Below are 259,701 nucleotides of genomic sequence, written 5' to 3'. Positions count from 1 at the left end.
AGAATCCTTACAAAGATAAATTGCGGGTTCCAGTAAATGTTCAACCAAGCCTCTTTCTTTACTCCTAACTAAGATATTGACAGTAGTGAAGGAAACACTTCCAAGAGTAATGTGCAACAATATATTCAAGAAGTGGTGTGAATCAGGTGTGGATACTCAAAAAATTCCGAAGAACTTTTTGACAATTTGAAATCACAAGATTTTATCAAAATTAACAGCTTAAAAACTTACGACTTTTCAACTTTATACACAACCATTCCCCACGATAAATTAAAGTCCAGGCTTTTTTGTATCATTGACATCTGCTTTTTCAATAAAAAGAGAACTAGTAAATTTACTAACCCGGTCATTGGTCATTTGCAAAATTATTTTGTTTAAACACATTCTGATTGCACCCACAAGTACTCTGAAGTTCACATTTAAAAGATGCTCGAGTTTCTGATGGACAATATGTGGTTTTTGGAGACCATGTCTTCCAACAATCTATTTGAATTCCTGTGGGTACCAGTTGCGATCCGTTATTGGAAAATCTATTTTTGTATTCATATGAAGCAGAAATTATGCAAAATCTTGTTCGTGAAAAGACGAAAACACTTGCTGTGGCCTTCAACTCGACATTTAGATATATCAACGACGTATTGTCAATTAACAATGATAATTTCCATTCCTATGTCGATACGATATATCCTGGTGAGCTTGAGATAACAGATACCACAGAGTTTGTAACATCTGTTTCATACTTGGATGTATTACTTGAAAAAGACGTTAATGGTAATTTAACAACCAAGCTCTATGATAAAAGTGATGACTTTCAATTTTCTATCGTCAACTTCCCTTATTTATGCAGCAATATACCTTCATCACCTGCATACGGAGTTTATATATCTCAATTGATTCGATCTAGAGCAAGAACATGCTCTACGTATATACGTATTAACAATTTCTCAAACGAGGTAAATTATTGACAAACAAGTTGACGAAACAAGAATATCAGCAGTCTCGTTTAAAGTCATCATTTCGTAAGTTCTTTGGTCGATATAATGACTTTGTCAGCAAATACAATTTATCAAGTCAAATGCTGACTGACGTTTTTTTTAGCTCACCTGAGCCAAAGGCTCAAGTGAGCTTTTCTGATCACATTTTGTCCGTCGTCCGTCCGTCTGTCTGTCTGTCCGTCTGTAAACTTTTCACATTTTCGACTTCTTCTCAAGAACCACTGGGCCAATTTTGACCAAACTGGGTACAAAGCATCCTTGGGTAAAGGGGAATTTAATTGTTAAAATAAAGGGCCAAGTCCTCTCACAAGGGGAGATAATCAAGAAAAGACAAAAATAGGGTGGGGTCATTAAAAAATCTTCTTCTCAAGAACCACTGGGCCAGAAAAGCTGAAACTTATGAGGAAGCATCCTGGTATAGTGTAGATTCTAAATTGTTTAAATCATGACCCCCGGGGGAAGGGCGGGGCCACAATGGGGAATCAATTACATAGAAATATATAGGAAAAATCTTTGAAAATCTTCTTCTCAAGAACCACTGGGCCAGAAAAGCTGAAACTTATGTGGAAGCATTCTGGGGTAGTGTAGATTCTAAATTGTTCAAATCATGACCCCCGGGGGAAGGGCGGGGCCACAATGGGGAATCAAATTTTTACATAGAAATATATAGGAAAAATCTTTGAAAATCTTCTTCTCAAGAACCACTGGGCCAGAAAAACTGAAACTTATGTAGAAGCATTCTGGGGTAGTGTAGATTCTATATTGTTAAAATCATGACCCCCCTGGGAAGGGTGGGGCCACAATAGGGAATCAAAGTTTTACATAGAAATATATAGGAAAAATCTTTGAAAATCTTCTTCTCAAGAACCACTGGGCCAGAAAAGCTGAAACTTATGTGGAAGCATCCTGGGGTAGTGTAGATTCTTAATTGTTCAAATCATGACCCCGGGGGAAGGATGGGGCCACCATTGGGAATCAAAGTTTTACATCGAAATATATAGGAAAAATCTTTGAAAATCTTCTTAAGAACCACTGGTCCAGAAAAGCTGAAACTATGTGCACATGAAAGGATCCTGGGGTGGTGTAGATTTCAAAATGTCTAAATTATGATCAATGGGGTAGGGTGGGGATGCATTATGTATTTCAAGGGGGAAATTTGGTAAAACACAGAATGGCAAAGCTGATCAGGTGAGCGATGTGGCCCATGGGCCTCTTGTCATATTGATTATTAGTCCATTATTTATACACTGAATTGACGACGGATTTTCCCGTTATTTCCCGATAATGAGAAGGAGCACTCGGCGGGTGTGACCCGGTTTGCAGGGATGATAACTCCTCCATACCATCTGATCCCACCTCAAATGTTTTGGAGGTCCGTGTTTGCTCTGCTACTAATTTGTATTGTTTTATGGAGTTTGATATGGAATAATGCTCGTTATCTCCATATCCTTCATTGTGAACCTTTTTTCTGTTGCAAAATATTGTTTTCTCATCGTGAGCAGAAATTGTTACATGCCCATTTTACCAGTCAAGCACATGTATTTGTCTCATCTTTACCCCAGTTCTGTTTTATCCTTGATCTCATAGTATTATCAATTTTTCATTGAATGTGATGGCATATGCATTTTGGCTGTATGACAGCTCATGGCAGAGGTTCATTTAATTCTAAAATAGGTCAGACTCAAGGTCTACCGTTCAGCGTTGTTGGTGTCCAAGGGAGGTACTTCGCAATGAAAACGCCTGTGAAAAAAGCTCCAGCACCAACTTATCAAAAGTTGTTACAAGGATTAAAGTTTTACAGAAGTGAGTCAAACTCCAAGATCAAGGTCAAAGGGTGAAAATAGTTGGTACCTAAGAGAAGGTCTTCTCACATGGAATACACAAAAAAAATTATTCCAAAACTCACATTATTCAAACCCTATGGTCAAGTTTTAACAGCATTTAAAAGTGGGTCATACTCCAAGGTCATTGTACTCGAGTCCAAAGTAAGTTGTTATACAAGGAATACACATGTGAAGTATGAAAGCTTTGACACGAACTGTTTAAAAGTTGTAGCCAAGGTTAAAGATAGTTAAAGTATTTCAAAAGTTTGTCAAACTCCAAGGTCAAGAGACCAAATAATGTTGGTACGTAAAGAAAGGACTTGCCACGAGGGAAAACATACATGTCTGTGACATATGAAAGCCTAGCTCCAGTTGATCAAATTTTATTGCCAATGTGAAAGTTTTTGCAGACAAATGAAGCAAAAACTATCCATTAATCTTTAATAACGTCAGATTTCTTTACATAGGAATCGATTCGATAGAGCAATTAAAAAGCAAGGTTTCTTAACGAATCATTTACCCGTGACCATGATATGATTCCATTTATTAGATATTATTAATCTAATTCATGCACGAATTTGCATTGTTTTCATTATATTTTTTTTACAAACACAAAGTACTTTCAGCTGAATTACCATTAATTCAAATTTCAACCAGGTAAGAATTTCTGACAACGTTTCTGAAAAGAAAACCATCTTATGCTACACCTCATCTCTGTCGTTCTGGTCAAACATAAAATTTAATCCTTAGGAACGAGTCCATTTCCAAGAAACACAATACCAATGATGAATCTAAACATCATTTTTAAATTAGTGTTTTTGAGCAAGTCTGTTTCCAATATACTATATGGATGAAACATGCATGGATAAAGCTTGTAGTGATGTACACAATCAGAAATGCATTGGATTCTGAAACTAATGAGCAATTTTAATACGACTAATCAAGGTTAAGTTTAGGAACAGCACACAGCGGGTGTGACCGGTCGGCAGCAGATACTCACTCCTCCATGGCACCTGATCCCTTCTCTAATGTTTTGGAGGTCCGTGTTTGCTCTGCTCCTATTTTGTATTGTTTTATGAACTTTTAATCTTGAATACTGTTTGTTATCACCATATGTTTCCTTTATCAGCTAACTGTAAGCTCTACATTCAGATTGACTAAACTTACATTGATGATGCGTTGAGGGATGTACTCTAGCAGGCATGCTTTGGATACTTACGATTTATATGTTCCGGATGAAAAAGTCTTTAATGCTGGTAAATTCTTAGATATTGCCCCATTATGATTAATCTTTATGGATGAATAATTCAGGGATACGCACTACCAGATTTAATGACCAGCGACTAACCCCAAAGACCATGAAATGAGAAAATTTCAAGTCAGTATAACTTTTGATATAATTCTGACAACAAAGCAAATTTTTTGCGAAATATTTAAATTGACACATTATACAAAACTCTTTTTTTTTATAACGTATGTATTATAAATGACTACTTACTTACTTACTTAGGCCTGTCGTTCCGTGAGGAATATAGCCCATCGACGACAGTCCTCCAACGAACTCGATTCTGAGCTGCCTTAGCTGCTTCCTGCCAAATCATATCCTATGTTTTTAACTCTGACTCCGAGTCGCGCCTCCAGGGGTTTCTAGGACGTCCTCTTTTTCTTTTGCCCTGTGGGTTCCAAGTCAGGGCCTGGCGTGTGATTCTGGATGGTTACTTCCTTAGCGTGTGTCCAATCCAACCCCACTTCCTCTGTCTTATTTGTACGTCCATTGGTTCCTGTCCTGCTCTTTTCCGTAGTTCTTCGTTGGAGATCCTTTCAGGCCATCGGATGTTGAAGATGCGCCAGAGATAGGTATTGTAAAATGTCTGGATCTTATGCAGGATGGCTTTGGTTAACCTCCACGTCTCTGCACCATACAATAGGACGGACTTTACATTAGAGTTGAGGATCCGCAGTTTGGTGGTAATACGTATGTTCTTTGAGGCCCAGATGTTCTTTAACATGGTAAATGCAGTTCTTGCCTAGCCAATTCTTGGATTTGGTGTCGCGGTCTGTGCCACCCTTTCTGTCCATTACACTCGCCAGGTAGATGAAGGACTCAAATTCTATGATGGGCTCACCACCAACTGTGACTGGTGTTTGGACAGTGGTGTTTATCTTCATCAATTCTGTTTTCTTCAAGTTGATTTTGAGGCCCTTTCCTGCCGATGTTGTTGTAAGGCGAGTTGTTTTATTCTGCATCTTCCTTTGGTTGTGTGAAAGGAGAGCCAGGTCATCTGCAAAATCAAGATCGTCGATTTGCGTCAGAAGTGTCCACTATATACCATTGTTACTGCCTGATGTGGTAGTCCTCTTGATCCAATCAATGACCAAGAGAAAAAGAAATGGTGACAGGAAGCATCCTTGTTGAACTCCTGTCTTGACGTCGAAACTCTCAGACTTCTGGGCAGCATGGGCAACTCTGCATATCATGCCTTGGTAGGTGTTTCGAATCAGGAAGACTAACTTCTCTGGTACTCCATAGTGCCTCAGTATCTTCCATAATGTCTCTCGGTCCACGCTGTCGAATGCTTTCTCATAGTCGATGAAGTTGACATAGAGGGGGGACTACCACTCCAGTGATTGTTCTATAATGATGCGCAGACTGGCTATCTGGTCAGGACATGATCTGTTGGCTCTAAAACCAGCCTGTTGGTCACAAAGCTTTGGGTCCACAGTTTCTCTCGAGAAGTATTCTGTTGAGGACCTTGCCAGGCACTGACAGGAGCATGATCCCCTTGTAATTACTGTCACCCCTCAGATCTCCCTTCTTTGGCAGCTTAATAAGGAGAGCTTCTTCTCTTCTTCCGGAATGTTCTCTTCTTCCCAGATCTTATTGAAGAGGTCATATAGGATGTTAATGGCTGTCTCTGCATCAGCTTTGATGGCTTCTGCTGGTATCTCATCAGGCCCTGCCGCTTTTCCATTTTTAAGTTTATTAATTGCTCTCCTGATCTCTGTCTTTGTTGGCTTGTCGCAGTTGATCGGGAGGTCTGTATTGGCTGGTTGTATGTCCGGAGGTGTTTCTGGTGTTGGTCTATTAAATAGCTCTCCGAAGTGTTCACCCACCTCTTCAATTGTGTATCTGTTTCCCGTCCTTATCCTTCACTGGCCTGTCTGTCTGATGGAACTTGTTGGAGAGCTTCTTTCTGATCATATACAGATCTTTCAAGTTTCCTTGTCCCGCTGCTAGCATATGTAGAAAAAATGAATAAAATTATGTTTTGGGGGTAAGTCCATTCCAAAGAATCTTTAGAGCCTACTTGGACCATGGATGAACCATCTAGGGATTAATTTACAAGACATGCATCGTCTGTCCTAGGGTTTTGACCGTTTTAAAACTTTTTGAGTACGGTAAATCCAAAGAAGCTACAAAATCTTATTCTGATCAAATAGCATGGATGTTGCATCAAGGTATGCAAACTACGAAAGTAGTCATTTGATACGAGATTTTGCCTTTATTTTGCAATCACCGAAGTGATTTTTGTAATCTTATGTAAACCACATATTGTCAATCAGAAACTTTTCATAAATTGACAAATTTGAAAACTATATAAAGAAATTTAATCTTGAAGCCATTGAAAAAACTTAATAGTCCTATAAAATATTTATTGTCTCGAAAACAAGATCATGATTTTAACGAAAAAAGATCGAGAAAGATAACAATCAGTGATCGATGTAATGAAAATACAAACAAATATGTGATGAGGGCATAAACGCGCTAGTTCTCCTGAAAATTCTGAAGGTGAAATTGTGTAACAAGGAGGACTAAGCATGCTCATCGTTTCGTTCACACCCGCCGTGAGCCCTATGAACATGTATTGATCAGGCAGACGGAATGTTCCGTAATGAAGTTTAGTACAAAATCAAAGGCTTGGCTCTTTATCACTATGAAACAAAGTCATGAAAGTTTAACCCAGTGGTCATAGGTAATAAGGTCATTATAAGGACCATATTATTTCCAAAATGCTGACATTTAATGAGGTTGTTGAAAATGCATCATCAACATTATGTGTGTGTACCCTGTCTGTTTAAAAATTAACATAGCCTACTTTGAGTATGTTCTTGAGTAGCTGGTTATAACATTTAAACACCGTAAGCAGGTGATTGCGTAATACTAGTATATTACTACTCGAATAAGGAAAGTTGGAAAAGCAGTTAGCTGAAGTACTCTCGTTAAATTGTCAAACAATTAAGTTGTCATGCAGTTGGCATTTGTCGTCTATAGTCAGTAAAACATCCAAATATCTAAACACGAAACAGATGTGACAGACTCTGTGGTGTCTTTAATATTTGTTGGGATAAATCGAGTCGACATACGAATGAAAATAACTACATGTACTGTATACAGGGTTATTTTTGCAGCGTGTTGTTTTCGCCTTTTCACAATTACAAACAAATTTGCCCCGTTTTAAATTTGCCCAGTCATTGTTTTGTTTAAGAAATTATACTGTTTTCTTTGAATTCGCTCCGTTTAAATTCGCCCCCAAAAAGGGTATGGCGAAATTGGCGAAAATTTACCTGTATACAGTATATTCATAAATTGATAAAACATTGATGTGCGCCATGAAGTTAAAACATTTCTGTTTCTGAGAGAAATATGGCTGACAAATTTTAGAATCCTATTCAGTCGACCATTGTATTATTATGCATTTAGTTTGTCTACACAAATGTACGAAATAGCAAAACCCTAAAGACATAATCATTTTATAAACCCACAGAAATCCTAAGGTGACTAGTATACCAAACCCTCTATTTTAAGATATGTTATCAAGAAATTAATTGGTAATTTAAATGTTATGGATGCAATTTCTTCGAATGATGTTTTGTAGTATTCTGATTCTGAACAGGAAAAAGGGAGTAAAAATGAGCAAAACTGTAAAAAGTTGTCATTATTTAAACATATTGGGCGATTTCTTTAGTGTCATTTTCTCACTGAATTCATTTTTTTCATTCTTGATTATACAAGGTTGTGCTCAATAAATTTAAAAAAATGTAGGCCTAAGTGGAAATGAAAATTCGTTCAAAGACATCAGGGCCTGCTTTAGTACAGTCAGGATAGTAGAGTTCTTAATATTTTGAATAATGGCGGAAATCATTTTTTTAACGTTTGTACATCAGACGACAAAAAATAATAGACACAAGTCTTTTATAGAAGTGGACCAATCTGTTTCTTTTTCAGTTCAGACGGAACTCTTTATACGAGTACGATGATGATTGGATAGAAGTCTGAAGGAACGTCACGTCTGTGGTCACGTGTATTTCAGTAACAGGGTAGCCATCTCATATTAAAATGTTTCCATCAACTGTTGTGACAGAATGTGTATTTTTGTAATTGAATTCGTCTTTGCATCTAAACAACATCAGCTATAATTTATTTCATTCAAATTCAAACATGAGTGTATGTGTCATAGATTACCAAAATCATTATGAATAGTTATATATAAATTAGACTTGCCAACTCAAATTTGTATATTATACATCAATTTTTATTTTTATATATATCTACCTTATTGTTTGCTTTGTATATTTTTTCTCAGTAATTTTTCACGTAATTTCACATTACATGTATTTGTTCTATAGTGCTTTCTTGTACATTCACATATACGTGGGTTGTCCCCAAAAGTCGTAGACAATGTTAATAACTTTTTAAACACGCAACCAATACTAACCAAATTTTGCATAGACATAACACATTCAATGTTCTTTAAAATTGTAAATTCTTAAATATACATCTTTCATATTAATTATATTGGGACGATTTATATGAAGGCTGATGTCGGGGCACGACCAAAATTCGGAATAATTTACGCATATAACTATTACATTTGCTTTTATTTCTTTGGTACTATGTAAAAGATTGATGACGTCGTCGAACACGTATCCGGCGCACAGAAATGTAATAAATTGTTTTTGGTATGTTTTATATTCACCAAAGACGGGAAAAAAGAGTACAGGAAGGACATTACACACTATATTTTAATAGAAAAGGTGTTTTTAATTATCATGAGATTCAAAGATAGTTCTTCCTCTATATCGAAAAAAAAGTTATTGCATGTAAAGTAGAGTACTGATCGTTTAACGCAGACATTTGGGAACGTTCTGGGCCATGAACGTCGTCAAACAATGTGTATTCTCTGCTGTCTAAAATGTAAGGTGATCTTTCAACTAATTTAATTTTGACTAAAATTTGAATCTGCTTAAGAAAACGGACAGTAGTGAATTTAAATTAGTCCCGTAGTCATGAGTGGTTTTCACTAAAAGAATATTCATTTGGATGTTACATGTAATAGCCTCATGTGAAGCAGAAAAAGGGACCATGACGTTATGTGACGTAAATCACGCTTGCTTTTGTGCGCCGATGTACACTTACATGGTTTCTTTATTTTTTCATAGTTTTCTTATTAAATGTGGTATCGTCATGAAACTTGAAATGCAAAATCATAAAATGTTACTCTTTGCTATGACAAGAAAAGAAATTTGATTTAGCAAAGAGAAAATAAACTATGTTCCCTGTCTACGACTTTTTGGGACAACCCTCGTGCATGACTGATGCATGCATATTTAATGCATGTACGTTTGAAGTATTTTTATCAGTATGCTTGCATGGGATTGATTTTCTTTTCACCAGTTTCACCAATTAACTTTAAAATATTCCTCAAATGTGCTATAATATTCTATTTATTTATTAATTATTTAGTACATTATCTTGTATATAAATACATCTGTTTATCTGTCTCAAAGTATGGAAACATGAGTTGTATATATATATATGTTGTATATTTGTTCACTGAAAATTTCCTTTGTTTTAACCGAGAAATATATATTTTTTACCAATGCATTTGTATTTTTTTAAATATCCCATTAAATAATGAATCGGTACTGTGGTATCATTATATTTAATGGAGATCAAGGCCTTATTGGTAATCTCTAACTTACAAATTGTACAATCTCAAAGCACACTAAAAAGTACGCCATTTGTACATTCTTCCGAATAATCAGGGACAAAACAACTGGAGACTAACAATATAGTGGTAAGTCAAAAATATTGAGTGGTCAATATCTTCAAATGTCAGTTTGATCCTTGAACAATAATCTTGTGACCTCAAAATTATTTGGGTTTATACATTCTTTTAAAGGGGAATCAAATATTTTGTTTGAAATGTTTGAAAAGCAAAGCGTTCTCAAAATATGGAACAGTCGGTTTATCCCTATGACCAATGATATTGACTTTCACCTTATGACCTCAAAATCTACAATAGTTGGTTTATACTCAGTGACAACCAGTATACGAAGATTGATGTTAGTCTATCATAGACTTAGAAAATATAAAGAGGTCAAATCTTATTAGTGTGACCCTTGACCTCAGACATTGGAACGTGAACATCAACAGAGATCATGAACTATCATGAATATGTATGAGATAACAAAAAGGCCATTAAACATTAAAAATACGAGAAGAGCAAACATAGATCTCCGGAAAAAATCAGAGGTGGGATCAGGTGCCATTGATATCGATACAAAAATAGATCTGCTGATATCGGGGCGCAATTTGTACACTTATGAAACGTGAGGACTGTAACTTTTCAATCGCCAGCTTCCCTTACTTATGCAGCAATATACCATCATTACCTGCATACAGAATTTATATCTCTCAGTTGATTCGATGCGCAAGAGCATGCTTTTCTTATGAGCAATTTCTAAAACGAGGTAAATCATTGACGGACAGATTGCTGAAAGAAGAATGTCATCGATCTTGTTTAAAGTAATCATTTCGTAAGTTGAAGTTCTATGGTCGATACAATGATCTTGTCAGCAAATACAATTTATCATTAAGTCAAATGCTGACTGACGTTTTTCATACTAATTGTTAGGCCATTAAATACACACTGAATTGTCGATGGATTCATGACAAGGACAGGTGTGACCAGTCAGCAGGGGATTATCTCTCCTTCATGGTACCTGATCCCACCTCTGATTTTTTTTTGGAGGATCCGTGTTTGCTAGATGCTCCAATTTTGTATTGTTTCATGAACTTTTGAGTCTGAATACTGTTTGTTATCTCCATATATTTCACTGAGTGCTAGAAATTTTAAGCAGAGTTATTATTGATGTAAAATTTTACAATCAATATATCTTTTGTAAGACAAGACCTTGATTTCACTTCCTTAATGACCACGCTAATATAAATCATCTATAAAAAGTTTTACAGCAAAGAATTGGTAAGTTTTCAAATCAAAATGTTGCAAGGGAGGAAAATTACGCTAGTATTCAAATTTTTTTGTATAGGTCAAGTTAATTTTTACATTGTGTGTCACTTTAAATAAATTCGATAATAAACAATACAAACTTGTTGTAATTACTGAATATTATCCTCACAAACTCAGAGGTCCGTGTCCACTCTTTACGTTATGATGACTTGCAGTTAGACTATGTAACTATACAAAAAACTTCTATCACCTGTCTAAAGACCAACATGGGGGGATTTGAGGAAATCTGTTCATCAAACATTGCGAATAATACCTTTTTCATATTCAAATCGTCGTTCATTGGAAAACGACGGTGCCAAATAACGGAACAAAAAAAAAAAAAAAAAGAAAATTGTCAAAGAAATGCAAATTTATGATGTTATCTTAATACAATATTTCATTATATTTGTGTCCAAAGAATCATAACGGATACATGTATTTACCTGTATATTCCTGAAAAAAAAAACTAGAAAGAGTGTGCATGACCTCTGAGCTCACTAAATGATACCACCGCCTCCCATATGATTATAATGGCAACGTCCATGATTTACTCTGGGAGACCAGAAATAAGACTAATATAACGTTAGATCAAAAAGTAAAATAGGAGGTGCACAATGGCATTGTATTATAAAGAATCTGTGAAAGTATCCCTAAATTTCATTCAGTGGTATAGGAGGAGTAGCGGATAAGAGATGGGTACCCATCAATATTATAGAAAGAATGACAGTGTCCATGTTTTGCTATAGGAAACATATGGCAGTATACGTTTTGGGGTAACATCTTTTATCCGCAACTCCTCTTATACCACTGAAACTATTATTTAATGAGTCAGAGACTTTCACAGAATCTTTGTTACATTGTGTTATTTTGCACCTCCTATTTTACTTTTGATCCGACACATTTTTCCGATTTCCCATGGCAAAACACTTCTATTCTTTCTATAATTTTGAAGGGTACCCATTTCTTTATTCATACTTTATGGCTTTTATATACTGTGTTCTGTTTTGTTAAGGAAACAAAGAATTTATCTTAGATATTTTATTACTTTCAATTTAGCTGTATGATACTCAACAACAAAGAGGTTACCATCTGAATTTAAACTTATACCAACTGGTTTCTCTAGAAACCCTTTTCCTATAAGTTTCAGAAAATGGCCTCCGTCGTCTAATAAGTGGATAAAGTTACTGTCAGCATCTGAAACAAGTATTCGACCGTTTGAATCGGCAGTAATACTTCTAGGGTCAAAATACGGACATAATCTTGATGGTATGTTCCCATAGTAACGCCATCGAAAACGACCAGTGTTGTCAGTAGTGACCACTGCTTTAGCGTTTCGGTCTGATACACAGACATCTTGGTTTGTGTTAACGGTGATGTAAACATCAAAATCCCCAGGCATATACAGAGGAAGTCCTCCATCATCATACTGTATCTCTTGCGTAGGAGAATTATTGACGTAGCGAACGACCTTGACCTTTTGACCTCTTTGCTTTGGTACATCATTTCGATTGTCCATGCATAGTAAGATTTCACCAGATTCTGTCGAGCATATTCCTAATGGATTCCATCCCTGTAACTTAATGTAGGGTTCGAATCTTCCTTTCTTCAGTATGTTGACAGTTTTTTCGCCGTAGTCTGTGTAGATTAGATCCCCCTTTGACGTCATTGATAAATCAAATGGTGCTTGTTTTGATCTCGTGGAAACCTTTTCTAACATATTCCCCTGTATATCCACTTTGGCCACGGTCTCCACATCTCCGCTTATCCACGCTTGTTGGTCCTTTACGCATTGCACGCTCCAACACTTGTCAAACTTCGTGCTAACCTTGCGAATAACGAGCGGGTTTTCAAGCACAGACTGTTTTTGCTTAGGTGACGTCATTGCTGTAAAATTGATGACATACTCTCGAGATTTCTTCGTCATCGAAGCTTTCAGTGCACCAAATCTTTCTGGAATCTGCACATTTTCTGTTTCGTTATATTTAAACACAGGTGCAATGATGCTAGTAACTGTAGGAATGTTCAAATAATCTTCATTTTTTGATTTATAAATGTTTATCTCTGGTATATCATTTTCTTCTAGGAGTTTCCTGTTTTTATCAATTAATGCTTGAATTTCGGCAATCAAATTGGCGATCATTTTTCTCTGTTCTCGAAGGTTAGCAAAATCTTCTTTTTCCATAATGTCTATTTTCTCCAGACATTTTTTCACGGCATCGTCCACTGCTTTATGCCAGATTTCCCCGTTAAAGACCACCGCCTTTCTAGCCTGCTCGTATCCACTGGTCAGCTTTAGAACGTTCGTCTGCACCTGTGTCTCCACTTTTCTATACTCCGGTTGTATCACATCTTCCAAACATCGTATATCACTAAACATGCGCTCTCGCATTCTCATAAAATTCTCGAATATATTTTCAATGTCATGATTCAGATGTGCCTCTTTTGTACACGTATGGCATATTGCAACTGCGCATGGGCGACAAAAGAAATAAAGTTTATTTCCGCTGTGATCTGGGCAGTTTTGTAGATAGGTATCGGGCTCTTTCAGACTGACACTTGTTGTCGTGCTCTTTTTTCTGGCTTTCTTTGAAGCCATGGTGTTTTAGGATTGGTGAGGAGGGAGACGTTCTGAAAGATAACACAGAATCATTATGATTATTCTTCCTCAGATTTATATAATAACTTTCAAATACATGTACATGTAGCCAGGACAAGATGGGTTAGAAAATTGTAATCTCCCATTACTTTTGGACATATTTGGACATATCAGGGCTCATGGAAGTATAGACAAGGAAGCGCTATAAAAGAATTTGATGAATGTGAAAATGGAGACAAACAATTTCGGGACTGACATTCAAGAAATGTGCGACAAAAGTCCTTGTCTCCGCAATTCATCCATTTCAATGAAAAGTCATTTATCTTGAAATAAGCAGGGAACTGGAATTAATACGAAGGAAAAGTAAGACCGGCAAAAATAAGTGTTTATATGCAGTTGCTTGAAATATGGAGATATCGAACAGTACTCAAGCTCAAAATCCATTTAAACGATACAAATAGGGAGCAGAGCAAACACGGACCTTTATAAAACATCAAAGGTGGGATCAGAGCTACAGAGGAGAGATCATCCCCTGTCAACTTGTCTGTATTAAGTCTCCTTAGTCAATTCATTGTGTATATAATGGCCAAGGCTCGGAGATTTAAAAAAAATCAAACAACTCGCTGGATAAAAATCATATCTAGCTACAAATCATGGAATATCCTATCTGTCACTATATGCCTATATGTTCATATCTCTCAGTTGATTCGATACGGAAGAGAGTGTGTTACGTAAGAACAATTTGTAAAACGAGGTAAGTTATTGACAAACAAGTTGATGAAGCAAGAATATCAGCAGTCTCGTTTCAAGTCTTCATTTCGTAAGTCCTATGGTTGATTCAGTGACCTTGTCAGCAAATACAATTTATCATTAAGACAAATGCATGCTGACTAACTTTTTTCATACTAATTGTTAGGCCATTATATACTAACTGAGTTGTCCATGGATTTTTTCATTATTTCCCGATCATGACAAGGAGCACTCAGCGCGTGTGACCGGTCAGCAGAGAATGCTCGCTCCTCCATGGCACCTGATCCTACCTCTGTTTTGGAGATCCGTGTTTGCTTCACTCCTGTTTTTTATTGTTTAGTGGACTTTTGAGCTCGAATACTGTTTGATCTCCATATATTTCATTAAAAAGTATAATGAAAATTATCTCAATCAGCACACAATTTTCTGTCATATTTTATTTCAACACATAACAAAACTATCAAATACTAGTGGTAAAATTTTTTGTCCAAGAAATTGCATGTGCACGCCAAAGAGGGCAAAAATGGTCATTTCTAAATAATGTAAATCCTTTTTAGTTCCTACTTTTGGTTGAAAGTGTGAATTCAAATCTCATAAGTATATATATTAAAATTATATCTTTTTGCAAATCAAAAATATAAAAGAAGTTGTTAGCGTGTCACTCGAAGATATTTGATAACCATTAATTGTCCAGTTTTTGCTGTGAGAGCTTTTTTCCCACATTTTTTTCCATGATTTCATACCTATCGCCAGTAAAAAGATTTCTTCAAATATTATTTTCTTTTAATACATTTGTAGCAATCGGCATTTTACACGCCTCGATTTTAATTTGATTTTGATTGTTTAAAGATTTAGCACACGATTAAAATCTCGACTTTTGTATATTTTAGAGATTTAAGAAAATGTGTTATTTTCCTCTACGTCACCAACGAAGACGTAAAACCATTTACATTAGAATAACATCGACATTATCCATGTCAAAATAATTTTTAATATTAAATTTGAAAAATTAAAAACATCATTCTATACATACATGTATATCTATATGTCCTTGATGACTTCTATGAACATAGAATAAATATATATATTTGTGTATAATTTGTTAAATTCTGTGAAGACGCCCTCTAAAAGAATGTACACCGAAAAAATTATTGCTACATCTTTTATCAATAATGCAATATCCGACGGTAATAATTACAGATAATTCACAAAATAATTTAAGACCCCGTTCTTTGTTAAAATCAAGCCACACCCCCTCTCGCCCCTTACCTTCTTTGCCCTGTGGTACTAAATCTTTCTCACGATCTCCCCATAGTGATGGTCCCTCGCCCGACCAGGGCACTGTTTAGTAATTCATCTGGTATTACTCATATACGGCCCGTTGAAATATAATTTCTAAAGAGGGATTTAATCGCTAAGTGAATTTTGCAGATCATTGTCCACGCATTGTTAATGAATGAATCCACTGTTAACGTTAAATGGCGGATTATCCAGGAGAGTCACTCGACACGGAGGTATAATCCCCCTACACCGAGTGGAAAGATTTAGTCCCCGGCCTTTCAATACCATACAGCTATTGAAGCAATAAAACAATTAATTAACCATCTGATCATACAAAGTCCACATCATTGTGAATTAGGCCATACATAATAAATATAAACGGTTCCTTTAAGATAAATTATAGGACTGGAATTAAAATGACATCAACTTTGAATTTCCATTTTAAAAATATTTTTGTTAATTATACTACATAAACAGATAAACGATCGCCTGTTCACTAGATCTATTTGATCTTTAATCCTTTGAAAATATTCATAAATATGTCTCCAAAATGTCTCTTTCAGACTACTCATAGTATTGTCTTTTAGCCCTCTCGAATAAAAAAAAAACGCGATACCAAACATTTTTATAAATCCTCCATTCTATAATATTTGAAAATTCAGGATATAACTTTTGAGAAAAGAAATAAATGGTTATTTTTATAACATCTAGTCAAGGTTAATTATTGCATTTAAAAGATAAACGTTTGATTTTACTGTTTTATTTGTGAGAAGCCCTATGTAAATCGTAGATTGTTCAAATCATGTTTGATTTGATCACTCGAACAATTTAAATATGAAAAAAAATCTGTCGAATATTTTCAAAATGTTAGAGAATACTAGACGGACAAATGACTAAGACAAAGCTTTAATTGCTATTGCTTTTTTCCGTGCGATATTGGTTTTTTTTGTAGATACATCTTACGACTCCGAAGTGGCGAAAATCTACTCCTTGAAACGCTCAAAACGACTCCCCTATACTTTTTAGCGACTCCCACGCGTTACCCGTTGTAGTGATAATACATGCATCAGTGGCGTAGCATCATTTTTGAAAGTGGGGGGCCAGCCTGTAAAAAAAAAAAAATTACTTAAAAAAAAAAAAGGTAAAAGTTGCCCAAAGTTGAAAATCTTATTTCGTAGGGGGGTGGGGGGGGGGTACTTTTAGTACCAATTCTAATACTACATTTTCGGTTCATCACTAAAAGTGGGGGGTCACCCAAGCTTTCCAATTAACATTTCCTATAGTATAAGTAAGGTTGGGAAAAAAAATGGGGGGGGGGGGTCTGGCGCCCTGTTGCTACGCCCTTGTGCATTCTATTTACTTAATTGAAGAACCAAGTTATTTTAACATTTCCCAACCGATTCAAAGAGACTAGCACTCTAAATCTACATTTTTGGACCATCTTTAAATTTCTTTGCTCGGGGACAATTTTTCCGTGTTGAACAAGATGTGTTTGTGAAACACTACGCGTCCGGTGGCAAAAAATTTAAAAAAAAACTTTATCTCCTATGGTTCAAAAGTTATGGAGAGAAATCGAAAAACTATTTTAGCATATTGGTCACAGTCAAGGTCACAAGGTCATTGACCTTAAGTTAAAAGAACTTAATTAGTGAAGTACACATAACACAAATATGAAGCCTCTTTTCATGATTCAAAAGTTATGGGGAAAGTTTGAAAAAGCTATTTTTAGCATATAGGTCACAATCAAGGTCACAAGTTCATTGACCTTGGTGTCATTTGAAAGAACTTAATTAGTGGAGTAGGAATACCAAATATGAAGTCTCTATCTCTCATGGTTCAAAAGTTATTGCGAAGGTTAAAGTTGACAACAGACAGACAGACAAACAGATAAACAGACAAACAGCTAATCAAACAGGACAAAAACAATATACGCCTCGGATCTATCGATCCGGGCGCATAAAAATACTACGAGTAGCCTCCCAGCTGTAGAAAAATGGCATTTTTGTAGAAAAAGAGTCCTCGGGATCAATTCTCTACCTAGGATTATAATTTGATCACTTCAACTTTTCTGTCGTCTACTTCCCTTATCTGTGCAGCAATATATCATTCAGTGTCACCTGGATATGGAGTTAATGTCTCCCAGCTGATTCGATACGCATGTTCTAATTACGATAAATTTCTAAAACGAAGCAAGCTATTGACGAATAATTAGATATTACAAGGATATCAGCAAACCCAGTTCTAAGAAAAATCCCAAATTTTATCACCAATACAATGGCATAGTTGGCTAATAAACTTAATAGTTTAGTTAAATATTAATTGCGTTTTTTAATACAAACTGTTAGGCTTTTATTTTCATACGTAATTGTCTGCTGATTTTCTGTTTGTCTTATCATAGTACAGCGGATGTGACCGATCGACTGGGTGTACTCACTCAGGACTCCATTGCACCTGAGGATTTTTGAGAGAGCCGTGTTTGTTCTTCTCCAACATGTCCAATGGAATGTCTAGAAAGACATTTGAGCTTGATTACTGGTCGTTATCTTCAAATAAAATATTTTAGATACACTATGGAGTTGGGCCCCAAAGATTGATTTCGTTTAGTAGTGTGCGATATTTTTAACTGTATTGCAACATAGGCATTGCAATATTTTTAACGTTATTACAATTGCATTTTCCTCTTATATTAAGTCTAAATTAAGTTTAATTTACATGTTTAATATACAGCTGCATGTCCGGAGGACAAGAAAGCACCCTCAGCAATGAAAGAAACAGAACTGAAGATAATTGAAAATTGTCAATCAGTGAAAGACAGATAGATCATTAGATGGACATTATAAACTATTTCTTTCAATATCTCACCCCCCCTCTCTCTCTCTGGAATAGAGAGAAACAGAGATATGACAGTCCACACTCTAATATGTACCATGTCCATAGTGAACAGTTGAAAATCTTTGTGCTCCAATTATTGGGGGTGTTTATTGTTCAAGTTTTCTTTTCACCAGTCTCCAGTAACTAGGAAATCAATGGTAAGAGATGTAGAAACAATGTCCAGTTGAACCAGCTGACGTTACCATTCAATCAACGATCATATCGAACCCAGGCCAAGTACAGTACCCCTGTGACATATGCACAAGGGCAGTGAAATGTGGTGTTGCCTGTGATAATTGTGACAAATGGTATCACACCTCGTGCATGTCCATGACTACCCCAGAGTATATCCACCTTGCTAACACCTCCACGGTGTGGATCTCAGGGGCGGATCCAGCAATTTTTGAAAGGAGGGGTTCCAGGGTTGTGCCCCTCTAAACCCCCCCCCCCCAATACATACTCTCATGCAAAGATTTACAGAATTGTATGGAAAGATCTTAGGTTATAGTAAATACTATCTTTATTTTATGTCCTTTAAAAAAAAATTACCCCCAGTCCGAACAAAACAACAACGAAAAAAAAAACAAACAAAAACAAAACAAATACAAAAAAAAACCCTACACATTTCATAACTACGGAAGCTTTAAAATTGAATGGATTTGTATCATTTCCGGAGAGTATAAAGAATTTTCTTTAAGAATTTTAATAACTTTTTGGGGGTGGGATGCGGGTGGACTTTAAAATAAAGACTTACATGTTAGTTCCTTCAAAATATCCAGATATGATAATAAGGGTACAAACATAGTCAACACAGCCAAAGATGACGGGAATCCAATATCAAATGAAACATCGCATATTACATACCAGGGTATAATATACAAGATATATAAAAACAAGTAGAATATTTTCTACCATTCTTTCTTAAAAAAGTATAATAGAGAAGGTGAGTGGAGAAACTGAATGTGTGAGAATCTATCTATTCAATAAATAAGTAAGTATTATCCTCTCTCTCTCTCTCTCCACTAGGCAAAAAATAAAGGGGGGGGGGTTCCAACCCCCGGAACCCCCCCCCCTCTGGATCCGCCAATGGATCTGCAGTGCTTGCAACACCCCAAACAGATGTAAGATCTACAATTACATCTCAGTAGATGAGAATATATACAACAACCTCTCCGCCCCTAGCTCTGACACACCGTACAGTCTGTGCTCTTCCATTGGGAGTCCATTTGTTACATCATTTCCATTCCGAGATCATTCCCCCTCCCAAACAACAGAAGCGGAATCCTCAGAGTGATATCACTAAACTTCCAAAGCATAAAAAACAAAGTTCACGAGACTGAGGTACTTATTGATAACTCAGAACCTGACATCATTGTAGTGTACGCAAGTTTACATCAGTAAAGACTTCAGGTAAACAAGAAAAAGTCCATCCTTATAGAAACCTACTACCGCCCACCCAACATCACTTGTGAAAACAATGCACGTCTGGCTGTAGCATGAGCAAGGTTCGCTCTGAAAATTTAGATGGCGGGTGATTTAAACCTCCCAGACATTACCTGGTTTACCCAATCAATCATCTCCCATCAATATTCAAGCAAGATGTCAACAGAGTATTTGAACATCCCTGGTGATTGTGGAGTGGAGCAGTTTGTATGCACACCAACACAGGGAGATAAAATTTCAGATTAGTCCTGAACCCACAACCCATCACTTGTATACAACGTTGCAAAGTTATCCCAGGGGTAGGCGACCATGACCAGTCTTAATTGACTCCTTAATCCAGCTGCTAAGAAGTAAACCGGCCCGTTGGGAAATATACTCATAGGTTAAGACAGATATGTCATCTTTACGAAGAAACATCAACAACTTTGTACAAGACTAGTACTTCATCAGCAGACCTTTCACTTCTGTTGATACTCACTGGAACCTCTTCAGACACCACAATTAGCATCATGAACCGACATGTTCCTCACAGGCTAACACGAACCAGGGCATCAAACCCTTGCATCTATACAGCTAGCAGGCGTCTAGCACGCAAGAAACTACGTGCAATCCACAAAGCCAAGCAAAGAAGCAGCGTGACAAGAAAAGGTACCAGTCTTTGGAGTCAGATTGCCAGGTGAGCGTACTATTCGTCTTGCTTACCAACAATACGTGAATGACATCATCACCCCCAGCATCTCAGAAAATATCAAGAAGTTCTGGTCATTTATTAAAAGCAAACAAAAAAAAAACAACAAAAAACAAGAAGGCTCTTGTGTAGCACCATTACGGAATACTGATGGACTCATAACCAGCGACCAAGAAGCCAAGGGAATATCTTAAATGAACATGTAGTTTAAATCCCTATTTACAACGAAGTATATTAGCCAAGCTCCAGACAAGGGTTCCAGCCCATTACTGACAATGGACAGCATAACCATCAATTCATGTGGTGTACTCAAGCTTCCAGCTGGACAGTTTTAGCCGAAGGCTCAAGTGAGCTTTTCTGATCAAAATTTGTCCGTCGTCTGTCGTTGTCGTTGTCGTAAACTTTTCACATTTTCATCTTCTTCTCAAGTACCACTGGGCCAATTTCAACCAAACTTGGCACAAAGTATCCCTAGGTGAAGGGGATTCACGATTGTTCAAATGAAGGGCCAAGCCCTCTTCCAAGGGGAGATAATTATGAATTAGTGAAAAATTAATATCATTTAAAAAAATCTTCTTCTCAAGAACCACTGGGCCAGGAAAGATGAAACTCATGTGGAATCATCCTCAGGTAGTGTAGATTCAAGTTTGTTCAAATCATGACCCCCGGGGCTAGGGTGGGGCCAAAATGGCCGACCAAAGTTTTACATAGGAATATATAGGAAAAATCTTTTAAAAATCTTCTTCTTTAGAATCATTGAGAAAGGAAATATGAAACTTAAATGAAATTATCCTCAGTTAGTGTAGATTCAAGTTTGTTCAAATCATGACCCCTGGGGCTAGGGTGGGGCCAGAATGGCCGACCAAAGTTTTACATAGGAATATATAGGAAAAAATCTGTAAAAATCTTCTTCTTAAGAACCACTGGGCCAGGAAAGATGAAACTCATGTGGAATCATCCTCAGGTAGTGTACATTCAAGTTTGTTCAAATCATGACCCCTGGGGCTAGGGTGGGGCATAAATGGCCGACCAAAGTTTTACATAGGAATATATAGGAAAAATCTTTAAATATCTTCTTCTTAAGAACCACTAAGCCAGGAAAGATGAAACTCATGTGGAATCATCATCAGGTAGTGTAGATTCAAGTTTATTCAAATCATAACCCCCGGGGCTAGGGTGGGGCCAAAATGGCCGACCAAAGTTTTACATAGGAATATATAGGAAAAATCTTTTAAAAATCTTCTTCTTTAGAATCATTGAGAAAGGAAATATGAAACTTAAATGAAATTATCCTCAGTTAGTGTAGATTCAAGTTTGTTCAAATCATGACCCCTGGGGCTAGGGTGGGGCCAGAATGGCCGACCAAAGTTTTACATAGGAATATATAGAAAAAATCTTTAAAAATCTTCTTCTCAACAACCACTATGCCAGGAAAGATGAAACTCATGTGGAATCATCCTCAGGTATTGTAGATTCAAGTTTGCTTAAATCATGACCCCCGGGGCTAGGATGGGGCCAAAATGGCTGACCAAAGTTTTACATAGGAATATATAGGAAAAACTTTAAAAATCTTCTGATGAAGAACCTTTGGGCCAGGAAAGACAAAACTTACCGGGTATGTGGAATCATCCTCAGTTAGTGAAGATTCAAGCTTGTTCAAATCATGACCTCTGGGGCTAGTTTTGGGCCCAAAATGGCTGACCAAATTTGTACATAAGGATATATAGGGAAACCTTTTAAAATCTTCTTTTCAAGTACTTCAAAGCCATGATTAGTGATATTTTTCTATTTATATGGAATCATCCTCAGGTAGTGTAGATTGTACATTGTTCAAATCATAACACCCAGGAGGGTTAAAATTCAAGCCCCCCCCCCCCTCCCCCAGTAAACTTTCAGTTTTGATCTGATCTGTGCTTTTTCCTAGTAGATGTGCTCAGGTGAGCGATGTGGCCCTTGGGCCTCTTGTTTTTTGTGTTGTGGTTCTCTGGGGTTTGGAGCTGTGTTTGAAAAGAAATGGTTCTATGGGTCTTGGCCAGAAACCTGAAGGATTATATTATCTCAAGGAATTATTCCTTAACGTTCAACCACACAGGACTACCGGACCAGATGCCATACCAGCACGTTTTCAGAAGGAACTGGCAGAGGAGATTGTAAACATCGGCATTGACTTTTTTCCACATGTCTCTTAATGGCGGAAGTGTGCAAGATGACTGGAAGGTGGCCCATGTTGTCCCTATTTTTAAGAAAGGCGACAAGAGTTCAGCGGTTAATTACCGTCCTGTATCACTAACGTCAATCTGCTTCAAGATCTTGGAACACATTTTGCATTCCAATATCTTGGACCAGTTTGAAAGGAATTTTATCCTAACATCAGTAAAGACGGATTTCGTAGTAAGCGATCATTTGAGACTCAAATTAATTCCACAGTAAAAGACCTGGCTAGTAGCCTATCGAACGGCAACCAGATCAGAGGCGTATCGTCACAAACTTAAAAGTGGGGGGCTCAACTCCAGAAATTCTTTGACAAAAGAAAAAAAAAAGAAGAAAAAAGAAAGAAAGAAAATAAAGAAAGATTGAAAGTTCCACAAACTCGAAAATCCTATTTCGTGTGTGTGTGTTTGTGTGTGTGTGCGTGTGTGGCTCCCCCATACTGGGGACCTGCTACAGATACGCAAGTCGTAAAATGGGGACATAAAAAACATTGGGGACTTGATTTAAGTCCCCAAACTTTTTTTTCGTTGAAAACGAAAAATTGACATGTCTAAATCCTAAAAATATCAAAAAAATAACGTGTCCCAGTTACGGGGTTTTATCGGACACATGATTACACAGATATCGTGTTGATTGAAGTTGCCATCTTCACTTACACATCTCTGACGTTACACACTTCTAGATTACGCATGCGCGTGTGTAAAAAAAGCGGAAGTCCAATTGTGTTGAAGCGGGATACAAAAAAAACATGTGGAAAAGAAGACACAAAGGAAAGCCTGTGCACAGAATCCAAGATTCTTTTGATAAGGATGATTTTTATGCTGGAAAACGGTATGTTATCTACTTATTGGATAAATTATGGTGCGAGGAAACTTGCATCAAAGTATTGAAGGGGGGAGGGGGCAGTGTCGATTGCTGCATAGGCCTATCGGGTACTCAGTTGAAATGAAAAGACAGTTATTTATGTGATTTTCTTTCTTGAAATAGTACACAATTTATGCTATTCATTTCACAATGGTTTAAAATTCATCAAATGTGAGGTATATTAATCGAATGTGTTTTGTATTTCATGTCAACATGAAATGACCTTTACTAAGTTTTAACTGAACTAAATCCAGTCCACTTTAATTGGAGAAAATGGAAATGTAGTTTGTATGTGTGAGTTTTTTTTTAGCCAATAGTGAGATCAGATTGTACTACCCCCCCCCCCCCTTTCTTCTTGAGATCTGCAACTTAATTTGTTTTTAAAGCCAAACCTAAGATCGGGTTGTAGCAAACACCTCAACAACCCACCCCCTTCTTCTTGTCGAGCTCACCAACCTATTTCTGGTGTTGTTTTCTTTTCAATTATTAAAGCAAAAAGTGAGATCTGATTTTACCCCCCCCCCTTTTACTTGAGAGAGAACATACAATGTAGTTATCAATTCATCATAAATATATTTCACTTGTCCTATAATATATAAGCATTACTTAATACAATAATAGCCAATCTCAATTTTACTCAAAATGCACTTATTTTTTTTTATTTATTCAATTTGACAAAAACCACATGTGGCGCAAGTCATACATACAGTAAACAAATATAAAATATATAGTCACATAGATTTTCTTATATTACATGCATCACGTATGAAGTTACAAATATTTCTTGTAGAATTAACATCTGCTGGATTAAGAATTTCATAAGATATACATGTATTATTAAAAAGTGTACAAAATTCACTTCTTAGTTGTTTATATAGAGGACATACAAATAAAAAATGACGTCATCTTCAACGACATTTTTACAATTAATACAAAATCTTTCATCTCTTGGTATAATTGGGTTACAATATCTGCTTATTATCTACTTTTAATTATCTACTGCTAAAGAGCAAATAATTGAATATCAAACATAATATATTGTTTTCATGTTGTTTATATTAAAGAAACTTGGACTGAAATTACTTAAATGACAGTATAATTTCATTAAGTGACAATTATATTTTCCCCATTTTTTCTTAATTATTATCATTTTACTGCATTCTTTTTTAAAAAAATCACATTTGATGTGTCTAAGGGCCTGTATGTGTTATGGGCATTGGAATAAAAATGCTCAGAAAGAAAATATGGATAAAAACGTACGTCTTGAACAAATTTTATTAATGATTTTTTTTTAAATTATATAATTATTATCCTTAAACATGTTAAAAGATATATAATTAAACTAAAATATAAAAATCATGCAAACTTGTGTATATAAGATTTTTTTAATCAGGTCATTATATCCTAAAGCAGGACATTATACCTCTGTCGATTTTATTTAGCTGCAATAATGTAGCCCTCTCCCTTTTTTTTTTTTTTATTATGTCCAATAAAAAGTTTATATACTTCATTGTGCATTTTGCCACGATTCTCATAGAAGATAACAATATTTATTATTTCCACTAAAAATGATATTCTGTATGCACCAAAATTGACAAAAAACTATTTATTATAATCAGTCAGGACATTGTACTATAAGGGCATTATACACTTCCGGTGTAAACAGCTTACTCAGGAACTGAGGAAGCAGGTAAGGCATGGTTTGGACTGAAAAAAAAACAACGTCCTTGTTTGATTCCTTGAAACGATTGTGTAATTACAATGTATGTTCTGGAGACTTGAAGTCTGTACAAAGACACACTACATCAAAGTAGTTTCATGTCGACCGCTTTATACCTGTTAGACAGATCATGGATAAGCCTTTCCGAATTCCCTCGGTTTAATTCTCATTTCACTGTTAGTGTGTTTGTTTATATACAAACAGCTTTTAAATTGAATTTTTAAGAGTTAACTATAATTGTATATCATATGATATATCTTTTTTTAAAGCAGAGTGCATCATGTATTTAATTTTTGTATCCTTTCTATCAGAAAAGTCATAGGCTATAATAAGAATCATTTGACTTGTTTAATGTATTGTGGTATATTAAGTTTATTTATGTATTCTTAAATTATTTCATTTCGATCCCGCTGTAAATTATCTTGCTTATATTTGGAAACACCCACTTTTATGCGACCATCAGATCGGGGAGGATTGATTGATTGAATATTGTTTAACGTCCCTCCCCAGAATATTTCACTGATATGGAGACGTCACCATTGCCGGTGAAGGGCTGCAAATTTAGGCCTATGCTCGGCACTCAGGGCCTTTGAGCAGGGAGGGATCTTTATCATGCCACACCTGCTGTGACACGGGGCCTCGGTTTATACGGTCTCATCCGAGGGACCGCCCCATTTAGTCGCCTTTTACGACAAGCAAGGGGGTACTGAGGACCTATTCTAACCCGGATCCCCACGGGGAGAAGACAACTGGCTTTTATTCTCTATAGCTACACTCTTCACATACTAGAATCATCTTTTTGTCCATCTGTTTATATTGCTTTTATAGTTTATATTTGGGTTAGACTATATTTTGGTTTGGGATAAATTATGTACATCGTACGTACATTATAGCTGTTTTCTGTAAGACTTGTTAGAAATTTGTAAAGTCGGAATGCCAATATTGACCTCATAGAACAACACCTACATGTAGTATCGCGAGTACCTCACAGATATAAATTCTTACTACCGCTCTTTTGCAAGGGAGTAGAGAAGGCTCTAAATCTCACAATTTAGATTTTTCGGGTACGTATAACAATGTTTACACTAGTGACAATCGAATGATTCAAACAATTTTGATTGTATGATATCCAATATTTTAGAAAGCACAAAGTTTTATACTAATATTAACATTACATTTGGCGAAATTGGCTTGCATTCTTTTTAGCACTTTGGGGGGAAAGAAACTTCCGCTAAGTCAAGTACAGTATGCTAAATGTCTTGCACATATGTTCATAACGAAGAACTTTATGAAATGCACTAAATCAAATCTATACGCTGAACTTGCTCAAAAGTCAAATATTATATTTTTTATTATACACTTAGTAATAAATACAGGTTTTTTGCATATGCAATATGGCTGACGTCACAATAGCCGTATCAGCCCTGCAGGGCTGATATGGATTTGCGGGGCTGATAACCTATATCAGCCCTGCAAATCCATATCAGACCTGCAGGGCTGATACAGTTATTAGCTCACCTGAGCCGAAGGCTCAAGTGAGCTTTTCTGATCAAAATTTGTCCGTTGTCTGTCGTTGTTGGCGTTGTTGTCGTTGTTGTTGTTGTCGTCGTCGTCGTAAACTTTTCACATTTTCATCTTCTTCTCAAGAACCACTGGGCCAATTTCAACCAAACTTGGCACAAAGTATCCTTAGGTAAAGGGGATTCAAGTTTGTTCAAATGAAGGGCCACGCCCTTTGCCAAGGGGAGATAATCATGAATTTATTAAAAATTAATGGCATTTTTAAAAAATCTTCTTCTCCAGAACCGCTGGGCCAGGAAAGATCAAACTCATGTGGAAGCATCCTCAGGTAGTGTAGATTCAAATTTGTTCAAATCATGACCCCCGGGGCAAGGGTGGGGCCAAAATGGCGGACCCAAGTTTTACATAGGAATATATAGGAAAAATCTTTAAAAATCTTCTTCTCAAGAACCACTGGGCCAGGAAAAATGAAACTCATGTGGAATCATCCTCAGGTAGTGTAGATTCAAGTTTGTTCAAATCATGACCCCTGGGCAAGGGTGGCGCCAAAATGGCCGACCCTAGTTTTACATAGGAATATATAGGGAAAATCTTTAAAAAATCTTCTTCTCCAGAACCACTGAGCCAGGAAAGATGAAACTCATGTGGAATCATCCTCGGATAGTGTAGATTCAAGTTTGTTCAAATCATGACCCCTGGGGCAAGGGTGGGGCCAAAATGGCCGACCCAAGTTTTACATTGGATTTGGAATATATAGGAAAAATCTTTTAAAATCTTCTTCTCCAGAACCACTGAGCCAGGAAAGATGAAACTCAAGTGGAATCATCCCCAGGTAGTGTAGATTCAAGTTGTTCAAATCATGACCCCTGGGGCAAGGGTGGGGCCAAAATGGCCGACCCGAGTTTTACATAGGAATATATAGGAAATATCTTTAAAAATCCTTCTCCAGAACCACTGAGCCAGGAAAGATGAAACTCATGTGGAATCATCCTCAGGTAGTGTAGATTCAAGTTTGTTCAAATCATGACCCCTGGGGCAAGGGTGGGGCCAAAATGGCCGACCCAAGTTTTACATAGGGATATATAGAGAAACCTTTTAAAATCTTCTTTTCAAGTACTTCAAAGCCATGATTAGTGATATTTATATGGAATCATCCTCAGGTAAGGTAGATTCTAGTTTGTTCAAATGATGAACGCCTGGAGGGGGGGGGGGGGTAAATTCAAGCCCGATGTGCTCAGGTGAGCGCTGTGGCCCCTGGGCCTCTTGTTGTGACGTTAATATCACACCCTTAATAAATTAAACCACAAAAACAGTACTGGTGATCATACACAATTTTTGGTGGGTTCATATTCTTGTAATTTTAACTTTTTGAAAATAAATTTAATCTTATTTTACAAATACATGTAATTATAGATTATTTTCAAATTACGGATCGAGTGCATTGAAATAGACGTAGAAACAAACCAAAATCGTATGAGACAATAGACCATGTACATGTAGTATGTTAGTTTACTGAGGCCGCAGGCGATTCAAAAGTTAGCCAATTTATTCGACATTGTTATTTAATGTTATTGAATTTCCAAATGTTTGACACATTTGTTCTTGTCTCCAACAAATGTATACACTCATGATTTAAAGCATAGTATAATAACACATTATGATTAGTGTGCAAATCGGATGATTTTTATTAAGTGGTTACTCGCTTCATCTTCCAATCGAGTACCCGGTTACTCGGATGATTTTTGTTGAAAACATCAATATCTATTATTTATCTTTTTCTATACTTATCGGTATAGTAATCTGCAAATATACTGTATATGGACATTATTTTTACAATACACACAATATACGATATCATCAAAGATTTACTGTTTTAAAATAAAGAAAATAAGGAAGTCGACACACCGAGAAGACAAATAAATATATCATTGTCAATCACCATTTTACACTTTCCTTTTCAGCCCCCGAAATATGTCGCAATCAACATGATCAAGGAGAATAATTATTTACATACTCCATAATTAATAGTCAGTATGTGGAGTTTCCAGTAAATCGCTGGTTTCCGAATATTTTAAGATTAGGTGATTTTACAGATTTTGAATCAGCTGTTCTTCTGGTAAACTCCAAGCTTATTATGTCTGCGACGGCATCTCGTTAAATTATCAAATGAGGTATAACTCAGGTCTTCAAAAGATATATACCCCAACAAATCAAAGCTATCAATTATATAAACTGTGAACACTAATCAAAACAGTTTAATCCACTACAACCATGCACTAGATATAGTCTAATGGTATCTAAAATTAGCGAAATATGTAAGTTAGTATACCGGTACATTTATAAATTAATTATTAAACATTTCTATGCCTTTACTATGGAGAATTCATTTTATCCGAGTAACTGAATAGCAGTTTTACTAACCGATACTCACATCGTTCGACAGTTAAGAAACCTCTCTACACTGCACACTAAAGAGTTCTGATTCTAAGGTATTTTTCTGCAGTTAGAATGATCTGCCCTTAGAACTAAATTCTAAAAAATATAAATTTACACAATATTTCTCAATTTGTAATCAATTTAAGTATTCTCAACATTTTAAAAGGCCAGGATAAATTAACTGAACGTGTTATTTACATGTATTTTCTCTACTGAAGTAATTAACAGCGATATCTATTCACTGATACTGTGTTGTCTTTGAACATTTTTCCTGGGGGTAAATGCCACGCACCATACATTGAAAATTAGATAGATAAGCACAATATAAGCTCCTTTATGCAATATATTTTTCTCAATGTCCAAAAAATATTTTGCACTGGTGTAGAGAGGGTCCTTAACCAGCTACTCATTGCCAACACTAATTATGATTGTAATTTATCAGCTTTATCAAATGTTTAAAAGTGGAAAAAATATTATTAAACAATAGATACTCAACTATTTACTAAGAAAGTAGTTTAGTGCATTGGTATCTAGCATGGTAACATTTACAATGACACGTTTTAAAACGCCCAATTTGATTGGTCAAAAAAAAATATATGGTTGGTCAACGTGGTCAAGAGGGAAAACCCCAAAACCTCCTGGAACTTTAATTTGAAGTGAACTCACTCTGAGGTACGCCCAAAAAATGCCCAAGGAAAAGGTGTCTTGTCCAACCAGAGAGCACCTTAATCCCTGATCATTTAATTTCTATGCTTATTGTATAGAAATGGGAACTCAATAGTATTACAAACTTTTACTTTGAGAATAATATTGATAAATTTCTGTATAAAAATGCTTTTACAACATGTATTAAAGATTTGTTCCTAATTTTAAAAAAAATTCCAATACATTTATGATTTTTTTTTTTGTTAGAATGTTCAAGGCAACCAGAAGATTGAGTCCATCCTGAACATAGAGACAACACAGATACTAGCAAAGCTGGATAATATTGCTAGAGGATTAGTTAATGCAACTCAGCAAGGACTAGTGATGGATATGTTCCAGGTTCCACAGCTAGGAGTATGTCAGGAAGAAAAGCCTCATCATTAAAAGTGTTACAGGTGAATTATTTAGGAATTTAAGAAATAAAGAGGATAGATAAAGATATACTAGGGAATTAATTTTTTTTGGTTCATGATCACATCTATTGAGAAGCCAAAGGCAAAAGTATTGCATGCAGTAAATATTGTTTGGATGTAATCACACTTATATCATTGTATACAAATAACCTTTATCCGTATTGATAAATGTTTTGAATTTATTTCAGATAATATAAATCTAAATTCATTCCTGTGTCAAATTATATTTTCGTTTCCAATGTCTTTGTTCAAGAGACAATTACAAATAGTCAAATTAATGCACTTTATTCCTCCATCGATATACTTGTTCATTGCTAAAAAAAAAATCACGTGCGGGGGGAACAAATATAGAGACAAGAAGGAGAGCTTGTAGCACAATTATTGGCGGAATCAATTCTATGTAATATAAAGAATAACTGTCATTTTCAATTTCATGACAATGATCAATCGATTGGCTTGCATAATAACTTAATGCATAAATGCCTTCTGCGTTTATGCAAATTATCACGCAAACCAATTGATTCCTTTCAAGAACCACAGGGCCAGGAAAGATGAAACTCATGTGAAATCATCCCCAGGTAGTGTCGATTCAAGTTTGTTTAAATCATGACCCTGGGGGTAGGGTGGGGCCAAAATGGCTCATCAAAGTTCTACATAGGACTAGATAGGGAAATCTTTTAAAATTGTCTTCTCAAGTACTTCAAAGCCATGATTAGTGATATTTATGTTGAAACATCCTCAGGTAGTGTAGAATTAAATTTGTTCAAACCATTATAACGCCTAAGGGTAGGGTGGGGCCACAATTCTGAATCAAAGTTTACATAGAAAAATAAAGGGAGAAATCCCAAGAACAGAAAAGCTATGTTTAGTCATATTGACATATAAGCATCCTCATGTATTTAGGATTTAAATTTATTCAAATTATTGCCCTTTGGGGCAAGAAGGGAAACAATGGGGAATCAGATTCAAATTATTACGAAGTTATATATAGGAAGAAAATGTTTTTAAAAATATTTTTATCAAGAATAGTAAAGTCATATGCTGTGTTTATATGAAGGCATTGTAAAGTAGGATTAATTTAAGCCCCCCACCCCCTTTCAGTAAACTTTTCCTGATCTGATTTGTGGTTTTTCCTAGCTGATTTGCTCAGTTGAGCAATGTGGCCCCTGGACCTCTTGTTTGAAATTACTGGGATCAAAGCTGTTGATTATTGCTCAAAAGTTTATCATATACATACACATTTTATTCTGGTTGAAATGTTTGTAATTTTACAATTAAGTTGCAATTTTTTCAGAGGCACTAAAGGAAACTGATGGCATTGTTTTTGTGTGGGTGATGAGAATAAGAGTGAGGAGGAGATAGATGATAGTCGAGACAATCAGGATGTCCATACTGTCACTCCAGGTACTGTATACACACTGCATTACCCATTTGAAGCAATAAGTTTCTTAACTTGAAATTATATGCAGAAACTCAGCATGGCCAGCCAGTCTACATGCATGGAAAATTTTCTTAAGACTTGATATTGAGTATTACTAGTAGAGCTTTAGTCTAAAATGCAAACAGGTGTTTCTGTTCAAGGATAGGCCAGAGTTAGGCAGAGTATAGTTCAGACACAAGTTATTTGCATTGATTGAACTATACCAATTTCAAAGTCATAACATTTCATAAATATGTCTTCTGAATGGAGATGGAGGAGTTAACTGAGATTAAATTCCTAATCAACAAAATATTTTACTGGATGTGAATTTATATAGCAAAGCTTTCAAGTACACAGACCATTCAAATAAAGAAAGTACCTATGTACCACAAATATACTAGTAAACAATCATTCTCCTGCCAGATTATATTTTAGTTGAAAAAAATTGCTTTAACTCTTAAAGCTATTTTTATTATTATTTTTTTTGTACAGACTGTACCACCAACCAAGGAAAATTGTATTCTGAAAATCTCATTTTAGGGAAGAAGAAGTCATTTCTGATCCTAGATCTACTGTGGAAGATTCTACATGCAAGTGACAAGAGATACAAAAAAATCCCAAAGACATCATGAAAAATTAATTTAATCAACAGACATTGTGGAAAAGATTTTCTAAAAAAATTGTAATAGGACCTTAGAGAAGTGTAAAACACCAAGGATATAATCTTGTTAAAAACAGAGAAAATCTTGATTAACATTCTACTTTCAATTGATATACTTTGAGAAATATGAAAAACACTGTTTTAGAGCCACAGTAATGGAGGACATTGAATTCTTTGCAGCAGTTTTATCATTAGGCCATTCCAATTTTTTTCTGTGTGTAGTGTCTGCAGATGGATTGGTATTGAGGTCATGCAAATTAAGAACAAACACAAAATAAAATTGACAAATACAAATCTTTGACAAGCAATTTACTCTTCTGGGATCAGCATCTCTCTTTTTTTAAAAGTGATGTGCTAAATTTTTTTTTTTTTTTTTTTTTTTTTTTTTTTTTTTTGTTTCATTAAACTAGTAGTAGTAGTAGTTTAATTTAGCTATAATATGAGGAAAATTCTCAAATGATGCTAAAGGAGTTATAGAACTTTGCGTAAAATGTTGTTTTTTCCCCTTTTGGTTTGTGATTTTTTTTTGGAAGGAAAGAAATGTTTTGAAATTAAGGTTGGATGCTAAACAAAGAAAAAAACTTGGAATGGCCTCATATAACCTACATGGACTAAACTTGCATAAATGAAGAGTGCTTAAGAAGCTGTGCATGATGTATGTAGGAAATGATTTTGAAGTATTAAATATTTTATGCAAAAGGAAATTTTCTCAAAAAAATGATTAAGCATTAATTTTTGAAAAAAAAAATATTGTTTGATCTCTTCAGTTCAAGTTATATGCAAAAATACATATTTCATTCTTTATAAACACTATGATGAATTGAATAATAAAGAGTTGGGTTTGATGCATAAATAGTCCTGTTCTTATACTAGTTCTTTGAAAATCACCCCCTGTCCCATTTCTAACATCAAAATAAAGTATGGAGTATTTCTCATTTCCTTTAACAAAGATTTTTTATAGAGTCCTGAGATTGGAAGTTAAACAAGATTTCAAATTTCTTGAAATATTAAAAATGCAAAAAAAAGGAATTTTCAGGATATGAGAGAATTCAAATGGGACTTTGAGACTTGGTCAGTTAATTGGTATATATATGGAGGGCCATTTTATGGATAAAGTGAACCTAGCTCTTTTCACCATTTCAATAGATTACACAGTCACCAAGTATCAAAATGATAAACTGATGCATTGGTTACCAAAACTGAGTACTTTTGATTTCTCACAATTCACAGGGCCAAAAAAAGCTTTCAGTGAATCTTGCTCTTTATTACATTTATGTCTGTAAACTTTTACCATGTGCAAACGTCCTTTGTTTCTAGAAATGCCATTATCTTCTGTAAGTCCCCAAACTTTTAACATGTGTATAAGGTCCTCAGTCTCTATAAATACCTGTATCATGTGTAAGTCCCCAAACTTTTAACATGTGTATAAGGTCCTCAGTCTCTATAAATACCTGTATATCATGTGTAAGTCCCCAAACTTTTAACATGTGTATAAGGTCCTCAGTCTCTATAAATACCTGTATCATGTGTAAGTCCCCAAACTTTTAACATGTGTATAAGGTCCTCAGTCTCTATAAATACCTGTATCATGTGTAAGTCCCCAAACTTTTAACATGTGTATAAGGTCCTCAGTCTCTATAAATACCTGTATCATGTGTAAGTCCCCAAACTTTTAACATGTGTATAAGGTCCTCAGTTTCTATAAATACCTGTATCATGTGTAAGTCCCCAAACTTTTAACATGTGTATAAGGTCCTCAGTTTCTATAAATACCTGTATCATGTGTAAGTCCCCAAACTTTTAACATGTGTATAAGGTCCTCAGTCTCTATAAATACCTGTATCATGTGTAAGTCCCCAAACTTTTAACATGTGTATAAGGTCCTCAGACTCTATAAATACCTGTATCATGTGTAAGTCCCCAAACTTTTAACATGTGTATAAGGTCCTCAGTTTCTATAAATACCTGTATCATGTGTAAGTCCCCAAACTTTTAACATGTGTATAAGGTCCTCAGTCTCTATAAATGCCTGCATCATGTGTAAGTCCCCAAACTTTTAACATGTATATAAGGTCCTCAGTCTCTATAAATACCTGTATCATGTGTAAGTCCCCAAACTTTTAACATGTGTATAAGGTCCTCAGTCTCTATAAATACCTGTATCATGTGTAAGTCCCCAAACTTTTAACATGTATATAAGGTCCTCAGTCTCTATAAATACCTGTATCATGTGTAAGTCCCCAAACTTTTAACATGTGTATAAGGTCCTCAGTCTCTATAAATACCTGTATCATGTGTAAGTCCCCAAACTTTTAACATGTGTATAAGGTCCTCAGTCTCTATAAATACCTGTATCATGTGTAAGTCCCCAAACTTTTAACATGTGTATAAGGTCCTCAGTCTCTATAAATACCTGTATCATGTGTAAGTCCCCAAACTTTTAACATGTGTATAAGGTCCTCAGTCTCTATAAATACCTGTATCATGTGTAAGTCCCCAAACTTTTAACATGTGTATGAGGTCCTCAGTCTCTATAAATACCTGTATCATGTGTAAGTCCCCAAACTTTTAACATGTGTTTGAGGTCCTCAGTCTCTATTAATACCTATATCATGTGTAAGTCCCCAAACTTTTAACATGTGTATAAGGTCCTCAGTCTCTATAAATGTTCTTATCTTATTCAAGTCCCCAAACATTAGGTATGTGTATAAGGTCTCAGTTTCTATAAATATATGTATAAAGTCTTCAGTTTCTTTTATTAGCCTTATCATGTATAAGTCCCTAAAACTTTTATATGTGTATAGATCCTCAATTTCTTTTTATATCTTAATCTTAAGTAAGTCCCTAATTTCTATATACACGTACATGTATATATATATATATCTTGATCTTGTCCCTAAAGTTTTACCATGTGTGTAAGATCCTCAGTTTCTTAATTTTCAAACTGTGCAAGTCCAAAAATTTTAACCGTATGTACAAGGTCTTCAAAAAACCCTTTTCTTGTTTGTTGGTACATGTTGTTTAATGTCCCTGCAAATTTTGTCCTATATTTGGCACGTACGGACATGGAGAAGTGAGGGATCTTTTCCGTGCAAACATCTGCTGCATCAAGGGAACTGGTTTCATCCGAAGGATCGGTATCCACGTGCCACAGTTGTATTCGAACCTGTGACGTAAGGATCAATTAACCCCAATTAATTGCAAATCTAGAGCAGACGCTCTAACCACTGCGCCATGCAGGCGAGACACCTTTGTCTTGTGTAAGTCCTAGCTTAAATCATACCATAATGAATATAATCTTTTAAAATAATAAAAACATAATGTAATGCGATATTACATGTAGTTAATAAAAGTGTCCTTTTATAACATGCATACATGTATTTCTTATCAAATAAGTTCAAGAGCTCTTGTATTTTAAAGGCTGATACAGAGCAGTATCGGTAACAGCTACAGTAACTTTATTTCCGACGCTCAATGATAAACAGGCACACTCAATAATAAACAGGCACATATCATAGGGGTGGGGGTTGGGGGGTTGGCCACCCCCTTTTTTTCCAGACATTTTTTTAACTATATAAATTGTTTATTGAAAGCCCCCCTCCACCACACACTTTTGGAATAGGATTACTGAGTATATATTTGGACAATTTTTTTCGGGTAAGTTGAATTTTTAAAAATTATTTCTGGGGCTGTACTCCCCTTTTTTCAACATAGATGCCCCCTTCCATTTCTGCTTGTCAAGGAATATTTGCTTGGTATTGCCCCCCTCCCTGAAAATATTTGTGCAGCCCCCATCCCCCCAAACAAACGCACACTAAAATTGCTTCCTACCAGTCAGATTGTGGTTCTCGTAATGGCTTAGCAAAGTAAAAAAAGGGAAATTTTAGCTCACCTTTACGATGAGAGCATGTATATCGTCGGCGTCATACAGGTTAAAGATTAAGGGTCCATGATTTAATGTTTTTTCATTTTAATATTTATTTAATAATTATAGCAACGTTAACGAGAAATTTTAAAAGCTACATACATGTATTTGTTTACAGTTTTACTATTTCAGCACGATACTTTGAGAGAGGACTTGTAATACTTTGTGTATTATTTTGAAAGACATCATCGGGAATAATTGTCCTTTTTGTCCATGTGTCACTAAAATCACAAACACAAAAAAGGTCTGAAATGCTCTAAGTATTTTTTGTTTTTCGCTTAAACTCACAATATTTATCGTGAGATTTTGGGCTATAATATTCTAATTTTAAATTTTGCTCCAGATTGCAAAACAAAATAAATTACTTTTCTGTATAATCTATCTAAAAATGGATAAGGATATAAAGTTTATAAGGATAAGGTTTATAAGGATAAGGTTTATAATTAAAGAGTTATGTTATATTAATAAAATATATATTGTATTATGTAGGTCGTGGCCGCAATCGCCAAATCAAAAATAAATGATTTTAAGAAGTTATATTTGTCTTCATCGTCTTTAATAATTAATTACTTTTTTGTATAATCTATCTAAAAATGTGCAAATTTGAGCAGGCGATTTTAATTCAGAATAAAACTTTGAGGATAGCAGTAGGTTATTGCTTTAATACTAGAACGATCTTGTACCGCCTAGTGTGCATATTACAAAAAAAGAATATTGCTTATATTTTTTGGTGAAGTGAATAGGTTAATTAATAAACGAGAAATACTTATCAAAATCTTTTGGTTATTTTAAAGTTAAATCCATATTCAAAATGAATACGTCATCGAACAGGTTCGATGATTTGGTACATAATGGAAAACATTTTTACATTCTCTCTTTAATTTTGTTTAAAACGTACGATTTTTAAGTTTCACTGTCGAAATTTCAAAGAAGGATCAGAATATTTCTTTTTTTTTTTTAAATCAAATTTATTTATCAAGCAATCATGAATAGTTTTCAGTGTCAAACACGGATAATTTAAAGTTAAAACTACTTTCATTTTTGGTGCCAAAATAAAGTAAATACTGATTCTCAAGAGTTTCTCCAGGAACCTCGAGCGATATATCCTAGCTCGCCACTTTTGCTCTCCACTCAAACGCGAATTCCGGTTGGACTGATGTACAACTATAGTCGAGAAAATAAATATTAATCATTACTACGTGAACAATATGAATAAATCGTCAAAACCCCAAAATAATCGCTCCACCAAAAAAAACCCTATATGTTATAAGAGAGATGTATACTGGAGTATTTTTTTTGTGGAGCGATAATTTTGGGGTTTTGGAAATTTATTCATATTATACACGTCCATGTACATGTCTAATAAGCTACGGGGTTTAATATCGGGGGGGGGGGGGGGGGTCCTGTCCACAAATTCCTGTGCTTCTGCCTTCTACTGGTAAACGACAGCTATATTTATGATATTTTAAAAGTTATTTTATAAATGAGAGATAAGTAACTAAATGTAATTTTCAGATCCAATGTTTTGCTTAAAGAATCTATTTAAATCGCTGGACAAGATTTTATTTATGTTATAATTGCTTTATGATGGAGATTATTCTTTATTTAGAGTTCATATTGACACACTGTTTGTTCCAAACATATATATCTAGCATACAGTATAGGGGGAGGGAAACTGGTCCCTCAGTTTTTTTCAAAACATACATCTAACTTTTACTATAAAAATGATCCTTGAAAGGTTTCTTGTTCTACCTCTGTTACAGCAAAGTTCTAAGCAAGGCTATTACTGAGTATTTTGAAAAAAATCTGCCGTGAACCTACCTCTCACGTCCCAAAGGAATGGATGAAAAATGAATAATAGATTTTCAACAAAACATGGGGTGATGTTGAGAAGTAGAACCATGCCTATTTTTCACTGGCTTGATCTTCAATTACGACGTGCACTACTCAGATTATTACACTGACCGTATCGTTCAAGGACTTACCGCATGCTTTTCATAGGCGAATACAATATTTGTGATAAGGGGGGTGGGGTGGATAACTTCGTTCAGGCAGTGGGTCTTAGGAACGAAGTCCGCGGAAGCTCCTGGCTTTTTGTGTAAAACCAGGTACAAAAAAGGGGAATGGGTTACTTATGTACACTATGATATTTCACTTGAAAAAAAAACGAACAAACAAGACCAGATTTGAAAAATAGCATTTGTACATCCACAAGATTTCACAAAAACAGTCATAAAATTACCATTTATTAATTATAAAAAACCAACGTATTGCACTATTAATATTAGTCATATGTCACTTTGATACTTTGAATTTTTTTTTTTTTGGGGGGGGGGGGGGGGGGGGGGACCTCCACACCCCCTTTAATCCGCCATTACTTTTATAAATCGTAATATTATTATAAATATTATCTACAACCTTGTTTATTAAAATACTGAATACAATAAATTATGTTACAGATATGAGTACCACTTTTGGATAAACATTACGCTGAATTATAATTTTTTGAAAAATGCGCAGATTCACAAATATCTGTAGTTTACGACTAAACAATTTATCCGTGCTAAACGAGGGAGGATTTGAATGCCCTTTGATGTCTTTATTTAATAATATCAATGAAATTAAAATCAAAATAAAATTCGTTTGCTTGAACACAGAACTTGTTTAAGAGAACTTTGAATTTTTCAAAATGTTTTCATTCATATCACATAATCAGAAAATATTGTTCATCAAGATTAGTATATGCTTGAACCGATACAAATGAGGATTTTTTCCTTTATTTTAATTTATTTTTTGCTGTTTTGGTAGTAATGGCAAGTTGTAAAATTGAAGAAACTTACATATGTGCTCTACCCAACCCTTCCCCTTTGTTTGGGTTAGGACAGTCACGTGGAATGCATGTGTTTGAGAGAGAGAGAGAGAGAGAGAGAGAGAGAGAGAGAGAGAGAGAGAGAGAGAGAGAGAGAGAGAGAGAGAGAGAGAGAGAGAGAGAGAGAGAGAGCTAAATTGACGGATTTACTTTTAATTCATTCCAGGCTTTAAATGTCATGTTTATGTATTTATTTTTATTAATTTGAAATTCAGTATTCTGAATAATTCTGTATTGAACGTTGCATTTTACAAATCTATCCCATGTTAATGCAGCTAACGAATTTATTAACAAGTCTTATCGCTGGTAATGATTTACGTGAACCAACAATAAACGGTAACCAGTTGGATGCGGCCTTTGCCTCCAAACTGTACATTTGAAATGGATTCGAACATGAAGGGGAACTTATCGGACGGCTGCGAACTGTAAAATGTGAAACGTTACTACCTATTTAAGATTAAAGGTGTTATTAATTAATAAGAAAACGTGTTGCAGGTGCAAACTTTTTTGAAATACTCTGATGGCATGGGCATTAAGAACACTGAAAGTAAAATAATGATCACAGTCAATAGTATGTGACCTCATTGTATTAATCAGGCATATGGTTTCTTTTGAAATATATTTATGGGAAGGCAAGAAATATCGACTGGTATCTCATATTTTACAAATGAAGATGCTGCTGGAAGATTAAGAATGCTGGAGGATACTGACTTATTTCCCCTAAACTTGTTGCAGTTAAAAGAAAAAATAAATAGCAAAAGAAAACGAAGTTTATTTGTTTTAGATACAGGTGACGGTATACACTGTAACAGCACAATATAGGGTAATATTTGGAAACTACATATCTTCTTCCAATTTTCCATTAAATGAAGTGTAAATTAGTCACAAAGTGAATAATATACATTTATTGACTGGGTTCGGGGGCAACATGCGTTTTGTCGGACCCAAGAACCAAACTGTCTGTCCAAGGCCATTAGGCCGAAGGCAGACAGTTTGGTTCGAGGGTCCGACGAAACGCATTTTGCCTGAGAACTCTGTCAATAAATATTTTGTTAATCATTTCATTTTATTTTTTAACATACATGTATTTTGTACTGTATTCCGTGATGTAACATCAGGTCCTTAACTGTTTAACACCAACGAATGAAAATAAGATTAAGCCCTGCGCATTCTGTGACGTAAGCATTCCAACATCTCCCCGAGCGGTCCAACATCTCACTCAGCGGTCCATCATCGATGTTTTTACGCCTGCTCAGTAAAACATTAAAAATGTTTGACTTTTTTCGTATAGATTTATATAGGAATAAATTTTTAAAGGTATAACAAGTCAAGTTGTCTGTGTTTTAAATAGGGAATCCTCATTGCTCCAAAAAATCGCCTCCTTGTAACATACATTTTCTTCAAAACTAACCTTTTCGATTTTTGTTTCAAAGAGGCATATTTTTGAAAATCACAAGAATTAAATAAAAATCATTATCCGTGCAAAATGCAACATGTGTGCATAAAAATACGATTGTGACAATGGTGTCAGAACTGGTCAAGTGGTAAGGCGGTTTTACTCATTCATTCTGTTACCTGAGAATGACTGGTATACATTTTCGCCATAAAATAGAAGTATGTGTTTAATGTAATATCTCTTGAAAGAGAAAGAGAGAGAGGAAGAGATGCCAAAAGGATAATGGGTAATATCTAAAAATGCATGTATTGCAGAATTGAATTGTTAAAACAAATAAGACATATTTTTTATTTATTTAGTGGCGATGTCTTACAAAATAAAGAATCAATTTAAACATTTTTTGATATTAATTTTGTTTTATTTCAGATCGGTTAATTATTCTGATCTGAATTGAAATGACTAAGGTGACGATCAATTGATTCTAAGGTGTGCCTGGCACATTTTTTCGAGTCGGATTATTTATTTTCATGTCGGTGCAGGACAGTTTATTTATTTCCAACAAGATCGAGGACAGATTACTTATTTTCTTCTTCACTGGAAAAAAAATCTAACTATTTAACCAAATAAAAAATAGATAAAAAAGGAAAACAACAGTCTAAAACCTCTAATTCGTGGAGTGGGGAAGGGGGTAAGGGGGTGTAAAAGCACTGGTCTGGGACGAATTTTTTTCCTAAGTCGAGAACAGAATTTTTTTCCGACATTTTCGAGGATACATTTCCCACCCCCACCTCCATCACAATCAAATGGCCGTCCTTAAATTGAAATGTCTAAATGAACTTTCTTGAATTTTGCATCAACAGTCAGTCAGCATTTGAGTTAATTAATGATAAATTGTATTTTGTGACACGGTCATTGTATCACCACAGAACTTATGAAATGACGACTTTTAACGAGACTGCTGAAATTTTTGTTTCACCAACTTTTTCGTCGATTGATAAATTACCTTGTTTTAGAAATTATTCATATGTAGATAATGTTAGAGATACAAAATCTGGTGCAGGTGACATTTAAGGTACATGTATATTGCTGCATAAGTAAGGGAAGTTGACGATTGAAAAGTTAGTCATTTCGTTTATCATAAAGCTTACAAGTTCTATACACAGAGATTCTATGTATAGAAAATACATTTTAAGTCCCCAAACTTGTACCCTGTGTATTAGGTCCTCAGTTTACATATATACCTTATCTTGTGTGTAAGAAGTCCCAAAACTTGTACCCTGTGTATTAGGTCCTCAGTTTACATATATACCTTATCTTGTGTGTAAGTCCCCTAAACTTGTACCCTGTGTATTAGGTCCTCAGTTAACATATATACCTTATCTTGTGTGTAAGTCCCCAAAACTTGTACCGTGTGTATTAGGTCCTCAGTTTACATATATACCTTATCTTGTGTGTAAGTCCCCAAACTTGTACCCTGTGTATTAGGTCCTCAGTTTACATATATACCTTATTTTGTGTGTAAGAAATCCCCAAACTTAGTTCCCTGTGTATTAGGTCCTCAGTTTACATATATACCTTATCTTGTGTGTAAGTCCCCAAAACTTGTACCCTGTGTATTAGGTCCTCAGTTTACATATATACCTTATCTTGTGTGTAAGAATTAAGTCCCCAAACTTATTCCCTGTGTATTAGGTCCTCAGTTTACATATATACTTATCTTGTGTGTAAGAAGTCCCCAAACTTAGTTCCCTGTGTATTAGGTCCTCAGTTTACATATATACCTTATCTTGTGTGTAAGAATTAAGTCCCCAAACTTATTCCCTGTGTATTAGGTCCTCAGTTTACATATATACTTATCTTGTGTGTAAGAAGTCCCCAAACTTAGTTCCCTGTGTATTAGGTCCTCAGTTTACATATATACCTTATCTTGTGTGTAAGTCCCCAAACTTGTACCCTGTGTATTAGGTCCTCAGTTTACATATATACTTATCTTGTGTGTAAGAAGTCCCCAAACTTAGTTCCTTGTGTATTAGGTCCTCAGTTTACATATATACTTATCTTGTGTGTAAGAAGTCCCCAAACTTATTCCCTGTGTATTAGGTCCTCAGTTTACATATATACTTATCTTGTGTGTAAGAAGTCCCCAAACTTGTACCCTGTGTATTAGGTCCTTAGTTTACATATATACTTATCTTGTGTGTAAGAAGTCCCCAAACTTGTACCCTGTGTATTAGGTCCTCAGTTTACATATATACCTTATCTTGTGTGTAAGTCCCCAAACTTGTACCCTGTGTATTAGGTCCTCAGTTTACATATATACTTATCTTGTGTGTAAGAAGTCCCCAAACTTAGTTCCCTGTGTATTAGGTCCTCAGTTTACATATATACCTTATCTTGTGTGTAAGTCCCCAAAACTTGTACCCTGTGTATTAGGTCCTCAGTTTACATATATACCTTATCTTGTGTGTAAGTCCCCAAAACTTGTACCCTGTGTATTAGGTCCTCAGTTTACATATATACCTTATCTTGTGTGTAAGAAGTCCCCAAACTTGTACCCTGTGTATTAGGTCCTCAGTTTACACATATACCTTATCTTGTGTGTAAGTCCCCAAAACTTGTACCCTGTGTATTCATGTCGATTCATGTCGAACGAAATTGCTGTGTTTGCTCTCAAGAACATCTTTTTGTAATAGTACTATTGTGGCAAGGCCGTAACTAGGCTTAAATTTTTAGTGAGGCAAGGAATCTGGAGGCAACCAGGATAATTCTCAGGGGGGATGAAACCTGTATTTTCAGGCAATGAAAGACTTTTTTTTTTTTACATTTTGAATTATATTTTTTTACATGCTTTCAACGAGATAATGAAGCACCTGGTGATATGTCGATTTACAGAAAAGGAAACAAAAGTCTAAGATCTTAATTTTGTGTAAAGATCGAAACACATAATTATTTAAGTGCACTTTTCAGAAAACTCTTAAAATTTTAGTCAGGGATTTGCCTCAGACAGTGGTACTTACGACATATGTAGCAGAGATACTGCAGAAAAGATCGATGCAGTTCATTCCTCGGGAAAATATGCATTGTTGACTAGTACTAAAGCGATACACGAAAAGAGAGAAAAAAAATCTACACGCAAGTAGCAATCGATCGGAACGGATATTCATAAGCCTTTTCTAATGTCTGAAATATTGCCCTATAGATCAAAGCAGATATCTTCTTCTTCCCATTCAATACAAACCATTTAAGTATTATCCTATTCTGCATTAGGGTTGAGTGTCTATATACAGTGCTCGTTAAAATTAAAAAAATAAAAGATATTAAAAGCGCAGTTGTGATTCTACTAGAGATTGGCACTGGAAAGCTGGGTCTTAAAGCTGTTTGGGTTCTAGGCATCTACGGTTCTTCCTGGTAATGAGTTCCACAGCCGGATGGCTTAGGAGGAGAAGGAGGTCTTGTACACTTCTGTTCTGGTGTGTGGTAGCAGGAATCGTGGCCTCTGGTTCTCAGTGATGGATGTAGGTAGCTCTCCGCCGGGATGTCCAAAAGATGGTAGACTATCCTGTATAGCATGTTGTCTGGGACTCTTTCCCGACGGATCTGTAGTGCCTGCCATTGGAGCTGCTGAAGTATGAATGTTACGCTGCTTCTTTTTTGGTAATCTCCAATTGCGAATCTGTCTGTCCTACGCTGTACGTACCGCCTCGATCTTCTTGATGCCCTCCTTCTTGGCCGGGGACATATTCGATGGTAGGTCGTACAAGTGTAAATATCAATGTAAATTTACATTTAATTTGCGAAGTGAAACCCCCTCCCCCTCCTTTTTAAAATCACATGTTTTCAAAGTTGTAATTAAGTAGGATGTCTTGGATTTGGTATTTAATTAGGATAAAAAAATTATGCTACATGTACCTCTCCCTGCGTAGCGAGTAAGCTAGCTTTGCAAGTGGCGGATCCAGGAATCTTGAAAGGGGGGCAACAAGTTTGGGGTCGGTGCCCAAAGCCACACACAAAAAAAGATTTATTAAATCTTATGTATATCTAGACTCAAAAGCCCCCTTCTAAATCCGCCAGTGTTTGCATACAAGATAGTAGCTTTACGTAGAGGCTAAGTAGCGGCTACGATCTTGAACGCACTCTGTCAACTGTCTTATTGCATAAAATTACGACTGTTTAAAACGAGCATTTGATGGACAGGGCTTCCCATTTCAGATTTTGTGTACAAGTTTTGTTGGAGGAAAGACAGTGACTTGATCAAAGTCTAAAATACATTTTAAGCAGTGGCATAGCGCCCTTTACGCAACAACACAAATGAATACACAGATTTAAAAAAAAAAAAATTAAAATAATAATAGTAATAATAAAAAAACATGTCGAAAGTTCAATAACGGATTAAAAAAAATTAGGTTATTTTATAAAAGCTATATTGTTTTTATCCATACGTACTAAATATAATATTTTCAGCTTCTACCTAAGATCTTTGAAACAGTGTATACTAGTACTAGTATATCGTTTTAGAAACTTTTTTTAATGGAATCACTGTCTAGTTTGGAGAGTATGCCAGGGCATCAACAATAGTGGGAAACATGGGATAATTAAGTATAATGGGCTTCGCCCGTTATGCTAAAATAAACCCATGTTTCCCACTTATTGTTGATGTCTCTGGCATATTCCAAACTAGACAGTGATTCTTATATTTCCATTTCATTGTGAAATAAAATTGAAGACTTAGACATTTAAAATATAGACTAATAGATTTAAATTACACAAGGACTTCCATGCCAATTTCTATATTCACTCGCACACTGACGTCAAACACAAAGGCAGCCGCACGAGATTTACATGCATATTTTGCCTCCTTAGGGTCAGACACAGAGACAGATGCGCACGAGATTTGCATGCGTATTAGGCCTCCTTAGCTGCTGACCTATCGACCTGCCTAATTTACATTCCGGCAGAATTATCAAGAAATAATCTCCCCCAACTTTCAAACAGATATTACAGAGAAAAATGGAAATATTAGAATATCAATGACGATCGAATTTCAGATATAACTGTGTCCATTCAAAGCAAAAGCAAATAATAAACGATGCTTTTTACCTAATTCCCCTAATAATCACCTAAATTAACTGCGTTGTACTAGCACTATAATTTTAAACAATGAATTTTAAAATGTAGCAGCATTTTCAATGAAAAATATTCATAAGTTTAGTGAATATACCAGTATATAGATTTTTTTTTTTGCATTTATGAAAAACCCACGAAAGCCCATTGAGGCCAGTTCAGAGAAAGAAATATTTTTAATGCGTTTAAACGCAATGATTTTTGCGATTAAACGCAATAATTATTGAGTTTAAACGCAATGGAAAATATTTCTTTCTCTGAACTGGCCTCAACTGGCTTCCGTAAAAACCTGTCTTAACTGTGAAATAAATTCTGTAGCAACTACTAGAACATTGAATTTTCTGTTTGTAAAATTTTGTTTGGTTTTTCTGTAGTCCATAATAAATTCTCTTTCGTCAGTAAAGGGTGTATTCACTGTGACAAAAGATTTGACCTATAGGAGAGAACAGTTTTCCGGGAAAAGTGACATTTCAAAATCAATCTTTATTTGTTGTTTTTTACCATATGTATATCTAAAATTTTCAAATTTGTAGTTTTATTTTACAATAAGCCCCCATAGTTGGCCGCACACCATTTTGTCCGTTAAAGCGTAGATTTGTGCATGAATTTTGGTCTAGGAGTCCTTCAGGGCAGACTTTCCCTTAATAAAATTATAATATTTTGAAAGGTTTGGATGTAAGAAATAATTTAAGACTTCTTCAAATTTAGACCATAAATGTACAATCTAATAGTCAGTATAGCTCAGTTGATATATTTGCGCTGACTTTTATGCCTTGGGAACTTTCTTTTTAAAGTCGGGAGTTCGAATCCTCCTAGTTCCACTCTTTATAGCTTTAAATTTTCGCCTTTTTAAAGATAATTTTAAATTATTTTTACAGGCTTGTATATTTTCCTTCAATCATCTAGTATCCCTTCATCGTCTCAAGCCAAGGTCCGGAGTCCGCATATAGCTCTCTCCAGAATGGGAGAGGATCGTACATTTTGGCCGTGGTTTGAGACGATGCTATCCCTTATGCATGCCCATTATCTTGATATAAGAAACACTAAAAAAAAGATCAATTCGTAACAATCCAATGTACAGTTGTCAGTCAGATGGAACAAACCTAAGAATAAGCTCACTTTCTCCGAGGACAAGAACAACTCACTCTGTGTTACTCGATACAAGTATATATTCTCGGCAGCATTGAGCGGCGATGAATTTCAATTGTATGTATTCCATAGAATTTAATCACATTCATTGCTTTTATTCCATTTGTGCTACTGGTGCTTGTCTGGGTTACATGTAGTGTGTTACGTATTGCTTGAATTATTTGAGCTTAATATATTTAGAATAAGCTATACATGTATGTACTTTTGCTGTAAGTCAATGTTCTAATTTTGAAAAAGTAGGGCTACATCTATCACTATCAGTATTGTACTCCCTTGGATTTCATTTAGGCCTATGTAATTTGCTCACATTAATGGCATGTTTTTATTATATCCACGGAAATGTGTTGTAAAATAAATAGACTAGACAAAAGAATAGCATTTCATATAAACAGTAGACATTACCACAAAGTACAATGAGTAGTAAAGAAAAATATCAGTTTCTAGTACATGTATTACGTTTGGAGATAAAAAGTTCAGAATAATAATGAAAGTGAAATTAAGATTTATGAAAAACAAATTGTAACATATATGTATTCAGCCTAATGTCACAAATCGGAACGGAAATCGACAAGCTTTCTGTAAAGAAAAAAAAACAAGCCCGGCCGGATAGGTCAGGTCCCTATTTATATTGAACTTTTCAACGCAATTTTGCGATAATATGATAGAGTTTCCCGCGTTTCGTAGAATAGCGGGAAAGCATTGTATGATAGAAACGTATTTTATTGGAAATGCCTGTTTATGGTAGGCGTGGCCAAAGGAAGACCAATGAGAAGGCGTTATTTTGTTAGGTGTTGGATCATTCCAAGCCAGTGCTCCGCAGAACACACACACGTGTTTTTTTATATTTATATTCAAATGAATACGTATCTATAAATAATATTAACAACAATATTGTCATAATGTTTGATTTTGCTTTATTATACATGTACATATATGGTGTTTCTGCATACCATGTACTGCTCCGAATGCATGTGCGGCATTCTCCCTTGAGGCATTATTTATACATAGCGACGTGCACGCGTTTTCCATAGTTACTCGTCTGTTTTTTTTCTGGGTGGTTTTTAATGTCTTTAATAGGGGTACAATGTATAGCATGTAACGTATAGTTACATAATGTAACCATTGCAGTTCTTCATTGATCACATACACATTTGTGTATGACTGTTTGTTATGGATTGTTAGTTAAAGAGATACATGTATATGCCGTATTAGTGTTTTATTTTAAAAGAAATAAATGTTTAGGTGGTGGCTCATCAAGTCGTAACGGTATAAGTTATATACTTTCTGCAAATAAGACTATTCCACTCCATCACTTTTAAAAGTTATGAAATATTATTATGTAAAAATTATTTTCTCTCCGAGACGGATAATAAACCGCCTCTTATTGAAATATTCATGATCACGTGGTTTCGCATGCTCACAGCAAACAATGGTCCAATCTCGTGAATGAACCGAAAAGCATAATGGTCTACTACGTTTTTACTACAAACACGTGAGTTAGGGATTGTTAATACGTGAGCACACCTCAGAGTTGGTTGCTTTTTGTACCGAGGAATAATCACGTGCAATTGTCTTTTCACTAGCAGTACAGCACGGTGAAACTCGAAACAAACGGACCTGTACAATGAAGTTGGGTAAACTTCAATCTTTATCATTGTTAATCATTTGTTGGCAAATATGAGCATGGGATTGGTAGATAATAAATGTACATAATGCATGTATTAAGCATGTAAATGCTTGGGAAAATGCATCAAGTCTTTCCGAGAGCGATTTAAAAAAACTAGCCTTTTCGAAAAGCACATGTAGTATTTTATGTAGTAACCCATAAATGCAGTAAATGCAACTCATTGAGCTGATTGGTAAATTTGTCAGTCATATTGGTTCCTCACTGATCAGACGTCACAAAAATATTTTCCTCGACCTGATTATTCTCGCGATGCTTTTCCCGCGCACATGCGCAGATCCAGGATAAACGGTCAGTCCTTTATAAATATGCACGAGGATATCGTGTTCTTTTCCGGACCAGTACTTTGTTAATACCGAATAATATTTCGTCGAATTTTCAAGAATGCTTCATTTTTGATAGCTTATCATAATGCAAAAATACTGCTTAACAAGGCACACATACATTGTATCTTTAAGCTTACAGCTTAAGTGTTGTATTATTTGTCTATTTTGAGGCAAAGTCTGTCAAATAATGTGTGAAGAATACATGTATACTTATATAAAGCTGCTACAATAAGTAAAACATATTTGAAAAATAAGCCAACTTTACACATATGTGATTTTGAATGTTTGATATGAGGAATATCATTTAAAATTGATCACATTAAAGCAAACACGTTCTTTCATGTAGTACTAGTACTTTGCATTTCTTATTATTATTTTCACATTGCATGTGAAAAAATATCACTTATATTCAATGGACGAAATATATTGCAAGAATTTCACTGTTGAAAATGATGTATGTATTGTCTTAATTCATGAAAACAAGAAATGCTTTGTTAAAAGAGGATTAAGTGTAGTTGTAAGTTTTGTCAAAACTCGGCATTTTTTTGTTAATATTTAGTAGAGCTACGATTGTATAAAGATAAAAAAAAATATTTCGAGTTAATTTTCTGACGTAAAAACCTGGAAATCCATGGTCTTACAGGGCTTCGCTATAAATGGTTTATCGAGTCACTGAGATTTTTTTTATATACATATAATAAAATAATTCCATGGTCATACATGTATAGTCAGGGAAATTTTGGCTATAAGTTATAAAACTGATTCCTGGACTAAATCCGTTATTTTGCGTAAACGGGGAAGAAGGGATGTTGGCAGGTATAACAAAGTAGTGGCGCTGTGGGGCCGAAATAAATCGTAAAGGGTAAAGAGCTAAAGCCACGAATTATCAATATCCGCCTTTAATTTTAGACAAAATTGAATTCTAAAATCACGAAGCCTTTCATATGTTATTTTGTAGAGCACAATGTCATGGTACGCTACATATAATTTTTTGGTACACAGGCCACCGTCTTTAGCACATGCGCAGAGACAAATATACCTATGATGTTAAAAACTGCCTAAAAACGCCGATTTTACGGCAGTTATTTCGAAATTTGAATGTGGCCACACTCAAGTACCCTTTCCAAACTTTGCATGCATGAAAATATTAAATATAGGCAACTTCATGCAAAATATCCTAGAGGTACTCGCGTGTGGCCAATATGAATTTTACATTTTATGAATGTTGAGCTTTCAGAAATTGAAGCAAGATCCTCCATTTCAGTAGTAATTATAAGTTCATTATATGCGTAAATACCCTAGATTAGTTATTAGTATATCAGATTTATTCTTGATAATCATATTAACCCATATTTGTCAATAATTTTGTGATAGAATATCTTAAATTGTCATTTAATATGTGTTCTTTCATATAAAATTTAAAATTACGCTCTTTTCTTTCATGCTTACGTACATGATACAATGATGACGTCATAATCTGACCGTGAGGTCTACTGCATCTGAGCAAAAATAATTTGAAGAAGTTTGTCAAAATAATTTTATAATTAGAAAAAGGTGTTGAGAATTGATTTGTGTCGAGTTTCCAATATGTTGCCAGCACTAGACGTTGAACGTAATACTTGTTTTAAATCTTGTTTATAAACATAAAAAAAAATGCCTAATCCGAAGTTGATATCTAAAATTCATGCAACTCCATGTGTATTCTAGGATACATAAAAAGTAAATAGTTTTATTTGTTTACACACTGATATTTCGATTGAAGAAATATATAGCATTTATGAATAGTATGCATTTAAGATTACAGTAAATGTTAGTTAGCTAATATTATTTTAAAACTCGAAGCTCTAAAACGCATGCCTTCTCTCTCTCTCTCTCTCTCTCTCTCTCTCTCTCTCTCTCTCTCTCTCTCTCTCTCTCTCTCTCTCTCCACTGCTTTCCCATCTTTATTAACCTTTTACGATGTCTTAAAACTTTTTCTTTGGCATACCTTTAAAAAAATAATACGACACAGATTTTTTTCCCGAAGGAAAAAAGAAAGAAAAATTTATTGGTAATCTAATAACTCTGAAATTGAATAACTCGGGATGATCTATCTGCACACATATACATTATAGAAAAAATACGTCTCGTAACCACAATAGAAACTGGTGTCCGAAATTCTGTAGCATCTGAATGCATTTTGAGGTAAATACCGAGGTTACCCGATGAAAATAAAAAGGTGTCAAATGTGTCCGAAGTTCTGTAACATCGATATGCATTTTCAGGGAAATACCGAGGTTATCCGATTAAAATAAAAAGGTGTCAGACTCACGATTTGCACACATTTAATGAATAAAAATAAACATGGATTTTGAACCCTAATTTATCTTCTAGTAGTAATTGGTTTGCCTTGCGGCTTTCTCAATCACATCTAGTGATCAGACATAACATGGATCGGACATATTACTGAATTATCTACAGATAGAAGAATATATCTGCGTAAGTGATATAAAGCGTTACTTGGGGAAGACAATTATTAAAAATAAGTGATAAAAAAATTAAACTTTCATTCTTTCATTTTCACTCCATTTTATATACATAACACCTATATATCTCAGTACAGTGAACGCTAATTGGGACATATTGTTACTTAGGATGCCCCTCCACTATGACTGATAGTTAGATTGGTTTCGCTTCAAATATGTGTTACAGTTATTGAACAATTATTTTGGGTATCACTAGATATTCTGATGGGCAGTGACGAGTTCGCGCTAGCGAACGAGATCACGCCCATCGGAATATCTAGTGATACCCAAAATAATTGTTCAATAAGGAACTTGTATCATGTCAATCATCGGTCACATGACCCTTAGTTTTAATTCCACCCAAACTGACAATATATATTTTTTTTCATTTTACTTGCATAATGCTTAGTGACAAGATGGATATTAATTTAGTAAGCGTCCCGGCCCACATTACCGGACCCATTAGAAATTTTTCGAATGAAGACGACTTTGAGCGTGCTTTTTTAAATTCTGAAAAACTTTCAGTGTACAGGATTTTGTGTTTATACGGATTTCCAAACCCAAAACCCATGCAGGAACTCGTAGATTCATGTACAAGTAATTTTAACTTGGATTTTCTGGATTAGAAATCGTCATTCAAAGAATCTCTCATGGCAAGTACCGGTACCCGTTTTGTTAATGCATAGGCGTCGGAACCGGGGGGGGGGGGGGGCAGAGGGGGCCCAAATTTCTCGGGGGCAAATATAGACGTAATTTAGGCATTGAAAATTGGGGGTTACCTTTTTTTATTAGTTTAGCCCCCCCAACACTATTAATTAGCCACACCATTTTCAATTTGCTTCCGACGCCTATGTACAATTTCATCAAAAGCTTAGATAATATCAAGCTAGGCAGATATTAAATACTAATATAAATAAAATTAATATAAACGAGGGAATTTTAAGCGATAATACTAGGCACGTAATTTCACTAAGAAGAGGGGGGTGTGTGAATCCCCCCTCTTCTATCGAACTTTGAATTTTCACTGTTAATAATAATTGAGTAACTGAAATGAATTATTACAAGCTAAGAAGATACAATTTAACGCCACAAGAGAGTTTTGCTGTCCCCTCCCCTCCACTTGTCACAGTATTTTTGTAAAATCGATTTATGTCTAAAGAACTGCAGTGTTTCATTTAATTCAAAGTAATCTGCTGTAGCTGTTGGATTTAATTTTTGATTTGATGCAATCTGGTGTTTAAGCTGTTAGATATTATTGTCTGATCACGATTAATCAACTGTACATAAATACTTGGATTTTAAAGTAAAAATAATGTTTAAAACATTTTTTTACCATGCTATAGCTTACATGTGTGCAGTATCATGTATATTTCGGAAGTTATTGTACATGCAATAACTTCCGAAATATCCATGATACCGCATGCCCTTAGCTCCGCCTCCTCAACGGTATCAAGATTTAATGCACAGCGATCTTCAAAGGAAAAACACCACAACCATGATACAAAAAACTAGAGGTACTGTGAGCGATGAGCTCACTAAATGATACCCCCCGCCTCCCCTATGGTTATAAGTGGTGAAAAAGTCCATGTTTTCCTGTGGCCGGGAAACCCAAAATATGTGTCGGATCAAAAAGTAAAATAGGAGGTGCACAATGGCAATATGTAATAAAGATTCTGTGAAAGTTTCATCAAATTTCATTCAGTGGTATGAGAGGAGTTACGGATAAGAGATGGGTACCCCAAAGCGTAACAGACGGACGGACAGACAGACAGACGGACGGACGGACGGACGGACGTACAGACGGACGGACGGACGGACGGACGGAATTAACGATTACTATATACCCTCCCGCTTTTCAAGCGGGGGGTATAAAAAAAACTGTAGCAATGTAGTGATTATCACGGATAAAGGAGCAGGAAGAGAAAAAAAAACCGGAGATAAATAATCTCCTGGAAAAGTAGAGAAAGTGGTCGAAATATAATTCGTCCCATTCCCGGGTACATGCAGTACTATTCTAACCATGCTGAGTGTGCATGGCGATTTTAAATATTTTTACATACAAACGAGTCTCAGTTTAAAATTGAAGACAAGCAACAATCCTTTGTTGATTAAAATACTTGATTTTTTATACAATAAACATAGGCGCAGATTTTTCTTAATGCAGTACACAATAATATAATTTAAGGTTAAAGAATTAAAACGCATGTCTTACGTCCCCCCCCCCCCCCCCCCCCCAAAAAAAAAATAGAAGTGATAGCGATATGGAACATGAGAATTAAAAATACACTGTATAATTTTGCATAAAGGAAAAGATACATACCTGAAAGAAAAAAAAATCTAAATCCAAATACGTGTGATATCAATATTAACTAGCGGAATATGACATACCTGGTAATATAACTAGGAAAACTCGAATTTAGGGCTACAATCTATTATACTCATCTTTCAAATCAAATTCATGTTACTTGCACCCCCCTTTTTTTTCTTTAAAACTTCAAGAATTCTGCAAGACATATATTTCATTGTCAAAATGCACGAATAATCGGGGGTCGTCACATAGACAAAAACATACGTACCCACTTTGATAATTCTATTTCGTTATAATAGGCCCAGATTATAGTTTAGGAAAAAGATTTAACCATTACTGCGCCGGGCTTCACTTTATATTTATCCTGTCACAAAGTTTCAATTTTTTTTGAATTTATTACATTGTACATGTATATCAGATAATAATTATGTCAAATAATGCAGTGACAGATGTCTAGAGTATTAAATACTTTTAAACTACATATTTAAATAGAGAACTATTGTAACGCTCGGGTGTACGAAAGTAAGCAGTTAACTGTTGAATGTTCTATAGCAAAGGACTTTTTACGATGTTATGACGTAACGTTACAAATAATGACGTTCCTCATTTAAATTTCATTCAAAACAATGCCATATTGTCATATCTCTTCTTGAAAAAGTATTATATATATCTAAAAAAGGAAAACAGTTATGAAAAGCTACAAGTCTACACTATCTTTATTGAAATTCTCATTGATTTTTTAGTTAAGGCGTATTTCGATGGTTCGTGGCTTTAGCTCTTTAAGATGCCGTTTCCTTATGTATATATAGTGAAGCAAAGAAATGTCTTTTGAACAAATCCACCTCATTCCTTAACAAGAATAGATATGGGTTACCCCATATCCAAAGATATTCGACTGTTAGATTCAATATGTTTAACAGTGTTTATAATGACGTTAATAAAAAAAAAACTGCACTGTCTAATTATGAAACTGTTGTAAATATAGTGATTCCATAGCATTACGGTCACCCAGTCTCCTAACAAACAGTACACATAGGCCTACATGTACCTGTAGCCTTGGTCTACACACGTGCAATGGAGCTGTCACACGCATCCAGCGAGCTCGAAGAAACACGTTTTGTTTTGCCGAGAAGTTACGGTGTCAGACAAAACTTTTCTTTTCTTAATTAGATCATATAAATACGAATTCTGATTTATAAAAATTATACAATCCCTGTTGAACTTTATATAGTTTGTTCTAACGTTTGCATCTGCAACAACTTGTGTTTAAAATGGCCGGGTTGGGAAAATCAGGACCGGGTCGGAAAATTCTAAACTGAAAACATGGAAAACCTTTTTTGTTTTGAAAATAACTGAAATATACTAATATGTTTGTCGCAGAAATTACTTACATTATTCAAGTTCTATATATAATGGTATGCTGAACTTCAACACGAACCCGAATCTCCAAACCCATGCAGTTCTCGTTTTGCCACACATACCCTACAGTTTACAAAGTGTACACACGAGCAGGCCAGGGATTGAAAATTCCGTCATTTAATAATACACACACACAGAATGATTAATTTTTTCTTTAAGAATAAATTGTATGATAATTAACGGACTATAAACATGTACTTAATACAATTGTTGATATAGTATTATCAATTCATTGGTGAAAAGATATGAATCGAAGAATGACCTAATTATTCTCTGTTATCAAACACGTAAAAAAAAGGCTGAGGAGGGAGCGAGCGTAGGAATATTGATATTTTTTATTTGCATTTCGGGGGGAAAGTGACTTTCTAATGATATTTTGACGTTATTTTTTGATTTCTTTAACGTATGACATACACAACTTTACTCTTATCATGAACAATAATGTTGTATCTACTTATCATGATGGAATTATTTTGGTCGGACCAATATGTGTGAGCTGCCGCTGAATACAGTTATATATCTTGCAAAGATAGTATGCATTGATCGAATATATAGAAAAAAACGTATACCCTACCAACAGCGCATAGAAATAGATTATTTTTACACGTTTGGGTAGTAGTTACCCCATATCATACTGTTGGTTATGTGTAGATACCCGATGGGCGTGGTCATAATGACACGAGGGAGCGTAGCTCCCGAGATGTCATTATGACCACGCCCATCGGGTATTTACACATAATCAACAGTGTGATATGGGGTAAATGACTTGTACCATAGTTTTCAAAAATCATTCATATGTAAGTCAGCTTAGGAATCGGTCGGACTAAGTCGCGTGATTGAAACATTAAGTGTTTGGTTTCAAAGATGCATTCGGATTTTATATGATTGTACGCCCCTTCGTGTCCTTCTGACCACGTTCATCGAATATAGGGTAAGTGATTTGTATACAATACTTTTCAAAAATTGATTGTATGTTGTTTAACATTCTTCTCGAGAATTTTTCGTTCATATATATAGAGAGGCCACCACTTGCCGGTGGAGAGCTACAAATTTTGCCCTATATTCGGCACTAAGGGTCATTGCGCGGTGAGGGATCTTCTTCCTGTCAACACCCTCTGCGACACGGGACCTCTGTTTATAATTTATAGGTCTCCACGTCCTACATTGGGATTCAACTCCTTACTGCGTGACTCTAGGGCAAGGCGCTTTAACCACTGGGCCACGCTAGCGACATAAAAAATTAAACATATCTAGGCCCGTTTAAAAAGTTTTATTTAAATATGTAATTGAAAAAATATCGAGTTTGGTTTCAATGATATGCTAATTTGATATGATATTTTTCTCGTAAATTTCTATCGTCAAAATTACATACTAGTAATTGAAATTTATCATAAACTTGGTTTAACTTCAACAATTTTTGTAAACCTGACACAAACTTTGCCCTGCCAAGTGGTACGTTGATTGAAATGTTTGTTAGGGGTTATGTACGGAAACGTATAACCGCCTCGTGTTGTTGTTTAGAACACGATTTGATGATATAAAAATGTTGCCAAATACAATTACTTCAAGGTTTGGCGATTTAATTATGACAACAATCTCTGATGAATAATACTTTTCTGACAGGTTTTGGACGACTTATACACTTTGATATATCCGAGGTAAATTTCTAAATGTCGCATTAAAATAATGTGTAAAAATTATGTCGCTTAAATTAAATATCGCAGAAATTAGTGCAATATAACATATATGAAGATATGCGCTTAGACGACTCGATTTAATCAAAGAGCAAAATTCAACAAAATTTGAACGACATGTAACATAAGATTTATACAAAATACAAGATTTTATCAGTCCAATTTTGGCCCCTGAAGGAGCAAAAATGATTTACAAACAAAAGAAGGAGGAAGATCCAAAGTATAGAACATTCATGATAATGAGAGCAATTAATAAAAATGTATGTAAGAGATATACTCAATGTATTGTATATGTTAAAATAAAATCATAGTCTAAGGCAAGAAACTGGGGAAAAAAATTAAGTACATTATACTAGCAAGTGATCTAAGGATGCCAGGGTCTTCATTAGTCATGAGCAATAAAATTGATTATCATAAGATAAAGACTTAGTAGTTTTACATTTAATTTTACGAATATTTATGAGTTCAAGTCTTTGTACATTAAGATTAGGACATACAAGGAGAAAATGAACTCCATCCTTAATATAACGTATTGCACTGAATTGATGTGTGATTTAAATAAAATAATTCAAATAGTTACAGTATCCTTGCAGGCTCTTCCCTAAATAATAAATCTCGTGAATGTTGCTTCAAAGGACAGTCACTATATATTTGGTAATACTTGTACTATTCAAATTAAAGATAACGAAATCTTTAATCATGTTCTAATAGCTTGGAGAACATATGCAAAAATATATGCATCAAATATTTTCGTCTGATGTAATGTCATACATTGTTAAATATGACCTCAAACTATTAAAAATTCAAAATTAAAAGAGAAAGTTGTATATTTTCTTTGATAATTCAATTGGAAAAAAAATCGAGCGTACGTCTGCACATACTCTTATGTATTTTTTAACATGATGTGTAGATCATTGATAAAATGAACGAAATGATTTGCATTTTGTCCTCTTTCTCTCTAAAGATAACACACAAGCTCATTAGTTAGTGCTGTCACAGGCACAATTTTCACCCCAATCGTGCTTTGATTTATTTGATAAATTCAGATTTATGTTATAATTTATACAAACATATAATGAAGTTGTTCTTTGAGTACATTTAAAAAGCAAATATATAAACAATATATAAACAATTATAAAACTATAAAAACTGCTTATTCATTTTTAATTAATTCTGTGAAAAAAAGTTATTGAGACAGTGTTAAATATTAGATTTTTTTTAATTAAATCAATTTCGGAGAATGAAAATCAGGCCCGTAGCTACGGTTTTCAAAGAGTGGCTCGGGTCCTTAAAAAAGCACACATCATCGATTTAATACAACAGTTATTATTAATAAATCTGATGTTACAAGACATTCTAATTTTGTTGAATTTTGCTCTTTGATTAAATCAAATCGTCTTAGCGAATTCTTCATATATGTTATATTGCACTAATTTCTGCGATATTTAATGTTAGCGACATAATTTTTACACATTATTTTAGTGCAACATTTAGGAAATCAACTTGGATATATCAAAGTGTAAGAGGCGTCTAAAATATATCAGAAAAGTATTATTCATCAGAGATTGTTGTCATAATTAAGTCGCCAAACCTTGAAGTAATTGTATTTGACAACATTTTTATATTATAATATCGTGTTCTAATACAACAACACGAGGCGGTTATACGTTTCCGTAGTTATGTATATTTCAAATAGATGAAAATTACATCTTTGATCGGCTAGATCCGCAATCGAAAAGGTTATTTAATTACAGTAGTGTACACTTGTTTTTACGTCAAGTATGTACCGTGTTTCCTTAATTTATTGGTTATCAAAAGAATAATATATAGAATAATATATAGAATGGAATGTACAAGCTACCGTCACCCTGGTCATTACACTATTTAAAAAAAATGTTTCCGAAGTTTTTTCTTCACTTTTTAACTTAGTTAAAGTATTAATGGCCGTTTTTAATTGTTATTTATTACAAAACTGTTTACAATTGATAATTTTTACTGCTTTTCACTATCTTGAATTTGGTATAACAAGCCCGTGTGATTGTTTCATTTAAAAACCGTGCATGATCGTTTTATAAATAGTTCTTTTGTCCCGACTCGATGGGCGGAGTTAAAGAAAAGTGTGGGTTATGTACAGAAAACCCACACTTTTAACAATAGAAATCACACCTAACTATGGTACAAGAAATGATATAACATGTTTTTTTCTTTTTTATTCTCATTTGTTATTGCTCATTAAGGAATTTCTGGATTGAAAATTTTTGGACTAAGGATAACCCTTTCCCACATTGAGAAATCCCTGAATCCGCGCCGGAATAAATAAATAAATAAACATGTCCAACCATCTTCAAAACTTAAATTTACAAATATGTCCCCATTTCTGTTCTTTGTGTATGAGGGACTGAGTAAAGGTCCCCAATTCTGTAAGCTTATGAGAAGTTGGGTCCCCTACATTTACACAGAGGTCCCCATATTGGCACTTCCGGGTCCCCATTTTCTAAATTTATGAATATATCATTCTAGCTCAAAGACTCAGTCTATTTACTTATTCCAGGATACTGACGGGGTAAAATAAGTTAAACAATACCAATTCTGCCACGAAATCGCTTAGTCCCCATTTTAAGATTTTTTGGCAGGGTCCCCAGATCGAAGTCCAAACACGTATGTGTGTGTGTGTGTGTGTGTGTGTACAGAAAATATTTCTATTAAATAGAAAATAACAGAGTGGTGAAATTTTAGTCTTAGTCGTAAGATTGTTTTGTGAAAAGTGATATAGGATCATATGCCGTCAGTCCCTATTTTTACCCACCAAGATTTTATTAATATAAAAATATCTGTTGATGTTTAGAGTATTAACGTTACTTAGAAAATTAATTTTGAAAAACGATTTTGAAATATACGGGGTTTTTTGCCCGTTTCCTGCAAAATTTTGAATAAAAAACAAAAGGATACGGACATATAACTTGATCTTACGAGGATTTCACCAATCTCTTTTGAAGTCAGCATGTCCTAAAATGTAACTTACAGTTTGTATCTTCGTTTTTGTCCACCTTTTTCTAAAACGAATTCAGTTATATTCGTGGTAGTTATTTGGAATTTGAATATTTTTTACTTCCGTTATTCATTAAGCAGTTTCAAAAAGCGCAAACTCTCTGGTACCTTGTTTACTCTTAATGGTACCTTGTGTACGTTCCATGGTACCTTGTGTACGCTCAATGGTACTTTACACTCAATGGTACCTTGCTTACACTCAATGGTACCTTGTGTACGCTCAATGGTACCTTGTGTACGCTCAATGGTACCTTTTTTTACTCTCAATGGTACCTTGTGTACGCTCAATGGTACCTTGTGTACGCTCAATCTTACCTTGTGTACGCTCAATGGTACCTTGTTTACACTCAATGGTACCTTGTTAACACTCGATGGTACCTTGTTTACACTCGATGGTACCTTGTTTACACTCAATGGTACCTTGTGTACGCTCAATAGTACCTTGTTTACACTCGATGGTACCTTGTTTTCACCAAATGGTACCTTGTTTACGAACCACGAATCTTTTTTCGGAATTAATGAAAGCGCAATGCACAGAATACATGTTTTGATTATTTATAGATTATTTTGAATTTATTTCTTTCTTTTCGCAAATTTCTGCATAAGATTTTTTTCTACGGAATATATGTTGTGGCCTTCAACTCGACATTTAGATATATCGATGACGTGTTGTCAATTAAGAATGGTAATTTCCATTCCTATGTCGATACGATATATCCCGGTGAGCTTAAATAAAAGATACCACAGAGTCTGACACATCTTTTTCATACTTGGATATTTTACTTGAAAAAGACACTAATGGTAATCTAACAACCAAGCTCTATGATAAACGTGATGACTTTAACTTTTCTATCGTCAACTTCCCTTACCTATGCAGCAATATACCTTCATCACCTGCATACGGCGTTTATATATCTCAGTTGATTCGATACGTAAGAGCATGCTCTACGTATGAACAATTTCTAAAAGGAGGTAAATTATTGACAAGCACGTTGATGAAACAAGAATATCAACAGCCGTTTAAAGTCATCATTTCGTAAATTCTATGGTCGATACAATGACCTAGTCAGCAAATACAATTTATCACTGAGTCAATGCTGACTGGTGTTTTTCATACTAATTGTTAGTCCATTAGTTATTCACTGAATTGATTTTTCCATTATTTCCCGACCATGACAAGGAGCACACGGCGGGTATGACCGGTTGGCAGGGGATGCTCACTCCTCCATGCCACCTGATCCCACCTCTGATGTTTCTGAGGTCCGTGTTTGCTCTGCTCCTATTTTGTACTGTTTTATGGACTTTGATATTGAATAGTGTTCGTTATATCCATATCTTTCATGGTTAAGATTATGGTCAGGACAAAGTACAACAAGAAGAAAGTCAGAAAAGATATATTGATCACAAAACAGTGTGGTCTGTTCAATGATGTTTGAAGAAAATCAAATACGTATACAGAACTCGTGCCCGTGTTTATAAATATGGGCGCTAGTGTTATATAACTTAGAAGATGGTTATCAATGAATGCAAAATTATTCACGTAGGTTCAAATCTTTAAACTTTCATCATTAAAAATACTCTTTAAAATTATATCTTTAAAAAAAAGGACAAAATAAGGTTTAATACCCTTGAACTAAAAATATATGCTGGGTCATAAGTACTCTTTTCTGGAATTTCCCACAAATGCATCCCCTGACGCAAATCAATAAAAGCAAACGACATTGTTCTTGTCCACGTGTATGTCCCCTAGTAGGCGATTCTTTGAAGGCTGAATAACTTTTAACAAAAGGTTTAAAATCTCCAAGCTATAGTTTTAGTAAGCTTTGCAACGCTTTGAACAAATTATCCAACAATGCTCATGTTAAATATTTTTGAAACAGTTTTTTGCTACTGATATGATTCTAAATTAATTATTGTTCTAGCGTTTTAAAAATTGAAACAAGAAAACATTGATGTAACCATCAATTGTCGCCCGGGAAATAATTAAGAGTTAACAATGGAAATGAGTCTTGATAATCAAACCGCATAGATATGTGTGAAAAAAAAATGCGTCTGAATGATGGAGGCGATAGTCGAGAAGATTTTGAAAACTTATAGTCGAATGAAAATCAAACAAAAAGCTATACCATTTTAAACTTTATCAATTACTCAAGTAAATGTTGGCTTCGTAAAATATAAATAAAAATCAGGCACGTGCATCACCTAGTTTCAAAAGTATATTTCACTTAAAGAATATAGAACACGAACAGTGTAATATACATTTTTTTTATGCGATAAGTAAAATTCGATGTTCTAAAAAAAGGGGGGGAGACCTGTCGTTTTTTCGATATTAAATGAAAAGAAATTTTATATACATGTATTAAATATGAAAAAAAAATATTTTTAAGGATTCAATTGATGGAAGTAAATATTTTGTGTATATCGTATTTATAAAGGTCAAGAACATTCAGATGCATAATCTTTTTAATGTTTAGATAACCTTTAATTCTGATTAACTTCTCCCACCTCAATCCCCATACATCAAAACTTAAACTTATATGTAGAGAGCAGCTCGGTCCTCCGGGCTGCAATAAGAAGGAGAGAACTTCAAACAAAAAGTACATGTTTTTTTAAATTACTAGATTATTTTATATATCAACACTATTACCCATTTAAACAATGAAAAGGCATAAATCGTGAATAAAAATGTTAAACACAATACTGAAAATACAGAATTTTATGAACAAAATATTCTTCATAGGAAAGAAAATTCAATTAAGAATCTTCTCCAACAATTAATCTCAATTTCTGGTTAATACATTCAGGATTTGTGAAGTCTAGTGGTAAGCCTGCTACTCTCAAAAGAAAATGAAAGTACTCAGGATATTTATTGCTAGGGAGTTTGAACCTCACGAATACCGCAATATTTGCTAAATATAAGAATAAATATTAAGGTATTCAATGTATAACAACCAGATTTTGTACCTAATAAATGAATGGTCCGATATCTTTAATCATGGTAGCATTTTGAAGATGTTATCAAATAAAAATGCTCCACGAAAAGAATTTAAGGAATTTTGATTATTGTCCAATTAATTTCACCTTGAGTTTTACACTGAAGTCTATGGGCAGCGCAGGTTTTTATAAGATATTGTAAAAAGTACATGTAATTTGAAGTTCAAACAAATTCACTTTTATCGTTATCTAGCAATGTGTTTTAACTAGTGTAAAATTATTTTAAATCGTTCAAAATCCCTTCATTGTATATTGAATTCCTTAACGAGTAAACTTTCCTCAGAAATTTTTTCTCATCATATTTTCATGAATGTCAATAAGAACTTTCCTGTTAATACTAAATTGACACATTAAAAATGAGTTTTATAAATCTGAAGCTAAAGACTTTCTGCATAATATGTTTGTTTGTCCTTCTCCTTTCTCGCAGTTAGGTTCATTCTTCACATAATAAATGTCATGTATTTATTCATCTAATTTTAATTAGAAATATTGCAATAAAAATAACAATTCAATAAAAAATATTGCAGTTTATCGCTGTAAAAAATCTCTAGCCAATACCCATTAAAACATGTATATAAGCGCATTATATCTTTAAAAAAAATATGCGCTTAAGATTCTTTTGTTTAGTGCATGATTGACAGTACACAAAGTTAAGAATTATTCTCCTAGCTGAATAAATTAAAAACATCAGGGTTCACAATAAAATCCCTATAGCAAATTGTTTGTTGATACCTTACTGATAACTATGAAACAAAATAGTTGTTATAAGTTACAAATTACATTTAAACACTTTCATTTATCACAGTAAATACTGTAGAATATAAAATATTAAAATAACAACAAATGCAATACATCTCATTAATTATGTTAAAAAACGAATCGTAAACAGAGCAAAAAATATTTGACCTCTCCAGAAATTCCCAAGGTAGGATCAGGTGCCAAGTAGGAGTAAGGATCCCGTGTCGTCTGGTTGAACCCGCTATGAACCCGATTTATCAGTCAGGTGCACGAGGTACTCCCTGGAAAAATTAAAGATTTAAAAAGGGGATCTAAGTTTTGCTTCTATTTATGAAGAAGGTATTGAATAAATTTTGCTTCGTAAGAATATAAAAACAGGTCAGCTAATAATAGAGAAAAATTAGTGTCAATCGGAATTCCAAAGAATTTTTTGGAAAACCTGTTTTTAAAAGACTAAATACAGTGTAGATAGCTGTGAAAGAGGAACTCTGACATCTTTTGATCATATCTGCAGAATAATTGTATGTAGAATCACAATATGATTTTTTAAAAGTTATTTTAAAGGTGACCAACCGCAAGAAAATTGCAATGTCTATATTTTTGGACAAAGCAGTTGAATTTCATTTTTTTTAAAAAAAGGGATAGGCTTGGCACGACTTACGGGTTCGCTTTCAATGCCTCATTTTATTGGTTTTTTGAGATTGTTTACTGTTTGTTTTATTCACATTTTTCATTGATTAACATTTTTAGCGTTTATTTCTTTTCTATGACAATACTTGCAAAAAACGTTATTGATAATCTTACCTATTGATTTTTTTTCTTTGAAAAAAAAAGAGAAAATATGTTGTGGTCATTATCACTTTTCGGAAATAATTTTGAATGTTTGTGAATAAATATGTTTTTTTTAATGAAAGTAAATTAGACTTTCACAGAATCTTTGTTACTAAGTGCCGTTGTGCACCCCGTATATTTTACTCCTTGTTCTGACATACATTTTTGTTGCCCATATGGATACTGACATTCTTTCTATAATACTGAAGGGTACCCATCTCTTATCCTTAACTCCTCCTTTTCCACTGAATAAAATTTAATAGTACTTGATCAGATTCTTTGTCACATAATTCCTTTGTGCACCTCCTATTTTACTTTTTGATCGGACACTTATTTTATGTCTCCCAGAGCAAATCATGCTCTTTGCCATATTCATCATATACATGTAGGAGGCGGGGGTACCATTTTAGTGAGTTCATCATGCAGTGCTCATTGTACCTCTAGTTTTTAAATGGTGGGTTTGCATTACAAATAAGTATCTATTTTTCACCGCTGTGGAGAATTGAAATGATACTCAAATAGTAATACACATAATTAAAAGTTGAAATAAAAGATTCAAATTAATTAAATCAGCCTTCATTTGATTTGGAAAAGAAATACTCATGCACATTTTGCTTTTACATTAAAGAGATCTAGAATTTTGGGGTACTTGGAACAGATGAAATATCAGTCAGTCTTCTGCACCCTCTATTTCCAAACCTGTTAAAACAATGTCCAGTACAACTTACTCGACATCACTGAAGTAACCCTGTAATTAATGTTAGAAATTTCAAAATATAGTTTAAGACTCTCCTCTTGTCTTTCGTGTTGGAAAATTTTCAGTCAACAATGCATGTTTTTTGGTATTATTTAGGAAAACTAGTTTTCATTTTATCCATACAATGCATGTGCATTGATTGTTGACATAATTACAAAAGTCGATAAGATTTTTTTTTTTTAAAAGCCAGCAACTGCTTCTTAAACAACCCCTCAATATATTGAAATGAACGTTCTTTGGTCATTCACAATGCATTTTTTTTTCTTTGCAAAAGAGGATATCAAAATATTATGTATTTCAATAAAAAACAAATATTGACAAATCACACTCAGTAAAGGTTTACAGGTGAAAAAAAATTCAGAATATGTTAGCTTGGTGCTGAAAATGTAAGATAAACTTTAGAAAAATCGAATTTTATTACGAATTACCCTATATCATATGAGCTGATTTTTACCATTTTGCTTTTCCTCAAAAAAGGCACATTTTTCAACTGCTTTTAACACCAAGCTTTCTGAAATTCAACCCTTTACTGAGTGTGTTTTATCCATTTTTATAATTTTATTGAAATATTACTAATATTTTCCAAGTTTATTTCATTTTCCAATTCTAAGGAGAAAAAATTCTAAGAATTATCCATTTTTCTAAACTTGTGACATGATATTTAGTCTCCCCCAAAGAAAAAAAATTGTTTGTATCATCTGTCCTTAAACCTGAGACTTCGTGTAATGACAGGTGTTGGAGATTCCTAAGCGCTCAATGACCCTGAGTGCAGAGTAAATGTTTAAATGTGAGGCTCCTCACGAGTACACGATGACGCCCCTGTATGAGAAAAAACTTCATCAATAGGACGAATAACAACAAACAATCAATCAGCTTATTTTATAATAGATTTGAACTGCAAAATTTCAAAAAATATTCTGCCATATCCATGATGCATGATTTTATTTTTATTTTTTACAGATATGGGTATGTTCAAGAAGAAGATGTTTACATTCGTATGCTTTGTGGCAATATTTCTGACATTTTACATACTTTATTTACAAATTCGAAAACCAGATTATAAACAAGAAACCAAGATAAAAATAGTTGGTGCATATATTAAGTCTGGAATAATCAAGCCTTCTCCATTACACCATAGTAATTGTGATAGCGAGGAAGTGTTTCTATTAATTATGATTCCAAGTGCTGTGAATAACTTTGAACAAAGAAACGCAATAAGAAGTACCTGGGGCAACAGTTCAATGGTTCAATATTCGGTGCTGATAAAATTTGTCTTAGGAACAACCAGTAATGGGACACTTCAAGACATTGCAGAAACGGAAAATCAAATCTATAATGACATCTTATTCGAAGACATATCAGAAACATATGAAAATCTCCTATGGAAATCAACTGCTATCTTGCGTTGGGTGTCTCGGTATTGTTTCCGAGTTCGATATCTCCTAAAAATAGACGATGATATGTTTTTAAACCTTCCAAGACTTCTGAATGAACTCGAAAAACATTCTTATACCAATACAATATTGGGATGTAAGGTCAGTCATTCCTCTCCATTCAGATACCCGTATTCAAAATGGGTAGTATCCAGGGAACAGTATCATAAAGACTATTTCCCGGACTATATAGCAGGGACTGCTTATCTTATCACCGGTGATATAATCCAAAAACTTTACCTTGCCACTCAAAAAGTTCCATATTTCAAATTTGAAGACGTTTACATTACTGGACTTTGTAGAGAACACGTTGGAGCTATTGCAAAGGAACATACTGGAATCAGCTGTGGATATCGCGATAAAGGACCGTGTGGCAAAAATTTTAGATACGAAATAACTGGACACCACTATAGTCCATCAGAAATTAAAAGGATGTGGGGTGAACTTCAGGACCGATGGTCTAATTGTCGGTTTATTGACCAATATTTCATTTATAAAATTGTTGACCTTATCAGTTTTATTTCTAATTAAAAATTATAATTTCACCTACACTTTGTCACGATAACTTTTTGATTTGTTTTTATTTTTGTTTTTTCTCGGTACTCAACACGGTAGGGCGCTTAAAAACCGAAGTCCCGTGTCAGCTTGATAAAGATCCCTTACTTCTCAATGACCCCTAGTGCCGAGTTTGGTCAAAATTTCCCTTCACAGGTATATGGTGACGTCTCTACATGAGTGAAAAAATTCGCAATCTGGACGTAAAACACCATACAACAAGTAAACTTCTTTTGATTTGTATTTTTACCTGAACACATATAAAATTGCGCCGATATAAGGTTTGAGGTTACCTGTGGTGGTCAAATAGGTGTCTCAAACGACATCAATGAAATATTTTGAGATAAAGAACATTTTTCCTGGCTCAAAAGTCCATTAATTATTACAACAAAGAGGCGAGCAAACACGGACCTCTAAACCATCAGGAGCTGGGGTCAGGTGCCATCAAGCAATTGATTGACTCGTCCTATAGAAGTCATTTTGTACTTTGGTATCCGTCATCCTTTGTATCACATTAAGTGTCTATTGATTGATTGACTGATTGTATATTGTTTAACGTCCCTCTCGAGAATTTTTCACTCATATGGAGACGTCACCGTATGCCGGTGAAGGGCTTCAAATTAAGACTTATACTCGGCACTCAGGGCCATTGAGCAGTGAGGGTTCTTAATCGTGCCAGCGCCTACCGTGACACAGGACCTACGTTTTTAAGGTCATATCCGAAAGACCTGTGACTTTCACTTCTGATGCCGAGCGCTTGGCGAAAGAACAGTCACTACCTATTTTTACGTCTTAGGTTTGACGCGGCGCTGCGAACGAGAATCGAACCCGGGCATCCCGATCACGAAGCGAACGCTCTACCACTAGGCTACCGTGAACGGTTTAAGTGTCTATTAAATGGCGTGTTTAACGGGGAAAAAATACATTTTTACATTCATTATTTTGCACTTAAAATGTCTTGCTTTGAAACATGTTTCTATTATTATATAAGACACGCCTTAAATAACAATTAAGAAGGTAAAATTTAATTTTCAATAATGGACCTTCAGCAATTTAAAATTGATGTAGTGTATAGTACAGATACACTGTACATGTAATAGTTTCACAACAAAGAATGAACGAAGAACTCGCATTAGGTGGTTCACAATTAGGGTATCGTTATGACTATGGAAATATAATAATATAGAAAGGGGGAAATCGAAATTTGAATGTATATTTGTTGGGTTCAAACATGAAAAATTGAACTTTAAGCATTGATTATTTCTAGTTAATATGAATGTTTCTGACGTGTAACCCTGCAGAATAGCGCCCTTTATGAGCTTTGTCTAAGTGACAATTATGTGTTATTTACATACTGGTCAATAGTACTCTGAAAACTAAAAAAAAAACAATAGCTATTTTGTTATCGATATACAGGACATTTAACTATCCGAAGTTAAGATAGTGGAATTTATTTTACATTTAAGGTTTTTTTTTTCAATTAGGAATATTTCAGGAAGGCATGAGATTTCACTCTGCCATTAAAATATAACTGATATTTCAATAACTTTTTATCAAAAAATTTAGGCCATCGTAAATATTACAGGAGAACTTTCGAAAACATCATTGATCATTGAATGTTTCCGAATAACATCTTGACGCTTGATAGAATCACTGTAATTTGCACATTTGATCAATTTATTTTTACAATATTTTATTTGCTAATAGAAATAATTATAGCCGTATTTTTTTAAATAAATGAATATGGTTCAAAGAATCATACATATCATCATAGATGATACAGCTAAATAAGAAAAAAAATCTTGTCTTTTTTTCTCTTTAAGGTTGTAACTTCTATAACAGGCTTGTTTTTTTAATAGATGTTTTATCTATTTTTTTAATCTAAAAGTACACCTTTCAGAATGTGTCACATGGGCGACTGTTCACCAAAGACAAACACAGGTTGTAGGATCATTTTGCAACAATGTGACATTAGATTGTAGTAAATGTAATAAAGCAATAAAAGATTTACCTTTGATTAGAATCAGGATGTAAACGTGATATACATGTACAGCTGTATCAATAACCTGGAAATAATTGGTTGCAGCATGACCATGAACAATCTGCATGATCAAACAAAATTCGTAAATCCTCAGGATGGCTACTTAAAGTAGCGATAAATGCAGATCCGATTTGTAATAAGGAATTTTTAGGCGGTCTCCGCAATATTTGGGGGGAAATGCGAAACTAGAATTTGAGCAACAGAATAAAAAGTGTGTTTGGGATTTAAATCTGCAAATTATCCTTTGAGGACAGGTGATGCAAACAAAAAATATGGATTCCTCGATTGGTCTACATATTTTTGAACTTATTTGGCTGTCTACAGTGCATATTTTTGAACTTATTTGGCTGCACATGATGCATGATTTTTTTCATTTTTTTTTTTTTTTTTTTTTTTTTTTTTTGCTTTCACATTTACAGACTGTACACTAAATTTGTTTGCGTTCAATGCTTTCACTTCTTCTCCCATGTAATTCATATTATATAATTAATACAAATCGTCTTTGGTAAATGCTAATACATGTTCATTTCAAAAAGCTGCAAAAATATATGACTTTCTTGTATTATATGAATTTAATTTTTGAAGATTCATGAGGTTATGAACTACAACGCTTTACGCCAGCATATTTCGAAGCGCGTTAGCGCTTCATGATAAATATGCCGGCGTGAAGCGTTGTAGTTCATATACCTCATGAATCTTCAAAAAATTAAATTCATTTCTTATATTTACATTATTTTTCTGATGACTTGCCATAGATTTACGTCGTTCAACTGTCGTTTGAAAACAAAACAGTGTGCACTATATTTTTTGACTTTTTGACGTCAAGAGCGGTATTATGACGTAACAATGGAGATATTCATGCTTATTTGTGATACATACCTAATGTAGTTCATGAGAAAATATACTGCATTTTATTTTGTAAAGAATCATAGGGGAAATTTATTCGAAATGTAAATATATAATTTTAAACAACAATCAACGTGGATTTGAATATTGCCATAATGGATTCCTAAACAACATATAATGTTTTCATAAAAATACTAATGGATTCCAGTAAATGCTGTACCAAGTTCTTTCTTAATTTTCTACTCGCTAAAATATTGACAACATTAAAGGAGAAACTACAGAAGTTAATAATACTTACAAAGATTATCCTTTATTTACAAATGAAATATATGGAGATGACGGACAATATTCAAGCCCAATGGTCCATTCAAACAATATAGATCGGAAGCAAAGCAAACACGGGCTTCTAAAACATCAGAGATGGAATCAGGTGCCGTGGAAGAGTGAGCATCCCCTGCAGACCTGTCATATCCGCCGTGTGCTCCTTGTCATGATCAGGAAAAACCGAAAAATCTTTCGGCGGTTCGGTATGCAAATAATGTCCGATGTTTTTTTTTTTTTTTTGAAAAACATCAGTCAGTATGTGGTATGTGACTTTATCATAGATTGCTTTTGCTAATAAGGTCAGTGTATCGGCCATAGAACTTACGAAATAATACAATGAAACAAGATTGTTAATAAATTATTCTTGCTTCCTCCACTTGTTTGCCAATAACTTATCTCGTTTTAAGAAATTGTTTAAGAAATTGTTCATGCTCTTGCGTATCGAATCAACGGAGAGATATAAACCCGATATGAGGGAAATAAGTGTATTATACTTGTGTTGCTGCACAAGAAAGGAAAGCTGACGATTGGAAATTAAAGTTTTTGTGTTTATCTTAAATCTTTGTTGTTAGATTACCATTAACCTCATCTTCTTGTTAAATATCTAAATATGAATCAGATGTTAGACTCTCTGGTATTTTAATTTCAAGCTCACTAGGATATACATGCATCTATTGTTAATTGATCAAACGACGTCTGTCGTATTGAAGGTCATAGCAGTGTTCTCTTTTTCTCAAGATAAATTCTGCTTCATATGAATAAAAAAGCCTGTTAATAATGACACGCAATTGGTATTCAGCAGATTGTTGAAAGATCTGTCCCCAAAACACACACACCCTCACACACATATATATAAATATTGTCAATCAGAAACTCGAAAATCTTTTTGGTATCAACTTAAAAATACCTCTGTGTACAATTAGAATGTTTTTAACAAAATAATTTTGCAAATGGCAAATGACAACTAACGACAATTTACGAATACCATTTTATTGAAAAAGTAGTTGGTGATGATGTGAAAAGTCTGGACTTTAAATTATCTTGGGGAATGTTTATACAGTTATATGGTCGTTAGTTTTTATGATATTTTATTATAATCTAATTTTGTTTGTATTCTTGTCTCTCATTGGTTGATTTCCAAAAAGGAACGCATAACATTTTGTATAATCTGGTTTGGTATGGGGACACACCCCCTTGACAACCAGCTGAATCATCTGTATCCATCAATCACCTCATTTCCAGTCCTTGGGATTCATGGAAAATTCCAGATTTAATAAATGTACCTTTAACTTCAAACAGTAGCTCGATCTTACCTCGTGTAAACAAGCATCATGGCTGCTAGATCTATCTATCAGTTTTTACCTCCCCTCGCTTCCCATCACTTCCGTTACTACGGTTGTATTATTGCGCGGTAAATTTGAACTCATAAAACAACACAATTTTACACCCCCAGTTGTTTAATTATTTTAAAATTAAATTATAAGGAATGACTCTAATTCTTGGCCAAATTATCGAGTATAATATGGTTTGGGTCAGTTTACGCTTTTTTATAATCCGCTTCGCGGATTATAATGCATAAACTGACCCAAACCATATTATACTCGATAATTTGGCCAAGAATTAGAGTCATTCCTTAATTGTTAAAATTTTGTAATTTCAAAAGTTCCCTGGTAATTTTAAGTATGCACATCTGAAAATTGAAATTTTAAGTTAATTTTAATTTGAGACATTTTAGATTTCAGGTACATTTTAAAAGTTATGCTTCTTAGCTGAGATTCAGATGTCCTTAATAATTTCAAGGAACTTAAAATTTAGAACAAAATTTTAACAATATCATCAACTCAAAACGTATGACTGTCTTTGTACTCTCATGTCATTAATAGAAGGACTATTTTTTGTATTTCTATATGGAGTAAAACGTGCTCAAAAAAGCATGCAAGAGATAGAACTCGTGCTTCAAATCGACATTTGGATGTACTGACGACATATCATTTAACAATGGTTACTTTCATTCTTATGTCGACTCTATATATCACTTAGAATACTTGAAATAAATATAACCACAGAGTATCTCGCATTTGTTCAATTATGGATATTTTACTAGCAAAAGACATCGGTAACCCAAAAAATCTATATAATAAACGTGACAACATCGTACTTTCCTTAGTCAACGCCCCCCTCCTTTTTACTTATGAAACAATATACTCATCTCCTTCATACTGTGTTTACGTCTCCCAAGTGATTTGATAATCAAGAGTATGCTCTCACGAATTGAACCAGAAGTCTCTGTCGAGACTGTAGCTCTACTGGTTTGTACTTATAACAAAGGAGCCATTGCCATCAGACCAAAACTGTAGAGGGAGTATCATGTTAAAGGAATTTTACGGACTTTTCTATTGTTAGTAACAATGGTAACACTGTACATCGAAATCAAAAACCGATGCACTATTTTATGTATCTTAGTGTAGTCTACTTGTGTGCCACGTAATATTGAAATCAGACCAAAACTGTAGAAGGAGTAGCGTTTTAAGGGGGCTCTCTACACCTATAAAGTATAACTGATTTGTGAGGATCAATTGGGACTTCCTAATATTAACTTTCTTCACTCCATCGTCATGGGAAATCATGGATCCACCAATTTTGGGCTTTTTTACAGCTAAGCTGATTATTGACAATAGAATATTTCTACTTCCGGTTGAGCGGCAAATGTAGACTAACCATAATGAAACACCTTTTGTTTACTATATGTTTCATGACTTTTGTGGTAAGTAAAACTATACATTACCAACGCAAGACACAAAACATCTATGTGTCTAAGGAATTTTCATTCTCCCTCCAACAGTCCAGTCAGATCTGTGCAAACACCTGTATTTACTATTGGCATATAAACACATCGCGACAGAGGAAATTCCAGCCATGTGTGGTTTGTAATACCTCAGACTTTCTATCTATGTTATTAGTGATTGGAGGAGTAGAAACAAACCCCGGCCCCTCTAACTCAAGCTATATGTGTCCTATATGCGATAAACCGTGCGACTGGGGACAAAGAGCCATTGCATGTGATGAATGCAATCATTGGTACCATGCGCCCTGCACATGGGTAGATTCAGAGGAATATTTATTCCTATCCAATAAGTCTGTCTCATGGTACTGTGTAGTTTGTAATGCCCCAAATCACTCTACTGTATTGTTTGATTTAATTGACTCTGCTGATAGCAACACCTTTTCAGTTTTGTCTACAGGAGATGCTAGCAATGCAGATCCAAACTACAGCAGCTTATCAGATACCAGCATCGGGGAACCTATGGCAACATCATCCCAAAACCACCAACAAAGCAGCCAAAACAACAACAACGAGGGAACATACGGCAGAACCTACGTATTCTTGTTACCAACTTCCAGAGTGTCAAAAACAAACGCAACGATCTCCAAGTCATGATTGAATCAACGAAACCCGATGTTATCCTTGGGACTGAGACTTGGCTGAGTGATAAGATATGTACATCTGAGGTATTCCCTCCTGAACTTGGGTATGATGTAATACGTAGAGACCGCGAAGGGGATGCACATGGTGGGGTTCTTATAGCGGCTACAACTGAACTCGGCCTGAATCACCTTCACACCAGTGGGGACTCGGAACTTATTTCGGGTAGCATCAACATAAGCCCCCGAAAGAAAGTAATTTTATCATGCCTCTACCGTCCACCAAATAGGCAAGATCAGCATACAACAGATAAAGTTATACATAATATAAGTGAGCTGCGCTCTCAACACAAGAATAACATCTTCATACTAGGAGGTGATTTCAACCTGCCAGACATCGACTGGGATAAATATGTAATCAATGGTTCCCAAACATCAAGGGAAATAAACAACGCCTTCATGCAGATGACTGCCGACCTAAACCTGCAACAAGTAGAAGATATCCCGACCAGAGGAGAGAACATCTTGGATCTACTATTAACATCCCATCCCGGGCAACTTAGTCGATGTAAGACCATCCCACCACTTGGTAACAGCGATCACGATGTGGTACTCCTAGACTTCACAACACACATATCTCGACCACGGCCAAAAAGGAGAACCATCTATCTGTGGAAGAAAGCCAATACCAACGGCATTAGAGACGAGCTCGAAAGTCAATTAGATACCTTCACACATACCGACTTTGAAGATGTCAACAGCATGTGGGGGTATATTAAGGATCTTATATTAGGAGCTGTAAAACATCATGTACCATCTCGACGTACTCTGGCTAAACATACCCACCCGTGGATGACCTCTGAGTTAAGACGCCTAAGCAATAGGAAACAGAAAGCCTACAAACGTGCTAAGCGCAGTAAAGATTCAAAAGACAACAAGCGATACAAGGCACTCAAAGGGCAACTACAGAGAGAATCCAGGAGGGCACACACACAGCTTACTTGGAGGATGTCGTCAGCGATGACCTGCGTACCAATCCTAAACGGTTTTGGACTTATATTAAAAACAGGAAGCAGGACTCATCCCAGATTGTGACACTGAAGTCCAAAGACGGTTTCCTCCGTAGCGATACTGCCAGTAAAGCCTTGATCCTGAATGAGCAGTTCCAATCTGTATACACGCAAGAGGACTTGAGTACTCTACCCGATCTAGGACCTAGCCCCTTCCCTACTATGGACAGCATAACCATTAACGAGAGGGGAATATTGAAATTACTACAGGGACTACGCCCATACAAAGCTACTGGACCCGATGAGATTCCAGCGTTCATCCTGAAGCAAAGTGCAGAGTCCATAGCCCCATACCTGACAAGGATGTTCCAGCTTTCCTTAGATCACGGTCAGATACCAGATGAATGGCGTAGAGCAAACATCGTCCCTATATATAAGAAAGGGGAGAAACATCAACCATCAAACTACAGGCCGGTCTCTCTAACATCCATAGCCTGCAAACTCCTGGAACATGTTGTACACAGCACAGTTATGGACCACTTCGATCGGAACAACATCCTCTGTGATGAGCAACATGGTTTTCGAGCCCGCCGATCATGTGAGACACAACTTGTTATAACACTAGACCAGCTAGCCAAAAACATGGACCAGGGATACCAGACAGATGTGATACTTCTGGACTTTTCAAAGGCTTTTGACAAAGTCCCCCACCAACGTCTCCTACTGAAATTGGAGCACTACGGAGTGTCAGGCACCACTCTGGGCTGGATAAAGGACTTCCTAAGTCGGAGAACCCAATCAGTGGTACTGGATGGGCATACATCTTCACCGTTGGATGTCCTTTCCGGAGTGCCACAAGGAACTGTCCTGGGACCACTCCTTTTCCTAACCTACATAAATGACCTTCCTGAGTGCACCAAATCAGACGCCAGACTGTTTGCGGATGACTGTCTCGTATATCGACAGATCCGAAATCAGAGAGATGCAGACAAATTACAGAAAGATCTCACAGCCTTAGAAGGATGGGAAAAGAAGTGGCAGATGTGCTTCCATCCCGAAAAGTGCACAGTCATTCGGATCTCCAACAAAAGACAACCACTGCAAACATCATACACCCTGCATGGACATCAGCTGGAAGTGGTGGAGAGTGGGAAGTATCTTGGTGTTACCATCTCCCAAGACCTACAGTGGAACAACCATATACACACTAAGATAGGGAAAGCTACAAGAACTCTGGGCTTCCTGAGACGAAACCTTGGCCAGTGCACACCAACAGTTAAAGCAACAGCATACTGTACCATGATCAGACCATCGATCGAATATGCGTCACCAGTATGGGATCCCTACCAGACCAACTTAACAAAGGATCTTGAGCATGTACAACGTAGAGCAGCCAGGTTCGTCTTTAATCAGTACACGGATACCTCCCCCGGGTGCGTAACATCTTTACTTGAACAACTAGAGTGGGACTCACTCCAGCATAGGAGAACAACACATCGACTAGTCCTATGCTATAAAATAAGGAATCGCCTGGTGGACATCAACCCAGACAAGTACTATACACCCGGGGACAGAAGAACTAGAGGTAGCCATAGATACAGACAGCCTCGTGCCACCAAGGAGGTCTACAAGAATTCATTCTTCCCACGGTCGGTGAGAGACTGGAACCGCCTACCAGAGGAAATTACAGCAGCCCCTACTATACAGGAGTTCAGGACTGGACTAAACAGCGTCCCCTGGACCCAGCTGCAACCATGGAAGACAAGACAGCCACATTGTATATAGTTTCAACCGTTTTTAAAGGGGAAGCCTCCTGTTTTTAACCGAGCTGGAGTTATCAACACTCTGTATAGAGTTCAACTCCCTACCGGAAGAAGAAGAAGAAGAAGAAGAAGGAGATAATACATATGTCTTATCTTATCAAATTTTCATTTTTAGTGGGATATATTTTGCTGAAAAGCATATATGCTTATTGGAGAAATAAATTTTTGAGTGTATGGCGTTTTGACACGTAATGATGAATTAGCATATGGACAAGCCATGTTTTATATCATTTTTTTCTCATCTAAAAATCTTATTCTAATAAGTTTGTGAATGTATTATTTAATAATTAAATAAGTAGAAATTGAATAAATTGACAAACAATTCATTTTTAAAGAAAGGATACGTATTGGGCAATACACTGTATTAATTGATGTGATATAATGTACCACCCATAGTATCGCATGTTGTGTTATACCCAGTGATTTATCGGTGTTAAGTGAATTTGAATCTGATCATTTGGGATCAAAATGGCGTTTTTACGGAAGTACGCCATGTTGTGACGTTGCAGATAGCCCCCTTAAAGGAATTTCACAGAAAATTCTATTTTTAGTAACCATGGCAACACCGTTCATCGAAATCAAAATCTGATGCACTGTTATATGTATCTTAGTGTAGTCTACTTGTGTGCCAAGTAATATTGAAATCAGACCAAAACTGTAGAAGAAGTGGTGTTTTAAAGGAATTTCACAGAAAATTCTTTTTTAGTAACCATGGCAACACCGTTCATCGAAATCAAAAACCGATGCACTATTTTATGTATCTTAGTGTAGTCTACTTGTGTGCCAAGTTATATTAAAATCAGACCAAAACTGTAGGAGGAGTAGCGTTTTGAAAAATTGTTTACAGACAGACAGACAGACGGACGGACAGACGACGGACACCTTACTATCGCATAAGCTCTTCTGGTCTCTGACCAGTAGAGCTAAAAATGAAAAAGACATTATGGTATATTTTATTAAAGGTTATTTTATGCATATGACTAAAAATGTCAAAATTATAGATAAAATGGGTACCAGATAGCCTCAACCGTCTGAATTAGACAAAATGATATGAAATTAACATGCTGGATTCAAAATGACATGGTATCAACATGCTGCCTGTATCCTGCCTATTTATGTGAATTAAAACACAAGGATCATGTGTAAAATTAAACATGATCTTCATGGGCCTTGACGGTCAACTGAGTACCATTTGTTTCTCAACAAATAAAAAATTCCATCTGATATGGGATTCGACATCCTCTCAACCATTGGCGCATATAGGCCTATTCATCTCTTTATTACATTTTTACCCGTGAAATACTGTAATTTATTCATTGAATAAAAATGATATCCTGTCACACTGTGAAAGGATATCAAAATGATATCCTGTCACAGTGTGATGAATATCAGAAGTGCGGGAAAACTCTCGATTTCCCTTCCCATAACGAAGATTGTTGTAAAAAAACCTTCCTTGACCTAATGTAAGATAGATGAAAATAAATAAACCACTCTGACAGCGAATTAAACTGTTAAAATTACCAAAAATATGTTGCTAAATCCATGTTTACAGTGTTTTCACCTCACATAGCTATGACGCCCAACCGCTCAACTATGACGTCACGAGCCTATGACTGTATAACAAAAAGACAGAGGCAAAGGAAAAAAATCAAAGAATTTTATTTTTAAAATGTAATAAACAGAAAATTCAATGTTTTGTAGTTGAATATGGAAATTATTTCACTCGTGAGACAGGATTTTTGATATTTTCACTCGTGCTTCGCACTCGTGAAAATATCAAAAATCCTGTCCCACTCGTGAAATAAATTCCATATTCAACTACAAAAAATTGAATATCCTCTATGTATTTGGCTCGTCTATATCACAGTGTTCAACACAAAAAAAAATGGTGTGCTTGATCCAGTTTATTTTATTCATAAAATTCCTGTACTAATGTTTGTCTTTAAAGGTACTAAATAAATTTACCAAATAGATCTAGAACTATTATTTTAAAATAATTTAATTCTGTTTCTATTCTTGTCTCCCATTGGTTGATTTCCAAAAAGGAACGCATAACATTTTGTATAATCTGGTTTGGTATGGGGACACACCCCTTGACAACCAGCTGAATCATCTGTATCCATCAATCACCTCATTTCCAGTCCTTCGGATTCATGAAAAATTCCAGATTTAACGAATGTACCTTCAAACAGTTGCTCGATCTTACCTCATGTAAACAAGCATCATGGCTGCTAGATCTATGTATCAGTTTTTACCTCCCCTTGCTTCCCATCACTTCCGTTACTACGGTTGTATTAAGGCGCGGTAAATTTGAGCTAATAAAAACAACACAATTTTACATCCCCAGTTGTTTAATTATTTTAAAATTAAATTATAAGGAATGACTCTAATTCTTGGCCAGATTATCGAGTATTATATGGTTTGGGTCAGTTTACGCTTTTTTATAATCCCCTTCGCGGATTATAAAGCGTAAACTGACCCAAACCATATTATACTCGATAATCTGGCCAAGAATTAGAGTCATTCCTTAATTGAAAAAATCTTTTGAGTAACATGTTTTAACTTTGTCAAAAATATTGATTCGAGCCAATTGTAGAGGTGTCTGAAAGAGGAACAAACGAAAACTTTGCGAGGAATATTGTCTGGACAAAAGCAACACAGCATCATAGATCAGCTTTTTACCTTGGAATCTTGGAATAAATGTTTATTTTTCGAAATTTCTGATGAAAATTTAATTGGCCACTGTTATCTTGTGAATTTGTCAAGTATAAGTTGAAATTTTTGCAGCGATTTTTAAGCCATGACCAAACTAGCTACAAACTACGACCATATCTCTGAGCTCAAGGGAGAAAGATTTTTCCTCTTCTTTTAAATATGAGGGTCATTCACTTTTGTCCTAACTTTTTTAACGTCATATTATGTCCAAATTGGTACACATATTTTAACAATTCGAATAATATGAGTAAAAAAATGGAATATATCTTCATATTTATAAAAATTATCGAAGATTTAAACAGCAAAATGGGTTCACGGAGCAACGGCAAAATTGAGTAATTTACTAATTTTCACTTTATATATAGTATATATAGTTATATCTCACATAAACGGAGCTGAAACGAAATAAAATTTACGTGTTTTGTCTTGCTGTATTACCTAAGATGCTATCAGGTAATGTTATACGTCGCTCCGTTTAAAAGATATCACTTTTTATCAGTTACATATGGACTTGATTAAAAAAGGTAAAATTAAAAAAAAAACATGACGTTGGAGGACGTCACGGAGTAGCGAGTAGCAATAAAACTTTGCTTTGCATTCGAGACACTTCTTTAACAAACCTTTTTTTTTTAAAATTGTATAAACCAGGAAATGTATGAAAAATAAGTCGTGTACATGTATTTGTATAAAATGGAAAATACAATTTTTGAGTGGTAGCGAGTTTAAATCGGACAAGGGTGGTCTGCACAGAAGCAGGTTATAAAAATCTTGTCAAAAGAGTTAGGAACGTCATTAAATGTGATGTGCGCTTCACTGTTGCAGTACTAATGCACTTCACTGTTGCGGTACTAATAGTTAGGCGGTAAGAAATCGAAAACACTGACAATCTAGTTCAAGCTACTAGTCTTTGCACAATTGTTAGCAAACTAGGTGTAAGACGCTACAAACCGTGTATGAAATTAAAATGCAGAGTTATTTACTGAAACTTTCGCCACGTTGTTTTTGACGTTACAATGTTGGTTAACTGTGCTCCGTCGTAACAAAACAAGTTGCTTTAAACATTGGCTAACATGACAGCTATTTAATCAAATGGAATGAAACTTTACACTTCAACAAAATAAATGTTTTATTTACGAAAATGTGTTGATCTGCAATCTTGTAATAATAATACGACGATGAAGAACATTGTCTACGTATTTTTTGAATGACCCTCCTATAATCATATAAGGACTGTATTATAAGATATAAAGAAATAAATTTTTGAAGATTGCATTCATTTTAACATTAACCCAACCAGCATGTACCAAGATATTCAAGACCAGATTCATACTTTTTGTTCTTCTCTCATTCATAATTTCTGTACATCAATACTGATTGACAGGGGTTCATTTGTTTAAGAAGAGTAGCTCAAAATAAAGCTGAAATATCCACATCACAACATGACAATGGATAGAAGCAGACAGCAGTAGGTCTCCTGACTAAAATGACATTAAAAAGCTAAAAATCACACAATTGAATGGTAAAGACACAAGTATTTTACATTTAATTGTATATACCAGTATACACTGTATTAAAAGTATTAATAAAATAATGGATTTAAATAAAGGCACCTTTATACTGTAATTGCTGCAAAATAAAACTGCACCATTACCCTCAAAATCACAGATGAAAAAATCAACAATATCAACCAATCACAACCTGACAGGAACACATATGTAGGTCAATATCTACTAAAGGTAGATCAATATCTATTATATAACTCTAGTACATCTATATTAGGATCAACATAGCATATTGCAAGAAAAATATACAATACGTAAGTGACACTTTTTTCAAGGGGTTGTCTTTAAATCCACCAAAAATACATTGATATTTTATCTTCATACAACATATACTTGACAACTGTTCTAAAAACATTAGAGTCTTCACTGCAAAATATCTTAAGACAACTATCAAGCCAACATTTGTGAAATCTGTGTTTTTAGAAACAAAAAATAACAAAACACTCAATTTACTTATCTTACACTTCCCTAAATTATACCTAACAAAATGCATTAACAAGGAATGTGGTTTTTTTAATATTGACTTTTGTGAAAATAACAGTTATGGATTTTCAAAATGGAAGACCATACAAACACTGCAATAATACAATATCTTCATGCAGATTAACATGTGATCTATTAGGATGTTTGACAAAAAACTATAAAAATCATCAATCAATCAAACAATAAAAAAAATGATACAACATTCAGCAATAACCTCATTTATAAGATTGACATAAAATATTATATTCTAGGAAGATTATACAAACTAGCACCATAATTGTAAATTGTTATATAAAATATCTACCTCTAAATACTCAATTAGTTCAATAACAACTACAGTGGACCCTCATTTATCCGGACACTTTGGTTCCCATTCAATTTGTCCGGATATATGAAGCATCCGGATATCTGAATCACCAGTTAAACAAGACAAAATAACATTTAAAAATTTCGTTCCGATGAAAAATCGTCCGGATACTGAAGCATCCGGATATCTGGCGTCCGGATATCTGAGGGTTCACTGTATATGTAATAAATCAAAAAGTGTGAATCACTGGTAATGAATAAACAAATCAATGCACCCAACTGCCCAAGATAAACAAATCTAGATGAAGAGACACCATGCTGTACATGTTTAACTTTTCAATAACAAAAATTTCATATTTTTGATATATATGTTTTTTTTTAAATCAACTTAAAGTATTGGTATCAAAGTGTAAGAATTTGTCTTTCTATAGGTTAGAGATTGAGTGTATGTAGTTTAGGTAACTCTACTAACCTAGTTCAGTCAATGAATTGCTAAAACAATTATTACTGTAGAAGCACAAATTTTCGTGGGCATGAAATTTCGTTGATTTGTCATCAAAAATAGTTTCGTTGGCATTAAATTTCGTTGTTTTTAAAGAAACCCTATTCAATATATTGTCAAATAAAATTTCGTGTGGGATTTAATTTCGTTGAATATTGATAACAACGAAATAAACGAAATTAAATCCCACACGAATATTTGTGCTTTTACAGTAAATACAATCTTTTTTTACTATTTGACAGCCCTGAGTTAATTCTACAGGAAGTTTCAAACACTGTGTTCAATCAAGTATGTGACATTATGTTAACAGCAATAATTTTAAGATTAAAATCAATTTCTGGAAAGAATTCAATTTTCTTACCTGGTAATTAAATATTAATTTCTATATCCTCTAAGGAATTGCGTTTTTCAGTATCATTTAGAATATCGAATCTAAATAAAAAATAAAATCCATCAATCCTTTTTTTTTTTTATTTTTGGGCTGGGTTGGATTAAGATAACAATTTTGATAGCAAAACATTTAATAATTTTCATCATTATAGTAAACTATTTGTAGAATGCTTAAACATACAATTTTGATTTCAATCTGTGATTCCTGCATTTTCTTTGTGTTTTGTGTCATGAATTTCCTTTACATAACTTTATTATTACTTTTAAATTATGCAACCTTTTGTGGTTCTGTTGCATAGTTTGAAGCATTAATTATTCTGTGGATCATGAGTTTATTTTTCAAACATTATTGCAAGTTTGTTATTTCATGTTTTTGCATGTGAATCAGGAGTCCAGCCCATGGCTTCTTTTTTAAAGTAATAAAGAAAATTTCAGTTTTGTTCATCACATACTTTCCTATGTTTTTCAAGTTTGTTATTTGCTATTTCTCCTTGAGACCTACTTATTACATGAACATCATAATTCTTCTTTGAATTCTCTCCCTTGGGAAACTTCGGATTGCTGCCCTTTTTCCTCAGAATACTTGGATTGTCTTTCCTGGATAAATTTAGGATGAGATCGTATGAGATCAGCAGCATTAAGGATCAATCTCATGAACTCACTCACATCAAACTCATAATTTGTAAACTTGGCGTGGGCCCCAAGTGTTGGGTGATGACCCTGAAATACAAATTTTACTCTGACCATTAAAACAATCTAGGAATATTTTGTGTGTTGAGGAATTAAAATGCTGGGTTAAGCATGGCTATTCTGATTGAAGACGTTTATATTTTACATCTAATTTCAGAATAGGCATAAATAATTTCCTGAGGTTCACCTCATCTTCTTGGTACACTTTGGATGGTTTTTCCCAGGTCATATAGTGAATACCTCTGGACCTGGCCAAGTCATGATAGCAGGCATCATCCTCACAGTTATACCTCAAAAAAAAGAATGTCAGGATCAAAATACTGTATTTGAAACAGTAATTCTGTGATTGTTCATTACAAAGACAAGAGTTTAGAATGTAAATAATGACACCTATGTAATATAGATATCTTACAGAGTTTGGAATGTAAAAATGACACCTATGTAATATAGATATCTTACAACTCAATAACTACAGCCCAGTCTGGTTGAAAGAGAAGATGAGTGAGGCCGGCTCCATGCATGCCGATCAATATATCACTGTTGTAGGAGGTCTGTAAAATAAAAAATAAATAACAGACAGAGCACTGTATATTTCTGCCTACATACTGTAAAAGTAGAAATATTTGCTACGGATTTGATTTCATTTATTTTGTTGCCTACAATAAGCAAGAAAAAAATAAATCCACAACAAATTTTTTACATGATTATACATTGAAAATGGGTACTTTTGAAACAATGAAATTTTAATATGCCCAGGAGCCTAACAAGAGGCCCAGGGGCCACATCGCTCACATGAGCAACTGGCTAGGTAAAAGTAACCAGAAGTCTCTGTCAAGACTGTAGCTCTACTGGTTTGTATTTATAATAGGGGAAGAGAAAAGTAGCAGTTGGGACTTAAAACTTTACAAAAGCAGTGTGCCAAGTTATATTGAAATCGGACCAAAACTGTAGGAGAAGTAGCATTTTGAATGTTTTTAATAGAAATATCTATTTTTAGTAACCACAGCAAAACCGTTCGTCAAAATCAAAAACTGATAAACAGAATTATGTATCTTAGTGCAATCTACTTGTGTGCCAAGTTATATTGAAATCAGACCAAAACTGCAGGAGGAGTAGCATTTTGAATGTTTTTCACATTTTTAGTAACCACGGCAACACCGTTCACCAAAATCAAACCCCGATACACAGAATTATGTATCTTAGTGTAGTCTACTTATGTGCCAAGTTATATTGAAATCAGACCAAAACTGCAGGAGGAGTAGCATTTTGAATGTTTTTCACAGAAATTTCTACTTTTAGTAACCTGGGTAACACCGTTCATCAAAATCAAAAACCAATAAACAGAATTATGTATCTGAGTGTAGTCTACTTGTGTGCAGAGTTATATTGAAATCAGACCAAAACTGTAGGAGGAGTAGCATTTTGAATGTTTTTCACCAAAATTTCAATTTTTAGTAACCACCGCAACACCGTTCATCAAAATCAAACCCCGATACACAGAATTATGTATCATAGTGTAGTCTACTTGTGTGCCAAGTTATATTGAAATCACACCAAAACTGTAGGAGGAGTAGCATTTTGAATGTTTTTCACCGAAATTTCTATTTTTAGTAACCAAGGCAACACCGTTCATCAAAATCAAAAACCGATACATAGAATTATGTATCTGAGTGTAGTCTACTTGTGTGCAGCCTTATATTGAAATCAGACCAAAACTGTAGGAGGAGTAGCATTTTGAAAAATTGTTTACAGACAGACAGACGGACGGACGGATGCCAGACGCATTACTATCGTAAGCTCTTCTGGTCTCTGACCAGTAGAGCTAAAAATTAGTTCAGTATTGAAAAGTTTATATTATAACCAGAAATCTCTGTCGAGACTGAAGCTCTACTGGTTTGAACTTATAGCAAAGGAAAAGAAAAGTACTTAAGCAGCTGGGATTTGAAATTTTACAACAGCAATAAATAGAATAATGATCGTTGATAAAGTCTCTTTATGTTCATAGTATAGTCTACTTGTTTGCCAAGTTATATTGAAATCAGACCAAAACTGTAGGAGGAGTAGCATTTTGATACAATTTTACAGTCATTTCTATTTTTAGTAACCACGGCAACACCGTTCATCAAAATTAAAATTAAAATTCGATACACAGAATTATGTATCTTAGTGTAGTCTACTTGTGTGCCAAGTTATACTGAAATCAGACCAAAACTGTAGGAGGAGTAGCAAATTGAAACAATTTTACAGATATTTCTATTTTTAGTAAACACGGCAACACTGTTCATCGAAATCAAAAACCAATAAACAGAATTATGTATCTTAGTGTAGTCTACTTGTGTGCCAAGTTATACTGAAATCAGACCAAAACTGTAGGAGGAGTAGCATTTTGAAAGAATTTCACAGAAATTTCAATTTTTAGTAACCACGGCAACACCGTTCATCGAAATCAAAAACCTATACACAGAATTATGTATCTTAGTGTAGTCTACTTGAGTGCCAAGCTATACTGAAATCAGACAAAAACTGTAGGAGGAGTAGCATTTTGAAAGAATTTTACAGATACTTCTATTTTTAGTAACCACGGCAACACCGTTCATCGAAATCAAAAACCGATACACAGAATTATGTGTCTTAGTGTAGTCTACTTGAGTGCCAAGCTATACTGAAATCAGACCAAAACTGAAGGAGGAGTAGCATTTTGAAAGAATTTTACAGATATTTCTATTTTTAGTAACCACGGCAACACCGTTCATCGAAATCAAAAAAAGATACACAGAATTATGTATCTTAGTGTAGTCTACTTGTGTGCTAAGTTATACTGAAATCAGACCAAAACTGTAGGAGGAGTAGCATTTTGAAAGAATTTTACAGATATTTCTATTTTTAGTAACCAAGGCAACACCGTTCATCGAAATCAAAAACCGATACACAGAATTATGTATCTTAGCGTAGTCTACTTGTGTGTCAAGTTATACTGAAATCAGACCAAAACTGTAGGAGGAGTAGCATTTTGAAAGAATTTCACAGAAATTTCTATTTTTAGTAACCACGGCAACACCATTCATCGAAATCAAAAACCGATACACAGAATTATGTATCTTAGTGTAGTCTACTTGTGTGCCAAGTTATACTGAAATCAGACCAAAACTGTAGGAGGAGTAGCATTTTGAAAGAATTTTACAGATATTTCTATTTTTAGTAACCACGGCAACACCATTCATCGAAATCAAAAACCGATACACAGAATTATGTATCTTAGTGTAGTCTACTTGTGTGCCAAGTTATACTGAAATCAGACCAAAACTGTAGGAGGAGTAGCATTTTGAAAGAATTTCACAGAAATTTCTATTTTTAGTAACCACGGCAACACCGTTCATCGAAATCAAAAACCAATATACAGAATTATGTATCTTAGTGTAGTCTACTTGTGTGCCAAGTTATACTGAAATCAGACCAAAACTGTAGGAGGAGTAGCATTTTGAAAGAATTTTACAGATATTTCTATTTTTAGTAACCACGGCAACACCGTTCATCGAAATCAAAAACCGATACACAGAATTATGTGTCTTAGTGTAGTCTACTTGTGTGCCAAGTTATTTTGAAATCAGACCAAACTGTAGGAGGAGTAGCATTTTGAAAGAATTTCACAGAAATTTCTATTTTTAGTAACCACGGCAACACCGTTCATCGAAATCAAAAACCAATAAACAGAGTTATGTATCTTAGTGTAGTCTACTTGTGTGCCAAGTTATACTGAAATTAGACCAAAACTGTAGGAGGAGTAGACTTTTGAAAAATTGTTTACAGACAGACGGACAGACGGACGGACGCCGGACGCATTACTATCGCATAAGCTCTTCTTGTCTCTGACCAGTAGAGCTAAAAATGGGGTCAGGGGAGGGGAGGGGGTATTTAAACAAACGTAAATATACACTTCCTTAGAATGCTTTTGTGACACATTATAGTTTTGTTGTTAATAAGATGAACATTTTTATTGATATAGCCTTTGTATTCATTTGTCCACTTTATGGTTCCTCTATTCTCCTGAATTTCAAATTTACATTACCTTTTTTATGCTTTTATATTGATGATCAATCATCATGATGGCTTTGTGAAGAATTTTAACTATTTTTACCCTGCATTCCTATGTAGAACCTTGATCACTAATTGTGGCAACACCCTTGCCCAAGGGGTCATGATTTGAACAAAATTAAATCTTCCCTTTCAGAAAATGCTTCTGCATGAGTTTCTTCTTTCCTGGCCCAGTGAATCTTGAGGATAAGATTTTTAAAGATTTTCCCTATGTATTCATATGTTGTACTTTGATACCCCATTGTGGACACTCCCTATCCCTGGGGGTCATGATTTGAACAAAATTGAATCTTCACTACCTGAGGATGATTCCACATGAGTTTCATCTTTCCTGGCCCTGTGGTTCTGAAGAAGATGATTTTTAAAGATTTTTCCTATGTATTCCTATGTTAAACTTTGATACCCCATTGTGGCCTCACCCTACTCTCGGGGGTCATGATTTGAACAAACTTGAATCTTGGGTACCTGAGGATGTTTCCACATAAGTTTCATCTTTCCTGGCCCAGGGGTTCTGAAGAAAATGATTTTTAAAGATTTTTCCTATGTTAAACTTTGATTTGCCATTGTGGCCCTACCCTACCCCCGGGGGTCATTATTTGAACAAACTTGAATCTTCACTTCCTGAGGATGATTCCACATGAGTTTCATCTTTCCTGGCCCTGGGGTTCTGGAGAAGAAGATTTTTAAAGATTTTTCCTATGTATTCCTATGTTAAACTTTGATACCCCATTGTGGCCCCAACCTACCCCCGGGGGTCATGCTTTGAACAAATTTGAATCTTCACTACCTGAGGATGATTCCACATAAGTAACATCTTTCTTGGCCCAGTGATTCTTGAGAAGAAGATTTTTAAATCATGCCATTTATTTTTCACTAATTCATAATTATCTCCCCTTGGAAGACGGGGTGGCCCTTCATTTGAACAAACTTGAATTCCCTTCACCCAAGGATACTTTGTGGCAAGTTTGGTTGAAATTGGCCCAGTGGTTCTTGAGAAGATAATGAAAATGTGAAAAGTTAACGACGACAACAACAACAACGACTACGACCACAACGACGACAGACAACAGACAAATTTTGATCAGAAAAGCTCACTTGAGTCTTCAGCTCAGGTGAGCTAAAAACCTTTTTAGATAACAGATCAACGAAATTTCATCCCCCACAAAAATTTGAGCTTTTACAGTATCATACATGCCACTTTTGACAAGAGGCCCATGGGCCTTATAGGTCACCTGAGTAACATGTAACAACTTTCCAACGACTGATTTTGGTTTGACTATTTAAAACCAAATGTCTTGAAATTCACAATTTTGAAAGAGGCACCATTGTTTATCATAACTATACATTTAGCATGCTTAATTTGGTTACTTAAAACCCAAAGGGAGATCAGAGTAACAGAGAGAAAATGCATTTCCACTTTATAACCACCAGTTGTGCACACCAACACAAAGGAACCACTGACCCTGGGGCCACATATTTTAAAATTTTAGAAATTTTAGAAATTTCTTTTCATCAGAAATGGGTGATTAACATCAAAGAACGGATTTCAAAGTATTACTTTATTTTCAGACTATGTAACCAACCCCCACCCCCCGCAGTACCCCTAATGGAGGGGCCCTGAAATTAACCATTTTGGAAGAGGCATCTTTCTTCATCATAAATATATACTTAGATCATTGGCATTATACCAAGGAGCAAAGGAAAATATTTCCAAAGAATTCAAGCGTTTTCACAATATAATCATTATGGAGCCCCACCCTAACACCAGAACCCCTGACCCAGGGGTCATGAAATTCACAAATTGGGAAGAAGCATCCTTCTTCATCATAACAATGTACATAATTCAGTAGTTTTATACCCAGGAGCATAGGAGAAGATTTTTAAAGAATTTATGCATTTTCACTATATAATCAACAGAGCCCTGCCCTAACACCAGAACCCCTGACCCTGGGGCCATGAAATTCATAATTTTGGAAGAGGTGGACTTATTTAATATAACCATGTACTTGGTTAGTCTATTTCATACCCAGGAGAAGAGAAGAAGATTTTTTAATGTATTTTCACTATATAAACAATTAAAGAGCCCCGCCCTAACACAAGAACCCCTCACCCATGGGCTATGAAATTCACAATTTTAGAAGAGGCATTCTTGGTCATAATAACTATGTATACTTAGTTTGTTTGTTTTATACCCAGGAGCAGAGAAGAAGATTTTCAAAGAATTAATGCATTTTCACTATATAACCAATACAGCCCTGCCCTAACACCAGAACCCCTGACCCTGGGGCCATGAAATTCACAATTTTGGAAGAGGCAATCTTATTTAACATAAATATGTACTTAGTTAGCTTATTTAATGCCCAGGAGCAGAGAAGAAGATTTTCAAAGGAATAATGCATTTTCACTATATAACCTGTTTAGCCCTGCCCTAGCACTAGAACCCCTGACCCTGGGGCCATGAATTTCACAATTTTGGTAGACGACTCAATGCTGATTACAATCATACCAACAGTTTGACTGCTTGATGTCCCGGAGTAAAGAAGAAGATTTTTAAAGATTACACTAATTTTAATGGTTTTTGCCCCACTCCCCAGGCCCCAGGGGGGCAGGGATTATGAAATTCACAATTTTTGTTCCCTTCACCCATAGATGCTATATGCCAAATTTGATTGAAATGGTTCAGTGGTTGCAGAGAAGAAGCTAAAAATCTTCAAATGTTAACGCACGATGCACGACAAACGACGACGGACAAAAACAGATAGCAATAGGTCACCTGAGTTTACTCAGGTGACCTAAAAATTCCCATGGGGGATTTTGCACGTGACAACATTTTTCAAAGCTTTAAATTTGCGACATTTTGTCATGAAATTAAATGATTATGACATGATCCTTTTTTTAAATTAAATTTTATAATATAATTAATATCACTTATTAATACTACTAAAGGATAAAATAACACAAAAATAAGGTTTTACTTTCCAAAATTGAAATATTTTTGCTCAAATATGTGCCTTTCTCACTAAAGAAGGGGTATTTAGTAACATATGTAAACAATTTTTTTTTAACCAGCTAGGACACATAATTTGTTGAAAAATTGAAAATTGTACAACTTTTCATACTGTAAAGTACACTGTACTGTTTCTGGGAACATTTTTGAGATTTTTTCATTTTAATTAATTATAAATTCTAATCAGATATTAAATTTAAAGAAATTTTGAGAAATTGCAATGCTTTTTATTGTTTGTGTGGGAGAAAAGAAAATTTTTCCTCATGGTAATGTACATTTACAACTGCACTTAAATTAAAACACTTAATTTTATGTCGCACACAAAACAATTCGAAGAAATAAACCATCGGTTTTGAAGAATTAAATCATCAATTTTCTAACACAAAAATACCACCTATCCCAAAGAAAATTATTTTTTTACAGTCTTGAACTGTGGCAGGCTTGATGGTGCTATGTGGGTATTTCCTAGTCACATAGTACGCATACAATATTAATTACTTTTGGGAGAAGGGTCTAAGGGAAAAGAAATTTATTGTTTCATCTGGATTTTTTAGATATTATTTTAACTGGCAAACTTTACAATAATTTTTCATTATAGATACATAAAGTTAGCAGCTTTGCTTTGTAGTTTTCTACTTTTGTTTTCAAATAACGATCTCTTTGGATTCCGATTTTATAGTTTGGTTATTAGTTAGTTGTCTTTAATTTATGTTTTCAATAAAATGACTAACAATTATCCCCTTAATCTATGTGTTTCACCTTGCGTACCCCTTAAAACTGAAAAGATAATCCCCTAATTGCCCCAAGCTGTAAGCCACCTGCACCTGGACGACTGCGTGCATTCAAGCGTGAAGTGATTTCCTGTGGCTAATTACTGTAAACCAACTTTTATTCGCGTGCGAGAAATTTTCACGAAGTTCACAAGAGCCTCGTCACCGCGAATATTTCTCGCGGCGAACCGGTATTTAAAGTCTATGTGTCTATTAAAAAGAAACCTAAATAGGCTTTATCGCGAAAATTAATCGTCGCAAACTAGTTTACTCCCTGTAAATCGTGAAATAAAGTCGTCACGAATAAAAGTTGGTTTACAGTAACACCTAAATAAACGATGAAACTTATCTATGTGCATTGAAAAAACAGGTCTGATATTGTTATCCCATTTGACAAAATTCAGCAGTAAAGGGAAACTTATAAAATCGGAAATTGTGGGTGAATTTTTACAAATCAGGAAATTAGGGCAATTTTTCTCTCCCGATTGGGAAGGCGGGATGAAAGGGTAAAATCGGGAGAATCCTGCCTAAATCGGGAAAGTTGGCATGTATGCAGTATATGATTTATTACCAAGAGGCCCATGGGCCTTATAGGTCACCTGAGTATCATGCAACAACTTTCCAACAATTGAATTTGATTCATGTGTTAAACCAGAGGCCATGAAATTCACAATTTTGAAAGAGGCACCATTGCTTATCACAATTATACACTCAGCATGCTTACTTTGGTTACTTAATACCCAGGGGTATCCCAGAGTAGCAAAGAGAAAATGCATTTTCCACTTTATCAGTTTTGCACCCCATCCCACAGGAACCACTGACCCTGGGACCACATCTTTCAAAATTTTGGAAATTTTATAAATTTTATTTCATCATATTCTTGATTAATACCAAAGTGCATATTTCAAAGCATTAAATTATTTGCAGACTATGTACCCCCCCCCCCCCCCAAGTACCTCTGTCCCTAGGGCCAGGAAATTAACCATTTTTGGAAGAAGCAGTTTTCTTCGTCATAAATATATACTAAGATCATTGGCATAATACCCAGGAACCAAGTAAAAGATTTTGAAAGGATTCGTGCATTTTCAATATATAAATATTAGAGCCCTGCCCTAATACAAGAAGCCCTGATCCAGGGGCCCTGAAATTCACAAATCTCAATGAGGCATCCTTCCTCCTCATAACTATGTACATAGTTCATTGGTTTAATACCCAGGTGCAGAAAAGAAGATTTTTAAAGAATTTATGCATTTTCAGTAGAGCCCCACCCTAACACCAGAACCCCAACCCAGGGGCCGTGAAATTCACAATTTTGGAAGAGGCAGCCTTATTTAATAAAACTGTGTACTTGGTTAGTTTATTGAATACTCAGGAGCTGAGAAGAAGATTTTCAAAGAAATAATTCATTTTTTACTATATAATCTATATAGCCCTGCCTAGCACTAGAACTCCTGACCCTGGGGCCATGAAATTTACAATTTTGAAAGAGGCAGCCTAATTCAACATAGCTATGCACTTGGTAGTTTATTTAATGACCATGAACAGAGAACAAAAATTTCAAAGAATTTATGCATTTTCACTATATAATCTATATAACCCCACCCTAGCACTAGAACCCATGACCCTGGGGCCATTAGATTCACAATTTTAGAAAAGACAGCCTTATTCAACATAATTATTGATTGGTTAGTTTATTTAATGCCCATAAACAGAAAAGGAGAATTTCAAAGAATTTATGCATTTTCACAATATAATCTATACAGCCCCACCCTAACACCTAAAAACCCCTGACCCCAGGGCTATGAAATTCACAATTTTGGAAGAGGTAGATTTATGCAACATAACTATGTACTTATTTCGTTTATTTAATGCCAAGGAGCAGAGAAGAAGATTTTGCAAAGAAATAATGCATTTTCACTATATAATCTATTTAGCCCTGCCCTAGCACTAGAACCCCTGACCCCATTTTGACAATTTTGGTAGAGGACTCAAGGCTGATTACAATCAAGCAAACAGATTGACTGCTTGATGTCCAGGAGTAAAGAAGAAGATTTTTAAAGATTGCACTAATTTTCGTGATTTTGGCCCCACCCCTCAGGCCCCAGGGGGGCAGGGATTGTGAAATTCATAATTTTTGTTCCCCTTCACCCATAGATGCTATATGCCTAATTTGGTTGAAATTGGTTCAGTGGTTTCAGAGAAGAAGCTGAAAATGTTCAAATGTTAACACACAACACACAACGCACGACGCACACCCGCACGACGACAGATGAATACTGATAGCAATAGGTCACCTGAGTTTACTAAGGTGACCTAAAAAGACTTAGATGTGTAATTCATTGACAAAAGTGACTACAGTCTTTGCAAAAAGGTCATTCAATTCCATACCTCTATTTGCTCTATAAATGGCATGTCCCTAGGAAATAAAAAAATACTTTATTTGAAACTTTTGAAAGCACAATACTGGGAATTAAAATTTCAAGAAATTCAGAAATAGTAACAATGTCAAATTATTCAATATGTACATATTATTTAACTCGTCAATATCTTTACCTATTGTATGTGACTACTTTGACATCAAATTCTCCAACTGTGCTCATTGCTCTCTTCAGCTACAACAAAACAGCTAGTACACTAGTACAGTTAACTGTAATGTTCATTGTTCATTAATAGACAGACAAATTCACAGAAGATTTCAGTTAATGCCTATAATCCTCTTTTAAAGATGGTATCAATATTTAGAATTAAAGATTATGGTGAAGAATGAAATGTATTTGAATTTTTTTTAAATAAATGTAAACAAACAATATTTCAACATTGCAATGCAATACAATTAAAAAATTGGGACAAATTTCTCTTTGAGTTTAACCAGTTCTGTGAAGCTACTCATTTTGCTTTTCAAAGTAAAGCACTTTCACCTGTAAACTTTCTAAATTTAGCTCACCTCTCTCTCATTCAGAATGTTCCTGTACTTGGTTTTTCTGGACAGAAGAGTGATTCTAATTCTGGACTCCTGTAATAAATATTTAAAGAAATCTATTAAATGTTAGCAATTACAATTTTACAGCTATCCATGACCATGGTAACAGTCAATGACTGCTCTTATTCATCTTGCATACTAAATGCAAGTTAATGATCAATTGTACAACCTAATTTAAACTGTTCATCTTCAGCATCTCTCATTAAGTTTTCTGAAATTGCCATTTTAATACAGAAAGTATTATTAAATATATGTCTGTATAAACTTGCCTATATGTTGCTTTTTTGGAGTTAAATTTTGGTTCATAACTCTGCCAAATTTATAGACAAGTCATAAGAAAATTATTATTTTTCTAAAATTAGAAATGAAGTATTTTTGAAACCACTTCGAACAATTGTTGTTTACAAAAGTCTAGATAAATCATCTGTGTATTTTTTAGCTCACCTGAGCCAAAGGCTCAAGTGAGCTTTTCTGATCACATTTTGTCTGTCGTCCGTCCGTCTGTCTAGCTGTCCGTCCGTCTGTAAACTTTTCACATTTTCGACTTCTTCTCAAGTGGGCCAATTTCGTAAACTTGGTACAAAGCATCCTTGGGTGAAGGGGAATTTAAATTGTTAAAATGAAGGGACATATCCCCTAGCAAGGGGAGATAATCAAGAAAAGACAAAAATAGGGTTGGGTCATTAAAAAATCTTCTTCTCAAGAACCACATGGCCAGTAAAGCTGAAACTTATGTGAAAGCATCCTGGGGTAGTGTAGATTCTAAATTGTTCAAATCATGACCCCCGGGGATAGGGCGGGGCCACAATGGGGAATCAAAGTTTTACATAGAAATATAAAGGAAAAATCTTTGAAAATCTTCTTCTCAAGAACCACTGGGCCAGAAAAGCTGAATCTTATGTGGAAGCATCCTTGGGTAGTGTAGATTCTAAATTGTTCAAATCATGACCCCCAGGGGTAGGGCGGGGCCACAATGGGGAATCAATGTTTTACATAGAAATATATAGGAAAAATCTTTGAAAATCTTCTTCTCAAGAACCACTAAGCCAGAGAAGCTGAAACTTATTTGGAAGCATCCCTGGGTAGTGTTGATTCTAAATTGTTCAAACCATGACCCCCGGGGGTTGGGCGGGGCCACAATGTGGAATCAATCTTTTACATAGAAATATAAAGGAAAAATCTTTTAAAATCTTCTTCTCAAGAACCACTGGGTCAAAAAAGCTGAAATGTATGTGGAAGCATTCTAGGGTAGTGTAGATTCTCAATTGTTCAAATCATGACCCCCAGGGGTAGGGCGGGGCCACAATGGGAAATCAAAGTTTTACACAGAAATATATAGGAAAAATCTTTGAAAATCTTCTTCTCAAGAACCACTGAGCCAGAGAAGCTGTAACTTATTTGGAAGCATCCTGGGGTAGTGTAGATTCTAAATTGTTATAATCATGACCCCCGGGGGTTGGGCGGGACCACAATGTGGAATCAATGTTTTACATAGAAATATATAGAAAAAATCTGAAAATCAAAGCTAAACTTACATGGAAGCATACTGGGGTAGTGTAGATTTCAAATTGTTTAAATTTTGATCAGTGGGGTAGGGTGGGGTCAAAGCTTCTCAGGTGAGCGATGTGGCCCATGGGCCTCTTGTTTAAGATTAATGCATTAAGTACTAGTAATTATAAAATTTATCATAAATATCATAGAAATCAAGTAGCTGTGTCACACTTATTAACACATATTGAAATCAAGCCCAAGTTGAGTGAGTTTAAATCTGTGAGCTAACTTACCAGTGGCCCATGTTGAGTGAGTTAGGTTCTTTGAGCTAACTGACCAAAAACCTATGTATAGTGAGTTTAAGTCTGTGAATGAACTAACCAGTGGCCCATGTTGAATGAGTTTGTCTGTGAGCTAACTAAGAAGTGACCCATGTTGAATGAGTATGAATCCGAGAGTTAACTTAAAAGTGGCCCATGTTGAGTGAGTTTGAATCCGAAATTTAACTTACAAATGACCCATGTTGAGTGAGTGTAAGTCTGTGAGTTAACTTACCAGTGGCCCAGGTTAAGTGAGTTTAAGTCTGTGAGCTATCTTACAAATGACCCATGTTGAGTGAGTTTAACTTACCAGTGGCCCATATTGAATGAGTTTAAGTCTGTGAGCCAAATGTTTATTAAAGGCTTCAAAGAAACTGCTCCCACTGCAACCTGGAACCTTCAATTACATGTATAATTATTAATTCTTTTTTTCTTTTGCATTTCATACTAAACTTTCTCAAACTTAAGTATTTATTTACACCACAATATTCATATTTTATTGAATTGAAATGTTTGTATATTGTCAACCCTTGGATGCAGGTCAATTAAAATTCATTTAAATTGCATTTTCATCAAAAATTTGAAATCACTAATTTTTAGTGTATGAAAACCTTCAGCATTTAAGAAGTCAATTCTTCTTTTTGTATTAGTTTGGTTACTGAACTACAGCACCATTGTAAGCAACTGTTTCTATTAAGTGTAGGCTTACCAAAGGCTGATTATAATACATGCCATATCTCATTCTAGGCAGAAGAGAAAAGACAGCATCTCGTACACACAACTGTTGACAGAAACAGAACAAGAGAGAAAATATTAATACAGAATTAGTGTTATTTAAAATAAGGAATGTATTGCATTAGTTTGAAAGAAGAAATATCAAACAAAGCATTCAAAACAAGAACATCAAAAGTGTTGACCTTAACCTTTTGACCCTGGGTCTTCCAGTCAACCTTCTTTTTAATTTCTTTGCCAAATATTAGTGGAGCTTTTTAAATTCTATCCACTATCTGCAAAGCTATCAACATGATCAAGATTTTGACCTTTTAGTTTCAGAGATATACAGCGCTATGACAAAAGTATTCGCGATTTTTTAAAAATGGCAACGTCAACAATATACACTTTGTTTGTTCAAAGGGGAATAACTTTTGAACGAGGCCGATTTATCCAGTCATCTTTCGCAAGTTAGTGACGTAGTTAATCAATTTCCATCGTCTGCATTCTTGTAAAATCGTAAACAAACCTATCATTCACCATGGGCCGAAAATCAAAAGAATTAACTGACGAACGATGTACGAAAATTGATTGTTGAAATGAAGTTAGAAGGAAAAAAGACGTGAAATTGAAAATTTATTAGGAATATCAGAATTTACAATCAGATCAATCTGGAAAAAGTATTTATACACGGGGGAGATAAACAAAGCGAAAAGAAAAGGACGTCCTTGCAAGATGTCGCAGACGGATCGGAACTGGCTTGTTCGTCATACAAAAATGAACAGGGAACGTTTTTAAGTGACATTACGAATGATTTAAACAGAAGTAGGGATGCAAATGATCATATACATCCACGGACAGTGCAGAGATTTTTACATGAACATGATGTGAAGAGACAAGTGGTAAGAAAAAAGATGGCTGTGTCACAGGTCAACAGAAAAAAGCGTAAGTCATGGTGTCTCGAGAAGAGAAAACTTACTGTTAATAATTATTGGAACTCTGTAATCTTCTCCGATGAAAGTCAGATCGTTCTGGGTGAAAACCATAGAGTATACGTTTGGAGAACATCAAAAGAAGCGTTCCTACCCCAATGCATGTGTCCTCCGCGACAGAGAAGGGTGTCTATTATGGTGTGGGGTTGCATTACATATTACGGAGTAGGAACCCTTTGCCTTGTCAACGGTAACATAAATGCAGAAAAATATATTGCAATTTTAGAAAACCATTTATGGCCTGTAATTGCTTGGCATTTTAGCAATAAACCGTACCGCTTTCAAGATGATAATGCCCCCGTACATAAAGCCCATATTACGAGGGACTACAAACTGGAAAATAACATTCCAACTATTGTGTGGCCGGCACAGTCCCCGGACATCAATATTATTGAAAACTTGTGGCTTCGAATTGAACGAACTCTACAAAATCGGCAACAAAAGTAACGACCCCCGAGGAGCTCTTCACCGTCGTTTCGGACATATGGACTTCATTTGATCAGAACTACATAAGAACTCTGTATGATTCCATACCATGCCGTTTACTAGCTGTCATTAAATCTAAGGGACACCTCACCAAATATTAGGTACCATCTAAGTTAAAATGATATTTAAGTATATATTTCAGATGTTTGTTCCTTGAAGCGCGTACTTGTTTACGGCCGCAATTTTAAAACCAGAAGTCTCTGTCGAGACTGAAGCTCTACTGGTTTGAACTTATAGCAAAGGAAGAGAAGAGTACTTAAGCAGCTGGGATTTGAAACTTTACAACAGCAATATATAGAATAATAATCGTTGATAAAGTCTCTTTATGTTCTTAGTGTAGTCTACTTGTGTGCCAAGTTATATTGAAATCAGACCAAAACTGTAGGAGGAGTAGCATTTTAAAACAATTTTACAGACATTTCAATTTTTAGTAACCACGGCAACACAGTTCATCAAAATTAAAATTTGATACACAGAATTATGTATCTTAGTGTATTCTACTTGTGTGCCAAATTATATTGAAATCAGACCAAAGCTGTAGGAGGAGTAGCATATTGAAACAATTTTACAGATATTTCTATTTTTAGTAACCACGGCAACATCGTTCATCTAAATCAAAAACCGATACATAGATTTATGTATCTTAGTGTATTCTACTTGTGTGCCAAATTATACTGAAATCAGACCAAAACTGTAGGAGAAGTAGCATTTTGAAAGAATTTCACAGAAATTTCTATTTTTAGTAACCACGGCAACACCGTTCATCGAAATCAAAAACCGATACACAGAATTATGTATCTTAGTGTAGTCTACTTGTGTGCCAAGTTATACTGAAATCAGACCAAAACTGTAGGAGGAGTAGCATTTTGAAAGAATTTCACAGAAATTTCTATTTTTAGTAACCACGGCAACACCGTTCATCGAAATCAAAAACCGATACACAGAATTATGTATCTTAGTGTAGTCTACTTGTGTGCCAAGTTATATTGAAATTAGACCAAAACTGTAGGAGGAGTAGCATTTTGAAAAATTGTTTACAGACAGACGGACAGACAGACAGCTGAACGGACAGACGGACGGACGCCGGACGCATTACTATCGCATAAGCTCTTCTGGTCTCTGACCAGTAGAGCTAAAAATTGTGAAAACTTCTGTCATAGCGCTATAGGTTTTCTTCCTTTAGTCATTTTGCATCTCTTGCAAATGGAAGACTGGAAGGTCTAATGTCCCTCGTTATACCCCAGAAAGCACTGAATTACAGAGTATGATGATTGCTAAAATAAATTGCTAAAAAAATCTATCTCTTTTTTTAAAATATTAATTAAAAAATTAAGTTATCAAAAGAAAACTGACTGTACGATAGATCAGTAAGTTCTATATATATATATGTTACTTACAGTTTTCTTTGCGTACTTGTGTAATCTAATAATAGGATAGTCTGTGAAGGCTTTCCAAGTCTCCAGGAACAAATCTGTGTATCCCATTGTACTCTGAACAACATTTAAAATACACAATAAAAACTCTGTACTTAGTCTATCACTCTCTACAAGTAGTTGTTGCTACTTCTGTAGAAGTCAGGTGTTGAATTACCAGTATATAAGAACCCATTATAAAAGGTAACACAATATTGATTAGTGTAAATGTATCACATTTAGCTGTGTATAAAACTCTCTACCGCCTTTCTCAGAAGGCAACCTCCACTAATTCAAGTACATAGTACATGTATAACGCTTAAAATCTTGCACAGGTATATATAAATAGGATTATAAGTAAATGCACTAATTCAAATCTCCCTTAACATGTTCAAAAAAATAATTTATGCTAAATATTGTTTTCACTAAATATCATACATTTCCAGTTTTTATGCGCCCGGATCGATAGATCCGAGGCGTATATTGTTTTTGTCCTGTCTGTTTGTCTGTTTATCTGTTTGTCTGTTTGTCTGTCTGTCTGTTGTCAACTTTAACCTTCACCATAATTTTTGAACCGTGAAAGATAGAGACTACATATTTGGTATACATACTCCACCAATAAAGTTCTTTCGAATGACACCAAGGTCAATGACCTTGTGACCTTGACTATGACCTATTTGCTAAAAATAGCTTTTTTGAATTTTCGCCATATCTTTTGAACCATGAGAGATAGAGACTACATATTTGATATGCTTACTCCACCAATGACGCTCTTTCATATGACACCAAGGTCAATGACCTTGTGACCTTGACTGTGACCTATATGCTAAAAATAGATTTTACAAAATTTTTGCCATAACTTTTGAACCACGAGAGATAGAGACTTCATATTTGGTGTGCATACTCCACAAATGAAGTTATTCAAATGACACCAAGGTCAATGACCTTGTGACCTTGACTTTCACTTATCTGCTGAAAATAGTTTTTTAAACTTTGTTGCCGCTGGGCGCATAGTGTTTCACAAACACATCTTGTTTTTTATACATATAAAATTAAAATGTACAAGAATGAAATTTTCATAAGCAGAGGCTCTTGGTTATATTGACAAATAATAAAGCTGTTTCAAATAAAAACTTTAAAAAAGTATCCAACATACCGTGTCCCACATAACAATGTATACATCTGTGGAAAAGGAGTTGTTCAGGTGATTGGAAGCGTATAAGTTGATAAAGTCACAAAAATGGTGGTACATGTTTACCCCTGTAAAAAAAGCCTGATAGAATTACTGTAAACCAACTTCTATTCGCGTGCGAGAAATTTTCGCGAAGTTCGCGAGAGCCTTGTCATCGCGAATATTTCTCGCCGCAAACCGGTAATTAAATTGTTATGTGTCTATAAATAACAGATACAAAATGATTGATCGCGGAAATGAATCGTCGCGAACTTGTTTACCCCTGCATAATCGCGAAATTAAGTTGTCGCGAATAAAAGTTGGTTTACAGTACCAAACCTACACACCACTTGAGACAACATGCTCTTGTTAGGAAAATGTTTAATCACAACTGAGCCTGATTCTACTTTAGTTTGGGACAAGACATGAAAGGAAATACCGTATAATCCCTATTAACCACCCTGGGCAATTAGAAAAATCTTTTGAAAAAAAATAAATTCAAAGAATCACTAAAATAATGTCCAACTTTACTTTAAGTGAAGATAATCCACCCAAATTATGCTAAATGATTCATTTTTCCATCGAGAAATTGGATAATAGACAAGTTTTAATTTCACTTTCTTCAAATGTTGGCAGACTTTTGATATGATTCTAGATGATTTTAATCACTGAACAGGGGGCCCTTATTTCCTGACCATTGAAAAAGACCTTAGGGGGTGCTTATAGGGGCAGGGGTGGTTAATAGGGATTATACGATAATTATCAGGTAATTTCCAAGCAGCACCATTCATAAAATAAAATAACTTGCATCCACTTTCATAGTGTTGGAATCCATTTCCTAAAATCTCTTGATCAACCGTCCATTTGGGAACTATTGTTCTCATTATTGATTATCTTAGAGCCCTTTATGATTAGTACTCACATAAAATAAGAAAACTACAGTATAAGTTTGAAGTAAAACAAGTATTGTCAAACAGATGTCTGTAGTCGATGGATTCCTTTACCTGCATCTAACTTCATAAAGTAAGTTGGCTTGTCTAAAATGATATCACAACGGCCATCTTGTATTGGACGGAAAGGCAGCGATGAAAAATGTTCCACTTCAGCAAACCTATATCATATACATTAATAATTTATAACATTATGGCTTACTTCACATTAAGGATATATACCTGTACAAGTAAGCTAGCTAGGCTTACAGACTATCTTTCAAGACTTTCATGTTCCATATAATTTTTGTGTTCATTTTTTGAAGGACTTGTTCACTTCAATATTAGTTATTTTTGGACTGATAAAAGGGAGGGGGGGGGGTCTTTACTTAGGCAAATATATGCCCCACCACACACTAACATATTGTAAAAAGATTGGGGTGGGGGGCTAAGTTAGGAACTGTTGAGACAGGGATCCCCTTAGAGAGACATGACGGGAGTGTGGGTGTGGGTGTATGGGGGAAGGGGTTGAAATCCTTCCGTTCTTTGAGGAATCCAAATACAAGATGTCTTTACTATTTTTATGTCAAGGATTGTTATAAGGAGGATGAGATGTCACTTAAATCTTAATGAAGATTTCATGAGAGGAGTTTTAACATTGAGAATATTATAATTATTTTTATGAAAAGTTCTTACCAGGATTGTAAAGCACTCTTATGTTCCCCCTCTGCTTTGAGAGCCTCTTTATTTAGGTCACAGTGGCCCCCTATCACTCCGGTATTAAAATTGTCCTGTGCAAACCGTAACTTTGCATCGAATAAGTTTTCTTTGAATCTAAAAGGATTTAAAAACTTAAAGAGAGGCATTAGATGGCAAGATTAAGGTACTAGTAGTTTCGTCTTTACTTTGATATTCATCATAAAAGAGAATAATGAAAACTGTACAAGAGAATTTTACTCTGGCTTAATAGAAAGGCAATAGACAAGTACATGTATGATTTACTGATTGTATGTTAGTTAACATCCCTCTTGAGAATTTTTCACTCATGTGAAGACACCAAAACTTGCTGGTGGAGAGTTACAAATTTTGTCATCAGGGACATTAAGCAGTGAGGAATCTTTTTCGTGTCAGCACCTACTGTGACACAGGACCTCGGTTTATACAGTCTTCTGAAGGACCCATTTCCACATCCCACAATGGGATTCGAACCCAGGACGTAAGGATCGACTCCTTACTTTGCGACTCTAGAGCAGACATTCTAACCACTTCACCATGAGGGCAATCAAGAATATTTTACACATTACTGTAATTCAGTAACATACAGGATATCTGAACGATTAAAAGCACACTGGTTAAGTGGTTTAAAGCATGTCTATTATAAATATTTCATAAACACCTGTATAATTTTTTGACTGTTTTACCTCTCATGACCTGAAAACATATCAGGTTTGGTAAAATCAAAGAAGAGGTTCCTCCCCCGACAAAACCGGGCATAACGAACACACTCCAAAGATGAATCCTCCTGTAATGTAACAGTGTTATCAGTAATGTAATCTGTAATGTAACAATGTTATCAGTTATGTAATCTGTGATGTAACAACATTATCAGTAATGTAATCTGTAATATTACTATGTTATTAGTAATGTAATCTGTAATGTAACAATGTTATAAGTTATGTAATCTGAAATGTAACAATATTATAAGTTATGTAATCTGTGATGTAACAACGTTATCGGTAATGAAATCTGTAATGTAACAATGTTATCATTTATGTAATCTGTAGGGATGTCAACGAATAGTCGACTATTCGACTGTCAGTCGAAAGGACCGACTATCGAATAATGAGACCGACTATCGAATAATTAAAAAAAGAGCGATAACTCTTGATTACAAATTTATGAAAAAATAAATTTCCATCGATCGCTAAACTGGCCAGAAAATTCCTTGGCTCCCCTGCCACATCAGTGCCCTCAGAACGCATATTTTCTTCTGCCGGATTAATCGTCTCAAAATTGAGAAATAACTTGTCTTCAGATGTTGTTTTCCTGAACAAAAACTGTTGATTTTTCATTATCAATGTCTAATGCATTCATAAATGCTCTTCTATAATCTGATAATTGTCAATAACAATTGTTTTTCTGATAAATTATGAATCACTGTGCTGGGTTTTGTTTGTAAAATTATAATGAAAACACAGTTAATTAGACATTACATACCATGTATCCATAATATTGTTATTTTAGTAATGTTCAAAGGTTCACATACGGTAGCCAAGACACGTTTTGATAATTTGATAATTATTTTTATAAAAACACGCATACATTGTAGTGTTGTAAGCTAGGGCATTTAATTGTTTTAAAGTTAATTCGGTAATCGGTATTAACAATATCACACGGGCACCTGACGTGTAGATGCTGTGTTTATCTTATTTTATTTAAATAAGTTTAAAAAAATATTTGCTGGTAGTTTTTGATGCATATTAAAACTAAATAAAAATAATTTCATGTCAACATAATAGCTACAAGTTAAGTGCCTGTGAATATCTGTCAAACCCATACGTAATGCATAAAACAAAGAAGGATAACTCTTGCATAGTCTATGCAAACGAAAGTAAAACGGAGATAAAGATTCTATTATGAAAAAAGTGTTCTGAATGTTCGACTATCGTTCGAATAATGCAATCGAATAGTCGACTAAGGAAAATAAAAATTTTGACATCCCTAGTAATCTGTAATGTAACAATGTTATCAGTAATGTAATGTGTAATGTAACAATGTTATCAGTTATGTTATCTGTAATGTAACAATGTTATCAGTTATGTAATCTGTAATGTAATAATGTTATCAGTAATGAAATCTATTTTAGGAAAAAGGTAACAATTTTTACATTTATCAAATATAAAATAATATAGGTTGGTCTAGTGATAAAATTCAATCTATTGAACATGTACCAACCTGCATCTATATCCAGATAGATATTTTAAAATCATACCTTATTATTTACATATGTATATGTACATTTATGACTGATTTACAATAAATACCTGCGTGATTATTATCTCTAACTGATGAATGTTGTATTTTTTAAAAACTCAACCACTCAAGTTTGATTCAATTATTGAATGTGCATTGATCCTTTAAGACGTCACAGAGAAAGTATGTCGAACGTATATGATATGATGAACCTAAGTTTATACAGATAAAGATATGCATTGCTTAAATTGTGTTATATGAGAGGAAAAATTTGCAAATATAAATCAAATGTAATAATGTTATCAGCATATTGATGAGTTTGCAATACACCATGTCTCTCATTTCTCTGCGAGAAATTAGTTTTGTTATGCGTTGTTAGTATTCTGTATTTACCTGAGTCTTGGGTACACAGAAGGTTCGGAGTTCTTTTTTCCTTTCCAGAATATAACCAAAGTCCACAGATTTCCAAAACAAGTCTAACTGTTCAGCCTTATCTTTTGTCCTGGTATGACGTGAAATGCAATGAACAATATGTACATGCATGTATATTATACAGTACCAAATCCATATACTAGTATCACATAAATACAGGTATTAACAATGCTGAATAAATTCATGAACATTAACTTTGTCTCTAATTTTTTTAATTTCTGCCTCTGAGTCAATATTTTAGAAAAGTTGTTGATCTTTTGTGTATTTTTAAAAATGTCTACTGACAGCTTTGTGAAGGCTTAGGTCATCTTGCATAGATGTCATCTGCTGCAGCGTTACTGTAAATCACTTTTTATTCGTGAGAACTTTATTTTCGCATATAATAGTATTCCTTAAGATTATATTTAAGCAATGAATCATTATTTTTTGAGTGATATAGTTTCATAACTGCAACAGTGTGTGCAAACAAATTGAATAACTTGCGTTCATTGCTTATATTTACATTTTTTTAACTTTCTACCTTAACTGCAAATGTGATTTCTATTTAAAAACCTATGTATTATCCTTCGTGTAAGCTTCATTAAATGGATCAGCAATTGTAACAGCTTCTGGTTAATTTGAACATGATTTTTTGATTTTCGCTTGTGACGTTGCACTTCCTCGGCATTCAAAGATTATGACGTCAAACTAATTAAAACACGTTTTAACCTCTTAGTATCCTGTCTGTGTTATGGTGTTTTGAATGCAATAGATTTCCATTCATTTTATATGCAAAAAATATATGTAATGTAAATATAGAGCAATAACCACAATCCATGAAAATTTTGTCTCGCTTATCAAGAGTCAATGACTATCTCGCGAAAAAAAGGTGTCGCGAAAATTTAGTGATCTACAGTAATCACATTTCCAGTTATTAATAAAAATTTTATTAATTCCTACTCATTATACGATGAATGTCAAAATAACAGTTTCACTTACAGATGGACTTATTCTTGAAAAACTATAATAGAGATAATTCTCTCAAACAAAATTAAGAGAAATACATTTTCCATACCAATATCAAAGACAGAATAGAGCTCATTTTGACCACTTTTGAGATTAATATTATGTGCCCAGGGAAACTATTTTATTCACAGGCAACATCAAAAGGTCAGAGGTCATACTGAGTAAGTTGCGACAGAAACTATCATAAACAAGAAAATGTTTATCCATATCAAACCATCATGACCATAAAGAGCTGAGATAATAAATTTAGAAATATGATAAACCAGCTTTAATGAAACAGAATTAGACCCCAATGTAATTTTTTAAAGTGTCCACAGAGAATAGGTCTGACATAGACATTGTCCCATATTGAAAAATGCTTTCCATAAAAGGTGTGTGTGGTATAATTGACCTGTTCAAGTTCTTGTAGCAGTGGACTAGAAATTGACCATGTACATGTGCCTTAATTTTCAGTCTGATTCAGTAAAACTCGGTTATAACAAAGTCACTGGGACCTATGAAATAACTTCCCTGTTTACATAATTTGTTTTACAGTATAAGTGGAAATTTTAGCGAGACGCAAATTTAGCCAATTGTCCTTAAAATTTGTATTTTATTTTTAGCGAGATGCTATTATAGCACTTTTAAAATTCACACTAAATAAGCTATTACAAATCAAACACAGTTTATTTTAAGTGATATTTAATTTTAGCGATCTCAGCATCCTTGCTAAAAATGCAAAAATTAAATCCTCGCTAAAAATTCTGCTTATACGGTATACATATAAGGAATTTCGTTAAATTTTTATAGCTGGGGATCCAAGAAAACTTCACTTTATCCGTGAATTTGCAATATCCGTGTTCCTACTAAACGAGTTTTACTGTATCTGCAACGGGTCCTTTGCTACAAAGACGCTATTTATTAGCATTCAAAAATTAAAAGACCGAGGTAAATTGCAATGCTACTGATAAATAGTACCATTTGGATATTTTAAGCTCTATATTGGGTTGGATGGCCTGAAAAAAAAGTTTCTAGTTTTACGGTCAAAAGGTCAAAGATCAAAGTCAGTATTCATGGTACATGTATTAGGTGTTGAGAATTTTATATGACAGTCACATGATCACTCTGCATCAATAATTGCTGAATAAGTGATAGACACTAGATCAACATTTTTTTAAAGATCAAAAGTAAAAACAATGATAGTGCATGTTAATAATGCTGTGAAGACAATTAAAAAAACCTATTAATATGACTAACCTTTTAATCCAATACCACCTAGAGAAATGTAATGTGGCCAAAGACATAATCCAATTTGCACTATAGTGATAAATAACAAGAGAAAAGGGCACAATATTGTATTTACAGCAATTGAAGCCAGAAGTCTCTGGTGAGAATGTAGCTCTACTGCTTTGTACTTTTAACAAAGAAAGAGAAAAGTAGCACTTGAATTTGAAACTTTGCAACAACAGAATACTTTTATCAGAATTATGTATCTTAGTGTAGTATACTTGCATGCTAAGTTACATGCATATTGAAATCAGACCACAACTGTTGGAGGAGTAAGCATGGTAAGGCTTTGAAAGTATTTTAGTGAAATTTCTTTTTAATCATGGCAACACTGTTCATTGAAATCAAAATTTGATACATATATAAAGAACTATGTACCTTAGTGTAGTCTAACTTATGTGCAGATTGATTTATACTGAAATCAGAACAAAAAAAAAATTCTGGTAACCATGGCAACACCATTCATTGAAATCAAAAACCAATAAAGAGACTTAAGTATCTTAGTATAGTCTACCTTTTTGCCAAGATTTAAATATTGAAATCAGATCAAAACTGTAGGAGAAGTAGCATTTTGAAAAATTATTTACAGATAGACAGCTATAGGGAGGTACCACAGACACCTTACTCAAAACATAAGCTCTTCTAGTCTCTGACCAGTAGAGCTAAAACCGATAAAGTTTGGAAGATTTAATGAATTCATCAACTGAATGTTTGTGTTTCTGGACTGAAATCCCTGGATTTTTTAAAAGCTGAATTCTTGGTCCCCTTACTGAGGGAACGTATCAAAGGCAATTATTTACCATCCTCTGCTTCCCCATGGACAAGACGTGGAATTCAGTCGACTTGTTGTATCACAGTAGTCCTCATAGCCCCAACATCTGGTCTCATCTAAATATTCCTGTGTAAAAAAATCAGTAGATGTTATGATGTACAATTATTCAATTTAGATAAAGAATTTATTTAAACAAACAATGATTTATATAGGCATTTGTCAACAACAAAGACAAGTTTTTAATTGAAACAAGATGTGTTTGTGAAACACTATGCGGCCGGTGGCAACAAAGTTCTGAAAAAGCTATTTCTGGCATTAAGGTCACAGTCCAGGTCACAAGGTCATTGACCTTTGTGTCATTTGAAAGCGCTTGATTAGTGGAGTATATGCTTACCAAATATGAAATCTCAATCTCTCATTGTTCAAAAGTTATAGTGAGGGTTCAAAAAAGCTATTTTAAGCATACATGTCACAGTCAAGGTCACAAGGTCATTGAACTTGGTGTCATTTGAAAGGACCTGATTAGTGAGGTAAGCATATCAAATATGAAGTCTCTATCTTTCATGGTTCAAAAGTTATGGTGAAGGTTAAAGTTCGAGACAAACAAACAGACAGACAGACAGACAGACAGACAGACAGGACAAAAACAATATACGCCCTGGATCTATCTATCTGGGCACATAAAAATTAATTTATATGACTTTGTATATTTATTAATTAATATTCACTTCCTCAAGAGCTTTTACTTAAGTTTTACCTTATCAACATGATCATCAAACCAGAACTAAATGAAAGTTGTTTAATTAATCTGTTACTTAATTAAGGAACACGTTAAGACTGAAAAAACATAGGTAATCAGAGATTACAGAGCTCACCTCAATGAATGGTGTCTTTAAGTAAAGCAAAGTCCATCAATCAACTAATATTCTAGAAGTTTACATCCAAAAATGCAAAATTTATGTAATTTTTATCTGATAGGACTTGCAGTTACTTGGAAATAGACCTATCCAAAAACTTCAAACTAGCTACCCGTCAAGAAAATGTAATTCAAATCCAGCATCTGAAGCAATTTTGAGAGTGTTCATCCCTTGATGCATCATTATGCAAATTTGGTTAATACAGGCCTTATAGTTTCTTGGTGTTATACTTGCACCCATAACTTTAACCTGGTCCATTATCTGGAAAATGTTTGTGGGATCAGTGTCCCAAGTCTATCAGTGTGCATCCTTGATGTATCATCCATGCAAGTTTGGTCATCATAGGGCTCATAGTTACTTGGAAATGAGAACTGCTCCAAAAACATTAACCTGTCAGGGATCAACACTAACTTTAAAACCATAGTTGTCAGCAGGGCTAGCCATTTCTTATTTCTACTAGCCCTGTTCATGTATTACTTGTCCAACAGCCGAAGGCTGGTGGCTGAGTCGCAAAGCGACGAAGGGGGTAGGTGCGGGAGGGGGTTTCCCCCTCCTGCTGGTGGGGGTACGGGGGGCCTCCCCCGGGAAATTTTGAAAATAGTGATGCAAAATCCTGCATTCTGGCTGTATTTTGGGTAAAAAATTATGTTACTCTATGATTGTATCTAGACATTTTTTCTATTCGAAAAATTCCATATTTATAATCATTTAGGGTATTTTGAGTCACCTTTAAAGTTTACATTTTGACTTACAAAAATAATAATTATAATGATAAAACATGTTTGAAAATAAATTTAACAATTATCAGGTATATTGTGTGTAAATTATAATTATTTTCTTGCTCTTAGTGAGTAAATTTACTGTAGCCCTGCAGGGCAAGTTTAAAGACATGTTTGGTAGCCCGACCTCAGTATTCAGTTGTCCCGGGCCAGCGGGCTACCGTTAGTGTCGAACCCTGCCTGTTCATTCATCCAGAAAATGTAGGTCAGATCCAGCATTCGAAGCAAGTCTGGTAGTGTGCATCCTTAGATGTATCATCCATGCAAGTTTGGTCATCATATGGCTCACAGTTACTTGGAAATGAGAACTGAACCAAAAGCATTAACCGGTTCACTCATCTGAAAAATGTAGGTCAGATCCAGCATCCAAAGCAAGTATGGTAGTGTGCATCCTTAGATGTATCATCCATGCAAGTTTGGTCATCATAGGGCTCATGGTTACTTGTAAATGAAAACTGCACCAAAAACATTAACCTGTTCACTCATCCGGAAAATGTAGGTCAGATTCAGCATCCGAAGCAAGTCTTGTTGTATGCACCTTAGATGTATAATCCATGTAAGTTTGGTCATCACAGGGCTTATAGTTACTTGGAAATAAGACCTACACCAAATCAAAAGCCTGAAAGGCTTCAATGGCGTCGAACAAGAAAAACAATTTCAAAAGATCTGCAGATAGGTCAAGTGAGTGACTCCGGTAACATAATAATAAAATTAAAAAAAACAGTCTTAACACAAATACAGTATAGGGCCTGATAGCCTTGTGTCCTGGTCCGAATGAGTCAGGGTTCAAATTGAACAGACATCGTCAGAAATGTCCATCCTCTATATCAATCTAATTTCTTTTCAGTCAATCGAAGACATATGAAGGGTTTCATAAATTATTTTAATTAATTGCCATTGTCAGAGCGTTGTTCTGTTGTATAGTGATTGCATCTTAACTACAACCATGACTCTAATGTTACGATCGACTTGCGATAGGGCGCTGTAAACAAATGGAGGAAATGGATAAATACAGTAATACTGGCATTACTGGTCAATATCGTCGGTTGTTTGGATAAAATTGGATTGAAGATCGTAAAAGTAAAGCTAAGATTAAGAAATTCAATCTTTATAGTCTTGTTGTATTCTTGTTTATTTTGTAATTATTTTACCGTATTTAAGATTGTTTGTATTACATTAATTGGTCCCAAAATGTGATTCATGTCACTCGATACAACCCTCTCTATAAATTCATCCGCAACAACCATAACGTTTTTCTTGCGTAAAAATTAAACATAATATCGTTGTTTTGTAATAGTATTAATTGAAGATACAATTGATTTAATTGTATATTCAAGCAATTATTCATTGTGAACGTTTTAAAAGAAATTGGTTTACAGCTGTTGCTATTTTCTGTTACGGATGCATCCACTGACACGTGCGGTCGCGTAAACCTGACTGATCGCTAGATGACGATCGGGCAAGCCCGACGCCATAAAAATGCACCAAAAATGTTAACTTGCTCCAAAAACATTAACCTGCATGGTCATTCCCTTGCTGAATCGCAGCATCTGAAACCTCATCTGGTATAATGAAACACACTAGTCTAGAAGCATGTTTCATCGTATGATCAATATAGGGCATAGAACTACTTACATAGCAAATAGCTCCAAAAACCTTAACCTGGGATGCCAACACCGATGCCAAGGGTATCACATAAGCTCCCCCAATTTTGTTGAGATGAGCTTAAAACTGATCAGGTCAGTATATGCATGCATATATAAAGATAGTCCTAAGTGTCTAGCCCTGACTGCTGATACCTTATATGGACAAGCTTCATCCTCCTGACATCTTTGTTTTATTTCTGGATTGTTATGCAAAAAGAAAGACAAGTGGCTTCTTGGCAAGTTGTAGTCTTCCCAGCATGCAACTGTAAACACAAACAGGAACCAAAGGAGTCCACTTCCTGTTTGCCTCATTCTATAAAAGAATGATACTAAACTGAAAACATGTTAAATATACTTTTTGATATACAGGTAAACATGATAAATGCATTAATTTTTATACAAATATCTACTATATAAGGAAAAACATAGGTAATCAGAGATTACAGAGCTCACCTCAACGAAAATTTAAGTAAGGCAAAGTCACACAATAACCCAACAAAAAGTGTACATTCAAAATTTATGCAATTTTGATCTGATACTTTGGAATAGACCTATATAAAAACTTCAAACTAGTTCTTTGTCACAAAAATGTGATTAAAATCCAGCATCTGTAGCAAGTTTGAGAGTTTCATCCCTTGATGCATCATTTGGGAAAGTTTGGTTTATATAAGCCTTATAGTTTCTTGGTAATAGAACTGCACCCATAACTTTTACCTGGTACATTATCTGAAAGATGTTTTGAATTCAGCATCTAGAGCAAATCTATTAATGTGCAAAAAATGTATCATCCATGCAAGTTTGAACAACACAGGGCTAATAGTTACTAAGAAATGAAACTTGCATGAAAATTTAACCTCTTCACTCATCCAAAAAAATATAAGTCAGATTCAGCATCCAAAGCAAGCCTGGTAGAATGCAACCTTAGATGTATCGTCCATGCAACTTTGGTCATTATAGGGCTCATAGTATCTTGGAAATGAAACCTGCACCAAAACCTTTAACCTAATCACTCAACTGGAAAATGTAGGTCACATTCAGCATCCAAAGCAGGCCTGGTAATATGCATCCCTAGATGTATCATCCATGCAAGTTTGGTCAACATAGGGCTTATAGTTACTTGGAGATGAAACCTGCACCAAAAACATTGACTTGTTCACTCAACCCGAAAATGTAGGTCACATTCAGCATCCGAAGCACATTTAGTAGTATGCATCCTAAGATGTACCATCCATGTAAGTTTGGTCATTATAGGGCTCATAGTATTTTGGAAATGAAACCTGCACCAAAACCTTTAACCTGTTCACTCAACCAGAAAATATAGGTCAGATTCAGCATCCGAAGCAAGCCTGGTAATGTGCATTCTTAGATGTATCATACATGCAAGTTTGGTCAACATAGGGCTTATAGTTACTTGGAGATAAGACCTGCACCAAAAACATTAACCTGTTCACTCAACTGGAAAATGTAGGTCAGAGTCAGCATCCAAAAGTCTGGTAGTGTACACCCTTAGATGTATCATCCATGCAAGTTTGGTCAACATAGGGCTTATAGTTACTTTGAAATGAGATCTGCACCAAAAACATTTACCTGTTCACTCAACTGGAAAATGTAGGTCAGATTCAGCATCCGAAGCAAGTCTGGTGGTGTACATCCTTAGATGTATCATCTGTGCAAGTTTGGTCAACATAGGGCTTATAGTTACTCGAAAATGAGACCTACACCCAAAACTGCACCAAAAATGTTAACCTGCTCCAAAAACATTAACCTGGTCATTCCTTTGCTGAAATTGCAGCATCTGAAACTTTGACTGGTACAATGAAACACATTAGAAACATCTTCCATGCATGTCTAATCAATATAGGACATAGAAGTACTTAAAATGAAAACTGCTCCAAAAAACTTAACCTTAACCCGGGACGCCGACACGGACGCCGACGCCGACGCCGACGCCGAGGGTATTACATAAGCTCCCCCAACTTCGTTGAGGTGAGCTAAAAAGATACTTACAAAAGTATATAAATATTGCATAGTAAAATACTTTTTACAGTATATGTATTAGACAATAATCAAGTTGACATTTTGTATTTTTGAATTATTTTAATGAAGTAATAATTATATTTGAGAATACTTTCAAATTGTTGGACAGTAATCAACATTTTGAAAATTTTTGAGGTAAAATATTAATTCTAATGCAATTGTTTTGTAAAACATCTTTTGACTGGCTAATGCACTGATGTTTGAAGCAGTAAAACGAGCATTAACGTGAGTGACAGCTTTTCATTGTGACGTCATAATAGGGCGACGCAAAAACACAATGCTCCATGATGTATTTTATATAACGAACCTCAACAAAATAAGATGTAAATAACAGACAAAATGCATGGATTGCATTAGACATGTTAGAATGGGAATAACTATCTTCTAATTTGGTATTTGCCACCGTTAATGCTGATTTAACAGTTGCAAACATCCGTTTTACCGGCTCCGTTTTCGCATCGCCTGTAAAAAATGGGAATAACTATCTTCTAATTTGGTATTTGCCACAATTAATGCTGATTTAACAGTCGCAAACATCCGTTTTACCAGCTCCACTTTCGCATCGCCTGTAAAACTCAGTATGCAACCGTTAAATCAGCATTAATGGTGGCAAATGCCAAATTCTAATGCAATTGTTTTGTAAAACATCATTTGATTGGCTAATGCACTGATGTTTGAAGCAGTAAAACGAGCATTAATGTGAGTGACAGCTTTTCATTGTGACGTCATAATAGGGCGATGCAAAAACAAAATGCTCCATGACGTATTTTATAAAACGAACCTCAACAAAATAAGATGTAAATAACAGACAAAATGCATGGATTGCATTAGAATGGCAATAACTATCTTCTAATTTGGTATTTGCCACAGTGCATGCTGATTTAACAGTCACAAACATCCGTTTTACCGGCTCCATTTTCGCATCGCCTGTAAAACTCAGTTTGCGACCGTTAAATCAGCATTAATGGTGGCAAATACCAAATTAGAAGATAGTTATTCCCTAATTTATATTTTGATAACACCTTCAGTTTAAGTTACTATAATTAAAAAAAATCGAATCATTCATTTATTGCATGGGTAGGAAATGAGGATATTATACATAAATAAATACCTTTAAAGTTAAAGATCTCTTGTTTTAACTCCTTTTCCTGTATATGTAAGAAAGGCTAAATCAATCTTGATAAAAGGCTTACTAATAATTAAATAACCAATGACAAGCTCTCATCCTTGTTTGTACCTGAGGAATGTATGTACTTCAAACGTTGTAATACTGAACCTTATTAATACACTCATTTACCTGAGGATGATAATTATTTTCACAACACGCCAGTACATGTGTACATGTATACACTCTGATTTTAAATGCTTGTTCATACATCAAAATACATTTAATTTAGCATAAATTATCGAATCTCTGAAAATATTAAATACATTCCTGTCCTTTCCTTCCTTCAAAGAGGGGGCTGAACTAATAAACAAATTTCATCAATCAGAACATCACAGTTTCACTAGGCCTTTTCCATCAATTCAAGAAAAATAAACTTGTTTGTTTCTCGACTTGACAGAAACAAATAGACCATCAGATATAAATGATTTCCATAGATATGAATATGATATCTTAAGCTGTCAACTATCATTTTGCAAAGAAAAATTCCATTTTAGTTTTAAATTTGATCATTTTTGTATGTCTTTATATGGAGTTCTAAAAGAGATCAATACAGTCTGAAAATGACCACAACCACCCAGCCCTCTTAAGCAAAGTTTCCATTAGTTTATAGGTTAAATGAAATTTCCCTAATTTAATAGGTTAAGTAACTTTTTAGGTTAAAAGAAGTTCCCCTAAATTTGTAAGTTAATTAGTTAAGTTAGGTTGAAGTTAGTGGAGATTCCATGTTTCTACTAGAAACAAGTGGATATACCCCCCCCCCCAAAAAAAATGGAATCTCCACTAACTTAAAACTAACACAAATTTCCCCACTTCAATCTTAGACTTATTATTGGACCCCTGCATACTTATAGAAACTCTACCATCTACAGTCTGGAACACCCCCACCACAACCATCACACACCTTAAAAATTATAGAAACTCCTCTACTACATTTTCTAAGACTAATAGGACTCCCTAAAGATTAATAGACACTCAGCCTCCTACAAACTGATAAATCCCACACACACCAATTGAAACTTTCTAAGTGGTTTCCATGAGCTTGAACTTAATGAAGTCATGAAATTTGAACTATTTGTACAATCGATGGAACGCATTTTTGAGATTGGAAGCAGAGCCTTATTTGAATATTTAGGTAAGTAATATTCTCAACATATGCAACTGTACAATGTAAGTAAAACTCACTTATAACGAAGTCATTGAGAAATGACTTAATCCGATTGCTATATCTGTAATTCGTTATATCTGTATAAGGACTAGCTGGGGATCCAAGATAACTTAGCAATATCTGTGAATTTACAATATCAATATCCATGTTCATACTAAATGAGTTTTACTGTAAGTAACTTACCTGAATTTCAACATGGAATATTAAAACACTTTAATTTCTCTTCTTGATAGATGTGAAAAAATGCAAACCTTGAGTTTATTTTTAGATTTCAATCAATACTATAATTATACTTGTAAACCATATCAAAAATTCTCATCAATAAATATATTTGACACATGAGTGGAAATTCCCTTGAGGACATATTTATAGGATATTATATATATATATGATACTCCCCCCAAATATTACAGAAATTTGACTTTTAAACTGGTTAAAAAAGTGTATTCAAGGTTTTTCTTAAATGACATCCTAAATTAAACTGTTATTTTCAATGTCAACTATTTGAATTTAGTTCTTCATCAAACACAAATCAACTAAATTTAGTGAGTCAGACCTGTTGAAGCAATTTTTAAATGATTAGTTGATAAGGTCGATGTGGCTGTTTAGGAGAAAAAAGTTGTTCACAGAGCGTTAAAGAACAAATTAATCAACTTTAGTCCTCAGTCAAAAATACTTGACATTAGGGTCGGAGATAAAAACCTGCTTAATGTTTAAAAAGAAAAAAATACGCCAACCTCACAGCTGATGCAGAACATGCTTCTGAGAACAACTTCCTGTTTACATTGCGCGATAACAGGTGCGCTGTAAACTCTCGCTTGTTTTCTCGCGCGTAAAGACACTCGTGATGTAATTTTCAACCAATCAAAATTTAGCAAATCCAGAGCTCGTACAACAGCAGGTCACAACCTATGACCTTTATTCCTTGGCATCAAGACTTTTATAACATTTTACAAGAAAACAGGAATTTGGCACACTAAGGTAAGGTTAAATTAAATACTTAGCATACATACTCCAAAAGAGAGACAAACATAAGTACTAAGCCGTTCATCAGTCGTCTATTCGTACGTTTTCCTGGGCAACCCGGATCTTCAACGCTTCGGCAGCCGCCATTTCCAGTGAACTCGACAGAGAGTGATGAAAATGTTGCCGAAAATGGCAAGAAGACAGAATTGTCGATATATCAAAGGCTTGTAAAAGTATATTCTTGTGGTTTAAATGTAATTATACTTGACAAGTTATGTTAACTATATTTCCTTTTTGTTTTGACGTGTTGTAAACATAACCCCACGGCCAATAACACATGGGAAGAGTGCATGACCTTTCGATACCTGTGTTGGCGATACGGTCACCGCATATCTAAAATAATATAACTCGGTGAGGATATGGTTTGTATGGTTAAACATGGTATGGAGGGAAAGGTGCATTTTTAAAAGTGAAAAATGGAAATCTTGATTTCAGAACCTGCCTTTTTTTTTTTTTGCCCGACTTCTGCATGACCTTTGTCCTCCGAGAGAGAACTCTCGACAGAACTGGGTCATGTGCATACATTATGCTAATTAGTGTCTGGCTTGTGTATTGATTTTTGCGTTTTGTTTCATATCCACAAAATGTCACCAGAAGTCATTAACACAAGAGATGATCATTAAAAACGTCAAAAAAAAAAATACTGAAAATTATGATGGAAAAATGGTAATTTTAGAAGGTTAATATAAAAAATTGTTTTAAGCCACTTGAAGACTCAAAATTTGCTATATGATATATCTGTAAAAGTTTGTTAACACTTTGTAAAAGAACATTATTTACATATGTAACTTGAAATAATTGATTGTTAACAATGATATATAATTTTTAACTAAATCATGTAGATTGTTTGAACATTTGTAATTAAATTATTTTATAAAATTAATAATGAGCCATGAAGCTCCTTGCACCCACGGTGAGGTATATATGGAGGGCTACTATGGAAAATTGGCCCCAGAATGAGGTTTTATGTTTTGTGAATAAATATATTTGAGGAGAGAGGGGATTTTCATTCTTTTTAGGTTTTGATAAGTAATTATGTTATTTTCCATGACAAGGAGAAGACAGTGACGAGCAGATGAGTTCTGAGGAGGGGACACATAGTGTCACTTCAAGCGTTGTATCCCCGTCCACATCATCTTCTGTTTCTACTGGCCGCATCATCAATATGGAAGGGGGTGGAATATCACCAGAGAACGTCATTCATGTCATCAACCCCTCCAGTCTTGGGAGTCTTTCCAGTGTTGTGAATGCCTCCTCATCCTCCACTGCAGGGGTATCTGGGCTTCACACCATTACCATTGCACCGGGCTCATTCCCAATTCCTGTCAACTTTGCCTCTAACCTGCAGGTAAGACTTCAGTGTTCCAGCTAGGGGGAAATAGAGGGGCGCTGCGCCCCGCCCTCAAATCAGTGCGCCCCTCTGCCCATTACAAGTCACTTGGTACATGATCACTATAATTCTAAATATATGAAAACATCAGTTCAACCTGTTATTTTTTTTAGATTACTGGTATTTTAATTTTGTGAAGTTTTGATTAATTTATAATTTTCCTTTGCACAAATGGTCACAGTTTTCTCTTAAAGTCATATATGGCGTATTTGTTATAAGTTCAGACTAACTCAAATTAAAAAGGTCTTTCCATTTGTTTTGTTTCTTTATATAAAGATAGGACTTTCCAGTAAATAACACAATTTAAATAAATCACGTTTCATAGATATCACATTTAAAACAATAAACAATTTATTTCCGGCTCTGAATTAAATAGCCGACACAGTTTAAGGTCAATTTAACTATAGAAAGGTGGGGATGTTGAAGCTCAAAATGGATAAAAATTTGAATCTGAATGTAATTAACAAATATCATGAAAATCTACACTTCATCTTGTATTTTTATTTTTTAGCTCAGAGTCAGATATGCCATGTATAATTGTCTTAAAACTATCTTCTGAAAAAACATCTTATTTAATAATAATTCTTTCATATTTGAAGATTTGAAAAACAGGCAAAGTATTTATTTATGTATGATATTTTTTAGCCATCCACGAGCAGTGTGAACAATAATGGTGGACAACAGATTTTAATGGCTCCCCCAGAACTAGCAGCCAAGCTGAAGGAGGGGGCTCTACCAACACAGGTTATCCAGGTGCCAAACGCTAACCTGGCCTCCATAGACTGGGCTGTTAAACTAAAGGTATAGACATTGTCAGTAATCAATGCTAACCTGGCCTCGATAGACTGGGCTGTTAAACTTAAGGTATAGACATTGTTAATCATGTGTAGGTGTTAAATGCTAACCTGTTCCCCATAGTTTGGACTGTTAAACTAAGGTCAGGGATTTTCCACTCACTTTTGGGAATGGGGCCCAGGCCCTTGGAATTGGGAATTTTACGACATTTTATCACTTTTTGGGAAATTTTATTGTATGAAGTTTTTCAGGAAATAAATACTTAAGATGAATAAAAATTGATCTTTTACATAGTTACTCAGAACTATGAATCAGAGAATTTATCATTATAATAAAGTTTTACCCTAGATTCTTCAAAATTTTGTTCATTTCCAGGGATTTATCAAGGCTGTTTTTACTACCGGTAAACGGTACCTTTCCCCTCTTGAAAAAGTTGAAAAATTCCCTTTTTCAGATAGAAAATTCTCCGATGAAACGGAGAATGTTTAAAACATCGTACTGAGATTTTCCGTTTTTGTCCGATTGAAGTTTAACAGCATATCCTAATTCACCATCCTAGTCATTCAAACGCTTTTAAAAGAGAGAGTAGATTATTCAAGCTTCTATTTGATATTGAATCGGTAAACATGTACCATGTCCATGATGTCAAAATATACGTATGCGATTGCAGAGTTAAGAAAAGTGTAGATGAGTAAGATGGAGCTTAAATCACTATGAATCGGAAGAATGGAGTAACAACAAATACAATGTTAGTAGTGAAACATGAAAAACGGAATTGATTTGTGAAATATATTGAGAGAAAAAATTAAATAAAGTACTGACCTAGTTTAAATTTTTTTTCTGTTATTTAATATTTTGTCTCAAAAGTGAAGTTTTTGTGGCCTTTGTAAAGGTTTACAAATGACCCTCAGAAGCTCTAAGAATGCAGGATTTTGCTCCATTTATTTAAAAAATTTCAGGGGGGGGCAATGCCCCCGGACCCCCCTAGAATACTCGCGCCTCCGGCGCTCAGATCGAGCCTGCGGCTCTCATTTTTCCCCTTTACATATAAAACGGTAGTAAAACAAAATAGCTAGATAAATCCCTGATTTCATTCAAATTTCCAAACTTAAACATGTTTGTATTTTGTGAATTATGTTCAGGTTATCTTTTTGAGTTCTTCTTTCAAAAATTGAAGATAGGCATAGGAAAAACGGAGGGGTTATGCAATTGGGAATGGGGCCCATATTTGGCCCTTCAGGGGTAGTGGAAAATCCCTGAAGGTATATATATTTTCAGTCTTTAGGTAATCAATGCTAACTTGGCCTCCATAAACTGGGCTGTTCAAGTAGGTAATCATAGAAGGAGCAGAGTAGGCATTATCAGACTGAACGTAATCATGGGTAGGGTTAAGACCTGATGCTGTCATGCTCTCTTTGCCAGTCAAGCCTCTGCACATGATAACTGACATTATTGTCTATCTTTAAAACTTTGTTTATGTATAGTTGAAGTATTAGTATGAACTTGTGTATCTTAAATAGTTATATTCTTTGGTCAAGGAACTTCAGCACAATCAAAGGTTAGAGAGACTGAGAGATGAACAAAATCTGATGCGAGAAAAAGTCCAGAAGGCAACGTTTGAGAGCAAGTTTGAACCGTGTGTTGTCTGTGGAGACAAGGCATCTGGTAAGTTTGTCTTCTCCATAAACTCAGGTAAATTATATCCCTTGTGTTTCACATTGATCATTCAAAACTTTATTGAAAAAGAAATCTAAGGATATATGGTTTGGACAATTTTCTGGACACCTATGCGTCATTTCTTGGATATAGGACCATTACAATTTACATGCTTAGTCATGTTAGTTTGGACTTTCAGTAAGGCGTGGCATTCTCGACGTTACCTAAATAGCTTCTGAAATTTACACAGCTTTCCTTCACTGTTGAAATATACATATGATAGAAATGTGGCCGAATGTCAACTGGTGTAGTAAATAGCCAATTAAAAGTTCTCTCATGGCACAGAGGTGGGGCATAAGTCGTCTCATCGTTGTCAACAACAATTTTAAGTTCCTGATGTTATTAATTTCTTAACCAATGAAAATCTATTAGTATTTGCCATTATGTAGCTCCGAGAATGCCACGCCCTAATGAAAGTCCAAACTAGGGAGAAAATCGTCCTAAAAGCCATGTTGACAGAAAGTTTTAACTGTAGACAACTTTTCTTGACAACTTCTTTATTTCGCAAATTTTAACATTTTATGCATATACATGTGACTGTATATGTATGCAACTTTTATTTCATGATTTATCAGAGTTGTCTTTTCTTTTAAGGTGACTTATTAAATGACCAGTGTAATACAGAGACAAATTTTCCTTAATTAAGAAAATCAACAAAACTTATCTAAAATAAAAGAATTTATTTTTAATATGAGATATTCCAAAGTAAAAGAAAATAACAATAATATAATTGGGAGGTGAAATCGGCATATAATATTTCCTTGTTCAACAGGTCGTCACTATGGCTGCACTAGCTGTGAAGGATGTAAAGGCTTCTTTAAACGTAGCATCAGAAAACAGCTGGGATACGCCTGCCGTGGTAACAAAGACTGCCCCGTGAATAAGCCTCACAGAAATCGGTGTCAGTACTGCCGGCTACAAAAGTGTCTAGCTGTGGGGATGAGGGCAGAATGTAAGTCAAATTACCATGATTCAGAACTTAACGTCACAGGGTCTTAGTGCCTTTATTATTTCCCCATCGCGAGAAGTTCTTAAACGTCTGCCCTCAGCAGATGGCGAGAGGGACAGAAAGGGAGAAATTTAAATGTATCATCAAGCAGCTTGATACATGATTGATTCAAGTCATGTTGTGATGTGGGCAATCAAGATTTCTTTACTTAAACTTTTTTTTAGTTTTTCTAATTAATCAATTGGTGTCTGACGATCAGATGAAGTTCCCCACCAGCTTTGTTTTTTCTCTGTTTTTGGATACTGTAAGATTTATAAAGATTCATGATTTTTGTGTTTTGAAGATTTTCTTAAGATTGATTGGTAAATAAGGAATATGAGTAAGAGACAGAGTTGTGGAAAACTTTTTCCTGTAGCCAGTCATTTGGACTGGCAAGAAGACAAAATAAGCCGATCCGAAGAGATTTAAGCCAGTCCGGTATCTTAAGTCGCATAAACAAAAACAAAGGGAAAAGGAAAAAATAAAATATTATCATGTATTTACTTCATAATACATCTTTTACTTCATATACTCAGTCTCAATTCCAAAGGCATCATCTGTTTTCGGCTTTGCATTCATAAAAATACTAAATTTATCGCTTTTCAGTTTTTGGGTAGATGGATATGCTAATTCAGCAGAGTAAACATAATTTTGTGGAAACATTTATGAATTAGGGAATTTATATAAATTTAGAAAATGTGTTTAAAAAAAATTAATTAAAGAAATTCGCCCTGTGTTTTGTCTATGGATGATAAAGATATCAACAATCAATGAAAACTGAAATTCTGGACAGTTGGGAGTCTTAAATTTACCCTTTGCCTCAACTGGGTTCAATTCTTTCTGTCATTTTTTTCAAATTTAAGCTTGTCTACATCAGTTCCTGTATGATTTTTTAACTTTTTTTTTTTTTTTTTCACCCCAGTTGTAAATTTAATGAGTCATGACGCCACGCTAGTTTCACTTTCATTAGCCTTGATCTTGTGTAAAGTAAATGATTGTGCAATCACATCCTATATTTATGCCCCCCTTCGAAGAAGGGAGTGCATATTGCTTTCCTGCTGTCTGTCGGTCCACTTTGTTTCCATTCATTTTCTTCACAACCGTTGCTTGTATTGAAATGAAATTTGGTATGCAGATATATCGGATGAATATCTAGGTCAATTTCTGTTTTGGGTACAATCTCACCTTTTTTGACAGAGTTATCCCCTTTTGAACTTTGAAAAATTTCAATTGGGGGGGGGGGAGAGAGGGACATTAGTGTTTTAAAAACATCTCTTGCTGTATGATAATTGAGCTGGAATCTAGAAAGTGAGATGGTGATAACAGGAAAATTTAAAACTAACCAAAAAAAAGGGCCGGTCATTTTGACAGACATTGATGGTATTTTGATTTGCCAGCATGACTGGCAGTTTTCCACTACTCTGAAGACATGATAATTGAGATGATTTTGTTTTGCTATGTAGCTGTACAACAGGAGAGGAAACCTCCAGAGAAAGATCAAAGACAGTTTTCTGCAGTCGCTACATCCACACAGAAAATCTACATCCGTAAAGATCTCAACAGTCCCTCTGCCTCCCTCCCTACATTTACTGGCAAGGTAAGTCAGGGAAAGATCTGAAAGTATTGCCCCATCCTTCTGTGCATTAACTGGAAAGGTATATCATAAAGAGATATTAAAATTATCACCCTTCCCTTTCTCTATTCACTGGAAAGGTTAGTCCTGAAGTCTCTGCCTCCTTTGTATAATCACTGGAATCATCTAAAGCTCTTAAAATTATTACATCCTTCCTTATGTTTACTGGAATATTATGTCCTGTGAAGATCTCAACAGTATAACAACCCCTCCCTCCCCCTTTCACCTTCGCACAAAATTTCATTTTATCAAGAAGTTTATTAGGCTATATAAATTGAATTCTCTGGTTCTCAGGCCAATTTTCTCCAATATAGATCACTGGAGGGAGGCATTTTATTTATCATTTTATTGGCAATAAAGTAGATGAGGGAGGTTTTCTTTTTTATTTTAATTTTCGAATTTTCTTTAAAATAAAGATGATTTTTTTTAATCACAGATATACCTTTCATGTCTGATCAAATGGTTTGCTTTATCCATTGCTTATCAGCGTTTTAACATCGTTAGGCAATGTCTTTGAACGTATTTTCAAACGAAGTAGCCAAAATCTCTTTAAAAATGGCTACCGGAAGTGATATTTGAATACTAAACTACGAAAAAATAAGGACAGAACTTTTTTTCCGGATTGGTCTCCGCAAAACCAACTTTTTCTTTTATCAAAATTACAATAAGATTAGCAATACAGCTACCTTAAAAAGGATGTGCGCGGGCCTGAGAAAAAGAATTTCAATTTTAGGTAGCCTTAACCTGCCTTCCAATATTTTCAGGAAAGGTATGTAGTAATTAAATCACCAGTTCTTGTTACTCCCTCTCTATGTTTACCGGTTTTCTGAAAATTCTGTTATTCAAAAATCTCAACAGCCCCTCTGCCTCCCTCCCTGCATACTGTAGATCAATGAATTTTCGCGACACCTTATTTTCACGAGATAGCCGTTGACTCTTTATTAGCAAGACATATTTTTCATGAATTGCTGTTTTCCTCTATATAATCGTAAGGAATACTTTTATACATGTATGCGAGAATGAAATTTTCGCGAGCTCATTGTCTCACGTAATTACGCGAAAATAAAGTTCTCACAAATAAAACGTGATTTACAGTATTTTGGAAAGATAAATGTAGATCAGATAGGGATCTTGTCAGTCCATCCTGTTCCCCACCTTTACAAAGAAGATGAGTGTTCATGATGTGACAGTGGTTACTGGTAGTCTTCTACCCTTTTGATAGGTGAAAGTAATAAAGATCTACAGATACTTTCTGAAAATGGCAAGCAAAATTTTAGATTTCCACAATATTTATTTTTTTGGTGGGGGGAGGAGGTCATGTAATATAATGGATTTGTTAAAAAATGTTTGTCACTTATCAATGAGTGTTTATTGATCTAAAAATTCTTGCTTATCAATACAGAAGTTGCATTTTAACTTAAAGTGACTTTTCTTTTGTAATAAATACAAAAGTTGTAAATTTTATTTTTGAGCAGCTAGAAGATGGCAGTGGTCAGAGGGCAGCCAGTAATCTACTGGCCAATCTACAGGAGAGAATCGTCCACACTGACCAGGGTAATGTCATCATGGGAGGGATAGTCCCCACCTCCACAACTACAGGTAAATCACCTTACAGGTAGATGTGTACAGGTAAATCACCTTACAGGTAGATGTGTATAGGTAAATCACCTTACAGGTAGATGTGTATAGGCAAATCACCTTACAGGTAGATGTGTAATGTGTACAGGTAAATCACCTTACAGGTAGATGTGTACAGGTAAATCACCTTACAGGGAGATAGGTACAGGTAAATCACCTTACAGTTAGATAGGTACAGGTAAATCACCTTACAGGTAGATGTGTACAGGTAAATCACCTTACAGGTAGATGTGTACAGGTAAATCACCTTACAGGTAGATGTGTACAGGTAAATCACCTTACAGGTATATTGTATAGGTAAATCACCTTACAGGTAGATGTGTACAGGTAAATCACCTTACAGGTAGAGGTGTACAGGTAGATACCTCTACTGAATCATTACAGGTAGAAAACATATGTACAAACACAGATATTGCGAATTCATGGATATAGCAAAATTATCTTGGATCCCCAGCTTTATAAAATTTCACTAATTCCTTATACGGATATAATGAATTACGGATATGTCCTAGTAATTTCATAGGTCCCATTGACTTTGTTATAACCGAGTTTTACTTTACACATTTGCATGAAACGCTATCTTAAAATGAAAGAACACAAAAATATTAACATGATTAAGGTACTTTGACATGATTAATATTTTTAATGTTACTGATTTTTCATTTTTAGATCTGAGCACACTAGCCAATGTTGTAACAACATTAGCAACAATGAGTAAAAACAGTGAGGAGGAGCAGACCCCCTCTAATGGAGACACAGGACTGGGGGGAGATACATCTAATAATGCTGCCAAGGCCTTCGATACACTGGCTAAAGCTGTCCAGCCACAGGTATATTTATACAATAGGCTAAATCTGTCCAGTCACGCTACTAAATTTAGCGGAATCAAGCGGTATAGAGTTGTTAGCGTAATCATGAATTACCGCTACACTTGTTCATGCCTTTTTTTTCTTAGTAAATGATTTCTTATTGGTATTCATGAATTAGTGCATTCTTGTCTGTGTTAAAGTCGCTTAAATATGAAGCCCGCTTTTTTAGTACTCGTACAGTATGTCTATTTATGTACTTGTACTGTACACATGTATATTAAAAATGCCTTTTTGCCATTTGTAAAACATAATTTTAAACTGTCCTTTTCAGTCCCTGGACCAGTCGTCTTTATGTGACAGCAGTTTAGATCAGTCAGCACTAAGTATGGACCTTGGACCGGACTACAGCAGAGAAAACTCCATCGTGGTGGAAGTGGACGGTGAGTTATGTTTAGGCTTATCTCTCACAGAAAGGAAATGTTGCGGCATGGGCTTTCTATGATATATCAAAGCTCATTAACATAGAGTCACATAGGTTTTCTAATCTTTAATGAATTATAAACCTGACTGCTCAGAGAAAATCTTCTGCATTACTTTATCATTTAAAGGTTCCATTAATACTAGTGTACCTTAAGGTTCAGTGTTGGTGTAGATTACAACCACAGGTACTTGTGGACAGGCTCAGGCATGCCATACTGTGGGATTCTTTTTTGTTCAAATCTGATGTCAAATTTTTTTATTATCTGTGCATCTATCCGAAACATACAAAAAAAAAATTTGATGCAGTTTTCTTAGCAATTGCTCATTGCAGATGCTTAAGATTTAAGCACATACTTTGTTGAGAAATGTCATATGGTGGGATTAATTTTTGTTTGAATCTGATGTCAACTTCCTATTTGTGCATCTGCCTTGTGTTTATTAACATTATAGTGTATATGTATTCAGATCAGAGTGGGGATATTTCTAGTGAGCATTGACTCACTGACTTCTTGTTATGCCAAAAGTGCATTAATAATGATATATTACTGAATGTAAACTTGAAAATCAAACTGATTTTACTAATTTATTTCATGTTTTAAAATTACACACAAAACAATTTCTTTGATTTATATTTTTAAAAATGTGTTTAATAGTTGTACCTCTACTGTAGGTCCAGTGCTGACCCAGCAGAATTTTGCCTTTAATCTGACCACCCCCTCCCCCATGCCGGCCTATCTCAATGTCCACTACATCTGTGAAACAGCGTCCAGACTCCTCTTTCTGTCCATGCACTGGACACGTTCCATCCCCTCATTTCATGTACTCAGGTGGGTAAAAAAGTTAACTTACTGTAAACGTATTACATTTAGCTTTGTATTCTTTTTAGCACCTTTCGCAGAAAACAACTTCTGCTAATTCAAGTACAATGCTAAATGTCATGCACATGTAGATATAAATAGAAACATAATTAAATGCGCTAAATCAAATCTTAACTAACTTGTTTAAAACTCACTTTCTGCTAAAGATTTAACTTAGAATTTAACGTATTTAAGATTCAACTTAAGAAATATAAATTGACTTGCTTTATTATTTGTCCTATATTGTGAGTTCAGCCTTATTAGATTCAGTTAAAATAATCACTTTTCAGATAAGGTTCTATCAATTTGTAATTGGTTCTTGTTGTTCAATATGGTCCATTCATGTGTAAAATGGTAAACCATGCTCACCTTTTTCACCTCTGTGAGAAATTCCACAAACAAGGAAAGAAAGTTGTAAAACTTGAATCTTTTTTCCCTACAGTCAAGACATACAGACAGTTCTAGTGAAGTCGTGTTGGAGTGAGCTTTTTACTCTAGGACTGGCCCAGTGTGCACAGTCTATGTCTCTCTCCACTATCTTAATGGCCATACTGAATCACCTCCAGACAGCTCTACAGCAAGGTAATCTATAGCAGTGTATGAAATGTAATCTGTAATGTAATACACTACAGCTAGGTAGTCTACAACATTATCTGTAATAATGTAATCTGTAACATACTACAGTGGTATCTGTAATAATGTAATCTTTAATTATACACTACAGTAAAGTAATCTACTGCAGTATTTATGTAATGTAGTCTTTATTACATAGTGCCATTGTCCACCTTACTTTACATTTGGATTGGAAGGATATTTTGCCTTCCCACTGCAAAAAAAAAAAAAAAGAACTTTGCCAATATATTTGTAGGGGAGCAAGAGTAATCATATTTTAAACACACTGCTTGCTTCACCCTTGGTTAAGTAATGACAGAAGTTGAAATGTAAATATAAAGCTTTGTCAACCTTTTCAGATAAGAATTCGGCAGAACGAGTGAAGATAGTGATAGACCACATCCTGAAGCTTCAGAACTACATACAATCTCTGGAAGCCCTACAGATGGACTCGGAGGAGTTTGCCTATCTGAAAGCTCTGGTCTTGTTTTCTCCAGGTACACAATGCATGTTTACAACCTTTATAAGTTATTTAAACTTTTTTCTTGTGCTTTATACAATTCATGTTTACATTCATTATGCAGTAGGTCATAAAAATTCAGATGTTTTATGGGGAATTAATCAAAGGGACGTATGCTGAACAGCACTCGGTGGTGACAAAAATAACTGATACTTCGTCTTATGCAGGAAAGTAAGATATCAAAGACACTTACAACAGTTGCACATGTCAGTGCAGTATACAAACAAACACAAATACATGTAACTGCAATAAAATGTAAACAAAGACAATGCAAGATACTGTAAACTATTACATTTGGATGTGTATTCTTTTTAGCGGCTTTGGCAGATTGCAGCAACCGCTAAGTCAAGTACATAGCTAAATGTCTTGCACGTAAACACATAGATAAGAATAAGAAGAAATGCGCTAAATCAAATGTACGCTAACTTATTCAAAAGTCAATTTCCCCCAAATATCATACATGCTAAATATAATACATTTACAGTAACCAGCTTGAACACGGGTCGCCATTCCACGTCGATACCCATGACAATAAAGCAGTCAGGTGTAACGAATTAGAAGAGTATACCCTGGTGTTGATGTATTGTATAAAATGATATCGAAAATGGTGTATGCCTATTTACGAGTCATGCTCAACATTATGCATTGGAAATTGAATAAATTTTACTTCTGTTTACTTCTGTTTAACATCCCTTCAATAAGTTCATGCAGTAGGTATATAAAAATGATTGAATGAAATTGAAGAGCAGTCCAAAAAACATTTAAATTCAGTTTTGAGTACATAAAATAATATATGTCCAGCCACTCACTTAAAACTACCTCCGATATTCAACAACATGATCTTGAAGATGTACCAAAACTCTTTTCAATAGCAAAGAAAGAATATAGATAATATAAACAATGAGACAATATTTAACATTGCAGATACTCCATCCCTTCCAAATGCTCAGCAGATTGAGAGAGTGCAGGAACGAGCCCAGCGTGAGCTAGCCAATCACATTCGACAAGCTCACCCCTCCAATCCTGACCGCTTGGCCAAACTTCTACTCCGCCTCCCGGCTCTGCACTCGCTGAGTCCCAGTGTCATGGAGGAACTATTTTTTGCGGGCCTAATTGGCAGTGTTCAGATAGACAGTATAATTCCCTACATACTGAGGATGGAGACAGCTGAATACAATTCACAGATGGCAGGACAGGGACTTCAAGGTGCAGTAGAGGGGACGGGGCTGGATAGTACCCCCTCAGGCTCCATGTTATTCGCATCACCACATCTCACAACCACACAGATTTCTTCTGAAGCAATATCAGCACTGCAGACAACCATCGCTACCACGTGACAACTGTAAGGTTATATTGAAGAAGAAAATCAAAAGAACTCTAAGGAGCAGAATTACATCTGGTGACTGTTGTTAAAGAGTTGTTTTCGTTAATTGTTAATTATTAATAGTTTAAGAAATCAGATATGTTGTGATATTTTTAAGAGGCTAGGGTGAATTTCGCAGTGAGAGTGACTGAGAAGAGACTTGCTGAGTGTTGAGCAGTATTTAACTGCATGTCTGTATCATCATGAACCATCGAGGATTTGAAAGTATTTCCTCTAGAGTATGGTAAAAATCAGACGAGGTGTAATCTCTCTCTTTTATTCTTGTTTATGAACATTTCATTAAGTGACATAGAGATCATTTGTTCATTATCAATTTCATTTAACTATTTTTCTGTTTATATCGTTTGAGTGCTATATAATATGGAAGATGAATCCTTTCTAGCTCACCTGTATGAACTCCATGTGATGTGTAAACTTACCTGTATTCTCAGTGCCAGGTCTCCTGACTTGTCCCTGTATTCAGCACCAGTGTTTTACTTGTAATCATTCTAGACTTGGAACCTACATATATTAATTGTATAATTTTAAGTAAAAGTAAAATTTGTCTCCAAGTCTTAAGGTTATAAGAATTACTTTTAGTGCTTTATTTTTTGAGTAGGTGAAAATATCCCTGTGTACAGGTATTAAATAGTTCAGATATTATAATAGAAAAAATACAGGAATTTGACAATCATTTGTTCTGCAAGAAAAATTGCAATGTTTTAAATTTGTAAATAATTTTAGTTGAGTTTTGAAGTTCTTTTAATTAGGCTATGAAAAATGTGAATTTTCTTTATTGAATCACCAATTCACAGGAATGTTTGAAAATATTTTTTACGGAATTAAAATGTGCCAAAATTTTATTTAAATATTTGATCAAAAATATTTTTTGCCTTTTCAACAAAAGTAAAATGACAAAGAGCAAAGGTATATGTACATGTATAGGAAAAAAAGTTTCTGACATTAAACCTATTTTATATACAAGTGAAAGTTAAATTTCATATGGATAATCTTTATGTTACATTTTACTTCATTTGAATATATGTACATGCACAAAGTATGTATATTTCTATTTACCGGTACTACAATTCTTAAAATATTTATGGCTTCATTGTATTCAATATTTTTGCTTAATTTAACAGTCATTTCACAGGGGTTTGTTTTGACTTTTTAAACTGTGTTAAGTGTCTTTGCATACGTTATCTCTGCTAAAATTAAGTTGACATTTAGTCATTTTACAGATTCATTATTTATAGTTTGCTGCATTTTAATCTGAAGGTGCTATTAGGACACTTGTTAGAGTAATGAAAATGTATAATTTTATTATTAAAGCCATTTTGTATTAATCATGTCCAAATGAGCACATTGTTATAAAAATTGTGAGATAAGATTATTTTTTAAGTAGGTGGGGATATTCTCCCTGCTTTTGTAAAACTCTGATCTGATAAAAGCCTTTACCTCATTTTATAAAGGTCTTTTGTAACAGTTTCTTCAGCTCTGTTTTGTCATAAATTATGGACTTTTTCACACATGAAAACATGCATTCAAAATTTTTAATTAAAAAAATAGGTTTGTTGCTTTGTTACTTGTATGATAGTATTTCACAAGTATTATTAATTTGTTGCCAATTTTTCCATTAATGTTTGTTGATGGTCAATGTTGTATGTACTCTGTATATAGAAATATGTCAGTATTCTCATTAAATGAGTATAATGTGTTGTCAAATTCAAACCTGGCAAAAAACTTGGGGTTTGAAAAATGTCGCAATTAAAGATACTTCTGTCTAAGCCCATTTTGAGAATCTTTTGAAATGACTTTTATAAATAATTTATACATCTTATTTGAATTTACATACAACCAGATCACTAGAGTTTGAAACTAAGTTTACCTTTAATTATACATTTATTTGTTCACAAAATTAATTATGTTGAGGTATCAAACAAAATTTGAAAAGGAGAATGAACCAGTCTAATTAAAATTAGATGTTAGATCTGCTCACATACTTGCTACACTAACATCTTACAACATCCCATAGAGGGTAATGTCAGAGGTCAAATTTAGCACAACTCTAGACTTATTTGCTTCAACAAATATACAATGATTTTACATGCAATGATTTGATTGGTTGATAGAGTTTTGAACTCTGACATGACCTTAAATGGAATATTGTTAGATGTTACATAAATGTAGTGTAGCGAGTGTGCAAGTGGATCTCATTTTACTTAGACTGGAGAATGAACAAGCACCATTTTTGCTTTTTTTTTAAAGTTGATCTTTTTGAAGAGGAGAAGGGGGCACCAAGTTTTCTACCAGGTTAGAATGTTGTGCTTTTTTGATGTATCTGTAAAACAGAATTGTAGCTGTATTGAGCCCCTCTTGTAGGTATCTACTCAGATCTGTGTAACGGATCTCAAAAAAAAAAGATTAAAACATTTCAAGTTTGATTTTGTTGTACATTTTGATCAGCTTGTTATTGTTTGTGTTTCTGGAACAATATGCCTTAATTAATCTACTACATGAATCCATGGTTCAAAGTGAAAGATTGACGTATAAGTTCATTTTTTTATTAGAAAAATATGAAATTGGTTGCATTTCAGAACAGTCTATGTGAAATCCTTTTTTCTCTCTTATGTAATAATGGCATTTTACTGGAAATATACATTACTTGCAGAAAAGGTTAAAATACAAGTAAACTTTTCAAATGTTGTGACTTCTTCTGTAGTACCAATAGACAAAAGGCAATCAAACTTGCCACAAAGCAACAGTGGGTAAACATGATTCAAGCTTGTTCAAATGAAGAGCTACACCTTACTGTAGGGAAGGGAAATAAGAAATAATGAAGTTATACAGTGTGTTCTTAAAAATGTCACACATATTGTCTTTAACAATGCATTCCTTTAGGACCACATTTATTCATGCATTCTTCCTTAAAATCCTTACTTTTAATTTTATATCTATTTTTGAAAATTAGAAAATTGAATGTTATAGATATTGGTAATTTCCATGTATTTCATTGGTTTATAGGAAGTCGGGAAAATTCACAGAATGTTTTACTTCCTCAAATGAGCTCAAAGATATGCTCAGGTAACCTATTGCTGCATAGTGAGGCTTTTGTCGGGTGTGAACTTTTATATACTCAAAGGAAATTGACATGCAAGGTAACAATTTTTTTCTACCCCTGTCTTGTGGTTAGAGAGAAACTTGAAGGGTCTACAAGCAGCCATGACAATGACCTTGGCAAGTAAGACCCACATCATTACTTGGCCTTTCATCCTAACCCTGTGTAATAGCCACCATGCTGCCACTTAAACTGCTATTAATACAACAGGCAATCATAATGGTTACATTCGCCAAAAAACTGAAGAAACCAATTTTGGGACTTTGATATGAGAGCTTTCAACCTTACTGAGGTGTTGCTCTCACATGCACACGTGTGTCGTATGCATAATTTTTTAGCATGTTAACACTCGGCCAAATGTAGCCAGAGTTTTTCAAGACTTGCTCTCCAAGACTCCAAGGATCACATTAATCCACTCGACTGGCTATGTAAAATCCATCTTTCTTTAATTGAACATCCGAGGGACAAACTAAATAGCTGGGTTTAAAGACATCGGAATGTTCAAGTTACTGGCAACCATCTAAGGGGTGCTTTGACAGAAAAGTGGAATAAAATCCATTTGAGAAAGATAAATTCACTGATGAACTCCATGGAGAGGAAAACCAAGACTGGGACAGGTGCGCAAGGGATAAGACTAGGAGAGTTTTTATTTTTCACTTTTGGGGGGTACTGTAATAGTTTCAGTAACTTGTGAATTATCTGTCAAAATAGATTGGTTTCTTATTCAATAGAGGGATAATTTTTTTCACAATGACTTCAAAAATTACATTGATTTCCACTCGGTCAGGAGGTTTGATGTAGGGGCAAGGCTATCTTAAGTACGGGTACTGGGAATTCTTACAAAATATTCTCAGCTCTTGTGTATTTAGCATATAAATTAAGTTTTGGTTATGATGAGCTAGGGTGCCTTCTTCCAGAATTGTGAATTTCATGGCCTCTGGGTCAGGAGTTCTGGTGACAGGACAGAGCTCTATGAATTGGCTATTGAAAATGCATGCATTCCTGAATTATCTTCTTTCTGCCCCAAGGTATTAAGTTGATACAATGATTTCATGGCTCTATATAATAAGCAGAGGATGACTGTTCCAAAATTATGAAATCATGGCCCCTAGGTCGAGAATATTGGTTTTAGGGTTTGTCTGTGTTGAAAATGCATTATTTCTTTGAAAATCTTTTCTGCTCTTGAGTATTAAGCAAATATAACTTAGTGCATGGTTATAAAGGAATATTTACATCCACTGAATATTTATACCCCCCGCTTGAAAAGCGGGAGGGTATATAGTAATCGTTAATTCCGTCCGTCTGTACGTCCGTCCGTCCGTCTGTCTGTCCGTCCGTCCGTCTGTTACGCTTTGGGGTATCCATCTCTTATCCGCAACTCCTCTCATACCACTGAATGAAATTTGATGCAACTTTCACAGAATCTTTATTACATATTGCCATTGTGCACCACCTATTTTACTTTTTCATCCGACACATATTTTGGGCTTCCCGGGCACAGGAAAACATGGACTTTTTCACCAGTTATAACCATATGGCAGGCGGGGGGTATCATTTAGTGAGCTCATCGCTCACAGTACCTCTAGTTTCTCCTTTATTTCTTAAGAAAACCCATTGCGTTAATCACGGCATGAACTACATTAGGCATGTCGTCTGTACAGATTTCTTGATCAGTGACTGTTCCATCAATGAAACGTATAAAGACGTTCGCATCATTAATACAATAATTAAACTTTTTAATCCTTCTTTCAATGATTATTTAAACAGATATAAATATAAACAATAAAATGTCGTTCTTTGTTTGTTATTACTGGAATTAACGGTCGCAGCTATTGCAGAAAAAATTTGCATAACCCGCTTACGCGGGTTATGTGTTTTTTCTGCAACAGCTGCTTCCGTTAATTCCAGTAATAACTAGAGGTACTGTGAGCAATGGGCTCACTAAATGATACCCCCCGCTTCCCATATGTGTATAAATGGCAGTGTCCATGTTTTGCTCTGGGAAACCCAAAATATGTGTCGGATCAAAAAGTAAAATAGGAGGTGCACAATGGCAATATGTAATAAAGATTCTGTGAAAGTTTCATCAAATTTCATTCAGTGGTTTAAGAGGAGTTGCGGATAAGAGATGGGTACCCCAAAGCGTAACAGACGGACGGACAGACGGACGGACGTACAGACGGACGGACGGACAGACGGACGGAATTAACGATTACTATATACCCTCCCGCTTTTCAAGCGGGGGGTATAACAAACAAAGAAAGCATTTTATTGTTTAAATGTTGTCTATCCAAATGAATTTCTCTATCCTTTGGTCTAAGCTCATTGGAGCTAGGCAGAGTTTGATTGATTATTTATAGGAAAAAACTCTTTTTTGATTTGAAAATATTCTTTGCTCCTGTGTATCAAGCAAGAAATTATGTGCACAGTTATGACGAGTAAGTGTTCATCTTCCAAAATTCTTCATTTCTGACCCCTGGGTAAGAGATTATGGTAAGAGGACGGTACTAAGTTAAATCTATATGAGAAAATTATTTTTCTGTAATCCTTAGTGTCTAGGAGGCTAACAGAGTATAAAGTTGTACTCATTAATTATATAAACATTTTGGAATAAAAACCATATTGCAAGAACCCCTTGATTAATTTTTTTTTTTACTTTGTCACAGACTTTTTTGGATCAAGGGCTTCTATTTCTGATAATAATAGGGATGTGTCCCTTTAACAAGAAAGATATCTCAGAAAATATGAACAAAAAAGTGGTCAAAATCAACAGCTTAAAAACTTAGACTTTTTAACTTTATACACATCCTTTCCCAACGATAAATTAAAATCCAGGCTTTTGGACATCATTGACAGATGTAATTTTTAATAAAAATGGAAATCGTAATTTACTTACCTTGTCATTGGTCATTTGCAAAATTACTTTGTTAAAAAAGATTCTGATTGTACACACAAGTACTCTGAGGTTGATCTCAAAAAGATGCTTGAGTTTCTGATTGACAGTTTGGTGATTTTGGAGACCAGATCTTCCAACAATCTATTGGAATTCTCATGGGTACCAATAGCGCCCCGTTATTAGAAGACCTATTTTTGTATTCATTTGAAGCAGAATTTGTGCAAAATCTACTGCGTGAAAAGAAGAAAACATTTAATTGCTATGGCCTTCAACTCGACATTTAGATATATCGACGACGTATTGTCAATTAACAGTATACATGTTGTAATTTCCATTCTTATGTCGACACGATATATCATAGTGAGCTTGAGACAAGAGATACCACAGAGTCTGACTCATCTGTTTCATATTTGGATATATTTCTGGAAAAAGACGTTAGTGGTAATCTAACAACCAAGCTCTTATGATAAACGTGATGACTTATTAAACTTTTCTATCTATAGCAATATACCTTCATCACCTGCATATACGGAGTTTATATACTAGTGTGACTGTCTCAGTGATTCGATACGCAAGAGCATGCTCTACGTATGGACAATTCCTAAAACAAGAATATCAACAGTCTCCTATAAAGTCATCATTTCATAAAGTACGTCATGGTTTATGAATTTTCGGAAATAAAGGACTTCACATAAATATTTAGAATATTGAGAGGTATAGAATACTTTGTCGTACAATTTATCACGAGCGATTCTAGCACATGGGTCTCTTTTTTTTTATTTGCATGTAAACCTTAACTTTCTTTTTACATCATTTCTCGGTTATGTTGAGACCAGTTGAATTAAATGGAATCTGAATCAATTTCTGGAACCAAAGTGGTCAAGTGAGCGATGTTGCCCGTATGCATTTTTTCACCAAAATTCCAAACCTCTAATAGTGAAAATGATATGTTCAAAAGAAAATTAACAGTGAATGACATCTCAATAACAAAAATGTGAAGATAAAATACAAGTTAGAAGGATGCCGAATTTTTTATTCGAACTAGCAGCGGAGATGCTGCATGCGAGTGACGTCATCATGTATCTTCAGTGAGAGTCAATTTTGTCTGATTCGCGTTGTTCTTTAACACACCCGTTGAAAACCGGTCGAGGAAAATTTCATTCGTTTTGGATTCTCTTGAAAACTTTCGCCATGGTAAGATAGTTGAATTTCTTTCTATATGCAATAAAATATGTTTTTACACAAGGAAAATTAAAAAAAAAATTATAGGAGTATGGTGATAATTTCATGTTTAGTTATTTTTTTTTTTAATTTCAAAAACATATCTCGTAATTCAATTAAAGCCGAGCATACTTATTATTATTTTATTATTTATAATTTTTTAAAATATTTTTTTAATTTATAAACTTTGAATTTCCTGTAATTAAGTGCTTCATTGACTGGCTGTAACCATCCCTAAAGCGTTAACATTAAATCCTGCACTTCACGGCTTCTGTTGAACATTGGCAGATGGTAGGAAGGCACGCGAATCTCGGTCTAATGGCTAAGTAGAGGAGCAGGATAAGACAACACGCCATTGACTTCTTTCTCAGGAATTGCGAAAGTGACATCTTGTATCAAAGATATGAAAAAATTATTAATACCAACTTCTGTTTTGAAAGCGAAAAATAGTACATATTTGATTCTTTTTTATCATTATTATTTAAATGATACTGCAGGTTAAATGCTCAATCAACAGAATGCAATTGATAATTGAAATGGTGATCATGCACTTCGAAACTGTTGTTTGTGGCTATTTTTTCTAAAAACATGAGGCTAGTGACCAGTGGTAAATAACGGAAGTTCAAATTCTTTCGCAGATGGACAATTGATCTTGTAAAAGAACTTTTAATCCTCTTTTCCGTGTTAGCAACTTTGGAACAGCACGGGCTTGTTAAATGGTTTTCATTCATTGTACAGTAATTAAAAAAATCTCAAATTTAAAAAGAACAGTAAATCAAATTACTCTTAATCATTCCTGCATGGTGATTTGTTATACAGCTTTACGTTTCATGACCGATGCAAGGGGGTTTGCAGACAAGATTTCCCTTTGCTGTGAGTCATTGTAAAAACAGATTGTTTTATTATTTCTCAAGACGAGAAACAGATTTTAAAGAGAGAAACATAGCAGATAACTGTGCATCACTTTGTAGCAGATGTGATGTTACGTAAAATTTTAGAATATAGAAGTTTCCTCAATACAACAAAGAAACTCAGATCGGTGGGAGTGATGTGCTTATACATGAAAGCATGTATGGCATCATTTAAGTCCTCATTAATTGTATTCATGTGCCTTTGGCGACGAAAAGTTCCTAATTCAATGTGCAAGTGTATAGGTCAAAAACAATTCCAATGAGATAAAAGGGTATAAAAAATACTAAGTAATATACTGATTTTTACCTTTTAACGTTTTTAACGTTTTTCGTGTTAAAAAAAAGGAAGTTATGCAGTAAGTATGAAATAATTTGAAACATAAGAATTTTCTTAATTAAACATCATATCATTAAGTAATTGAACACAGCATGAACACTTTCTGTTGCAAAATTTTCTCAAAGTCCAAAAATTATTTCATTAGCTAATGAGCTTCTCCAACTTTTACCTGTAATATTAGAAAGTTTTCTTATTTGATTTGTCTATAGAGAGAATGTATATCCATCCACGTGGGCCAGGCCGGGGTCCAGATGGGCAATGCATGCTGGGAGCTCTATTGCTTGGAACACGGTATCCATCCCAATGGTCACCTGATCTGTGACAAACCAATCGCCGTCAACAACGGGGACGAGTCCTACAACACGTTTTTCAACGAGACCAGCGCGGGAAAACACGTGCCACGTGCCATTTACGTGGACCTCGAACCCAGTGTAGTGGGTTTGTATTGAATACTTAGTGTTATTTAGTTAAATCATTTACACGTGCTGCACAAGCTAGCACAAATGTTGATAAAGTCAAATCATGCATGTTAATTTAGCATTTATCCGCCATTTTAGGATTTTCAAAACGGTGTAGTTAGATACCGGACACAACCTACATGTCGTATTCAACCAACTTCCTTAAATTCTCTAACGCACATGTTCAACTGATCTATTTTTTTATGATATTGATCAATTTTGACCAGACGAGGTCCGCTGCAGCAACTACAAACAACTTTTTCACCCTGAACAACTGATCAGTGGGAAAGAGGATGCAGCCAATAACTATGCGAGGGGACACTACACTGTAGGCAAAGAGATCGTTGACCTTGTGTTAGACAAAATTCGGAAACTTGTACGTATCACTGGTGTTGTTCATAACTTCACATGCTATTTGAAAATAGCATTTAATTTCTATATTGTATACTTCCCCCTATGTTTAGGTAGTAACATACTGCTGTAAGAGTTTTAAAATAACTCCTTAAATTCTTGAGAAAAAAGCATTTGTTGTCAATTTGAGATAAAGCTGAGGAGAGGATTCAAAATAAAACTAAAACAGAATCTTGATTGGCATTTTTCTAATGTTTTATTTAATTATTTTATTCCGTGATGAGTTACCTGTCCCTCTTTTACAGTCTAACCAATATACCGGACTTTAGGGTTTCCTTTTCCTCCACAGTTTTATGATTTACCTGTCCCTCTCTTACAGGCTGACCAGTGTACCGGTCTACAGGGTTTCCTCGTCTTTCACAGTTTTGGGGGTGGAACCGGTAGTGGGTTTTCTTCCCTGTTAATGGAAAGATTGTCAGTAGATTATGGGAAGAAATCTAAACTGGAATTTGCCGTATACCCAGCCCCTCAGGTAGAATATAATTTTAAAAGAGCTTCATTCTGTTTGGGTTAATTAGATTGTACTTTTTAGAATTTTTGTTTTCAGTGATTTTCAGTATTATTATAGTAATATATTGAACTGATTTACATTGCATTTATGATAATTTACGAAGTTTGTATTCCTACATATATTATGTGTATATGCACAAAAGTATTTTAATTCTTGGCATAAAAACAAACTCCTCGGGATTGTAACTGTTGCATGGGAAGGCATTTCCAATTTCAACAGCCTCTTTCTCACATAAAATATTCAAGGAAATGCTTAACGACTCATTCTAAGTATTTAGCTATATACAGTTGTATGAGTTTAAATTGTATTTAATTATGTACCCTTCTTTTAGATATCAACAGCCGTGGTAGAACCGTACAATTCCATACTCACGACACACACAACTCTTGAACACTCCGACTGTGCTTTCATGGTCGATAACGAGGCAATATACGATATTTGTAGGAGAAATCTTGATATAGAAAGACCCTCCTACAAAAATCTGAATCGTTTGATTGGTCAAATCGTCTCCTCCATCACAGCCTCGCTTCGATTTGACGGCGCGCTGAATGTAGACTTGACCGAATTTCAAACTAACTTGGTGCCCTATCCCAGGATCCATTTCCCTCTCGTTACGTATGCTCCAATCATTTCAGGTAAATAAACCATACACGTAAATTAAGAAACATAATGTATTTGAAACGTATATAGATATGATATATGAAACAAAGAGTATGTAAATGATAGAATTATTCGTCAAATTTTTGAGTATATGTATCCACAACGTATGGTATTGGTGTGTTTTTGTCCATTTATGAAAATTTTCAATGTTTTTGATAAATTTTTACCTTTTACTTGACTCTTTGACAGAATTATAATTCTATATGTAGCTCCAGGCTGACTCGTTTCTCATAATTTCAAGGAAGGAGCTTAATACGGTTCCGGTACTTAACGGCTTTAGCAGAATTATGTAGAAAATAGGGTATTTTCATGACATTCAATTTGAAATCATATGAAAAGTAAACCGGATACCTATATTAAATTTGATATTGATTTAAAGAAGAGGCCATGAACATACTAATTACCGTTTTTTGAGAGAGTGTAGGCAACCTGGATACACTTCCTTTGTCGAATATGGAAAAAAAACCTCCCAAATTCATGACTGGTTTTCTTAATTTTTCATGACAGTTTAAAATACAGTTTTTCATCTTGTTTACCCACAAATTATGCCCCGAAACACCTTATTTGACCAAGCTAAAGTCGTAAAGCATCAATAAAGGATTTTATTTCTCAAGTTCCTTTCATTTACTAGATCTTGACCTTAAACAAAACTTAAATTTCTCTGTTGAATTTCACGGGATTGATAACTGCGGCGGATCCAGGGGTCTTGTAAAGTGGGGTGAGTTTGGGTAGGGGTAGGGGCCCAGCGCCACACAAAAAATAGATTTATTTTATTTTATATATTTTAAAGACAAAAAAGGGACTGGGCCCCCATGGCTCTCCTTGAAATTCACCAGTGGATAAAATGAGTAAGTTTAGAACATTAATATCGATCAAAATTTCTTGCTCCATTTAATAATCTCCGAAGTCATGATGACGAAATAGGACGTCTTGGGTTTTCCGGATAACAATATAAATATTGACACAGGGTAAATGTATGCTTAATGTATAATGAAAATAAAAATCCGTCATGCTTTACAACAAGTTTGGTTTAATATTGAAAATATTTTGTAGAGACCACAAACAAAAATCTTTAAGATCAAGTCACGTGTTGTGAGATGCGATGCCTGTCTTTCGTAAACACACAAAAGTTTGTCTTTAGATTAAAGTCTACAGGGTGTGATCCTAAGTTTGAGTCAGCTAAAACTTTGGAACAAATATGGAACAGCGCTAGTATACATTATTCATACAAACAACAGAAAAAATTAACACTATCCTTTGTTAAACACGCAAGCAAAAATAAAAAGCTAACAACAGTAGCTTAGATGCTTCGATCTTTGCGATGGAATTACATGTAATACACCGTATAAGCAGAATTTTTATCGATATATAATTTTGGCATTATTAGCGAGGGTGTTAAGATCGGTAAAATTTAATAAAATTAATTGCGATTTATTTGTGATTACTTCTTTTTTGGATATTTCAAAATCGCTGAAACAAATTATCGCTAAAATAAAATACGAATTTTTAATTAGGAAAAATCGCTATTTGCGTTACGCTAAAATTTCCACTTCGCAATACCGAACTCAAATGTGTCACACTGCTCTCTTATTCATCATATTGATTTTAATATACATGAAATCTCCTTTCTGGTTCTTGATAGGAATATAGTGACTGATCTCTACTTTTAGTTCACATTTTTATCTTTCTATCTGCTATACGTGACTCTGCCATTAGTACCCAAATCTATGCTTCTTTCTGCTGCACCAAAAACACATGTCTGTAGTTTTAAGTATGTAAAGTTCTCATAGAAATGTACTCTATAGCGTTTGAAACTCATGAAACACTTTTTTACAGCATAGATATTGCTCTCCACTCCAAGAGACTTTTGGTTTCATACTCACTTTCTTAAGACTGTTCTATTGAATTGTTTTTACTAATTTTTTAGCTCACCTGAGCCGAAGGCTCAAGTGAGCTTTTCTAATCAAAATTTGTCCGTTGTCTGTCATTGTTGTCGTTGTAGTCATTGTTGTTGTCGTCGTCGTTAACTTTTCACATTTTCATCTTCTTCTCAGGAACCACCGGGCCAATTTCAACCAAACTTGCTACAAAGTATCCTTGAGTAAAGGGGATTCAAGTTTGTTCAAATGCAGGGCCACGCCCTCTTCCAAGGGGAGATAATTATGAATTAGAGAAAAATTAATGGCATTTTTAAAATATCTTCTTATTAAGAACCACTGGGCCAGGAAAAATGAAACTCATGTGGAATCATCCTAGGGTAGTGTAGATTCAAATTTCAAATCATGACCCCCGGTGGTAGGGTGGGGCCAAAATGGCCGATCAAAGTTTTACACAGGAGTATATAGGAAAAATCTTTAAAAATCTTCTCAAGAACCACTGGGCCAGGATTAGTGATATTTATAGGGAATCATGCTCAGCTAGTGTAGATTCTAGTTTGTTCAAATCATGACCCCCGGGGATAGGGTGGGGCCAAAATGGTTGATCAAAGTTTTACATAGGAATATATAGGGACATCTTTTAAAATCATCTTCTCAAGTACTTCAAAGTCATGACTAGTAATATATATATATATATGGAATCATCCCCAGGTGGTGTAGATTCTATTTTGTTCAAATCATGACCCCCAGGGATGGGGTGGGGCCACAATGGGATCTAAGTTTTACATATTAATATATTAAAAAATCTTCTCAAAAATAGCAAAGCCATGATTAATGATACTAGTATTTATATGGAAGCATTTTCAGGTAGTGTAGAATTAAATTTGTTCAAATCATAACCCCCAAGGGTAGGGTGGGGCCACAATGTTGGATCAAAGTTTTACATGGAAAAATTAAGGGAAAAATCCCAAGAACAGAAAAGCCATGTTTAGTGATATTGGCATGTAATTATAAGCATCCTCATGTATTGAAGAATTAAATTTGTTAAAATTATGGCCCTTTGGGGTAGGGAGGGAAACAATGGGGAATCAAATTCAAATTATTACGAAGTAATATATAGGAACAAAATGTTTTAAAAAAAATCTTTTTTATCAAGAACAGCAAATTTATATGCTGCATTGATGTATTGATATAAAGGCATTCTTAAATGGTATTAAAATTCAAGCCCCCCCCCCCCCACCCCACCAAACCTCAGTAAACTTTCAGTTCTGATCTGACATGTGTTTTTTCTTAGCCGATGTGCTCAGGTGAGCGATGTGGCCCCTGGGCCTCTTGTTTATATTTCAAACATTGTTCAAGGAACTAACTGTAAGCTTGACATCTTTTCCTGAGTGACTGAAATGTATATTCTGATTCATTATATTAGATATCTAACTTCACATAATTAATCAAACGTTAATGTGTTGATATTAAAAATTTTACAGCGGAGAAGGCATACCATGAGCAGATGTCGGTGCAGGAGATCACCAACGCCTGTTTCGAACCCAGTAACCAGATGGTCAAGTGTGATCCCCGGAACGGGAAGTACATGGCCTGTTGTATGTTGTACCGCGGTGACGTGGTCCCTAAAGATGTGAACGCAGCCATAGCGACCATTAAAACAAAGCGCTCTATAGAATTCGTGGACTGGTGCCCTACTGGGTTCAAAGTGGGCATCAATTATCAACCCCCAACCATAGTGCCGGGTAGGTCAGAGTTGTTTTTTTTTTTTTTAATATAAATAAAATTTATATTATTATTTTTTTTTTACATTACATGGGAGTCTACCTTTCTCTCTCTTACATTTTGTAAGCCAAACACTGTAAATGAAAATCTTTAGTCGATGATAAAAGGTAATTCCACATGCATTTATTTGACCTTCAATATCTGTTCACTTGGTTTAGGAGATGACCTTGCCCAAGTCAAGAGAGCTGTGTGTATGCTGAGTAACACCACTGCCATTGCCGAGGCTTGGTCAAGACTTGACCATAAGTTCGACCTTATGTATTCCAAACGTGCATTTGTACACTGGTACGTAGGTGAAGGTACGTATTGATACGTGGGTGTGTGTTTTTTTTTTAATAAATGGCATTAGGTGAAATATCTTTAATTTACTTGTGCACACGCTTATTTGACGATGAGACAGATGATAATGATGATGATTGTGTTAGGTATGGAGGAGGGGGAATTCTCGGAGGCTCGGGAGGACCTCGCCGCCCTGGAGAGAGACTATGAAGAAGTGGGCGTGGACTCTGTGGAAAATGGCGCGGAGGAGGACGAGACAGAGGAATATTAAACCGCAGAGAGGACCAAGATTTTCTCGCGTATTTTACGTGTTGTAATATAATCTGTTTGACTAGAACAAAGGGAGATTACCAACATAAAATGTCATGTAATGGGGAACAAACTGTTTCATCGAAAATAACTTAACTTTCCCTCCTATAGCTCAATGTGCATTGCATTCCTCATGTCTACAACTCGTGTGACATAGGTACTTATATCAAAGACATCGAACAAATGTACTAGTACATACTATGCAATATATTATGCGTTCATTTTCATCTTAAGATGATTTCCGATGGATGAAGCCTTTCGTATTTGTTCTGTGTTGCTGCTGGATGCTTAATATGTTTATTTCGATTTAAAAACATTAGAATTTAATATGTTCAGATTGAATCAAATGATTTAGAACTATGTGTACGAGTAATTAGTCAGAATTATATGCATTTTTACCTTGCATTTTTGTACATGTACTATGCTCCTCCATAATAATAATAAAAGAATCGTATAAAACTGCCCTGTCTTCTATTTGTATTTTTGGTGATATTTTTTAAGGTATTCAGTCCCTAATAGGAGCAAATTCAATGAAATTGAATACATAACAGATATGTAGGCATTGAATACTCAGTTATTCAGACATAATTCCCATTTAAACCATTAGTAGGTATAGTGGGATGCGTCCTAATTTATGACCTTGAATTTTGGTAAGAGTTATCTCCCCTTTTCTTAATTAATGAAAAAAAAATCAATTTAAAAAAATTTAGACGGTAAAAAAATTGTTTTCAATTGTCATACTATTTTTAATGTTTCAATGCATCTTTCCACCGCAGGATTTATTGATATTCAAATTATTTGAATTTTTATTTTGACAAAAAGCTTTTCCCCATAGACTTCAATGCCGTCTTTGTTAATTAACTACTGCTTAATTAATGACATTTTTTAAAACTTCCTCACGGACAATCCTTTTTGATTATAAAATGCTTTAATATAATATCAAAGTATTATGTACTTGACAGACATTTAAGGGTAGAGAATTTGGTCCCATTAGGGATGGAAATCCTTAACAGGCAGTATATTAAGATACTAGCCTTACACAAGTCCTTAATTTCAAAACCACAAGGATCGTTAAAATCCAGTTTGGTATTGAAAGAGAAGGGTACATTGTATATCTAACCAGAGGATTGTGATGATATTGTAACGTAGCTGCAGAACTGTAGCTCTCCGAAAAATATATTGATAGACCGGAGAGCTTCAGTGCCACCCTTTGAAAAAACTATATTTATTGCGCACAAAAAGTTGCGCTTGTGTATGGATTAATTCTTCCAAATTTTTACCTCAATTGCAAAAATTTAGATTTCAAAAAATTCCGTACTCTTCTATCAAGTACTTTCGTAGTTGACGTCTACACGAAGCGCGTTGGGTCGAATTATCTTAGAAAACAAAATGAGAGTATACACAGACGAAATTTTCGATGATCTCAATTTCAGGGCCAGGAGGGCTATAAACAACAACTATAAAGTATGTTTTGTTGTGGAAACAGTGAAAGATTATGTTAGGAATACACGGTTAATAATATTTTGAGATTATAATTTTAAAGACATGGAGAAATAAATCGATAAACAGCGCACTTTTTTGTGCGCAATAAATATACAGTTTTTTCAATGGGTGGCATTGTAGCTCTCCGATCTGTCAAATTATTTTTTCGGAGAGCTACAGATCTGCAGCTATACTAGTATGCACTTATTTTAGTACTAGTATGCACTTATTTTAGTCTAGTACTTTTAATAAAGATCCTCGAGTCTACTTATGTAAAGGGAAAAAAATCATTGTAAAATCTACAACCAGCAGAAAACAAAAGGATCTTAGACAACGTCGTATGTTTAACAACATAGATTTCTCCAGGTTTCTCGCAGTTTTCAGTTATAACGATTCATCTTCCTTCTGGCGTACACAAAAGAATTTCTATGAAATTTGCGTATACAAATTCATATATGCAAACTCCTTTCTGATCCGCCATTTCTGTGGGACTGCATTCCATGTTTGTCCATGTTAGCTGTTCGTGTCTTACTTCGGACATCTGGAACAACTGGTGGAGTGACATAAATACTTTCTATATCGAACTTTCAGCTGAACCGTGTGCGCTTACTGAGTATCTTATATGCCATACTCCTTGGTCGCGCTCCAAACACCAGAATAGAAACACACGACGTTGCGGCTTTCCAAATAACAAACTTCCGACTTATATGCTTCGGAACCGGGGGGGGGGGGCTAGAGGGCTTAGAAATGGCCGATATCCACTGAATTACGCAGCGAATTGACTTCGAAAAATTAAAAAATTAAGTTATACTGAAAATAAACATAAAATGTAGAGGAGTAGCATTTAATTAAAAAAAGTTTACAAACAGACCGACGGACACCTTACCATAACAGAGGGACTCCTCTGGTCTCTGGCCACCTTAAAACCTCTACATGAGGTTTTATTGCAGATGGTTGTAATTGCTGTCTTAATTAATTTCTGTGATCATTGTATATAACTTTACAAAAACGAGGCAAAATTCTTCTGAAATTTGAAATGTCTTCAATATAATTACAACGCTTAAATGAGTAACACTCTATTAATAAACTAGAGAATTAAATTAAAAAACTGACGAGTGTGCGGTTTGCGAGTTCAAAATGGTTCTTGTATGACGATACATGCCTGTCTCCCTCTGACGTTTGTCTGTCGCCCTCTGACGGGGTCCGTCGACTCCGTGTTAACCAAACCCCGCCCCCACAAAGCACCTGTGTATCCCGGAACGTGCTGTGTTGTAACTTGACCTGGGTAAAAGGACCAAGATTGGAAATTCCCATTAGATCATTCATTGAACTTCTGATATAAAAATGTAAATAATTAAGGAAATGACTTTGCTTTATGACATCAATGACTTTTAAGTGTGTTTTCCATCTGAGATCCGTGCATTGATTAAAATAAGTATCAAAAAGATTTTAACTAAATACGCGTACAAATTTAAAGTTCCAGGTCCCAGTATAATTTGTAAGTTAATAAAATGCTAATATTACTTTTAACAATATTAATGATCATGGTTTTCTGTTCCTGTTTCATAAAAACCCTTGTATTAATTTTTTTTCAAACATTCTTTAACCCGAATAAAAATTTTACATTTTAATCTGGTAAAAAAAATTTGAAATTTCCAGAAAAATATACATGTATATATATGGAGTCTGAAACTAACATAATTGAAGATTTTAAAAAGGACAGAAACCCGTTATCATTTGGGTTTTTCTTCTTTAAATATTTGATCATTTGCCGAATAAAAATTATTGCAGAGTCAAGTATTTTAATTGAATAATTAATAAAAAAAATTACCACGGAAACAATGCTACATATATACAGGTATGTAGTGATTGCACCGCAGTTGTCATGACAGCTACTGACGCCGGAATTCCCTAATTACCTGATTCCCCTATATGTCTACTCATGGGTGAAGACGTAATCAATTAATTAATTAAGTTAAACTTTATTTTGTCATGAATAGGACTCCAAATCACCGTGACGTTCCAATAAGTTAAAATTAGGCATGATCAAGCATGACAGGGTATTTAAAGCAAACACAGAACTATACACATAATACATCGATGACCTTAAATGTTGGACAGGGTCTTTGAATGCGCATGTCTTCAGGTAGAAACTCCGTCGGAAGTATTGATCTTGAGTCAGGTATAGTTCAAAGCTTATACCAGAGTGCCGACCACAAAATAATCACATTCAATACACTGGAGTATAAACAAAGGGACGTTAGATTACATGAATTTGTTCACTGGATTTTCACCCGAGGTGGAAAAGTGATGAAAAATGATGACATGAAACCACCGTTAAACGACAAAGCGTGCATGGATACGCCAATTGGCAACCCTGGTGTCATCATGGAGAAAACCAAACCCGGGCGGACCGACGGTAGACGAAAATTGGTAATTCATTTCGATATTCGGAACACTGTGCTTGTGGCCGATTCAGTAACTAAAGTATCGATGGAACAAGCATTGAATAGTTTTCTGACTGGGGTGGCGTGGGGAAAGGCTAACAATTCAGAGTGGCACTGGCATTCCTATACTCCATCGCTCACCCCTCCCGCCCCTGGGACCACAACCATTTACAAGTTTCTAGAAAAGTTACTGGTTAAAACTCCGGCAGATCGTACCATGCTCAGGATTGCCACTGGGGATTTTACCCATACAGCAATGGGGGAGGGCTTTCTTCCGGTTTTCCAGGATCATTTGCATCACTTAAGATGGAGGCACGATCCTGTGGAACATCTTACCATGTGTGGCAAAAATGGAAAGCATTACCACTACATTCTACCGTCCGTGTATCGTGTCATCTATAAGCTGTATGAAGACAACCGAGATTTCTCTATAGTGTTTAGGACTTACGGGTTGGATGCTAAAAACGTACTCACTAGTCTTTCACACGGTTTGTCAGGCAAACACCCTGAATTTCCCACTCCTTTGGACATCGATGTCAATTTAACGCCTGGTAAAGTCTACAGAAAACCGGACGAACCTATTGTTTTCGAAGTTCAAGACCAGAAATCTAGAAATGGAGAGGGGACTTCCTTTTATATAGGGGACCGTGACAGTTACACAATGCTCAGTCAGACGGAGGGGATATGTGCCTTTCAGGACGATTTTCCGTGTTGGCAAGGTAATAACTATCATCATCGAAGTGCCAAACCTCTGTATATAGATCCGTATGATAAAGATGTACACCACATTTTCTTTGATGACAATATTCGGACGTTCGAACACGATAGTATCGTGGATGTGAGAGTGTTCGAATCACCGGAAGTTAAAGAAGCGAGAAGTATTTCAAACAAGGAGGCGGTCGAATATGAGAATATGAACATGGTTCAGGCGGACCTTTTAGAGGCCATTAAGGATGCTGACTACTTCGTGAAAGCTGTACAGACTTGTGAAGAAAGATATTCTAAATATTTGGAAGAGTTTACAAATAGTTGATCAGAACCCATGTTTGGTTAATTTCTTTCATTAATACTTACTAATATAGAGCAGAGATTTATGATTTTATTGAATTCATATATGGCCTATAACATCTATATTGCAAATCACAATAACGTCACTTGTTTATCGAGGGAAAATTCCGTCTTGAATAATATTAAGTATATATTTCTTCATTATGGAAAGTTGCCAACTTTTTATTATCAAGATAGACTGACCATCAGAGCTTTAAATTCATGCTGCCACGTATATTGGTTACGATTTATTGATCAGCTTAATGTTCAAGGTAGTTTGGAGGATCAAATGGTGCGTGAATACAAGTTGTTTTATTTTTAACAGTTGCCATTACATTGAAAAAAGAAATAGAAATTCCTCATAGATCCATTAAGTTCTAAAATTCATTTTACGAATTCATTTTTGGACTGGTTCATCAAACTATAAGGAAATGGTTTCTATGTTCTAAATTTTGGATTGCTAGTCTATAAATACTAAAACAAAATGTCCACAAGACCTTTAAATTTTAATTCTATACAGACTTTGCACGTAGTCAAACATAAGGTTTAGGTGTCTTTCAATGACTATACTGCGCTCAATGTTATAAATTTAAATTCTTTCGAAGCCAAGGACAATGTTTAGGAGTAGAAATTTAGTGTACGTTATTTAATCTCATTTCAAAATACATGTATCAGCTGTTTTATGATTCATTTTTTTTTCATGAATTTAATGTCCTACATTTTTTTTTTTTTTTGCAGCAAGTATACAGGGTTGATCATGTGATATTCGATATGTGATACAAATCAAAAGCAATTGTACATGATGTTTAATTTAAGATATTTATAGATAGATTTATGTATACAGCGTTTACGTCCATTTTCCTTACTTATCAATATACATTGTACATCCAGTTTCGGACGTTATGTGCAATACTTTTTTCTTGTTCTTTTGCTTGCGAGGTTACCAGTATAGAAATGCAACCATGACAAAGCAGAATCAATCTTCTAACGTTCCTCAATTTGTTGATTGCACTATAATACAGTTTCAGTTCATTTATTGCTCAAGACATTACATTTTATGACAGGATAACAATAAAACTAAGTGTTACATAAAGAAGTAGTCGGGTAAAGTACAACCTCCATCGAGATTATAAAATATATTGATTTTTTTTTATTGAGTTTTAAACAAAACTCAAAAATAGTCCCATGTACCAACATTCAACTTTAGAAATAAATGTTTGAAAAAATGAATAAACTGTCTATAATACTCAAGTTATATACATGTCTGTGTTAATGAAAAAAGGAGGACCTGAGTGAGAATATTATGTTTTCGTAGTTATATGTCTAGGTCACTTTTAAGCCGATGATCGGGAGACCAATTTTTCTGGTATCGAACGTCGGCTGAAAGAACATGACCGGCCGACACGATTAGCGGGCGACACGGAGCTATGGAATCCGGATAAGGCCATGTAATTCACTATCGCATCATCACACCATTGAATTTTGGGTCAATAGTGCGATAATGCGATGATGATGGTGCGATAGAACGACAGAGTGAATATCGCTTCATCGCCATCGTACCATCTCGCCATCGCAATATCGTGTCATCGCAATCGCACTATCGCTCCATCGTACCATCGTCATCGCATTATCGTGTTATCACATTATCAACCCAAACCTCGATGATGCGATAGTGAACTGCGTGGCCCTATCCGGATTCCATAGAACATCGATGATTTGGCAGTTTTTTTTCTCCAAAAAGGTAACCTAAGTAATGTTTGCAAGGTTAAGTGGAAAATTTTTGTAAGATTGTGTCACAATGCTAAAAATGTGTGCAAAATTTTGCAAAAGTTCGTTACATAGAAAACGACAAAAAGGTGCATATCTAAGCAGCAAAGAAAACTTAACTTGAAGTTTCTTAATATTTTACGGATTTATTGTTTATCTCTTTTCCATTCAAAAGATATACATGTATATCAATCCATGCATCAAAATTTTGTTTTGTTATGTATCCTCAATAGGTTAAAAAAACATAAGTCGACCAATCGTCGCCCCATCAACGAGTTATGAGGTACAGCCGTCGGCCGAAATTTTGGAAACGGCTTATTGTCGAACGACGGACGACCGACTTTATAAACTGACCGCCGGTGGTCGGACGATGATGAAGGTTGGTCGACGGATATTGCTTCAATTGAAGAAATCGGTATCCGACGCAGAAAAAATATACATGTATAATTTGGACTGATGGACATAAAATTAGTCGGCCGACGAAAAAAAAGAGGTCAAAATCGGGCAAGACAGCGTCCGATGAACTGCCGACTTGTCACCTGAAGAATCCCATTTTTGCTTCAAAAACCTTTGGCCATTGGTCGTTTTCAGAAATGTGACTGGGGTTTAAAGAAATGAATTTAATATCTATCCAAGTTATACTGTATAACCTGGTTTGCACAGTTTATGCTTTATACACCATCGCAAAGCGTTTTATTAAAGCTTATGGGTTATACCAGTATACGTCTTTGTTTTCTCTGTGATAACTCTTTGAAAGTTAGTTGAGTTGATTTCTTGACCATTTTACCGGAATGTTAATTTCGCCAAGCGATATACCAGGAGCTAAGGAGGCCTTTTTTTTTATCCAATCAAATGACGCGTCACAATCAAAATTGAATTTTATATCATCACAAGAAAATTGTTGTTAATTGTAGAAATTTATTGCGTGGACCCTGAGGTCCACGCAGTAAATATATAACCGAGGTTAAACCAGATGCCATGGGCAAACGACAGGCTACGCATGCGCGAGAATGCTAGAGAGTTCGTCCCTTAGGCAACTTGCCCGTAGAATAATTCGCTCTATTCGAATATGCCTTTCATCGGCAAATCGCGATCCGCATATCGTATTTATATATTCATTAGCGGATCCGATTTTCTCTCTTATACATAAATTATACTTTTATATACAAACTAAAATTGATTCTATGGCACAAGCATTTAAAAAAGCAGGAAGAACTTGCAGTATAAAGATGCATGTAACTTAACAACTTGAATAAAAAAACGTCATTCAACGAATAGTTCTAGCTTTTAAAAGATATAACAAGTTTTCACCGGCATTAGTTTTAAGCATGAAGGCTCGCAAAATAATTTGATATTTCAGCAATCCAAATACCGTTTGATAGAAGTCTGTAGCAAAGGTTTTTAATGGGGAGTGGGGGGGCTTCGACAAAACAAATCTGCATACTACAGAGCTGTGCTACACGTGTACCATCAGATCTATTTTTCCCATGATAGATTTCTTCCGTATAAATCCAGAACAGTTGTCAAGTCTTGGCCGTTATGGGTTACATGTATCGAAATAGCCCGATTTTTTAAACTGACAAAACTAAAGGCTAATCGGAGATAAAATTTAACAATTTTGCTTAGAGACTACAATCAGTCATAAGTAGCAGATCATTGTAAAAAAAAAAATTGTGAACAAACCTACATAAATATTCATTACACCTAGAAATTTTCTTAAATTGAATTTCGGTTAGAAACACATGCATATGGTCCACGTATTGCAGTCCTTTTTTAAAGGACTGCAACTTGTCTACCCATTATACATGCGCTTCATTAAATCTTAAACCCCATTTCCTCTTAACGCTTCCCGTGCCTGTTTTAAATACATTAAGATTAAACAATTTGAAAGAGATGGAGATCCGACGTAAAAGAATTAAATTTAACATTTAAAAGGGTCAAAAAAAAAATTAAACTAAAACAAGAAACAAAATTACACTACATTTTATTTATGTTATTATTTGAAACGTATATTTCTGTGTCGATCATAACGTCATCTAAACTTTTAAATTTTAAAACAAATTAAAATATTTCGTACATATACACTTGTACAATCTATTTTCTAACCAGAGAATGTCTTCCACTGTCAACAGCTGACCTACTGTCAACACTTGTTGTACAAGAATCTTGTACAAGTTTTAAACATCGAAATTCTAAGGTTAAAATCCTAATTAATTACTATATTCATATATAAAGATATAAATAAAATAATTAATAAATGATAAAATATCGTCTTTAGATAAAGATGATATTTTATCAATTATCTTTAAAACTATAATATCTAAGATAATTCATTTTCTCGGTTATTAAAGAACTATTATGCGACGTAAAAATTAAAAACAAAATAGAAAAAGTCCTTAAAAGGATCGATAGATTGAAAAAAAAACTTTTACTGATAAATATTTTGATTTTAGCTACACTGGTTTTAACTTTAACAATTTTCCATTTAAGGTACATTGATACTCTGATAAGAGAGATAACTCTTAATGACACAAATGTCTATTATTCCTTCATAAATTTGTCAAGTTTAAGTGCCTTTTTTGTCAAATTTTGCCCCGCAAGCCATGCTATAATTGTTTGTATTTTATTCAGCATATACATTTCCTTTGAAAAATCATAAAAGTTAAAGAAAAATTTCATATGAGTGAGCAGAGGGTTTATGAACCTTAAATATGAAGATAACGAGCAGTATTCTTGAAAGCCCAAAAGACATTTGAAAGATACAAATCAGGAGCAGAGCAAACACGGATATTGTATTTCCATCTAACATGCAAAACTATGACTTTAAACAAGGCTATTGATACGTTGTTTCATGAACATTTTAGTATACAGCTTGTCTTGTTTTAAAAATTGATCGTACGTAGGAAATGTGTTTCAGACTTTGTGGTTTCTTTTATTTTTTTGAGTTTAAGATATATCGAATTGACATAATGACGTTATGATTGGTAACTGATAATAAAATTATGTCGTCGAGACATCTAATGGTCGAGCTGAAGGCCACAGCAAGTGTTTTCTTCTTCTCATGTAGCAGTTTTGAATTAATATTAATTTTGCTTCATGTGCGTCTGCTAATAATGGGGTGTCATTGTTATCCATCGGAGTTCCAACAGATTGTTGAATTAGGCATGATCTTCAACTTACGCCTAAGACCAAAATTCAATTCTGTTAATTACTTTCTAATTTACATTATATTGAAAATGGTTTAAATCTTTTTGGAAGAAATATATAGAGAGACATTCATTTGTTATGGGGAATAGTTGTATAAAAGTGTTCAAAAGGCGCACGTACTTTTTGTTATTATTAATTTTGGTAAAATGTTGTCATGTTCCATTTTCTATGTTATATATATGTTATTATGTATATAAGTATCCAAAAATATTATTTACACTATTTGTCGAATATACTGTTACATACAGTAGTACTCATGAAGTTTCTCCTTCATCGCTGTAATTTTTTTCTGTGAGGACTGAGGAGTGAGAAGGCAAAGGCAGAGGCTTGGAGACTGGAACCCGCTATGTATCTTTGTAAGGATTTTAAAGGAGTTTTGGAATCCATCATACATGCAGTACCTGGTCCTAAGACTGTCAGGCGTAACGTAACGAGAACAACGTAAATGCAAAATTCAAAAAACGGAAATTGAAAAGCTTTTTATCTCTATAGTACTTAGTATCATGATGGCCCTTAGATTTAAAAAAAAACTTTTGTAGAACAACAAAGCCATGATTATTTATAACATGATTGTATAAGGAAGCACTCTCAGATAAAAGTTTGTTTAGCTCGTGACAACTGCATAACGGTAGGGTGGAGCCACCATTTCCCCCCAAATTTTACAAAGGAATTTATATAGGGGGGGGGGGGCTGCTGATAAAGAACAAGGAGAGACATAACAATGCCCTGAGGATCGGTATGACCCATGGGTCTCCATCTCTTGTTGTCCCCCGCTTTCGCGAAAGCGAGGGGACATTAAATCTCATTCGTCTGTCCGTCTGTCAGTCTGTCCGTCCGTCACAAAAACTTTAACCTTGGTCATATCTTTTGATATGACCTAACCCTCCTAACATTACACCAGCAGACGAAGACCTAGACATAGAATGGGGACCTCCTACTAAGGAGGAAATCCAAATAACCCTGAAACAGGTGAGGAATGGCAAGTCTATCAGCAGGGCCTGATAATATTCCAGCCGAGGCACTTAAAGCTGATTTTGACAACTCAGCCAACATACTCCACCCACTTTTTCTGAAAATATGGGAGGCAGAAACAATCCCAGAAGAATGGAAAGAAGCATTCCTCATCAAGCTGCCAAAAAGGAGACCTCAGCGATACAGTGGAATAACATTGTTGGATGTTCCATGGAAGGTATTTAACAGGATCATACTGAGCAGAATGAAAGAAGAAGTGGATGATAAGTTACGTGACCAACAAGCTGGATTTCGTAAAAATAGATCTTGTACGGACCAGATAGCAACGTTGCACATTATCATCGAGGAATGTGCTGAATGGAACTTCTCCCTCTATGTAGACTTCATAGATTACGAGAAAACCTTTGACAGTGTTGACAGGGAGATAATATGGAAACTTCTGCAACGTTATCGAGTTCCTTGTAAACTGGTAAATATCATCCGCAACTCCTATGAACACCTGACATGCAGGGTCATACATGGAGGACAACTGACGGAATCATTTGAAGGAGTTCGTCAGGGATGTCTTTTGTCACCCTTTCTGATTCTTCTTGCAATAGACTGGATAATGAAATCATACAAGACGATAGAAGAAATGAATTACAGTGGACACCATGGTCAGAGCTAGACGACCTAGACTTTGTGGATGACCTGGCACTCCTATCACATACCCAGGCACAAATGCAGGAGAAAATTCAACAGTGGTAGAAACATCAGCACAGACAGGACTCAACATCAACATCACAAAAACAAAGATCCTAAGAGCAAACACACTATCACATGCTCCATTAAATATAGAAGGTCAGGAAATAGAGGAAGTTGAACATTTCACCTACTTTGGCAGTATAGTGGACCAACAAGGAGGAACAGAAGCTGACATAAAGGCAAGAATAGGAAAGACCATAGCAGCATGCCTGCAACTGGGAAACGTCTGGAAGACCAAGGGAATAACAGCATGCATCAAAGTCAGACTTTTAAACACCAATGTTAAGGCCGTGCTTCTCTATGATTCCGAGACATGGAGGATGACTGTTGCCACATTAAACAGGATCCAGACATTTGTCAACTCTTGTCTGAGACGCATCCTCCAGATTAGATGGCCCGACAAAATAGGTCACACCAGTCTAAGGCAAAGAACAAACCAAACCCCTATAGAAGCAGAAATATTGCCGAAAAGGTGGAGGTGGATAGGGCATACTCTACGCAAGCCACATAAAGAACATCAAAAGGCAAGCCCTATCCTGTAACCCCCAAGGAAAACGTAAGGGGGGGGGGGCAAAGCGCACCTGGCGGAGAGTCTTGGAGGCAGATGTCAAAAGAATGGGGAAGAACTGGAAGAAGGTAGAAAGCATTGCTCAGGATAGAGGGGCCTGGAGGAATCTTGTCAGCGGCCTATGCCCCAAAAGGGATAAGTAAGTAAGTAAGTATATCTTTTGAATGAGAAGAAATAGGGCTTTCATATTACACAAGTATATTACCTGTTACAAGACCTTTCTAAATACACGAGGATTTTTGACCCCGTGACTTTTAAGTTTGACCTACTTAAAAATAATAATAAACATTACTTTGAATTGGCCATAATTTTCGAATGAGAAAAGGTAGGGCTTTCATATTGAACATGTATATCACCTGTGACTAGGGCTGGGCAAAAATATCAATATTTCAATATATTGCAATACAGTGACAAAAAAATATCGTATTGAAATACCTTTTTGTAATTTCGATATTTCGGCAAAATTCTTAGACTAAGGAATTTTAACATTAAGTATAAAAATAAATGTTAGAAAGGTTTGTTATGAAGCCAAACAGTAAGACAGAAGCTGTATTATGGTTGTATTTCAGAGCACAGCTTAACAAAAATCAACAAGATTTTTTTTCTTTGGGTAAATTATCATAGTTATGTACATTCTGCATAGAAATGAAAGTCAATATAAGAAGAAAATGCCATTTTATTTTCATTAAAAATATTGCAATACATATTGCAATACAATTAAAAATATCGCAATATATCGCAATACGAAATCTCTGGCCAATACCCAGCCCTACCTGTGACAAGACCTTTCTTAATATACACTATAATTTTTGACCTCATGATCTTGATGTTTGACCTACTTTAAAAAATGTAAATTTTTCCTTATAACTTTTGATTAAGAAGAGATAGGGCTTTCATATTTGACATATGCATTACCGTGTGCCTGTGAGAAGATATTTCCGAGCATGCTATGATTTCTTACCTCTTGACCTTCACGATTGACCTAATTTTCAAAAAAAATTTAACATAGGTGATAACTTGTAAAGGACGTTTGATAGGGCGTTCATATTTGACATAATTTGTTATATTAAAAAAAAAACATCTCATCCACAAAGACACCTAGCTGCAGAACTGTAGCGTTATGGTTTTATATATTAGTCTTTGACCATAACGCTACAGATCCCGTAATGCAAAAAAGGTGCAATTTACGGCAAATTTTTTGCGCACTTTTGTGGAGAATTTCTCCACTTTCCAGCAGCGGTCAATCAACTACTTTCACTCCCTAATTCTAGACACATTCTGTAGCCAATATGTATATTTTATCCACCTCCCAACCATTTATAGCTCTCTCAACAGGCAATAAACTCGCTTGAAATTAATTTTCAGCAATCTAACAAATAATTATCAGGCGCGTAGCTGCCTATACGCAAGTACGCAAGTGCGTACACATCATTTTCAACAACAAAAAAAAAGAAAAAAAGAAAGAAAATAAAAGAAGAAGAAAAGAAAAAGAAAGAAAAAAAAGATTTATTCGGAGAGAAAAAAAGGCACTATGATCCGTGTTTCAAAGTATTTTGCGTCATATTGTTTCGATTCAAATTTTATTCAGGATGTCTGTGCAATCAAATTCAAAGTCTTTTATAAATTCAAATTCCAAAAACTTATTCCAATATTATTGAGGAAGAGAAAATATAATTGAACCAAAATGTTCAACTGTAAATCCGTTGGACTACTATATAAGATTTTCAATTTCTGTGGAGGCAATAAATAAATGTAGTTAAACAAAAAATGGTAAATTTTAAAATACGCTGAACAAAGTACAGAGTAAATAATAATAAAGATCATGTTTGAAAATCTTATTTTGCGGATGTTACCATTTTATAGAATTATTATTTAAGCATTCTCACCTTGTATAAGCCATCAAAATATATAAATAAACAAAAGACCCAAGCCCCGTTTATATTTTGATATATTTAAACTCCAATGATAACGGTATTGAAATTACTTCTCTGTTTATCTTGTCACGTTTGGATACTTTTTTCCCCAAAATGTGTAAAATAATTTGATTTAATTATCGTTCTCTTTCTGATATACCCATGAAAGCATTAACTTAGCTAAGTATTTGCTCGAGAAAAGAAAGGTAGCCTGATTTCTTTTGCGGGAAAATGACTGAAAAATCCAGGAGCTTCCGGGGGCTTCGCCCCCTGGGCCCCCACCAGGGCTTCGCCCTGGACCCACTGGGGGCCTCAGGGCGGCCCCCAGACCCCTGACCGTTTTCTGAGTACACATTATTTCCATGCTGGCTACGCGCCTGATTATAATCAAGCAAGTTTATCACTTGTAGAGACGACTATAAAGGGTAGGGAGATGGATAAAATATACAGATTAGTTAAATAATATGCCTAGAATTAAGGGTTGAAAGGACCGATGCTGGAAAGATGAGAAATTCTCCCCAAAAGTGCGCAAAAAATATTGCGCCGTAAATTACACCTTTTTTGAATTACCGGATCTGTAGCGTTATGGTCAAAGACAAATATATCCATTACGCTACAGATCTGCAGCTAAAAGACACCGAAAGCGGGGGCCACAATTCTTTGAATTTGCCTGTTTTATTTTTCTTCAAATGGATTTTTCTCCAATACTTTCGCTTAAATGTTAAAGCATTTCTATTTACCTGTTCTCCCCTTTCACGATGATGATTCTGTATCATGTGTAACCTCAGGAGTTTGAATCACAGGTGCTTTGGGACGGGACCCCGCCCCGTGTTCCGTAACCCCAAAGGTTCTTTGGACTGTTTTATGACATAGTTCACAAAGTAAATAAAATAAAACACAACTGAAAAATCCTAAATTTGTTTTTAGCTTTAATTTTGGAGTTTTCAGTTGTGATACGTTGGGAATATGTCAAAGAATAATTATTTTTAAAAACTCAAAGAACCCTTTAAAAGTTTGAAATCCCATTGATTTGTGTATAACTTATAGTAAAAATATTTCTTTATTGAAATAAAAAGTTTTAACTAAGGACGAAACAATTGTTATGATTAAAAATATATTATAGAATTTTGAAAGACATCACCGTTCCGATTTATAATACGGACAATTCTGGACTATTTGTTTATGCGGCAGGATTTGTAGAAAACGGTAAGTCGGGTGAATGAAATTGAGGCGCAGGAATATATACGATCTCCGAAGAAAGAACATCAACTGAAGAACGATTATTGATATTATGTGAATGGTAAGTCTTCATAATGGAAGTGTAACGGTTTTAATGTGTCTTAACATTTTTCTGGAACTTATGAAGCTGTAAGTGATCGGGTCGGACAAAACAGCAATTAAGCTGAAGTGATTTGGTGAAACACATCCAAGTAATGACGCGGTTGAATAATTTATGATAAGTGTCTAAAACTCAACGGTCCCAAGAATTATTTTCACCAATATAAGATAGAGGTAGGGGATATTTGGTAGTGACAAGAACACGTTTTTAGCTCCATGTGCTCGGCAGGTGCCCGTTGTTTTGGGCGAGTGCGCGCACACTCCAGCGCAGTCGCATTCTCTGTCCCCCGCCCGTAAAGCTGAATGCGCATGTAAGCCTGTCCATATTTTGAATGCGCAGTAGAACTTTTATTTTGTTTTTGTATTTTCATGTAGATTACATACGGTGTTAATCGTGTTTTAGCATTTTTGTAGGAATTTACACTCCTTTTACCCAGAAATAAAGTCAAACAAAAATGGCGATCAGACCGTATCTGCTGTAGGATTTATTTCCCTTTCTTTTGTTATTCTTGTCCATTAGCTGGTAGTTAACTGTGGGTTCCACTTCCACACAATGGTGATTTATAAAAGACACTAAGTTATGGAGATGAAAACTGAAATGCTGTTGAATAAAATTGATTATCATAACAAAGAATGAACTTGACGTAGGCCTATATGATCATATGCTCGCTTTTTTAATATTTTTATCCGAAGCAGAGACATAATGTCTCTGTCTGAAGCCATCCATACCCATTACTCAACCACTTCCCATACCCAGAAACACTAAGAAAAGCACAACCCAATTCTTATTGCCCTACTCCTATATGTTAGAGCCTTGTTTGATGTCCCTATGCTCCTTATACAGCAACACTCGTTTAGTACGAACACAGATATTGCGAATTCACGGTTATAGCGAAGTTATCTTTGATCCCCAGCTATGTAAACATGATAAATTTAACGAATTTCTTTTACGGATATAATGAATTACTGATATAGCGAAGTAATTTCATAGGTCCCAGTGACTTCGAAGTTCGTTACAACCGAGTTCTACTGTATACCTCAATATTATACAGAGACAAGTCAAAAGTCTGATCCTTAATATTAATATTGATGTTTTTAATAGTCATGTATGTAATATACTTGAAAATGAATATATTAAAAAAAATTGCCCCGACAGGACTCGATTCCAAGCATGGTCATAGCTGCAGATCTGTAGCGTTATGGTTTTATATATCTGTCTTTGACCATAACCTTACAGATCCCGTAGTGCAAAAAAGGTGCAATTTACGGCGCATTATTTTTTGCGCTCTTTTGGGGAGAATTTCTCCACTTTCTAGCATCGGTCAATCAACTACCTTTCACTCCCTAATTCTAGACACATTATTGAACTAATCTGTATATTTTATCCATTTCCCAACCCTTTATAGTCGTCTCTACAAGTGATAAACTTGCTTGATTAAAATTATTTGTTAGATTACTGAAAATTCACTTCAAGCGAGTTTATTGCCTGTAGAGACAACTATAAATGGTTGGGAGGTGGATAAACTATACATATTGGATACAGAATGTGTCTAGAATTAGGGAGTGAAAGGTAGTTGATTGACCAATATTTACATTTCCAATGTCTTTGTCCGAGATAAAATTACCAATTGTAAATGTAATTTATTTCCTCATGAATGTCTTGGCGCGGTTCCAAAAAAAAACCACGTGCAGGGCGGGACAACACCTAGAGAGAAGCAGGCTTGGAGCCCGTGGATTGGCGGAATCAAAGCATGTAAATATAAGGAATAACTGTCAGATTTTTCGAATTCATGAAGATGATCAATGGATTGGCTTGTGTGATAATTTTATGCATAAACGCCTTCGGCGTTTATGCAAATTATCACACAAGCCAATCCATTGATCACTTCATGAATTCGAAAAATAAGACAGTTATTCCTTAAATGCGGAGAAATTCTCCCCAAAAGAGCGCAAAAAATATTGCGCCATAAATTGCACCTTTTTTGCACTGCGGGATCTGTAGCGTTATGGTCAAAGACAAATATCATAAAACCATAACGCTACAGATCTGCAGCTAGCATGGTCAATGACACCAAATTATGGGACAGGAAAGCATGAAACATATGCTGGACTGAGAGTCAATCCCAGGAGTCTTACCAGTAGTCAAGTGCTCTACCGACTGTCTTGCTAATCCCATTCCGATTGTAATTACATGTAACTCAATATCAGACAGGTGAGTGATTCAAGGGTCCCAAGTTCAATGCCTAGTCTAGCTATACATTTTCTCCTTTCCTGTTACACACAAAAATTCAAATTGTTTATTAAAATAAGTTTTCTATTTTTAAATTGCAGCATGTTACAAAATTTCAATGTCGTCCATATTTTTTTTTCCTTTTCCACAGAACACTATTCCCAGCAGTTTAACTACGCAGATCGCAGTTTTAAGACGATGAATATGTCATATCAGGTGACCTCCTCAGGAGGGGGTGGGATCTCTATGGGTAACATGAACGCTATCACCATCAACACTCAACAGATGGGCCACATCAGCTCGGGCATGATGAGTGACGATCTGAGTGAACCCAGCTCTCCCGATAGTTCCACATTTGACGCCTCAGACCTCCTCAGTACATCAGTCCAGGACGATGTCACAGCCCAGCTAGCTGCCGCAGGTTTATTTTATTTTCAAATGATATTGAGGCTTGTAGTTACCGGTGTTTAATTTATTTTGTTAAAATTTGTTTAATTTGTTGCTTTTTTGATTGCTTCTCAGTAAAAATGGCTCTCTAAGGATATTTGTGTTTCAGTTACATCTTGTTTTTATTGACAAAAGTTAATAGGGTTAAATTTGTCAGGAATGGTGAAACTACCTAGGCAGACAGTGCTGTCACATTTTAAGCATTCACAACAAACTTCTGCTTTTACACTGTGCTAACAAGTCAATGTTTGAAAACAGGTCCAATAGGAGTGGCAGCAGCGGCAGCCATTGCTTCTGGTAAAAAACGAAAACACCCCCATCATTTTGAAACCAATCCCTCCAAGAGAAAACGACAACAAACTCGACTTCTCAGGTAAAAACTTGTACCATCACATTTTAACAGTGAAAAAAAGGCTGTAACGTCAAGAATGCCATGCCTTACTGAAAGTCCAAGGATGATGGAGAATTGTACTATTACAAGAACATGATAGCATGTAAGAGGAAATAAAAAAATATTTAGTCAAATGCTAACACTTTACATGTATTGACTGGGTTTGAGGGCAACGTGTGTTTTGTCGGACCCAAGAACCAAACTGTCTGCCTGAGGCCATTAGACAGTTTGGTTAGAGGGTTGACAAAACGCATTTAGCTGGAGAACACGGTCAATAAATGTTTTGTTATAAATTTTATTTCAACTTTTTCGACATACATGTATCTTGTACTGTCTTCCTTGATGTAAACCTCAGGTCCGTCACTGTTAAACACCAACAAATGCAAATGAGATTAAGTCCTATAGATTGTGTGACGTAAGAGGTCCAACATCTCATTGACCGGTCCAACATCTCACTCAGCGGTCAAACTTTTTTTTATGCCCGCTCAGTAAAACATTAGAAATGTTAGACTTTTTACCATAGAATAGATTTGTATAGTAACACATTTTTAAAGGTATAACAACATATATGAGTATCACACACACTGACAAAGGAATGTTAAGGCAGCTCATAGATCATAATTCAAATTCTTGAATAAAACTTCTGTTATCATTATCTATTCTATAGACTTCAATGGGACTTAAACTACAGGAAGAATTTTCTTTTTATTTTGATTCAGGAAGCTGAAGGCAACTATAGATGAGTACAATACTCGCATTGGACAGCAAGCGGTGGTGTTATGTGTCACTCCAGGAAAAATGAGTCAGTCCATCAACGCCTTCAAAGTATTTGGTTCACAGCCCTTAGAGGGAGTGGTAAGTAAGTCAGTCAGAAGTCCTCAAGAACTGTAGATTAACAAATTTTTGTGAATTTTTATTTTAGCTATATAGGTATTTGATATATATAAATGAGACAAAATTTCCACAATTATGGGTTTGGTTGTTTTTGTAAAATATAACTATTAATATAATAAAAATATGCAAGAACACAATTTTTACAAGTACACCTTCTCAAGTAAATATTGACAAAATAGAGTTTTTGCGATTTTAAAATAATGATTTACAGTAATGTTCACAGTCAATATTATAGGCAAGCTTGCTGTTGAAAAGTATAGATGTAATGTTTGATAAGCATACAATTTTTAGAATACTGTTTTACTGACTTTTACTAATTTAGAAATTTTAAGAATGGAGTGCTATAATAATTTTATATACAAATAGATGAGGAACAACAAGAGTATGATCGTCCAGGAACTGGAGCAGTCTCTAAATGAACAAGCCCCGCCCACCCAGCCAGACACGTCAGGGCTTCATGAGTTACCTCCCCTGAACATTGATGGAATCCCCACACCTGTAGATAAAATGACACAGCCGAAGGCTCAAGTGAGCTTTTCTGTCACATTTTGTCCGGCGTCCGTCTGTCTGTCCGTCTGTCTGTCTGTCCGTAAACTTTTCACATTTTCGACTTCTTCTCAAGAACCGCTGGGGATTTTTGTATATTGGTGGTATGTTTTAAAAATCTTCTTCTTAAGAACCACTGTGCCAGGAAAGTTGAAACTTATGGGGAAACGTCCTCAGGTAGTGTAGATTCAAGTTTGTTCAAATCATGTCCCCCGGGAGTAGGGCGGGGCCACAATGGCCGACCAAAGTTTTATATAGAAATGTATAGGAAAATTCTTTAAAAATCTTCTTCTCAAGAATAGCAGATCACATTTATATGGAAGCATCCCCAGGTAGTGTAGATTCAAGTTTGTTCAAATCGTGACCCCCGGGGGTAGGCGGGGCCACAATGGCCGACCAAAGTTTTACATAGAAATATATAGGAAAATTCTTTAAAAATCTTCTTCTCAAGAACAGCAAAGCCATGATTTTATTTATATGGAAGCATCCCCAGGTTTAGATTCAAATTTGTTAAAATCATGACCCCCGGGGGTAGGGCAGGGCCAAAATGGCCGACCAAAGTTTTATATAGAAATATATAGGAAAATTCTTTAAAAATCTTCTTCTTAAGAAAAGCAAAGCCAGAATTGCTCATATTTATGTGGAAGCATCCCCAGGTAGTGTAGATTCAATTTGTTCAAATTTGGCCGACCAAAGTTTTAAATAGGAATATATAGGAAGAATCTTTAAATATCTTCGTCTCAAGAACAGCAAAGCCATGATTGGTCATATTTATATGGAAGCATAAAAATTTGTTCAAATCATGACCCCCGGGGGTAGGGCAGGGCCAAAATGGCCGATTTTACATAGTATATTTCTTTAAAAATCTTCTTCTTAAGAACAGCAAAGCCAGAATTGCTCATATTATGTGGAAGCATCCCCAGGTAGTGTAGATTAATTTGTCCACAATCATACCCCCGGGGGTAACACAATGGGGGATTTACATAGAAATATATAAAAATATAATTACAATTTTATGGAAGCATCCCCAGGTAATGTAGAATTAAGTTTGTTCAAATCATGACCCCCGGGGGTAGGGCGGCCACAATAGCCGACCAAAGTTTTATATAGAAATATATAGGAAAATTCTTTAATAATCTTCTTCTCAAGAATTTTGCTCATAATATGGAAGCCAAGTTTGTTCAAATCATGACCCTAAAACTTTTCAATAGTAAACCAATTACTACTTTTTCCTAGCCACAATGCTCAGGTGAGTGATGTGGCCCATGGGCCTCTTGTATGTATATTGTTTCTCAAGCTATGCTTAGAATTAAATTTTATGAAATATCAAATAAAATGATTTTTACTTTTAAGGGGCCGACTGTGGTTTTCGTTGCGCAATATTTTGCGCATCATAGTAAAATGAAGCGTATTTACTGTTTTAAAGCAACTTTTTTCGCTTAATTAATACAATTAAACAAAATTAAGAAATTATAGGTTTAAAAATATAATTACAATTTTGTATAACTGATTTTTTAACCGATTTTGCAATTAATAGGTAGGTTGACGTCGTTACAGCTTATTTTTGATGTTTTGATAAACTGAAGCTCAGAATGGGGTAATAAAAATGCTATAAAAGAAAAAGTAATAAACATACGCTCTTCAAATTTAAAACATAGAAATTTGAGAATATCTCCATTATTTTTATTATGTTTTCATATAAATCCTTTTTGTCTGTCATATTTTGTCGTACTCTAAAAAACAGGAAAATTCGTTAAGTTTTGGCATTTCGAGATGCCCCCCTCTGGTAACAAGACGGTAGAATTTTGTGTTTCTTACATATAGATATAATGTACAATATAGGATTACTCATCATATATTGTAGTTTGAAGAAAATGTCTATTGTTGTATTTGCATAATTTGCTTTAAAGTGCTAAAACTTGACATTTTCTTATATAATCCTATAGTAAATGTACCTGTTTTTTGAGACGGTCCCTTAAAAATTCATGGACGTTAGATTTCCCCTAAATCTGGCATGTACACAGAAGTTTATGTAAGTTATATTATGGTGTAAAAATGAAGAGCTTCGCTATTGTAGTTTTCACACAATAAAACCCCACTCGGCCTCCTTAAATGCCTATTAAAGAATATGTTATAACTATAATATCAAGCGGATTCATAAGCTTTTAATGTAAGTTGTGACATTGGGAATTCAGTTTATAAGATCTAAAATATGAGTTTTCCTATTCAAACAAATCATATTTTTATCCAATATTTAAAAGAATTTTGACCAGTTGTCTCCCTTTGAAAGAGAAAGCTTCAGTGTAGTAAACTGATAAAACTGATCAATTTTCAGGCCCAGCTGAGGAACTTTATTCCTGAGATGCTGAAGTACTCCACAGGGAGGAGTAAACCAGGGTGGGGGAAGGAGGAGTGTCGCCCGGTATGGTGGCCCTCAGATCTCCCCTGGCAGAACGTGAGGAGTGATGCCCGCACCGAGGAGGAAAAGAGAAAGGTATGTTCAATAAAAATACAAATTAAAGTATTATGGAGGAAAATCAAAATATTTAGGTTGTTTTCCAATGCTTGATGCTGTGGCTTCAGTAATTTCATGTAATTCATTTTTTGGGGTCATTTTTTGCAAAAATTACAATCCCTTGATATATCAATTCTTGAACACAGGGACTGACAAATCCCATTGCCCGATGCCTAGGGCTAGTGAATTTTAGAGGAGGGCAAGTGAATTTTTAATAGGCACTTGCCCGAGGGCAAGTGACTTAAAAAAAATCAATCAATAAATATTTTTAAAAATGTCATAGTTTTCCACGAAATTAAAATTATTTTGTTGTAAGAGTTATCTTCCTTTGTTTGTCAAACTTCATATGCGAACCAGTTTAATTGTGTCATCATTATGCAAATCATTACAAGTTTTACCAAAAGTTTTAAGTAATGTATTTGTACTTAATTGAAAGTGACAAATTGGCATTGGAGAAATGGAGAAAGTTTTGACAGTTATGAGGCAATAAACGATCGAAAGCTGATGATAAGTACATCTTCCATAACTGTTACAATGTTAGTGAAAAACTCAGTACAAAACCGTCTAAGCATACCAGGTATGAGAAGAAAAAAAACAAAGATCTGAAACCATTATTTTAAACAAATAGCAGATATCATGACTATAGCTGAAAAATGATAGCAATTTTACGTCTCTATATGAGTGGAAAATTCTCAAACTGGACGTAAAACAGCAAACAATCAATCAGTAGATTGTATGGTACGTAGTACTTAATGGCAGGTGGTTTTAAATGTCGCCAATATTCAAAACGACAATCCTAGGCTGCAAAATTTTTCGATTTAGAGACAAATTAATTCATTATGATGAATATAAAGTGCTGGTGGGGCAAGTAAAAACTGAAGTAGAGCAAGTGAAATTTGACCATGCACTTGCCCGTGGGCAAGTGCTTGAAAAATCTATTTGTCAGCCCCTGGTACAGCTAACTGGTCCTGTTCTATTATAAGAAAAAACTTTTTAGTTTGTTTATCACCAAATTTCATAATCAGATTCAACCAAGAAAACAAAAATGATTTTCAAACAAAAAAAAATTCTGAGAACTTGAAAATGATCTACATTTAATTAAAAAAAATTTTTAACTAAGGTATCTTGGACTGAGGCATTGCGGGCCATTGTTAAGAACTGCTACAAGCATCATGGACGGGAAGACCTTCTTCATGTCTTCAGTGAGGAGAACTCTGGGCCATCCTCTCAGCCTCTCCCCCATGCCCAGGCCTTCACGGGGACCATGGTACAGACTATTAACAACCCTGATGGCACGGTGTCCTTTATACAGATCGACACGTCTCCACAGTCCGTGGTCACTCTGGCTGATGGTACTCAGGCCACTGTTGTACATGCTGTAAGTCTCTCTTTGTAATGCTTAAAGTATGCATCAATACTTAGGGATATTACAAGGAATATAACAGGAAACAGTTTAATTAACTGTATCACCTGTAGTTTGTGCTCACTTTTTCTTGTGGCCTAGATATTTGTAGGACAGGGATGTATAGGACTTAAATTAATTTATAGAATCAAATATATTCAATCAATTCAATGAATTTAAAGTTTTGTTAAAACAAAGAAATTTTATCCTTGAAATTGTATTCATTACAGATCCCCAACATTGGTCAACAGGAGGCTACACAGGCAGTGCAGACTCTGGCAGATGTAGCGACTCATCACGAGGTCCCTCAGGGCATGACAACACAGCCCATCACCATGGAGATGAACCCAGAAACAGGCCAGGTCAATGCCCTCCCCATCAGTCAAGGTCACCAAATCATTTTAGCAGATGACTCTCATATTGGAGGTTTGTTCCGAGTTTTATTTTAATTATCCATTTGTAAATACTGTGTTTTCTCTTCTGTCCATCTGAGATCAAGAAATTGTTGCAAAAAATAAGAGTTTTTTTATTGTGAAATCTTTGTTTTCTGAACAGGAATAGTTACCATCCCTGTATCCATGTACCAAACAATTACCGGGGCAACAGTCGGCATGTCTACAGGAAGTGACTCTCAACATGTACAGGTTGCCATGACACCAATATCAGCAGCTGGTGCTACAGTGGCCAATATTAATGACATTGTTAAAGTAGCAGGTCATTCTGTGGAGGTTGCCATGGAGCAACACTCTACAGGGTCATAGTTCAAGGAGCAGCATTCTTCAGGGTCATAGTTCATGGAGGGCTCTCTATAGGGTCACAGTCCATTAGAAAACACTCAGTGAAAGAAATTTCTGGAAAATTTTTATATTTTCAAACAGATCATTGAGCGTTTTTTGATGGTACATGTATTATTTTAAAAATTGTTATTCATAGTTATGTGTTCAAAGTTGTGATCAAGCAAGTAGGGAGCATTCTTTGCATAGTTTATATGTGAATTTATTTCCACTCCAGTGATCTGATGCCAGTAAAATTCTACAATTGTTTTATTTTAATATATCTTATTTTATTGATAACCATGTCATCTGATTTGTACCTTGATTGTTCTTGATACACCTGTTTAAGGAAGCACTTGAGCAGATCAAGAGTCAGCTAGGTAAGGAAAAAGCATAATATTTTTTCTGAGTAATTTGGGTACTTAACATTTGTGTGTACAATAGCATCATAGTTTTTATGATCTTTGAATATTTTGCTCCAAATAACTGAAGTGCAGTGTAAGACAGATTTCATCAATAAGTTAGGCTTAACAACACTCCATGTATCTTTTGAAAGAGAGATTATATTGTAAGACAATTTTAAGAGAAGAAATTTTTACACCATGATGTATAGGGCTTTAAAAAAGCCAAAAATATATTTATAAATGTACATGTATAATGAGAGAGGGAGAGAAGCAATTTGTATACTTTTACAGTAAATTATTAGAAGATACAAAGTGGGTGTTTACTTTGTTTTACAATCAAACATGGAGCGGGTTGGACATATTTAAAACAATTAAACATGGAGCCGGTTAGACATATTTAATTCTTGAGGTACACTGGATTATTTTAGCTAAACAGAGACAGAACAGAAAAGCAGACAATGTAACTCTAGAACTGCCTGATCAACAGAGTATTGTTGATATAGATGCTGGAGGTTCCTCATTGAAAATGTCTGTCTAGACTAGAGATGATGTCTTTCAATAATTGATGAAATTCCATTAGACTTTAATTGATGGTGGAGTGGCCACATTTTAAATTCCTTTATCGTCTGCTGAAAACAAATAATTGGCCGATGCGAGTATCAAGGGATGCAGAATGTCTCATTAAATCTTAAGAACACCAATGCTTTTAAAAGTAGAAATATTGATAAATTGGCCAACTGTTGCCCTTTCATCCTTTGCTAAGTAGCAGTTTGATTTTCACTGTCGGATGATGTTCTTAAAAGTTCACCAACCAACAACAGGCTGTAAAAACTCTGACCTTGGTCGGTCGATGATCCAAGGTTGGTCAACAGAGTGCTCAAAGACAAATTTCAAAGGCTATCAGCCACCATTGCACAAAAAAGATAAATAATTGGCTTGCCTGCTACGAAGGTGGTCGGCTGACAAAAAAAAAGATTAAAAAATGGACAAGGCAACGGCTGGTGTACTGTTGACTGTCACATGGAAAAATCCTATTTTTGCCTTTTAAAAAAAAAGTTTGATCATTTTTGAAAATGTGACTGGGGTTTAAGAATTCTTTGTTGAATGGTCACTCAGTATCTTGTCATGATCTGGTAAGTAGACAGTAAAGTACTAAAATAATGGCCTAACAATTTATTTGAAGAAAGTCGGTTAGAATTTAACCTCATGTAAGGAAGATACATGACCAATAATACAATATGTGTACATGTAATATAGAGTTTTAAACAATATCCATTGATATCCATGTATCATCAGCAAATTTGTCAGTAGCCTGCCTATGTTAAGGAATTGTCAAACAGAAAATGAACTGCATATCTAATCAACTGGGAGACCTATAGGCTAAATGCAGGTTATCAAGCTATAATATATATAACTATATAAACAAGGAAAGCTTGCAGGTGAAAAGTTGAAGTCATCTAATTTATCATAAAGTTAAGTAGTATTTTGACTTGCTATTCTTCCCCCCCCCCCCCCCCTAGTAAAAACAAAGAAATAAAACATGCTAGAACTTTCTTATGTCTTTTATTGTATGTTCAATGGAACATGGTGAATCAACGCAAAAATGGAAAATGAGATGTGTTGTGAAACACTAAAGCCCCCTTATGACAGCTTTTGGTGAAGGTTGAAAATTTTCTTACCCAAGGAAAAGACTAGTATTAAATGTATATACCTGTGAAATATAAAATCCCAAGCACAACCAATAAAATATGACAAGGTTTGAAATAATAAAATTGATAATTTCAAACAAGGCTGTTGATATTCTTGTTTCATCAACTTGTTTGTCAATAGCTTACATTCCATTCTAAAAGAGTTCGCATTTTTACAATTTAAATCTTATTTAACTAATTTTTTTGGAAGTAATAATGCATGGCTCTTCGGATTGAGATAGCAGTGTTACTAACTGGTCATTAAGGAGTTTATCTTTTTAACACCGGCTGCATTTCATATCCGGAATTTTTGGTAATTATTAACTTTTCATTTCCGACACTTTTTAGTTTTCATTTCCGACATTTTTTTGTTTTCATTTCCGACATTTTTCAAATACATGCCAGGTATGTACATGTAGTGCCGATAGTAACGGATTTGATGACTTAACTTATGAAAAATTTAAAGGAATAAATCATAAATGAATCATTGAAATCTAATTTAATTTGTAAATCTATCAGTGACTTGGACATAAGTATGGTGCTGTCACTGACTTTTAATTAAGTGTACATTAAATGTGGTGGAAAAGTTTTATGTATTACCTAGACTTAGTGCTACATGTATGCATATATGTACAGATATTTATTTTTATTTTTTATTAATATTTTGGTATAAATACTTTTAAAATTTCATTTTTATTTACTTAGAAAGCATTGAATTGCCGCACATACGGAAGCCCTGGAGGGACATTGACTTACTTGTTATGACTTATTTGTTATATCGTATTTGTTTTGACTTTTTTGTTTTGATTGTTTTGTAGCTAGTTATAGCTAAGTATAAGAAAGCTATTGAGAACCAATTGCTTGGCTTATTTTAAAAATTAAAATGATGTTAATTCCTATTTTAATTGTGGTTTTTGATTGATGAATTGTAGTTTACTTAATTCTTATTTCTTAAAAGATATTACTTAATTCTTAAATGTAACTCCCAGTTTGCATCATGATTGAAGACAAGAACATGACTTCTATTTTATCTTAACGTTTGTAATAAATTCAAGATCAAAATATAACATTATCTTTTTCTGAAACTACACGTTGTCTCCATTTTTCATGCCACTTTTTGTGAAGTAAATTTGTGATAACAAATTTAAAGTAACAAGGATTCACAATTAAGTCATAAGAACTAAGTCAAAACACATAAGAAATAAGTCAATGTCCCTCCAGGCGTCCGTTATTAACAGTTAAAAATTGAGTTATCACATCAGTACTGTACGTTTAACTACAAAACCCCAATTAATCATTCTCAATAGATTACCTACATTAGTTTTTAACTGGCAACAAAATATTCAAAACAAATAAGACAAAACAAATAAGTTATAACAAGTATGTCAATGTCCCTCCAGGGCTTCCGTACGCACAAGTAAATTCCGGAAATGAAAAAAAAAAATATGTCGGAAATGAAATTTAAAAAATGTCGGAAATGCTATGCATATTTGCGGAAATGAAATGCAGCGTTAACACCATGTCAAAGCGATGAGCATTGTGATTTTATTTTTGCCTTATCTATTAAACCATTTTAATGTCTGATTTTTCAGGCATGTTTTGTACTTTTCTGAATTTTTCTTGTAAGACATTCTTTTAATGCTTGTAGATTTCTGGTCAAGATAAACAGAATGATTCTAATTTTAAACGTATTTTAGTCTTGTTGTAGGAATAGATTTACTTTAAAAATTACGTTGAGAAAACGTGTGTCTTGATACGATTAACCTGTAAATTTGTTTTTGAACCTATTATCTGAAGAAGAAAGAAAGATAGAGAGATGCAATTTGTATACTTTTGCAGTAAACTATTAAAAGATACAAGATTGGTGTTTACTTTTTCCCCAATAATTGAACACCATTGTGGCAACGCACTTTGAAAAAAAAAATTCAAAGTGCGTTAAAACTGGGACAAATTCAACGCACTTTGAAAAATTCAAATTGCGAGTGCGTTAAGAATGTACATAAATATTTTTGCCATGGGGACTTTTAACGCACTTTGAAAAAAAATATGTATAAAACAAAAACTCTATAGTTACATTTTACCATCTTCCCAAGTCAATGGTTTCTGATCCGCTCCGCTACACATATGAGATCTTAGTATAGTAATTGAGAGAAACAATTTGTATTATTTTTTCTTTCGAAAAACATTTTAATTTACATGTACTCATTTAACCTCATTGAGAACAAGGAGAAGACGAGTAGAAGGTCTCTCAGCCCAATTTTTTTTTTTACACATTGTACATAGCCGTCGGTAGAAAATTGAAAGTGGACCCCCCTTCAAAGGTAAGCCCCAATTTCCAATGCTTATATATCTATGCAAAACATTTGTGTTGCTAAGACCCCCTTCCCGGTACCGATGCCTATGCTACACCCAAATATAATTTATTTGCATAACTGGTATGCCGTTGAAAATTTTTAATAAATTTTTAGTTTGCATATTAAATGCATGCATACTGGAAACATTAAGTACAGTAAAACATTTAAGAGAGAAAGAATTTTCAAAGTATGGAAGAATCAAAATCGCTCACTTTCACATCCTAAAGCAACCCAATCACTGAAGAGTTATCAAACATGTTCAATTATTCATCATACCTAAGATTTGCAAGAATATTGACCACGCCATACACATTTTTTCATAGTGCGTTAAAATGGTCGATATTAACGCACTTTGAAAAGAAATTTTATTTTTTCAAAGTGCGTTGGTGTTGTCCCAATTTTTCAAAGTGCGTAATTTTTCAAAGTGCGTTGTAACACACCATTAAAGCGCGCTAGCTCTTGAGATACACTTGCTAACTGCTCAGACAAACAGAGAATAGAACCACAGAAAGCAGTACATAACAATGTTCTGTTGATATTAAAAAGACACTGGAGTTCCTCATTGACATTATCTCTTAGTCTTTTTAATTGTAATAAAAGACACAGCTTCTACTAGATACTGGACTTTTACAGTATTGGATGTCTGCCATGTAGAAACTAACCTATGACAAACAAAATGAATTAAGCTTTACCATTGTTAGAAAATACCAAATGAATGTTAAAATTAGATTCTTTTAAAAGACTGGTTACTTGCATGCCAACATACCGGTAATTGATTCGTATGTGTGCATACACTAATTATTGTGCATGTTGACATGTCCTTTTTTGCATGTTGACATTATTTATCAGTGTGGGGAAGGGGCACAATTATGCCAGCAATATTAAGATGCATCAATTCTAAGAGGATGATTATAAACCCACGCAGTTTTTAAAAGCTTTTGCATTGACATATGTTTCATTTTTCACTTCTTGGATAAACAAAGTTCCAAACTAGAAGTCTCTGACGAGACTGTTGCTCTACTGGTCTGTACGTATAACAAAGAAAAAGTAGCACTTGGATTTGAAACTTTACAACAGGCAGCAAGAAATAGAATTATGAATCTTAGTGTAGTCTACTTGTGTGCCAAGTTATATTGAAATCGGACCAAAACTGTAGGAGGAATAGCATTTTGAAAGCATTTCACAGAAATTTCTAATTTTAGTAACCACTGCAGCACGGTTCATCGAAATCAAAAACCGATAGAAAGAATTGTGTATCTTAGTGTAGAGTACTTGTGTGCCAAGTTATATTGAAATCAGACCAAAACTGTAGGAGGAGTAGCATTTGAAAGAATTTCACAGAAATTTCTATTTTCAGTAACCACGGCAACACCGTTCATCAAAATCAAAAACTGATATACAGAATTATGTATCTTAGTGTAGTCTACTTGTGTGCCAATTTGTATTGAAATCAGACCAAAACTGCAGGAGGATTAGCGTTTTAAAGGAATTTCACAGAAATTTCTATTATTAGTAACCATGGCAACATCGTTCATCTACGGTATGTATCTTAGTGTAGTCTAATTGTGTGCCAAATTATATTGAAATGAGACCAAAATTGTAGGAGGAGTAGCGTTTTGAAAAATTGTTTACGGACGGATGGACACCTTACTATCGCATAAGCTCTTCTGGTCCCTGACCAGTAGAGCTAAAGATTTGTCACCTATGCTTTAGTTACGTAGACACATGTCAAACTGTCCCAAACTGCATTGAAGAAGGAGAGGATGGCAATGAGTGCATTGATGCTATACAACGTTCGTTTACACAGAGATTGCCCCCTGGTCACATATTAAGACAGCATTCATTGCCATCCCCTCCTCCTTCAATGCAGTTTGGGATTTTGAATCACACGTGTCTACATAACAACAGCATAGGTGGAAAATTGTTTGGAACTTCGTCAATCCAAGAAGTATAAGATAAAGGATATGTCAATGCAAAAGCTTTTAAAAACTGGTTTGGGTATAAATCATCCACTGTGTACTAGTATTACATGTTAATAGTAATAAATGGAAATTTTCTTAATATTCTGAGTATTCAACACCTACTACCTGTTATGTATTCAATTTTATTGAAATGTTTGCTAGTAGGATCGAATATCCTTACTTTATTCCTGATTCGTCATCAAACTTCTACAGCTACCTTCTGTATGCTTGACTTTCCCAGAGCTTTGCCCTATATATTTCCATTTCTAATTTTTTTTTCTCTGTGATAACTCTTTGAAAGTTAGCGAAGTTGATTTCTTGATAATTCTACCGGAATGAAAATAAGGCAGGTCGATTGGTCCGGAGCTAAGGAGGCCTTATATGCATACAAATCTCGTGCGCATCTGTCTCTGTGTCTGGCGTTAAGGAGGTCGAATATGCATGAAATCTCGTGCGGCTGCCTATGTGTTTGACGCCGTCAGTGGGCGAGGACTATTGGAATTGGCATGGGAGTCCGCGTGTAATTTAAATCTATGTCTACATTTTAAAAGTCTAAATCAACAATTTTATTTCACAATGAAATGGAAATATAATGAATCACTGTCTAGTTAGTATAGTTTGACGCCGTCAGTGGGCGAGGACTATTGGAATTGGCATGGGAGTCCGCGTGTAATTTAAATCTATGTCTACATTTTAAAAGTCTAAATCAACAATTTTATTTCACAATGAAATGGAAATATAATGAATCACTGTCTAGTTAGTATAGTATGCCAGGGACATATATCAACGATAGTGGGAAACATGGGATAATTTATACATAACGGGCTTCGCCCGTTATGCAAATTATCCCATGTTTCCCACCCTCGTTAATATTCTGGCATACTATACTAACTAGACAGTGATTCCCTAAGTAAACCTTGATCCGCTGTTGTGAAACTGCCCTACCCCTATGGGGTCATGATTTGAACAAATTTGAATGTACACTAGGTTACCTGAGGATAATTCTGTATAAATATGTTAAATAAGTAATAATGGTTTAGCTCTTCTTAAGAAGATTTTTAAAGATATTTCCTGTATATTCCTATGTAAAAGTTTTACCCCCTGTTGTGGCCCTGCTCTACCCCTAAGGGTGATAGATTAGAGCAAACTTGAATCTACACTATCTGAGAATGCTTCTGAAATAATGATATGACTGATGATGACTTTGCTTTTCTCTAGAAATAGATTTTCAAAGACATTTCTTATATTTTCCTATGTTACACTTTGACTCACTCTTCAATCATAACTACTCGACTATTTTCGTAACCACAAATAATTCTTTTTATCGGTTACGGAAAAGGGCAAGCGTGATCCGATTTACCCACTCTTGTGGCCCTGCCCTATTCACGGGGTTATGATATGAACAAATCTAGAGTGTGTAACGAAGCTTTCACATAAGTTTCATCTTTTGATTCTTTTCTTACCCAGTGGTTCTCTCTTCAAGAGGAGTTTTAAAGATGCCACAAAATTTTCACGAATTTTTTATTATCTTCCCTTGAAAGAAAACGCACCACTTCTTGTGAACACTTGAGAAGACTTGAATCCTCTTCGCCCAAGCAAGCTTTGTAGTAAGTTTGTTTGATATTGGCCAATGGCTCTAAAGAAGATGTCGAAAATGTGCAAAGTTTACAGACAACCGACGGACATCAGATACTCTTTGACCAGAAAAGCTCCTTTGAGCCTTCAATTTAGGTGAGTTGAAAAAAAGAGGAGGAGATTGAACAAATTTGCAGATATTCGATAATACTTCGTGTTTCTTTCAATCTACTCACGTGGTTTGAAAAAGAAATAGATTGAAATATCGGTAAATGTTTTCATTGGAGACAGAGTTTACTCAGATCAAGTTAATAGTTACTCGATCAGAGACAATTAACTCACATTACAAAAAGCTTGAAGTTGGTGGAGTCACAGAATGGATTGAAAGATCAACAACATGAGGAACATGTGGATATTGTGAAATCTGAACAATCTGTTAAAGTGTCAGCAGGAACAAACTTTCGCCCCTGAAATATATGAAGGGAATGTTTATCAACCTAGAAAACAAAATGTACCGATTTAAATGAACTACCAACGCAAAGTCCTTAACATGTTGAAAATTAATTTGGAACCCATGATGAGAAAGGAAAATGTCCAGCACTTGGGAAAATATAACAAATGTCACAATTAAGGACATTTCGCATCAAAGTGTAGGAATAAGGCTATTCCTTTCAATGAATTAGAATCAGATGAAATGTCAAACAACTGAGACAAGAAAGAAATTCTTTATTGGTGCTATTTCAAGTAAAAACAGTCAAGGTGACATCTACTCACGTCTGGAAATAAACAACATTGCTATTAAGATACAGGTTCTCAAGTGAATATCATCGCAAACAAAATCATCAAGAAACTCAACAGCACTCTCACCAAATAAAACTAGTGTGAAACTTACAATTTTTTCAGATGAATTCATACCCATAGCCGGAAAGTGTGTTCTTCTATACAAAGATCACCAACGACTGGAATGTTACGTTACATATCCAAATCAACCAACAGTTTTAGGATACATGAGTTGTGAACTTGGGCTGATCAAAGTGACGCTACCTACAGAAATACTACAGAATGATTTTTCTGACACCTATTGATGAATTTCAAGTGTTTTCACGGGATTAGAATGTTTGAAGGAACCATACAAGATTCGTGTTGACAGTTGCGTACCACCTATTGTTCATAATCCAAGACAAACACCAGTAGCATTCCGTGAGAAACTCAGAAAACTCTAGATGATATGGAAGCCAAGAAAAATAAATGAGCAAGAAAGACGACCAACCAACTCACTGGGTCATTTCTCCTGAGATCGCAGAAAAATTCAAAACAGGAAAATTACGTATATTTTTTGATCTTCAGTTGCCCGCGTGGCGTAGTAATCAGAGAGACTACTCTTGAGTCGCGGAGAAAGAGGTTAATCCGTAATCCTTATGTCGCGGGTTCGAATCCCACTCAATCTGATAAAATCAGATCCTTCGATACGCTCACTTTAATCGCTACACCTTGTGTAGCGATCTATGTGAGCGGATCAAAGGATCTGATTTTAATCAGATTGGAATCCCACTGTGTGACATGATGACTGGTCATTCGGATGAGACCGTACAAACCGAGATCCCGGCCATGTCGCCGTAGGTGCTGGCACGAAAAGATCCCTCACTGCTCAATGGCCCTAAGTGCCGAGTATAGAACAAAATTTGTAGCTCTCCACCGGCAAGTGGTGGTGTCTCCATGTGAGTGAAATATTCTCGTGAGGGACGTTAAACAACAATCAATCAATCCTGATTCTCGTGACTTGAATGCAGCCATCATATTTGAACATTTTCAATTACCTACCATTGAAGACATTACAACCAGATTATCCGGCGCCACAATTTTCAGCAAACTTGATGCAAAGAGCGGACACTGGCAAATGCGAAAAAAGAAGCGCTAATTCATTAATACAAAGTACTGCACATTACTGTGTTGCGCTATTTCATGAATACGCCAACAGCTCAATACCCAATGATTGCGCTAAATTTTGAATACGCCAATTCATGTACATACAGTACCACATTCAATACACCATATGGACGATACTGTTTCCAACGGATGCCTTTTGGCATAAAGAGCACACAGGTGGTGTTTCAGAAGAGGATTGCTCAACATTTTAATAGTAGTGAAGGTGTTGAAGTGGATAGGCAACATACTTGTATCGAGTAGAAATAAAGAGCTCTTATCAACATTCCACCACCAAAGGATAAGAAAGGAGTCGAGCGTCTGCTAGGAACTGTTAATTATTCCAAACGTGAAAGTCATAAATGAACCAATCCGAAACTTACTAAGAAGTGAAAATATGTTTATCTGGGAGAAACCACAAGAGGATGCGTTCAAGGCTATCAAGTAAATTTTGTCCAAGGAATCAGTTCTTACTTTTTACATGTGAAAAAAAACTTGTATCTGTTAGTGTAGATGCTTCAAAATGTGGACTATGTGCAATTTATATTCAGGACAGAAAACCAGTTGCATATGCGTCTAGAGTGTTTACAGAGATAGAAAAACGTTATGCCCAAACTGGTCTAGAAAGATTTCACCATATGCTGTGAATACTTATGGAGTAAATGTAATAGTGGAAAATGACCACAAGCCATTGGAAAACATTATTAAGAAATCACCGGTTCAAGCTCCACCAGACTGAATAAAGACTTCGCACTCAGAAACATCCCCTTGAATTCAAATACACTCCAGGAAAAGAATTGATAATAGCGGGCACATTGTACCGTGCTCATCTACCTTCAGTGAGAAAAAAGAATGAAGAAATAGATGATGAAATTGAAGCTTATATGTAAATTATATGTTCCTGCTAAAGATATTCTACAAGACATCAAGAAAGATACCATGAATGACACAATTCTCAGGGAAATGATTCATCATATTGAAAACGATAGACCGGAATACAAAAATCGGTTGTCCAAATCATAACAAGAATTTTGGAGGAAGAAATCAGAGCTAACATTTGTCGATGGAATAGATTTGATGAATGAAAGAATCCTTAATTCCAGACATTCTTTGACCAGAAAGTCTCAGATACTTGCATGTAGGACATTTTGGTATTGAGAAAACGAATGCTCGTGCAAGAACTATAGTTTTTTGGCTAATTGGAATGAATACACACATTGCAGATAGCATTGATGATATCCAAATGTAACACCTGCATGAACTTAAGAAAAGAGAATCAAAAGGAACCATTACAGCCAACGTCCATCCCATATGGACCGTGGCAGTTATGATAAGCTGATTTGCTCACACTGATTAATGAAGATTACTTAATCATTGTAGATTATTACTTTAAATTCTTTGAACTAGCCAAACTTGAAACATCAGAAGCAAAACTATCATCCTGCACATGGTGTCAGAAGGAACAAAAATGGAACACATTCTTCCACCACCAAAGTTAGATTTCTCTACTACAGACAAGATAGAAGCAATAAAGAGAATAAAATGTCATCTTAGTCGTGTATTAAGATATAGAGCAGTGCTCTATTTGTAAGTCAGATTTTTTCCCTCCTATATAATTATCATAAAATATTAATGTTATGTAAGAGAAAAATAAGATTGAAAAGCTAACGAATTTCAATATTCCCTGCAGTCATCTTTTGTGTGCAGTCCCCAGTGCGGTGTCAGGTGTCTGAGATACCGTAGTGCCCAGGATGGCGAATCGCAGGATGATATAGAATACCTTAAATGACTAAATTATATTTTTACCCTGATTTATAAATAGAAATAGGAATTTCCTCTAGAAATATGTGATAATTATAGCCTTCAATTGTATTTTTAGAAAAGAGTTTTAAACGAATTTACGATTTGCTAAATATTACCGTGTTCGACTTTCGAAACTACTCAAGCTGGATGAAATCCACCAATCAACACGAAGGAGTGTTTTATCAACTTGTAAACTAATTGCCCATAAATGTGCAATGAGCATATATCCCTCATTTATTTCGGATTACTTCTACTAGCCTAGTGCATGCGCACAGAAATATTTAACAGTTTGAGCGCCATTCGCATATGTGGGTCTTGGATGCGTATATAATTTTCCGCTGATCATTTAAAGTATGAGCTCTTAGCACATTGAACAAGAAAGAACAAGGTATGAAAAAAAATCTTTTTTATATTGATGCTTTCATAAGTCAATTAATTCTGAATAAATCTAGAAACAGTAAACACTGAGATGCATGATGAAATTGATTTTAAAAAATGTTTTAGGTCACCTGAGTTGGTGTCATATTGTTACCTATTTTCGTCGTCGTTGTGCATCGTTCTTCGGTCGTTGATCAAATCCAGCTTCTCTTGGAACACTGAACACATTTTAAAAAAAAAAACAAAGGTCATTGACGTTTTTATAGAAAGGACACGAGCAAAAAGTTACTGTTTTCTATAGTATTCTGTATATCGGCAAAATTAAATTATTGGGGGGGGGGCGTGCCCCCCCTCCCCCCCCCCCCCCCCACCGGGTTCTATGGCCATGTATGAATAAATTTTGGCATGAAATATGATAATAAACAACAATCATCCTCATACTGGTTCATAGTATAAAGGTCACTGATTTAAACCATAAAGATTGGGAGCAGAACAAACACGGACTTATTAAAATATCAATGGTGTGATCACGTGCTTGCATGGATAAGTAAACGTTCCATGTTGACCTGTCACACCTGCAATGTGCTCCTTGTCATGATTTGGTAAACGGAAAAATCCGTAGTCAATTCATTGTGAAAATTATAGTCAAACAATTTGTATGAAAAAAGACCTCAAAGGTTGTCATATTGGTACTCTTTAACTGTATTTATGGAATGTTTTTCAATAGCTGTCCTTCCAAAATCACCACGTTCTTTAGAAAACAAATTCATGTTTCGCCAAAGTAAGCAGTTTCACCTCAGATTTCCAGTCTGTTGATGGCTCAGGGCCTTACTTAAAGCAATATGAGCTGCAACTTTGATGATTATGATGTTGGAATTTTTTGTTGCAAAATTGTAAATAACTGTTTCAAAGACAGAAAAAATATGTTACGTTATTAAACTTCCTCTGTTCATACGTCTAGTATTTGCGATGGAAGAACTATTTATAAGCTTGGATTGAATTAAAATTCATTATTGTACGATAATGATGTCTCATATAAAACTGCTTTATTTTAGTCTAATTGATCATAAAGGTTTAAGTTACATTGAAATTTATCATATTTTAACAACAACAAAAAATTTTCAAAAATGCAGCTCATATTCTTTGAGGTAACGCCTTCAAATGCATTGTTGGTGCTTTATGCGATTCTTCGACTACCTCAACAAAAACAATTCCACTATGGATTGGACTAGGACTAATCAGTCGTATAGGGACCAACAGGGGCGGATACAGGATTTGTGGTTAGGGGGGGGCGTGGATAACTTTGTTCACGCAAGGGGTCTGGGGGCCGCCTTAAGGCCCCCAGTGGGTCCAGGGCGAAGCCCTGGTGGGGGCCCAGGGGGCGAAGCCCCCGGAAGCTCCTGGGTTTTCGTGTATTTTAGAGTAAAACCAGGCACAATAATAGTGCATATTTTTCAATTATTTTTGTTAAAAGTATATAGCATATAGGTCCGGATGTTTGAATATATAAATGGTGCCTGTTTTGGAGGGTAACATTTGAAATTGACACCCCAAGGAAAACCATTGTCAACCGACGCGTCAGCGGAGGTTGACAATGGTTTTCCGAGGGGTGTCAATTTCAAATGTTACCCTCCAAAACAGGCACCATTTATTTTATTATACTGAATGTCTTATTGATTTAGGACGTCTGCAAAAAAAAGGTCGATCGTCTTTACGTTCATGTATAGAAAGCCTTCACATTCACCGGTTCACTAATCTCCTTATTGTTTGTTTGATACTCGAATTAGAGTCATTTATCATATAAAATTTCGTTATTTCTGGCTCGCAAGCATGTTTCCTACACTCACAAGCATGTATCGTCTGTCGTTTGTTGTTTTCAAGTAAGCTATATCGGACGAAAGCTTTTATTGACGTCAAGTTAATCCAGTTCTTTCAAACGCGCAACTGACGTTTTGAGAATTCTACGGTGAACCGTACGCGCATAATTTCCACGCATGTGGCATTACCGTTGTGTTACCCGTTGTCACGTGTGTTGCTAAGGCTCAGGGTAATCGAACGGATTGTTAACTGCGTCTAAACCAATCAGATTTTAGTATTTAACATGAAAGTATAATAATAATAAATGTATTGAATGTTTCTCAATTCTCATTGTATTGTAACACATGCCACTATATAATGAACAATTTAATTACTTATTACTTACTAATAGTGGTATTGGTTAGTGATGTACCAAAGTACGACGTGTTTGATACTAGTCATGTCATACTTTGAATGGTGGGGGCCCAGGGGGCGCAGCCCCCGGAAGCTCCTGGATTTTTGTGTATTTTAAGAATAAAACCAGGCAGAATAACAGTTATTTGGTTAGTTTTGTACCAAAATGTGGCAATATAAATATTAGTCACATCATACTTAAAATTTTAGGGGGGGCGTGCGCCCCCCACGCCCCCCCCCCCTTAAATCCGCCAGTGACCAAAGTTTGGCGTGTGACAAGCACCACGCCAATTATGGCTTGGTCTTACACTTTTATATGCTTGAGCGAAAAACAGAGATTTAAATATGTATGTATGACTATGAAATCAACAAAATAAATCCTGGTTTTACAAGAAGTACAGGAACATATGTTAACAAAAAAAAACATCTATCTGCCAGATTTTCCATTGATTTTTATTACTTTTCACACTAAATTAAGAGCACAAAATAATTCAATTCCTGATGAATGCCAACTATAACTTAATCATAGATATATTTTTTTTTACTTCTGTCGATTTTTTAAAAACTAACAGTCGCAAAGTTAGAGGAGTTCGAATCCCACTGTTGGACGTGGAGACGTCCTTCGGATGAGACCGTATAAACCTAGGTCCCGTGTCGCAGTAGGTGCTGTCACCACTTTTAATTTTGAGTGTCTACAATAAGTCAAAATTATACCTCTCTACCGGCAAGTGGTGACGTCTTCATAATGGATATGTATGATTAAAAAAATACGTTCGTTTATTAGTAACAAAAGTTGCGAATTTTCATATATTTTTAAAAATAAATTCTTTCCTTGATAACTTCTCAGCATTTATTTGATCTTACAATCTTTTTAGCTCACCTGAGCCGAAGGCTCAAGTGAGTTTTTCTGATCAAAATTTGTCTGTTGTCTGTCGTCGTCGTCGTCGTTGTTGTCGTTAACTCTTCACATTTTCGACTTCTTCTCAAGAACCACTGTGCCAGTTTCAACCAAACTTGACACAAGGTATCCGTAGGTAAAGGGGATTTAAGTTTGTTCAAATGAAGGGCCACACCCTTATTCAAGGGGAGATAATTCAGAAATAGTGAAAATTTGATGGTATGTTTTAAAAATCTTCTCAAGAACCATTGTGCCAGGAAAGATGAAGGGATAGGGAAGCATTCTCAGGTAGTGTAGATTCAAGTTTGTTCAAGTCATGACCCCCGGGGGTAGGACGGGGCCACAATGGCCAATCAAAGTTTTACATAGAAATATATAGGAAAATTCTTTTAAAATCTTCTCAAGAACCACTCTGCCAGGAAAGATGAAACTCATAGGGAAGCATCCTCAGGTAGTGTAGATTCAAGTTTGTTCAAATCATGACCTCGGGGGGTAGGGCGGTGCCACAATGGCCAATCAAAGTTTTACATTGAAATATATAGGAAAATTCTTTTAAAATCTTCCTCTCAAGAACCACTATGCCAGGAAAGTTGAAACTTACAGGGAAGCATCCTCAGGTAGCGTAGAATCAAGTTTGTTCAAATCATGACCCCCGGGGGAAGGGCGGTGCCACAATGGCCAATCAATTTTTACATAGAAATATATAGGAAAATTCTTTAAAAATCTTCTCAAGAACCACTGTGCCAGGAAAGTTGAAACTTATAGGGAAGCATCCTCAGGTAGTGTAGATTCAAAGTTTGTTCAAATCATGACCCTCTGGGGTAGGGCGGGACACCAATGGCCGATCAAAGTTTTACATAGAAATATATAGGAAAATTAGTTAAAAATCTTCTTCTCAAGAATTAACAAAGGCATGAATGATCATATTTAAATGAAAGCATCTTCAGATAGTGTAGATTCAGGTTTGTTCAAATCATGATCCCCTGGGGTAGGACGGGGCCACAATGGCCGATCAAAGTTTTACATAGAAATATATTAGAAAATTCATTTAAAAATCTTCTTCTCTGGAATAGCAAAGGCATGAATGATCATATTTTTATGGAAGCATCCTCAGGTAGTGGACATTCAAATTTGTTCATATCATGACCCTTGGGGGTAGGGCGCGGCCACAACATGGAATCCAAGTTTTACGTAGAAACATGTAGAAAAAATCTTTAAAAATCTTCTTTTCGTAAAAAGCAAAGCCATGATTAGTCTTATTCATATGGAAGCATTCTCAGGTAGTGTAGATTCAATTTTGTTCAAGCCATGACCCCTGGGGGTGGGGCGGGGCCACAAAGCCCACAATGTAAGTTCAAATGTAAAGGGCAATAAAGCCACAGGTAGTCAAAAAAATATGCAAGCATCCTTAGTTAGTGTAGATTTAAGTTTGTTCAAATCATACCCTCTCCCTTTTAAGGATTGTTCGGGACCACTGTTGGGTTTCAACTTATCAATAATAAACTGATTTATGCTTTTTTCCTAGCTGCATTGCTCAGGTGAGCGATGTGGCCCATGGGCCTCTTGTTTGAAATATAAATTAAGAAAGTTATGGCTTATTTGATGGGGAAAAATGTGCTTATATGCGTATCACAAAAGTTGAAGATATTACATAGAATGGCTTATATATATAATTTATGCATGAGAATGGTATAAACCATTGTATTATAATTAATTTTCAAATTACCGGGTAGTATGTGTATTCTGTCTTCATAAGACACACTCTGATGTAAGTTAAAGACTATGATAATTATATGTTTATATATTTTTAAGGTGTCATATAATTACTAGTATTGTTATGGACCTTAGACGAAAACAAAAGAGAAAGGAATCTCAAGAAGGTATTTCTGCAAAAGATATGCATTCATCTACTCCGGAATGCAAATAATTTTACACATGTATAATAATCAAGTATTTATCATTACATAAAACGTTAAACTGGCATAAAACTGTTTCTTTATTATTGAGCCATTGCAATGAGAAAAACGTACAAACATATCATTTAGATTTATCACCTAATGCCAACAAAAACCAGAAAATGGATAGATCATCAAGCCAGCACTGTTGGGAGAGTTCAATACCATCAGGTACTTGAATGATGTTGATGTTTAAAAATTAAGAATATATATGATTTTGTGATAAAGGTGTATGTCAAATTTGTCCGCTTGAATGACTGAGTACATGTATATATAAATGGGGTTGTCCTTACTTCCTTACGTCTAGCTGTGTATTCTTCCACATGTCCGTAACACTTTAGGGTACCAAACACCTCATATACCATATGACACCTCATATACCATAGAATAACATTAAATGAGAATTTTCACAAAATCTTTTTAAACGTGCCATTGTACATATGTCCCTTTTTGACTTGCTGATTAGACAGCTATTTGGGGTGTACAGAAGCATAAACAGGACACTGCTATTTTTCTGAAATATTTGGCACTGCCATTCTCTCTACTATCTCTTATCTACAGCTTATTTTCTAGCTTTAAATAAAATCAAATTAAAATTCAAAGAATACGTATATATTTTAACTGCTGTTGTGACTGCCGTTTTACTTTCCAATCGGACAGATTATTTCCTTTTCTAAAAGCATAACCTGGGTACTCTTATTACTCTGGGTATCATATATTTCGATCGGGTAGATATTTGAATTTTCCCATAGCAAAATGCAATATTTCGGACACCGTTGAAATTTCTAATAACAATAAGAGTACCCAGTACCCGTCTTTTAGCTAAATTTCCAATTCTTCTTGTATCACTGAATATGATTCAATGAGACTTTCGCAGAAACTTCCTTACAAAGAGCCACTGTGCCTTTAATGAAACTTTCGCAGAATTGTAATTACATAATGACGTTGTCCAACTCTTCTTTTTCGTTTAGATCGTAAATTTGGGGTTCTATAACAAAACTGGATCACAATTACCATTCCTTCCATTACATATGGGGTACAATTCTATATCGGCATTTCCCACTTAATAAATTCTAAAGAAACGCCCGCAGAATAATTTTTTTTAATACATTAAGTGATGACCGCCGTGTACTAAGTACCTTCTATTTTTTATTTTGGTCGGGCGGATAATTGGGAATTCCCATAGTAAAAGAATGACTTTCTCAATATATGAAAGGGGAGTGGGTTTATTATCTATCATTTTGTATAATAGTTTTGGTGAAAGTAATTTCAAATTTTATATCATAGTTTTGTTGAAAGTAATTTTCAGAAATAAGACTTTGGTGTAAAATATTTTACCATTATTGCAGATGAACAGTTGCAGATATCACATAACGAAAATGAATGTCAATCAAATAAAAGAAAAAGATTACATGAAGGTAATTTGTCCAATTATATGTTTTATATGTATGGTATGTATTTATCCTTTATCCTTTTGGTAATGTAGTGATTGTCTTGGAAATTTATTTATTAATGGAACATTGCACTTAGAAGTTTTGAAACAGTCTGTCCTCAGTATATGATAGTGCTGGGGGCATTGACACAGTTTCAACTGAAATTTTTTTTTTTACCAATTTTAATTTTTACAATTCGTAACTAAGGCAATTCTAATGATCAGCAAAAATTTGAACATCATTTGTTGATTTAAAAGGGAGAAACAGGACTGAGAATTCTTCTTAATGTAAACAAGGCTCGTGCCTTGTTTTTGTTTACATTTAGAAAATATGTCTATAGCAAAACGAGATTCAGCAAATCATTAGAAAATGTCTAATTGTATTTAGAACTAACTTTTTAATTTAAAAATCTGCGTTGACGAACACATATCAGCATGTTTAACCAATGTAAACAAAAACATGGCTCGGGCCTTGTTTACATAACAAAGGTTTGGAGCTCTAAATCTTGTAACTCGACAAATGAAATTCAAAAATTTGCTTATCATTAGAAATACCTTAGTAAATATTTGTAAACATAAAAAATGGTATGAAAATTTTTGGCTGAAACTGTGTCCAGGCCCCTTTAAATGTCATTCATGAATTAAAACGACCTCATTCTCTACACATAATATTTATGTATTTTTACACTAGTTTTCATTAGAAACTGCAATTGATGAAATTCTCAAACCAGAGTTTTCATAAAAAATATGAAAATAACGAACAGTATTCAAGTTCGTAAGTCCATTAAAACAGTACAAACCAGGAGAAGAGCAAACAAGGCCTCTAAAACATCAGAGATAGGATCAGGTGCCATGGAGGAGTGATCATCCCTTCCGACCGGTCACACCCGCCGTGTGTTACTTGTTATGATCAGTGAATAACGATGAAACCCATAAACAATTCACAGCACTAAGTCTCTAATCATTGCTTTGGTACATGTATAACAATTTATTATATCCCCCAAATTTACGTATTTTCCTTATGATTCAACGTTTCCGTCTAGACTCTCCCAATAAGTCTCTTTTATGTTCCCCTACTCTGTCTTCTGGGTGTATATTTAAAGATGCCTTGACACAGACACATGAAGTTAATCTTTTCTCAAAATTTCGGTTTAATATCATGATTTATATGTTGCTGTAGCATTCAAACTTATTTTATCTGGAAATTATTTTGGGATGTGTTTTATTAACATATCCTTCACTTTCACAAAATAATCTTACTCATGAGTAGTGTAACATAATTTTAACTCAATTTTTTATTGCGACTTTGGTATCAATATCTAAACTCAGTGGTGTCAAATTATTCTGCCTTATTTTCAGACAACGGATGTCTTCAAAATGTGAAGAAAGTAAAACGCAATCCAAGACTTCCAATAGATAGTGTTAATAAAGGTTCAACAATATCCGAAGGTAAAAAAATTATTTTTTTTCTTAAAAAAAATAATGCTTTTTTTCATTAAGAATGTCATATGAGAAAAGGATAACAATGAATAATGAAGCATTCTTTTTAATTCTCAGAAACTCACAAACTCACAGAAAGTAATTTATCACTTGTATATTGATTATAAGTAAAACTTTTTCGTATTTTATTTTGTAGGCTCAAACTTGCATGCGTTCCTCTTTGTTCTCATTAAATATGCAGAAGAATTAATGAGGAAAAAATTTAATGAGATCGTTAAACCAGAGAACTTAAAAGAGCATATAGAAAAGCATAGAAAATCTTTTAAATCTTTTAAATCTTTGGAAGAAGTACAGGGAAAACTATTGTTTCCTGGTAAGTAATGGAAATAAAGAGAAAATATAATTACGTTATTTATTATTTTGATTGCAACCTCCATATGACTAGCTTAGTGTTACAGTGTCTCATCCAAAGGTTAAACGCCTATTAGAAATTAATACTTGTCTATTTCTTGAGTGCTTATGACGAGGCCGTGTTTTATTTTGACCAAAAGTCAACATCTTACAATTAAGGATAAGGATTGATAGATAGCAAAAAGATAAGAAAAATCTTCATCTTTTGAAAAAAGAGTCATTTTAAGACAAACATGACAAGCAAGGGTGGGTGTCCATCTTGGCAAAAAGGACTCATTTAGGACCCGGTTAAAGATTCAAGTTCAATATAACTACCGATAACTTAAATATTTCACTTTTATTTTAGAAAATGGAGAAGTTAGTACAGATAATTTTGATGTTACCACCCTGTACACATTGTTTCGGCGAACTTTAGAAAACATAAAGCCCCAAAACGGATGGAATGTTTTTCCAGGAGACGAAAATATTACCCTTGGTGATGATATTGAGAGAATCCATATAATCAGGAACTTCGTGGTTCATCTTCCACTAAATAAAGAATTTGAAAAGATGAAAAAATACAAAGAGGTTTTGCTTCAGGTGTTGATTAATTAATATATGGCACATTTTTTTCTTGTCAGAAATTTTATATGTACAGTATTACAACTTAAAGAAGCTCTTAACACTAACAGAAACTGGTTTTTCGGACTCAGAGAAAAATATATCATATAAAGATATGCATATTGAGACGTTTTCGTTCGTTTAGAACATAGGGTACGTGCCTTATTTGCGCATAAAAAATGTTCAAAAACATTGGACTATTTGGGAGCAGAAATCACTGTTGTTTACTTACATGCGGAAAATTAATGAAAAAGATTAATCAAATTTTTTACTCTTTCTCTAATATAATGCTAAAAATATTTTAATCTATTAAAAATTATGTAATTAACGGTAAATAACAATTTCTTTAATCTACCAAATAAATAGAGCTCTTTCGTGTGCAGTGTTTAGAGCGTCCTTAAACTTCTGAATGCACTGAAGACAAATAAATGCAATGTCTAGCTCCTATATATGCAAATAAAGACGAATTGCATAGGATTTCTTTGACATAGAACCAAAAAATTAATTTTCAAAAACACTTAAATGAGAGAGATTGCCTTTATAATTCTTTATATAATGTTTTTATAAAACCAATTAATGTTGAATTATTTGTCAGAAATTTAACTGTTTTTCGACAAGATGTAGCTCAAGCTACCTTTTTTATCATAATTCCTTTTAACGTACTGGTAGAATAATTTGCTTATAAATTTTTGGGCATCTTCGCTAGCCAAGGGGTTCTGATACGCTACTCTCCTAATGGGGAGAGTAGCGTCCCAGATAGCATGACTATGTTGGGCTAACATTTGTTAAAGGTTGTATGGTTGGCGTTGGGGGAACAACGTTGGGCCAACGTTAGACCAATGTTACCAAGTCAACCTTCTCGTCCATGACGGAATTCCTATGCTGGCCCATTGTTGGTCCAACGTAAGCAACTTCCATTCACTTTAGTTTCCAAAGAAGGAAGGATCATGGCGTTGGCCCAACGTTGGACCAATGTTTATAATACACCCTTAAAGAAAGTTATTTACAAGTTGGTAGTAGTATGTTGGCCCAACGTTGGCCCATTGTTTGTAATACACCCTTAAAGAAAGTGCCTTATCAAGTTTGTAGTAGTATGTTGGCCCAACGTTGGCACAATGTTTGTAATACATCCTTAAAGAAAGTGCCTTATCAAGTTGGTAGCATTATGTTGGCCCAACGTTGGCCCATTGTTTCTAATTCACCCTTACAGAACGAGTCCTATCAAGTTGGTAGTAGTATGTTGGCCCAACGTTGGCCCAATGTTTGTAATACACACAAGTGTTATTTTGTTTAGGTCTTCAAAGATGGGATATTTATATTGGGCCAACGTTGGCCCAATTATTATACTGCCAACTAATTGATGGAGTCAGTTTTATAATTAGCTGCTGAGCTTTACGTTAGGACAACGTTGGTACATTCTGAAATAATTGAGAGGACTTTCTATGTCCATGCTTATCAGTGGATGACTGCTTTTGTTTAGATATGATATTTTCAACATTTTAACTTTGCAATTAAGAGATCAAGCACCAAAGAGTGTTTTATTCTATTTTTTGAATTGTGTATATGCTTATTTATTTGTAATAACCCAGATAGCAGAACACAGTTGGCCAAATCTTACATTATGGTTCTATTATCTATGTTGGGTTACCTTGATTGGGCCAACAATGGCCCAACATGGAATATTGATAGCTGGTCATGTATAATAGTGCGCTAATTTTGGGCTTACTGTTGGCATTATATCATAAAACTATTATCATGAGAGAAAATATTTGTTTGGAGATTGGCATCGGCCCTACGTTGGCCCAATATACCATGAATCGGACTGAGCATCATGGGTAGACAACAACCGGGCTACTTGTAATATCCGCGCCATTTTTAATCTGACACGAGCGTAATGAGACTGATACCTTGCATATCTGCACTCACTTTGTAAGTATTATTAATATGTTTGCCTCGGCACAGCTGAATTAACGTTTAGTTTTTAAACGATATCATGTACAAATCTGTGTAAATCAGACACGGGGAATGCAGAGGCCAGGTGCTGTTGGGTCAACACTGTACAGATAGCATGCTTACATTGGGCCAACGTTGGGCCAATGTAATCGGTTACATCGGGCCAATTTTGGCAAATGGCATTGACCCAATTTAAGTTTGCTCATCGACCCAATGTTGGCCCGATATGTTGGGCCAACGTTGGCCCAATGTAGAGTGTTATTTCTACAGATATTGGCCCAACGTCGCGCCAACATTGGCCCAATAAATGCGACATTGTTGGCGAAACGTCAACAAGAACATTGGGCCGATGTTGGCAAATGCCGTTGGCCCAGTGTCATTTTGCTCCTTGGTCATATGTTGGTCCGATATATTGGACCAACATTGGTCCAATGTGTATAAACATTTGATTGTTACAAATCTGTATATTAACAAATCTGATCGTCTCTACAATCAGAAATAAATCTACAACCAATCCTACTTGAAAAATCAAGCTAGCTAAAAAAAAATTTAAAATTCTCATAATTTATCGAAACAAAATAAATAATCAGTGATTAAATTTTTTGTTTATATACAAGAAAAATAAATGAAAGTATAAAAATGTGTTTTGATACAGTTAAAACAATTAATAATTTGCTCGTTATTTAAATTGAAATTTGTGTCTAGTAGAATACATTTCCGAAGTCTACCACTTAATTTACTTATATACACTTAACGTCGAGAACATGATCAAACATTTTGAAAATGTTGCAAAATTTATTCAGTACTAAAAATTAATTGGGTTCTTTCATTTAAAATTTGTTCAGTGTAACGACAAATTTTCAATACATGTATTTTATATGGGGCAACATTGAATCAAAATTGTTTTGATGATGATATCAAGCGTATAAATATTATGCATAAATGCCTTCATCACGCAAGCTAATCACTTAATCACACCATGAAACAAAAAAGACGGTTATTCCTTAATTGACAGCTTAAACATATAGTGATATACTTGTAAATTTAATCGTATGTTTACTCTTTACTGAGAAAAGTAACAAATATATTAAGTACCAAATATTACAATTTTAGTGCTACTGAAGATTCTAAAAAGACATGCAGAACACAATCAAAGAATGGCTAAGGTATGCCAAGGACAGGGATAAGGGAGGAAGAAACGGACAGAGAAGAAAAGAAAGGGGAGGAGGAGACTCGGGAAGAGGAAATGGAGACTTAGGAGAGGGATCAGATGGAAAGTGGCAATGCCTAACTTTTTTCTGTGATATAGTATGACATTCCTGTAGTTCTACTTTTTTTTGTGTCTGTTTGTCGGTTATAAACTCGATGCAGATGCCAGAAAAATTTTTTCTGTAAGTAAACAAAATGACGGGATTCATTCTAGTATTATTTTAAGAACAGCTAGGAGGGCTTTGTTTATTTGTTAGACGTGCTTATTGATACCTGTAATTTACTGAACTTGTGCATAATTTACATCAGAGAGGGAGTATACAGTCATGTAACCCTACATGTATAGCTTGAAGTGAGCATCCACTTTTAATTCTTTATTAATGTTTTCTTCATGCACTGAGCAATAAAATTATAGTATGTTATAATTGAATTTTATATTTTGATTTCTTTTTTCTCATTTTTTTTAATTAATGTAGAGCTACTTACAATGCAATACTTGTTGATGGCAATTCTATGAGAATATTGAGAATATGTATTAAACTATTAATCTAGCATATATAGCATATATAGATAGTATTAAAGGCTTTTACCATTTAACTGTACTACAAAACTAGTATAACCTTATTGTATATATTTGTTTGTCAATTTTGAGGACAAATGGCCAACCAGTGAAGAGCAAATGAGTTGTCATGATGGAGAGCCAATAAGATACAAACCAATGTTGGCCAAAAAATGATGTTTTCCTGATATTGAAAGAATAAGTGGCCCAACAATGGCTCAATGATATCCGTTCGTTGGTCCAACAATAAGCCAACAAGTTGGTTTGATTAACTAAGGGCCGATGAGCAAAATACCGATGGCCCAACATTAATTGCTTACAATGGCCCAACTGTACAAAAATGACGTTTGCCCAACATTGAAAAAATACATTGGCCCAACAGTGGCCCAATATTAACTGTTACATTGGCCCAACAATAAGCCAATAAGTTGGTTTGATTAAGGGCCGATGAGCAAATTACCGTTGGCCCAACATTAGTTGCTTACAATGGCCCAATTGTTCAAAAATGACGTTTGCCCAATACTGAAATAATACAATGGCCCAACAATGGCCCAATTTTAACTGTTACATTGGCCCAACAATAAGCCAACAAGTTGGTTTGATTAAGGGCCGATGAGCAAATTACCGATGGCCCAATGTTGAATTCAAACAGTGGCCCAACATAAGGAGCGTTGTTGGCCCAACAAAGGTCCAATAACATCCTGCTATCTGGGGTATTAGAAATCCTTGGCTAGCGAAGATGATATTTTTTATGTCCGTGTTTGATCTGTTCCTATTTTGTATTAAGAGGACTTTTGATCTTGAATACTGTTCGTTATCTCCATATTAAATAGACGTAGGTAATTTATTTAAATACGAGTAGTTTTACTTTTTTCATTCTTATGTATTATAAAAATATATAATTTAAACAATATTTTCAAGTCGGTTGTTTTTTTTTTTAACATTTGCTGTTTTTTTTCTACTCAAAAGAAATATGCAGGGAGAAATTTGCGCTAAAGTGACATCACAATGAGTACCGAGACGTAACTACATGTAAATATGTAACGATATTGGTATGGGCAGCGGAAAGGGCAAAAATTACAATAATAAGAAAACAAACAATTATTTTATTTCAATGACCATAAAAACTTAACAAATGATATACAATGCATAATCAACAGACCTTTTCGCAGAACAAATATACATTAAAGCAAAACCAACGAACAAGTACGTAACAAACATACATAAATGCAAAACCAGCGACCATCTTTGCAGTACAAATGTACATAAAACACGACAAACGAAAAAACTTAACCAACGTGCACGCGGTAAATCTTGTGTTCCCGACTCCCGGCTCCCGATGGTCCCGTTTTCTTTTTTTTTCTTGCCGATTTCTTTTTTGTCGGCGCACAGAAAGTCTTCACAATTCTCAGGCAAATTGCTAGGTTTAAAAAAATTCATTAATATATAAAAACTTTAACAAATTTGCGCATTTATTACTGAATCAGCAGTATCATCTGCCTAAAGCGGTAAATCTAGTACTCAGCTATAAATGCGAAAACCACTGAAAAAAGGACACAAATGTTTTCGTAGAATCGCGATTAAAAACAACAAACTGAGGTACAGTTTATATTTTTTAATAAATGAAAACCCGCATTTACATGCTAGATAATTTGTATGCACAGAAATCCCCCCCCCCACACACATTTTTTTGTATAGAACTCTTTGCCACATTATGTTTATGTTCCCAGGTTATACAACATGGACGTGGTTCTACCTCGGATCCCCCTTAAATTTTTTCCTTTTTTTGGGGGGGGGGGTTAATTCATCTTAAAAATTTAAAATGAAAGAAAAGAATTTACATAAAATGTAGAAAAATATCTCATTCTCCTGAAGGCCGTTTCGTCAAATTTTGTTGTTCTTGTTACATAAGTTGGTTTTCCCCAATATTTTAAATATTACAAGAATCTATTATGATAACTTTACATTACAGGGGCATATCATAAGACAGGTACGTAGCAACAATTCCCAATTTTAAGAGTAAGGTCAAAAAAGGGTTATGTAGTACATTTATATTAGGAAAAAAAATTGGCACTGAAAGAAGTTGAACCTAAACCCTCCCCCCCCCCCCCCCCCCCCACACACACACACACTCACACACACACACACACACGAGATTTTCGAGTTTGGGCTATATCATTTAAATTTCCTTTTTTTTTTTGGCTTGTTAAGTTTTTAAAATCTTTTTTTCAGCTAGATTGAAATTTTTTCTGTGGTTACCCCCTCCTTTTAAAAACGATGCTACGTCAATGTATAACAATGCAGTATTAACTTTCATTTTGCATTATTTTACCATAAGTACAATGTTAGATTTAGCTATTTTTATGAAGATTTTGATTTAAATCTTTTTTGAAATCAAATCATTTTGATGTTATGAATTTTTATAGAATTTAATTGTTCATTTTTTTTATTAACATCACCAATTTTCACTAAAATACTGATTCAATCTTTTTGAGAAGAAATATCTTCTCAATATCAATACCTTAAATATCTTTAAAGAAACATGGACACAGATTTGAAGTTAATTTATTTCGTCTTAAAGTTATTGAAATAAGATTGCCACTTTTCCTAAGTATTAAGAATAAAATTAAAATTTGTGAGAGTGCAAGGATGTGTCAATCAAACCCGTCTAAAAATTTGAAGTTTTAATAACTTTTAGATGAAATAAGATTTTTAATATATTTTTTGTGTGAAATGCTATTGAAATATATAAGTCGTAATATTATACAGAAAATATTAACTTCAAATCTGTGTCCATGCACCTTTACTATCTACGACACTTACGTCTCTCTGTATCGATGTCCGTTTTTGGTTTCATATTTATAACGGAGTACTACATTTACCGCTTTTTGGAAGGTGATACTGCTGATTCAGTAATAAATACGCAAATTTGTTTAAGTGTTTACATATTATTGAATTCATTTAAAAAGAAAATGTGCCTGAGAAGTTTGAAGAGTTTCTGTGCACCGACAAAAAAGAAATTAAAAAAAAAAATCCGATGCCGTCGGGAGCCGGGAGTCGGGAAGACTAGATTTACCGCTTGCACGTTGGTTAAGTTTTTTTCGTTTGTCGTCTTTTTATGTACGTTTGTACTGCAAAGATGGTCGTTGCTTTTGCATTCATATATGTTTGTTACGTACTTGTTCGTTTGTTATGCTTTAATGTATACTTGTTCGCGAAAAGGTCTGTTGATTATGCATTGTATATCATTTGTTAAGTTTTTATGATCATTGAAATTAAAATAATTGTTTGTTTTCTCATTATGGTAATTTTTGCCCTTTCCGCTGCCCATATATTGGGCAGGGAATAATTCAAACATATAAGTATATCGTTAATGCTTTTGAACAGCTAGGTAAAATGTAAATAAAAGGAAGCTATTTAAGGTTTGTGTGAATTATTGGTATTTAATTGGCATATTGAATAAAACAGACTTACAAAGCACAACTTAAAAAACATTTCCTAAGTAATGCTAGCTTACCTTGGATTTTAATAAAGTAATGCTTTATATTATCATTAATTAAATATGATGTAAATTTGCAGGCATTACACATTACCAGTATAGTATGAGTTTACATAGCATTTACCATTACATTTAACATTACACTAAGTCTGTTGTACATAAATATCTATGCAATTAGCAGATTATTGACCGTCTTGGGGGCTCCGTAGATGATACCACTCAAGAATTGGAGTCCATTCCTATCCCAAAATTGAGGATTAGAGAGAACGAAACACTTGAAAAAGGTAGGATATATAAATAATAATTAGTGTTGTCAAATCTGACGATTTTTAGCAACCGGTCACTCGCTTCTTCTGCCGATCGAGTACCCGTTGACTTGAATGTTTATTTTTTCTTAAAAGATTACATATCTATAATTTATGTAATTCTTTACTCATCGGTAGTTATAATACACAAACACCGGGTATACTGTTTATGTACATTATTTTTATACACACATAGACACAATATCTTAAAAGAATTTTGATTTTAGATTCGAGAAAGTAAAACTAAAACGCAATGGAAATGCATGGAGAGTTTTGGCCTTACGTAATAATCTCTCTCGGGTGCTATCAAAATCACAGGCACCTGAAGTCTGAATAATAGCCCCTTTTTTTATTGAAAAAAATGTAAGAGTTTATATCTCAAAAATATACAATGTCCTAAATGTCTTTCTATGCAAGCAGATTTCACTCTTTCTTACGTTTAAAAAATGGTCTTATACGGTATAATAAAAAATAAATGTATTGATAAATAAATAAATTAATTAATAAAATGTATTTTTATTATACCGTATAAAGCCATTCTTTAAACGTGAGAAAAAGTAATAGCTACTTGCACAGAACGTCATATACATGATACAGATGTGTTTGACGGGGAAAATTTTTACATTTTTGAGATATTATACAATCTTACATTTTTATGCCCCTGTAAACGAAGTTTCAGGGATATATAGTTTTTGTCGTGTCCGTCCGTCTAGCTGTCTGTCTGTCTCTCTGTTTGTCCGCATTATCATTAACCTTGCCAATAATTTTCTGTCTGTCTCTCTGTTTGTCCGCAATATCATTAACCTTGCCCATAATTTTTGATTTAGTGAAACTATGATTTTCATATTTCTTATGTGTATTTCTTGTAACAAGACATTTCTTTGGGTACCACCAAATTTGACCTTTTCACCTTGGAGTTTGACCCATTTTTATACAAAAATTTCAAACTTTTACTTTAGCCATATCTTTTGAACAGTAAATACCAGGACATTTATACTTCAAATATGTATTACTTGTGGAAAGACCTTTCATTGGATACCAACAACCTTGACCTTTTGACCTTGACCTTGGAGATTTCTGTACTTATATAAAAAACTTTAACCTTGGCAATAACTATTGAACGGTAATGGATGGGGCTTTCGTTCTTCACGTGTGTAATTCTAGTGAGAAGACCCTTCATTGGATACCAAGAACTTTGACCTTGACCTTGGAGTATGACCTACTTTATAAAGCAAACCTTGATCATAACTTTTAAGGGTTAGGGCTAGGGCTTTCATACTTTACATATCCTTGTGACAAGACCTTTCATTTGGTAGGAAAATCTTTGACCTTGAACATGGAGTTTAACCTACTTTTTAAAATTTTTAACCGTGGCGTTAACTTATGAACAGTTAGGACTAGGGTTTTCATACTTTACATATATCTTCTTTATGACAAAATCTTTCATTGGATACCAATTACCTTGACGTTTTGACCTTGACCTTGGAGATTTCAATACTTATGACAAAACTTTAACCTTGGCCATAACTTTTGAAGGCTAAGGGCTAGGGATCTCATACTTCACACGTGTAATCCTTGTGAGAAGAACCTTCATTGGATACCAAGAACCTTGACATTGACCTTAGATTTGATCTTCTTTTAAAAAAGCAAACATTGACCATAACTTTTAAAGGGTAAGGGCTAGTGCCTTCATACTTTACATATTTAAAAATCCTTGTGACAAAACCTTTCATTTGACAGCAAGACCTTTGACCTTAAACTTGGAATTTGACTTATTTTTCAAAATACTTGACCTTGGTCATAACTTTTGAAGAGTTAGTGCTAAGGCTTCCATACCTCACACATACCGGGGGTACATATTAACCTTTCATTGGATACCAATTACCTTGATCTTTTAACCTTGACCTTGGAGATTTCCATACTATGAAAAAAAAACCTTAAACTCCTTATATATTTCAGATTTGTATTTCTAGTGAGTTTGCATTTAAGAAAAGTTTAATCTTCGCTATGTTGCCATATGGGGGCATCAATGTTTCACAAACACATCTTGATTTCAATAAAAAAAAGGGGGGGGCTATTATCCACATTTCAGGTGCCTGTGATCATAATAGGTAACATATTTCCTAGTCAATTCAGTTGTGATTACCCGAAAAAATTTCAACGTGCTGACTTGAATGCTGTTCAAGGAGAAATTGTGGGATTCTTACGAAATACAGGGTCAATCCGATAGCACAGAAATATATGAAGAAACAGCGCTAATCGTCATTTTAAGCTGAAATAAAATAAATACATGTTTTGATACTCAGAGTGACCTTTGGGATACAACGTAAACAAACCTGAGTGGCAAACCTTTCTCTCCTATAATGTGTAAACGGGTATTTTTTGTGGATCGATTATTGTGGGTTTTTTACGATTTTTTTTCCTATTGTACAGGTACACATAATGATTAAATGTTTTAAATATAATTTGTGATAAAAAGTCCAACAAGCCCCAGGGTTGACTATCGGGGGGGGGGGGGGGGGGGGGGGTTCCTGTCCACAAGTACATGTGATCTTAGCGTAGGCTAGTACTTGTGTGTCTCGTTATATTGAAATCAAATTAGAACTGTAGGATGAGTAGCATTTTGAATGCATTTCTTACAATTTTCTAATTTTAGTAACCACGGCAACACTGTTCATCAAAAAAAAAAAGATACACATGTTGTTTGCTCTTTTTAAGTAATGTTTGAATGACATTTTGAATACTAGTCGTCATGTACATATTACTTGATTTTTTTGTTGTCATTTTCAGGTCAAAATACTCCATCTGTCGAAAAAAAATGGATAGAGGAAGATAAGCTTTACTTTGAAACCCATTCATTCAGAAGAATTTGGATGCAAATGAAAAGACGTAAAAACATGTTAATTATTGGTGGACCCAGAATAGGTAAAAAAGCACTAATTCGACATTGTGCTCTTAAACTTCAAACGCAAGGGTTCAGTATATTGCCATTATCAAACCCATCTGACTTGAAATCATTTGCAAAAAAGGAAGAAAAGCAAGTATTTTTAATGGAGAACCTGTATGGACAAGGATTGAATGATAGTTTTTCCTTGATGATAGCATAATATTGAAAGCTAGTTCACTAAAATTACATAAAGATTCCATAATACTGATGACAATGCGAAAGGATGTATTTATCAGAGCAAAAGATTACAGTGAGTTCCTCCAATTTCATTCTGGTATTTTGGATTTGGACGAAAGTCAATTTTCTTTAAATGTAAGTGACAAAAGGGGAATGTTTGACAATTATAGGAAAGGAAAGGAGAATTTTATACCTTCTATAGATTTCTCTGAGGTTGAAAGCAGCTGTTTTCCAGCTTTGGTAAAAATGTTTTGTGACTCAAAAAAATGTCAAGAAAGAGGGGTTGATTTCTTCCACAAACCCTACGAATTCTATCTCGAGGAGTTGAATAGGATAAAAAAAGAAGACAGAATTGCTTATACTGCATTAGTAGTGCATTTATTTGATTTGAATTCAAATTCACGCACCGCATTTAAACTATTAACACAAATTTTGGAGGCATGTGAAGTTAAATCCTGTCTAGAAAGTTTGTGTTCTTTATGGAAAAGTTTTCAGCGAGTAATAGGAACGTTTATCCTTGAAAATGAGGGCGAATATGAGTTCGCAAATGACGTTGTTAAGTTTGTCATTGCACACGATTTTGGAAAAAACAACCCAGAACTATGTATTCGTTATTTGAGCATTGATTGTGTCGCATCAAATATTTTTATTGGTAACAAACGAACATCAAAAATTCCGACTTTAAAAGTAGACAAAAAACATTTTAGTGTCCTTGCAAACCGGATATATGCCGAAGTTGGAAACTTAGAAATATTGCACGCCTTTAAGGCAAAGTGTTGGCTCGATGACAGGTTTTCTGATTTTTTTGTAAAGTTTTTAGAGAAAAGGCCATTTCGGGAGGTAAAGTCTTTGTTTTGGGGAAATTTCTCTATTTCAGGCGATGAAGAAAAGGGGGAAGAAATAAGGGAAGAAATTTATGGTTCCCTTCTAGAATTCTTTGATAAAGACTTGAAGTTGTCGTCTATTCCTGAAATTTTGAAAGTGTTTTATATATTTTCCCCAGAAAAAAAAGATGATTCATATTCAGAGAAAATCAACGAATTTCCTTCTTTAGAAATGTGGAAACTCGTTGCGAAGGGCTCTAGCAGTGAGGATATAGCTATCTGTTTTTTAAAAGATCGTTTTGGAAGAGCATGGAACTCAAAATGGAGAACTGTAGAGTGGAGAATAAATATGATGAGACCAATTGTAGCATTTGGTCTAAATACATTATTTTGTTATGTGCTTGAGCGGAGCAAAAAACTAAAGAAAGGTTTTTGTGAACTGTTCTGCCCAACAGAAGACGAAAAGCGTGTACTTTTTCATCTTGGATGTCTCAGTGGAAGTCGTAAAATTTTCGAAAAAGTTATCGAGAATATTCCAATAAAAAAAGATGAAAAAGGTGTGTTTGAAGAAGGGATGTTTGCAGCTTGTGTTGCTGGATCACGTGGAATAATTTCTGCTCTTATTGAGGAGATGAAAAGACGCAAATTGTGTTGTAAAGGAAATATTGCACTACTGCATGTTGCTCACGTTATGGGGGATCTAAAAATGATAGACATGCTTCGCAAATTCTTTCAATGGAAAGATAATAACATTGATAAGGAAGAGCTGCTAATACATGCATGCAGCGGTAGTCATGAAAAACTTGTACAGGACTTGATAAATAAAGGCGCAAAAGTCAACAGGTGCATTGAACACGGCGTCACGCCGCTATATCAAGCAACAGTAAAAAACAGCCTTAGTATCATAGAACTTCTTTGCAAACATGGGGCAGATCCGACAATGCGAACAGCATTTCAATCTTCACCCCTAATATATGCAAAGAGACATGGAAAAATCGATATTGTGTCATTCTTTGAAAGTATCACCATTCCAAGATGGAATCAAGACAGGTCTTAATCAATTCACAGTTATTTATTTTGGAACATTATGTTACTAATATAACTATAACAATATAGGGTGAAGTTATAAATGATTAATAATATATTGCCTTTTTTGTACTACATTAGAGAAAATGGTCATAAGCTTTAAGGTCATTACTTATTTTAAAAGTAATGACTATTACTATAAAATTTTTTCAATCATATTCTGTATATTATGTACGAAATGTATGTACATCACATTTTTAAAATAAATATTGCATAATCGTTTGTGATCTATGTTTAGTATGTTTTGCTTTGTATTATTTGTTGTTTACTTTAACGTATGACTTGTTTGGTTATTTTGTCACATTATGTTTTGCTTTGCCTTATTTGTATGTACATACATAATGATTTTGACTTGTTTGATTATTCTGTCATTTATTATAGTAAATAAATAAGCTCTTTTATTTCTCTAGTAAATGTTAGCTAGGTCTTGTCTTTAATAAGGAGGTTATGTTAATCGGGTATCCATAAAAAGTATTTATAAAAAAAAACAAGAACCAAGTATGATTAATAAACGATTATTCAAGATATGTATGATTATGTTAATTTATTCTGATATATTGCGTTTTCTAAAGTGAATTATCTAAAATCAAAGCTTCCTTGTTTTGATAAAAGTAAATCTTGGAATATTACTTAATATTCCCATTTGTTAATACATATATGTTCCATAGGTGAGCATATTTAAGCACAAGGTAACTGACCAAATTACAGGAAGCCGTGATCTTTGCAAGTCATAAAATAAGCGGGAATCAATAATTAATCAAATTCTACCATTAGCAATTTTAAGAATGATGTGTTCTGTGTATTATGTTATTTTTCAATTAATACACGCGTTAAAATAAAAACAAAAAATCGCTGTAATTAGCACTTTATGAAAAAATATCTTTTAACTGTAGATGAAAAAACCAGAGGTTTGACAGTTGCCATCCTGTACTCTAGGGGCCTTGGTTCACTTTTGATTTTATTCAATATCTAAACTTTTGCAGTCGGCGTTGGGATATTCGAGAGAGATGTTTGTTGTTTCTGATCTCTGTAGACTTTTTCTGCAATTCCAGGGCGCCTTTACACTGAAAGTTTTATACAATAGCTGAAAATTGCCGGATGACTTTGAAGGTAGATCTCAAACAACACTTGTAGAAAAAAAATTATGTTCATATTAAAGTCATGTAATTTTTATTTTACCATTTAATAAATGATTATGTCCTCTTTCAAGAGACGATTCGAACAACTAACCAGAGGCCCAGGGGCCACAGCGCTCACCTGAGCACATCGGCTAGGAAAAAGCACATATCAGATCAGAACGGAAAGTTTACGGAGGTGGGGGGGGGGGGGTGGGCTTGAATTTTAACCCCCCATGGAATCATGATTTGAACAAACTTGAATCTATACTACCTGATGATGATTCCACATGAGTTTCATCTTTCCTGGCCCAGTGGTTCTTGAGAAGAAGAGGCCAAGCTAAAAAATTCTTTGTTTGCAGTTGCCGACCTATAATTTTTAGACTGGGTAGGTAGGTAGGCATTTTTTTTTTTTTTTTGAAAAAAAAATGTTTGCAGATTTCTGTTTGATAACATAAAAAAGAGTTTTTCACAGGCCTTCTATACATGAATAAGCTCCACTCTTGGTATAAACTACTGATTGATAACGACAAAAATTAAAAATAAAACAGTTTCAATATCCCGAAAAATTGGGGAAAAAAATAATATTACAAAATGGCTAAAAAAAAAGTTTTGGTCGGGTGCATTTTCAGTGGGTCAGTAGGCAACTGCAAACGAACAATATTTTATTTTAGGCAAGATTTTTAAAGATTTTTCCTATATATTCCAATGTAAAACTTTGATCAGCCATTTTGGCCCCACCCTACCCCCGGGGGTCATGATTTGAACAAACTTGAATCTACACTACCTGAGGATGATTCCACATCAGTTTCATCTTTCCTGGCCCAGTGGTTCTTGAGAAGATTTTCAAAGATTTTTCCTTTATACTCCTACGTAAAAATTTGATCGGCCATTTTGGCCCCACCCTACCCCCGGGGGTCATGATTTGAACAAACTTGAATCAACACTACCTGAGGATGATTCCACATGAGTTTCATCTTTCCTGGCCAAGTGGTTCTTGAGAAGAAGATTTTTAAAGATTTTTCCTATATACTCCTATGTAAAACTTTGATCGGCCATTTTGGCCCCACCCGACCCCCGGGGATCATGATTTGTACAAACTTGAATCTACACTACCTGAGGATGATTCCACATGAGTTTCATCTTTCCTGGCCCAGTGGTTCTTGAGAAGATTTTTTAAAAATGCCATTATTTTTTCTCATATTCATAATTATCTCCCCTTGGAAAAGGGTGTGGCCCTTCATTTGAAGAAACTCGAATCCCCTTCACCTAAGGATACTTTGTAGCAAGTTTGGTTGAAATTGGCCAAGTGGTTCTTGAGGAGAAGAAGATGAAAATGTAAAAAGTTTACGACGACGACAGACGACTGACAAATTTTGATCAGAAAAGCTCACTTGAGCCTTCGGCTCAGGTGAGCTAAAAAGACAATTAAGAATAAGTAAAATTTTGGTGGCATAGAGAAAAAGATGAAAGTTATGTTAAATCTTTATTATGTAATGAAAATTAAAATTATTAGTACTTTATTTTTTTAGATTACAGTTGGGTGTCAGTGTTTTGCATAGATTTATTGATTGATTGTATGTTCTTTAACGCCCCTCTCCAGAATTTTTCACTCATATGGAGACGCCACCACCTACCGGCTACAAATTTTGTACTATACTCGGCATTCAGGGCCATTGAGCAGTGAGGGATCTTTTTCGTGCCAGCACCTACTGCGACTCGGTCCCATTCGAAGGACGGGTCTCCACGTCCTACAGTGGGATTCGAACTCGCGACGCGAAGATCAACTCTTTACTTCGCGACTCTAGAGCAGATGCTATAACCACTCCACCACGCGGGCAACCGCTTTGCATAGAAATGTACAGAAAAGTCATTGAAATTCTTTTTTTTCAAGAACAGGAAAGTTAAAAAGGTTGCTATTGATATGAAAGCATCACCAGGTAGTGATTCAAATTTGTTCAAACTGCAAATAGCAAAGCAAAGATTTAAGGTTTCTTCAAAGGTCAACATGTCTAAAAGATTATTTTTACAACACCATTTGCAACGTACTTTCACTTTCAAGTCTTAACATTTGGACAAAATAAACAGGGAAACAACTTTCCAGAGGCTATCCAAGTCCTACTTGCCCTTCATTGATAAACATATTTTGTTTCTGCAGTGATGGTTTTCACTAAAATATGGAATTAATTAGTAAGATGCATTTTCTGAAAAAATATGCATTTTTAAAAAGATTTTTTCTCAATTTAAATATTTTTTCCAAGTATTTTTTACCAAATGATACTTTCTATCTGTTAATCAATGAAAACTTTATAAACTGTTAAAGTTTTAATTTTATACCTCACATAGTTTTGGAGTTATTGTAAAAATAATGTATCTACCATAAACGGAAATGATGACTTTAAACAAGACCGCTGATATTGATTTCTTTTTTCATCAACTTGTTTGTCAATAATTTATCTCGGTATAATTTAATTTTGTTCGTTATGCATCTTTTGATTGGATAATCAATAATCTACATTCTATGACTTGCATCCATCACAATGACTTACTTCAAAAACGTTTCAGTCCGCTTGACGTAATATTTAAAATATGGATATTTAAGGATCTTATTGATAGACCATTATTTAAACGCTGAATTGTCGACGGACTTTTTAGATATTTTTCGATCATGACAAGCAGCACACAACGGGTATGTCCAGTCGGCATGGGATGCTCGCATCTGATCCCACCTCTGATGTTTTAGAGGTCCGTATTTGGTTTGCTTCGAATTCTGATTTGCATTGTATTTTAAGCGTGAATACAGTCCTATTCAGTTCAACCTCTATTTATGTAATCAAATAATTAATTTGGTAGATGTCAGTAAAAGAATGTCAACTTGAGATAATTGTATTTCAAGGGCATGCTCGTAAACAAATATTTCGATGAAGAGTATCTATTATTGCAAGACATATTTTCTATTAAAAAAAGAAAACAATGCAATCATCCCTGAATTTTGCTATTGATTGATTGTTTGTATGCTGTTTAACGTCCCTTTCGAGAATTTTTCACTTATATGGACTCGCCTTATGCTGTTGAAAATTCAAAAACACACTTGTTCCTAATGAAATTTATATTGAGATAACGAACAGTATTCAAGCTCAAGAGTCCATAAAACAATTTTTCAAAAAATAGGAGCGGAGCAAACATGGGCCTCCAAAACATCAGAGTTGGGATCAGGTGCCATGGAGGAGTGAGCATCCCCTGTCGATCGGTCGCACCCGCCGTGTGCTCCTTGTCATAATCGAGAAATAACGGAAAAATTCGTCGTCTTGACATTATAAAAGAATAATATACAAACACTTTCGTACAAGACCGACATTCTGAATATTCTAAATGTAATAATTTTCAAAATCGTTGAGTTCTGCATGTATACGAAGATCGTTGTATTTATATGATTATTTTTGTTTTGAATAGAAGTATATGTTTACATTATGACAATTTTATTGAAAGTAAAGGGACATGAATAAAAAAAATCCTATTGCCTCCCATGGATCTTGATTTCACAAATTTGCAAAATATCCTTTTCACCAGGGCTGGATTGGATAGTCAAGGTTACATAGCGCCCTCTAGTGAGGGAGTTACAGAGAATAAGAATACGGTCACCCAGGTCCGTTGGTCCTGGATAGAAACCACAGGTGTGATTCTTTTCATTATCAGCAACTGTTATTAGAAGATTGTGGGTCCTTCCCGGTTCTGTATGCAAACAGAGAAACTACATGTAAATGTCAAGTTATGAATATCAGGTGAACCAAATGCTTCTTCTGCAGAGTTTAGACTAAATGATGAAAAGTTGCATCGAATTCAAAGTATTTAGCAATGCTTGATAAAAGATACATTCTTGTGTTTCAAAACTAGTGAGAAACAAGATGTGTTTGTGAAACACTATGCGCCCGGCGGCAACAAAATTCTTTAGCATATATATATAGATCACAGTAAAGGTCATAAGGTGAACGACACTTTGGTGTCATTTAAAAGAACGGAATAGGTGGAGTACGCATACCAAATATGAAGTCCCTATCTCTAATGGTTCAAAAGTTATGGCGAAGGTTCAAAAAGGCTATTTTTAGTGTATAAATCACAGTCAAGGTTACAAGGTACTACTACTAGTAATTGACCATGGTGCCATTTAGAAGAACTTAATTAATGGACTAAGCATACCAAACATGAAGTCTCTATCTCTTATAGTTTAAAAGTTTTGCTGAAAGTTCAAAAAAACTTTTTTTTTAAGCATATAGGTCACAGTTAAGGTCACAAGGACATTGACCTTGGTGTCATTCAAAATAGCCTAATCAGTGGAGTATGCATACCAAAATATGAAGTCTAGATCTCTCATGGTACAAATGTTATGGCGAAGGTAAAACTTGACAACAAACAAACAGACAAACAGACACTACGGGACAAAAACAATACACGCCGCGATCTATCGATCCGGGCGCATAAAAATTATTTGTTTAAAACACATTAGAGATAATCGCACATACATAATCATGTGATATGCTATGGAGACCTAGAAAGTCATTCATATCACTCAATGGTGTGTGTTCTTTGAATGAAAATTATAAGAAATTATGGAGACCTACCGAAACCATCAGGCCTGGCATACACCAGGACCTGCTGAACATCTAGTACGGTCCCTAGATCTGCCTGTAACCAGGGGTTCTTCTCCCTCTGGGAGGCGGCCACGTTAGTGTAGTCACAGTCCGTAATGTTGTCCACGGCGTACGAGGGGAGATGTGGTGGGTAGCCATTAGAGAAGACTGAACTCAGACTGACTGATGAAGGCATAATTACTGAAAAACAGATAATTTCTTTAAAATAAACTGTTTAATTCTTAAAAATTATATTTTTACTACTCTGCAATTTTTTTAAGGGAGAAGATGGAAGATTTTACATAATTTAATAAAATGTAAATATATATACATGTGCATGTATAGTTTAGGTGAGTTAAATTAACTTCACCAAAAATATTTATAAGTTATTGCGATGGTTAAGTTGACAAATTCATTATACAAGAATATTCGTTAATATATATCAGTATATAGAATCGAAAGAACTTGAGAGTCCAAAAATGACACTCGTTCGAATGGAAGAAAATCGCCTATGAACAAATCTTTCAAACCTGTTTTGTATATTTGATAAGATAATTTCTAAAAGTACCCGCGCATTGCACTTTGTTATGAGTGTAAAGTGTAAAAAAAAAAATCCGACACATTTTAATACTATTGATTTTGATGTAATGATGAATTGAAATTTTAAAAGTTCATTAGAATTCTTCTTGACAATTTTTTATTTTACTTACCTGAAAAAGTCGACAAGAGAAAAAAAAAAGGAAAATTGCCCAAACTCGCAAATCCTATTTCAGGGGGGGGGGGGGGGAGAGGAATCCAAAATTTGACAATGGTAATTCATATTAAATTTGGATATCAATTCCTTTCAATATCCATTTTTTAAAGCTTAAAATACTACATTTCCTTCATATTACTTTGCTTCTCTATAAAGTGTGAGGGGGGGGGGGCAGATGGATTACAAATGAACATTTTCAATAGTAAAAGTATTGTTGGCAAAGAGTTTGACACAGAGTCTGGCATGTTGCTACATCCCTTTATATTTGATTTTGATGTAATTATTATGAAAAATTTTACATGTTAACCTTAGAACGTGATGAAATAAACTTTTCTATTGTCATTCCCAAATACATGCAGCAATTTAAACCATTTTCATCTGCATGTGAAGTTCAATGGCTCCCAGCTGATTTTCCTTTTGTGTTACCAAGTTTAAAAAAATATAGCAGAAATATTTGGTGGAAAATCTTGCTGTCAAATATTTTTTTTTAAATAAAGGAGGCTTAAAAATTTATATACTTCAGAAAAATAATGATTTCTAATTCAAAATAGCAAATATAAAAATTTTAAATTGGTTGAACAATGAAGGAATCTCATTTATTTTGGACCTTCAGTATTTGCGGCTCTCGGGAAGTAACTCTTGTGTTTCAGTGTATTTTTAGCTTGATTTACGTTTTGTATATTGTATCAACTGACTTTGAAGCTTGATTACATTTTGTTTTAGAGACCTCTTTATCTTTTTGTAATAAGAAGCCAAAATAGAGAATTTCGTAATTCATATTAAATTAGATTTTTGGAAATATTGAAAATATTTAAATTTGACAAATGACTTTGAAGAATTTCCTCCTCCAAAAAGGGAGTTAAAAGTAAAAGATGGATTACAACTTTTCGAATTGTAACCACATTGTCTATAACTTGAACTCGAATACAGAGTTTGACACAGAGTCTGACATATCTAGATATGTTTTATATTTGGATATTTTAACTAGAGAAAGACGTTATATTGATATAACCTATCAAAACTTTCCGGTAAACGTGATGAAATAATAAACTTTTCTATTTTCATTCCCATATACATGCAGCAATATTAAACCATTTTCATCTGCATGTGAAGTTCAATGGCTTCCAGTTGATTCCATAATCTTTTTGTGTTAACCTTTGACACTGTTTAGTTCTGAAATACGCATTCTGTTTACTGTACATTTTTGCGTACCTCATTGAATATTGTGAACTTAAGATTCTATGATGTTTTTGCTATATGCGTTTGTTTCTATTACGCAGTGTGTTTAATTGTATTGGTATTGTCAATTATACTATGTGTTGACATATTTTGTTTGCTTTGTCCTTTATTTATTAATAAATGACCATTCAAATTCCAACACTGCGTTTTCATTTGTGTCAAACAGAGCACCGCCATACCAGGTATCCATAAAATAAAATATGTTCAAATCATACATGAACGTGACACGTGTGCTGTAAGGGTGAACACTTTCTAGAACGAAGTAAGTTTGAAAAAACAAGTCAATGAAATAAGGACGTCATATTTCATGTCAAGGTGCAAACGCCGGATTGTACCGGTCGACAGGAGATGCCCACTCCTTCATTGCACCTGATCCCATCTCATGTCTTTTGGGTTTTGCTCTGCTCTCGGTTTGTAGTGTTTCAGTGTATTTTTTAGCTTGATTTACGTTTTTGTTTTCTTCTTTTTGCGCTTCATTTACAATTGGAAGCCACACAAACAAAGACTATTTCGTTGTATAGAGTCAGCGGAGTCAGCTGGAACCAGCACTATTGGTTGTGTATTCTAAGTTTATTTTAATTCTAATTTATTAAAGACTGAAGGGTTGTTCAATTTTAATTTCTCAATCGTAAAATAAGATTTGAATAGTCATTTCAATTTTAATCCATTCTAGCAAAAATTCAATGTCTTTTCCTTTATAATTGACCCATCACTTGGTTTAATTTTCGGCAGAGTTCATAATAATTATAAAATGTTTACATTTCTTTTCGTTGTCCAAGGAAAGGTGTTCTTAGTATGATATGGGTTATATTTTCTCAGTAGTTTTCCATTTTTTATTGACCAATTAAAATGTTCAGGCGAAATAAAAGTTTGTGAAAACCCCCCTTGTTAATTTGAAAACTATGCCCTGATTTTCTTTTTTAATTAAGTGAAAAGAAAACTTACTCGCATATCAAGTATTTATCGTGGTCGAAAGTTTTTACTTCCCTTTAAATTCTTAGCATTTTCATTGAGATAACGAGTCAAAAAATGTTCTTATTTAAAAAAAAAATCGTTGATAATGAAATGGTTGCTGACTAAATCACTTGCTACTGTATAGTACTTACAATTGCTGTTGTCCAGAATTACGCTGTTAGTCTATAAAAAATACATAAAAAATAAAGGTTAAGGAGGAACTTGTTAATTTATTTGAATTTTTATTTTGTCAAGCAATTAATAATGACAGACTGAGATAACATCGTTTATAACCTTGTGTACCGCTTGAAAAACAAAGCTATCAAATACTGTAGGTATATAAAATCAATTTCAATTTATAGGTGAAATGACAACTGCATGGCAACTAATGGCAAATAGAGTGATAGATGTCCATTTAGAAAATTAATTTATTCTAAATTTACTTAAATATGAGCATCTGGAGTTCGGATTTGATTGATATTTCTTTATAATCATAAATCTTTATAACTGACAGAAGTTTTATTTTTATCCTAAAAAAAACATACCATCCGAAAATATTTGCAGTTATTCAGATCACCATAACTCCTTTCCCTTCCGAGTTTCTTCCAGGCGCAGCATGCCCTACACCGGTAAAGGTCCTTCTGAATTTTACAAATCTCCAGTCCAATACATCTACGGTCGTCACTGCATTTTGTTTTACAATTAATTGCGGCGGAAATCAAACTAGATCCCTCACCAGAGAACAAGACATCAAGATGATTTGATAAAGATCCCCAAAATTCGGTAGAGAAGTGTTCGAAACTGACGGATGCATTACAATGCAACAGTAAAACTACTAACCACGGAGTCGAGTGATAGAAGTGCTGGCGTAAGGACATCGTCTCCCTAGAGCGCAGCAAATGGCCAGTCATCCTTGACATTTTAAGGGACTTCATTGGAACTCAAAATTATTTCATGAATCAATTACTTTGGGATTCGCTCGTATATGAAAATGAGCGTTTTTCCTTTATGCAGCTTCTTTTTTCATATGATCAATTTTCCCCAACAGTATCCCCCACATAGATTACTAAGTATTTGATCTCTTTGAAAATAATGTCTGTTTATATTAATTAAATAAAAAGAAATTTACCCTTCAAACATTCGTGGTTTCATCACTGATTAAAAGAAAATTGATTGAGATAGATTCAATTTCCTTAAAAAAAATCAATGGAACCTTCGGGTTTAACATAATGAAATCAAACATATTACAACACCTACTTCTGTCTATTAATAAGCAGTCTGATAAATAAACCCACAGCATAAATTGTTAATAAGAATTTTTAACACTTTCCAATTTTTATAAATGTTTTAACCTTTGGAACTTCCTATGTTCCGTGTTTGATGCTCTATTCACAAATTTGTGTTGTTTATGGGCTTTTTTTTAAAGATCGGTATAAATAACTGTTTTTAGTTTCCTTTTTTCATCTGCATAACGTAAAATTGTTGATCTAATATCCAAGTTACAGGGCACATGGTTGAAGTACTAACCTGAGAGTTACCAGATGGAGACAGAGAGGACTGGTATGTGTTCCATGATTACACGTAAAACACCTGATACCAGAAACTAGCGCCATGTTACTACGAGTAACTATAACAGGCCCTACTCTATAGTGAAAATTATCCCCATTTCAGATTTACCAATTTACCATAATCTAGTGCATGCAAGGATCTAGCTGCAGATCTGTAGCGTTATGGTTTTATATATTTGTCTTTGACCATGACGCTACAGATCCCGTAATGCAAAAAAGGTGCACTTTACGACGCAATATTTTTTGCGCACTTTTGGGGAGAATTTCTCCACTTTCCAGCATCGGTTAATTAACAACCTTCCATTCCCTAATCCTAGGCACATTATTTAACTAATCTGTATATTTTATCCATCTACCTTTCCTTTATAGTCGTTTCTACAAGTGATAAACTCGCTCGATTAAAATTATATGTTAGATTGCTGAAAATTCACTTCAAGCGAGTTTATTGCCTGTAGAGACAACTATAAATGGTTGGGAGGTGTATAAAAATACACATATTGGCAACAGAATGAGCCTGGAATTAGGGACTGAAAAGTAATTAACTGACCGATGCTGGAAAGTGGAGAAATTCTCCCCAAAAGTGCGCAAAAAATATTGCGCCGTAAATTGCACTTTTTTTGCATTACGGGATCTGTAGCGTCATGGTCAAAGACAAATACATAAAACAATAACGCTACAGATCTGCAGCTAGCAAGGGTCTAGAGATGGGGGATAGGGGGGTCCGCTCCCTGGATTTTTGCAGAGTTCTTAAATGTATACATTAAACCAAGTAAAAGTGACCTTGGAACACCCCCCCTCCCCGAAAACGCTGACCCCCTCCTCCAATATGCGAATATGTGCTAATTAAATGGCTATGAAAAGTACTAGGTTTCTAGGTATGAAGCTTCATAACCCCCCCCCCCCCCCCACACACACACACACACACAATGGGGTTGCATATTTATTTTATGCTTTTCTTTTTTGTCAAAAAGTTTCTGGGCTGGATTTTTTTTGACTGGGTTCAACAACCCCACCCCTTCCCCGAAAAAAAAATCCTGGATCCGTGCCTTCAGTGCAAGTTTCTGATGTATTTTTTACTTGTTTATTTTTTAAAAACTTTATTTGAAATGATCAAATTTAATTATTGATTATATGCATTAGGCCAAAGTTATATCTTTGAAATATCATATAAAGGTTGGATAATGAAACACACGGTTACTCCGGGAACCAGTCATACAGTTGTCCTTTGATAGCAAGAAGACCTGAAAAAATGTTGTCCTTTGTCATTTGCCTTTCGCAACAGCCTCTAAGGTCAAAACCACTTAACCGAAAGAGCAGTAGGACTGTTTCTGTTATAGTCTTCTCTGTTGAAAATCCCATGGGGACCAATGGAACACTGTTATAAGCAGACCTATTTTTGTATTCATATGGAGCCCAATTTATTCAAAAACTAATACAAGAGAAAAAGAAAACACTTGCTGTAGGCTTTAATTCTATATATACTTAAAGTTATATCAACGACAATTTTCTAATTAACAAAATTTATACTTTCTTTCATATATGTATAACAAATTGATCTATCCTAGTGAACTTGAAAGAGATAACAGAGAGTCAGGCTCTTATAAGACAGTCCATGCACCTAGAAATATTTCTTTTCTCTGTGATACCTCTCTGAAAGTTACTAGATTTATTTCTTGATCATTCTACCAGAATGTAAATTTCACCAACGGATAGGTGAGGGGCTAAGGAGGCCTAATATGCATGTAACTCTCATGCATCTCTGTGCTTCTCCCATTATGCAAATTATCTGTTTTGAACTATCGCTGATGCCCTAGCATACTCTACTAACTAGACAGTGATTCCTTAAGAGAGACTCAATAAAGAACTATATGCGGTATAATGCATATATTTTCCCCCACAAAAGTCAAATTTTGAAAACTTCCTGAAATGTGCTGAGTTCAATAAATTGTATGCAGAAAATATTATAGTGTCAAAGCAGTGCCAATTTTTGTTTTTATGACGTCACAAAATAGTCCAATTTTATATCATTTTTGAGAAAGAGGACAAAATGGACAAAATTTCAACAATTTTAGCTTTCAAATTTATAGAGCGCAAGTTTGTTCAGGAACAATATTGACATATTTCATTAATATTATCTACACATTATATCAAAATATTGACAACACACATGCACTCGTGATTCCTATGTACAGAGAGACTTAACCTGTCCGTATATTTATGAATATAAATCATACTTTGAAGTCAATATACTAAATTTAAAATATTATATAAATATTTTTTTCACAAAAGGTTAGTGGAATTTGGCAGCAGGCATAGCCTATTTTAGCCCTCTGAATTTATATAATCATGTTAATTACACTCCCCCCTCTCCTATTGTATGTTTTAGAAATAAACAGCAAAGTTAAAACATTTATAGGAAAAGAACAGAGATGGAAACATAAAATCCTGGGAAACCCTAAAATACATAAGCTACATCTTTTTTTTTTAATTACAAATCATTTCTATAAATCATGAGAAAAATCTCGTGTTTGAATAAGTTTATTAGTCTATACCAAAAAAAATCAAATCTTTGACAATGAGAAGTAATTTTGACTAGTAAAGCATAGTTTAACTAATGCACAGAAATTTTCTTTCACTTCAAAGTTTAAAGGACAATGAATGTAGAATAGTAAAAATGGAAATCAAAATGAAATTGATGACACATTTTCAATTTTTTGATATAATGAACTACAAAAATCTGCATGTCTTTACAATTCAATATTTCTAATCTCACTTTCAACATTATAAACTAACTACAATTTATACATCTAATTTTTATTTTTAAGTTTGAGAATACCCTCAGCTGATAATTTCAAATAAATTGTAGTCTGCATCTTTAATTTCCTCGTATCCCATTACAAAGAAAAAGAAATACGAAATGTTGGCTACATAAAGAAATTCAGAAAAATGCATGTCCCCTGAGATTTGAAGGAATAAGGACTTTAATAATATTAATGGGAGATAAGTTTTGATCCTGAGAGTACTGCAGACTATGTTAGCGATACAAATAAAAAGGCCCTATATAAACAATCCTCTACGTTTTCATGATAGTCTTCTCAATACAGGAATGTACTATGAAAGATTTTTAATGATAAAACAAGTTTCAAACTAAACTGTCATATGGATTGAATCTCAGATATTTTGATACATAAAAACATCACATACTGATTAGCAGTATCTTAAGGAGTGGATCCAAAGTCAAAACAATGGATGGTATGTTATCCAAGTTTTTTGTAGAAAAAAATACATTAACAATACTAAATTTTACAATTTTAAACCCTTCTCCATAAATATTCAACCTTTGGATCCACACCTAAAAATAATATAAATCCTTTATACCAATTTCTTCTGGTTAACATGATTACATAAGACACACACAGACAGACATACACACTGTTCTTCACCAGTCAACTCTCTCACAGTAAATGTTGCCATTTTATATTATTGCTGGGCAACGTTATAATAAAATTGATATTCCAGAAAAAAGAAAAGCTAAATGTTAAAATTCTACTGAAAAAAACTACCATTATCAGTATTTCATCATTTCTACAAAATTACTTCAATCATGTACATTATATCTAATTCATTTTATAACTCTTCAAATTTGTTCTCAGTTGGGAAAAAAAATGATTTACAATTACTTTCATGAATTGTATTTTAAATTTGGCACTTAATATTTTTTCTATCAAACATATGAACAAAGAAAATAATCCAGGAAGGACTACATGTATTTTATCCATTTTTTTCTGCATATTCGTGAATATTTGAAAAGAAAAGAAAGAGAGATAATATCCCCATTAAAAACAAAACATTTTTCATTTGATTTTGTACAAACTGTCGGCAAACATTAACGAAATCATTTCATCACAGAACAAAGTATCTCAATATCACAATAAGTAGTGCTTCAAATATCTTATAATAATTCAAATAACATTCTAGGGGTGTCCAAGTTAACAAATCGAGCACACCTTTAACACACCTAAAACAATGGTAAGCTCCAAGTCATCAAGACTTGTATAATTTCACACAACAAAGGGTACTGTATGACTCTAAAATCATAGTGAGATGTTCTATCTTCTAAGAAAGGATATGGCTGCATTTTTAATATCTGAAAATTAAGAAAATCAATTAATTTATATATTGTCATGTGAATCATGCATCATGATTATTAAAACTAGAAAATGAGCTCACTAAATTAATTTATATATTGTGGCAATGTGTAATAAAGATTCTGTGAAAGTTTCATTAAATTTCATTCAGTGGTATGAGAGGAGTTGCGGATAAGAGATCATGCAACAGACGGACGGACGGACAGACAGACGGACGGACGGACGGACATCATGATTATTAAAAAAAAGAATTATGCAATAGTTGCAGGGTTTAAGGCAATTTAAATCAAAGGCAAATAACATATATATATGCAAAACAATGAATAGTTCTTAACATAAATTTAAGTGAATAAATATCTAAAAGCAACCTATATTTGACCAAAGGAATTTTTTTCTGAGCTAGTTTTCTCCCATGTACTCCATATGGTGTGCAACATTTAATCAACATATTTTCTGTGATGTACTGTAGAAGCACAAATTTTCGTGGGGATAAAATTTCATTGATTTGTCATCAAAAATAGTTTCGTGGGCATTTAATTTCGTTGTCATATAAAATTTTGTGTGGGATTTAATTTCGTTGATAATTGTTAACATTGAAATAAACGAAATTAAATCCCCCACGAATATTTGTGCTTTTACAGTATACGATTCTCAGAGCTCAAGATAAAAACGTTTGTTTTAATACTGTTACTTGACTGACCATAGATTTATGTGCCACCTAAATGCTCTTTTTTATGTACAATGCAGAAATTATATGTCTGTACTTATTCCTTTAAATTTTATGCTTAATATATGTCACAAGTTCCCCAACACTTTTGGGCAGCTGCGAGGTACATAGAAAAAAGATTTTGGCCTGAGCCTCATAAGTAGTTTAAAAGGTTTGTATTTCAAGTTTATAAAAATAAGTTGAAAAATTAGAAAATTTACCTGCCCTGCTTGCTATATTTTTGTCAGCAAATAATAATAATAACCAGACTTCTCTTTTTTACGGCCCTACCTATAGTGAATTACAGCATGTGATACCTGCACTTCTCTTACGTGTAATAATTTGGCTTTTTAAGGCCTTACCTATACCAGAGCTGTGGAAAACTGCCGGTCATGCCGGCAAGACCGGCAAAAAATGCCTGTGACCAGTAAAAATGCTATCGATGTCGGTCCAAATGACCGACCTCTTTCTTTGTTCAAAGTATTTGTTTTTCCATTTTGATTTAGGCCTATCATCGGCGCACTTCCCAGCTTAATTTTCGAACCCTATATACGATTGCGCAATACTTTTTCTTTTCATGAGATCGAGGCTATAGGAAATGAAAGCGAAACCAGCATTGTCCATGTTGTCTCGAGTGACCTTTTAAATTTACAAATGGGACAGAATTAGGTAGTTAACATAAAAAAAATTGAGACAGGCTAAATACCTGGATATTTAAAACATTTTGACAAAAAAATTCAAACACAGTTGAGTAAAGCGGTAAACCTAGTACTTAATTCCGTTGTTCCTACTGTCCCAGATTTCGTTTTTTCATCGATCATGTCCATGATGTTACCGTATCTTTTTTATCAATGCAAAGAATTTCTTAGACTCATTTTCAATGTAAAATATAATTCCCAAATTATGCATTAATGTTTTAAAAAAATCACGTTTACTATGAAGAATTATCATTGTCACCTGCCCAAGTGATGAAATCTAGCATTGTTATAAATGCCAAAGAAAAAAAAAAAAATGAAAACGGAGGAGGACTTGAAAATGAGGACTGAATGTTATTACTAAGTAAAGTGTAATTAAGAAAATAAATGGTATGCTTTTCTTTTTAATTTTGCAACTTACTATTTCGGACCGTTAAAAATCACTTCGGACCGGCATATTTTGTCTTCTTGCCAGTCCGAATGACTGGCTATCTGAAAAAGTTTTCCACAGCTCTGCCTATACTGAATTACAACATGTGATACCTGCTATTCTATTACCTGTAATAATTTGGCTTTTTAAGGCCCTACCTATCGTGAATTACAATATGTGATACCTGTTATTCTCTTACCTGTAATAATTTGGCTTGAATGGACCTGTCTTATTCAGACCTAAGTATTTTGCCTGATCATCTGACAGTTCAGTTAAGTGGGCATCAAATGTGGGCAGGTGTAAACTTGCTACATATTCATCTGGAAGACAAGAATATATTTATAAATAATAGATATGCAAGACATCAACATTTTAATAAGGAAAATGAAACAGCTGGAGAAAATAGTTTAATGTTTGTTTTCAGCATACTAATACTCAACAGACAAATCAAGTATGGTACCAGGGGGAACAAGACCCCTAAAAAATAATTCTTGAGTGTCCCTTCACTTTGTTTCATTCATTAATGCTGTTTGATCAACTTTTTTTCATGTTAATGTTTTCTATTATCCTTATTCTTTGGTATTATTTCAAATAGATCACCATAAACCTAAGATAACTGGAATTTATTGATCTACTTAAATTTTGTTGAGACTTTCAACGAAAACCTTTGTCAAAAACTTCATTAACCTATGTCTTATTTATACACCAACTCCAATCAACACTACTGACCCATTTTCTTTGGCAGTAGATAGACGTCCTGTTTGTAGCGGCCCTGTGGAGCATTGTATAGTTCTATCAGAGCTAAGGCCTGAGTCGCTGATGTAATGGACACCACAAAAGAGGGGACACTAGAACAGCTTAGGTTAACAAGGCGACCCTAGAGTAATGAAAAGGTCAAAGTTCACTAGATTACTAACTAAGCATCATAAAACTCATTAAGAAAGATCAGCATAGCATATAATCAAGAAGAGAAAATGATGGCATGTATTTCTTTAAAGCTCATCTTTATCTAGTTTTATCTTTCTGTAATGAAATGTCTGTTATTTACTGAGGATACTTACCTCTGCTAGCAGAATGATCCTCTTTCCGTCGGGCCAGATAATGTGGTCTACCTGTGATCTCACCTTCTCCCAGGTAAGGTCAGGAGTCCTCAGGGAACCCTGTGTAGAACAAAAAGATAACAATTCAGGACTGATTCAAATAAAATGTCTACAACTAGATTTAACAAAAGAAATACTTCATTTAACCTCATTTGAGAAATATTTCTATCAAATTTAATAAAATCAAGAATACTATGTTTAAGTAAAATGTTTCCTGCTTTCTGTATGAGTGCATAAACATATAAAATGTAAACACATAAAAAGACAAGGCTCAATGTTGTCATCACTTCAAAAACAAGAGGCCCATGGGCCACATTGCTCACCTGAGAAGCTTTGACCATTCTGTTCTTTACCAGATTTCCCCCTTGTAATACATATTGTGACCCCGACCTACCCCACTGATCAGAATTTAGACAATTTGAAATCTACACTACCCCAGGATGTTTCCACATAAGTTTCTGCTTTTCTGGCCCAGTAGTTCTTGAGAAGAAGATTTTCAAAGATTTTTCCTATATATTTCTATGTAAAACTTTGATTCCCCATTGTGGCCCCGCCTTATCCCCGGGGGCAATGATTTGAACAATTTAGAATCTATACTACCCCAGGGTGCTTCCATATAAGTTTCAGCTTTTCTGGCCCAGTGGTTCTTGAGAAGAAGATTTTTCCTATACAGTAAAACTTCTCTAAACCGGCCGGCTGCCGGACTGAATAAAATGGCCGGAGTAGAGGGGTGGCCGGTTTCCCGAGAATCTAACATACTGAAGAAATTCAGAACTATGTGACAGATGCTAGGAAAAATATATAATTGGCGTCTGTTATAATTGTTTGTCAACATGTTATTAATTATCGACAGACAGGTAATGTTATTCTTAAGATCTAAAATATTAAAGGAGATTATTATTAGTGAGGATAATTTCGACATACATGTTGATTTTTAAAAGAAATTAAGAAATAAGAACAGGAAAAACATGGAAAGTTACTTTATTAACCATATGCGAAGAAATAAACCAGACCCTTTACCTTAACTGCACTCAATACAGAATACTGCATGTGTTTGTGTATCGCTTACGTCATTAAAAAAAATGTTGTACTTCAGTCAAAAGTAAATAAGTAAAACATTTCTGAGCAAAACTTCTGTCATATAATTATGAAATGTATATTTTGGTAAACATTTTATTTCATTTTTTTTTCAATATGGCGTGCGATAATTTGTTGATTCATTCTGTGTTTAAATTTATTAGTTGCTTGATATTTTATTAAGTCAAGTTTAATTGATATTAATCATATGTACACAGCTCAGACCGGCCATTTATGTAGTCTGGCACGATGACTACCCCTTCAAGACTGTTAAACACTAGAAAACCCTATGTCCTATGAGGCCATATTCAGTTTTTCACACCTCTGACTTCTCGTGGGTAGGATATTTTTCACACCTCCAGCCGGTCATTATTACCCCTCTGGCCAATGACGGTTAAATTTTCTGCAAACAAAAAGTGGCCGGTATGATGAGGGGAAATTTCCTTAAATTTCTTAACTTTTGTTCTTGGAAAAGTGGCCGGTGTCCGGTTTTCATTTTGTGTAAAGAAATGTTCCTTATAAATTTGGCCGATGTTCAAGAATTTCCAGGGGGGCCGGTTTGGAGAAGTTTCACTGTATATTTCTATGTAAAACTTGGATTCCCTATTGTGGCCCCTCCCTAACCCCGGGGGTCATGATTTGAACAATTTAGAATCTATACTACCCCAGGGTGCTTCCACATAAGTTTCAGCTTTTCTGGCCGAATGGTTCTTGCAAAGAGTTTCAATGATTCTTCCTATATATTTCTATGTAAAACATTGATTCCCCATTGTGGCCCCGTCCAACCCCCGGGGGTCATGATTTGAACAATTTAAAATCTACACTACCCCAGGATGCTTCCACATAAGTTTAAGCTTTTCTGGCCCAGTGGTTCTTGAGAAGAAGATTTTCAAAGATTTTCCTATATAATATCTATGTAAAACTTTGATTCCCTATTGTGGCCCCTCCCTAACCCTGGGGGTCATGATTTGAACAATTTAGAATCTACACTACCCCAGGATGCTTCCACATAAGTAACTTTTCTGGCCCTGTGGTTCTTGAGAAGAAGATTTTCAAAGATTTTTCCTATATATTTCTATGCAAAACTTTGATTCCCTATTGTGGCCCTGCCCTGACCCGGGGGGTTATGATTTGAACAATTTAGAATCTACACTACCCAAAGATGCTTTCAAATAAGTTTCAGCTTTTCTGGCCCAGTAGTTATTAAGAAGAAAATTTTCAAAGATTTTTCCTATATATTTCTATGTAAAACTTGGATTCACTATTGTGACCCTGCCCTACCCCGGGGGGTCATGATTTGAACAATTTAGAATCTACACTACCCAAAGATGCTTCCACATAAGTTTCAGCTTTTCTGGCCCAGTGGTTCTTCAGAAGAAGATTTTCAAAGATTTTTCCTATATTCCTTTGTAAAAATTGATTCCCCATTGTGGCCCTGCCCAACCCCCGGGAGTCCTGATTTGAACAATTTAGAATCTACACTACCCCAGGATGCTTCCACATTGAACAATTTGAAATCTACACTATCCCAGGATGCTTCCACATAAGTTTCAGCTTTTCTGGCCCAGTGGTTCTTGAGAAGAAGATTTTCAAAGATTTTTCCTATATATTTCTATGCAAAACTTTTGATTCCCTACTGTGGCCCCGCCCTAACCCGGGGGTCATGATTTGAACAATTTAGAATCTACACTACCCCAGGGTGCTTCCACATAAGTTTCTGCTTTTCTGGCCCTGTGGTTCTTGAGAAGAAGATTTTCAAAGATTTTTCCTATATATTTCTATGCAAAACTTTGATTCCCTACTGTGGCCCCGCCCTAACCCGGGGTCATGATTTGAACAATTTAGAATCTACACTACCCCAGGGTGCTTCCACATAAGTTTCTGCTTTTCTGGCCCTGTGGTTCTTGAGAAGAAGATTTTCAAATATTTTTCCTATATATTTCTATGTAAAACTGATTCCCCAAATCTACATTACCCCAGGATATTTCCACATAAGTTTCAACTTTACTGGCCCAGTGGTTCTTGAGAAGAAGATTTTTGAATGACCCCACCCTATTTTTGTCTTTTCTTGATTATCTCCCCTTGTGAGGGGACTTGGCCCTTCATTTTAACAATTTAAATTCCCCTTCACCCAAGAATGCTTTGTACCAAGTTTGGTCAAAATTGGCCCAGTGGTTCTTGAAAAGAAGTCGAAAATGTGAAAAATTTACAGACGGATGAACAAACGGACGGACGGACGACGTACAAAATGTGATCAGAAAAGCTCACTTGAGCCTTCAGCTCAGGTGAGCTAATTATACATCCCCCATTAAAATCATATACAGCATGTGAGCACAACTGGACACTCATACATCATTTTAGGGGCTGTAACAAACATTGAAGATGTCTAAAATGTATACACATATACAAACAGACAGAAAGATGTACAACTCACCACATCAATTTCTGTATTGGAATGACCCATATTACATACTATACAACCAGTCTTCATTTTGTCCATATGATTCCTTGTTACAACATTCTTGTTTCCTGATAAAATGAAAATGATACATATATTGTACTTCTGTATTCTGTAGCATCCTATGGGACAATATTCAACCATAAATCACAGTAAAGGTTTCTACTAGTAACCTGGAATATTTCAAAAAGTTAGGTAATCAAAGATTGTGCAAATCACCTGGAGGAATGCTATCCACAAGTGAGACAAATCTCAGACCTATTTAGCTTTTTTTAAAATGCATGTACATGTAATTATGCCCTGTTCACATGGAGAGTTTAATTTGAATTAAACATAAAGTTAGTGCAAATTAGCTTCGCTTAGTGTTCACACAGAGAATTTAATGCAAATTAGTTTAGGCCATAATAAATAAATTGCTAGATTCTTATCCAAATTTTTTTGAAAATCAAGGCGGGCGGGCGGCTTTTATTTTATATTTTTTATTTTTTCAATTTTGCAGATTTTTTATTGACCTGGTCAATCGGTGTAAATTTATCTACAATACCCGAATAAAAGTCATTGTAAAGTTTCAATTATCTCTTACTTCACATCATCACCAATCTTTTTCAACCAATGACCCTTGTTTAAAATATTTACGCATGTATTACAGCAATTACCATCTTTTCAGCTGTCAAAATCATGTCGACTTTTGTGGGATTTAAAACGAAAGTAGAATGGTAGATGAATACCGATCCCGATCAGAATTAAGATGAAATAAAACTGATATTAAAAAAATCGAGGCGGGGGTATACAATCCGGGCGGGCGGGGATGAGAATCTAGGGATATTTTTATTATGGCCTTAATTCGAATTAATTTATTGCGCATTAAATTACTTCGCATTAGCTCCATGTGAACACTAAGCGAATTGAATTTTGACCCATGCGTAAGGCCAGAATTAAGTCACAGGACACATGTTGGTGGTTAGATATATCTGTGCTATACTTGGTTAAAAATCAAGGAAAAGTATGGTAATCATTAAATGTATATAACCTGTAGCCACTATGATTATTATATCAAATGTATGGCTCTGCACACACGACATGATTAACAAATGATGTAATAATAGCCTTACTGAATAGTCTTTTTGTAGAAATAAAATTTTCATTGTCATTAGTTTACTTCACTTTAGCTATTGAGTGAACGCAATTTATTTCCATTATTTCAATTCGCATAAGTTTACTTTGCATTAATTTACTGCGAATTAAACTCTCTGTGTGAACAGGGCATTAGTTTGTATCTTGAGATCACTATCCATGCATTTTGGTTTAAATAGGACATTTAGGGCAAGCAGATTTTGGGAATGCACCTGCTCCAAGCAATTTAACCTGTCACTCATACAGAAGATGTACGTCAGTTCCAGTATCTGAAGGCAAGTCTGGTGTTATCAATTCCTAGTTGTATTATATTTGCAAGTTATGTAAAACAGGCCATAAAATTATAGAGGTACTCCAAAAACAGGCCACTCAGCTGGAAATATAGGTCAAAACCAATATCTTAAGCAGATAGGGTAGTGTTAGCTGCAGATCTGTAGCTCTCCGAAAAAATATATATTGATAGACAAGAGCCACCCATTGAAAAAACTGTATATTTATTGCGCACAAAAAATGCGCTCGGTTCTCGATTTATTTCTCCATGTTTTTAAAGCTGTAATCTCAAAATATTACTAACCGTGTGTTTCTAACATATTCTTTGACTCTTTCCACAACAAAACACTCCTCATAATTGTTGTTAATAGTCCTCCTGGCTCTGATATTGCCATCATCGGACATTTCGCTTATTTATACTGCCATTTTGGTTTCAAAGATAATTCGGTCCAATATGCTTCGTTCAGATGTCAACTACGAGAGAACTTGATAGAGGAGAGAGTAATTTTTTGAAATCTTCCATTTTTTGCAATTGAGGTAAGAATTTGGAAAAATTAATCAAGAATCGAGCACCCTTTTTAGTACGCAATAAATATACAGTTTTTTCAATGGGTGGCACTGTAGCTCTCCGGTCTATCAATAATTTTTTTCGGAGAGCTACAGATCTGCAGCTAGGGTAGTGTTAATACCAAGATATTTCATCCAGGCTAGTTTGGTCCAGATAGGGTTAATATTTACTTTATACACTTTACCTTGAAAATAAAGGTCAGATCCAGCATCCAAAGCAGACTGGGTGGTGAGCATCCTAAGATGCAAGTTTGGTCCAGATTGGACTTGCAGTTACTTGAAAATGACTTCTTACCAAAACGATGGCTAATTCTGAGGGGCATTTGAACTCATCTTGAATTTATCCAGGTGAGCTAACAATGTGTGTGTCTTACCTGTACAGGTGATGAGGATATCAATACTCTTGACCACTTCATCCAGCCTGGTCACTCGGAAACCATCCATGCTGAAAGTTAAGAAAAACTCAATTACGAAATGTAATCTTAAAGATCAGGATAACATGTATCTCATATCCAAATAATACAAGAATTAACAGAATTTATATCAAATGTACAGAAAGTGTGCACATATTATAAAACACAGAGCAAAGATGACTATTTTAAACACATTATCTCTCATATCACACTCTGCATTGTTTACAGAGATCCTGAGTTCTTACCAAGCCTGGAGGGCACAGATTGGGTCAATCTCTGACACCATTACATTACAACCAAGTCCTTTGAGAGCTGATGCACAACCTTTTCCAACCTAAGAAAACGATTAAAAGACAATGATTAATTTAAGAAGGGGTTTTGGGATGGTTGAAAAATCTTTACGAAACTGAAATGCATTCATAGTTACTTCAAGTTACTTTAAACATGTTCAGTTCTAGGGTTGTTTAAAACAATAGGTTTTTAAAGTAAATACTTTGGCAAAAAAAACAACAAAAAAAAAATTGTGCAAAATAGAGTGGAAATCGAATTTTCCTGGAGAAATTGATTTCCTGATCTAAGCTTAAAATTTGATTGAACAGTATTAATGATTTTAAATTAACCCCTAATTTTAAATCAATTTAAAAAACATTTATTTTCTTTTTTCTTGAAAAGTTAATGAGTTATTCCCCTTTGCCTTACCTCTCCATAACCACAGATGATAATTTGTTTTCCACCAAACATGACATCAGTCGTGCGTTTTAATCTGGAAAATCAAAAAATTGGTTAAACTTTGTCACTTCTTTACCTTGAAGCCAGTGGGAAAAACTCAGAGATATCTGATGGTTTGAGGTATTTGGGTTAATAAGTTACATAATAGACAATTGGCTGGAAATTTTACCTAATTTTATATCCATGATGTTTTAGATACTGTATCATACTTTGAGATATGAAAATCAACAGAGAATAAAAGGATACATAGGCATTATCTTTATCAATTTTTTTTAATAAATACATTGTTATTTATAAATAGCTATGAATTTCTCACTATTTTCCTAAAATATATTTGAAAATATCATAAAATTTTCACCATGCAACAAATTTCTGTTTTATCAAAACTTCAACCATAAAACCAAATCAAATGTTTAAAAAAAATTCACTTACGCATCGAGGATAGATTCCCTACAGCTGTAAAGATTATCAAACTTTGTCTGGAAAAACAAAAAAAGTTTTTAGTCAATATAATGAAAGATAATTGCCCGTACATCAAAACAATCTAGATAAAATTTCTCTATAGCTGTAGTTGAAAGGAATAATTGTATCAATTTCATGAACATGAAGCAACTTTTGTAAAAGACTGCCAATTTTTAAAATTAAATGCAACCATCAGGAAATAAAGTTCAAGGTATTTATAAAAGCAAGGTGGAAATGGAAGGTGGAAATGACACAAAATAGAATGGCACTAAAGCTGAAAGAGACAATGTATTACTTTTTGTTTTTACAGAGTTACCTACCTTAGTGACGGAGTCATTGACGTTCATGGCTGGGACGGTGAGTTTTCCGGACTTGGAGAGCTGATAAAGACGATGTACGCCTGTCACGCTCTCCTCTACAATTCCCTTAATCATGTTAAACATGGCAGGGTAACGCTTTAACATCAGATGGGTGGCGTCACCTCCATCATCCAAAATCTAAAACAGGAGATAAGTAAAAACATTCTATCAAAAACAGAGGACAATAATGACATTATGTTAAACATGACTAGGTAACACTGCAACAACAGGTGGATAGCATCCAGAAACTAAATCAGAGGCCAATAAAGATATTCTACACCAGGGGAAAGATGAATTCATGGTATACCGTAAATCTGGAAATTTTTACTGTAGATAAATTTTTAGCAAATTTGCGCGTGCATTGCATTCGTTTTTAAATCAACATGTGAAGAATTTTTTTTCTGAGGACTTGTCTTTTTTTTTAACTCAGTGAATAGGCATTGGTAAGCACCTTATTTTTAAAAGAAACCTGTTTACACTAGTCTATATATAACATTAATTACCCGTCTATATTATATGCAATATCGTCCGATAACATCGTTTTTAATTATTTTCATCAATTAATTTGCCAATAAAGAGAGAACTGTCATTTTATCTAACCGTGTATCAACACGGGCGAGTTGCGTTTATACAAAGTTCCAAATGTAAACGCGGCGTATATTTTATAGAATCGTTTTTATTTTTTCATTTGGATTATACTTTAGGTTGCATAAACAACCTCTAAAATGTTTGTTATAATAGATTTAAAAATTATTTTCATGCAAATCCTTTTGTTTTTATATTTTATAAATGTTGCGTTTTTAAACTGGGCATATTATGAAACATAACCTGTCTGAAAATCTTCAGTGATTTTTATTTTAAGCACCAGTGACAATCGGAAGCGTAAAAATTAATCACATTTTTGTCTACATTTTATTAATCATTTTTACCATGTCAGGTTGCCAGCCCTCGAGTTGATACATTTGTCTATATTTTATAAATCGTTTTTACCATGTTAGGTTGCTAGCCCTCAGAGTTGATACATTTGTCTATATTTTATAAATCGTTTTTACCATGTTAGGTTGCTAGCCCTCGGAGTTGATACATTTGTCTATATTTTGTAAATCGTTTTTACCATGTTAGGTTGCCAGCCCTCGGAGTTGATACATTTGTCTATATTTTATAAATCGTTTTTACCATGTTAGGTTGCTAGCCCTCGGAGTTGATACATTTGTCTATATTTTATAAATCGTTTTTACCATGTTAGGTTGCCAGCCCTCGGAGTTGATACATTTGTCTATATTTTATAAATCGTTTTTACCATGTTAGGTTGCCAGCCCTCGGAGTTGATACATTTGTCTATACACCACCAGAAGTCCTCCTCCGTCTCGCCTTTCCACGCATAGATCGGGAAGCCAGCTTCCGCTAACGCAGCCGCCACTTCATTCTGTAAAACAAAAGTAGAATCAATGGCAAAAATTAAAGACTCTGCATGCAAAATTACATTCTAAATAAGAAATATGTTAGATCCTTGTTATGTTTGCTTAAGGTTGTAACCTCTCATAACACAACTGTTACAGTGAATGAAAGACATCATGGACAACATAATTAAGCATGAAAATTATTTATCTTTCAATTTTGCATAAGATATACTTTCAATTAATTTGCATGGTATAAACACCTCAGATTTACTACAATTACCTAACTCTTCGATATAAAACCTATTCATGTTACTACATTTTTGATACATTTTTCCTCTGATGCCTTAAAGGGTCTAAAACATAAACCATTACGTGGGTTTCCTAATGCAGTCTGTGTATTTTTACAGAGTCATTAACAAGTCAGTCATTATCAGCTGCACAAAATAGCAATTTCCATGGAAACATTATGATGGCTTATGACAAAATTGACTCTTATCCACTGTACAACATCAGAAACTTTACGTTGTTATCTCCTCTGCATAATCGGACAAAACTGGTATCCCCTGAGAGAACCAGTCTAGATTAAAACACGTCCAACAACTGCTGAACAATACATTAAGTTCTCAATTTAATGAAATCATCCAGACTGGCAAAAAAAAATGTAGAATACATAATATGCATCAACAGTTGAAAGCCATTCATTTTAGATCTTGTTTTCAAGGTTTTCCCCTGCGTGTATATATATACTTCATGTAGTTGCAAAATACTCTTCTTATAAATTTATGATGAGTTCATATTTCCTAATAAGGGCACCAGTTTACTTTTTAGTTCCTTTACTATATAAATTTTTAAGTTAACTTTGAAAAACATAGGGAGGGGATAAAACTCTAACCCACAAAGTGGATGTTCTACTTTAAAAAATCTATATACCATATAAGTAGAATTTTTTGCGAGGATTTAATTTTGGCATTATTAGCTAGGGTTCTGAGATTGCTAAAATTGAATATCACTAAAAATTAATTGCATTTTATTTGTAATAACCTCTTTAATGTCCATTTTAAAATTGCTGAAATTGCATCTCGCTAAAAATAAAATACCAATTTTTAAGGACAAATTGCTAAATTTGTGTCTCGCTAAAATTTCCACTTATACGGTAGTCTATTATGGAATTGTTCAGTTTTAAAATAAATAGGTTTCCTCTGTTTTGTATCAATATGCTGGCTACCACCTTCTTAACATTTGACTTAAGACAGGTATCCATTTGTCTTAAAATTAAGATCAATCTTAAGATGATCATAAAATACAACTTTTAGTTTGGTAAAAACTTAAAATAATTTATAGGTCTTAAGACAGCTCGACTTGATCATAATAGACAATTTTGTAAATGGGGCCCTTGCTGTATATATTTAAGAAAATAACTTTTTTACATTGTATTCTCTGACATTGTTTTGTGATCTATTTCAGAATGATCTATCCTTTTCCCCTGAATTTCAATTGATCTCGTATGAATGAGTGGTTAAGTTATCACCTCTTGCAGTTGACAAGACTGAAGAAAATCAATCTCCAGAAAATTGCCTGATTCTGGTGGAGATTGATTAAACAGATGACAACCTGCTCTCTTGTGGAATGGATAGTTTAAATTTACTATCATGCTGAAGTTCAAACAAGACTAAAACTTTTCTAACCCTGATATTTATTTCTTTAGAATGGCATTTGATTTATTTTTTTATTATACACAGTAAATGTTTTGATAAACAAGAGGCCCATGGGCTACATCGCTCACCTGAGAAGCTTTGACCATTACGTTCTTTACCAGATTTCCCCCTTGTAATACATAATGTGACCCCACCCTACCTAACTGATCATAATTTAGACAATTTGAAATCTACGCTACCATAGGATGCTTTGATTCAACATTGTAAAACTTTGATTCCCCACTGTGGCCCCGCCCAACCCCTGGGGGTCATGATTAGAACAATTTGGAATCTACACTACCCTGGGATGCTTCCACTTAAGTTTCAACTTTTCTGGCACAGTGGTTCTTGAGAAGAAAATTTTCAAAGATTTTTCCTAATATCTATGTAAAACTTTGATTCCCCATTGTGGCCCTGCCCAACCCCCTGGGGTCATGATTTGAATAATTTAGAATTGACACTACTCAAGGATGCTTCCACATAAGTTTCAGCTTTTCTGGCCCCGTGGTTCTTGAGTAGAAGATTTTCAAAGATTTTTCCTATATATTACTATGTAAAACTTTGATTCCCCACTGTGGCCAAGCCCTACCCCCGGGGGTCATGATTTTAACAATTTAGAATTTTTACTATCCCAGCATGCTTTCACATCAGTTTCAGTTTTTCTGGTCCCGTGGTTCTTGAGTAGAAGATTTTCAAAGATTTTTCCTATATATTTCTATGTAAAACTTTGATTCCCCATTGTGGCCCCGCCCTATCCCCGGGGGTCATGATTTGAACAATTTAGAATCTACACTACCTCAGGATGCTTTCACTTAAGTTTCAGCTTTTCTGGCCGAATGGTTCTTGAGCAGAAGATTTTCAAAGATTTGTTCTATATATTTCTAAGATTTGTTCCATATATTTCTATATTCCCATTGTGGCCCCATCCTACCCCCGGGGGTCATGATTTTAACAATTTAGAATTTGCACTACCCCAGGATGCTTCCATGTAAGTTTCAGCTTTTCTGGCCCAGTGGTTCTTGAGTAGAAGATTTTCAAAGATATTTCCCATATATTTCTATGTAAAATTTGATTCCCCATTGTGGCCCCGCCCTATCCCTGGGGGTCATGATTTGAACAATTTAGAATCTACACTACCCCAGGATGCTTCCACATCAGTTTCAGCTTTTCTGGCCCAGTGGTTCTTGAGAAGAAGATTTTTTAATGACCCCACCCTATTTTTGTCTTTTCTTGATTATCTCCCCTTGTGAGGAGACTTGGTCCTTCATTTTTATAATTTAAATTCCCCTTCACCCAAGGATGCTGTGTACCAAGTTCGGTCAAAAATGGCCCAGTGGTTCTTGAGAAGAAGTCGAAAATGTGAAAAGTTTACAGACGGGCAGACAGACGGACGGACAGACAGACAGCTACACAGACGGACGATGGACAAAATGTGATCAGAAAAGCTCACTTGAGCCTTCGGCTCAGGTGAGCTAAAAAAGGCCCATGGAGAGGACATCGAGGGGGGGTAGGAGGGCTTTTTATTGGTTTAAATCCAAAAGTAGTCCATGACCAGGATTTGCTATTTTTTAAATTTGTGGAAGATAAAGAATTTTCCTATATATTTCTATGTAAAATCACAACATTGCCACCCCACCCCACCCAATACACATTATTTTACAAATGTTATATCAATATGATGAATAATGGCTTTGTATATGAAAAGCTATATATCTGTAAAACCTTGACCTAGTCTGACATTAACTGCTTCCATATAAATATGATGTTTAAAGAAGATTTTTAAAGAATTTTCATATATTTCTATCTATGACGCATTTGATTTCTATTGAGCTTTGAATTGTTTTACGAAGAAAATTATCATTTTAATCTAAAAACTTTTATTTCAAAGTTTATATCAATTTAACATTCTAGCTGCAACCTTTAAAATCTGATTTCTCCAAAAACATTAAGCTCAAATAACAAAATCAAACAGAACTATTATGACATTTTGGAATAAAATTAGTATGTCTTGGACCATTCAGTTTGACAAAACAAACTGTGACAGTCATGCATTGTTCATGAACTTTAAGGTCAACCCTTATACATGCCTGCTACTGTGAGGCAATATACAGAAGATAATCAATGTTTTGTAGTCAGATACCAAATTTATTTCATCAGAGGAACAGGATGTTTCTTTTTATATTTTCTTAGTAGAATACAAAGTGATAATTTACTTGTGTAGAAGAGATGTTGCTCTGTGATGACTTACTAGTGTAAACTTCGTATTGCCCTGTGATTACTTATTTGTGTAGAATAGATATTGCCTTTTAATGAATTATCTGTTTTCAGTAGATATTGCCCTGTGATGACTTAACTTGGGTAGATTATTTCCTATGATGACTTACTTGTGTAGGAAAGATATTGCCCTATGATGCCATACCTTTGATAGTAGATATTGCCCTTTGATGACTTTCTATGTAGATATTGCCCTGTGATGACTTTCTGAGTAGAGTAGATATTACCATGTGATGAATTACTTTTGTAGACGTGATATTGCCTTGTGATGACTTACCTGTGTAGATATTGCCCTATAATGACTTATCTATGTAGAGTAGATATTGCCCTGTTATAAATTACCTGTGTAGAGTAGATATTACCCTGTTATAAATTACCTGTGTGGAGTAGATATTGCCCTGTTATGAATTACCTGTGTAGAGTAGATATTGCCCTGTGGTGAATTACCTGTGTAGAGTAAATATTGCCCTGTTATGAATTACCTGTGTAGAGTAGATATTGCACTGTTATGAATTATTTGTGTAGAGTAGATATTGCCCTGTTGTTAACTACCTGTGTAGAGTAGATATTGCACTAATTATTTGTGTAGAGTAGATATTGCCCTGTTATAAATTACCTGTATCAAGTAGGTATTACCCTGTTATGAATGACCTGTGTATAGTAGATATTGCCCTGTTAAAAATTACTAGTGTGGAGTAGATATTGCCCTGTTATAAATTACCTGTGTAGAGTAGATACTGCCCTGTTGTTAATTACCTGTGTAGAGTAGATATTGCCCTGTTATTAATTACCTGTGTAGAGTAGATATTGCCCTGTTGTTAATTACCTGTGTAGAGTAGATATTGCACTAATTATTTGTGTAGAGTAGATATTGCCCTGTTATAAATTACCTGTATCAAGTAGGTATTACCCTGTTATGAATGACCTGTGTATAGTAGATATTACCCTGTTAAAAATTACTAGTGTGGAGTAGATATTGCCCTGTTGATAATTACCTGTGTAGAGTAGATATTGCCCTGTTGTTAATTACCTGTGTAGAGTAGACATTGCCCCGTTATTAATTACCTGTGTAGAGTAGATATTGCCCTGTTGTTAATTACCTGTGTAGAGTAGATATTGCCCTGTTATTAATTACCTGTGTAGAGTAGATATTGCAGGCTGCCCACCTTACTGAGGCCCCAAGAGCTGCTAAAGTTTCCACAAGCACCTGTAAAAGAGATTTGAAACTCATTATTACACTCTGTGCAATACAATTTAAATGGGTTTTACTGATCACATTATAGGTATTTACAAAACTTCACAAAAAGAACTTCAGATGTGACCAAAGGATGGTGGCTTAAGTGCACTATATGCAATTTTTGCAGTTTATTTAGTAGTCAACTTAAACATTGTTTACAGGAAAAGAGATGTTTGTAAAACACTTATGCCCCCCTCCCCCACAAATTGGAATTTTTCTATCTTCAAAAGGGCATAACTCTGTCGATTATGGTGCTATCATACCCAAAATAGAAGTCCAAGGGTCATAACTCTGTCAAAAATGGTGCGACCAAACCCAAAACAGAACTTGACCTAGATATTCATTTGATATACCTGTACACTAAATTTCATTTCAGTATGTGCAACAGTTGTGAAGAAAATGAACGGAAACTAAATAGACCGACAGACAGACAGCAGCAAAGCAATATGCCCTCCCTTCTTCGAAGGGGGGAAGAAAAATTGGATCTTAAACTTCAATTTGTATAATTGAAAATGATAAAATGAACCCTGCAGATATGAACAGTGCAGCCCAAAACAAATCTGAAGAAATTCCCAGGAAGCAGAACATAAGAAACTATTTACTAACCATTTTGCCCCGTGGTCCCACAAAGCTTCCCAAAAAACTTCTCATCCAAACAACCATGGATTAAATACGAAAATTCCATCCTAAATCAATCTATAGGAAGACAAACCCAGACAGACCAGGAAGTAAGACAAGCTTTGAACTAGACAGACCGGGCAGAGGTCGGAAACAAACTCTTACCAGACAGACCAGCTAGAATGTCTGTCAGACTACTGTAAACTAACTTTTATTCAAGACGGCTTTATTTTGCGATTTATCAGGAGTAAACTACTTAGCAATGATTATTTTTTTTTGTGATCAAGCCTCTTTAGATCTGTTGTTCATACAGACACAGAGACTTTAGGATTGGTTTGTTGTGAGAAATATTTGTGATGACGAGGCTCTGGCAAACCTCGTTTAATTTTTCCACACACAAATAAAAGTTGGTTTGCAGTATCCTTGGATCAAAAATTATATCAGATTGACATTGTGCAAGAATTTCATACAAAAGTAATTTTAGAAAGCTCTAAATTAGACAAATTTGGTTCCTGGCCTGGGGGTCATAAAACTTAGACTCAATTTTGATCTCAGTCTCACTTTTACAAAAGGAATATCTGGTTGAATAGTGAGACTGAGATTAAAAGTGAGCTTGCCTAAGTTTTATGGCCCCGAAGCCAGGCCAAACTATCTATCAGACTATCACATGGAACAATATTTGTTATATATTCAGTTTGTTTGGGATCTTATCTAATACAGAATCACCTTGGGTCTGAAATGGAAATCTGTATTGGACTAGGCCAATTGTTTATGCCAGATTTACACAGTACATTATCTCACTCTCAATGATAAATACACTTATCACAAAATTTCAGGATGCCAATCAATAATTTATAAATTTGTCTGAAGCTGGATAAATAGCCAAATCAGCATTCCAAGTCACTTTAAAGCTATTGCATAGGAAGTATTTATCTTAATTCAGCTACCAAAAGCATGTCCTTTGAACCCTTAATATCAGATTAAAGGAAAAGTTATAGCTAACATTACTTTAATCCGTTAGGAACTCGCTACAATTTTTTTTAAGATTCAACATGATATGAGACAATCATTATTTTTATCATTAAACCACTTTGGGGAGGGGGGAATAAATAAAGAAACCCTTATAAAGTATTTTCCTCAACTATAATTCTCTATTTGATCATGAAATAATCGTCTAATCTCATCAATCTGATCATCAAAGAAAACATGTGAACATGTACTTCCTAAGATCTAGTCCATAAAAGTTGCTAATCCCTTAATCATGTTGCTGAGAGATCAATCACCAATGGATTCAGTTTTTAAAAAAAATTCCAACATCAGGTTCTCTTCGTTCAATATACCTGTGTGTCTCATTCTCTGGTTTTAAGGTACATTTGTATGTACATCAAAAGGTAGAATTATTAGCAAGCCCTTTTGAAAAACATTAATAATTTATATATTTTGTTATCACTTCATATGCTAGCAATAATATCATGCATCTTCATATCAAGAACCTTAATCACAAATTTTTTGAGGTTTGCGGAAAAAATAATGGTTTGTGGGGATTTGATTTGGTTGGAAAATGTTTAGTAGTAATGCTAAGCCTTATGAAATTTTGAATTTCACGGTGGTCATAAATTCTTTGGTCTCTCCATACCTCGAAAACAATGAAAATTAACCCCCCAACAAAAATTAATGATTTCACAGTATTATACACACCAGCTGCTAAAATTCTAAATAAGAAAGTAATACTAACGGCAGTCTGTGCTGTGATGTGGGTACAGCCTATAATTTTGGCCCCACTAAGTGGCTTGTCGTTCTCTGCTCTTTTTCTGAGGGCTATCAGACCAGGCATCTCTGTAACACAACAGGAATGTCAATTACTGAACATTATTTAACACAATTCTACAAAACTCATTTTCTTTGTAAGAATTGACAAGACGTTACTCTGTGCCATTTTGAGCAGATTACTGCCCATTTTCACTAGTAGTAAACCAAACCATAAAACAGGCAAATGATTAATGAATTTATAATTCTAAAAATTTTAATACTGAATGAAAATATTTGTTTTCAAGTAAACAAGAGTTGTTTGTGAAACACTTAAGCAACCCCCCTTGGACATATGTAACTACAATTGCAAGTAATTGGAATTTTTTTAAGTCCAAGGGGCATAACTCTCTCAATAACTGCTCAATCGTACCCAAAATAGAAGCCGACCTAGATATTCTTATGATAAATCTGTCTACCAAATTTCATTTCAGTAAGTGCAACCCCCTGCAAAGAAATTGAACGGAAACCGTTGGTACATTGACAGACACACAGACTGACTGACAAACAGCAGCAATATGCCCTTTCTTCTTTGAAGGGGGAGGGGGGATAAAAAAAATTCTCTGATTTATTCCTTATCATCATAGATCTATATTCCCCAAAGGCCCTAGAACATATTTTTTAATTCTAAGAAATATGGGCAATACTTGAGAAATTCAAATCACCAAAAAACTTATTTTCCACTACAGAAGGATTCCTGTTACATATTTTCAGTAACAAGAGAATGAATTCACAAAGTTAAGTGATATGGCTTTTCGATGTTGACACTTGAAAACCAAATTGTTTTAAAATGTAGTTTGGAGGGGCCACTTAACATACCACGGAATAAAAGTCAATATTTCCTCTATGTTGTGTTGGTTCAGTAAAGACAATCATTTGAATCCATTTAATTATAACTGAAATTGTTTGCCAAAAGCTAAATACTCAAAAGTTGGCAAATATAACTTCCAATATTGTTCAAATATTAGGTTAAAGACCAGAATTCATTAACATATTCTTTTAATGTTGATAAACATTCCCCTTCCTCCATGGTACGTATAGGTAATGAATAGTTACACTGCAAACATCTTTTGAAAAAAATACTCATATCCTGCTCAACCTAACTAATTGTCTCACACAAGTAATAATTTTTTTCTTCAATGACAAAAAAATCTAATTTCTCAGACCCACAGAATGAATTTCAATCCCGCAATGTAATACAGTGATCTAAAAAAAAATCAATGAAAGGGGAACGAAAAGAATGGACACTTTCCTGCTGCTTGGGAAATCTCCATGAAAAACAAACACTATGTGCTTGGACTGAAAACGTCAGTCTCCACTGAAAGGTCTACAGAGTCTATGGAATTTTCATGCATTGATTCGAAAACTTTGCTACAATACCTTGCTCAGCAATTTCAATCTCTCTTCTTCCAAATGCGGCATTGTCGATATTCTTTACACAGAAATCCGAGCTGCCTTTGGTGTTTTTCTACAAAAGTCAACATAACATTGTTCATAAATATCAGTTATCGAAATTGAAAATAACTTTTTCTTTTCTTGTACTTTGGCTCTTGATTCTAAACAGAAACATAGGTAATCAGAGATTACAGAGCTCACCTCAACGAATGTTGTCTTTAAGTAAGGCAAAGTCAAACAATTAACCAACAAGAAGTGTACATTCCAAAAATGAAAATATTTAAGCAATTTTAATCTGATTTTGAAATAGACCTACATAAAAAATTTAAACTACTTCTTCTTCATGAAAATGTAATTAAAATCCAGCAACTGAAGCAAATTTGAGAGTTTTCATCTCTTGATGCAACATTTGTGCAAGTTTGGTTTATACAATGTTATATAAGCCTTATAGTTTTTTGGTAATAGACCTGCACCCATAACTTTTACCTTGTCTATTATCTGAAAATGTATGTCGAATTCAGCATCCGAAGCAAGTCCATTAGTGTGCATCCTAAGATGTATCATCCATGCATGTTTGCTCATTAAAGGGCTCATAGTTAATTGGAAATGAAATATCCATCAAAAACTAACATTTTCACTCATCCCAAAAGTAGGTCAGATTCAGCATCCGAAGCATATATATGCATCCTTATATGTATCATCCATGCAAGTTTGGTCATTAAAGAACTCATAGTTACTTGGAAATGAATCATGCACCAAAAACTTTAACCTATTAACTCAACTAGAAAATGTAGGTCAGATACAGCATCCGAAGCAAGCCTGGTAGCATACATCCTTATATGTATCATCCATGCTAGTTTGGTCAACATAGAGCTTATAGTTACTTGGAAATGAAACCTGCACCAAATACTTTAACTTGTTCACTCAACCGGAAAATGTAGGTCAGATTCAGCATCCGAAGCAAGCCCGGAAGTATGCATCCTTAGATATATCATCCATGCAAGTTTGGTATATAGGGCTTATAAACTTGGAAATGAAACCTGCACTAAAAACTTTAACCTGTTCACTCAACCATAAAATGTAGGTCAGATTCAGCATCCGAAGCAAGCCCGGTAGTATGCATCCGTAGATGTATCATCCATGCTAGTTTGGTCAACATAGGGCTTATAGTTACTTGGAAATGAAACCTGCACCAAAAACTTTAACCTGTTCACTTTAGGTCAGATTCAGCATCCGAAGCAATGGTAGTATGCATCCTTAGACATATCATCCATGCAAGTTTGGTCAACATAGTTATAGTTACTTGGAAATGAAACCTACACCAAAAACTCCACCAAAAATGTTAACCTGCTCCAAAAACATTAACCTGGTCATTCCTTTGCTGAAATTGCAGCATCTGAAACTTTGACTGGTACAATGAAACACACTAAAACCATCTTCCATGCATGTCTAATCAATATAGGACATAGAAGTACTTAAAAAGAAAACTGCTCCAAAAAACTTAACCTTAACCTACGGTATAATTTTATTTCTAACGCCGACACCGACACCGACACCGACGCCGACACCGACGCCGCGCCGACATAATTTTTAGGTGAGCAAATCTCTAAAGGTCTTGTTGCTGAATGATGAGAAATCTAAAGATTTATATTCATATATACGTGAAGGTGATCATTTCCTTTTCCTAAATACACCGAAGATTCTCAATTCGTGATAGAAAAATCTCAAACGGTCTAGTAAATTTGAATGAAACAATGAATAAGAAAGCCTGAAACACAAGCTGATACGGGGGTCTTTTGGCTTAAAAATGAGATTCTTGTTATGTACATAGTCAAACCCAGATATCTATTGACTCCAGATATCAAGGTTAGAATACTTTAGGTGGGACTTCAAAATTACTTTAACATAACCATAGTTTTTGAGATATATATGCATTAGAGGTACCAAATGAAAGTTAAACTGCCTATTGGTGTGTACCGGTATACTGTATCCTTCACAAAAACTTTCTTCCTTCTCTTTGGAGGGGGGGGGGGATATATTATGTTGACTTGTACAGTGTGGTAGATTTTGGTATAATGTTGGCTAACTTACCTGATTCTTATCTCTGGGGTTAATTTCATCCTCGTCAGAAGAACTCCCCGTGTACGAAGCTAAAAAGACAGGAAAAAAAATATCCAATGAATTAAGTTATATTCATATTAAACTTAAACATCACAATATTTACCTGTTGGTGTTAACAAATATATACTGTATACAGGGTTATTTTTGCCCCGCTTTGTTTTCACCCTTTCACACCAATTTGCCCCGTTTTAAATTCGCCCAGTTACAGTTTTGTTTAAAAAGTTGTACTGTATACTTTTAATTTGTCCCTCAATAAATTTGCAAAAACAAAGCTAGGACAAAAGGGGCGGAAATAAAACAGGGGTCGAAAATTTCCCTGTATACAGTAATTTTCCTCATTTCTCATTGGTCTAAATTAGTTAAATATCAAAAATGCCTTAAGAAAATCTTTACCGACAGAAAATAAATTATCAAACTGGAAAAATGCTTTTAGAGGTGGTAAAAGATTTAAAACCTCTAAAATTGATACAACTGCATGCTTACTCGATAATGCATTATTTTCAATATATTCAAATGTATACATTCAAGAGAAACAACTCTAATAGAAAAAACCCTTCTTTAGCTGCCAGTTACAATAAATACACATAGATCATTTATTAAATGCTTCTGAGCTATACTATGTAAACCTTTCGTAAGGACTATCTTCAAATACTAGTAATCATGCAATAAGAATTTTATTGTTGTCCAGTGTAATTCACTGCTGACCATAATTAAAAACCCGATAAACAGTAGATCAACTTGACCCAATTTCTCCTAAATCCAAAGATTACCATTGCTTCCTCCCGCTTTGTGAAGACTAAACGATTTCAGAGGATGTTCCGTATCAAACTCCACGAATCGCACGCACCGAGTTTTCTCAACGGGAATGTCCAAATAATCCATGACATCCATACATACACAAAAAAAATCCCTTCTGGTTTTTTCACGATCAAAACAAGCAGAACATTTATCACCTTGTTTATATCTAAACACAAGATCTGGACAATACAGATGACAGGTAAATAACGAGAAACATGGTAATGTCACATTGCTGAGCAGGTGTGAATCACAGAATTCATGGAATTGGTGACTGAGAATCAATGACAACTGATTACAAACAGATCCTAATTACTGCTGGATAGATAATTCCTCATCTGGCATTTTACATCAAATTCTACCCTTAGAGATAACAGGTAGAAATAGATTGGTCACCAAGTCTTCGGACACAGGAATATGATCGCTGATAATGAATCAAAGACAAACGAGATAATTCCACATAGGTAAGGCTCTGTTCAGGAAGCCGGGTATATAAATACCTGTCAGAGCGGATTATGTAGGTCACTGTTGGTCTAAACCAGACACTGGTCTGTTAGCTGTGTATTTATGAAGAAGCCACTATAAGTTTTGTCATAAAAATGTCAAGAAATTCAAGTTCTATGTCAGTAGGTCTCTGTAAGAGTTGTCCCCCCTACAAATAGAACTCTTTTATCTCTGTTTGATTTGTTGGCACTTCCTTCAAATCAATTTTAGGACTTTATCATCTTTAGTGCAATACTGTATTTAAAAAACTGATTTGTGACCAATTCAACTTGCATTTTAGAGCTGCAGACAAAAAATAATTATTTATGGCAGATTCATTCCTAAAATCCTTTTACAAAAACTCCAAATTTTGAAAACAAAGATCTGTATTAAACATCCATAAAAGTTATACTGTATTTAGGTTAATCTCAGCGAGATGGGTCGAGACTAAAATTTTGGTCTGACGACTACTACCCATCTGGGTAGTAGACGTCAGACCAAAATTTTAGTCTTGACCCATCTCGCTGAGATTATATTTAGGTGGTCACATGAATTGTTTTTAAGCATTAAATTGTAAATTATATTAAAAATTCGTCATAAGATACCTATGCTGCTAAATTTAATGTGTATTAGAAGTGCATTATGTCTGCACAGCCACCCATGTTATTATATGCTGAACACCCAAAATACACGTTTCATTGGTTATGTAGATTGATTTATGGTTGATTGATCAAATTTTAATTTTTCCTTTTAATACTTGTAATCATTCATTTTTAAATCATTAAATCCATCACACTTGTGCAACTAAACTGAAGGAGAAGACGCTATTTTTCAATTATGCATTTTTTTTTTCCAATTCTGATTTTCACTTTTGACATTGCAATTAAATGGCATTCAATGTTTGCGTTACCAAAATAAATTTCAAACCTTAAATTTTTGTCCTTCCCACCCATGTAATGTGTTTTGAATGTCTGAGCTTTCTATACTACTCTTTAATAAGCAAATAATAAAAAATATAAATATTTTCTGGTGTCATATTCTATAATATGACTCTGTGATTAATAAATACTGAAGTTATAAATAAATCATAAACCAAATGTGGAGATTTTGCACCATGTATCAAATCTAGAAAAAATACCATGGTGAATTGATACCACAGTGAACTGTTTCAGTAACATATAGACTGGGATGATACTTTATACTTTTGCTTATCTGTTTTATACCTGGCTATCAAGCATATGATTTGGATTTTATTGTTACTATTGATTCACAGATACAGTCACAAACAACCTGTATAAAGTATAAAAATCTATAAAGGGCAAACAAACATGATCCCAATTATAATAAATATCCTGCATTCTAAAGTTACCCCAATACATAAGTAAGGATATAGAGTACATACTTCACAAATTTAATCTTTTTTGTCTTTCATCTTGTCATTGACAATTTGACTTTGTACAGTATATCATAATGTATACAGTAAAACTTCGTTATAACAAAGTCACTGGAACCTATAAAATTACTTCGCCATATCCTTAATTCATTATACATATCCGTACATTATAAGGAATTCTTTAAATTTATATAGCTGGGGATCCATGTTAACATTGCTATATCCATGAAATCGCAATATCTGTGTTCATACCAAACAGGTTTTACTGTACAGTAATATAGTAAAAGATTTCCCTTAATCAGTGCACCCATACAGAATTCATCTTCTTTAATTCTAACCATCTTAATAAACTGTAATTATTTATTATAATAAAAAATAGACTTTTTTGAGGATGCATTGTTTTCTTCAATGCCCATTGAATCCGTAACTGAATCATGTAGAAATGTGTAATCTACCTTTAACCTAGGTCAGAGATAAATCAAACTGGAGAGGGAGGGGTATTCCTATAGAAGAACAAAAATTGTCTATGACGTTTGTCGTTGCTAAAACTTTTGCTATAATTTTGTATCACAATTTCTAAAACAAACTTTCCATAGACTGATCGATCCATAAACATCATTGGCAAACTTCGCAAGCAACAAACTGATTTCATGGCAAAAAACATGACTTAACTTTTTTTCCTCAAAAAAAATAAATGAAGTAAATTACTCATTTATTGCTTATTCTTTAATTTCCTTGCCTGGCTTTACGATAGTGATAGATGGCAACCAATTAGCTTAGTACTTCACTAATAACATGCATCTGTGGTTGTTAATACTTTGAAATAAATGCTTGTAAAGTAAAGAAGATGGTGGAAGGCATTATGAATAGAATGGCTTTAATTCGAGAACTGTTGATTCAGCAGTTAAGGAGGCTTGCAAATAAGACAGTGGTACACACCAACATTATAGAATGAATGGCAGTTTCCATTTTTTGTTCAGTAAAAGCCCAAATATCTGTCCAATCAAAATGTAAAATGGTCCACAATGGTGTACAAATTTATAAAAGATACTGCGAGCATCATAAAATTACATGTATTTGGGGACATAAAAGATAGGTACCGATATTGAACAAAACATGATAGAATCTGGCTAGAACAATAAATAGAAAGTGCTCACTGGCACTCTGTATGAAAGATTCTGTGTAATTAAATTTTATGCAGAATTACAGGTTGATTTGTGGATAAGAGATGGGCACCCTAAGTATAACAGATAGACCTACAGATGGACAAACACTTCCATCATAGTATAGGTCCTTTCCATGCAGTGGGTATCATACTCATAAGCTCTTTTTCCCCTATCTGGTAATCACAAATCAAACATACATGTACGTGTCTAAAATACCCTGTGACAGCGGCCTTATCATAAAACCTACACAGGAGTATAAAAATAAATTATCTATTCTGGGCCCCCAACACCACGACTATCTCTTCAGACTGTAAAAAAGGCTGTAAATTTTTGTCAAGGATTCGCAATGTCAGGTTTCTACCTTTGATTTAAGGTAAGCACTGAATTATGACTATTGGCTCATCTCATGCAGACTTTAGGCTGTATTCAATTCTAAAGTTTAAATGCCTGCCTTCAAAGCAATTTAAAAAAATAGTGGCTTTATCTGCTCACATAAAGTTCCTAACTTTAATTCATACATTTTGAAATAAATATTCGCCCCTGATTCCATAGAACTTTTTTACTGTATCTTTCAAACAAGTGACTGAAAAAAATCATTTATAAATCAGCTGATAAAGCAAACATGATGACGTTTACAATATTTACATACCCCCAGTTTGATGGTTTACATAATACACGCATTTCAAAACAGAGGAAAACTATTAGATAGAAAAGATTTTCAATTCTAGTTTGTAATATTAATGTTTTCACTTATTTTTAGCAATAGCCATAACATTTCTCTGCTTCAATTGCCAGCTGGTGGCTCTGGAGATCCTTCATTACCAATACTTACTATCCTCATATAGCTTTGATTTTTTACTTAACATACCCCCCCCCCCATTCTCTTTCCACAAATCTCCTACATTCAATTTGAATTTTGCCGACTTCCACTAAATATTATAAAAGTTCTCTCTCTGGTTAATTTTTAAGAAATACATATTAAGAAGAATACTACTGAAATGCATTCTCCAATTTTATGCATTCTCCAATTTTGGATGCTATCAGTAAAATTTGACACATCCATTGCCAGGACTGGTTTCAGACAAGTTTTACAGAGCATATGATATTGGGAGATCTAGTTTTGAGTCAAAATCTTCAAAGATTCAATTGAAATTCAATCTCTTCCTTGTTCCCACAGAGAAAGGATATGTGAAGTCTTCTGCAATCAATTTTATTTTGTGATTCTAATACAGTATGGAGATCGCTGATTTTAATTTCCATTGCTTTTTGAAACCTTAGAAATGATGCTGCCTACATGGAGATTTTTTTGATGAAGTTGTCAAGATACAGTTTAATGGCGAATTTCATTTCCCTCTTATCAGGATTGGTTCAGAGTGATGACACATCTTCTTCCTTTGATTCGTTAGAACAAAGATCTCCACATACTGGGTTCTGCATGTTACTGCATGAGGAATTGTGTAGCTATATATCAGATATTTGTATTAATTTTCACCATTATTTAGAATTATCATAGTCAGATCATGAATACAGATTCTTCTGTGTATATAATAATAATTATAATCTTCTTGTGATGTACATTACTACGTAGTCATGCAGTTTTGTATCATTTCTGCTAAGTCTCTTTGTGGGTGTGGTAGGATTTGAGATGGGGGGGGGGGGGGGAGGGGTGAGGGTCTAGGAACACATCACTTAATATGCAAACTCTAAAACAATTAGTTTTTAACATATTTCAAATAAAATCTGCATATAATGATTTGGCATCAGGTTTCAAACATTAGATTGGATAAGTCATAAAAATGCAATTTTCAAAAGTAATACTTCTATAAACAATTTTATGCTATGGATTCATTCATACATGCAGGACAGGTCTGTCTCTTAAACAATAGCAAAAGATGTTAAATCAACATAAAGGAAAAAACCCTTATTTCTTTTATCTTAAAATTACATCATTTGATTGACAAATCTACTGATCGAGTTTTTTAATACTTCTAGACTGTAATCTTGAGCAAATCTGCCTGGAAGGACCAGCGTATAAAATCAAGTCCTTAGATTAATTTGAATTTGAACATTGGCAGCCATGTGAAATATTATCATCCAAGATAATCTATGCAATATCCGTCAATATAAAAGAAGGAAATTACCCACAAACAAGAAAAACGATGCCTATGGGATGCTATACATTTAGTACATAGTACTTTATTATAATACCTTCAAGGTAGACTTCTGATTAAAGATAAAATATACTGACTACAACAGTACCCTATGTACATTTACCTGACAGTAATAGAAGTGAGAGCAGTCCTACTGACGTGACCCTGACTATATGACTTACATACAGAGTCCGCCGTCTCGCTGGTGGAGCTGGCGTTGCTGGACCTCCGCTCCTGGAGTTGTAGGCTGATCCGTCGGTCCAGCTGGATGCTGTGGCGTTTCCTCGCGGACCTCGCTCGGAACGCGTCCTCCACCCCCATCGATTTCAGTTTCTCAGGAAGATTGTCATTTAGGCTGACCTCAGAGAGATTCTTCCCAATTATTTTCTTAGACATTGTACCGAATTACCTTCCACTTCTTAGGAAAATTTATAATTACGAATGCCTCTATTGTTTAGTATACTTGCCCACTAATGATAAATGTAACTATCAGTATTTGTAGATTCTGCACTTATGTAAACAGTGTTCAACACACTAGCTCACAAAGGTAATTTTATCTTTAATCTTCCTCATTTGATATCTGACATCCAAGTCCCAACCTGAAGGACGGAGGTCCGATACCCTCTCAGGCTCTCAACTATCCTGTCCCGATTACAAGGTGTAACCCCCATATATCATTTTGCCCTTTGACCTTTGAATATTGACATAACTTGAGGACAAAGCCTGTATATCAATCACAAAACATATTGAAATTAGTCTACGCCTGCACTTCCTTTGGAGAAAGCTAACAGAACATTTCAAAGGAAGAAATTTAATAAATCCCTTCCTTATGTAGGCTCAGAAATGCCAAGCAGAATGAAGCACAATTAATGACATTTAAAGGCAGCAAAGCTGACTCATAAGACACTGCTCTCTCCACTGTGAGAACTAGGGTAGTTAGTAGTTAGTATAAAAAAATACTCCTCTCCAAACTGTTGAAGGTCTGTTACATGATAAAGGAGGTGCACATAACAAATAATTCACAACACACATCTATATCTAATTCAGCAATCCCTGGAATTCTCGGTGTTTACATCACATTACACAAAAACTCGTGTAAACAAGAAACATTTCACTTTAGAGTGTCATAAGTACATTCACAGTGTCCCGATATTTATAGATCCATCTATACAAGTCTACCACAAAAATGCAGGGAAACTCTGCCTCCCTGACAGCATCTCCTGGCTTGCCTGCTGTGTTAAGAAAACCCCCAAGGACATTAGGGGTTACACTTTATTATTTATTTCCAATACACACAATCATTGGCAATTACTTTAAATAACTCCGGCAAAAATATAATGGAATAATCCAGTCACGGTAAATAATTACCAGGTCTATCAGGAATTAATCGGGAGGATCTGAAGTCAGGTGAGTGATGTGTAGCCGTCTTGACAATAGAAAGAATGATAGCGGAGGGGATTATATACAGAACACAGGAAGAAGAGCTCCACGGAGGAGGGAGGAAAAGGCCTCATCAATAGTAAGAGGTAAAGGACCGCAGTACTATGTAGATTATGATTAGTAAGGGGATTAATAGATCAGAACAGTACAACATGGATTAACTTGTTGCAGTCAGCTTTGATGTTATGCAGGGAATTTTTTTTTAAATCTTGTGTGCTTATACTCACTGACAGTTTAAACTATCTGATGATCTAAAGTAACACTGACTGAAATCCAACAAATTTGTTATCGTACAGGGAAATGTATTCTGGAGATTTTTTAAACAATCAATCTAAAACTGACTTCCTGGTGAATTTATCATATTATATATTTATATAAATTTATATTTTCAGCTGGGAGAGTTGGCATCATTGCTATGTTACACAATCAACATCACATCCTGTTAATCATAGAACTATGCAGATTTGACACAACTATCTCTGGAATACAGAGGCCATGCATAGACATTAACATTTAAGGTAAGAATTCTTTTATATATGCATTTTTACTGTTTACAAAAATGAAAAAAAAAATTGTCGTGAATTTAATTTACAAAGTTGTGTGTAAAATAAATTTTTTTAAAAGTAAAAATTATAAGAAATTAAATTAAGAAAAATTTCATTGAAGCTTTTAAGATGATTTAAAATTTTCATCATATATAAATTGTGAGTGTAAATCAATGTTTTTCTGAAAATTTCGTATTCTGTCCAATAAATGATCAGCAGCTGCATGAAATACAAACTGTTTTTAATGAACATCGTTTACATCTCTTCTGCTTTTCACTTCTCTCCAAATGAACATCACATCATTTTCATGTTAGCATTTGATTTCTTTTCATCCTGCCGTTTTAATGTAGTAAATTAGAGGCCGCTTCAGAAGTAAGGAATGATTCTTAGTATTGACGTATAATTCAGTAAATAACTCCGCGCTGTTGGTGATGATGTATAAATCAGGTATATTTACTATAGATTTATTGAAGACGGGAGGACCCAGCCTCTCGGATAATGAACAGCGCTGAATCTCCTTGCGCTACATAATGAGCGGTCATTTGGAAGGCCGGGATGTGTGAAAGACTCTTAGAGCAATGCCAGGCTTAATTCAGATATTTAGTCAATATTTAGGCTCATTCAATTATCTCAGACAGATTTGGCTCCAGTACATGTATCGACTAAAACTTACACATTTCAAAACAAAGATCAAATGCTGTCTTAACTCAAGTAAATGTTACAAGAGTACTTAACACTTTCCGAGTGGAACATTAAGTATAGAATAAAATCCTATATAAAATTGTTACTGTCAAGCTTATTTCAGCCTTAACTGTCAGTTTTTGATCAAATTTGATATCAGATATATGAATCAAAATTGTAAGATATAAATCATGAAATGCAGACAACTGCAATCCGCTCTCCCCATTCTACACACCAACACTTTTATTTTTTCATCTTTATAATAAACACTTATCAAGTTTTAACATTGTTTTCTCAAATTGAACTAGAATATGCTTATTCAGCTTTTAAAAGCATGCTTATAATTATTATTTGGTGTCCCCTATAATGGCAAGGAAATGAAATTCTTCAGTCTTCATGCATTAGTTGGGTCTCTTTCCCATTCAGGAAATATTTGGAGAATTATTGAATTGTAAATGCTAGCTTTATGTCCATAGTCCTTCAATTTTTGTTTCTTAATTCTTCTTCTCTTTCATTATAAAATCTCTTATAATGGTAGACATAATTTACTTTTGCAGAAATGTGCACAAAGAATCTCCAATCACTCCTAATTTTAAAGACTAAAGTGAACACACAGATGCTTTAGCCTTGTGAGTATCCCAAGAAAGATAACTATGATCATACCAAAAATCAGTCAGGAAAGACAACTCCTCCACACCTCAATCGAAAAGTAAAGGGAGAAAATTGAGACATCACAGTTATTTCAAGTATGACACATTGATAAAATTAATGTCAAGAATTAGAACAATGTTATAATTTAACAGTTAAAGCTTATTTCAGTTCACCTTGCTTTAAATAGAGGTCAATGTTAACGGAAATGTAAGCATGTTTTACGCCTGACTGAACATATCATGACAATTGTCGACACCTATATCTTCCTGCCCAAGGGTATTTTTCTTAGATAAAGTCATTCTTCAAGCCAAAAAGTTCATCTGCAAATTCAAATATATTCAGTAATACTCTTCATTAACATTTGACAGAGACTGTTATCCCCTTAAAATAAGCATTTTCTCTTCCCCTTACCCAGATCATACCTTTGACCATTGTTGCAAAAAGGTTCCAAAAAAGTAAAGAATTGGCATTAGCAGACCTGATTTTAAGTTATTCCATTAATCAAATATGACAAGATATATTTAGAACACCTTGTCTAATTTTGTGTGGAACTTCATGACCCTCCAATCTTTTTGGGAATTTCACTTGGAAAAATGTAATGACTTCAGACATTGTATAATGAAGAAGTCCAAGCAATCAAACATTTAAGTTAAAATTCATTCACCAAAAATCATTATCATTTTGAAATATCCCTTAAAGTTTTAAAAGACATAGTCATAACTTACAAAATGTTTGAGCACGTGGTCGTTTTTCGCTACGATTTTCCAAAGCATGTTTTTCATCCTGCTCTGCCTGATCCTTCAAATTGTTTGCAGCGTCAACAGAACTTTCTTCCATGTCGCGGACTTCAGTAACAGGTTCCAAATCAGTCATAGGGCGCATTTCAATCTGGGCCTCAAATTCAAAGAGGTCAGTGACCACTCTCAGACAGTGAGAAGCCAAAGACGTGACACTGAGAATGGTGCTGGTGGGGTGCAGGGAGGGCTAACTCAGAATTCGTGGAGGTCCACTCAAAAACTATTTCAGCAATGGCTGAAGATGTACAGAGGAATTTCTCAGCTTTTTTCGTCTGTCCAAAAAGTTTATTAAATGGAAAAAAAAAAGTTTTCTTAAATTTGGGAGAGAGAAAAATTGTTGGAATCCAGCTAGCTTCTAGATAGGCTTCAGTGTTCTAAATCACAAAACCTACCTCACAGCAAAGAGAAGAAAATTGAAAGACACCTTGAAATTGTCATCAAAGGTGACAAGACACAAGATACCGTAAATATCCCTAAAAATAACTTTTCAATTTCTAACACTTGAATTCACTGCTGGATGAGGTCCTCCGGCCCTTTAATAACCAGCGTACACAATCTGTCCCCCAGAAAAAAAACCCTCAGAACAAGTTGTCCCAGCAGAAACACAGGCCGGCTCCTTGTACGTCTCCTCTGTGTCCTCTATGACAGGATCCCAGGGGGTGATAAATTAAAAATTCATATTAATTAGAAGGAAATGTTGACGTCAGCAGAGCACTGGGTTCACCTGTTACTATATGACAGCCGTAAAAATTGACAAACCTCTGCACTAGGAGTTGTAAAAGAAAGTTTCTTACTAGCTTTTACTTTCAATTACGGATTTTATCATTTTTAAATTTTTTTTTGAAAATTTGTCATTCACAGGTAGAGATTAAGAGGTCCAGAAAACAATCATAAATGTCTACCAACAGAAAATGGAAAAGCTTTGAGAAGAATCTGTATTTACAGTAAGTAACTTTTTTTAACACTCTTCCATAAGATACACCTTTTTGTCAATAATTTTCTGCTACTAACTCCAAAAATGAAAAAGTTTGTAAATTTTTGTTTTCCTACTCAATTAATCATTCAGTATTGTTATTTTAACCTTGTAACTTTCTCCAAGCTATACAGTACTGAGGCCATACAGTTGATCTAGAAGTCATTAAAACATTTTGCCACTTCAAGGCATATGTGACATTTAAAACCATCAAATTATTCATGCCTTTCTAAATTCAGTAAAAATTAGATGGCACACTCTGCTCCATTTGTTATCTCCCCTTATTACTGTACAGTACCCATTACGCTCTGAATGGTCTCCTTATCCATTCCTTATTTTTTTAAAAATTCTGTGCTTTGACAAAAGGAATCAATTCTATACTGCTTTGATTCATTGGACTCAGTGAGAACACTACATTTAAACAGTATTCACCCAACACTCACAGCTGATTTCATAAATAGAGGAACTGAACTCATAAACTGAATTGCCATGGAATATTTTAAATGTTCCTTTCAGAGTTTATATATATAGTTACATTAAGACTTTTTTCATAGATTCGTTATTCTTGAAATTTCTTCATGGGTTTCACTGGTATATACAAGGTACCCACAATTTATACAATATCCCAATCACCTATAAGTTTGTCAAAGAATCAGTTTTTAAAAATATTCTGTAGATACAACAGTTTACCACTTACTTAAAAGAACACTAGCTGCCCTTCACCCCTCCCCCCTATATGTTGGGGGGAGGATTACATAAGCTGTAGTTGTCAATGGACTAGTGTGGTATAGAGTTTAATTGAAGGACCGACTGGGGGAGGGGGTTGTAAACTTACGTGAGCTGTAGCTGTCCCTGGAAAACTGTGATATTGACCGTGTGTGAAGTTTATTTGATGGGCCTATAGAGGGGAGAGGAGGGGGGTGTAGACTTACGTGAGCTGTAGCTGTCTGTGGATGACTGTGATATTGACCGTGTGTGAAGTTTATTCCGACCTGGGTTGAGGTTGAACTTTATTTCCTACAATTCAAAATACCAAAAGCTGTATAATCAATATAGGACTTTTTTTTACTTTATATTTTTTGTACATAAAAGATTACATAGAAAAATGCATAGATCTGCATCTATAATTATTAGGTAATTTGTTAATTCATAGAGTGCACTTTGCAATGCAATTTTCAACCATGCAAGCAGCTGAGCAAACATGCACAATCAAGAGTTCAAATAAATAGGATATAAAAAATTTTAAAAGAAAGAATTGTAAAAGTAATATATGGTAAATGATATTCAAAAAAGAATATAAAATATAAATTAATTCCATAAACAACTATTCTAAATTCTAGCAATATGTAATAATACTGAGAAAGAATTTATGATGTTTAAAAATATCAAATTGGTTTGCATATTTGAACTTAAAATCATAAATCTGCCATTAATAAAAAGAGGTTTGTTAACAGATATACATGCAAGCTAGCATTCAACTTTCTTCACTTGCTGATTTTATGGCCACAGCAAAAATTCTTAGACACCTTAATAAAGTGACAGACACCAAACATATCCTTCTCAGCACTCCTGACACTGATCAAGTACATGTATAAGGATCTCGGTCTTTATTAAGTTTCTAGGGGAGGAAGGGGTGGGGGGTCAGGGAGGGAAAGTATCCCTTTCTTAAACCAGTTTATTATTATTTTTTTATATAAATGGGTCCAGTTTTGTTGGGTTTATTTTAAATCTTACAAAAGATATTTCTAAAGGTAATTATTTTGACAGAGGAATGATGAATTCATTTATTTTTTTTAGCGGATGTAGTTGACCTAATACCTCCACCCTGGAACCCCCTCCCCCTTTCCAATGGCCTTGCGTATATATCTATTTACTGGGTATTTGAAACTCCATCCTTCAACTTGACTTTCTGCATATAAACACCAACCTTGCTTGTTGTCCCCTGCTTTTGTGAAAGTGAGGCTAGGGGACAATGAATCTCATTCGTCTGTCCATTAGTCAGTCAGTCTGTCTGTCTGTCACAAAAACTTTAACCTTATAGATTTTGAACGAGAAGAGATAGGACTTTCATATTTCACATGACCATTACCTGTGACAACACCTTTCTAAATACACTTATGTTTTTTCAAGCTGTGACCTTGAACTTGAAGTTTGACGTATTTTTTTAAAAAGCTATCTTTCCTTGTAACTTCTAAAAGAGAAGAAATATGGCTTTCATATTTGACATGTTCAATGCCTGTAACAAGATGTTTTGAGCATGTTAAAATATTTTTACCCCTTGACCTTCATGTTTAACATAATTTTCAAAAAGTTTTAACTTTGATGATTACATCTGCATGACATATGATAGGGCATATACATTTGACACACTTTGCCATAATTATAATGATATCTCATTGGCTGAGACACCAAAAGCGGGGGGACCACAATTCTTTGAATTTGCTTATTGCTTGTAAATTTTAGCCTGCAGTATATGCACAGTACACTAGGACTGACACAATTAAGAAAGCTTGGTACCTATGTAATTAATGTTACATAATTTCAATTCAATTTCAATCCTAACCCTTACCCTGACCCAAAACATTACATGCATTAATGCAACACAGTTTACTCTGGTATTACATTTCCTTTGCCCATCGTCTGTTTCCTATCAACATGATCAATGTACCGGTAACCAAATTCTTCCTAAAAATGATAATCTAGAATTTGCTTGGATATATGTCCATAAAAAATTAAATAATCAAGTTTTACATGGCTTGCATCTTTATGCGCTTTTATTTTCTGTAAATATTCTTTTAAAAAACTGCATTGGTACATAAAACTCAGTTACTATATATCTAGCCAGGATACTAAACATTGACCAATTAAATATCTCCATCCCTTTGTAAGTAAAACTCATTACATGTAACTATTATCTAGCCAAGTACTAATTTAAAACATTGACCAATTCAAAATCTTCCTTTGTACAATTGTAGGTAAAAAAAACTTAGTATCTTTTATCTAGCTGAGCACTAGACAATGACCAGTTAATCTTCTTTTGTACAACTGTAGGTAAAACTCGTTAATTATTATCTAGTAAATAAACTGACCGAGACATCCTTTTCTTCTATAGCAGCCGAGGGCCGGCGGGCTCGACTCAGCAAGGGGAGATGAGTCGTCATCAAGCTAAGGTCAAATCTCAGGTAGAGAGGAAACACCGAAAAAACAGAATCCTAGTCCCCCTGATGGACGATTTTCTGCTGAGTCTGTCAAGGGCCCTTACAGTATGGCTGTCAGATGTAAGTGACACAGGCGGTTTTCTTTCTACTGATAATTAATATTTCTACACACTGTCAAACGAAGCCTTATAATACTGCCAGCATGTCACAAACACACACACACATTCAACTCCAAACCCTCCTCTGATAAATGTACTGCATACAAAAGAAAAAAAAAATTCTCCTGCGCTGATAAATGTTGTATAGGCAACGAACCTCAAAGTAGGGTTCCAAAGATAAAATTCGCCTTCAGGGGACTTACTGCATGGTCTTAATGGGACACAATAATTTGGACAATTAATTTTTGTTGACAATTTGTTGTTGTTTAAAAGTGCAGGATTTCTAATCCCTTGCATATTCCAACACAGGTAATAAGGACTCTGTTTCTTAATCTTCACATTTCTTCATTCTAAATTTCAATACATTTTACTTCCCTTTTCTCTCATGTCCAAGACTGCAGTAAGCAAAGATAACATGGTTAATTCTAATTAAATATTGTTTATACGACTCTGAAAAAGGGTATTTTGAGTAGTCCAAACATTTTCAAATACAGGTGCTGCTACTGCTTCTTCTTAGTGAAGGACACCCTCCCCCTTCTAACCATTCTTGAATGAAAGTATAATTGACATGTACATGTATTACAACATTCACAGATGACGAGATCTACAAAACAAAGTGGCTATAAGACCAGTCTGCTTAATGCATCTGACAACACGTCATAATCAGGCTCTGTCAATAATAATTTGTTGAACATCCAAGTCACTCAATAGGTAAGTATGGCTAAGTAAGTACATAGAAGATGTCCATAAAAATGATCTTATTAATAAGTATGTTACTAGTAAGCAAAAGGTTTTGATAAACATAAAAGCACATCCCCTCTTCCATATCACATCCTGTTTCAGCCCTTGACCAATGTTTAGCCCTCGGAACTTTGGCCCTCTGGCTTATATTGGTGTCTCAGGCTAAAACAGCATATCTGGAAAAGGGTATCTTGTATTATTCTCTACTTCTTTACATACTGGTTAACATGTGATTTTCTCACAAGTTTTCCCATGTTGGAAGAAAATGCTTTTTAGGTGAAATTAATATCTTGATTACCGTGTGTCAAATTATCTGTTCCATTGTAAATGTTATGTAATTTTGAAGTACATTTATAATTTACAGAGACTTTCTATATTTTATGACCCAGAAATGATAATACCTGGTACTTTATATACACAACTAACAGGGAGAAAAATTCATCACTTGATAACTTCTTTATTCATCCTTACAGGACAAGCAAAAGAGAAATTACCAAGTTAAGGATAATGCGGACGTAAAACGGAGCCGGAGCCAAAACATCAGGTGACTATTGTGCCAGGTCATTTATAGGACCAGGTGACATGTGAAATTTACGACCTTTCTCACTGTCCAGTGAGTAAAGACATGATCCCCAACATCAATTTGACAGTTCTGTAAAATATGTGTCATTCTGACCAAGTTGTGTCCACATGTCAACTAATCGTCCAAGTACTGACGGTGAAATGACCAGAGTGGCTTGTGTGTACTGATAGCTCTCTCTCTCTCTCTCTTTCTCTCAGTAGACTAGCACATTATAAAGCTTTTTCTTAAACTTTAGTAATTCAATTATAATCAATTCTATTATCGAATAAATGTAAAATATTCATGATTTTACTTTGTAATGTCAAAATATATAACATCAGTTGAAGCCAGAAGCTCATTCTCTATACTCAGTGTAATACAGCACTGACTACACTGTACAAGCATTGCAGATCAGGGATGCAAGCAAAGAGAGGTAACCCTAGTATGAGAACAAAGGGAGAATGCTTTTTGGTTTGTCAAAGTTTATACTACTTTGAAACTCATTTTAAAGCTTAAAGTAAAGCCAACAGGCTAGAAAACTCTTGTTTATATTTACTAAATATGTGTATCATGTAACAAAATGCATTTTTTTTAAGGTAGCAGATTTTAATGAAAGCTCTAGCATACAGTTAAAGTATATCATTGAGGGAGTCAGCAAGATTCCAGTTCCCCAAGAGCAAGTCTATTTCCCGAGGCGCTTGCGCTGAGGGAAATAGGCTTGCTCGAGGGGAACTGGAATCTTGCTGACTCCCGAAACGATATACTTTATCTGTTTTATTATACCGATACAAACAACACATTTCAAAAAGTTATGTTCAATACTGTATTCTGTAACAATGTTTAATTCCAACTGGGATAGATAAAAAATACGACAAAACAGAATACAGTCATGAAAGAAATTCCATTTTATCAATAAATCAGTTCATTGTCCGAGTTTTTACTTAGTAAAATCGAAAGTAACATTACGCAAATCTTGAGCTCGCCATTTCTGTTGTCGTTCGCTTCCCGTAAACTGATTCTTTTTGATTGATACGGGACCAGTTGACTCGCGATGCATTTCGATTCATTAATGAATATTCATGAGTTTACTCGGAACATTTTTAAGTTTGTCGTAAGTTGAAAGAAAATGCTAAGTGTTCCGAATAGGTGTGTATCAGTTCATCAAAAAAACGTACTTTTTTTGCAGGGAATCAGTCTGTTTTGCAGGGAATTGGTTTATTCAAGGTGATTTTCAGGAAATCAGCAAAATATATCGATTTACTTTTATATAGTAAAAAATCAGTAGAGGTATAATAACAAAAAATAACGTAAGTCAGCATAAAAAGCAAATAAAATAATGATATGGTTAAGGCATAGAAAGAAAAATATATGGAATATATATATGAAAATATATGCAATATATGCTTTGAAAATAAAGTCTTAGTTTTCTTTTTCTCTTTAAATAAATTTTAACACGTCAGGCTTTGATCACTTGTGAAGATCACCTTTTCTTGCTGACTCCCCAACCCATCCCTCCACCCCCACCCCTCCTCCACCAAAAACTAGCTCTCAAAAAGTGATATGGAACTTTATTAAAATGTAATGACTAAATGTTAATAGGGAAATAAATGGTATTTGAGGATTCTTTGTCAAAAATGTGTACAATGAGCAAAATTTTAAATCCTTTTTTTTTAGCCTAATGCATGAAATACCATTACTTTGATTTACAGCAGAATGATTTGTTATGTCATTTTGATCAAATTGAAATTGAAAGACTATTGTTCTTGATGCTGTTAGCAATGATTAAAAAGATCAAAATAAATATGGGGAAACAACTTAAAAGCAACTATGTGTTCTGTTTATTTTAATTGTATGTCAAAAACATTCTGTGCACAACATTAAAACAAATTATCATTGTGGCTCTTCTTTACTAGAAATTTTTGTTATTTAAATTTCTCATAAGAAAAAAACTGGGCTCCATTCATTCACTCTTTATTTCCTCGTGATATGAGATACTTTTAGACATGTCATCATATCACTGCAACCCACATACCCCCTTTACCATTTCATTAACAAATCTTTTAATTTATCAATGATATGACTTATGTTGGCCCTTTTCCTTGGGTTTTCACAATTTTATTATATTTTTCTTCATATTTGGATTACTTTAACTGCATAAAATGTCCAAGATTTCTATGAATATATAATTTATGTGCAAAGTATCATAAACTTACTTTTCTCGGTTTTGTAAATATATCCTGTGAATTCAGAAATACAAAATGTTTCTTTACAATTGTTAGATGTTCAATGTTATGTATATGTCTGAAAAAATAACTGATCACAATATTGATAATAAAATATAATTTTTGTCTATTGTATGATTTGTATCAAATGCAAAAAAAACCCACTTTCTTTTCCATAAGATATGCACCTTGTCTTGAATCCAGTGTTAATTAAATAAATATCTTGAAATCATTTTCAATACTTCACACTGATAGTAAATCTGAACTTAAGCAGGGAAAATAGTTGGAAGTTCTTGTTCATCTGATTTGTCAATGAATAGAAATGTTTAAACATAAAACAGTTGAAATCATTGTTAATGACAACATGTGATCCGCCAATTGATGTTTTACAATGTCAAGGTAATGTCACTATCATCTGTTTCAATGCTGATAGAAAATCAAAGAAGATTGTCCAAAAAAGAACCTAAACCAAAACCAGTAGATAAATTTTACTCTCTTAACATGCAGAGAATCGGTGACACTATAAACCTCTTATATGATATCACATATATTTACAAGAAGAAAACAGCATAGCCTTTCCTTTTTACACAAACATAAACAAACACGAAATCGGCTATGTGTGAAAGGTATGGCCATTGTCTGTTGGTATTTACGAGAGATTTCAGCGCCACGCTGTGAACAGGGGGTGGGCAACACTTACCCGGGTAGACCTCTCGGTTTCTGAGAGCTTTTTGTCGAACTTGAGACCCGGGTTGGGCTTCTGAGCCAGCAGACCCACATGGTCTCCGTTCTCCACGTCTGCCTCCGACATTTTGCTTTCCCTTTATTAACATGTGATACAAACTTCCGGTTTGGTTAGATTTGCGCGCGAAATACAAAAGTGAGAAGCAAGTTCGGGAATCATAATGTTAAACTGTATGGGCGGCGGAAAGATTAAAAAAGACGTTAATGCAAAACTAATTTTAAAAACACAATGAAATACAAAACAGACCACCTAAAACAACATCAACCGACTCGTTTGCAAAATCAACAAATCAATGCAAAACCAACGACCACCGATGCGAAACTAATGGTCATGCACCGATCGAATTGACACTAGATGACGACTGTTAAACAAACAAAAAAAAAAATCACGGCCACAAGGAATAACTGCCTAGCTCAGTGTAGGTTTTTGCAATTTTGAATTTTGTTTTCAATAAAATGTTTTGAGAAATTACATTATTTGAGGCAATAAAATATTTCATTCATTATCTATAGCTACTTCCTCATCTCGTGTTCTTCTAGATTTTTCATTGGTATAGTCATCCTTTTTCACTTAAATTTGTTTAGAAAACTCTTCAATCAAGTGATAACAACTGATATTAATAATGAATATTAATTAGTAACAATTTAATCCCGTCAGTGGACCATATCAATCACCTGAGAAATTTCATTTGTCTTAAAGACAAAGCAGAACTAAGTTTGACCAGTATTGAAAAGTT

At 34.7% G+C, this 259,701-nt stretch overlaps 10 protein-coding genes and 2 long non-coding RNA genes across 21 annotated transcripts; 8 read left to right on the top strand and 4 right to left on the bottom strand.

The window, feature by feature from the left end:
- Positions 1-12,136: 12,136 nt before the first annotated feature.
- Positions 12,137-13,718, bottom strand: LOC134246415 (E3 ubiquitin-protein ligase TRIM71-like). Its single transcript, XM_062728778.1, has one exon. The coding sequence runs from the start codon at positions 13,706-13,708 to the stop codon at positions 12,137-12,139; it is 1,572 nt and encodes a 523-aa protein (XP_062584762.1). The 5' UTR covers positions 13,709-13,718.
- An 11,755-nt stretch (positions 13,719-25,473) lies between these two features.
- LOC134246414 (uncharacterized) lies at positions 25,474-33,386 on the top strand. Its single transcript, XR_009987625.1, has 4 exons — positions 25,474-25,506; positions 30,406-30,593; positions 31,906-32,015; positions 32,572-33,386. It is a non-coding gene; the product is annotated as an uncharacterized LOC134246414 (long non-coding RNA).
- Positions 33,387-66,401: 33,015 nt separating this feature from the next.
- LOC134246436 (beta-1,3-galactosyltransferase 5-like) lies at positions 66,402-176,127 on the top strand. Its single transcript, XM_062728805.1, has 2 exons — positions 66,402-67,443; positions 176,116-176,127. The coding sequence occupies exon 1, from the start codon at positions 66,418-66,420 to the stop codon at positions 67,417-67,419; it is 1,002 nt and encodes a 333-aa protein (XP_062584789.1). The 5' UTR covers positions 66,402-66,417; the 3' UTR covers positions 67,420-67,443; positions 176,116-176,127.
- LOC134246432 (EGF domain-specific O-linked N-acetylglucosamine transferase-like) lies at positions 82,697-116,877 on the bottom strand. Of its 3 annotated transcripts, XM_062728794.1 has the most exons (17): positions 116,817-116,877; positions 111,863-112,022; positions 108,396-108,493; positions 105,286-105,394; positions 103,341-103,441; positions 102,616-102,753; positions 101,995-102,101; positions 100,976-101,079; positions 99,805-99,897; positions 96,928-96,999; positions 96,529-96,615; positions 94,372-94,440; positions 93,981-94,039; positions 93,816-93,843; positions 84,018-84,109; positions 83,746-83,848; positions 82,697-83,588 (listed from the first exon to the last, which is right to left on the bottom strand). In XM_062728794.1, the coding sequence occupies exons 2-17, from the start codon at positions 112,019-112,021 to the stop codon at positions 83,385-83,387; spliced, it is 1,623 nt and encodes a 540-aa protein (XP_062584778.1). In that variant the 5' UTR covers position 112,022; positions 116,817-116,877; the 3' UTR covers positions 82,697-83,384. The 3 variants fall into 3 exon arrangements, with proteins under 3 accessions (XP_062584778.1, XP_062584779.1, XP_062584780.1); XM_062728795.1 differs by lacking the exon at positions 96,928-96,999; XM_062728796.1 differs by lacking the exons at positions 96,928-96,999; positions 99,805-99,897.
- LOC134246431 (orphan steroid hormone receptor 2-like) lies at positions 116,938-132,347 on the top strand. 2 transcript variants are annotated; one of them, XM_062728793.1, is made up of 13 exons: positions 116,938-117,060; positions 118,161-118,453; positions 119,141-119,296; positions 120,829-120,955; positions 121,779-121,958; positions 123,458-123,591; positions 125,103-125,226; positions 125,935-126,095; positions 126,406-126,514; positions 127,225-127,381; positions 127,854-127,993; positions 128,383-128,520; positions 129,468-132,347. In XM_062728793.1, the coding sequence occupies exons 2-13, from the start codon at positions 118,181-118,183 to the stop codon at positions 129,878-129,880; spliced, it is 2,112 nt and encodes a 703-aa protein (XP_062584777.1). In that variant the 5' UTR covers positions 116,938-117,060; positions 118,161-118,180; the 3' UTR covers positions 129,881-132,347. The 2 variants fall into 2 exon arrangements, with proteins under 2 accessions (XP_062584777.1, XP_062584776.1); XM_062728792.1 differs by lacking the exon at positions 116,938-117,060 and adding an exon at positions 117,112-117,456.
- LOC134246425 (tubulin alpha-8 chain-like) lies at positions 136,956-144,993 on the top strand. Its single transcript, XM_062728784.1, has 8 exons — positions 136,956-137,114; positions 138,599-138,827; positions 139,075-139,223; positions 139,578-139,730; positions 140,101-140,404; positions 143,791-144,051; positions 144,250-144,390; positions 144,517-144,993. Exons 1-8 carry the CDS (start codon positions 137,112-137,114, stop codon positions 144,639-144,641), a joined length of 1,365 nt encoding a protein of 454 aa, XP_062584768.1. The 5' UTR covers positions 136,956-137,111; the 3' UTR covers positions 144,642-144,993.
- Positions 147,935-150,889, top strand: LOC134246424 (uncharacterized). Its single transcript, XM_062728783.1, has one exon. It carries the CDS (start codon positions 148,292-148,294, stop codon positions 149,639-149,641), a length of 1,350 nt encoding a protein of 449 aa, XP_062584767.1. The 5' UTR covers positions 147,935-148,291; the 3' UTR covers positions 149,642-150,889.
- On the top strand, positions 160,045-170,092 carry LOC134246437 (DNA-binding protein P3A2-like). Its single transcript, XM_062728806.1, has 9 exons — positions 160,045-160,126; positions 162,546-162,815; positions 163,100-163,214; positions 163,952-164,087; positions 164,493-164,654; positions 167,014-167,166; positions 168,308-168,565; positions 168,820-169,015; positions 169,145-170,092. Exons 2-9 carry the CDS (start codon positions 162,593-162,595, stop codon positions 169,348-169,350), a joined length of 1,449 nt encoding a protein of 482 aa, XP_062584790.1. The 5' UTR covers positions 160,045-160,126; positions 162,546-162,592; the 3' UTR covers positions 169,351-170,092.
- Positions 176,128-186,335: 10,208 nt separating the features above from the next.
- On the top strand, positions 186,336-201,037 carry LOC134246422 (uncharacterized). The gene is made up of 8 exons (XM_062728782.1): positions 186,336-186,437; positions 186,603-186,683; positions 187,862-187,930; positions 189,304-189,393; positions 189,581-189,757; positions 190,142-190,374; positions 197,797-197,899; positions 200,711-201,037. The coding sequence occupies exons 1-8, from the start codon at positions 186,395-186,397 to the stop codon at positions 201,025-201,027; spliced, it is 1,113 nt and encodes a 370-aa protein (XP_062584766.1). The 5' UTR covers positions 186,336-186,394; the 3' UTR covers positions 201,028-201,037.
- Positions 201,038-207,583: 6,546 nt separating this feature from the next.
- Positions 207,584-211,822, bottom strand: LOC134246413 (uncharacterized). Its single transcript, XM_062728777.1, has 3 exons — positions 211,797-211,822; positions 208,689-208,898; positions 207,584-207,801 (listed from the first exon to the last, which is right to left on the bottom strand). Exons 2-3 carry the CDS (start codon positions 208,891-208,893, stop codon positions 207,584-207,586), a joined length of 423 nt encoding a protein of 140 aa, XP_062584761.1. The 5' UTR covers positions 208,894-208,898; positions 211,797-211,822.
- A 7,526-nt stretch (positions 211,823-219,348) lies between these two features.
- On the bottom strand, positions 219,349-259,058 carry LOC134246433 (adenosylhomocysteinase-like 1). Of its 6 annotated transcripts, XM_062728797.1 has the most exons (17): positions 258,921-259,058; positions 258,212-258,235; positions 252,312-252,396; positions 240,276-240,334; positions 238,170-238,257; positions 236,719-236,819; positions 234,264-234,335; positions 229,061-229,186; positions 227,722-227,898; positions 227,372-227,418; positions 226,910-226,973; positions 226,456-226,544; positions 226,172-226,242; positions 223,803-223,897; positions 220,253-220,351; positions 219,921-220,068; positions 219,349-219,511 (listed from the first exon to the last, which is right to left on the bottom strand). In XM_062728797.1, the coding sequence occupies exons 1-17, from the start codon at positions 259,029-259,031 to the stop codon at positions 219,387-219,389; spliced, it is 1,581 nt and encodes a 526-aa protein (XP_062584781.1). In that variant the 5' UTR covers positions 259,032-259,058; the 3' UTR covers positions 219,349-219,386. The 6 variants fall into 6 exon arrangements, with proteins under 6 accessions (XP_062584781.1, XP_062584783.1, XP_062584784.1 ...); XM_062728799.1 differs by lacking the exon at positions 258,212-258,235; XM_062728800.1 differs by lacking the exons at positions 258,212-258,235; positions 258,921-259,058 and adding an exon at positions 254,469-254,579.
- Positions 247,491-256,300, top strand: LOC134246438 (uncharacterized). Of its 2 annotated transcripts, XR_009987633.1 has the most exons (7): positions 247,491-247,818; positions 248,125-248,250; positions 249,516-249,587; positions 251,268-251,350; positions 254,492-254,657; positions 255,290-255,406; positions 255,910-256,300. It is a non-coding gene; the product is annotated as an uncharacterized LOC134246438 (long non-coding RNA). The 2 variants fall into 2 exon arrangements; XR_009987634.1 differs by lacking the exon at positions 249,516-249,587.
- Positions 259,059-259,701: the final 643 nt, after the last annotated feature.

This window comes from Saccostrea cucullata, unplaced genomic scaffold (genome assembly GCF_032062105.1).
Source record: "Saccostrea cucullata isolate Sc308-1 unplaced genomic scaffold, CSIRO_AGI_Scuc_v1 ctg532, whole genome shotgun sequence".
Lineage (NCBI taxonomy): Eukaryota > Metazoa > Mollusca > Bivalvia > Ostreida > Ostreidae > Saccostrea > Saccostrea cuccullata.
The sequence above is the reverse complement of the archived record's forward strand: the minus strand, read 5'-3'. Positions and strand labels throughout refer to the sequence as shown.

Coding starts and splice junctions, on each gene's coding strand:
- LOC134246415 (XM_062728778.1), bottom strand. CDS start 13,708: ATGGCTTCAAAGAAAGCCAGAAAAAAGAGCACGACAACAAGTGTCAGT.
- LOC134246436 (XM_062728805.1), top strand. CDS start 66,418: ATGGGTATGTTCAAGAAGAAGATGTTTACATTCGTATGCTTTGTGGCA.
- LOC134246432 (XM_062728794.1), bottom strand. CDS start 112,021: ATGAGGCAAACAGGAAGTGGACTCCTTTGGTTCCTGTTTGTGTTTACA. Junction 105,395..108,395: donor CCATGGGGAAGCAGAGGATG/GTAAATAATTGC, acceptor ACGTCATACCAG/GACAAAAGATAAGGCTGAAC. Junction 101,080..101,994: donor CTTTATGAAGTTAGATGCAG/GTAAAGGAATCC, acceptor CTTTTTTTACAG/GGGTAAACATGTACCACCAT.
- LOC134246431 (XM_062728793.1), top strand. CDS start 118,181: ATGAGTTCTGAGGAGGGGACACATAGTGTCACTTCAAGCGTTGTATCC. Junction 120,956..121,778: donor CTGTGGAGACAAGGCATCTG/GTAAGTTTGTCT, acceptor CTTGTTCAACAG/GTCGTCACTATGGCTGCACT. Junction 121,959..123,457: donor TGTGGGGATGAGGGCAGAAT/GTAAGTCAAATT, acceptor TTTGCTATGTAG/CTGTACAACAGGAGAGGAAA.
- LOC134246425 (XM_062728784.1), top strand. Junction 139,224..139,577: donor TAGACAAAATTCGGAAACTT/GTACGTATCACT, acceptor CCTCTCTTACAG/GCTGACCAGTGTACCGGTCT. Junction 144,052..144,249: donor ACCCCCAACCATAGTGCCGG/GTAGGTCAGAGT, acceptor CACTTGGTTTAG/GAGATGACCTTGCCCAAGTC.
- LOC134246424 (XM_062728783.1), top strand. CDS start 148,292: ATGCGCATGTCTTCAGGTAGAAACTCCGTCGGAAGTATTGATCTTGAG.
- LOC134246437 (XM_062728806.1), top strand. CDS start 162,593: ATGAATATGTCATATCAGGTGACCTCCTCAGGAGGGGGTGGGATCTCT. Junction 164,088..164,492: donor CACAGCCCTTAGAGGGAGTG/GTAAGTAAGTCA, acceptor ATATACAAATAG/ATGAGGAACAACAAGAGTAT. Junction 168,566..168,819: donor AGGCCACTGTTGTACATGCT/GTAAGTCTCTCT, acceptor TATTCATTACAG/ATCCCCAACATTGGTCAACA.
- LOC134246422 (XM_062728782.1), top strand. CDS start 186,395: ATGGACCTTAGACGAAAACAAAAGAGAAAGGAATCTCAAGAAG. Junction 186,438..186,602: donor GAGAAAGGAATCTCAAGAAG/GTATTTCTGCAA, acceptor CATATCATTTAG/ATTTATCACCTAATGCCAAC. Junction 197,900..200,710: donor GAACGAAACACTTGAAAAAG/GTAGGATATATA, acceptor TGTCATTTTCAG/GTCAAAATACTCCATCTGTC.
- LOC134246413 (XM_062728777.1), bottom strand. CDS start 208,893: ATGCCTTCATCAGTCAGTCTGAGTTCAGTCTTCTCTAATGGCTACCCA. Junction 207,802..208,688: donor TGCCAGGCCTGATGGTTTCG/GTAGGTCTCCAT, acceptor GTTTGCATACAG/AACCGGGAAGGACCCACAAT.
- LOC134246433 (XM_062728797.1), bottom strand. CDS start 259,031: ATGTCGGAGGCAGACGTGGAGAACGGAGACCATGTGGGTCTGCTGGCT. Junction 238,258..240,275: donor ACCCCAGAGATAAGAATCAG/GTAAGTTAGCCA, acceptor TGACTTTTGTAG/AAAAACACCAAAGGCAGCTC. Junction 227,899..229,060: donor AGGGCTGGCAACCTAACATG/GTAAAAACGATT, acceptor CTCCTGTTTTAG/ATTTTGGATGATGGAGGTGA.